General features: G+C 41.2%; 1 protein-coding gene across 6 annotated transcripts; it reads right to left on the bottom strand.

Annotated features, from left to right (window-relative positions):
• Positions 1-94,786: 94,786 nt before the first annotated feature.
• LOC120731783 (plexin-A1-like) lies at positions 94,787-285,469 on the bottom strand. Of its 6 annotated transcripts, none has more exons than XM_040029020.1 (32): positions 285,451-285,469; positions 242,583-244,007; positions 225,835-226,017; positions 191,718-191,858; positions 179,434-179,534; positions 177,467-177,590; positions 176,116-176,269; positions 174,970-175,069; positions 168,087-168,201; positions 153,221-153,421; positions 141,456-141,552; positions 138,641-138,831; positions 132,130-132,281; positions 129,217-129,340; positions 128,955-129,091; positions 126,096-126,263; positions 123,208-123,301; positions 121,947-122,183; positions 120,024-120,167; positions 118,499-118,733; positions 113,584-113,732; positions 112,037-112,293; positions 109,401-109,467; positions 106,425-106,571; positions 105,878-106,037; positions 105,364-105,467; positions 105,056-105,164; positions 101,660-101,850; positions 99,368-99,537; positions 98,838-99,050; positions 98,601-98,751; positions 94,787-98,301 (listed from the first exon to the last, which is right to left on the bottom strand). In XM_040029020.1, exons 2-32 carry the CDS (start codon positions 243,759-243,761, stop codon positions 98,206-98,208), a joined length of 5,691 nt encoding a protein of 1,896 aa, XP_039884954.1. In that variant the 5' UTR covers positions 243,762-244,007; positions 285,451-285,469; the 3' UTR covers positions 94,787-98,205. The 6 variants fall into 6 exon arrangements, with proteins under 6 accessions (XP_039884954.1, XP_039884953.1, XP_039884952.1 ...); XM_040029019.1 differs by lacking the exon at positions 285,451-285,469 and adding an exon at positions 278,030-278,974; XM_040029018.1 differs by lacking the exon at positions 285,451-285,469 and adding an exon at positions 278,787-278,974.
• Positions 285,470-288,358: the final 2,889 nt, after the last annotated feature.

The raw sequence follows: 288,358 nt of genomic DNA, 5'->3' as shown, positions 1-288,358 counted from the left end.
GGAGCCAACTGTCTTTAATAATAAAGTGATACTTTTGACAAAATTGAAGACTAAAAAGCAAAAATGATTCAAGAGATGAAGTTTTTAATACTTTAGCTTCAAAAGCCTTTCTAGTTATCTTGCTCCATACTTTGAGTATAATACATTTTTTGATAGGTGATTTCATCTTTGATTCACTACATATATGATACAATTGTAAAGGCAAATTGAAAAAAATACACTTGGTAAAAAGCCAGACAGATACATAATATCCTTATCAGTTTTGAAACACATAGGATTTACAGTAAGATAAGTAGTATTATTTATCGTTGATCAGCACTATCTATGTTTTTTATCTACTAAAGACCTGTGACCCATAGAGCATCAAGGAAATGACAACTCAATTCAGATAATCTGAACAATTTTTTCACAGGCTCAGACTGTAGAAGAACAGTCTGAGCCCTCAGGTCAGTCCTTAGAGATGGGTGGATAAAGCTAACTTCCGAAACTATGATGATTACTTAATGTATATTAAGAACATAACATATGTTATACGTATATACACATAACACATACACCTACATTACACACACACACACGTGTGTAGATAGATAGATAGATAGATAGATAGATAGATAGATAGATAGATAGATAGATAGATAGATAGATAGATAGATTATGGTTTCAGTTTGTAATCCGTCTGTAGTCAGTTTGTAGTCTGATTAATATTGACCGGTCGTGTTGAAGAAGGCTTTGCCTGCATGCAGAAAAAGTCATCAGAGTGTAGAGTGAAACTAATACAGTTGTTTTTGTGAATGCAAGCCAGTATGTGTTAGGTTGTCTGCACACGTGTTCCATTACTCAAGTGTGCTACACAATCACACACAGACACACACACAAACATCTGAGCTTTCACCTCCAAACCATCCCCTAACACCAGCCTCCATGCCCTAAAACCCTATAGTCCCTATATCATTGAAGCAGCACTGATATTCTACCACAGCAGGTGTGTTGCCATAGCAACATGGGGCTTTCATCTCCTGATTCCTAATTGAGCATGCATATTTTCTTTTGTATCCCCCAACAACCTCTAACATCCCCCCCACCTCCAAGCCAGTCAATCATTCTTTTCGTCTCATCTCTCTCCTCTGATTGGCTTGTTTCTCTCCTTCAAAGTATTGACCTTCATACACGGCTGACTGCCGAATGACAATGAGGAGAAAATCACCTGTACTGCTGTCACTGCAGGAGAAAGCCGGAGAAGGACTGAAAGAGAAAGAACACCTGTTGCATGTTTGAGCAGCAAACCACTGAGCTCAGGAGGCACTTGAAGATATGGTTCTTGAAAATAATGTCATGAGTGAAACAGACAGAAAAAAAGAGGATTGTGGATTTTTCTTTGTCTGCAAGTACATTTCTTGTGCTCGATAAAAAAAAATAAAGCATAAGAATAAAGGCTGACAGAGAAACAGTGGCAAAACATAAGAAGAGAAATGGTCAAGTGATATTTTGACAGTTTGTACTCTGCAAGATGTTTTTAAAAATGATCAATAGTTATCTTATACTGTCCTATAGTCTAACTTTATGCATGTCTCACAGAGCAAAACTGTACGTTTCTGCAGGTTATCCCTATTCTGTTCTGCTTCTTTAAGAATATCAGAGCAGTCACAGGTATTGACTTTATCTTCTTTCTCCTCTCTACCTGTGAGCTCACATTGTCTGCTCCGCTAAGCTCCAAAGGGCGACGGTGGCAGTGTGGGAGGGGAAATGCGGAAAACTAAGTCCTCATTATCCGGTCAGTTAGCACCTCTTATCTCCCCACTCGTTTCATCGCTGGCATCAACACTGGTGCGTTAAGAATAAGGTGGAAGATCTTTTAGCTGCCACTACTGGAGTTTCCTCTGCTGTGTGCTTTGATGGCAACTAGTTGCATTGGGAGATTGATGACATGACTGAGATTGTTTACTGGTTTGCTGCCCTGTTATGTGGCAGCAGGTGACAGCGCCTACAGAGGGGTAGAAAACTGTCAGAGTTGCAGGAAAAGTCTTAAGGTGAAAATCTGCAGGAGTCCTCAATTAAACTAATTTGTGAAAAAACCACAACAACCTCTTTTCTTTGCTTTATGGAATTAGTGTTTCAGTTTAATAATCGTGTTATTTTTGCCTGTGCACAATTTCCAGAAAAATGTGGGTCTTTTTTTAATGTTGCTGTTTCACTGCTAGTTATTTATAAACCTCAAATGGACCAGTGCCCATTTTGTAGCTTGAAGGATTTACTTAATTTTTTTCCACTGTGTAGATATTTTTAAAAAATGGTTTCCGCTTCTATTAATGTCCAAAAACAAACACAAAACCCCTCTTAGTGATAGGCTATGTTGACAGGAGTTAAAATGTCATCATGAAGAGGGGTCGTTCACTGTGACAGATATCCACAGGTCCTATTCCACTATCTGTCTCATTTCTAATCACAGCAAGACTGTTTTCCACAAAACAAACTGACTCTGCCCATCAGCTGTCTAATGAACACAGTAAACCATTTAACCAACCAACTAAAATCTGGGCTATTTTGCTGAGATGTGTTGGAGATCAAAGCATAGATAAAAGATTGACACAGACACAATGCCAAATAAATGCTGATGTTGCACCCTCTGCTGGATGTGCAGATATGCCACTGTGATAGTATGTCAGTGCTTGGGGTGGCACAGTGGTGGAGTGATAAGCACTGTCACCTCCCAGCATGAAGGTTCTAGCTGGGAGGAACCTGCTGGTTGGCTGGTGCTTCTCTGTGTGTACTTTGCAGGTTGGCCCTTTGTCTGTGTGGGCTTTCTCCATTAGTTCTCCAAAGGGCCAAACAGGATAGATGGTTGTCTGTCTCCCTTGACGTGTCTGCTGTGTTACCCTGGCACTCGCCTGGGCAATGAAAATCAGTTAAAGCGGCTTCTATTGTTGATCTATAATATTCACAGGTGATTATTGAAAACAAAGTACTGAATACCTCGTTGTTGAATTTATGCGTTTACACACCACATCTGCATTTGATCATTAGTAATTATAACACATTTTGTCCTGTTTCTCTGCCCCTTCCAGAGCCTCGTTCTGCAGGAGGTTTCTTCCTGTTAACAGGGTTTTTTTCCTCCCCACTGTTGCCAAGTGCTTGCTCATACGTGGTTGTCTGACTATTGGAATATTCTCTCTGTTATTGTCGGGTCTTTGCCTTGAGGTAACTGTTATAGTTTGGTGCTATTTAAATGAAATGGAATTGAACTGAATAGCAAGCTGGCTCAGACAAGTTGTATATCTATGTTGTTATATTGCAGTGTAATGCTAAAAGATCTTGGTTTTGGGGATCTAACTGTGTTAATATTTTTGTATCTTCAGTTGCCAGTGTGTGCATACATATTTCAGAGTCCTTGCAAGTGTGATAGATTTGAATTTAACTATGGCACATACAATCCCATTATCCTGCTGGTGACAGCAAGCTTATATATGGATGCAACTACAGTCTGTATTTACTGCCCCCCAAAGATGCTGAACAGCACAGACTAATAATTTATCTGTTTCATCTGTGGCTTGTGTTCTCATTATGTTGTAAGATAGCCACATTGTAAAAGAATTTAATCAGCAGAGAAATATTTATCTGGAAGCCTGGCTTGGCTTTGATATAAAGTCTGATAAAAGTTGTTTTTACATTATGAGTCAACATGCTTTCATTACTGATGTTTGACCACGACTATTTAAACTTAATATTTTCTCATATCTGTCTTCATAAAACCTTAACAACAGTGCTGTTATCTCTGTCCACATTCCCTTCATGTTTACCCAATCCATTACCAAAAGAGAAAGGAACCTCAAGCACCTCTCTCTACCCACAATCCCCTCTCTCTGATGTGACTACAGATGTATCTGGGTTGGATCACAGAGGGACAAAAATGAATTTGTTGGCATACCAGCTCTGGCATTTTGAGACAAGAAGAGACAAAGACACATCATAAACGGGCAGGAGTGCTTTGTAGCACCTGTCTCTGGTCCGAATAATCTGATCAAAAGAGCACAACAGAGAGGAAGCCTGTTGGTTCTGTCACAGATGAGCTAAATTTGATTCACAGCAGGGTTTCTGGAAGTACAGACAAAAATACAGATAATTTTCTTAAGCTAAGAGTGTGCATGTGAAACATTAGCATAAAAAATTCAAAGTGTATTTAAAACTTCAAAAGCCACACTAAGACTTTTTCAGTCAAATGTTATTTTACTTTGTTATTTCTAAACCTCTAATTAATTCCTCTCCTTAAGTGACTTATCTCCTGTTTTTTCTTGCTCCGTGTCTTTTTTCTGTCCTTTCCAAGTCTTTGTCTCCTCTTGCACCACCTGGTTGTTGGTTGATGGACGGGCCAATGTGACCAAACCCTACTAAAGCACAACATGTTACTCCATTTCTATGAGGTCTCAAGTATTATCTACACCAATCCCACCAACAACAACACTCACCCAAAGAAGAGTACATGAGGCTATATAAGGCATGCATCGCCCTCATATACACAGGGTGTATAGCTCTCCTGCAGCTTACAAGTGCAAAAACGGTTGATGAGAATAAAAAATACCATTCTCTTTTCTCCATTGTCACTCCCTCAGTTCTGCTGAATCGCCTTGTAGCCTAATTTAACCGAGTAGTTCTTTAAACTGGCTCATGCATTTTCAGACCATAATATTCACACATTTTCAAGTACTTTCTGTTTGGAGCAACATGTAAATCCAAGAGTCCAGCGGCTGAGTCAAATTGGTTATGTTGTCATTTTCCTGATTTGCAGAGAGAGCTGTGGAATTGCTTCTTTTCCCCCGGCACAGAGTCAGTTCAAATGGTCAAAACATACATACCAGCTGAATGCAAAGCAGAATGCGTCAATAACGTTCTGCAGTTTTCAGGCATTAAGTCATTACAAGAAAATTCAGATATTACATAACCTGTGTCTTATAGTTGCATTTCTGGCTAGTGGAATTTTATTTCAGCGAGATTAAGGTGAACACTCTGCTGATTAATAAAAAAGAGGCCTTTTTGTTCCTTTTTCAACTTTAAGGACATTTTAAGAAACATAACCAATGCAAAGAGTGAGATGAAGAATGTCTGCACCATGCCTGTATGTTCAATTTTGAGCTAAAACAGGTGGAGGTTAGCACTAGTCAGCATAAAGTATGTCCACTGTAGTGTGCATGAAGATGAATGAATAACCCATGTATAGTTTCTCTACATTAAATACAGAATCTAAGACGTTATATAGAAAATTACTTGCTGTAACTAGCAAAGCTGTATTCATGAAGATATTTTTTTCATCCATCAACGTGAACTCCTGACATTGTGCGTGAAGAGAATGTCAATAGAGTGATTTTCTTTAAATGGACTTGCAATATTTTTGAAAGTTTCATTTTCATTTAATTGTGTTTTCTTGTATTTTTGAATATCCTGTAACTTTAGTTAGTTTTTATGTCTGTTTGTGGATAACAGATGAGCTTCACCTGGATAATTAGTGAGCTTTAGAAGTGTTCTTAGGGAACGATCACCTTTAGGGATTATCGGGGTAGCTGATTGTGGTTGTTTCCAGTCTTTTTACAACACAATGCTATTCTCTTCCTTAATCGAAATTATTATGCAGTACTGTGCTGATAGTTAGCGAGACTTGTCTAAGTAATTCTAATGTCTAAGTAATTGCTTGTCGTTGATGTTGTGCTAGTCCACTTTTAAAGGATATTTAAGCATCTACACTGCAGTCTGCAGTTTCATTTTATTTTTAAATAAAAGTTTAATTCTGCCCCTTCTATTACTGACACATTTTCTCTTCTACTCCTGTTGGAGTTATTAGGATGTCCATAAAAAAGTCTCGGAAATGCAAAGAAAGAGAAGAGAGATTTGATACATTTACTCACGCTGGGTACCATGGTAACAATTTGATTATAATTTAATGTCTTTGTTGCGTAGCTGCTGAATAGAAAGAGGAACTTGCTGCTGAAAGGCTGTTCATTGCACCGTTGGGTGAATTCTAATAATCTCTCGGCGCTTTTTCTGTGTTCTTTATCCTGGATCCTTCAAAGCCCCTTCCACTTGGCTCTCTGTCGTTCAAGCAGCTTTGTATAAAGGGTCAAAGAGCAGCCTCATCAAAGGGTCGTTTGTGAGTCTCAATGGGGAAGTAGGCTTGCTCCTTTCCTTAATAGGGCTTGGCTCAACAGAAGCATTTTAGAGGGACTATTGAGAGGGTTTTATTCCTAAATAAAGCTTTATAAAAGGGAAGTATGGAATCAAGGAACTTTGTTTCCTATTGGTGGGTGGTGCATGCGGAGGTTATTAAATGATGTGGATCACCACAAGAGTGTGCTAAGAGGTCCTTAAGAATAGGGGAAAGAAATGCATTCAATAACATGTGTAAACAAGAGGAAAATAGCAGGAAGGATTGATCTTACAAGGAATATGCACTGCTGATATTTGCCGCTAATTAAAATATTGGCTTAACAGTACATGCATATCGGTTTTACAAAGATATATTACAAGTAAGATGCTTTTACTCTGCTATGCATGAATACATGATCTTAGCAATCACTGCACTGATAAAGTTTCTTACTTTATATAATTACCACAAAGTCACTTACTCGTTTACAAAAATACACACGCGCACAAAGGCACATCCGCTCACACCAACACCACCTCAGGCAACAATAATCAATTAGAATATCCTGGCAAAGGCTGGCTGCACCATGTAAATGATATGATACAAATGAGCTTTTCCTAATTAAACGGTCTAATTTGCTAAAAGGGGTGTGAGAGGGAGGCTTGCGCTGGAGCCAGCTGAAATGTGCAACAACAACAAAATGCCCCAGGTGCTGCTGAAGATGATAAATGGGAGTAAAGCTGTGTGTTTTTTGAAATGAGCTGTTATAGTGAACATGACATGTGTATTTGTGTTTTTATAGGGATGATTTATTTCCCGCAAACTCTATTATAAGGCTGAAAGAGATGCTTTCACTAGTCCGTACAAAACCTTGTGCTGACAGTTCAAACAGCGTGTTTGAGACCAGTAGGATTTGTGCTTAGCAAAGCCTCGGAGATAAACAGTTCCAAATGACTTGCTTCCACGAGTGCAATTTTCATCCGTGTGTTAAATATTTGAGATACTAGCTTGCAGTTTTAGCTCTTTGAGGTTTCTTTTGCTTGAAAGCTTTCATGCCAGGTGTTTCATTTTCACTTTCAGGCTTGGCGCTATAAGCTATGCACATATGTCCTAAACCTACACACGGATCACACATCTGTCAGGATTCTACCGAGACGTAACACATCTGCTAAATTGTGATCACAAACTGTAACATGAAAAGTTTTCAATTTGCCTGTAAATTCAGACGATCTTACAAATGAGGTTATTCATTTGTGGAATCCTTTGTCACCAGTGAAATGTTACTCAGGGCAAGCAAGTTTAAAATTTAAGCCTTAGACTAAAATCAGGGAGATTGAATCTTTAATTTGATTTCTAGTAATTTGAAACCTTGAACCACAGTGAGATAAACAATTCTGAGAATTAGTGCTTCCGAGCAGAGTGGCACTCTCTGATGTTTCTTATGTTTCACTTTGTTTTTTATTTGAAACACGTTGATCATATTTAATTCCACCTAAAACAGACACCGCAGCACAAGCTGCTAGCAGGCATGAAGTGGGCAGTAGTCAGTCCCCCCCCCTCCCACGCTTTTAGCAACTGTATGTTTTAGAAAAATCAGTCAGCAGGAGAGAAAAAAAAAGCTGTACATATGTCCAGTTTAATACAAAGAAGACACAAGCAGAGAGAGAGCGAGACAGAGAATGGTATATTACTCTAACTAATGACAACTAGGAACCACATGAGGGATGCGAGGGTGGGGGCTGCCAGGTGATGTGATGGAGAAGTGCCTAGAGGGCACTGCAAGACATTTTAATAATAAAGAGCTCCCCACTGAGAATGATGTGTATGTATCATTGTATGTGTGGTTGGGTGCATGTGTGTGTGTGTGTGTGTGTGTGTGTGTGTGTGTGTGTGTGTGTGTGTGTGTGTGTGTGTGTGTGTGTGTGTGTGTGTGTGTGTTCTTTCTCCTTAGAGCTGCAATGATAACCTATCACCTTCAGAAAATAAATACTTGCTGCATAATTACATGATAGCTGTGATCGCTATTTGTTAATATTTTCTTTCCTCCATCTCTTGTCATTCTTTATGTTGCACAACCAGCTTTGCGTTGCATTTGTTTTCTAAATTACAGATTCTGGTTAATGTTCACATTAACCATTAAAATTTACTTTTGACACTGACTTGTCTACCTGCCAAAACTGCAGCACAGTAACCCTGTGATAATCTGTCTATGCAACTTTGAAAACTGAGCTTTTCGCTGCACTCCACCAACCTTCAATTGTCGCCTATATCACACCAACCACTTGTCTCAGAATCTCTGTCTGACATGCTTTAAAGGCCTGTCACCAGCTCTACACATTAAGGTCAGCCGTCAGAAGTCAGAATGGCGGGATGAGGCCCTGAGAGGTATATGCAGTGCACCTTCTCATGCTCTATTCATCCACCCCCATCATCCCTCTCCTGCTCTGTTCACCCTGCAAGGTGCACTGAATGATGGGTAATACGGTGTATTTATGACAGATCTGGGTTGCTCTTTTAGCTGTTTTACAAGATATTTCTCTTTATGTCTCTCTCACACAGATGCACCTGGAGCAATGTTTCCCACAGAATGAGATCCTGTCTGTGTCGGTAGCTGACTGGAGGCAGCAGGTATATCAGGTGCTCCACCACAAATATCTTAATTGCCAAGTATTGTGACAATAAATAACGGAACAATGCACTGAGGAATGACTCCACAAACTCCACCTTCTTGCGCTGCAGTCGGCTATTCCACGGGTGCACTTTAATGTTTCCTCGTTCAAATCAGCAGCCTCGGTGAACTTCGCAAAGCAGCCTATAAACAGGTTTTTTCAACTGCCGCAGATTCTGATTGGAGAGGGGCTTGAAGGATTATATCGTCAGTTGACCAAAAGCCAAACATACAGGCACGTGTAGGAGAGACATATGGGACACACTGACCGCGCTTTTCTGTTTTCCGCTCTCTATATTTCTCTATATCCTCTGCGTCCCACTTTCTCTTCTTATCCCCTCAACTTCCCACAGTATCAATAAATCATTCTTGGGCAGCTCCAGCAGACTAAATCAGTCACTATGTAAACATGGCTGCTAATCCATCGGCAGCCTGCCTAACTCCCACTCCCTTACATCCTCCTCTTCACTTTATCTAGCAGCACCCACTAGGGACTTTCTGATCAGTCGAGCTGCGAGAAGAGCAGTCTCTATGCGTTTTCACTGCCTGCAGTCTCCCGTAACCTGCTACGCACAGAGACACACGTGAGACGCACAGGGACCGGGGAAGACACAGGCACAAGATGGACGCCTGTCTCGAACACCTATTTTACACATGTGAGTCGTGTCTGCTAGGCACTGGATGAAGAACTTGAATTTTTCATAATCAGGGAGGGTACATTTACACCTACACAGCAGATCTGGGTGGCACAATGAGAACATAATTTTGACAAGGACCAAATTACACTAGAAAACAGTTCTGGAAAGTAGCTCCAGTATGTTTACCAAAGAACAGTACAAAAATGCTTTCCTCCAACTACCTGTAGGTTATGTGGATATTTTAATTTCATACTACGCCAGTGTTACATTTATATGTGTAACCAAAAGTTAACAGTTACTCAGCGGTTTATGGAAACCTGTATGCTGATGACATTACAGTAAATAGAAAGACACAGTACTGATACACTTCTCTTCAGCTTTAAAAAAGCCAACTGCCTACTAAGAATGCATTAAAAATAACTCTAGACTCTAATATGATACGTACATCATCGGAATTTGCTTTCGTGTGTGTTGTGATAGTCGTAATCAAATCAAATCAAATCACTTTTATTGTCACATCACATGTGCTGGTACACTGGTACAGCACATGCATTGTGGAATTTATTTTGGTTACTCAAAAGGAAAAAAATCACATTGATGATGTAAAAGTCTCAAAAACTTACAAAAAGCTGCAGCTGTATCAGAGATGATACATCATCTGATGCTGCTGCAGTCAGTTTTTGCCAAGGTGACTTAAGTACCTTTCATTTAACCAGCTAAAAAGACTCATTGACTTTTAAAATATTTTTTAAAATATTTTGCGACCTGAACCAGAAACTGCAACAAATGTAACATAATAGTCCAATAAAGATATGTTAAGACCAAAAAGGACTGGATAAATTATAATGTAGGTACAATAATGTAGAGTTATAGAAGAAAAGTTGAACTCTTTTTTATTTATATATAACCCCTTCATAAGTCCTGTTGACTACAGTCTGTTTACCAGTACAGGCAGGTGATCACAGCAGTGGCTCACATAATTATGAGATGAGACTGACTATGCTGTGTCTGGGAGGGAGGCACATTAAGTACTTGTGCTTTTTGTGTGTAAAACTTTATATTCAGTCATGTATTTTAAAAATTACCACAAGTCTTTTGAAATTGGATCATTCTTTTTGATACACCCTGTATTTTGCTTCCAAGGGGAGCAGGGCATGAGATCATCCTGACAGAGGACAGAAAAAAAGGCAGCCAGCATCCAAAGAAGAGCTTTGAAGGTCCTTCAAAAAGCCTGAGGAACTATTTCTGAAGACTACTTGAAGAAATGACAAGAAAGCTGCCTAAGAGATTTCTGGCTGTGTGGATGAATAAAGGTACCCTTACCAAATATTAACTTTCAAGCTCATTAGAATCCTACAATGTCTTTTTTTGCCTTAAATATTTTATTTAAATTTACTATTGCGCAGTAAATCATTGCACCTGTTTCTGTTTTTCCTAGAAAATATAAAGAAGTGAGGGATGGCTCAAGACTTTTGCACAGTAATGTATTAGCTTGATATTGTGGTTCTGTGATATTTGGAGTAAATATAATATTAAGTGTGAATATCCCTGGAGCCTTCTTTTTTCAGTAACTACATGAACTACATGCGTTTGACTCAGCTGGCTGTTTGGAGACCTTCTGTGTTGAGTTTGCATTTTCTCCCTGTGCCCACGTGGCTTTTCCTCAAGTACTTCGACTTCCTCCCACAGTCCAAACATATCCTCATTGTTGATTCTACTGTCAGTATGCGTCAGCACTGTGATGGACTGTCGGCCTGTCCAGGGTGTACCCTGCTCCTCACACCATGACAGCTGGGGTGGTCTCCAGCCCTCCAGTAACCCTAAAATGGAATTCATTTACATTCTTCTGTGTTAATATATTCACCAAGATTAGTGATGTTGTGGACAGGAAATGATCACACAAGCTTTGAGTTAATGTTTTGTTAAAAATTAATTTTCAGTACTTTTGGGTTTTGATTACGTAGAATCACGAAACGTGCAGAGCTCTTAACATCTGAGCCACATTTGAGACACGTTGATGGAAATGAGGAAGTCATTATTATCTACTGAGCCATTCGTTGCCTTATATATGAGTGTCATGTGCAGAAGGTTTTGTGCAAACAGATACCTTCCTTGTTGCCAATTTTTCACTCTGTCCTAAGACTGCAACGCTTTACTTGAAAGCTTCCTCGGGGCATGTATTGGTTTTCCACAGGCTATAGCTTAACCAGATCCACTGGACAATACAAAAAGAGCAGCATGACGTAAAGTTCAGCATGGATGATCCTACAGAAACTTCACTAATAGACACCCATAGCTGTACAAGCTGCACCAAACCCGTGAACTCATACACATGCAGTCTGAGCCTATAATGACATGGTGAATCAAACCTATTAAACTGCATTAGTTGCAGTGTGGAAAGGACAGAGGAAAGAGGGTCAAAGGACACCACTTTAATTTTTCTGCCTCTATTCTTCCTCTGTATTAAGAGGGAGGGGTAGATGAATTAAAAGGAGCGAAGCAGTACACTGTAGGTGCTAGAGCAGAAGAAAAGCAATTAAAAGACAATTGCCTTATTTTCAGGGGACTCATCTTCAGCAGCCGCCTTCTTTGAAAACATGTTTTTGTCTAAAGAAACGGTAACAATTGCATATCTGATTGCACAGTGGGATCAGCAGTGAGAGATAAAGTGAAAGGACAGAAATGAGAGGGGAGATTCATGCTGAGAAACAAAACTGAGCTCTATTCACACGACAACATCCTCTTCAGAGAGATGGGGAGCTTTGCAACTGTGACAATTATAGCATAATATTCTCTGTTCCATTTGGTGTACTGTTGCCTTCAACTTGCTTTGAGCTGTTGCTCGAGTGCAGATTTTTTGCATTTTTACATAACTCAGTTGTATTCTCGTTAAAATTATTTTACATTTAGCAAGCAATTTAGGCCACTAATTACAGGTGCAGTCACATTATTGTAGTTTGTGGCTTTTACCTGTATAGATTTGAATACTTTCAAAAAACAGAAGCTCTAGCTGAACAGGTAGCTAGGAGAGATTAGGCAGAATGATCAGATGTCTCTGGCTGCGCAGCCTGCTTTCATATTTGTCACGATCCCTGGGTTTGAGCTTGTTTTGGTGATTTTAGTTTAGATTTTCCCTTCATATGCTGCCGAGTTCCTGATTTCCTGTTTTTCTTCACTGTGTTGGTTATAGTTTAGTCTTTATATTGTCATGTTTTTTAATCTCTGGCGTTTTGAGTTCTGGTGCAGAGTTAGTTTGTGTTTCCTTGGAACAATACTATAATCAACTGTTTTGCAATAGCATGTAGGTTTTAAAGAGCCCTTAATGCCACCCAAATTCTACTTTTTAGCAATCTAATTTGAAGCATGTTAAAGATAGATAGGTTCTCATTAACCGAGCTGCAAATGACACATCAAATACAACCAGACCCAATATAGAGATATTTCCTGAGAGAAGCCACTAAAATGAGCAGGTGCAATGAAAATATGAGATGGCTTCTAGGCAAATGTTTGCATGTGTTTAAAGCAATAAAGCATCTTTCTACATTATAAAGTTTAAACTGGAGACCTGAGGAATGCATCTCCTTTTCATTAGCTGACTGTTTTGTAGTTTTCATATCCTCTGGCTTGGAGCCAGTCCAGACTCTCCCTCTGTCTCCAACGCTAAATAATCAAATGCATTATTCAACGATGCCCCCGTGCTCTCTCTTCTCTTAAATATTAAACTTTGAAAATTGATTTGTCTTTCAGAAGTCATCACAATCACAGAAGTCATGCCTGTGCAAACACTGATTACTCACACAGATGAAGGGGCCACAGAGGAGGCGACTGAGAGGAAGAAGAACCTGAGGGCAGATGTAGGGCATTTTTAAGGGCTGATATTATAACAGGAAGGCTGCATTAGTGGCAAGAAGTGTAAGCTGACGAGTGTTGGAAACAAATATTCCTTTGCATAATTAGAGAGGGAACGTGCATATTAACCTCAAATATCTGACAGTAGAGACAGGCTGTAGACCGGCCTGTGCGTCAGCACTGCAGGGTAGAACAGTTAAAGCTTCCTGGAGTGCCCATGCAGCCATGTTTGTTTTTTGCCTTTTTGCCCATCAGGCAGGCATTTTTATCTTAAAGACTTCTATTACTCATGAATGCCATTTCTTAATGACATTTTGCAAACTGCAAAATGTAACTACTTTAATGTTTATTTATAACCTTTTCCTTCTTTGTTCACATTAGCTTCCTGACTCAGGTGCTGAGGAGAGGTTGTTATCACAGGGTTTGATAAAATTCATCAGGTGATAGGTCCTATGAAGAGTTGACTTCTCATATGAATCAGTTTATAACATTTTAACAATCTTAAATGTCCAGGGATGCCAAGATGTTTGTGTGTACAGTACTGTGCAAAAGTCTTACTATTCATATTTATTATCATTTTTAAACAGGCTTAAAATAGTAACCGGCAGGCATAAAATGGTATTTTTGCACCAGCCAAGGAATTCCCAATGTGCAATTAGCTGACAGTTTGCATATTGCAGCATGGTATGCAGTGTGTCCTTAAAAAAATTGAGGAAACTGCATAAATGGAGGATTTAAAAAAAAAAAAAGGTGCAGCAGGGCTAAAAACCTTGTTACAGCAGATGAACAGTATCTGAAAATTATGTTCTTAAGTTGGTGTGAAAAATAACCGAAAATCAGAAATGGCCTCAGTGGCAAACAGGAAACAGGAAAAAAGGCAGAGGTATGCCAAATTACACAAATTACGCAGGTCTGATGGAATGACAAATGTGAATCCAGTTCCAATTGTCGTCAACATGCATGGAGGAGGTCAGAAAAGAGGAACAGTGAGTGCTACAGCAATCTGTAACAAAAAAAAAAAAAAGTTTAAAAGATGTGGAGGCTTTGTTGTGGTTTGGTGCTGAAGTATCAGTCAGTGGTGTAGGTGATAGATGGATTTATGAACACAGAAAAGTATCAGATTTTGATCAACCATGCAACACCATCTGGAAAGCATCTAATTGGAAACAGCTTCACTTTTCAGCATGACACGCCGTCGATGCAGTAACATCATACCTGGACATAAAAAAACAAAACACAAATGATCACTGTCAGTCTGTCATGTTCCTGGGTCTTAGGCTCAGTGTTTGAGGTTCTCTCTGGTTTTGTATTTTTGATTGTCCCTGCCTTTTCTGTTGTTGACATTCAGTCTTCTGTTTATTATGATGCCTTTTGTGATCCTTTTCTTGGTCTTGGTGTCTGTGTTAGTTCCTCTTTTATTATGACTTTCCCTTGTCTCATATGGGTCATGTACATTTTTGCTTCCTGTGCCTCATCAGTTGCTCAGGTGTGTTCTCGCTGCCCTGATTCTCTCCTGTGTAAATATTGTTCCAGCCTCCCCATGTTCTTTTCATGCCATTGTTTTACATTTCCCCCACAGTGGCGTGTCCAGCGGGGTGGCCTGGGGGGGCACAGGCCACCCCCCTAACCAGACTGGCCACCCCAGGTGCCACCCCGAAGCTAAAACAATAAAATTTAATGAAATATCAAATGTACGATTATGGTTTCACAGTGAAGCTCAGATATCCAAGGGTAAGTGAATGCAGCACCGGCTTCTGCACTATGAGCATCATGTTAGCAAAGGTAGGAGAGCCAAGCACGAAAGACGGCACCGCAGAAAACATTTTTTCGGCGAAAGTTTAACAAGTTAACGTAGCTGGACTAGCCATCGGACGTTTGCATGGTGGGCTGATGACTTATTTATTTATTTTTTTTGTAACGGTATAAACAATGAGAAGTGGTGGATTGGCCAGATGCTGGCCAATGTGTAAAAATAACTCACTTGTTTGGTGGTGGCTATGGCGGAGCTTCCACAGAGGCAACAGGTGGATGAGGGAAGGTGAGGCAGGAGGAGAGACCCGAGGTGGCCGCCGGTCCGAGTGTCAGGTGAACTGAACTTCAGGTAAGAAGTTATGACCTGCAGTCTATCTGGGTCAGATATAAACCAAGTTTAGGTGCAGTTTATTTTCGTTGTGCTGACTTTTTACAGTCAGTTACAATACCTCATACTGCGTGAGCTAGCATGATGAGTTTCTATACAGCTGTTCGGTTGCTATGATGTTACTGATAGTGAACTTTATTTTATTCATAAGGTTAGTTAGTAGAGTTGCCAACAGCTCCTTAAAAAATGGAATGGTCCCTCATTCAGAGAAAATATTACGCGTTTCGTATTGAGCTGAGAAGAGACGCAGTTTGTCCCGTACTTCAGCTAGGATGGAAAAAGACACAAAGCTGGAGTTATTCTGTCTTTACAGCTGCCTCTTCTCTTATCTCCCCCCCCCCCCTCCCTCTTCTATTGCTACTTCAATCATGAAACTGATCAATGATCAGCTGATTGTCTCTTTTGTTTGTTTATCTGGTTTCCTGTTTCTGGCCCACTTTGCGCCAGAAACAGGAAACCAGCGGATGTCGCGCTAAACAACAGCAGCACGTTTAAGCTTGATCAGCTGTTGTTAGAATTTATTTAATATTAATTTCTAGTATCAGCTGATGTTTGCTGGAGCCACAGCTGTAAACCTGCTGGTCATGATATCGGTTTGGATATGTGGTGAGAGGGAAACATGAAGATGAAACCAGGAGATGTCCTTACTGAATCATCAGAGCTGAACAGGTGATGGAGAAACAGGTTTACCTTTTAGGTGACATGAATGAGTTGAAGGGAAGTTATGAAATGTTTCTGAGAGACAAATAACACCAGGATCCTTTTTCTAAGTAGCTGACAGTTGGTAACTGTGCAGGGGCGGATCTAGCAAAGTGTTGCCAGGGGGCCAGGTAGGGCATTAACAGGGAAAGGGGGGCACAAAGAAATACTTTTCTTTTTTATTCTCATTTAAAATATCTAGCTTTTATTAAATAATTATCTGAATCTTGCGAACAAAGTTTTTATCTGACGTAAAATGTATAGAAATCATACATATACCAACAACACTGTACATCACTGTCACAACAGCATTTGTTTTCATTCAAAGGCTTTATGGCTTTAATACCTGGTGGGCCGGTCTGTAGTGAAAATGCCCAATTTTTTGTCCCAGTCCAGCCCTGCAGGTTAATACTGGCAGTGTCACCATGCCAGCAGACTGTATTTCATCATCAGCCAGTGTTGTTCTTTATACATCAATATTACCAAAGTTTACCATAAGGCAGCATAGAAAGTATTTACTTGCTTTCAGGTTTTATTCAAATGTTAGTCTTTTCATTTGTTTCCCCACTTTTTTCCTGTTTCAAAATCGAACACCAGTTTGTGAGAAGATTATCTTCTTTTTTTTAACAGGCATTGGTTTTGCATTGGCATTGGCTAATTTGCCAATTGTATGTTAAAAATGTTCGTATTTTAATATTCAAAAATGTTTTTGCCCAAAACATATGTGCACTACATGTCAGTAAAAATACTATGCAAATATTGATGTCCTTGAATGCTGAATAAACACTGACTGATTGTATCTCTTGTACTTTATCAACGCAGTATCTAAAAACTTTGCACCGTAGTGGTTAAAATCTCATTCTAATAAGAGTTAAAAGCGTATTCGGTTATTAGGTTTACAGGGTTATTGAATTATGGTTAACGGTTGGTAGAATTGTTTTTAAACATTATCTGCCAATTACATCTGCCACCCTTCTCCAAATCTGTGCCCCTACCTGGCCCCCCCAACAAAAATTTTCTAGACACACCACTGTTCCCCCATGCTGTGTGCTCTGTGTTTGTGTTTCATTGCTCCGGCAAAAAGTTGGGTTCAAATTCAAATTCATGTTTCGTTTCCCGAGTTTCCCGGGTCCTCACTCTGCCTGCAACGCAGCGCTCTCCATAAGCTAATGCAGACTTTCTCTTACATTGCTTGGACCAGAGTAAATCTCCTTCAGATTTAGCTGACAGAAGTTATGTTTGCATAGTTGACCAAGTTGAAATTACAGAAACATGCATGAACAGTCATGTATGTTAGTGCTGAATCTTTTTACACGTTCTTAATGTGCACTTACTAAAGTGTAGATAAGGATGCATTTGAGGTCATTTATTTCTACATTTGAGAGGAAAATGATCCTTCATAAAAACCCGACACATCACACTGCAACCGCTAACCTTATAGTAAAAACCCATAGATATCAAATATGTGCCAAAATGGAGACATCACAGAAAGTTGGCACATCTCATTACATGTTGCTTTTTATATGTATCTTGTTCTTCGAAAATCTAATTGGGCAAGCTTTACAGACCAGACAATAACATAACAGACCAGGAAATTGAGAGGAGACAAAGGATATTACTGTTCTTTCAATAAGAGCTATCAAGAGAACAAAAGATGGCTTGTTAGCGAAGCTGTGTAATCTCAACTTGATGAGACTTTACAACATAACAGACAACCGCAGGTCTGAAAGAGAGCACCAGATTTGTCTTGTTTTCTGTCTCTCTCCACAAAATGGAAATGACTCCGTCAACTCCCGCCAGAGTTGCAATCATTGTCTCTGCATAAATGTGGTTTCAAATTTGGCTCTGTATTTTTGCCTCTTTCTTCTGAGTTGTCAAGAATTATGATAACAACACTTTGACAGGAAAAACACTCATCTCGAATTAGAAAATCACTTGAATTAAAGGTAGGTAATGTAAGCGGTATTAAACAGTGAAACATTACTTAAGGCTGAGAAAAGAGTGTCTTAACATCTAAACCTCACGATGACTAAAATGAGAAATGATTCACATATATTCGTGTCTCTCTGGTGCTTTTAGCTGAGTCAGATCTTTGGCCTGTCTTGAAACAAATTCCCCTTTAAATCCTTAAAGAGAAACCGTAGCTAAAGCATAATTTCATTTGTGTTCAATTCACGATGTTCACAAAGAAAATCAGTCGTTGCAGTGTACTGCACCTGACATGACAGAGCATAAAAAGAAAATGCTGTATTATCCATGGTCACTCTACCATGGCAGCATTAATCTTCCTTTCTTTATTTCGAGTTGGTGTAAATAATGACCAAAATACCCATGGTCCTCTTTCTTCATTTCCTCTGTCTCTCTCCGCCTCCCTCGCCAGCTTTCTCTATCTGATTCAATGCGCCGATGATGATAGCGAGATTAGCTTTTCCTATTGTCTGCTTCCTCACTCAGACAAATGCACTCATCAGCTTAGACCTTGGGGTCAGGCTCAGTAAGCTGCTATTTATTAAGCGCATTGATTCCAGAGCAGCTGGTATTAAGAATACTTGGTCAAACTGAAAGACCCGCATCCACATTTCTAATGAAATACTTAGTATGAGCTCATCTATTTGTGTCGGCAAGGATAAATACTGTATAGCTTAGTAGGCTATGGTCAAACTAGAATCAATACTATCCCCCAGGTATGTCTCTAATAAAGGTGCAATCATTTAAACTGGTATCGTGGATAAGTAATGTCGTGTGGTAGCTCCTTTGAACAATGTGGCAGCATGAGGAATGCAGGTGAGTTTTCTTCCTGTGCTGGACTTCACTTTGGTAAAATCAGGGATATCTGAAATTCAATCAGGCCCCCTTCAAGGGATGCAACACAGCCCGCATCAAATATTAACCGCTGTGCATCATATCTACAACCATGTTTAAGCTGGATTGATCAATATTTTTGCAACAACTGGCTCAAATCTCAAGCCAACAGAGTATTATCTCAGTCTTTCTTCTTTTCCTGTAAGCAAAAGGGTTGATCAGCTCATTGTTTTGGTATTATGTCTTTCAACTTTAGTGGTTTGAATCATTCTTTCATCGCGACCATTTCCAACACAGCAGGCCAAAAAAACCTCAGATAATATCTTTGTGCACTACCTTTCCAACTCCAAACAGCAAAGTTATTAGCAGATGACTACAGTGTGTCATTTGGCCGTTTATCTATCTTTATTCAGTAAAAACCGCAAAGAATTATAAATTCAAATAAATTCAATTTCAATTCAATTAAGTTTTATTTATACAGCGCCAAATCACAACAAGTCGCCTCAAAGCGCTTTCTGTTGTAAGGTAGACCCTACAGTAATACATACAGAGAAAAACCCAACACTTCAGGAATGAGAACGGTCTTGTTAAAGCTAGCATTGTTCCATCTCTTCTCTGTGCAGAAATAGACAACTGTTCACCAAGTCATATAAACTTTATTAGACACTAATGATGCATTTGTGATGTACTTCACTGGCTAAACATAAAGAAATATTTAAGTTTTGTTACTTCATTATCAGGCAACCATCAGTGAAATGCTAAAATCTAGTAGTACCACAAATGCAGAGGTGGGAAGTACACTAAGTACAGCAATGAAGTACAAATACTATATTACTTAGGTAGAATTTTCAGGTATTTCTGCTTTACTTCGGTTTTTATTTTACTGATGACTTTCTACTTTTACTCCATCCATGTTTAAACAAATATCTGTACTCTCTACTCCTTCCATTTTCAGAACAGGCTCATTACTTTTGGTTTAACACATTTGAGAGGATTTATTGTTTCACTTCACTGCAGGCCTTCAAACATCAAACAGATTTTTTTCACTGCACAAGAATGACTGTTGCAGTTGCCATACTTCTGCATTTAGCTTGCCCTGCAAAAGAGGAGTGAACATAAAGGGAGTACTTGTTTTAAGTGGCGGGTAACTTCAAATGCAGCGTTTCTATCAGCTCAACAAACATCAGCAAACACACAAACTGTTTGCGTGCAGTTAGTCACAGTGTCTGCTAGCTAAAGGTACAGCTGCTGTATTTCAAGGGAGTGAATGAGAGCTTCACTCAGAGATGGGGAAGATAAGACAGACAGCACAGGAGAGGAAGAATGTAAGGTAAGGACTGCTCAGTGGTATTTGATAAACTGGAAATTTAAAGCTAACATATAAGTCCTCATGTTTTTAAATCAGATATTTGGTCTGCACATGTGCCATTTTTTAACTACTAAGGCAGACTAACAGTGTTATTATAAGGTTGCATGAAAATAATCTGCAGTTTAGTGCAGGATAAACAGGTTAGTTTGCTGCACTGTGATGGATTTCAAATAAAGCATTGTGTTGGACTGTGGCTGTGGTGTTCATAGTCATAGATTTAAATCAGATGTAGATTTCCACCTTCATATCAGCTTTCTATACTATCTAGTATAATTACAGCATAAACAGTATAGTCTTCATGTAGGGGATGAATATCAGTCAGGACAACTCACGAAACATCTGATGACATCTTTTTGAATTCAGTAGTATAAATTCACAAAGAGCTGTAAATCTCAGAGCAGCAGTAGCTGATTACAGTCTGTACATTAAGCTGGAGCTTTCAATAGAAATTATTGCCAGCTGGGAATCTTTTGCCCATGCTGAGCCACTACAAGCAATTATAGGGTTCCCCCACCTGCTGAATCTCACTTTATAACCCCTGACTGTGCTCTTTTTCCTGTTGTATGGTGTGGATGCAAGTCAACCTCTACATTGAAGGCAACAGAAAATAGAGCTACTTTTTATATTCCTTCTTTTTCTCTGCTCATGTTCTGCTTAACTGATTCAAGTTGAATACATTTATTAGAATTCAATTTAGACTGAAGTAAAGTTTTGCATTCCCATCTACTAATATAATTTTATTATTACATTAAGATAGCACACAGTTCAGTTAGCTTTGTACAAAATAGCTAGTGCAAACCTCCTCCAAAGAGCTACTTTTGACTTTCTTAGTTTGAGTACATTTCAAAGTCTGTTTTCACTTTTACTTTAGTAAAGAAGTTGAATCAGTACTTTCACTGGAGTATTTTTAACACTAGTATCTGTACTTCTAGTTGAGCACACAATGTCTGTATTTTTACCACCTCTCCTCATAAAACGTTTTCTCCTTCGCAAACTTTGCAAGTATAATAGCAATCAAAATCAATTATAAATAATACCAGGTCACAACCAACCTTACTTTATTTATTTGGAAGCTATATGCACAGTCAAATTATAGTTATTGACCGTACAATATTAAAGATAAACCCCTAAAAGTCTTGTAATTCCTTTTAAATAAACACTTTGTGACTGTGGGGAAGATGAACTCCTTTTTAGCAGGAAGAGACAACTGGCAGGACCAGGCTCAGGCAGCCTGCCTTTACTAATTGGGGGTTTAAAGGAAAAGAAATGACAGAGAAGAGGAGCATAGGTAAACCATGTACAAGAAACAGAAACTACAGAAAAGAGTCTAAAATAGTTAGTGGCGTACAATAGTTACATACTGTATAACATCACGAGGAGTGTGGAGAGGGCAGTGGAGCAGTGGGTATCTATCTCTTGAATCCTATGAAGATATCTCTGCTGTAGCTTTGCAGTTTTTGGTCTAGACCTGTATGTCATGGTCCTGAATTTTGTTATAGTGCTTTCAGAGGATCAAATAATGATTTCCCCCGCTGCCAATGTATGATTAATCTTACTCCCCTTCCTGTTAGGGTTAGGGGAGTTTTATTATCAACACCTTTGTCTCAATACTCATGTGTTCATGTGTCCTGCTTACCCCTTTGTGAACAAATAGCTCTGTCTTCCCCTCATTCCTTGTTTTAGCATCTTTTACCTTTGCTTGTGTGTTCCTTGCCTTTTCGCATGGGCTTGTTTTCGACCTTCCATCTGTTGAACTAAAGGTGTACTTTCAGTTTACTCAGTTTGTCTCAGGAGTCTGCATTTGGTTCTTCTATCGTGCATTTCACAACCCTGGATTTTGCAGATACTTCTTGAAACTTTCATCATTTACAAATTTGCATGCATGACTTATAATCTACCACACACTTAAAGCACCATTTTTATTTACAGATTGGTTATACTTCTTTTATTTATTTCTTTTTTAACTCTTGATTTATGTTCAAGCTAAATGTCATGTTGACTGGAAGTACTCAGTCTTAATTAGGAGCTAAACCACCCAGTTGATTGTTGTACACTGATGTACCAAAATGAAAATCCTTGAGTCATCACTGCTTCTTTTTGTAACTGGTGACTCATCAGGACACTGAGCACATCTGCACCTGGCCAACACAGAAACCACAGCTCAGTAAAGTGCTGCTGAATTACCCATTAACCTATCTATCACTGTCCTGCTCTGAGAAAAACTTCGCCAACTTTGACTCCCTGTGGATGTTCAAAGAAGGCGCTTGCGTAACCTTGCACACACTCACACACAGGCACACTCGCTTTATTTCTCTCTCTCTCTTGCCCCGTCTCCCTCTCTCTGGAGCCCCAGTGCATTTTCTCTTTGATAAAAACACCTAAATGATGAATCGTACAGCAATCCAGCGTTTCCCTGTGCCAACACAACTGACAAAACATCAAGTGCCTCATCTTGCCCCATTCTGTCACAGCACATCTTTTGATTAGTTCACACAGCTAGACACCTGAGAGCATAAAGGATTTCTGTTTTTTCCATAAATTACACATCAGGGGTTTAGACACCAGTTTCATGTGTCACCCAATCATAGCACCCCAGGATTTCAGCTATGGAAGGAGTCCTGTTTGAAATGACAGTGCTTTGCTTTCCATTAGGAAAACTGTCACAGGTATGCATGCTGTGAAGGTGGAGTGATAGTTATCACAAAAATCATTATGGCATTTTTTGATTTTAAATAATTCAACACTCAGCGGGAGGTGACATGTTTTCATTAGACACTCTTTTCATTATGTAACTCTTTCAGGCGGTTTGACTTTTAATTTTGTTACGACTTGTTTTATACTGTCAAGAAAACAGATGATAGACGGAATTCAAGCTTTTCTAAAAGTTGACAGTTTGAACTGAACTGAAGAAAGTGTGTAATGTAACTCACACACAAACTACATTAAATGATTAGAATGAACCAAGGCTGTCTGTCAAATGTTTAGGATACGTGTGGCCATGGTGTACAGTACTGGATTTGTGTTCATGCCAGATCTGGTTAGAGAGGAAACTTCTGAGATGAGCAATGAAGGGATGTGGGAGTTATAACTTTGGTTTCTCTCCAAGTATCAGGTTGTTTTCTTTTCATCTGATACTGTGGAGCCACAGTGGTTCCGGTAGGTCAGCTAATGCAAAATTTGAAGACAACTAGCAGCAACTTACAGAAACCCAGAAGCCAAATTATATGTTCTCCTAAATGCTGTAACTTTGTTCCTAGCTGTCATCAGGTAGCACTCAAAGGGCATTTGGTTTGGATTGCATTAATCAGAGCTGGAATGACTAACAGTACTTGTCAGCAGTGCATGGATATCCCTGTTGCTACTGGTTGCTGCAAAATATGTATCAGAATATATCTGAATCTTCAAGCACACATCACCACGATAAACCATAATTTTGAATCAAAAGCAATTTGTTTACATGTTGAACCGTTCTCTCATTTTTTTTATATTTATATTTGCTGCTCAGTCTGTTTTTCACAGCTGAAACTGCAGCCACAGAACATACACCTACAAACATGTTCATCAATAAAATTAATTTCACGTTGATCTGCTGAAAAACGAAAGTGATTTCAGCGCATCCTTTATTAGGCTGCGGGACAGTAATAATAAATGTTTAAATGTATCCAGTTTAACGTTTCAGAGCTCTAATGTGCAGCTGTCACGTTAGAAACACAGAGCAGTGCAGAGAGTGCACTCAGCATTAAAACAATTAACTTAAATTAAAATGTTTATTTTACCACTCTGTGCACTAAATCCCAAGATTAATGATTTTCTGCAGCATTAATCTCTTTTCTTATTTGCAGCCTTGCATTTTGCTGTTATAGTTTTATGTTCTTTATAGATTTTTAATCACCATTTTATCATCATCATCATCTGATAGGCCTACAGTCAATAGCTCTGTGTGTGTGTGTTTATATTTTAACATACATTTAACTTATCTGTAAAGTTTTATTTCACTGTTTTTACTGCTTTAGGACATAAGTAAGTATAATAACATGTTCTATAGAGATAACATTTCCATTGCCATCTGATAATGTCACTCAATGGGGGTCAAAGGGATGATTTAGTTTGGTAAAGTCATGTGATGCGTGAAAAGCCCCATTTCAACACCCTATGCGGATGTGCAGAGAACCTGAAAGATAACAGATAACATGGCTTAACAGAGAAATCTGATAATCACCTTCATAATACCAGTTGGGGTTTTAGGTTTTGTGGAGCCAGCTAATGCAGTCAAACTGGAATTACTAACCTGTGATTGTAAACCTCTTAAAAGTAGATGTTTCATTAAGCCTGCCATACAGATATGTGCAATCACCACATCTAGGTCACGGATGAGATTTGAAGCGAAACCCTGAAAAGCTGGTGAAGGGTTACTGATTGCTTTATCTATTTATACTGTCCACACAGCCAAAAATGAACAGTCACTATGCTAGAGTGTTAAGAAAGACATGAAAAGTCTTGTGTAAACATAAATTAATATTAATAGATATCAATTAGCATTGGCTTTATTAGTAAAGTCTCAGTGGGCTGCCTTATTAACTGAGGCTGGGCTTCTGAACCAAGACTCCCCCTTGAGTCTCCAGTAGATGCAGATGAAGAGACATTTTTCTGTGAGAAAATGGTCTTTCTGTCTAAAATGTGACAGCTTGTGAGTGTTGACAGAACAGGCCGTTCATATCTTGGTTTAACACCTTATATGTGTTTTTTGTTTGTTTATGTTGCCACCTTTTCTCAAGACTACAGATGAAAAACAAGCTATCATTTAATATCCTTATAGGATCTAAATCTTATCAGTGTGCCACAGCACTAACCGTGTCTGGCCTCCTGTATTCTAATGCACGAGTTTTCATTAGATGAGAAGGTAAAGTGCAATCAGGGAGAAGAGGTAGATTTATTGCTTGTTAACTAATCTTGCTACATTGTTTTGTTTCTTTGATTAAACTAGCAAAACTATTCCTAATAACATCACCCAAACTGTTCTCCACTGCACTCAATCATTTGTGGTAAGTTTCCTAAATGCCTTGTGATTAATTCGAATCATCACGAGTGTGCTTTATGTACACGATTTGATTGAAACATGCATTGCATTTGCATAATTACCGCACTGTAGAGTAGGGCTTATTGTTGCGATCCAATCTAAACCACTCAGACTCGGAGCTTTGTGTATTCAAGGGGACTAATATGAAATCACACAAATGTATTGTGTACAGTGTTCTCAATTATACACAATTACAGACTGGCCTTTCAGAGACACAAAAGCCTATTTCAGGCTAACATTGTTCAGCATAAATGGTTTTTGGTTGTTTTATAGAGCTAAATGGGAGAATAATGATGAGAATACAGTGAATGATGAGGGAGAAAAGATAAACAAGGGGCAAAAATAGAAAGTCTTGCCAGGAGAAAACTTACTGTGAAAACTTTGGTAGGCGCTGTGTTGCTGCAAGGAAATGTGCACATCTCTGCAAGCAGTGGTAGAAGATAGTAGCAGTACTATCAGATACGCGATGCAGTACAAATGGCGTTCAAGTACTATACCAGTAGTTTAATACACCAGCTTAGAAAAGGGTTGTATTCTTAACATGACAATACAGCAATTGTGCAAGCCAGTTGAATCTTAAATGAGAAGGAAGAAAAATGCACAAAGCGTTTAATGCTTCCAGGCGGCATTGGCACCCTCACCAATCTGTTTTTAAATCCTCTCAAAGACGACCAACAGATGCAGTGTGCACTGATAACAAGTGTTTAAAGTACTTATCTAGTTTCCACACCGTCAAAATAGTGTCTGGTTCAGTGTGAGATTCAGCCCAGGTGAGTCCCTGGTTGCTCAGGTAGTGCCAGCCCACCTGCCAAAATATTCCCCACCCTTAACACTGGAGTGGAGCCCAGCATTGTGGTATGCACGGTTTGATAAAAAGACTGGATGTCCAACTCATCGCACTCTCTAAGGCATTATCAGTCCTCCTCGTGTATCACAGTTTTTCACCCATCACTGATAATCGCTGCCAAGAGAAGACAGTGTTTAAAAGGTAGACAGAGGAGGTCTCCATGATAGTAAATAGTGTTACTAAACAGCAGCTCTAACAATGGACAAAATGATCATTCTTTCTGAACTGCCAAACCTTTCCTACCTTGATTCTTAGGAGGGCAGGTGTTCTAAGAGACTATGTTGTGTTCAAGGAGAAAATGCAAAAGTTTAGCTTGAGGCAACACATTAAAATCAACATTTTAATCATCCAGTTCAGAAACAGGGGAGGCTATCACCTCAGCTTATCTTTCATTTAAGACAGGATTCCAGATGATGCTGATACAGTGCCTTTTCTGATCATGCACGATGTCTCCAGATCTCTTTTTCTCTTTGTTCGGAGTACATATCCTGATTTGTGGTCAGAGATAGCTCAGACTCTGCAGGGACACATGAAGACTGATAATAAGAGAATTTTGCTTTGTGGCAAACTCACTTAGATTCAGATGTCAGCCAATGCAGTTTCTTTTTAATTCATACCAGACCTTCCTGACCATTATATCCGCACGGCTGGTAATTTGTGACTAATACTGCTCCTCTTGCAAATTGTCTTGTTCTGTTTTCCTATTTTCCGCTTTCTCTTTATCATTGTCTACTCTCACCTGTAATGCTCTCTGTCTCATTTGTCTCTCCTTGTTTTGAACGCAAAACAGACAGATTCCTCCATTATTTTGGAAACAGTCTCTGGCTTTCAGCATCATGTGCGAGCACAAACAGCCCTTTCTTCTCTTCCTCCTCTTTCTTTTTCTTGTTACCTTTCATTTGTGTTCTCTCCTCTTTCTCAGTAATGCTGTTGAATAATGGAAGGAAAGCATGCAGTAGTCATGCTGTCACTCTGCTGGTGAGAAGCAGGAGGTCTGCAGTGAATACGTGTGTGTGTGTGCGCGTGCACGTGTGTGTGTCTATTGAGGTATTGAGCTCTGAAAATTAACCTTGTGAGGGTACAATGCATTTGCCATAAAAAATTGCATGTGTGTGCAATTTCTTATTTTTTTGAATATTGCTGAAAGTTATATGTTTCTGATCAAGATTAAAATTAATGTTAACCAAAAATAATCAAAGTAAATCTAAGATGCAGTAACGGTGGCGCTGCAGGCGCCTGAGTCGCCGCCGTTGCCTTCCGCACGGCTGGCCTCCGGACCTCCTTTGCCTGCGTCGCCGCCGTTGCCTTCCGCACGGCCGGCCCTCGGAACTGTTCAGACTCCTGTGCTGTCGGCCTCCGGGCCGGCCCCCTGAGCTTTTTTTGTTTTTGTTTTTTTGGACTCATGTTTTGTTTTGGGATTTTCTTGTGCTCCTGTGTTGTTTTGGTTCAAGCCTCCTACCTGGACCCCCACTGCCCGCCCTGGTCAAGTTGTTTTCTGCTTTTGGATGTTTTTGGTTTTCTTGTGTTGGGCTGTCTGGTGCCAGCCCTTGAGGTGGGGGTACTGTCATGATCCTGGGTCTTTTTGACCCAGCTTTTTGTGTTTTCTATTATTGTGATTTTGTTTCTGTTCTTCCTCAGTTTAGTGTTTATTCTTTTCTGCCGTGTATTCCTGTGTCTAGTCGGCGTTTTTTAGTCTGTGTCCTTGCATGTGTAAGTTCCTGTTTTATCTGCGTCTTATGTGAGTGTTTTCAGTTTGCCTCCCTTGTCTCGTCACGTTAATCACTCCCAGCTGTGTCCCCCACCTGTGTGTAATCTCCCTGTGTTTCTCTGAGTGTATTTAAGTCGTGTCTTCTGTCATAGTAGTTGCTGGTTCGTCTGCTTCTCTCCGTCCATCTTCCCGTGTATTTTCCTGTGCCTCCCTGCATCTTCGTTTCTGGTTTGTTTTGTTAGTTTTGCCCAGTTTAGGTTTTCCTGTTTCATGTTTTTCTTTTGTTATTAAACTCACTTGCACCAGAGCTGCCACTTCCTGGTCCTAAATAATTCCCACACGGCTTGCCCCGGCAACCAGTGACATTATAACCCTTTCCAGACTGATAGATGTCAAGCTTAGGTTTCCGACATGCTTATCTTTTTGAAATTTTTAGCCTACTTTGCTTTAGCTTCTATTGATTCAACAGATCTGACGGTAGTCAGGCCTGGGAGTGGATAGTGGAATTGAACTCAGCTGCCCAAAAAAATGTGGTTAATCACAGTTAATTTGTGGTTTAATAAAGGGGGGCAATTAATTTTTTACTTGGGGCCAGGTAGGATTGGATAGCTTTTTTCCCCTAATAAAGTAAACCACAATTTACAAACTGCACTTTTTGATTGCTCAGGTTTTCTTTGTCTTCTATTAAAATTTCTATGATGATCTGAAACATAGAAATGTGACAAACATGCAAAAATTTAAGAAAGAACATGCACAAGATCATGTAATCAGTTGCAACAACACTGCCTCCTTAGAGTGTTGATTCTCCTTTTTATTTGCAAAACGTTGAGGACCACTGCATGATGCAACAAAGTGTGCCTGACAGACACAAACCTCATTTAATAGTAATGGAAGTATTGCATATGGTATCACTACATTATCTATGAGTGTCTGCCACCCCAAATCACAAATCAGGGTCAAAAAGAGGATGAGAAAGAAAAACACAAGCAGCAAACAGGAAGATGAAATCTGTGGTACTGTAGGGCAGACATGCAATTACTTTGCATCCGATACTCTGACATCCTTGTGGCAAGGCTAGGGGGCCCCTGCTGCTAAAAACAGCTGGTAGGTGGACTTGAGACAGCCAATCCCTATCTTTAAATTGACAGACTGGGAGAACTACATGTTGCAATAACAAGCGAAGGCCTCTCCACATGGCCCTCCTATTTAGTTGGCCAGATTGCCTGGACATTAATAGTCTCTCTACATCACTGGGCAACTGGGCAAATGCAACATCTGGGGTTCCCTATCAGCTGAGCCAATAAAAAAGGCTGTGCATACAGAATAGAGAGAATGTCTAAAAAGGGAAGAAAAATGGTATTGATCCAATGGGGCATGTGTAAATTGATGCAGGGAGAAACTAATTTCCCTGTCTCTGCCTTGTTCTTTTCTTCCTTTTGCTCCATCGCTCTCTTTTCCCAGTCCAATGCCCGTCACAGCTGGGAAGGGGCTTTTGCTTGCCTTTAGCCCAATTAGCCAGGGCTTAAAGCGCAAAGCATGTTGAGTGGAGGAGGTCCAAGCTTGGTTTAGTCTAGTTCAGCATGGCTTGGCTTCGGCTTGGTTCGAGTCCCTGCTTTGAGCTGCTATGCAATTATAATTAAGGTTGGCCTCTGACACACACAAAGAGAAATTATTCTCCACTCAAAAATATCTGCATCTCACATTTTAGCCTACAGTTTCTGTCTTACTAGTACACACAGTCATATACACACACTCATCCCCACATGGTTTGGGCACAGTAACTTGGCAAAGCTTCAGAAAGACACAAAAACTCCCAGAAGCAAAAAGGGGGCAATACTGTGTCATCCCCCTCGTGAATAGCCCCATCTTTTCTGCTCCCCTAAATCTCCCTGACTTGCCCTGCCATTATCTGTTTCTTTTTGTTACTGAAACACCAGCAGCAGCAGCATAGCTCCTCTAATCTCAATCATTTTGTTCAAAATTCATTAAGCACTATTTTATATCACCAGTGTCGAGGATCAATGTTGCATTGCAAAAGGCTTCCAGCATGCCACGCGTGGACATTTTTAATGAGGCCTGCTTTCATCTGTCCCACATATAGAAAAAGAAAACTCGGTTTTTCAGGATCAAAGTGTTGCAGCGGACTTAGTCTTGCCACTCCTGTACCTGTCTGCAAATGTTAATCATTGAACTGAAGACAAAAAACACCTAAGAACTCATTTAATATCTGTGTTGGGTTGCCTGCTTTCTCTTACTTGTATTTGCACCTTTTATTACTAAAGGTGCGTCTAGAGTCTCAGGGCCTCAGGTGCTGGGAAAAGGCCCAAGGGTGATCCGGTGCACCAGAACTTAACCAAGCATAAAAACATGACCTGAAACTAACAGTAAGTTAAAATGCAATGACTGTGCTTCTAAAAATACAGCTTATTAGCTGACTGCGTGGAGCCAGAGGAGTTGCAGGTCTGCCTGGTTTATATCCAGCAGGCAGGAAATAGAAATAGGGCAGCAGAGATTAGAATATGACATCTGCACCTACAATCTTTTATAAATGTGACTTTTACAGCCAGCTCAACATGGATGACCAGGTAGAGATGGACAGATCATGGGTCAATCTGTCAATTCAGTCCTTCGCCACCATACAGTGAGGTCCGCACACAGATAGGCCTCTAATGGCTTGGCTAATTTTTGCGCTCAGATAAACACATTCAGAGACACGTGAAGAAAGAAATTCGAGCACACACACACATACATGCACACACACCCAACAGATAATTGGACAGGGAACCTTCATCTAAATCAAAAATTCAGTGCCAGCTGAATTCTAGCCTAGTCCACCAATGAGCCTTCGGATTGTGAAAAATGTATGAAAGAAAACAGGGAAAAAAGCCACAATGACAAATCACCCGTGTTCAGTCCAGGGAAAGAGAAAGATTTGCTGGAGACGCAACGTGATGCATAATGAAAATAGATGCCTGTGCCGAGGCATTCTGGGCACGCTGTTGGTCTCCATTTAAAATCAATCCTGTCAATGCATCATAAGTTATTTTGACAGGGAGCAAGAGGCACTTCAGGAAACACCAGTTTAATGATGTCTTTAACCTGCCGGTAATTGACCTCCGAATTGAAAGGGAGAAACAGTATTAAAAGCCCCGGGCAGGCGATTATAGTTCTGTGCTAGTTGTGCCTGCTATACATCATTTCTGATCAGACCTGGGTCAGCATAAACCAAAGCGTTTTTCTTTCTCTTGTAAAAAACAAAAAAAACAAAAACTGAGGTACTGAATGGCTCTACTGCAGGATGGAGCAGTTGAGTCTGTGCGAGATTGGATTTATGAACTGTGTATACACTGCTGCCTTGTGTTTTCACACCCTGTTGTACATCAGAAAGCCACACTGTGTGCCACTTCGGGTAGTTTCTACCTTAGATATGAAGGAAAAAACACAGAGACAAGAAACCTGAATATTTAGTGAATTTCAAGATAGGTGGATCTTTGGAGATATATTAAAATTCCTCCAGCATGCTCTCCAAGCTGCATGAAAAAGCAGCGCACACTGTAGAGACTTTTAATGAGAAACTTACTGTACTTGCCACTTTCTCGCTTTCAGCAAAATGAAATAAGATATGCGCACGTATACGCACGCACAGACTTACATTATACATTCACAGTAAAACAAGCTTGCAACCACCATCAGATGGAAAAACACAGTAACTTAAATACATACCATCTGGCTGCATTAGGAATCCAAACGACATCTGATTTATGCCTGAGCGTAGGGAGTGAGGCATTAGCCTGCTATCAATTTGGTATCAATTTGTCAAGTTGTTTAAATTTTCACCATAAATCTAATCACATTCATTCACATTTGTGTCGTGGATAATTGCCCAAGCTCCACATTCAAGTATTTCATGCTGCCAGTTACATCAACATCCTGCAGCCCTGCACAGCCAGGGCTACATACATCAGCTGCTCATGTACACCAACCACAGCCAGCAGCAGCTTGCAGCAGCATCATGGTAGCTAATATCCACAGATTACAAAACCTGCTCCAATTTAATTAATAGGGGAACAACCCATCCAGCCATTCTGCATCCCCAGCCTCCATTTCTGGCATCTCCTGCAGCCTTATACCTCACATCCCTGCTCCATCCTGGTGGCCCACTAAGTGGAATCAGAATCAGGTATCGGAGGATGTGAGCATGTCATAGACTCTTTAATATGCTGCAGAGGGAGATTAATCTAGTGCAGCCAGGGAATGAATGTGGATGCTGGTGTGCAGGGACTTTGGCACTCTGGCAAAGGAGGAAAAGCTCTATGTTTGAATGCAATTACAGTCATGTTTTAATCCTTTCTCGAGGGTCAGATGGTGTAAGTAGGAAGGATTTGATTGGCGGTTGGGTGGGTGAGGGATGGTAGGATGGGTGGAGTGTAAACAGTGTCCATATGCTGCTGGGATGGTGGGAATCTCCCAAAAGGAATGTTCACCTGGCCCAAGTCTCCCTACAGTGGCTCAGCATGTTGTCCAAAGGTGAGCAGAGTAGCAAAGACCAATGCACATAGGAGGAAAGCTTGATGGATGCCTGATACTGTGTGCCAGAAAACAAATCAGAAATTAAGCAGCCATCAGCACTGACAAAAACGCAACATCCTAATCAACCACCCAAAGATACAAACAGGTGGGGAGGTGATGGGGAACTTTGCAAGTTTGTCCTCGGTGTGCACTTCCTCACATGAGTGAAAATGGATTAAATATTTTGCAACACTAAAAGAACAACACTCAGTGCAGCTAAAGTTATTGGAGGAATTGAAGCATCCTGACATTCCCAAACACTTGATTTTTTCTTCTCTGTGGTAGGGAACTATCCCCCCCTCACAACCCACATCAAGTGAGGTTTAATCTGATATTTGGGCTAATGAATTGGTGATTGCTGTATGATGAAGCTACACACAGTAGCAGTGCACATTCCAGCAATGGCAGTGAGTAAGACAAGACTCACCACAGCATAGATGCTGGTATTGACAGAGATGAAGCACTTGGAGACTTGGATGAGGATCTCTAGCTGACATGTACAGAAAAGCCTCTAAAGGATCAGTGAGAGATTGGAGGATGAGGTAGAGTTGGAAAGGAGGCGGGCTGCATGAATGAGAGTCTAAAACGCAGACTGATAAATAAGACTGAGATTTAAAGCACGCAGAGAAAGATGCTGACTGGCTTGGAGAGGGCGGGCAAGAAAATGATTGGGCTAGAGTGAAGATTGCTGATATGATTTTTGGCAGCGTGGGAAAGCAGAAGTGACACCAAGAATAGATTATCAGTCCAAATATCTAGGAATATAGGCATACAGGTGATTACAGATTCTTCCATGGCAGGTGATAGGTGGCAGATAGCACAGAACTGGAACTTTTAAAATGTATTTCACTGTTTCTTTAAGGTAAAATTGCATTACCTTTCACAAACATCAAATACTCATGCAGGTAAGTGATGAAGTCACTGCATGCAAAGGTTGGAAATTCAATTTCTTATATTTATAAGTTAGTCTTAGGGGAGTTTTGAGTTCTGCATAACATAGTTTAAAGCTGCTACTAGCCTCTTTGGCTTTAACTTTAAGCCTAATTTAACTTCAAATCATATGTATTTCCGATAATTCCTATTTTTAAAATCTGGTCTAACAAACAAAGCCAGTTCTGCTAAATAATGATCCTCTCAGTTAGTCCATATTTGCCACTGCTGGGCTTTTCAGTGGGGTGATCATACATGCACACACTTTCTTCACTTTTCTTCTGGGTGTAATGTCTGCAAGTTACAGGCTTGTCCTCTTGGAGCTGCTCTATATGAGGGAAAACTTAGTAATGGTTCTGAGTCACACTTCTACTCATACTGACTATCCCACATGTTCTGTCATGGCTGGTTCTCCTCAGGAACAGTATGCCACACGTATGAATCTACTCGATTGAATCTGTCTCTAGGTGAGGTGGAAGGTGTCTCGCTCAATTTGTTGGAGAGAGATGGAAAAAGCCTCTGTCTCGTCACATAGACTGTCTGGATATGCCCATGATCCGGAAGCTGTAAAACCTCTTTGCTCCGCTTTTGTCAAATAGAATGTGAGAATAAGAACACACAACATAACTAGCTTAAATCAAGCAACAGGTTGAGGTACGCTCAGTGTTGTTGCTGAAAATAGCCAGGAGCCTCTTGCTGTGTTCTCACAAACACCTGCTCATCACCAGAGCAGTTTACATCCCAGGAGAACAGAACTGCGCAGTGGGCTTGATGTTTCCTGTGGGTCCCTCCCACAATGAATGGAAGTTGAGTACTGCACTTGTGCAGATGTTGTGGAACAAATTTGGGAAGGCAGAGGTAGATTTCATCGCCTCACAAGACAATGCACAATACCTGACTCGTGACTAGAAATGTCTGGAAAGGTTAGGTGTACACTCTATCCACAGGGCAAGGGTTTCTTTCACCACAGAGTGTTTTGGAGGTAAATTGTTCAGTTTTCAGCACTGATGCAAGGAGAGAGGCTCAGAAACCACTCTAAAATCTCTGTCAAGATGTTTCTGGGGCACCAATTTGACCTCACAGGTTGAGCGGACTTGCATATGCTACAAGGCTAAATGCAGCAGCCTGGATTCATGTGTCTATTTACTTTACTGTCTAATCTTTATTGAATAAGGGTGAGTAACTTATGTTGATTAACACCATGTTGTCTCACTATCAGGGAGGGCGGGAGCTTGGGTACTTGACTAACATACCCAACCTTTACAAGTAAGAGCATCAACACATTTTTCAATTCAATTCAATGAAGTTTAATATATAGCACAAAATTATGACAACAGTTTTCTGAAGGTGCTTTTTATTGTAAGGTAAAGACTCTACAATAATGCAGAGAAAACCCCAATTATCAAACAATCCCCTGTAAAGAAGCACGTGGTGACAAGGGAAGGAAAAACTCTCTTCCCTCCCAGTAACCAAAAGAAAAAGGCCCCAGTATACATGTTGAAATAGTCTCATTGCTCACCGCCACAACCTCATTTCACAGTCACTTGTATTTAAACCGGCATTAAGGCGCAAAAAGCAGCTGCAGTATTCCTCCTAAATGATTTTTTTGCTAAATTTTTCGACAAACTTGCAAGTTTTCAAACTGTTCTCCCTCCCTATTGTACTGGAACATCTGTAAAATAACCCTGTCACATGAGACATGACGCGACATCAAAATCGATGTGCAACATAAACGTCATGGTGGGCGTAATGGGAGTCATAATCCAAGAGTCTGAGAGCGAATTGCTCTATTGGGATACTATATACAGTACTATATGTATATATTAGGGGTGCAATGATACACAAAATTCACGGTTCGGTTCGGTTCGATACTTTGGTGTCACAAAAAAATGTTCATGCCTTTTTAATTTGTCATTTATTAAAATTATAAATATATATTTTAACTCAAAAGTATAGTTTTTAAATTTAATGTTGCTGAAACAACAAAATAATAAAAAAATAAATCTATCTGATCGAGAAATCACTCATCTTTGGAAAAGAGAGTTTATTACAGAGAAATGTCTCTTTCCAAAATAAAAGCTATACTATCCGCTTCTTCTGGGCTATATTCTCAGCAGCATAAGGAGAATCATGTGCTAACAGCTGTCTAAATGACTCGGCTAAAGTTAGTAGCATGCTTGTTGTTTTTGTCTTTGCACTAGGATGATGTCGGCGTAAATGTGCAGTCATATTCGTTGTGTTCCCACTAGTGCTTTCAGGTTAATCTCGTTGAAATGACCTTAACGCCACAACACGGCAAATCTCCGTTAACGAGCTACCGCCGATCGCCCCGTGCGTGGGGCTAGACGGCCAACACGTTAACGAGCTAACTGCGCTAACACACTAGCTCCCACCCATGTAATTGAGCATTGCGTGGCACATCCAACATACTGTTTTACTTTAGTCCATGACTCGCTTACCTTCAGGGTCATACGTCACATGAAAACCAAAATAATTCCAAACGCCAGATCTGAATGAGGGTGGGGGAGGTCCATGTTGCAAGGAGAGCTTAACTTCTGTCTTGCTAGCTTGCCCTGCGCTCTTCCTTCTGACTATGCTGTCTGTGTTGAGCGCTCAGTGGATCTGCGCTCGACAGTGCAGCCTAGGCGGAGTAGTCGAACGCAGATTCACTGAGCGCTCAACACAGACAGCATCGTCAGAAGGAAAGTTGATAAAATAAATTACAAATGTTGTATTGTTTGATACATATGCGTACCGAACCGAAAGCACTGTATCGAACGGTTCAATATCGATACGAATATCGTTGCACCCCTAATATATATATATATATATATATATATACACACACACACACACACACACACACACACAGGTTGTTACAAGTACTGTTGTTTTGTTGGCTTCATGTGAAAAATGTATTCTTCCCTCTTGGTTGGAAGTGCACTGGGAGTATATCTTGGAGTTGGATCACTTAGGAGTGAGGGCAAAATGTAAACTGACAAAAGACAGGTGCAGTATCAGCAGTAATGCAGGCACTGCACTGGACTGTTGTGGTGAGGAGGGAGCTGTGCCAGAAGGCAAAACTTTCAGTTTATTAGCTTTCAATTTATCAGCCAACTCTCACCTATGGTCATGAGTTAAGAAATGAGATTGTTAATAGAGGAGGCTGATATTAAGTTTCCTCCATAGGGTTCTGTGCTTAGCCATAAAAACACACTCTCTTCAGTGCAAAGCTCTGTGAGTAGAGCTTTGCACTGAAGAGAAAACCAATTGAAATGATTTGGACATCTGATTATGACGTCTCTGAGGTACGTCCGTTGCAGGATTTTCAGCCGCTACCTGTTCAGTTTGACTTTTAAAGTGGAAACAGTCATATGTCTTTAAAGAAACTGACTTGTTTCAGACATTAAAAAACAAGCAATTGAACCCAGTTTAGCTGGAGGACTCATTCAGTAGGAGAACCTACGGTAGACCCAGATCACAGTGGAGGGTTTATTTATCTCATTTGACCTTTGAATGCCTTTAGAGAGATTACATAAAGCATTCCTGGGGAAATTCTGGATTGCCTTTCTTAGTCTGCTGCCCTGAATCCAAATACGCTCCACAAAATTGATGGTTAGATAGTTCAAATCAATTAAATTTAGTAAAAGATAAATCTATTAATACACATTAAAATGGCTTCAGAGTAGTGTAATACAAAGATAGCTAAGCGGTGTCGGAGTTGCAGTGAAATACATGTTGCCCGGGAACTCGACATAAATAGGAAAAGCCTGATAATAACAGAAAAAGTAAATACAGACATTGTTCTGCCAACGGCTGTCCAATCTGTTATTAATGTCTAATGCCCAGTTAAAGGCATTCTAGCCAATACCAGCCCAGCTGGCTCGATACTGTACAAACACAGTCATCCTGTCGGCAATGCTGAGAGCAACATAAGGGACAACACAAGACAGGTGGTGGCTACATGTGATTCATTGTTCCTGTAAGAAAGCACAAGTCCCACTGGTCTCCGATCTCTCTCTCTCTCTCTCTGTACCCCGTCTTCTGCTCTCATCTGTCTTTCCTCCTTCTCCTTCTCAGATTAGGTGTGAAGAATAATTAGCGGGTACTGAAGAGTCGCGGGTGGACTAGATACTCATGGGAGGCTGGTCATTTTCTCCACCACCAAATGTCCCTGGCAACACAGCTGACAGTGGGCAGCGCTGCATCGGTAATGAGGGTGCCGAATCACGTATGTGTGTATCTCCGTCACAGAAATGTTTGTGCGTGGTCACCTTATGGAGCAAGCTTGGCCCATCTCAGATCTGTCTGCTTGTTCCTTTCTACAGTTTAGAGAATTATGAAGTCTAATTGGAAAAGCATTAGCTCACTGATGAATACATGTAAGGGTTTGACACAAAAGGGCTCGCGGATTCTGTCGCCGTGTCCTAAAAGGAAAACACGCTCAATAAAAGGAGCCAGTTGGTACTGTGAAAAACTACTGTGCTTCATAATCAGGGCAATTAGTTTTTCTTTTCAGGGTTTTTAACTTTCTCCTGTCTGATTATTACCTTTGATGTAGCTGTGATAGCCATTTGATGACAAACCCATCAAAGGAAAATTGCTTTTTTAAATCAAATTTGTTAGACATACTGAATACTGAAAAAGTTAACTAACTTTTAATATCATGACGAGTTTGTGGAGTCACATGTTTCTCCTATTTAGAAGATTCTTAAAGCTTTGCATAAATATATTTGTCTCTTGTCATTAAAACATCCCACAAATAGTACAGGACCAAGTGTCCTTCCATTACCTGAGTTTATATTATTTTTGATTGGCAAAGTGGTCACTATGTCAGGTTATGTGATCTTCATTCCTTAAAAATTACTCTGATTTATTCAAGTGAAATGTCAGAGTGCATGTTAAACACAGACTAATTAGCTCTTTCGTGATTTGCATGATGTGGAAAGGTGACAAAGACAGGCCTTTCAGCACAAGGAATAACATCAACACATCCAAGGTGCCAAATTAGGTGAAAGGTGGCTCTGGTGAAAAGTAGGCTGGATAGAAGTGACCAGGGTACATTATACACTGTACATTAACGTTATAACAGTTCAGTATTCACTTGAAACCCAAAATGTTACGATGTCACTGATGAATAATTGGCTGGTTTGCTAAAGTATTTAAAATTCATCCTCTGGAAACTATGAATTTATATCCCCAGATTTCATGATAGTCTGTCAGGGAGTCGCTAAAACGTTTAAGTCTGTACTAAAGAGCCAAACATTGCCAGTCCTATTGCTCAAGCTGCTAAAAAAAATCTGCTTCTCTTCTATTAAGCCAGCTAAAGATCTCTGCCCCACCTCTATTCTGCATATGAATGAGGAAGTGTTTTGGAACTGGAAGCCTTCTGGTTTCCCAATTGTCTGGAAGTTTGGAATATATTATAACAAAAATAAGCGACAAAAGTGCATTGTAAACAGGCAAACAAAGGAAATAGGACACTTAGTTACCTCCAACAATACTGCTGAATTTATATGCTCAAAAAGGAGTAGGGTGAAGCACGAACTTATTTAATATTTCCCCTTTTAATGATACTGGTTTGTAGTCCTCTTGTAGTCTAAGAGCTACTGACCAATCCTGTTTGAGTAGGCTTTCATTACATGGATGCAAGCAGTTTTTGTGCAGAGACTAAAATCTTTCTGATGGAGTACTAACCATCAGACTTAAACTATCCACTGCCTTCTATGGAGGCCCTGAAAAACTGGGCCTTGCCCCCAGAGACATCAGGTGTTATACACATCTGAACAAAAATGCTGCAAACATTGGATAACTAGGGAAAAAATATGAGGGCAATAACTGTCTAATTTCATATCAAGCTGTGGAGGAAGCACTTGGCCCACTCTCCAGATGGCAGGAGGAAGCAGAGGAGATGGAGCTGTGCTCTTGCATCCATACAGATGAATGGAAAGCTGTGAGTCTGTATAATGTTGGTAGGGGGTGTTCCTGACACCCTGGCATGTCCCATAATCGGCTTTCCTCAGTGACAGCATGGAGCCCATAGGAGAGTCCTGTCTGTCTCTCTCACTCACACACACAAACATAAAGATACAAATAGATGTGCACATCCACACCTGGCTGGAAGCACTGGGGGTCTTAGACTGCCAGGTGTAGTGGCAGGATACACACTTAGCTGGAGAGGAACACACACACAAACACCTATACACAAACACATGTGCACGGGTGATTTAAACACATAAAGAAGGAACGATTCCACACGAGAAGCTCTATAATATTTACAGCAAGCAGGGCAATTCACATGCACACAGACACAGCAAGCCTGTAAATACAAGCATCATCACACGCACACGTCTGAGAACTGAAGCATCGAAAAACAAAAACATATATCCCCGGTCTCACACTGTGAGTCTCATTACGCCACCTGCACACCGACGCCAGCAAGCACCTCTCAAAGTTATGGAGACACACATACGCGTATTCACATTCACCTCACACACAATCATACACAAAGTAATCTGTGCATCGCAGAGAGGTGTTGACCGTTGAGGCAGACAGTGGCCTGCCATCCATACGTGGGGAGTGTGACTGAGCAGAAACCTGGAGCCGTGGGGGGAAAAGCTATTGAACAGAACAGCAAGAATTGAAAGCTTTCAGACGCCACCATAGCCCCTGACCTTTCTCACCAGCCCACATCACAGGAGGCTCCCTAACCTGTAATTGCAGGATTAGTTTTACAATGTCAGAATGATATTATCTAAGTGGGAGTAACCAGATGGACAGTTGTTCCTGGAGGATAACCTAAAGATTTTATGAGACAAGTATGTGATGTAGTGCTACTTAAGATATGTCACAAAGTAATGTCAGTTCTTGTTTTTTTATGTCTTCAATCTGCTCCAAGAAAGACCTTTTCACTACTTGGGGGTACCTGCAGCAAACACTAGTCACCATTCTCGACAGTCCCATGAATAACTGAGGAGGGTTATCTGTCCCAACTCACCCGAGAACACAGCAGGAAAGAAACTAATGTGAAGGCCAGCAGTGATCAATAAAGGCCAAACATGTTAAAGACTTTTGTCAAAAAAAGGTGAAAAGCTTAGGCCGTTTAAAAAGTGACTTCAGATGAAACAACAGAATTTTATTTATTTTTTAACGCTATCATTCATTCCCAGCTCCATTCACCATCCAACCAGGAGTCTTATTGGTTTGTGTTCGGTCTCCTTCTCTATCTTTGCCCTGTTGTCATGTTTTATCTGCATTTTGGCCTTTCAGGACAAGTACATAAAGTTGCCTATGAATAACCAGATAATCTCTCTCTCACACACACATACAATTAAATTTCATGTGTTTGTTTGTAGTATTATAATAGGCTGCCTGACAGTGCTTCTTCTTTTCTGTTAGTCCTACAGTTTCATTTGCTGGGTTTTCTTTATTTCACTCCCATGTGTGAAGTTTTCTTTCTTGTCCTTGTCTTTGCTCTTCACAAGACTTTACAGTGTTTCCTTTTCCCCCTCATTTTCCATCTTTCTCCTCCTGTCTTTACTTGACATGTCCTCTTCTTCCTTTTCTCTTCTTGTTTCTTTTGAACTTTCTTTTCCATCTGCTCCTGCTCCTTTGTGTTAAATGTTAGCTCCTGCCGGGAAATATAGTTATAGTTTATATTTCACTAAAGTGTGAAATAATGTATCCAATATTGTAAAGTAAAATGATCAGATGGGGAGGTGTACTTGCCACCTCCTCATCTTGAGATGAGGAGTTCGATCTTCTCATTTGGCTTGCTTGCCTGCATTTTCCATTCTTCCTCCTTTATAATCAGATTGTCCCAGAGCAGGTCTGTCTCCTTCACCATCTCCGCACTCTTGTGGCCCAAGTTTAATGTCTGTGAGCCATGTCCTATTTTAAGGTGTTCTCCAGTTTTTCCTGCCTCTTGAGCTCATTGTTTTTTGTTTTAACAAGGAGGCCTAGCGTGTCCATGTGAGCTTAAGTACAAGCTCTCACTTTTCTTGTGGATCTTTCAGAAGCTCATCTTTTTTTAAAGTTTGTATTGGACCTGAGTCACCTCCAGCCTCTGTCCATGTTCCAGGTGGGCAGTCTGCTTCTTTAGGGATTTGTTGTCCTCTTTGTGAGATTTTATTTCCTTGATAGCAGACTAGACTACGTCTCTTAGTCCCTGCAGAAATTAGTTTTGATGGAGCTGGACCTTCTTTAACACAGCTGGACAGTTCTGATTTAGGACACACAAGGCAGCACCATACTGTGCCGCCCTAAATCTTGGACAGATTGAGTCATTTATAATAATTCATGACTAACAATCATAACAAAGTACCTTTTAGTACTATCTGATCAGTTCTGAATGGTCAGAAAGTTCTCGTAAAAGTTCATGGATATTGTTGTTGCTGACAGGGGCTCCATAAAACACAGACTAACAGATGGCCACTGACCTCAATAACCCTTCACAGACTTACCTACGTCTTCTCTTAGAAAAGAAAGTAGAAAATATTTACATTTGTAGAGTGTCATTGGCCAATATTAGCCTAGGGGCCCTCCAGAACAAAAGTACTAACACTGAATGATAAACGAGGCCACTTTTTTATCTTGTGTGTGACAGGTAGAGCTCCAGTCTCTCACAAAACGTCTGACTAATTTTAAAGAGAGTGAAAGGCTTTGTTTAACTCTATTAGTCCTGACTTGGAAATGGGACATCTGCTCTCAGACATAATCCTGAAACAAGGTTTATATGACTCAATCACTCATTACACTCAGCGCACCTTGAGCGCATTGTTGTCCATTTTTTGGGGTAAATGTGTAAAAATGTTTGAAGAACTATTTTGCTTCTGTCACATTTAATTAAGTTCAGCTGTAGGTAAGAACATTTGGAACACAACAGTGTTTGCAGACTTACTGTTATAAGGCTGTTATTTAATCTTTAATGGGCGTGGTTTAATTAGATGAAAGGGAATCTCACTATGGCCAGAAGGTGGAGTCAAGAAAATGGAGATGGAGTCTTTATCCATGGTGTTTCTTATTATATAACTCACTTATCAAAACATTTGCGCATTAAACATTCAGTCCCTACAAACAGATTTTGATAAAATCATAGCCACCCATTATTTTTCTAATCCCACCTCATGAAGATGAGCACAGTTTTTGACAACACAGTCAAGTTTCAAATTTAACTTCAGTATGCAGTTCACACGAGTTGTGATGAAAAACTAATGCCCAGCTGAGCCAAGATTTTTAATGCAGATACTCAGATCCATTTTAAGGAGTCAACTAAAACAAAAGAAGCATCAAATATCATAAACCCTTGGCAGAATATTTTGTACTTTGATTATAGTCATATAATGTTGGTCAGTAAGTGATTTTGTACGTTACCCTAATCATTAATTTAAAATATCTATTTATTGATGAACTAATGAACTCATGTATATTTGATTATTTATTTTACTTAATCATGCCTATTTATACCTGACAATGAATTATCAGTCAATTAAATGCTTTGTTGCCTATGGTCCATAAATAACCCATGGCTGTGTGCAAAAAAATGAAATATTATCCTAGATGTTTTTAGTATGTCCCAAATTTTGAACTTGATGGGATGGTAAGCGCAGAAAATTTGGACGAGACATTGTGGCCATGTCACAGTCTGCGGCGGGCGGACCGTGTGTGGGAGTGTGAGGTTCCAGGTGCAGACATAGACGAGGAGACAGTACTGAACTTGAAACGAAAAGCGAGCCTTTATTTGGGCTGATTAACGTGGCAAACAACAGAAAGCACAGAGGCAAAACTAAACTAGAAGCTGAACTGGGAAAACTAAGAACTGGCACTTAACTCAGACAGCAGGGAAAGCAAAGACAGGGTGACAACCAGTGGCGGCTGGCCCATAGGGGGCGCTCGGGCTCCGCCCCCCCAAATGTGGAGGAGTAAAAATATATATTTTTAAAAAAATTCATCAATGATAGTTTTACTATGTGTGTGCCCATATACAGCCAGGCGTATTTTAACATTTTCACCAGCTGACTCATTAAAGTTCAACCAACAAACGGTGTTTTTCTTCTTCTGGGGCACTCGTCAAAGCGCCCTTGATATGCAGCGAAATAGCCTATCATTAAATGGTTGCCAGGGGAAAATAATAAATATTTGACCTATCAGCGTCGCTGAATTAAATGGTTTGGGGGCGCTTAAAATTGCGCCCCTGCAGAAAACGCGCGAAGATTTGCTGTTCTAGAATTTTACCTCAGTCAGTAGCCTAAGTGAGCTATAAGGTCAGAGAGAGACGATGGCAGCGGTATTGTTAACGGTTGAGGCACAGCCTCCCCCAAATTCAGTTAGATCGCTTCTAACCTACCCTTTTGCCAGAAGGACAATGGCAGAAAAACTGCAAGTTAAAGAGTTGGGACCTGACAAGCCCGAAATTCAACTAACCCAGGCAACGAAGGAGAAGTCAAAAGCATACAACAGGACTTTTTGTCGGAGTTGGTTCCAGCGCAAGTCGTGGCTGACAGGCTGTGCATATTGATTTATATGATGCAGCCGGCTTTATATTGTTGCTTGATTACACCACACAACATTGGATTGATGTAGCCTAAGTAATGAGTAAGTGGACACATTCATTTTTGCTTAAAGGCTACTGGATGCTAATTTCTTTCGCTTTCTACCTGTAACTTATGTAGCTAGAGGAAAGCTTTCTGTTGTGTGTTGCCATCTAGTGGGCATGAGGTATCACTGTATGAGTTAATCACCTAGCAACAAATTAAAATTGTGTTGTTTGATGTACTCATTAAATGGGTCATTTTAGTCGATATCATAAAAATTGCCCCCCCTGAGATTTTTTTCAGGAGCCGCCACTGGTGACAACGATGCACATGACGGAGACAACTATGAACAGGACTCTGTGCTGGAACAACAAAGAACTGTGAAACGTTTACACGTAAGCAACATGGACATGACCAGCACAGAGTCCTGAAACCTGGCGTAACATGGGGGAAGTTGAACAGACGACGCGGTGACGAACAAAGGAAGACTGAGGACTTAATACACACATGAGTTGATCAGGGGAAGTGGAGACGCATGCGAACACAGCTGACTAGAAGGAAACATAATGACAATACAGGGGAGAGTAACACTAACTACAATGAACAAAGAACACCATACTCTTTCAAAATAAAACAGGAAACACAGAGACATTGACATGGAGATAGAACATGAACTTAACCTAACCAGAGACATGAAACATGACAGGTAGACACACGGAACAGGGAGAGATGACAAAAGGGACTAAGAAACCAAGGACTAAACTGCAAACTAGAAAACAACTATATGCGTTAAACTACACATGTGGATACAAAAATATGCATTAGAACTTAAACCCTGGGCCTCATGTCCCAGTACCGTGACAGGCCAACATAAATATTCAACAAAAGAATAAATTAATGGCCCTAACTCCATCACTGAAACCCTAGCAAAATTCTTTGGAGTCTTCTTTTACCCATTTGTTTATATGGGTATATTGCGTGTCTACCTATGTGCCTATCTATTTATCTATCTATATAGAGAGATATATACAGATATATACAGTAACTGACAATGCTGCTTTTAGAAGGTTACACGCTATGGTTGAATACAGTTAACTACTTTTATTCGCACAAAAACATGCTGATAGATGGTACAAACCTTTACTATATAGTCCATAGTGTAGGATTTGAAGCGGAATTGAGCAACATTAACTGTAATTGCACATGAAACTGCCTGCCATTTGGAGCCAATGGAAATATGGTTTTAACAAACAGCCTCTGCGGACACATTCAAAGCACTTGTTTTTCATTAGAGAAACTCACTTGACAAGAAAATATGAAAAGGTTCAATAGCCGTGCTGGGTGAACGTTTGGTCCATTTGTGTGTGTATCTGTGTCCGCAAATTTTAAGCTCATCCATCCTGAATGAGTTTACTCTGTCGGGTCTGTAGTCTTAATGAACCTTAGGGGGACGGCATTGTGGGCACTCACTCGAACTCCAGTCACTGCTGTGCAAATGTCCTCTAGCTCCTGCTGTCAATGCATAAGCAAGCACACTGACTAATAACTGCTCTACAAGTATATGTGATCATCGGAGTACACAGGCAGGTAGATAAACATGTGCACACTCTCGCGCACAAATAAAGGCAATTGTCTGCCAGGTAGTGACACTGGTATCCCTCTATCCTTGTGGTGATCAATCTTAAAGAAATAGGTAAACAAAGCTGGGTTTCTGTCCTTTAAACCAGTCTGCCCTTGTTACAAGCACAGCTTCTTCAGAGGAACAATGAGGGGAAAAAGATAAGATACAGCTGACATATGAATAGATTCCCATTGACCAAAAGCAGAATGTTTCTTTTGTTTTTTGTTGTTGTTTTTTTCCCTGTGCAGCAGCCATCCACAGCTTACTAATGCGTCAAGCCTATCATGTCTGAATGGAGATTGCTTGTTACAGTTATGATGAAGAGTTGCAGCGTAGCCACATTAATTAGGCCCCATCAGTGGCAAACATTGCAGATTGAATCAGTGAGGTGCTTTTTTTGTGCGTAGCTGTCTGTGTGCTAGTGTGTCTGTATGCAGTCGTGCACCAAATATGAATATAGATTTCTGTTCGTGAATCAGTCGAGATCCAAAGCGTGCCTGTGTGTGTTTGTGTGTGTGTGAGCGCTGTCTGGACGGGAGACACACCGAGAGTAAAGCCATGACTTTGGTTAACAGTAAACACACCACTGAGAGCTCATTAGAGTAGCTCTCCCCTCTCCTCGCTGCACTGCTCCAGTGACGGGGCTTTAGCTCCAGCCATCTCTGGCATCCAGCAACAAGCTAATTAGTGGCTAGCACTCATTACAGTCAGACTTGTGAGCACAGCCCCTCTCCAACACATCATCTGCAGCCTGTCAGAAACACAGTATGCATGTCACAGTTCCAAACTGACTCAGACTGGAAGAGGCTAAGTAAAAGCATTTTGCTAAATAGACAATGTTAGCCCTCATTTATTTCAGGCTCATTTAGATGACATTCATGAGGTGTAATGATTTGTGTTGTATCAGTTACTAAAGTTGTCTGATATCTTTAAAGGGTCAGGAGCATTTTTATTGGGCTGAAATCAATTTCATTACTTAGAAAATCCTTTGAATTTATGTTTGAACCACTGGGAATAAAAAGACAAGACATCAGTCAGTTTTCCAACATTACTGACAGCATAAAGTTGGACACTTCTGTCAGAGTGTGTTTAGACCTGAAGAGGGAGACCTTTCTCTGGGGACAGCATTGGTAATTATTTCAAACAAGTACAAAATAGCTATGTTGACTTGGTGTTGGCTGCTTTAAACTATAAAAGAGGTCCATATGAGCAGAGACAGTGAACTAAAACAGTAAAAACAATGCGCTGAAAGACGTTAAAATACTCCAAACAGCTAAGTAAGACTGGATGCTAATGCTCTATGTGGTTTTATCACTATGTGAAATATATGTAGTCATATGATCATATCAAAGCTATTTTGAGGTGAAATCTGAAAAATAACCATATTTTAACCTTGGCTCAGAAAATTTCACATGTGGTAGTTTTGGAGGACTGCCGAAGGATGTCTATTATCAGGCAGCCAAAGATAAGGTTTTATACTCGAGACACAATATTGCACAAACTGGGAATGCTTTCTTTTCCACTTTCTCAGGAGCAAAAATTTGCCAAAATAAAGATGAACACATTTTCCAACTCTCAGGAGGGGGTAAACTGTGTGAAATTGCATTAAATATCGCGTCAAAGAACTACAGTGTGTAAATACAGAGACTCACTCCATTGCCAGTGAGCATATTCCACACCAGTGTCCAGATTTGAGTCATCAAGCATTGCATTTTTTATTTGATCTTACAAAAGCTAAGCAACAGCTCACCACCTATTAGTGAGTCACCTGTTATGTGGGTCTCATATCAACAACAGTTCACAAATTTAATCTAATCTAATAATCAGTTAACCATTAATATGCAAAGTATTAAGCTTGTCATATTGAGTTTCTTTCTCTTATTTGATAAAAAAAAATACATCACAGTATATGAAAGTGTGTATCAGTATGGGTGTATGAAGCACTTCTTCCTGTGAACAAGGTACACAATCGCAGTGTTTCCTTGCATTATCAGGGGGCAACACAAACACACACAAGCATAGAGTATGTCCATATGTTAAAGGAGCCATGCATGCCTTAATCAAAAAGGCTATTCATCACACAGGTTACATCCATAATGATGCACACAGATAAGGAGATAATAAAGTAAATGAGTGGGAGAGTTAAAATAATACCGGAGCCAGCACGCTTCATGCACTGTTGCACTGCTGATGAATGAAACAGGTCCCTCTCCTCCTCCAGCACAGCCAGCACCTTCTTTCAGATGTAAAGAGCAAATAGGAAAGTTTTTGTTTTTTTAAAGGCGCACAAGCAGCTCTTCAGAAGCGCATTCTTAAGCAAAACAGACATAATCCTGGCAAAGCAAACAACACTGGTGCATAAATGTACACACCTTAAAACAGATGTAGACAAATACACAAGGTCCTCTTGCAACTCACCTGTTGGAGATAGCAGATGGTACTGCCCTGGAGAGCTGATAATAACAGAACAATAGCCAATTAAGGAGTGACAGAGGAGCTGGGAGGGCCAAGACAGTTTACGGATAGATTCAGTCAATTAGTCAAAAGCTCCATTAGGAGCACGGCCAGAGACATCATGTTGATTGCATTCTATTATCTGCATCAGTCATGTGTTTTTTTAATGTTATCATGTGATCATACTTCATGTTAAGAAGTTCAAAAGTTTTGATGAGAATCCACATCCAATGACTCAGCCAAGGGAGAACAAAATCGTAGGTGTTAATTGCAATCGCAGAAGCTAGACATACAAGAAATACTGCAACATCCATGGGTACCTGTAACCTTGTGACTTTGCTTTATTAGTTCCCACCTGCACCGTTCCGCTTGTCTTGTGCGCACAGATACACACGTCTAAACAAATTCCCACAGACACATTTTTTTCCGAAGGCTGAGTAAAACTCTGAGATAAGATAGCGCCTCCATTTCTCGCGCACGCAAACATGTTACACAAACATGTTCATGCATTAAACATGCACGAGTGTGCATGCCAAAACCACATAAACACACACCCACACACAGCACGCTGACTCCGCCGTCTATCTCCGCTACACACCGGTTCTTACATGCAGTCGCACATTTGTTGTGTTGAGATCAAAGATACGCTGTCTTCAGATGTGCCCTTCCTTTCTTCATGACCTTAAGCTGTCACTGTTATCTGCTCCAGACATACACACAAACACATAGAGCTTTCCCATAAACTCACTTTGCCTCAAACACACACACATATGCATACTAATGAATCTCATGGAGGCAATTACGGAGCTGAGCCCTTCATGTTGGCTGGCTATCAATGTATTCCTCCGCTCTAACAGTTCTGTGTTAGTGCTAGCAAGATTGTTACTTTCACAGCTCTGTTTTAACACCATATATAACTGTCTCACGCAAACCTAACAATTTACTTGCTTTTTTTAAACTTTCTTGTCAAAGTGCTTCCAACACTTTTATGCCCTTAAGTGTCCATAACGCTAAACCTTTGATCCTTTTAATTTCTATGCTGCAGTCTCCATTCCCGTCGATGTTCCGCCCATTTCCAGCCAGCTCATGTTGTGTTATTGCCTCTTGTTCTATATGTTCCAACACTGACACCTTTACATTGGCACAAATTAGAAGTAAAGCATCTTGCTGCTTCTCATCACATAACCTGGTAACAGCAACCATAGCAACCCATCGCAGCCAGCCACTTTGCATACAAATGATTGTGACAGAAGTGTATATGCATGTGTGAGTATGCATTGACAAGAGCTGGTGCCAGTTTGCTGGTGGGTGGCATTACAAATTTAGTTGTGTGTCGTTGCATGTGTGTGTGTGTGTGTGTGTGTGTGTGTGTGTGTGTGTGTGTGTGTGTGTGTGTGTGTGTGTGTCGTTGCATGTGTGTGTGTGTGTGTGTGTGTGTGTGCGCGCGCGCACACGTCCATGTGAAGGGGAGAGAGAAAGAAATAAGGAAGTGGCGAGAAAGAGAAATGACTGAGCACAGAGACCAATTAAATTTTTACTCGCCCTTTGATATCAGTGTGAATACACAGTGAGTGGAGGCCAGCACTTGATCTGAGCGTGGTACTTGTGTTTCAGGCTTTTATGCATGAAAATGCATAAAAGATGGGAAGCCTATTTTCTGTGTGCTTCCTGATCTTGTTTGATTGTTAATGTGCTTTAAAAATGAATGTGGTAACATATTATAATACCACTGTTAATTTTGTTTAAGTTTAGTATGTATTTTATATTAATGAAATAATAATTATGGCTTACTAATCATTAAATCTTAATATTTATGTTACCTTGCTGTTAGATTTATGTAATACTAAATAATTGCTCTAAAATTTACATAGTGTACACACACACACACACAAAAGGTCTTGAGCATCTCCATGCTTTAATTTTTGTTAGGAAAATGGGAAACAGGTGCAGCGATTTAACACACCTAGAAATACAGTACATGTGGCAAAAAAGAGAGAATATATGTATGAGTATGTATGAGTACTCAATAATTGGTGTGACCACCTTTATTCTTCAGCACAGCCTGAACTCTCTTAGGTAAGCTTTCTTCCAATTTCTTGAAGTAGTCTTAAGGAGCCATTTTCAGCTAATAGCTCTTTCAGAATCACCTTGTTGGTGCAAAAATACTACTTCATTTCTGTCAAATTGTGTTATCTTTGGTATTTTTTATAGATTCAACTAAAGAAATTGGAAGTAGGTGAAGATAAAATTTAAAACTGGTTCTTTGCTATTTGTCTATTAGAGTTAGGTCCCTTTTTTGTGGTTGAACGATTCATAGGTCAAAGTTAAGTGGCTTAACAAACGAAAGGAATTCATTTGAAAATCACTATATACAAGGATCAAACTGAAAATGAGAAAAAGCAGCCAATGTCCAAAGAAAACTTTCAAGCCGAGAGAACTATTGTTTAAAAACACTTGAAAAATTACAAGAAAATTTGGCTCCATGGAAATAAAATTTAGCCTTAAGGTTTAGATTTGAGCTACTGCTCTCAGGTCTTATCAGCCAATCACATGGCAACAACAGATTACACTTAGGCATATGGACAATGTCAACACGACCTGCTGAAGTTCAAACTGAATGGTGGAGCCATGTTAAAATTCCTTTGAACATGGCTTGGTGGCTGGTGTCCTGGATTGAGTATTTCAGAAACTGCTGATCTGCTGGGATACTCCTACAGAAGGGTTTACAGTGAATGGATTGGCAACGAGAAAATATCCAGTGAGCAGCAGTACTCTGGGTAAAAATGCCTTGTTGATGCCAGAGAATAGCCAAAGTGCTTTGAGCTGACAGGAAGGCAACAGTAGCGCAGATAATCACTCATTACAACCAAGTTATGCAGATCCTGCTTCCAGCAGGATAACACCTCATGTCACAAAGCTCAAACCGCATGACAGTGATTTCACTGTACTCAACTGGGCTCCACAGGCATCAATTCAATTGAGCACTTTTGGGATGCAGCGAAAAAGGAGATTCACAGAGACTGATTCACAGAGTCAACAACAGCAGCAACTGTGAGATGCCATCATGTCAATATCAACCAAAATCTCTCAGGAATGTTTTCGTTGTTGAATCGGGCGATCGTGGCTCAAAGAGTTGGCAGTTCGTCTTGTAACCGGAAGGTTGCCGGTTCGAGCCCCGGCACGGACAGTCTCGGTCGTTGTATCCTTGGGCATGACACTTCACCTACCGCCTACTGGGGCCGATGGTGCGATATGGCAGCCTCGCTTCTGTCAGTCTGCCCCAGGGCAGCTGTGGCTACAACTGTAGCTGCCTCCACGTGAGAGTGAATGAATAGTGGAATTGTACAGCGCTTTGAGGGCCTCGAAAAGCGCTATATAAATGCAATCCATTATTATTATCTGCAACAAAAAATGAAAACGCTTCTGAAGGTAACCAGGGGTCTAAGCCCAGAGCTTAAAGTGGGTCAGAACGATGTGGAACAGCTTTTTCATTTAATGAGTAATTAAACCTGATAGACAGGTTAATGCGTATTACTATTGGATGAGTAAATTTTTCGTGTGCCTGGTTTTGCTTCCAGTAACAGCATGGAGATAGCAATAAAATAATGACCTAGGGCCCTCTTACACCTTTAACTCATTCCTTTCTTCTTCCCATCCCTGTGATGGAGCAGACCTGAAGTTGAGGTCATGATACTTCAGCATCTACCTAATTAGTCAAGAGTAGGAAGCATAAAACAAGTCATTTTTAAGTGGCAGATCATTTCAAATGCAGCTTTTTAAACAAATACCACCAAACTCACAAACTGTTTCTGTACAGTTTGTCACAAAATGTGTCTTTGAGCTGAATGCACAGCTGCTGTATTTCCCAGGCAGAGAGAGAGAAAAAAACATTAATGTGCGACACTGAAAGATGACAGAGAGGAAAGGTAGGAATCATTTTCAAAGGTAAGGACTACCCTGCAAGTGAAATTTTATAAACTCGAAATTTAAAATCTTACATGTCTTAATTTATTTTAGAGCTTTTAAATCCGATAGAGTTATACACAGTGCATTGCTTAATTATACTTAATTGTGAAATATCTTGCAAAACAAATTACAGTATAATTAGTTTTGTTTGTTTTTTTATACAGAGGCTCTATGAAAAAGCAACTTATTATGCTTATTATACAGCTTATTGTGGTAAAGTTTGCAATGATTTATATTTAAGATGACGAGCTGGTTAATCTATAATGGGCAGTGCATCAGGGCAGCACAGGTCAGCTGATCTGTACACAAATAAAATTATGCAAATTAGTATATGACTTACACTATATTGCCAAAAGTATTCACCGGTCTGCCTTCACACACATATGAACTTAAGTGGCATCCCATTCATCCATTCATAGGGTTTAATATGATGTCGAGCCACCCTTTTTAGCTACAGTAGCTTCACACAACGATGTGTGCTGCTGGTAAAGTGTCTGGGCTGCCTTTCCTCATAAGCCATCCCTCAAGATTCTCTCCATTTAAAGCAATGCGTTATCAGGGACTCTAACATCTAGTCCTTTTACTGAATCACTTTTTCTTGGAAGGCTTTCCACCAGGTTTAGGACTGTTCTACAAGAAACACATTCGTGAGGTCAAACACTAATGCTGGATGAGAAAGAGTGGCTCGCAGTCTCCACATCCCAAAGGTGCTCTGTGAGGTCAGGTCAGGACTCTGTGCGTAAATTTGGCAGCATGAAACTGTCCTAAATGTCTTGGTACCCTGAGGGCTTAAGAGTTCCTTTTACTGCAACTAAGGGGCTGAGCCCAACTCCTGGAAAAACAACACCGAACCATAATCCCCTTCTATCAAACTTTACACTTGAAACAATACAGTCAGACAAGTACCGTTCTCCATTCAAACCACCAAACCCAGACTCGTCCATTGGATTGCCAGATAGAGAAGCATGATTCTGCATCTCCACTGCATTAGAGTCCAGTAGCAACCTGCTTTACACCACTGCCTCTGAAGCTTTGTCTAATACTTGGTGATGTGAGACTTGGATGCAGCTGCTCCTCTATTTAAACCTATCTCATGTTCTTGAGCTAATCTGAAGGCCACATGAAGCTTGGAGGTCTGTAGAAATTGACTGAAGAAAGTTGGCGATCTCTGTGCGCTATAAACCTCAGCACCTGCTGACCCCCTTCTGTGATTTTACGTAGCCTACCACTTCATGGCTGAGTTGCTGTTGTTCCCAATTGCTTCCACTTTGCTGTGGAAATAATTGGAACACCTGAATTCAAAGTAGCAATTTTGCTACACCTGATCTTAGGATTCCTCCACCTGCCAAGTCCCATTTTAACTCCTCTCCAATTCAGTACTAGCAACACGTAACCAATAAAGTGACCAGTTTATATCATAGAGATATTAAAAGACATTAACTAAATTAAATTCCTTTTAGAGTCTTTTGTGAATAATTATCAAATGTTACTGTTGTTTTGTTGGAAGTGTTCATTACACTTGATACCATCAATTTGTAACAGCATACAAAGTTCTTCACATAGGGAGACTTGTTATATTTTTCTTTTAAAATATATTTAAACCCAAATGTGCTCGTCTACAAATCTCAACCAAGCAGCGGGTGAAACAGGGCATGAAGTGCAGTCTCCAGAATTACAGTCCTGTGATTTATGCCACTCTCATTGCACCAGTCTGCCTGTATGCTGCTAAAAGAAGCATAGTGAACATCAGTTTTAACTTTCAATACAGCTATCCAAACAGTGTTTATTTGGGTGTGTGATTATGAAAATCAATGAAAAGCAGCATAATTTTATCTAATCTTGAAGAGAGGACTGCAATCAGTATGTAGGAGCCCCCCTTGTGTGCACCAGGAAAACACATTTTTCACAATGAAGAAGCACAACACTTTACAAAGTTAAGAGATACGTCCTCTGCTCTGTGCACGAAGCCAGACTTCGATTTGATAAAAAACACGCTTGTTAGAGATTTATTAACTATTAATCATTAACAAAGATCTATAATTATTAATTATCATGTTACAGTAATCATCCAGATCTTAGATTTTTAACAATTATTAAAAAATATTTAATTAAAATATATTAAAATGATAATTAACAGTTACTCAGTAAAACAGACTCAGTACTCTCAAAACCCATCTGTTCAGAATCACATACCCGTCATTATAACTTGGTTTTAGTCTGTTGTTACTTTGATTAGTTTTATAGTTGTGTACTGGCTACAAATTTACAGTTCATAACTGGTTATTTTTAAATAATTTTACCATTAATATCAATACTACATGTAGGCATTTAAACTGTTGGGCTCTCCATGAAGGTTTTGTATATAACGTGACCTTTTTTTCTGATGTAAAACCTTAAATCATTTTTTTTTAACAATGACAGCTCAGTCATAGCCATAAACATTGTAAGGATAAAAAGTATCATTTCACCATCTGGTCCAATACAAAATAAAGTTTGAGTTTGTTCTGAAGGCGTTTAAGTAATCTTAGTTGATTTATAGCAGAAAGTGACCCAGCGTTGTTACGGGCCAAACTAACAGTGAATAATAAAGACACATCTGTGATTGTCAACTCTCATATCTCGAGGATGAGCTAATGTGCGAATCTTTGCACATGTGCAGTTCGCGTCAGCCTGTTTGTGCTCGCTTGTGTGTATAAGAGAGCAGGGAGGAGGCAGCATTTGTTAGGCGGTGAGGGGAGATTGTGTGGATCATCTCTGTCTCCACTGGCTTTGGCAGCGTGCCCAACATCTGCAGGCCTGTGTTGTAGCTCTAGTGTGATACCAGGGTGGCACAGCCCATGATGGATTACAGTCATTGCACAGGTACCCATGCAAAACTAATGTGTATATAAGCAGGTGTTAACAGCCACAGTGTTGTGTGTGTTTACATGGTGTGTATGTGTGTGTGTGTGTGTAGGTGTGTGTATGTGTGTGTGTGTGTGTGTGTGTATTTGGGGGAAATTTAGTATTTGTGAACAGGTGGAACAATGTTGAAAGAGTGTGCTTGTAATATGAATGTAAATAAATATAGAGACATTGTTTGCACAGAGACAGATAATGATGCAGATTGAAAAGTAATGTATATTTATTTCATTCTTTCCTCACTACACTGACAATTGATGAAACAAGAAACCCCTTGAGCAAACATCATAGCGCATGTTTCTGATTTTACATCCTGTAACATGTTGTGCTGAAGACGCTTTTCAAAATCTAAGGAAATGATGCAACATTTGGATTCTTTTCAATATATCATACGTTTTTGCAGATATTAAAACATTTATTGCTGTAAAACTTTTACAGCAATAAAAAATTAATTATGACACTCAAGGCTTGGACCTTTAGAACTGAGGACATTTCACTGGCCAGAAAGGTGCAATGAAAGATGCAGCTAAGTTATATAATTACACTAAATGACTTTAAATGTGTATATAGAATCTATTGTTTCTGAAGACTGGCTAACATTAGTTCTAATAGGCAAGATTTCTTTGGTCTCCTCTGTACTTATTAGATTTTCTGAGCTCTCTTATTGCCAACCTCTCCTAGGGTTTTTCCTGTGATATCACATTTATATTAAATGTTAAAGGTACATAGACGAGAGAATCTTTAAAAAAAAAAAATAAAGGTATGAGAAGAGGTGGGGTTTTTTTTTATTAGTTTAAGTAAAACATTCTGGAAATAAGCATGCATCTTCTCTCTGACCAAAGTCCAGTTTATGTCTGTGCCTTCAATACTTCCTGAGAGCATGCCCAGTGCTGAGTTCATAACCCCAAAACTAGGTACATCATCCTCATTTCCTGTGTTGTTTTTTAATAAGCTGTCTGAGCCCAGTAACACCTTTTAATTCCATCCAAGCTATCTCCAATATTTTCCACCATCCAAGCTAAATACTCTTGCAGATTTACAGACAGATTAGCCTTGTACATTTTTTAAAGCAGTGTATGTCTTGCAGTGCAATGTGGCATATGCAATGTGACAATTGAAAACAGACTAATTTACAAATATAATTTCACTCTATAATACATTTAAAGCATTATGGTTTAGAGATTGGTCAAAGATACTGCCTAGCGCTGGCCAGATACTTGTTGTCACTTTTCAGGTTCGGTACAGATGTGGCTAAAATTTGTACTGGTATTTTCAGACCCAGTGTTCACAATTTGCATTCAAGTTTAGGATTTTTGTTTTTTGAGGCAGAATGATTTCCTCAAAAAAGAAAACCAACTTCTCCATGTTATATGTTTGTGTTATGTTTATATGGACTCTCTTCTACGTCTGTGTGTAACTTAATTCAATTCAATTTTATTTATACAGCGTCAAATCACAACAACAGTCGCCTCAAGGTGCTTTATATTGTAAGATAGACCCTACAATAACACATACAGAGAAAAGCTCAACAATCATATGACCCCCTATGAACAAGCACTTTGGCGACAGTGGGAAGGAAAAACTCCCTTTTAACAGGAAGAAACCTCTGGCAGATTCTTTGTAAACTGATCTGCACAGAAGGAAGATTAGAGAGATTAGAGTCAGCAGCTGCAGCTATAATTCAAAGGATGATAGTTCAAGTAAAGACCAGGAAGCTAACATTTGTTAAGCTAGTAACTGGGTATTAATGGCATCCCAGAAACATTTGATCACTTAATCCTAAGTGAAAGAACAATTTTGAAATACTAGCTACAGGTTAGATTAATTCGTCTTGCTCTGCTTATCTTTAAGGCCCACGATCCTATAAGGAAACATGCATATCCTATGTGTATTTTAAAGCAGATTCTTTTTATAAATCTTTTATTTGTATGGGTTCTGAGGCTTCTGCCCAACCCATAGTCCCATCCCACAGCACCCCTACATGAAGCACGTTCCCACTGCTGTGACTATTTGTTTGCTAAACTTGGCATCATGTAAAAACAATATTTAATTTCAGTTTGTGCGTTTTCCTGCGCATCTTCATGCATGCATTCATACAGTATATGCTGTATGTGAGTGCGTCCATGCGCATACCTCCTCTTCATCAACTGTTACATACACTGCAGTAAGCCAAACAGGCCAACTGAGAGTCTTAAAACAGTCAAAAACAACCAACCTCTTCAAGTTTTGTCTTGGAGCTTTTTCTGTCAGATTTCTGGCTGTTTGAATGTGTTTGGTTTCCCACTTGGCTCTCCTTTCTCTTGATATCGCATGCATTGCAGTAGCCCAACCAGCAAAGCCTGTCTATGAAAAATGGATTTCTCCCAGTCTACATTGCCATGGCGATGCACAGCTTACCCGCCAGTTCTGCCCTTTTAAGTATTTGCATCAAAGTTGCTGCAGTGATGGGGAGGTGAGGAACAGTCTGAGCAGGGATTGATTTCACCCCTTGCTCAGCATCAAAATAATAATAATAATTTCACATTTATAATGATATGATATACAATAGCAGCATTCTGGGTACAGTGTAGGTTTGTGTGCCTGTATGATAGTCTGTATTTGAGAGAGAGAGAGTTATAGGCTCTATAAGTGATTCCCTATGAAAGCTTATATTTTAGCAGTACAACATGCTCCAACAAAACATGCTCAGTATAAAAAAATATGGAATGAAAGGAGAAACTGAGGCGAGGATTTAAAACCTGTCCGAAAGAGGGAGCCCTCTGCCACAAATGATATTATATTTAACTCCAGGTCATAAATAGAGTTAGCAAAACTGGGTCAACATGATCCTAAATTATGCAGATGCTGGGCTAAGTTTCAAGCCAAAGCCATTCATCTGACATCGTCTACTGCTCAAGAAGGTTCTCAGGCATGCTAAAATGTGCCAATTCCTTCAAAAATGTTGAGGTGTGATGTTTTAAACAAAGACGTGCAATTCTTTGTGGATATCTGCCACTCTATCTTTTTATATGAGCAGCACAAGACAGACACGTTGTAAATCAGTGTGAAGCGTGTCGCTGGTGGGTTAAGAAGGATTTGGCATGCCCTTATCTTACCTTTGAACACAGCTCTGATTAAGACAGGGATTTCAGATAGCTTGTATAAACAACCTGAGGTATTGTAGAACTGGAGTCTCATAAACAAGCGTTTGAAGAAAAAGTGCAAAAATATCACAAAGTCTCCAATGCTATGGAGAGCTGAGAAATCATGTTTTTGATAATGAAGATGTCTCTTTATTACACTGAGACAAGAGAAACGAAGGAGAAAAAAGAATCAAAAGTTTTTTTGATCAATTTTTCCTTCCATTCCTTTCTGAAAGGGTTATTGAGACGTGTAGTTACTATTTTAGGGTCATGTTTTAATGAGGCGATGGAGAGACGGTGTTGATCAAACACATTAACTGTCGGCGCATCGCCAGTTAGATGTAGAACATCTGCTTATAGCTGCACACTCCGCAAAGCTGCATTTTAGCTTGCTATGATACCAGAAATGATTTTCTATTGATAAATGTCCAGTTGTGTCATTTGGATTTCAAAGACTAAATGTGGTGCCCACCTCATCAATCTGATTTTACTCTGAGTACTACTGTAAAAATACTTTTCACTCCTGAGTGATGATTAAACCTAAAAAAAAAAAAACAGAGACTACATCGTAAAATGGATCATACAATGAGGGAAATAATTATTTTGAATTAGTAAAATTGCTCACTTACAAACAAATGACCAGTCTCTAATTTTTATGGGATTTACATTTTAACCCTTTAAGGTCTATGTATCATGTTTGACACATACAGTTTTTTTTGTGAGTTTTTGAGAAATAAATGAATAAATTGTACCGTACATTTTTAAGCATTTTTTTTTTAAATGCCAGATGTAGCAAATATGATACAACTTAAAAGTCATTTATGGAAATTAAAAGTGAATCACATTTCTCACATGGTTCAGTAAACTCTCCATTTAAAACAAATAAATAAATTCTGACAATAATTGCATATTGCATATCAACCAAAAATCCACAGACACACCCTGTGAAAGTTTGCACACATCTCAGGAGGGATTTTGGCCATCTTCTCTTTACAGAAACTCTCTAAATCCTTGGTTTCTTGGCTGCTGCTTGGCAGCTCAAAGCTTCAGCTCTCTTCACAGATTTTATATCAGACTTCAGTCTGGAGATTGGCTAGGCCACTCCATGACCTTAACAGGCTTCCTCCTTTGTTGCCATCTTCACTGTTCTGACTGATAGGAGGAGGTTCTCCTCCAGCATCTTAGGGTACATGGCCCTCTCCATCGGCTTCTCAATGCAGTGAAGTAGAGCTGCGGAAGAAGTTGCTTCTGCTGCAAGATTCTATTTCGTAACGCTCTTGTCTGTTACCGTTGGTAGTTTTGGTGACTGTGGTCCCAGCTGCCTTCAAATCACTAACAAGTTCCTCCCGTGTTGTGTTGAGTTGATCCACCACCTTTCTCATGATCATCCACTCCACGTGAACCAAGATGAGAGGTCCAGACAGAGGGCGACTGATGATCATTTTATATTTTTTAAATTCCTGAATAATCACACCAACAGTTGTCACCTTCTCATCAAGATTCTTGCTGATGATCTTGTAGCCCATTAAAGCCTCACGCAGGTCCACCGTCTCGCCCCTGACATCTTTTGACAGCTCTTTGGTCTTGCCCATGGTTGTGGAGAGGTTGGACTAGTAGACACTGATTCTGTGGGCAGGTGTGCTTTATGCTCATAATGAGATCAGATCAGGAGTGTAATTTATTGACTGGCTGATCTGTGGGAGACAGAACTGGCTGGGATGTAGGGCATTAGATAGTTCTTTCACTCAGTGATAAGCAAATAAACGTATCTCATACTTTTTTTTCTCTGCATTTCTGGTTGATATTCTGTCTGCCTCCATTAAAATGAAATTACCTTAAAAATAAAGCCTGTTCATTTCTTTGTAAGTGAATAAACTCACAAATTCAGCAGGAGGATCAAATAAATGGCAGCATAAAAAGCCACCTCCACTTTCTCTCTTGGAGATATAGATGGAAATGAGCATAATGATCTAGCCCAACAGTCTGTCACCTGCTCAGCCAGCCAGTTAGTCCTTCTGCAGCACCTCGTCTATGTCCCAGGACCGATACAAAGGTTAGAAAATGGTCACCACTGTGAGTACTCTCTCCGTCTGTTGCCCATCCACACCCCATTTCCTCTCTTTCATCTTGCTTTTGTGTTTGTCTCTTTATGCAAAGCTTAACCCTCCCTCTCTGCATCTCTTCACCACTGTCCTATCACATTGTTTCTCCCCTCCATCTCACATCGCTCCTCCCTGCCTCTGCATCTTACCTCCTCCCCATCCTTCTCTCTTTCTCTCTTGCATCTGTTTGGTGTATTCCCGGGGGCTGTGAGGGGCCAGAAGGGTCCATGAATAAGTCATTAACACTGGCCCCTCAGACTCTGTGATCATCGCCAACCTGTTCAAAAACATGGTTCCCCGCCACCTCTCTCACTCCCTCTGCACCCCTCTTTCCACATCCATAAGCAATGAAAACATAAATAAATAAAGCATTAGGGACTGTGTGTGTGTGTTCGCGAGTTTGTGCATCTCTATGTGTTTTTGTGTCTGAAGACTGCTCTGTGTTGAACACAACAGCGTGAAATCAAAAGAAAAAAGTTTAGAGCTGTCCTCCGCTCTGGAGAGAAAGGATATTTTATTGGGCCAAATGAAATTGAAGGCTGTCATATACACTTTACCGACTAAATAACAAACATGTTCATATACTGAGTTTTCAAATATTCTTTGTAGTGTTATTGTTGCTAAGCTAATGGTGCATTTTCGTCTGTTTACAGCAGGTCTGTCACAGTTAATCAGCACTAAAAGCATTTGGTCAGCACAGTTTAACGAGCAGGAGATTGTAAAGGCTTCTGTAACCCGTTTTACTGTCGCTCAGGAAATAAATTTATGACGAGCATTGGAAAAAATCAGCTGTCACAGACACGCCCCTTTGCACGTAGTGCCTGAGCCAGTGGAAAACCTGGGGAGACTAGCAAAGTGTAAATCAGTTGCTAGGAAACATGAAAGGCAAATCAGTGTGAAGAAGTCACTGTAGCATCACAATCTTCACTCAAAACACAACCCAACCTAACTTTGAACTCTGGAAGAGCTCATACAACCAGCCTCAGTAGAGGAGCTACAGCTTAAGGCATCATATTTGATTTCACCACTTGGATGTATTCTTGCTTCTTGATTAAAGCAAAGTAAAAACACATTTTCATCCCACAGTGGAAACTTAAAAAAAAAGTTCTAGTACTGCATAAAGTTGTCTGGATCAAAAGTATGTAGACCTAAAAAACAACAACAAAGGAATACATGAATAATGTACTCACTGCAGTGTATTTCAGTGTGCCTACAGTTGGCCTTCTATGTCAAACCAACCAGACTCAATATCAGGAAAAGACCACATCACTGACAAAATATGAAATATGAATTAATTCCATCTATCTTTATATCCATTTTCTTAATTGCTGTCTCCTCCAGCTGATTTTGGGAGGCAGGATACACCCTGGGCATGTCCGTCACAAGGCCAGCCGTAGTCTGTTCCATATGAAAATATAGTAAAATCAAAAAGACACAGTCTGGTTATGTAGGGTTAACTCAGCAATAAATACCCAAATCACAGGCAGTGAGAAGGTGAGTTAGCATGGAGATAATCAAAGGTAAAGATAACCATAAGTTAAGACTGACTTAAAATGATATGTAGAGATAGGAAGTGAGATTTAGACCTACAGTATTTCAGTCCAGTCACTCTGTGGGCTGTCACATGCAACTTGTTTAGTTCAGACTCTTGGGTTAAAGGTAAAGGACCTCATTCACCCAATCATACACATACATTCATACATGCATTTCTTTCTATACCTGAGCATCTTGTTAAACACACTCACCCACCGAAGGACGGTGGGCAAGTCGAGGTTCAGCATCTTGCCCAAAAAACACATAAACATGCACACCTGGAGGAGAAAGGAAGCAACCCATGAACCTTACAACTGCCAGCCTGACCCTGAGCCACAACCACCCCAAAAAAAGGCATGAAAATACTTTTAGGTTTCTCATTGGTTTCTTTACTTTTATAAATATGTGATGAGTCTGCAGTATACTTACTTCCATCATATTTGATGACAGTATTGCTTGCACAAAGCAGAACATTTTTGAAACTGAGCTACTGGCCCCTCTATGACCTACAAGTGCTCATCAGAGATGACCCACAAAACCCATCTGACAAAGGAGGTTAGAAAAGTTTAAGGAGTTACATGTGTCTTATTTTAACAAGAGTGGAAGAAAAAGGTATTCGATGAGCTGTTTGAAGCAGTTCGGCTTGCAGTGTGATGAGAATTCAAATTCACTGATGTGATTTGGCGCGTTTAAAATTTTGTTGTGGTTACCTATTTAGATAATATACTCTGTTTACTCGATGACATGGCAGAAGTGTCTTGTGAACACTATAACAGCCAGTTTAAATACGCAATATCTTTTTCAGCAGGACTGTAGCTACATTACCTCTGAGGACGAGTCAGAAACGATTCATTTCCACAGTCCCACCATCGTCATCTATCCAGTTTTTCTAATAATCTGACAGAAAATTGCCACAGGAGGACAAAATGTTCAACTTCCTGGCCAGCTATCTATGCAGACTACTCACCAACAATGTTACCTGAATGCTTAACTAGGTGTTCACTCTCAATAATACAATTTTCTGCACTGCAGTGTTTGAAGATTATTTTTATGTCATGTGGAACTAAATGCATATTGGGATTATTGCTAGGTTAATTAACAGCAGCAAAAACACAAGTAAGCCCAAGTATTCTAGCTAAAAAAAACAATCTCAACTTGCTGCAGTAGTTTCAACTAATTTGCACTGTAAAGGTCATTTATGAATACAAATTAAATCAAATCCAAACTAACTTCTTTGACAAACTCTCATTTTGATGTGTTCTCTGAGCAGCTAAGCAGGAAACAGCTCATTTCAGTCGTGCAGGTTTTTGAAGCAGGATCCACGAATTATGTTTTTTTCTCATATTTGTTGGAAGTTTTTGCATTAAATACATTTATTTATGTTACCTGGCTCATCTGCCACCAATCAAGTAAATATCTGATTTAAGGATACCTGAGCTAAGCCGTGTGAAGAGAATAATGAACCCAGTTTCATCAGTCAGAATAACTCCAACAAACTTCAAAAGAAGCTATCTTGCTGTTCCTAGCACATTGTTTCCTAACTCATACACCTGCTCATCAGAAGTTGCACAAGGTGTATCTTTTCACCAGCAAGGCTCAGCTTGTTTTCCTCGCCGCTGCCTTTGTGTTTGTTCATCCATCCGAAAAATTGTCCGTATTATCAAAGCCTCGGTTGTTGTGCATGTTAACAACCCTATCAAAGAATTCCTCTAATCAAAGAAGGATTATGATTAAATTATGCCATGCATATAACATGAATATATAATTTTAATCAACAAAAGGTGATGCAAGAAGATTACCATTATACTTTCCCAGCCCAAAATAGCATTGTTTAGAATCTGCATCTTCTTATTCTGGTTTCATTAACCTCAAAATGTCATAGACTGGTGACTTGCTCGGATATTCCTTCCTCCAACAAATGATTGTTGAAAAAATAATATATAGGTTATTTTACAGCACAGCCAGACATTATTATTCCACACTGATGACAGAAGATCTTGGCAGAAAAGGAACAAATGTTGGTTACGTTACTCATAGTCATTTCAAATTTACACCTCTCAAGCTACAGTAAGTGAAGGACTAACTACAGCAAATTACAGTCAAAAACACAAGACAATGCTGTCTCCTCCGCTGCAGGTGCAAATAGTGCCGCTAGGTTTGAATTTTTATTGAAAAAGGATTTAATGACCTAGAAGGATTCCTTCCTTCTCTAAAAATTAACATGCCATTGCAAAATAAATTTACCAATAGTTTCATCATGCCAACCATGTGCCAACTCAAAACCATTTCCAAATCTGCAAATCCAGATGCAGACTATTTCTTTGCCCTTTGTTGGGTGACTGCTGTGAAATGTAAAGCATCAGCTAGATATTTTGTTTGCATTAATAGCACCTTAAAACAGCTTAGTTAATCACATCTGCAAGGATGACAAAATGGTCCAAAACATATTTTTGTGTAGGTTCTCAGTCATCCAGGTCATGGGTGTCTTGACAAAAAGTCAAATGGACTTCCAAGTTAGCCAGCTGAGACTCTGTGCATCACCACCAGAAATACTCCCTGTGATGAAGGACTCAGAAGCTGGAATCTCTTCCAGATAAGGATCCATAAGTGCCTGGTTGATCGGCACAGCCCATCTGAAAGTGTTAAGCAGAATACTTTTATTAGCATCGAGCCAGGTGTAGAGGTTGAAGTTACTACTGCAGATCCATATAATAAAGAAACAAATAGTTAAAAAGAAGACAGCTTCACTTCTTTATCCAGTTCTTCATCAGCCTTTGTCAGTTCCAAATTCAAATAGTGGAAAGTCCCTGGTATTTAACCCGTATTGGGAGTTTCTCTTTAGGAGGTGGTCCTGAGGGTTATTGACCTATCATTGATCATACGAGACGTCACATGAGCCAGGATGTGTAAAACGGCATGGGTCATTACTCGGGATTAGAATCAAGACCCAGTTCTTGTAGAGCAGAGGTCCCCAACCCCCGGGCCCTGGACCGGTACTGGTCTGTGAGTTGTTTGGTACAAGAGTTCAGGCTCAGGTGTGAAATATATGGTTTTCAATGTTTTTATCATTTTTTATTGTTATTTTTATATCATTTATATTGTTAACTCGGTTTCCCTGCGTCTTTTCCCGTGTTATGAATAAATCTTCCTTTTTTTTGGTACCTGTACTGGTTTTATTTTGTTGTATTTATCCACGACACCTTAAAGGTGAAAATATTGTCGGACATAAATGGTCCGTGGCACAAAAAAGGTTGGGGACTGCTGTTGTAGAGAACTGGTTCCCAGCAGTCCAGTTCCTTGGAATTGTTAGTCTGCCTGCCTATCAATCCAGCTTATAGATTCTATTTGCACTACAATCAGCTGATTTAAGTTCGTGTGTCGGAGCAGAAAATTGTGGCGCAGTCTACAGCGTGGATATGGACATAACTTTTATTTCAGTTGCAGAAAAGGACAAGAGCACGATGGTTAAATTCAAAATGCATCCAGGACAGAAAAAAACATATTATCCTGCTAACACATCTTCAACTCTTTACAAGCATCTGCTCAGGCAGCATGCTAACGCTAAGCTAGCCAAGAATGCAGAGTGATGTTAAAGCTGAATGCAGAACTCAGGCCGGCAGCCAGACCCTGAACTTCAACAGGTAACACAAGCAGTGATGGCGATCACTGTGGCGATCGCTTTGATGTTTCTTTGTGCTGGTTTTCATCTTTGGATTTGTGTTCATAATATTAAGATACAGAGTGGATGTGTGTCCTCAGATAGGATTTGTGTTGGTGTGTGGGACTGTTGCCTCAGGTTTATATTGTTAAATGGTAATTAAGAGACAATGTGTTTCAGGTCATTTTACGGAGAAACGGAAAAAAAAAAACGTAACGAGTAGCAAAATGAATTACTTTCTCCCGGGAACAATTAAGTAACTCACTGCATTACTTTTAAGAAAAGTACAAAAGTGTTTTCTAGTGTGTGTGATACATTACTTTTTTGAGTGATGACCCCAACACCACTCAAAACAAAGAGAGGAAATAGCTCCAACATGCACAAACATTTGACGACACAGCATATAATTAATGTCTTTGATATGCTGCTTAGCGATGATGGTGACTTTCAAAGCGCAGCCAGTGAGAATCGATGAGGAATTTAACTGATAAGTAAAGTGAAGTGAAAGATCTTCACAAACCTAAAGAAATCCAGCTGTCCTTTTTTTCAAATACTCTCAGAAATCTTAAACATGCTTTTTCTTGGTCTTCCGTTTGCACGACTTTCTTGCCATCACAGTTAATTGTGGCACTTAGATGCCAGTAAGTAAAATATAAGAGACAAAGCTATACAATTCATTTTTTTCTTTCCTGTCTTATCCATCATAGGTCGGCAGGCTCTTAACCTTTCTGGTTATGTGTCTCCCTTTCAAACTAGTCCTCATACAACTGTGTGGCTCATTCACTCTGTCATGGCTTAGTGTTTTTGGTCTCTTAGCTCACATCTGTTAAAAAATTAAACTCTTCTATTATATAACACTGAAATGTAACGGGGCGCTGTAGAACAGCACACACTCTACGGTGGAGAGTGAGTAATGACGGCACTTACCCACTTTCGACAACCTCCTTTCTGTCACTCTCTCTCTCGCACACTGTACACTGATAAACATACAACACAGAAAGTGCACTCTCTCTGGCTCTCTCTCTCGCACACACACACACACTCACACACACACACAGACAATAGACCGATAGATATAGAGAGAGAACATGGAGCCCTATTGCAGATGATTTGTTTGACATTTTAAAGTACAGTACCTTTCCACAACTGCTGTTATTTTACTCAACACAATAAACTGCACTTAAATATCAATACCATTTTAGCCAGGATAACCAAATTTGACTTCATATTTGTGACAGCAGCATTTTACCAGCTTTTCAGATAGATCGTCTCTATTTATTGTTTTTTTCTTTCCATATGAAATAAAGTCTCAAATAGACATCATTCTTCAACTCGGAGTGGCTAGATGTTCCTTATCGCAGCACAGCAACCCGAGTATTAAGGGAATTACTGAAACAACATGTGACTTTTGCACATTTAAAGACCACACAGGCTTAGTTTGCAATTCTGTAGTCCCAAGTGGCAGCAAGAGATAACACTTTGAATTTCTGGCAAAAAAAAATGTTTGAATAGCTTCATTACTGGAAATGATGTAATATGTTATTGTTAAAAATGCAGAACTAAATTCCCTATTTTTTTGGAGTGTGATAAGGCTAGCTATGCAAAAATCCCCATGACAGCATTTGTAAGTCCAGCTATCTGTAAACTGAGTGCTTAAGTGTTAAGAGAAGCTTGTGTATGCTGCTGGGAAGTTTGGGCTATTTATTGTCCTTGAAAAGACCACCAGTAAGGATTTGGGAAGGAAGCAGGCTTAGAATGACATCAGTGTAACATCTTCAAATGACAAACAGCTAGGTGGCAAAACATATAACTCGATAGCAAATACCCTAGACATGCAACAGTTAAATAAAAAACAAAAGGACTGTAGCTGCTTCGCCTGTTCTTTAATAACACTGTACATTTTTGGGAATTGAGTTTACAGGATTAGTAAGGACGAAGTGAGGGCAGATATGAAGAGGATGAAGAGTAGAAAAGTGGTTTGTTGGGACCCGTGGAGGTCGGAGGTGACATCCAGTGACATCTCTTCTCCATAATCAAGACTATCCTTACTAATGTGCTAAAGGAGTTTAAAACTCCACTGCTAAATCGAACATTTAGACCAAAATGATCAGTGAGTAAAAATGTTTCTCTTACATTGATAAATTCACAGAAGCTCATGTACTTGCTAACGATAGCTCTGCTTCCACAAACGTGCTGATGGTAACTGATGACAGAGCAGTGAAAGCAGAGCCAGAGTCTACCACGTAAATCTCCCATCAGTCTCCAGGTCAAAGAGCGTCTCTGGACCAACTAACTGGACACAGTCACACCAATGAAACTGAGACCCATCCATCCAGATGTTCCACTGTGGCGACCGCCAAAGGGAGCAGCTGGAAGAAGAAGAAGAAGAAGGAGAAACCTCGAAGATCCGAGGAGACCAGTTATCCTACTTTTGAAAGCAAATAATTTTCCTTTATTCATGTAGGACATTTAGGACAGCTTGTTTGTTTTATTTTTTGTTTCATAATGCATATTTTGTTCCAAAACTGATTTGTTAAGCATTAACTGCACCTTTTATATGTACTAATTATATATGCACTAAACCCTCCTTGCCATGACCACGGCAGTTACATAAGAGATGCTCTTGACTTATGCACTGATAACAAGGTTGCTAGCTCGTCTCCCAGAGGATGCAGCCTGATGAGCATTAAGACCACAGGGCAGCTTTCCACTTTGCCTCAATGCCTTGTTTTTTTCTTTAGCACTGCAAAAATTTAGCTTGCATTTGTATATAAATGTTAGCGATTTCCACTATAGAATCTTTTTTGTATTTAATGAGAATTCAAAGATTTTTCTGGAGTCTCCTCATCATTTATTTAGCGTAATGCTTTACACTTTCTCACTGAGCACCATCATTCTTGAATTGTTTAGCCCAAAAACTCTTTTCACACACTGATGAATCCATCACTATAAAACTCTTGCTCTCTGCTCTTTTTACACCTATATTTATGTCACAGATGTCCCAATAACCTATTTTCCTGCCCTACCCATTTTAAGTTGCTGTATATTTTCATCTATATATGAAAATATTTGGCGCTTTATGAAAGCCATAACATTCCTCAGTTTCAGTGAGTAAAATTTCACTTAAATTCAGGGTTTAGATGGTTTATATTCTGTTTTTATGTACATGTCATAACATTTTTAGAAGCACAGTTTTATAATTTATTTAATGATTTATCTAAATCACATTCATTAAATTGGATTTTAGACATTCCCAATAATTCTTAACGTCAATAAAGTTAATGTCAAAATATAAACAATGCTCATGTTGCTTAACTCTATTTGCTCTTTTCATCTTCTTTCAGCTTTTTATTTTGGATGGATCCTCAACTCAGCTGCAGCCCCAATTACCGAGTTAGATTAATAAACTGGGTGTGTTTTCATTTGGAGTGTCGTGCCCAGAGCAGCTTTAATGTGCTCTGAGACAAGCCCGTTGCAGATTGGAGGCTCTTTCAGCACACATTCGTGGCAGATGAGTCCTAATGCACAGGAAGTGGATGTGCAGCTGTGTGGCATACAGGACAGAGGAGGAGGAGGATAGAAGGACGACAGCAGGAGGATAAAGGGAGGGAAAGCAGGTGGGGCGGTCAGGGTGGAGGAGGAGACATCTGCCAGGAGGGCTGGCTTGGCTTGACATTGGAGGGAATAGAAGGAAGAAAGAAAGTCTCTCAGGCATTCCTCTCTACCCATTTATCAGTCTCTGCCTTTTCCTCTCCACCGTTTTCACACTGCATCTGGACTCACTCTGTCCTTTTTTTCCTTTTCATCACCAGTGTTGGATTTCTCACATGGCGTCACTTTCGTCTTCCTGACCAAGCTCTATATGTCCTCTGGTCTTTCATCCTTTTCTCTCGATCCTTTCATTGCTCTCTATCTCTCATTGGCACCTTTCTTTTCCACTTCTGCCTCTTTGTGTGTCCTTTTTAACCATTTTCACATGGCTTCATCTTTTCATAGGGAAAGCTTGCCGTCACATTGGTGCCAGCGGTGTCTAGATTGTGCCGCCCTACCAAGCGAGTGGGTGTCAAACGCAGACATCGGCACAGCTTGCCAAGGATATGGCATCACACTGAAGCCAGTGGCTGCAAAGAAACATGAATATATGTCTGCAGCCACCCACTCGTGTAAGACCTGATACCTTTGATTTACTTTGAACTGAAGCCTAGCTCCATTTCAAATAAAATATAATGTGAAGTCCTTATTTTTTTGCCACAGTTTTAATGCTGGAGATGGTCAGATTCAAACTGTCCAGATAAATCAGTTGATACCCTTGCTACCTGTAAACTGTATAGTAACATCAAGTCAAGGTAGATTTATTTATGTATGTATTTATTTATTGAGTGGCTGCATGCGACTGCTTTTCATATATACAGTTTTAAAAGCCCTAATTTAAATACTGTGTTATGTTTGACCCATCAACATCATATTTAAATGCTTTTATCATTTTATGTTTTTCACATTTTATTAGCTTTCATTAACAGGTAACTGTTAAAAAAAGCATAAGCATGAACTGTGCACTGATCTTAATTTTTTTTCTTAAAGCTCAGTAAAAAGTGAACAATGACACAAAACAAACACCTAAACTAAACCTACTAAAAGCAGCTTTCATTTATATTCATCAGAGGTCTATAACATTTTTGCTCATGAATAGCTTAACGATAAATATGTTAAACAGGCTATTAATGCGTAACTCTGTGCAGTCCTGTGAAAAACTAAGTAAACCATCACTGCATCTGTGGGTATTAAGAGGCAGCCAGGTGCAGTGAATCAAATGCACTTGATTAACTGATCATCAGCAAGTGTGAGCACCTCTATAAAAACATAAGCTTTGGCATTTGGCTGGTCTGGAGCATTTAGGTGTGCATTAATCTGCCCACGTCTCAGTAAATATACCCCAAGGTCAGATCGGGCAATGCTCAGAGAAACTCCAAAAAACCCAAGGGCTTTGCAGGCCTCGGTTAGTGCGTTAAATGTTAGAGTTCACAAATTAGAATGAACTAGAAAAGCTGAATAAGTGTAGCTTGAAAGGTTTGCCAACAGAACGCCTCTTCGCTCTAAAAAGAAGATGGCAGCACAGCTTAGGTTTGCAAAGTTGCATCTAAACAAACCAAACAGTCAAAAATGATCTGTCCAACAGTAAAGTTTGGCTAGAACCTAGTCATGTAATAATACAATGACCATAAGCAAAGTAGCAAATCTACAAGAGAATGGCTGAAAGAGAAAAGAGTCAAGGTGGTGTAATGATTCGTCATTTCAGTCAGGACCTCAACCAGACTGAAATGCTTTGGCAGAACCTAAAGAGAGCTGCACACAAACCTTAAAATGAAGCAACGCTGTAAAGACAAGTGGGTCAGCAACAATGTGAGAGACATACAGACTACAGCGCATGATAAGTTACTGCTATGAAATAATTTTTAAAACTCACATTTGGATATTGGTATAGGTAAAAAAAAAAACTCTCTCTCTGAATCACTGTTGAAATTCCTTCCACCTGCTATAAATTCAGTCTAACTACAGAAACCAGATTCTGTGCACAGAAAAGAGCTGCAAACTTTTCAGAGCCACCTTTCAGGCCTACAGGCAGTGAGTTTTTGATAGTTGAAAGGCAGATTTCAGTGGAATATTCCTTTAAGTGAACTCTGCTTGCTCTTCTCAGCCTCCACCTGCGTGCAGCGCTGCTGTGCACAGAGACAGTGTTTTATTCATAGCTCGGTTTTTGATTCTAATTTGAGCCTTTTGGTGGAAAGCAACCAAAGAGCTCGCACAGAAACAGGACTACAGCAGAAAACACTTCAGGTAACTCAAAGTAAGAAATGCATACATCAGTTCCCATATTAGCAGGCAACATTCAGAAGATCTTTGAAACAGTTAACAGAGAAACAAGTGTTAAATCTTAGTGTTGAGGTTCAGCACTGGTGTGACAACAAAGGAAGAAATGAGGGGTAAAGAAAAGAAAAGAGAGAATGTGTCAGAGCCACGAGAGATAAAAGATCTGCCAATGCGACTGACAAGTGAGAGGTGAGAGATTTAAGACATTAGATGGATGAGAAAGAGCTGGGAGGAACGTACGCACAGACATACAAAAGCACATTATGAAAAATGCTTAAAAAAAACTGACAAAAGGAATGATGCAACAAGGACAAAAGAACTGGAAGAGGCAGGTAGAACTGATTCACATTTTGTGATCCCTTTAGTAAAAAAAAAAAAGTGTGTTTTGAAATGCTGAGGCCGAAATATTTCACCATCTTTTAAGTTGTAACAGAGGTCAGCACAGAGTCAGTTGTTCTTTGGAAAGGGCAAATAACATGCTGCAAGTAAATTTGGAGCCAATGAATCAGAAATGGCAAAAAACATTTTTATGAAGCATCAACATCATCCTAGCTGATCCTAGCCTGGTGTTGTACGTGGAAAAAAAGATGCTTCATTCATTAAAAAAATAGAGGTAATTTGAAACCTACTACCTACTTGCAGAACTGTTATTGTAACCGTCGCAAACAGACTCATAATGACAATGATTAGAACTGAGACCCAAACGCAGACAAAACACGCACAAGCTGCACCCTGCCTTGATCATGACCGCTCTGGTCTCGGTGGTAGCACCCCCGAGATCAGCAGTGCAACAGCAGGGTGGCGACTGGCCCGGGCCGTTGTGATGACCCTGCTCTGACAGAGTGTCAATACAAAGCAATTTACAAGCGCATGAAAAATCGACCCTCGATAACAGGCAATTTCTCTGCTCCGCTGCCTCAAGAGGCATGACCTGCCTTGCGAAAGTGGGCAAGGAGGAGGTGGGAAGGCAAAGAAGAGGAAGAAGAGGAGGTGATCTTGGTCCAGTGGTTGTGATTACAGCGCACTGTGCTCTAAGGAGGGATGGGCGGGGGTTGACAAAAAGTGGAGCAGTAATGGGGCAGGGAGGTGACCTGGGGCAAGTGATTGTAATAGTGATGTGTGGAGGGGGGAAAAAGATTGTGACGAGTGTGATGGTTGGATTGCAGAAAATAAATCAGGGAGGAGGAAGCCTGAAAGCTCTGAAATATGCAGAGCTGACAATGACACGCAGAGAAGAAGAAATTATTATCCAAGCGACAGAAAAGCAGGGACACAGCCGCTTTACAAAGCAAGGTAGTTTGTGGAGAAGGAGGGATGGGCCGAGGTGTTGCTGTTGTTGATGAAATGCGGATTGTGTTGTGTGCATTTGTGCACGCGTGTGTGTTCTGGAGGCCACAGGTGAGGACAAAGATAATGACCTCATTCCTCTTCTCTTTTGCCGAGACACTTTTTTTCCACAACAGTCTATTCATCAAAGCCTCTATCCGTCTCTCCATCCCTCCTCCCTCCCTTCTTTCTTCTAATTTTGCTCCCTCTCTGTTGAAAAGCCAGAGGTCACACCTTCATCCAAACAGACAGGAACACACACACAGAAAAGGAACTGCTTATCACAAACGCACAGACATGGAGGCAGATGTCATGGTTTTGTTTTTTTGTTTTTTATAAAACAACACTTCAGAACGACATCATCTGAGTCATGATCAAAAACTGCCAATGTGCCATAAAATGGGAAGAGAGGTGCTGTAAAATTAACCACAGTCATCATAAATAAATGTTCTGGATGAACAATCATGACTTTTTAAACATTCTTCAACAAAAATGCTTGTGAGAGGTTTCTTCTTATAAAAAAAGGGGGCTGTTATGCATGCTTTTATCTTTCATTAAAGTTTTATTTTGTGCTACTAAAATTTTACAGCTGCTAATGTGACTGTGTTAAAGGGCGAGGAGTTAGTGGCGGTGATGGTGTTTGGTTGAGGGTGAAAGGTGGGATACACTGTGGTGGTCACCAGTTTGCAAGGGTAACAAAAGATTTTTTTTTTAATGTGAAATCTATGCTGTAGCTACATCGTAACTACAAACCCCTGTAAACCTGTACCAGGTAACCTACGCCGTAACCTGATGTGCACCTCCCTAGAAATGTAACCATCTACCACATCGACGCAGCCCACAACTATTGTGACTGGCCTGTTCAGTACCGTAAATTCCTCTTGGATATTTCCAGGAACTTTTTACAGTAGGAAAAAGAACTAGCATTTTATTTATTTATATTATATGGCACCTCGTATACACCTGGAAACACCTGGACATGACTACAATGTAATTAACCCATAATCCAGCACACACAGTGTTGGGGAGTAACGGAATACATGTACTGCCATTACGTATTTAACATGCAAAATATGAGTAACTGTATTCCGTTACAGTTACTGTTTAAAAAGGTGGTATTTAGAATACAGTTACTTTGTTGAAATGAATGGATTACACGGCGGTATTTTCCTGTTTCATATGTGAGGTTATGCTCTTTCTATTTTTGGTTTCCACAGCGGTGGGAAACCCAAACAAAACATGCATTAAGAGGCTCTAATGCCTGTGTCTCAATCTCGCGGCCCATGTCACCTCTACTTGCGGCCCGCATAATGACGTGAAGAAATATTTAAAAAAATTATTCACAAAAATGATTTAATATGAAGGCAACAGGCAGAGTGTTACAGGCATAGGCCTAAAGAATGTAGCCCCATGAGCAGTGTAGTCTGTGCTGCAGGGAGAATGGACTGCCATACCCGTTATGTATCTGTGAGCGAGTGAGGAAGAAAAAGGAGAGTCGAAAAGTACGAGTTGTCACTGAGCAGAAACGGGAGATGGAAGCATGTAAATATAATAATAACCACTGCAGACAACAGTGCCTGACGAGCCCAGTTGTAAATAAGCTATTAAGACTCGACTGTACACTGTGTTGGTGTTTTCCTCCGAAACAATAAGTTCCGTTGGAGCAGCCTTTCAACGCCTCTCTCTGTCTCTCGCTAGCAAAGTTGACCCAGCCAACAAAGTAAAGCTAGTTTTCAGCTACGAGCCCGACACGGTGTTCTGACAAACCATCCTACTTTGGCAAAACGTCCTACCGTAAGTAGTTTATTCACATTTCTGCTGTCACAGAGTAATTCCAGCACAAATTTAAGTCTGTATGACAGTTTGCCACTTAACTTTGCCCATCAGAGTATGCTTGTAGCTCATATTCATAAAGCCAGGACGGTTTGCCACTTCATTTTACCCATTAAAGTATGCTTGTAGGTAACATTCACAAAGGTAGCATGGTTTGGCAATTCATTTTACCCGTCACAGTATGTTTCTAGCTCTTATTAACAAAAATAGGATGATTTGCCACTAAATGTTAGCCGTTAAAGTATGCTTCTAGCTCAGATTAACAAAGGTAGGATGATTTGCCACTAAATGTTAGCCGTTAAAGTATGCTTCTAGCTCAGATTAACAAAGGTAGGATGATTTGCCACTTAATTTTACCCGTCAGAGTATTTTTCTAGCTAATATTCACAAAAGTAATAATATTCACTTAATTTCGTGTTGTGTGCATGCGCAGAAACAACGGGTAAGATGGTTTGTCAGGTAGGATGGATACCCAGAACACCGGAACCTGACATGTTAGCCAGAAGTCCCTTTACGGTTTTACGCCTTTACGGTTTGGAGCCGCAGACCTGTTTTATATATGCGCGGAATAGTTTTCTATACGGGATCGCTGCAAAAAGTGCAGCCTTACCTAATGTCCTCCCTACTGTTACTCATTTTATATTAAGATTTAAAAATCTAGTTGGTATTGGTATGGCGAGTAACCTTCAGTAATAGTAATAAATCACACAGCAATAGTACATTCATGTAGTTATTAAAAACATTATAATATATTAAATAATCCAAAGTATTCAGAATACGTTACTCTCATTGAGTAACGTAACAGAATACATTACAAAATACATTTTGGGGCATGTAATCTGTAGTGGAATACATTTTAAAAGTAACCTTCCCAACACTGACCACACACCAGCATAAATGCCTGCAACGACAGCAGCCATTCACGTAAATATTCACTGTAAAAGTCTAATGACTGAATTACGCTTTAGCGGGAAATCTACATTGTAGGTTATCACACAGATTTCCTGCTGAAGCATAAATCAGGCAGAACCCTTGACACTCAAAATCACACCTACCCTGTAGGGTCAATTGAGAGTCACCATTTAACCTAACATGCATCTCTTTGGACTGTGGGACAGAGCTGGAGTGCTTGGAGAGAACCCATGCAAGAACACACAGAAAAGTCTCAACTGGGTGGTGGGTTTGAATCTGAGAACTTGTTGTGAGGCAACACTGTTGCAACAACTGCACTTCCAAAATACTGGGAGAATGCTACTGACAAAAGAGGTCAAGCTAAAAATCTAAGAAAAAACAATAGTCCACCAAAACACAGCAGAAAAGACATTTTCTCACAAAGAGTTCAGGTCACAAGTCACACACAGCTTGAATACTGCCAAAGGAGCCCACTGACACTTGTTGAGACATTTCTCTCTGCTCTCTGGGCTCAGGTGATTAGCAAGTGGAATCAGCTGCGTTCAATCACCTGCCACGGAGAGGAGAAAGAGTCTGAAGGAGAACAGAGGAGAACCCAGCACACACACACACACACACCACTCAGCAATCTCATGAATGATGATGACAAAGCCTACAAGTTCTTTTTATTTTAATCTAACCTATCAAATGACTCAATTTCAGCTAGAAATGGTGTAGCTCAACAGGATTGCATCATCAAAATAGGTTTGTATTATTTAAGTAGTAGCTGCAGGAGTGCGGGGTGTTATTCCTCACTCTGACTTCACATTTGTTTTTCTCAGTGCTCTAACTCCGCATGAACCTTCACCTCACCAGTGTGGAAACATTTCCTCTCCCCTACTCCCTGTGGGTTTGATCAAGGGATTTATGAGCAGTGTTATCATGGTTTGGCAACCAGGTCCCGAAATTCAATCTTATATTTCTGTTAGGTCAGTCTGCATGTTCTAGTGTCTTCCTTCCACACAGCCCTCTGCATGCTAATCAGTAAGTAAATAAGATTATTACACTAAAAATATTAAGCTGTAGGGTGTATAAAACTCAATGTATCTATAATGTGGATTGTGTTAATATGCACAAACACAGCTCCGACTGCTTTGCCAAATCTTTGTATCATGACAGCAGCAAAAGTAAATCAGGCTATTCAAAATGCATTCTAGCAAGCACTGGAAGTTATACAGCCATCATCCAAACTGTAGAAGACGTTTACACCCAAATTGGAGGGCAGCACCAGTAACAGTTGATTTTGTTTTGGGGGCTGAGAGAAGCAGCAGGTTTGGGGGAAAAAGAAAGCAAATGTAACTGTAGGATTATTAAAAACTATAGAAACTTTCTCAATTCCAGGCACTGCTTTCCATCATTATCCAGGGTTTAAGACACAGAGAGTCAGTCTGAAACATCTTCAGTTTAACTTTACTGTTCATTGGAGCTGTTATGGAAAGTTTAAATGTAATTGGCCGTTTAAATGTTTAAATGTAAAGTCATGTATCAGAACGTTGCTTTGTAGTATTTCAGGAACAGAACATCTGAAAGAATTGAAAATGGTTTATGAAAGAACTGAATTTGAAACATAAACTATTTGGTGATTAGTCTCCCATGAAGCATAGTGTGTAGGAGGAAGTAGGACATCCACCAAGGGTAGAATTAGCAACTAGTAATTGAGTAGGATAAGGTGGAGTTGAGCAGGATGTCAAGGGGGAGGGGGGGGGTTGTTGTGTGGTAAGCATTTCAGGTATTTTCTTTACTCATTTATATAATATAACAAATATATGATCATGTTGCATTTGCTGTTAGCCAAATTTAGGGTTACTTTGGTTGGTTTAGTAGTGATCGTTTTTATAGACTTTCGCTAGCTACTTGGCTAATGCTAACTAAATGTTTCTACAACGTGACTGGTCAGATGTAATGTTGATCCTGTACCAACATTATTATGATGATGCAGGAACAGCTCCAACACGGGGATATCAGATTGTGTGCAAATGGTCCTCAGATGGGATTTTAATGGGGCCATATGCCCCCCAACAACTTGGTTATAGCACCGCCCCTGCTTCCTGTATTTAAAACATCACTTAGCGGCAGAAATAATACAACCTTATCAACATGTAAATTATATCTTATGCCTTATGAATTAAACTGTACTCTTATGCTTGGTTGGGATTGTTTGCACTAGTCTGATTTGATTCTCGCAAAGCCCTCCAACTGTTTCCACCTAACTCTGATTTGAATTTGGACGTTTTCTCTGAGATGCAATCTCTGTAATGTTGTAAAAAATCATCCTTGCTAGTGTGACAAGAACACTACGCATAAAAACTCAGGTGAGGATGAAATCCATCTCTGTTGAGGTTTGTCACATCAACATCAATGCTGAAATTGTGATATTAAAAACACAGACATGCTTCAAATAGATGAACAAGAGTGGAGTCACAATTTATCTTCACTTTGGAGATGTGTGTGACTGCTGTGCCATGAATTATGTGTAGGCAGAATACAACCCCTTGTCATTACACGAGCCATTTTGTTCAATGATTTAAGATATTCGCGAGTCCTGTATATTGAATGTCAGCCTGTATGACAGCGTGTTCCCGCTCCCTCTTGTCTGCATCGCCTTCCAAAGCTTTTCTCCGTCGCGTTCTTCATTCAATAGTAATTCTCTCTTTCTCTCTGACTTCCTCTCCTCCTCCCTACATACTCATCTTTTCGCTTGTCACTTTCCCTTTATGTCAATTACCATCTCTCTGCACTTTTCCTGCCTTTCTCTCTGTCCCCGCTCGCCCTGCCCCACACCTTTTCTATTCCAGTCCCAAGATTTCCTCATTCTTTCCAGCTATCACATACTCAATCCCCTTCTCTTTTTCTTTTTTTTTTCTCCCCATAGTGCTTCCTGCCTGCGTGCAAGATTTCCTCATGCATTTATTGTATATTCCTGCTGTTTTCCAACTTGCTCTCCTCCTTTCCCATCATCTTTCCTCCCATCCCACACATTTCTTTCTGTCCAATGTGTAATATCTTCTCTCCTTCTCCACGTAAATCCCAGTAGTGAGTGAGCAACCTGAATCTGTCTCTGACCCCGTTCATTTTGCAGTTCAGGAACCTTAGAAAACCAGGAGCGTGCTTACCACCTCACCTCACATCCCCTCATGAGTGCATGTGAGGTCTGTGTAATCAAACCTGGAACGATATGGCAGCTAGCTTTTGTATGTTTGCACCACAAGTGCATTTCACTTGGCTGTGCTTGTTCTGTGTTTGCTTATGGAAGCCAGTTTGTTGGAGGTGATGGGTGTGTGTGTGGGTGAGTGTGTGAGAGCACTTACCGTACAGTATGTTTATCAGTATGCCAAGCAGGGAGCCTTAAATGGATTTTAGCTGGAATGTATCAGCTTTTTTTCAGAAAGGAAGAACCTCAAGATTATCTCGTATTGCCAGTGTCTTAAATATGTGTGCATCTATTGTTTAGTGTTTGTGTGCGTTTGTGTGCATGTTTATGATATCGTCTATGTGCACAGTGTCTGGTATGTTGTCTGTAATTGCCTGCGCCTTACCATCCATCACAGGGATGGGGGTTTTCACATTTTCTTTACTCTTTCTAGTCAAGAAACTTGTTCTCTCTTTTGCTGAGAGAAAAGGGGAAAACTTTTTCGTTTTTCAAAAAATGCCTTTGACAAGTGCTTTTTCTCTCTCTCTCTCTCTTTCACACACTGAACATGCATAACAAACTTTCTAGAAAGAGATTGCGTAGGGGGCTGGATGGGGAACAAGAAACCTCATATCTGCCAAGTAGAAAAACAATCAAGACAGATAGCACTGACTTGTCAAAGAGTGTGACACCACCAGGTCCCACCCTGGGAAAATGAGAAACTTTGCACTCACACAAAACACAGCATCCCTGCAAACGTTTTTTTTTTTTTTTTTTAACCATTTGATATTCATCTTTTCTCTCGCGTCTATTAAACTTGCAACTAATGCTTTTGAGATTTATCAACCCTTACTTTTTGGGGGCATTTTCCTCACACTCAAGGGCGGCTATGCATTCGCACAGTTTAGTGACACCATTGTTGTCCAACACTAACAGCAGTGACACTTGCAGTGACACAACCTGAACGCTAATTTCAATTTTAAATTGGTCTGAGATCAGATTTTCATTACAGTGAAACAACAAAGTCATTTGTGCTTTTTTTACTTTTAGCTTTTCAAAGCTGTCACACAGCCTTCAGCCTCGCAGCAGGACTGCATCTCATAAGATCATCTTATCTTTTGACAGTTAACTCAAGAAACATTTACACAAGAAATAATTCAGCCTGCATTGGAAACACGACTCTTTAACTGGATCAGGGTGGCCAACTCCAGGCCTTGAGAGCCAGTGTCCTGCAGGTTTTAGATGTGTCCTGGATCCAACACAGCTGATTTAAATGGCTACATTACCTCCTCAACATTTCTTGAACTTCTCCAGACGCCTGATAATGAAGTGATCATTTGATTCAGGTGTGTTGACCCAGGCTGATATCTAAAACCTGCAGGACACTGGCACTTGAGGCCTGGAGTTGGACGCCCCTGCTCTGATATTTCAGTAAGACTAACTCTGGAGCAGGGTGACCAGGTGCACTGCGTTATCTGGAATTGTGGCATTCATAAGGGTGTGTGTGGTGTGCTGTTTTGAGTATATCAGTTAGGCTCTAATTGTCAGAGACAAGGAAAAAACCCAAAAGAAACAAGATGTGATTTTTTTTTTTTATATATATATCTCCTCAGTACAGAAACATGTTAATATGTGTAGTCACACACCACTGAGCTTGACAAGTCTATTGTGTGTGTGTGTGTGTGTGTGTGTCTGTCTGTCTTTGGGTCCACAGAGACAGTGACCTGGACACGATGGTGGAGTGGGTGCAGTTAAATGGACCGTGGCTGAAGCAGTGGACTCAGTCACTCAGAGCTCACCTTTAGGTGGCAGCATGGGAGCCTCAGCCACTTGGACACACTCAGAAATTACAGAGTCACAGCTCGACTTGCCAAATCAGCCAGGCTGCATAAAACGCTGTGATGTTATTTCACAGAGAGCATAGAATAATATCGTTAGCAATATGCACCTACGTAGTACTGATATATTTACCGACGGGAAACAATCTTTTCTGTCTGCCTGGAGCAGTGTGCCCCACAACTACTTGAAACCTTTACAAATCCACTCAAAACTAATTTGAGATGTCAGAGCAAATTAATTTTAGCTGTCGGGTATCAAGAGTTTTGACACATAGGAAGCAGCAAGTGATCACTCAAAGCGTAGCTGGACTCACCAGGGATGGTTGCAACTGCTGAAAATGTTTTTTTTTGTTGTTTTTTTTAATAATAATTTTAACTAATACCCAATATGATATATGTGCGCTTGATGTCGTTCACAAGTGGTTTCTGGGTCACAAACTCCTTTACAGAAAGCTCTAAAGAAGCAATGGAATATATTTAGTTTGTGTTGCTTGTCAGATTTCTGATCCATCTGGCACGTGACATAGATACACAGATGTTTTAGTTCTTTAGTGCAGGTAATTACACCCCAGTGTCTACAAAGAATTTAAGGATGTGTCTCCAGGAGATTTTATTTTTTGACCTCTGGCTTTTTAGTGATGAGCAAGATATCAAAGGATGGCTTTTAAATGTGAAATCTCATGGTGGAAATTTAGACTTGTAGCACAGAGGTGTAACTAACGATGTAAATGGCGGCCGATGATCAGAAACTCTGCTTACACAACACTGGCACCGCGCATGGTGTCTCGCTGCCATGTACCGACATATTGAAATGGAGCTGTCCCTAATGTTGTTAGTTACACCTGCACTTTTCCTGCTAAGGAGCATAGCAGGAATCTGATGGAGAGATAATATAATAACGGCATCGTATCGGGGAAAGAAATTATCAGTAATTCTGCTGATGAAAATGGCTCGCTGTGGCAGCATGCTGCAGGTCAGATCCCATATTTGTTCTCCAGCAGCCCAGTCATCGATCTGGCTGAAGAGCCCGACTCTGACAAGTGCCCAGGTGGTGGAAACGATGGAAGGGGCAGCAGAGATTGAGGAAGTGGCTGATAGGATGACGGCCTCATCTTGGTAACAACTCCCTGGACTCTCAGATCCTTTCACCTCCTTCCACCTCTCCTTCCTGTTTTCCTCCCTCTGTCTTCCCTTCCTGTGCCCCACAGGACTCAGTGGAGCGATGGAGGGAAACAGAGCCCAGCTACCTCCACCTGGTCATTATCAGACAAACACCTGCTGCCTCTTCCCCATGCCTACTATCCTCTCATGCTCTAAACTCTTGCCTGTTTTGGGTCCCTTGTTCTCACTCAACCCTTACTAATAGGAATATCTTGTTTTATTTTTTTGGCAGTGCACAGCTACAGGTGTGCAGAATAAAATTGAAAGTCAGTGAGCGTCTTTCATAAATGATCACAAATATGTTTGTTTATATTTGTGAAGCTGACTTGTCCTCTGCCTGTTTTGCCGTTGCATCGAGAGGAAGGTGAAATGTGTTAAACCGGTCGTTACGTTCACTCTCAACTCTCTCCCAACAATTCTGCAGTGATGCCTGTCCGCTAGGTTACCATGACTACCTGACACTGAAGGCACCTCTTCATCCATCTGTGCTGCAGCAGTCGCTTCCACCTTGCCCGGCTCTAACCTATCCACCCACCATTCCTTCCATCAGTTCTTCCCCCTGCAATACAAGCAGCATTCGCCCATAGAAAGGAAGATAAGGTCGAGGCTGCTGGCTTTTTGAAAGCACCGGCACCGCAAGAGCTGAACTCAGTCGACAAAAGCGAGGGAGCGACAAGCAACGGGGGCTATAAAAAATTCATGGCCAATAGAAGAAGGCACTGGGAGTCCTGCAGTATGTGAACTGCACTCTGGAAACTTTTTCTCTATTTTGCAGTCTTTTTTTTCTATTAATGTTCTCGACTGGATTCCAGGCTTTCCAAACTTTACTACATACATCTTTATTGTCGAAAAATACTGAGAGAAAAATCAAATAAGTCAGACAAACTGTGAAAGTGAATTTCAGTTTCAAATGCTTTTGCAGCCCTGGGCTGCAGGACTCGTTTAGATGTGCTGTGCATCGGAAATTAAACTATCAAGTTATTTTCACTCTTCTCTGTAGTGCTTTGTTTTCAACCAAACACGAGTTTTTGTGTTTAAGCAAATGTGAGTTTTCATTCTTTCCAACAAATGTTTTTCCTCAGTAAACATTCAAACAAGTCAAAACTGGGAAATGTGAGGTAAAGAATGATGACTCCACATAGAAGCAGTGAGCCTCATCTTGCTCCCAACTTCTCACTTATGGATGTTTGATCGCTTTGCATCACATTTCAGCTCTCTGAGTCATCCTTTTTAATGTCTAAGTTTAATGTTGTAATCAGTCTTATTTTTAACCCAACCCGTCATCTTTTAACAAACCTAACCAAGAACTTTTGGTGCGTCAATCAAATCAAATGGGGAGGGAACAGACTGGTGACCTTTCCAGGATGTACCTGCATTTTGCCCTATAGTAGCTGGGATAGATTCCAGCCTCCTCATGACCCTGAACTGGATAAGTGGAAGAAGATGGATAAATTGATAATCATTGAGTCACAAGCAGCATGTAACGTGGCCAAACCAAATATCTGGTGTCAGACAGACTGGGCCGAGTGTTTCAGACACTGCTGATGTGCTGGGATTTACCCACACAATCAGAGAATCATCTGAAAAAAGAGAAAATATCCAGCGAGCGGCAGTTCTGGGGTGAAAATGCCTTGTTGATAGCAGATGACAAAGGAGAATAGCCAGACTGCTTTGAGCTGATAGAAAGGCAAAAGTAGCTCAAACAGCCATTTGTTATAACCGAAGTATGCAGAAGAGCATCCCTGAACGCTGAATGTTTAAACAGATGGGCTACAGGTGCCGCTCCCGTAACAAGAAACTGGGGCTCACTAAAATGTGTTAATAGAAAGTTGCCTTGTATCAACAGTTCAGTTCAGCTGGTGGTGACGTTGTGGAGGGTATTTTCTTGGCACATTTTGGTTCCTCTTGTGCCAACTGAGCATCATTTAAAGCCAAAGTCCATCCTCTGAAGGCTGCTTCCAGCAGGACAACACACTTCACTGTATTCCAATGGCCTCCACAGGCACCAGATCTCAATCTACCTTTAGGATTTGTTGGAATGGAAGATTCACGTTATGGATGCGCAGCTGAATCTGCACCAACTGTTTGATGCTATATGTCAATATGGACCAATATGGATCTCTCAGGAAGGTTTCCAGCTCCTTGTTGAATCTATGCCTTGGAGGATTAAGGCAGTTCTGAAGGTAAAAGGTAGTCCAACCTGGTACTAGAAGGTTGCACCTAAAATAGTGTGTAAAATTTCACTTACTGACACTTTTTCTACCTCTGGCAGAAGGTGAAGGTTTTTAAAACAGGACTATTTGTTTGTGGGCTTCAACACATCCCCTTGTGTGTCACAATACTGATGAGAGAAGAAACGTTGTGCTGTCTCAGACACCAGCAGCTTTGGCAAATTTGCAGTAGTTGACACTCCTTGAATGAAAACAGGTTGGGGAGTTCCTGCTGTCGCATGTGCTGGTTCCCTTTCCAACTCGTCGACGTTCAGTGCAACAGTTAATAAAAGAGAACCGTGATCACTGTTATTAATTCCACCTGTGCTTTTTCTACTGTGTCAAGTCAAAATGTCTACTGTGAAAAATGTCTATTGTACCAGAGATGAATGACACAGCCAGATATCTTCTGGTCTTTGGTAGTGAATGGAGTCATTTTTATGTGTTCTCGGCACAAGCTGATGTATGAGCTACTTGGGAATACAGACTGTAATATTCCGGCTACAGTACGTAAAAGCATATCTGAACATTTGGCAGCTGAGGGTGGTTGGTAGAAGAGCAGAAGCAGCAGAAATTTCATATCGTGCAGTAATTCAAGCAGTTTGTAGCGTGGAGTAAGCAGCAGCCTGAGCAAGCACTGTCAAAGATTTCTGGACTGCTCTAAGATGAACTCTTAAACAGATAAAAAAGGAAAGACTTTCATCTTTTCATGTAGTTCATGAACTGAAATTCAGCAGGTGATTGCTACTAATTTGGAAAAGAAATTGCCTGGTCACTACATGTTAAATCATACATTTTAAACAGTAAACTCTTCATACTTCATATCTGTATGTTAAACAGTTCTAGTAAAACTAGAGCCAGAAGGGGAACTGCCATGTTCAAATATGAGACGTACAAAGAAACAACTGATTTGGCCATATTATTAAAAAAAGGAGGAGTATTTACTGAGAACACAAACATTATTTTTTCAGGTACGAGTTTGCTAGGATGAGAAAGACATCTGCATCTAAAAGACAAAGGTCGCTCTTTCAAAGAAAGCCAATGTTCACATTTTGGACAGAGAGGACAGATGGTTTGAAGAGGAGTGAAAGACGCCATCTATGTCCACTGTGAACGGCCATCTTTGAACAGAGGTGGTGGTTTACGACACCAACTGTCTGCCATCTATAATCCAGTTCTGAGATCCCTTCCCAGACACCCTGGGCCATTTGACCTCAGGAAATCACATGATAGGGTGGGGCCAGGTTTCACAATGAGCTCACCCAAAACTTTGGCTGATTGTGACCTACACCCATTTTCACACCTTGGCTCGTGTGATTAGGTAGAGGATCATGAGGAGGTCCATTGTCCCTCTTGGGAGACAGTTCCACAGGGCTTAAATCTGGGACTCTACACCATTTGAACTGAAGAAGCTTCTCAGGTGAGAGGTGAAACGTCCTCAAGCAACTTAAAAAAGTCCAGACGCTTTTCTTTCCAAGTTCCTTAGACTACGATGACCTGGATGATGGAGAACCTTCACAGACATGACAAAGACATCCTAGTTGTTTTTGCCTTCTTCTATATTTTCCCCTAAGCTATCTGCCTCCTGATTCTATCTGACTGGGCTGAAGGATAATGTTAAGCTCAGAAGAAGTAGTTGTACTATACTAGACATTTCAGCTGTTTGTACGAATACGATGCCACATGAGATCAATCATTGCATCCACATATCCAAAGCTATTGTTTAAGAGTGAGAACCTCAGAAAGGCTTCAAGTCTTGCAGCTTTATGACAGCATCCCATGAGGCATCTACACATAAAACTCAAAGGCCAGTGAGAAACATCAGCAGGAGCTTAAGCTGTAAGGTTTAAGCAGGTGTAGCACAGCTCCCCTGAGCCCAAGTGTCTTCACCAACAAAAGTTAATTACACATTTCTCTTATCTTCTCTACCACACCCTGGTGAAGATCTGTACACCAGCAGTTGAACCTTGATCTCCAGGTAGCTGTCAACTCCAGTATGCACCCCTCCACCACCACCACCCCCGTGGTTAATTAATTGAACTAATTAAGGCTCCCCGTGTTAGTTCCATTGCCAGGCAATGTCCATGCCTTATCTCAATCCCACAATGCACTTGATCACAAGCTGCCGTGTTTGATACGTTCCAAAGAAGTGATTAATTAATTCATGAGCGGCGGGTCGTTAATACACACCACGTCCCTCTGATATCAAAGTCGCGGCGGTGAATGCACGGGAGGCTGCAGGTTGTGTGGAGGCGGAGTGAAAGGAACATGTTGGGAGCCACTCTGATGATGAGGCCGACAGGCAGGCTCAACGTGAGGGTTAAAGGGCGAAGCATTAGGCTGAACCTTTTGAAGACTTAAAGAAGCATCTGGGATCCTCTGATACGTCTAATTAATAATTTATTGTGAAGTTAATTATGCTCATTGTGAGAGAATGTATCCTGAATTTTATTCACTTGACTGAATTTAGAAACAAATGTAAACACAGCTTTTCCAATACATCTGCTTCTTTCCCTAATCTTTAAAGAATGCACAATGCAGCTTTATCTGCTTTAGACCGCGACACGTTATAATTAGTGAGCAGGGACATAACGGATACAATTATTCTGCTTATTGTCTATGGAAGTGCTCTTTCAAGAGCCAATCAAATAAATGGAGAAAAATAAGCAAGCGAACGATGTATACATATCTATTTGACTTCTTTGTTGTGCCCCCTCAAAGCTTAATGCCACAATAGACCTAAAGAGATTCATTCTTCTCTCCGAGGAAAAGCAGTGCCTTTCAAGTTTCACTGAAGCTCCAAGACAGAGAAAATTTAAAAAAAGAATCCAGCCAAAGACACCCATTTGAAGATCAAAAGGGGCTGTATTGTGTGTATGTTTTCATGTGAATGTGTATGAGAGGCAAAAAGGAAGAGAGAGAGAAAAAGTGAGATCGCCGAGGACCATTAGCAACAGTTCCAGAGTATTTTATCAATCTGGTGCACTCCATCAGATGGTTAAGTTGGGATTAAATTGACTGATGATGTCTTGCGTGGGAAGGTTGCAGGTGACCGGACTGACCTCCAGACTGCACGCAAACCACTCATGTATGTACACATGGAGCTGATGATAAAATGTATGCATGTTGGAAGCATAAAGACAGACTCTGCATCGTTGTGTGGAGGCGTGCAGGGTGGATGGGCTAATCGGACATATTCCTCTGGATCCTTGGAGGGATGACCCCATCACCTGGTGGAGAAGACGGTTAAGTCCACTTCACAGCAGGGTGTGGGTCTCCTAAGGGAATGTTTGAATGTGTGTGTACCTGGGAGGAAAGGAAACTTAAAGGTGAATGAGATGACAGCTGAAAGTCAAGTTCAGCTCATTAATTCTGAGCATTTAGACTTAAAGGAAAACGGGGAAAATACACCAAACAATTTAACTGATCTATATAATCATCATCCACACCGAGTGGCTGGACAGTGTTTGGGAAATATGGTCCAGAAGATACCATAGAAGACCTCTTTAAAAGCTCTAAAATACTCTATATAGATTGTTATCCCATGTGTGTTAATCAGGCATCAGGAAGCTTTAGGTCAGTGGAGCAGGGAATGGATTTTCTGTGGCCCTGACGGAGGAAACTCGGTGCATAATGGCTTCTACCTGTGGAGAAAATAACAAGCCAGACGGAACGGAGGAACATCAGCCAATGATCTTTCATTCCACCGCAGACACTGACATCAAGTGAAAGCTTCTGCCAAAATGCTCCTGTTGGCTCGGAGAGGTTGACTATAATTAATTGATGAAAAGCGATTTTTTTCCCTCTTTTTTGACATTTTAATGCACTTAAATTATTCTTTTTAACTGCATTAAAGTATTTTTAAACCTATTAGTCAGTGTGCAGCACAGAAGACACCGGTGGCCTGGTTTGGCATCATTACTCTTCGACTAATGATGCGGTGCCTGCAAACTGGAAAAGTACATCTGTGACTTTGCCACTGCTTTGTTGTTGGTGATTGCAGTAACACAACGGCTTCCAATTAATAGTACGTCTTCCACATATATAAATACATTTTTTTTAATATGAAAGAAAATGTGTAGAATGAGCACCCGCCTCGTCTTCACTGAAACATGTCTACATGCAGCACAGTGGAGGGTTTTGGAGGGCTTTAATATCCTTTAACACTAGAAGGAGTTCATGTTGACCTCCTGTCATTTCTAAAATCATAGAACTCTGTTAGAATAAAACCCCACTACCTCAGATTTCTCATTTTTCCCAAATGGGTTCATTTTCAGTTATATTTCAGACTCGTCTTTGATTTTTCTCATGAATCTACACTCAAATAGTAACAATAATAAAACATAATACAATAGCAAGGTCAAAGACTGGCTTTGGTCAGGCGGGTAACCAGCAACCAAATGGTCACTACATGAAATATTTGGTGATGGGAGGACCTTACAAATAGAGTGGTCACACATATTCAAAGGCACTTGAACACTTCTTACACCAGGAGAAGCAAAATCCTCTGGTCTGATGAAATAAAGGCTGAGAAGATGTCCGCAATTTTCAGCAGTGTGGTTGAGGAAGAAATTGTTTACTGGCACCACTGATACCATCCCTGTAATAAAACAGTGACTGCTGGTCACATAGAGGGCAGGTTTGATATAAAAATTATAGAATAATTCTCATTCAGATTGCTAATATCTCAGGATGTGAAGTCTGGGTGAAACATGTTTTTGCTTAGTCTCTGTGGAAAGTGTAGATTGAAACCAAAACAAAAAGAAACGATCTTCGGTAAGACGAGTGCGACGTGCCAGTGTGTGATCTCTGACGACATTCCAAATGCACTCTGCATTCAGAGCAGAGAAGACCTAAAATACACCAGCAAACAGCTAAATCGTTGTTTGCTTTTCCATTTTTCCATCAGAAACCTGGAGGACAAGTATTAATCAGGCGTGAAATGAATTTATTAAAACTGTTTGCAGTTTTATAGAAATAAGCAATTATGAATCACGATTAAAGTGATTGATTGTAATGTTTGGCTTCTAATTTTGCGTTCAAAACAAAATAATAAAAGACAGGCAGAGATTTATCATAATGCAATGTTTAACCTGCCATACGGATTTCTGTAATTATTTCTCTCTGTGCAGTGATCACACAGTACTACACAGTAAGGGAATCTATAACTGCATTAAATATAAACATGGACCGTGCACACAGGTGAACGTGTGTAATAAGTTTGCACACACACACACACACATTATCAACAGAACTAAGAGTGTGTCACAGCTTCATTTGAACTTCTTGTCGTTTACAGTACAATTATGTTGCCGCACTGACCTCATGTTCATTAAAGACACGAGTGGCTGTCACTGTTCAGCTAGAATGTAGATATCATACTAAAAACTGATTCTATTGATCTGGGCGGTGCGTTTTCATTGGGAGAAACATGAAGTCATCCAGTCCAAGTTTCCCCAACCTTATAAAGAAACATTTGCACGATGACCAGTACTAGCACCACTGATTAAGAATGGGCCGTGAGGTCAGTTTCATGATCATTAATATGCAAATTGTCATGACCACGTATCAATGGCCGTGAGTACCATTCACAGAGAGCTGGGAATGACTGCAATCAAAGCATTGTTAAGATGGTGAGTGATGTACCCCTAAGCTTCCTCCTCGGGTCAAAGATGATCGTTGCTCTCTGTCCGAGTTGTGCACGTCTTCGTCTCTTAAAAAGTGAAGAGTAAAAATTTTGAAACATCTCAGTGTTTCGGCCACTGAGACACAACAAGCTGCAAATCCACCCATCCATCTTCTTCCACTTATCCAATTCAGGGTCTTGGGGGAGAGGGCTGGAGCCTATCCCAGCTGTCATAGGGCAAGAGGCAGAGTATGCCCTGGACAGATTGCCAGTCTGTTCCGGGGCTAATACAGAGAGACAGACAACATTCACGCTTATATTCACACCTATGGGCGATTTAGAAGCATCAGTTTCACTAACTCCACTAACTGCATGTCTCTGGGCTGTGGGAGAGAGCCCATCCACATGCTGACTTTCCCTGTCTGTTGTGTGGCATTGTGCAGATTTCGTCAGCGCCTTTAGCACCTTTAGCTTAGTGATGCTTCAGGCCTGCGGCCCCTTTTAAAGCCCTGTAAAGTTGTGGGAGCTGCAAAAGACTCCCTGCATATATTCTTTTGATTCATCGCTGACTTTCAGCGAGCGTTTGGATTCATGTCACAGTTGAGCCATTAGCAGCTAACCTCACACATTACTTAGTACTCACTATGCTTCAGACTTGCACTTGCCTTGGGGAGCTTTGCATGGCATGACTGTATACGTCTGTGGTGGGCTGAAGGTTGGCAGCTCTTGTACTTAACACCTACTCCTCTCCTTTACTGTGGGTCTCTACAGACACACAGCTATTTTTATTTTTTTTTTGTGTGTGTGTGCACCCTAAGTTAAGAACCTTGACAGTAATCCATCTCACAGCGTCCCCAACCAGTTCCAGCTGTCACCTTTGCCTCGCCAGCAGCCACTGAACCACTCACTGGATTTAGGGGCCCTATAGATACCACTGCCACTCATTGTGCCCCGGTTCCACCATCCACTTGATGCAACGCACATTGACAGACACCAAAAGGCTCCTCGGTTAAAATAGAATTTCAATTTCACCGGGTTTTAGTGCGTGATAAAACACAGTGCCCTCTTCAGTTGTAGCTAAAAGAGATTAAAAAGGAAAGTAGAGTTGAGGGGGGCAAATATAGATCATGGCTTTATTAACTATGGCAATAGAATTCTGCATGCAAGAAGAGAGGTGGGTGGGTGAAGAAACGAGCATCTTGTGCTTTGCAAGGAATTTATCATAATGTACGCGCGGCAAGATCATTTGCCTCTTGACAGGATCATTACGAGATTCAGTGCTCCCACGACCATTACGCAATTTCAGCGTTCTTCCTCGGATGGAATTTTAATTGAATTAGCCCGGATGGTTACACATGGTGTGAACGATAACATTTTTTGTCTATCTGAGCTCATTGAATGCGCTGGCGGGCGGGGGGAGTGCTAACGGGTCAGGGCAAGCCAAGAAAAAAAAAAAGAAGGGACAAGGTACTTTGGTGTCTTCTCCTATGCCTCTCTTTTCAGTTGCAAAATAGATGCCGTGAAAATCACTGGTCTGGCCGCTCTGAGCTGCCTGATGATCTGCTGTTGTTATACACTCAAAGCCACTCTTCCACACAAGTGGCCATGTAAGCTGAGGGCAATGCAAGCATGATGTATGGTTAGAAGGTAAATGTGTTAGTATTAGCACCTCCAGAGAATAAAACCCCCACCAGCAGCTCAAGTACAGTCCCGTAAGAATGATTAATGATGCCGGTCATGTTATGAAAGGCAGGGAGATGGAGAAGGGAAGGTACTGCTGACAAGAAGGTTCCTCTTTAATGTGAACATTTTGATCCTCAGTTCTTTGATACTAAATGACACAGCCTATTAAGGCGCTGGAATTAATATGAAGGCTGAGCATCAATTGAAAAAATGTCTACCATGGTGCTACCCAAGGTATAACAATTTTCAAGCCACATGAGAGCTCCTGCATTTTGCACTTGGAAAATTTAATAAAAGATCTTCAATACCCACCCAAGCTTAAACGTTTTTAAAACTAGACTCTCTTTTTTGGCCTGGTTTAACACAATATAGTATTAAAGAGACCAGATTATCCTCACAAACTGTGTTAAACACATTGCAAATTGAAAAACGCTGTAAAAGCACAGAAGACACAAAGGAAGTCGAATAAAACACAACAAAAATAGAAGAAATGTAATTAAATTGAATAAACAATGGAAACAGAAAAAAATCCTAAAAGCTTTGAGAAGCCTCAAAACACAACAGCTAATATCAAACATGTATCTACCGTATGACGTGAATAATGTGAGAGTTTGCCAACTCTAGTAGTTCTGGTTTAGGTTATCGTCTCCCAAAAATGCTTAAAAACTAAACAGTTGTTTTATTATTTTGTGTCTTGTGTGCTTTTGCAGTACGTTTTTGTTTGACGATCTTAAGTTGCAGGACATTTGATCTCTCAGGGCCACCGTAGATTACTCCTGATGACATGAAATACATTCCTAAAATGATTCAGTACCACCAACAACTGTAATGATCCGCAATAGAAACACTGATCACTGTTAAAGGAGCCCCTTTTGCAAGCCCCAAAATGGAATTAAACTTAACAGCGGCATCACTCTAACCAAGTCAACATAAGCTTCCTTTCTTAAGGTATAAAAAGTTTTACACAAGTCAACAAATAGATCCTGATGTTTTCCAACTCAAGTAGTTCTGATGATGTGCAGAAGTTTACAAGATATAATTTTTAAACATGTGCAGGTGAATATTTACTGTAACATTACTGTGCTGCTTTCTGGTGCAGCTAGTGTGGCTCCATAGTGTGGTGAGGTTCCACATAAGTCTATATAAGGCTAATAAGTGAAAGATCCTGTTTGATCCTGGAGGAGACAGAAAATCCCTTTGGGGTTCATCAGAAAGGGCAGCTGGTGCAAAATTCTGCCAAATCAAACTGCTTACTGATGTAACCGTGTGATGCTTTCGGTGGTGTGACCAGGGGCAGATAGAAGAGCAGTGTTGGTCAAGTTACTTGAAAAAAGTAATCAGTAACTAATTACTGATTACTCCCAAAAAAAGTAATCCCGTTACTTTACTGATTACTTATTTTCAAAAGTAATTAATTACTTAGTTACTTTTTAAAAACACGATTTGCAACCTGAATAGGTGATAAAGCGATAGATCTTTCAGCCCAATTCTAGTTTTTCTGCATAATCCATCATACAAAATGTAATCAAATGGAAAAGTCCCTTTTTAAAACTTGTTTTATTAGTTTTAATCTTTTAACTTTATGCATCAAGCAAAAATTAAATTATATGCAACATTCTCTGACTGAAAGAAATGTGTTTAATATTTAAACCTATTTTCTGCACATTCCAGCATATAAAATAAAAAATTTTTTTTGTGTTTACACTCACTCTTTCAAATAGATGCAAGTAAAACACAGCAGAAAATAAATAAAAGTCAAAGTCAAATAAAGTCAAAGACTAGTGGTCTATTTTCACCTGTAAAGCAGGAGTAGGTTAGGCGGAGGTTTACCCTGGTGCAGGTGTGCCGCGGTCAGTTGAAGAATCCGCGAGTTTCTCTGTGAGTTTCCCCATTACGTCGTTGTGCACTCGGTGCTTGCTTGGAAGTTTAGGGGGTTTTTTTCGCTGTAAAAAGAAGTTTTCTTCCCACGCACAACGGACGCTAATGTTTTTGTCACTTTTTCTGGAATCAAACTTAAAATAAGGTCAGTACTTCCACGCTTTAAACGCTGCACGCTCATACTCTCTCCCGCACTGATATATGATCCATTGTTGATCTGCACACAGGTGTTGTCATGAACGTCGCACTTGCTTACGTCACTGTCATGAGACATTCTCGCAAAAAAAAAAAATCACGGTTTTAGTAATGCAGTAATGCAGCGTTTCTACGGGAAAGTAACGGTAATCTAATTACCGTTTTTGCAATAGTAATCCCTTACTTTACTCGTTACTTGAAAAAAGTAATCGGATTACAGTAACGTGTCCATCTCTGTAGAAGAGTGGCATGGGGTGGCAAGGGCCACCCTAAAATGATCCCTTGTCACCCCAAGTGCCATCCTAGTTTTGCATATGACAGTGTTTATTAAAATAAGATAGCATTAACACTTTGAGCGTAGTAATAATAATAATAATAATGGATTGGATTTATATAGCGCTTTTCAAGGCACCCAAAGCGCTTTACAATACCACTATTCATTCACTCTCACATTCATACACTGGTGGAGGCAAGCTACAGTTGTAGCCACAGCTGCCCTGGGGCAGACTGACAGAAGCGAGGCTGCCATATTGCGCCATCGGCCCCTCTGGCCAGTAGTTACAGTCAACAGTGAATATAAATGCCAAAACTGAAAATATTGCATCGTGTTACACACGCTCCGCCCCCCTCCACCATTAACAAATGGTTCAGCCCATAACACGGACCGGCTTTTTTCTTGTTTTCAGTAGCTTAAAACAGTTTTAACGCTCTAAGGAAAGCGCAAAAACAGTAAAAAAAAAAGTCACCACTTTCCTATTGGTGGAAAAATGTACCATGTCGACCAATTAAAAATAAATGTCGACACCTGGGATTTGGTTGTTTAGGAAGAGGGGAAAGTTTTGGGAGTGATGGTAACGCCAGCGAGACAGAGCGAGCAAGTGTGAAAGAGAGAGTTTTTAGATATAGGAGATTTATGACGTTTAGTGTGGAGTGTATAGTTAGTGTGTTGTCTTGTGTAGTTGTTATTTTGTTTTGTGTCAATGAGGGCACTAATGAATGTCACAAAGGCACATTTGTAAACACTGTCACTAAGTAGAAAACCAGCAGAGTGATACGCCTCCTGTTGTCAGGCCTGCAGGTTTATCCTGGTGCTGTTCTCCTCTGTCTTTTGGTGGAAAAACTTTTTTTTTTTTTTTTTTTTCCCCACACATAATTTTTGGGGCATCTTATTGCGACACCAGATTGTTCTCTCATTTTAGTTTTAGTAATATTTTGAAATGGTTGTACAAAATAAAAATGTCAGGTGTATTGGCTGCATTTTTAGATAAAAAGTTGTATATGTTTACAAAATGTACAATTTATATTTGCATTTCAAGTTATAAAAATTTACTAAAACATGTATTTATTTAAACGTGTATAATTACTGCATTTGAATCATTATAACCATATGTAACCACCTGCATATGTGTTTGGAAAAAAAGGCTTTGATTTTGCCACCCCATTTGATTTCTTTGCCACCCTAAGAAAATTTCTCTAGATCCGCCCCTGGGTGTGACTAGGGACTTGTGGTCAGAGTAAAGCAGGCAGCTAAACTTTCCTGGCAAAAGACTGTTTAAAGTTGTGAGGGTGACTCAATCGTCCATCGAGGGGGGCAGCATAAATGTAAACATTTGAGTAGCGGATTTTGGGGATCTCAAATTATGTGTACAGCAGACTGTGTCAGTGATTAATGCAAAGACATGTATCAACAAAGCTGCTCAACAACAACATTTTCATCTCTAAACACGGCTGATGACAAAATAAAAAAATAAAAATAAAATCCAAGCCACAAATTATTTAGCAAAAAATGTTTAATCTCTCCTTGATGCGTGTTTATTTACAAGTAGTAAATCTGCAAAATAGGAAATAACAGAATATTTACACAATGAATGTTAACCTGCAAACTTGTGACAGTCGCTTCAAGTCTGAAACTCTAAAAATGTATCAGTTATTGTAGTATTAAAATTCTTTAGCCACTATACTTGAAATTCCTTTGCTTTGCGTTTCCGTGGGTTCTATGTAACTTCCATTTTGAAGGAGAAAAAAAAAGAAACAATGAATTTCCAAGAATCAGAAGAGAGCAGGAAAAAACACAGAATGATGCCAGGACTTCATTTGATTCAGCAATGGTTTGAAAAGGCAAAAATGTGATGAAGCTGAGAATTAAACATGACTTTGAGCTGAGTCTACTCACTCTGAAGGTTGACAACAGCAGCAAACCCAGCAATTCAATCTACAGCCTACACTCTTAGGCCACCGAGTAACAATAAACACAAGTCAGCTGTTGTAGTAAACAGTGAAAAATGAATAGTAGAGAAGGGCAGCTGGAAAAAAAAATACATGTGGACTTGAGAAGAAGGTCAATTTAAAAGGCAAGTAGCCATGCAAATGATAAACAAGCACGACTCCCCCAGCAGTCGTTTAATCAACAGAGCTACAAGTGGAATAGGACACAAATGGAGCATGAACCTGAGAATGGATTGAGAATGTGTAAGTGTCTTTGAAAAGCCTGACAGATCATCAGCTGGACACCACAGCCTCAGTTGTGATGAGGGAGTGAGTGAATTTGTCCCTACTGCACTCATACAGACCATCCAGAGGACTGCTGTTAACAGCACCACTGAGTCTCAGCAGTCATTCATTTCCATGCCACGTGATCTATACAGAAAGAGCACCAAAATGTATGAATGCAGTAAAAAGTCAGAAGGGGGAAAAAAAAACAAAAAAAACAAATCCAAAATATGATTACTTTTGTTTTTCATAATAGACTAAGAACATTTTAGTGAAGGATTTCATTTCTATTAGAAATAATGTAACATGTGTAACCAACATGATGACATGAAAAGGAGAAATTTCTATCCAAGCATGGCCAGAGTGGTCCCTTTAAGACTGGCAGGTACATAGTGAGCTATCAAGTCCCAGCGAGTACTGGGATGAAGCTCGTAAGCATACAGCTGTAGAAGTCATGTTGCATCTCAGACATGTACAGTAAACAAAAGAGGATTGGACAGCATTTATGATCAGCATAAAATGACAGCCCTAATGTTCGATAGAAAAACAAGGTACAAGAGTTAAAGCAGCAAGTCACATTTCCATCACGACAACACAGACGCTCATCTGATTCAACAATTTCATTTTGATCCTTGAGATCAGGAAAATAAACCTCGAGTTCGGTCAAGTACTTCAACTTCAGGAAAACTGAAGAGACTTTTGTCTTCTGCGTACCATAAAATGTACAATTTACACATAACAAATGAAAGTAAAAACAAAACCAAAAAAACAACCTGATTACAAAAAAATGGCAGACAGCTTTTGTTCATCATGAAAAAGTATACAATTTACAAATGAAGCAACAACAACAACAACAAAAAAAACAAAACAAACAAAAAAAAAAAACCCAAAACAATATACAGACCACAGTTTGGTTTTCGGCAAGCAGAAATAAACCCCTCTTATTTCTCACCATAAAGTCAAAAACCGTGACTTCAAAAAACACAGAAACAAAGAAATCCTCTTATGAGAGCAGTAATATAAAAAGCTTAAGCCACACATGGCAGTAGGCTAGTTTTGAAACAAGAGGTGCAGGCAAAGATGAGGATTACTCAGCCTCGTGTAGCTAATGAACCAAAGTGTCTCACCTCTGTACACTTCTATACCCTCCTCGTGGACAGAAAGCTTAAACCCATGTCTCAAACATATATGTTCTCGAGGTGGAGAAATAACACTAAGTCCTTTCTTTGCACCTCTGTTGTGAGAACAGAAAAAAGGGGGGAAAGTGGCTTGAGGCTGGAAACGGCTTTTCTGACTTTGTTTCTCCACAGTGAAGTTCTACTTGACCTCACTGTGGTTGCTGAATGAACAGAGTCTGTAAATAATAAAGACTTTGCTCCTGCAGAACCGTCAGAAAATGACCCTTTCAGGGATGGCTAACACAAAAACATGACCTCTGGAAAGTTAGACAGGGTGGTATCAGAGCAAAGAGGAATATTTAAGGTAGTGCAATGTAGCTACTTCATTGTTCCGTCACTAAACTACGAGCCACTAAACTGTCACCTCTTGACCTTTGAATTAAAGAAACAGACACCAACGTGGCCATGATAAAGCAACCATCCTGTAGGTATATATTTGGCTTTGTGAAACCAACAGATTGCACTGATTGAATAAGAAACAACAGCAACTTCATGTTATCACCGTGACACCATGAACTCTACCTGGAAGATGTGTAGATGGGCGACTTTGTGTGTTTTCTTTGTCACTTTCAACAAGGATCCTATGATGGGTTGTTATTCAAAAACTTCTTTTCAGTCACTAGGCATGTTCATATTTAAAATCATATGGTAGCACATTCCATCTAACAAAATGTCTTTGCACTAAACAACATTCAAAGAAAACATGGCACAGTACGACTTTTTTGTTTCTTTTTTCGTTGTTTTTTTGTCCACTTTTTTTGTACTCGTAATATCAAATCGTGTTTTGTCTTATTTTTATTGTATTTGTTGGTTTGAAAAGAAAAAAGAAAAGAAAAAAAAGTTTACTCCCTAATCTTTCTTTAAAAACGTAGCTGTATTTATATATAATATCTATATAGTCTTGCTTTGTAACGTTTCTGTAAATTGTGCAAATTCAGCAGTAATACAAGTGGCGAGAGATCAGAGAGTGGGCAGTTGATTACATTTATACAAAAAAGAAAAAAAATTCTAACTGTGACATCTGGAGTCACATGACCTAGAGAGATCCTCTCTCCATTGGCTCATCACAGATTGGTCCGTTCCGCTAATGATGCCGTATATGGAGTTCTTTCCAGGCTTCCGTTGTTTCTTTCCTGACCATCGCGTCATCACAACAAAACTCCTGAAATCAAAATCAAGCAAACCACAAACACCGACATCCACAATAATCAAATGCTGTCGAGTTGACATGTTCTCCATGTATGTATGTGTGAAAAAACGTCCCGTGTCCTAGCCTCTCACACAGACACACTGTATGGAGCTGCAGACAAACACACACACACATACACACGTAAGCGTACACAGGCCCCGCCCATCTCTGCCGAATCCCCCCATTTTGCAGTATACTGCCTCGGTCCTTTTGCAGTTTCGTCTGTCGTATTGTTTGGGGGTTGGAGTTTTGTTTGTTGTCTGGGTGAGAGGAACGTGGGAGAGAGACAGATGGAGAGGAGGAGTGAGGAGGAGCAGGAGGTGCTCGATGATCCTCAGCTGGTCAGCGCCATTGTGTCGATGACCTGCTCCAGCTTGCTCCTCAGTCTCTGTCTCCTTGCCTGCTCGTCTCGCTCCAAAGCTGACAAGATCTGGGGGGAAAAGGGGTTAGAGGTCAGCAAATGCTGCAAAAAAACTTACAGCTCCTGCTTTCAAAGCACAAAGATGTTATTCCTACATAAGGATGAATAAGGAGTCCCACATGGCTGGGTCATAAAGCATGCAAAAGTTGGTTTAATTTATTCAGTTAGCCCGACTAAATCGCCTCTTAAATGTCAATAAGACTGAAGGTAAGTCTTTGTATACAGACAAAAGTAACAGCTTGTATTTAGTATGTAACATTAGTACAGCTTTGTTTCCTTCTCTTAGGTAGTACTAAGACAAATCTCACCTCATCCTTGTACTTGATGATGTAGGAGTAAATCTCATGTAGGGCTGACATGCTGTTGAACTGGTTAGCATGCAGGCGTGACTGCTCTGCGAGGTAGGCACTCATGTCCTGATCGCTGATAGCCGGCATCCTGGAAATGTCAGAGTAGTACCTGGACGAAAACAGTTGAATATTTGTATGAAATATAACAAAACACACAAATGTAACATTCACGTCTAATCCACCATGCTTACATACCTTTCTACCCAGTTTTTATAGTTGGGGATGTCTTTAGCATAAAGCAGCTTGTTTGATGGTGAGTCCTTCCCTAGTTTATGCTCTGAGGTTGAACATGAATCCATGAAGGTCTGAGCCACCACAGACAAGCAGGCATCTGTAATACTGTTCTTGTGGATGTCAAATACAAACTGTGGGTTCTTGATCACGTTCACCCAGAACCTCAGTGGAAGACTGGAAGCAGTAAGAAAAAAGGATGAGCTGCAGAGCTACAGGGACTGGTCTATTAATGTGCAGAGATACCACACCAGTGCATTAAGCTGCATACACACTGAACAAGCAGTCTCGAGTGATTAGATACTAGAACTGGCAGGGAAAAATACAAGCGTGGTGCATTCTGTTGCACTAACAATGTAAAAGTGTTCCATATTTGTTGGCTTACTGTCCAATATTGTTCCTACTGAGCAACACCAATGCCAACAAAACACAAACCAGCAATCAAATATTGCCAGTCATGCCCTTTCACAGCTTGCACACGCGCGCAAACTCACCAGTTGCTCTTCCAAGTGTGCCGTACATCAGGGTCTGATATGGAGTGTTTGTCTGCCTGCTCGTCCAGGAAGTCAAACATGTACTTGATGGCGAGAGGCAGAGCGCTGCCTCGGTGCGCTGTGCTGAAGATGGTCTCAAACAGGTCATCCACGAATTTCTGGAGCGTACCCTGAGCACAGGAATCAATACTGGATTAGGAGTTTTACTACACTGGTTGACATTTTCCTGCTCTTTGGGGCTTTCACGCAAACAGCAGCATGTAAAAAGTGGTGAAACAAATTTTAGAAATGTGGAAAACTATGTGCCAGTTTGTTTGTGTACATAAGATTTTGTCTCCAAAGATGGACATATAAAGATAAGTGTTTTGTCCCCGTTACGCTTAATGTTTCAACAGTCCAGTTACACAACTGCCTTTGCTTGCACATTCTTCTTTGCTGTCGTGGCTGCAGGCGATGGCTGTCAGTAGCAGGTACTTGGGATGACTCTGCTTTGCTGTCAGTACTTCAACTTTGGGAGAATTTTTGATGATGTTGAGCACTTAGTGTTCTTTACAGTATTTAGGATAGGGCCCAATGAGAGTTCAGCCTAAGGCTGTTCTGCAGTGTTTTACCACATCGCACAACTCTGGAGAATTCAGAATCCTAACAAAGTTCTCTGAAGTTGAAATGATTTGATATTTCCCACAAGTGTTCGGCACGTTCGTCCCCGTTTTCAAGCATCCAGGCCACGTTTTACAAAACCTTTTTTGAAGCAGCCACAAGATGAATTTGCAGTTTTGTATTCGTTCACACATTAACAAATCAGCTTCCTAAACACACACACACAGCTGTGGGGGCTGTAATAAATAAGAACAAACTGCAATGCTTTAGGTGCCCCCCACCCCATTTGTCCTCCTCTGGCTTGTATGTTAATCACTTCCCAGTTGAGGCAGCATTGATGCAGCTAACCTTGCAGTTTCATAGCTGGGAGCTCATGGGAGCTCTGCAAATGAGAGCAAGAACCTGACATGGTTTTAGCGTATGGACAAATGACATTTTATAATTAACGCAAAGAGGTATGTTTATATTCAGTGGTATATGAGCAGAAACCAACAGAAGGCCACGTGTTTTTATGTGTGTGTTTAAGATGTGCCAGAATTCACACATTAAAGTCGTCCATTTCTCACATTTAACAAGTTTAATAAAAAAAATGCTAATTTGGCTTTTCATACATCTAATAAAACCCTTTTTTATCCACCGCCTCGTTTCTCTGGCCCGAACAGCAAATGCTGACACTTAACTAGACTAAAACATTTGTGTTGAAGGCAACATTTTATCATATTATATCGTCAAGTTAATCATTGGAATCCATTATTCAGAGAAGAGAACCACTCTTACTCTCGAGGAAATGTGAAACCAAATGGGTGCATTTTGAATAAGAGCTTTTCTCTTAATGACTTTAGTTTTTTTTCCCCTTGTGCTTAAGTCCAGTTTGTAACAATTAATGCAAAAATTAAACAAAGGTGTTTCTTGAAGGTAATTAGCACTGCAAAATTAATCCTTAAATAACATTATTTTATCATCACTTATTTTAGTGGAAGTATGAATTTGGGCAAAAGCTTTTACTTTATAGGAAACGTGTGCATTGGACTGTACATAAATATATATATGGCTGCAAGGCCTTCACAGCCATTTCTTAGCTGTTCTTTTATAGCTCTGAAAAGCTGTTGTTGCTTTAGCAGCTTCAGCAGTTAAAGAAAATAAAATAGTTTCTGTTTCACAACCTAATCTAACAGACATGGAGGCTCAGTCACACACTGCTCCGTAGTGGTTAACAACTAACTCGGGGAAGAAATACAAATCGACCGCCGTTTGTTTTTGCACAGTATCAACAAACACTTGACCTAACTCCAGCCTTTAAACCAACCTCTCTGATCATCATCTGAGGACACATGCTGCATAAAAGCCTAAACAGTTTCCACAGTGTGGTCTGGAGGACATGGAGGAATTAGGTGAATAATGATCGTGGGGTACTGGCCTGGGCCTAAAAGCCCCGAGGCCACCAACAGAGGGCCCAGTAACACCAACCAAACAACTCAATAGTCAAAGGTCAACCTCCTAATTAAGACTCTGCATATGTGTGTCTTTGTGGAAAAGGTTACGAAAAATGTTAATGAGCTTAGAGACCACCACCAAACAAAGGTCAACAGGGGCTGCTGGTGGAAATGGGCTACATGACAGGGATGTGGTGGAGTCGGGCTTCTGGCTGAGGCTGTGTGTGTGCGTGTGAGAGAATACGCAGCCTCTTTTTACCTTTGTGGCCAACAGTCTGGTCAGGTAGATCTCAGACACCATCTTGCTCCCTCTGTCTCCCTCCCTCTGGTCTGAGTGGTCGTGGTTCTTCACCAGATGCCATAGCTTGGTGCCGCTCTCGAGGTCAGGGGTGATCATGGGTGTTCGGGAGCGCAAGCTGTCTGGACTACTGGCTGTCCTGAGCATGCTCTCTGCACAGAGATAAAGGAGGACGTGTTGGAGAAATAAGTCAAAGAGCCAAAAACCTTCATGCTGCTCTGTGCGTTAAATGCTATAAATTATGACTCATGCCGTCTTAATCACCATTTCAAGGAGAAACATTTATACAGGGAGTGCAGAATTATTAGGCAAGTTGTATTTTTGAGGAATAATTTTATTATTGAACAACAACCATGTTCTCAATGAACCCAAAAAACTCATTAATATCAAAGCTGAATGTTTTTGGAAGTAGTTTTTAGTTTGTTTTTAGTTTTAGCTATTTTAGGGGGATATCTGTGTGTGCAGGTGACTATTACTGTGCATAATTATTAGGCAACTTAACAAAAAACAAATATATACCCATTTCAATTATTTATTTTTACCAGTGAAACCAATATAACATCTCCACATTCACAAATATACATTTCTGACATTCAAAAACAAAACAAAAACAAATCAGCGACCAATATAGCCACCTTTCTTTGCAAGGACACTCAAAAGCCTGCCATCCATGGATTCTGTCAGTGTTTTGATCTGTTCACCATCAACATTGCGTGCAGCAGCTACCACAGCCTCCCAGACACTGTTCAGAGAGGTGTACTGTTTTCCCTCCTTGTAAATCTCACATTTGATGATGGACCACAGGTTCTCAATGGGGTTCAGATCAGGTGAACAAGGTGGCCATGTCATTAGTTTTTCTTCTTTTATACCCTTTCTTGCCAGCCACGCTGTGGAGTACTTGGACGCGTGTGATGGAGCATTGTCCTGCATGAAAATCATGTTTTTCTTGAAGGATGCAGACTTCTTCCTGTACCACTGCTTGAAGAAGGTGTCTTCCAGAAACTGGCAGTAGGACTGGGAGTTGAGCTTGACTCCATCCTCAACCCGAAAAGGCCCCACAAGCTCATCTTTGATGATACCAGCCCAAACCAGTACTCCACCTCCACCTTGCTGGCGTCTGAGTCGGACTGGAGCTCTCTGCCCTTTACCAATCCAGCCACGGGCCCATCCATCTGGCCCATCAAGACTCACTCTCATTTCATCAGTCCATAAAACCTTAGAAAAACCAGTCTTGAGATATTTCTTGGCCCAGTCTTGACGTTTCAGCTTGTGTGTCTTGTTCAGTGGTGGTCGTCTTTCAGCCTTTCTTACCTTGGCCATGTCTCTGAGTATTGCACACCTTGTGCTTTTGGGCACTCCAGTGATGTTGCAGCTCTGAAATATGGCCAAACTGGTGGCAAGTGGCATCTTGGCAGGTGCACGCTTGACTTTTCTCAGTTCATGGGCAGTTATTTTGCGCCTTGGTTTTTCCACACGCTTCTTGCGACCCTGTTGACTATTTTGAATGAAACGCTTGATTGTTCGATGATCACGCTTCAGAAGCTTTGCAATTTTGAGACTGCTGCATCCCTCTGCAAGATATCTCACTATTTTTGACTTTTCTGAGCCTGTCAAGTCCTTCTTTTGACCCGTTTTGCCAAAGGAAAGGAAGTTGCCTAATAATTATGCACACCTGATATAGGGTGTTGATGTCATTAGACCACACCCCTTCTCATTACAGAGATGCACATCACCTAATATGCTTAATTGGTAGTAGGCTTTCGAGCCTATACAGCTTGGAGTAAGACAACATGCATGAAGAGGATGATGTGGACAAAATACTCATTTGCCTAATAATTCTGCACTCCCTGTATAAGAAGAAAAAACAATGAGACACAAATGAAATATCTGGCATAGCTGAAGACGGCAAAATCTGACTGAAGTTAAAAGCACTATTGAAATGTGACAGCTTTTTCTACTTACATGTCACTCTTTCACTGCAAAATAAATTCATCTGTCACTCTCTCACCTGCCCCCTCTCTCCTTTTGTCGGACATTGATGTCATATCTGTGACACAGAGTATTACGCTTCCACTTTGAATGCTTGTCAGCTGCGTGACAAAGCAGCAAAGGACTGAGGGGTTTGAAATTGTCAGGACAGAATGTGAACCAGGTAAGCTCGGAGCAAATATGATGGGGGTGTTAGTGAGTATTATGTGTATGCCAGAGTGGCAGGGCTCTGGAGTAGAGTTACTCTGTACAGTTATAAAGGTAGAAGAGAGGGGGGGACGGGGGAAAAATGTCGTGAGGAACTGAGATCTACTTCACAACATTAAACCTGTTATTACAAATATGACATTTTGACAGCTCTGACATTTTGTTAGCTTAAAAATGTATCTAAAATATGCTGTTTTCCATGTGACTCTTTGATTTCACACATGTAAGAAACTTTCAAGATTTCTGATTCCTTTGCAACAACTTCAGTGCACCACCGCTATACTGTGTTTAGCTACGCTGTTGTTTTCCATGTATGCCCCCAAGAAGGCCAAGCATTTGTTTGAACAGATGTTTGAGGTTAAGGGACCATTCAACAGTCTTCTGCAAAATCATGTATACAAGGGAAGCTTCAGGTAGCTGTCTGTGACATAAAAGTACTCCTGAGCTGAGGTTTGACACATGGTGTGGTCATGCTCAGAGGCAGCGCTTAGACGTCCCCCCCCACCCCACAGGCAACTTTACTTAGACGAAGGAAGGCAAACACAAGAACAAGTAGTTTAAGTGAGCTAATATAACCAGATGAAAAACAGCTCTATTTTCCTGATCTGCCTCTTTAGGCTAAATGAAAGACATCAGTTTTATGTCTGTTAGACTTTCATGTGAACTAATAGTACACCTGTAATAATTTATCACATAAGATATGAAGAACATCAGTGGACAGAACTGTGGAGTAAGTGAGTAATAATAAAACTACTATCCACTCCTCTACAGCAGAGAGGAGAACTGACACGAAACTCTTTCAAAGGTTTTGAACTCACTTAAAACACTGTGTGGAGAAATTTACTATATTACTGATAAGGGCACAAATACTTGATTAGCAATATCATATTTAATGGCTTCCAGGGGCCAAAGTATGTAAATTGAAACCAGTATTTGTGGAACAGTTTGAACCAAGTCCCAGGTCATGTAAACAGGTGTGAAAAGCACTGAGCTAATTTGCTAATGTAGATGAGACAGATGCCAAATTAACATGTGAAAGGTTCTGAATGATGTTTTTAAAGGTTCTTTCTATGAACAACACCCCGAGTTTTGCAAATAAATAAATAAATAAAATTAACAAGTCAGAATTTTTATAATTCCACACATACAATACACACACACCTTCTTTCGTACCGTATCTGCTGAGGGATTTGGTGAATGTGGAGGAGTTGGAGATGTTGTAGGCCGAGTTCTGTTTGGGTACCAGGGCAATCACTGAGCCATCTGTCACCTGAAGCAGACATTCAACCAGCAGCAAGATTATTGTCCAGCCAAAGAAACTTTCACAGTGCTCGCATGGAATTTATTTCTGGATTTTTCATTTTCATAAGTAACCTAAGAATCCATAAATATGCCATCAATAAGAAGCAAAGAGGTTTTTCTTCAGCATAGCCTCAAGGGATTCTGTGCTGTATTAAGAAGCTGGTTACCTGGTAGTGAGCTAGGGTGTTGAGTCTCTTCCAGTCATTGTCGATCTTAGTGGTGACATCTTCATCCTGAAGGATGATACGAGCCATCCTGCCCTGCCGCCATTCTGTCAGACACACACAGGAGTGCTAAGTAAGGTTGTAATGTTTAATAGAAAGGGAATAAGAATCTTTCAAGACAGACATAGCATACACAGAGTCAGTGCCCCTTTTAGGCACACCAATCAATTCTCATCATAAACTTAAACTTCCAAACAGCAAATCAGGTTTCTACGACTTTATCTACTGTAATTAGATCAAATTCAGAGTGAGTGTAGTGCAGTTTTATGGACTTTTAAACACATTACTAGATGTTTTTTAGGATCAGAATTCCCACTCCTGTCAGAAGTCCCTCCCTTCTGTGTCAGAGAGCTCTTGAAGCAATTCCCTCTTTATCTCCCATAGCAGGGCAGCTGTGTGTTATGACTCTCCGTGTGATTTGATATTTGTATGTTGTTCATTTTTTCCAGCTCCTTACCAAGGTCCATATCTGAGGCCTTCGGTCTCTGGGAATAAGGCGTCCCTTTGTACACAGCATCCAGCAGCTTTTCCTTCACCTGTGTCACTGTGTCACAGTTCAGGCTCTTCACTGTCACCTCTGGAGCATTTTCATTCTCCGGGTTCACACAGTGCAGCGTCTACAAATGCAAAGGGCGGAAGGGAAAGAGCACAGGTTACATTTAGACCAGAGGGTCAGCACAGACTGGAAGTAATAACTATTGATGTGTTAGAGCATGACCCTGTGGTTGTGTTTGACCTGCAAAGAAACACTTCATATGGCACCTCAGAATCAGTGTTAAAGAGCAGAAGGGGTGCACAGCTAGCTTTTTATTCCTATTGATACAGGCATAATAATGATTTAGCAGGTTGGATCCTGTTTTGATAAAAGAATATTTTCCAAAATTACTGGACAAATATCAGCTCTGCATCATTGCGCTGTTTTAGTTGTAAGCATCCATCTGCTTTACAACCTTGTTCAGAAACAAATGCGTCCGAGTCCAGAAAGTATGTTTTTGAGTACTGACCAAAGTCTTGTAGTCAATTTGCTGTCTGATGAGTTTATCCTCGCTCAAAGAGTAGCGGGCTTCTCCTGTGATTGCATCTATTGGCCCCTTTTCCATTTGCTGCTTCATGGCACAGTACAGCATGAAGAGAGGTTCCCCGGCACATTCCTTCAAAAAGTGAGACACGCAGTTGTATTATGAAGTAGGAAGAGACAGGTATCAAGGAAAAGTGACAAAAGGTTATATGAAGAAAAGGAGAGAAAGACATACTGTACAAAGTGAAAACTGAACATTGAACTGTTCAAGAACTTACCAAACAAAAACACAGCAGCAAAAAGTGCATAGCTTTTCAGAGCAACTCTTCAATTATATTTCTAATCTTCTTTAAGACAACCACAGGCGAAGCAGTAAAGGACAAGGCCAGGGCTTGTGTTGGCTAACAGCACGCTAAAAACAGAACAACACAAAAACCCTTTTTTCCTCCCCTGACACAACCTCCAGCCTGTCCCCTGTGTCTCTTCCTCAGGAAGAAAAAAAAAAGCCTCTATTTGTGTGTGTGAGCAAGTGAGTGAGCAAGGAGGAGAGAAATTATAGAAAGTGTGAGTGTGAGTGAGTGGCAATTGATGGAGAAGTTAATAGAAGGTTAACGACTGAGGGGTGAAAAACGCTGGGAGAAGCACTTTGGTGTGTGAGACGTGTCAAATGGGCAACAAGCACTGGGATGTTGGGTTCCCTGTCTCTCTTTTCTTCACACTCCGTTTCTGTTTCCCCTCTTTTCCATTCACTTGTTCAGCAGGCCTGCAAACTAAGCACTGCCTGTTTGTATGGCTTTGTATTTTCTCCTTACAGGTGTCATGTGCCGTCTTTCCTGACTTCTTGTTAATATTTTAACACTGCACAGTGTTGATTTTAAGTAATTGGGATACATTTATATTTTATGACCGCCAAATTAGGTGCGCTGATGAAAAAGCATTAAATTATGATTTAATTACTTGCAGCTCAGGAGGTCAGAAAGACTGAGAATTACTGGTTTAGATAATCTATCTTAATCATTGCTTGTTTAGAATAACTTAGTGTTGCAATGCTGTGCAAATCTCTGATCTCAGCAAGCAATTTGTCGAGTACATGTTTATCGCTGCAGACAAAACTGATGACGTAAATGTGAAATGAGGATATATATATATATATATATATATATATATATATATGTGTGTGTGTGTGTGTGTGTGTGTGTGTATATTTAAAAGCGTTCATGGTGTGATAATGTTCACATTAGTGCTTTTTAACCAGTGATTCACATTTTCTGTCTGCAGCTTTGTGCCTTGAGGCAAAGCCGAATATTGCAAGTGCTGCCCTCCGAGCTTCATTGGACATGTTCATGCATCAACGCCAGTCAGTCATCTTGGTGAGCTGTCAGATGAACTCTGTGGGATAATCTAGCACTGCCTGCCTCCTATGGTGAAAACACAGCACACTGGCAGACGTCCTCTCTGTCTAGCAGCATACAAACCAGCTCTGCGCTGCGTCTCAGTCCTTCTGTCTCCTTCAAATGGTGCCAGTGAGGAAAAGCAGCACTGATGCTATACGTTTCTAAAAGCATTGTGTCGTGCAGACATTTTGCTGCGCTACAGTGTTTTTGACTTCAGTGTCCTGTTAAATTAATTATAATATATGCCATTTGTTCATTGAATTAATCTAATCTAAAGCATTCACATTTTATAATCCGTCTAAAATTCTCTCTAAAGCAGAATAAAGTGACCATGTGATCCCACACAAGCTGGTGCAACAGAGGACAAGTGAATGCTTAGAATAGGGTAATGGATAAAAGGATTTGTTTTCCTATCTCTTGTTCATTTGGTAGGTTAAAGCTCCATCTCTTTGAACAGGTACTTGACCTTTACCCATTCTCTATTTACACCTGGCTGAACTCTGAAATTGTTCCAGGCCTTTCTTTCATGTTACTCCCAAAAACATAGGAGAAAGAAAGGCATTGAACTGCAAAGGCTGGATGAAAGCGAGGCTTAATCTTGCTGCTAGCTACAGAAACTCTTTACTTCAGTACTCATCCCCCCACCCATATTTCCCTACACGCCCTTTAAACCCTCCAAAAACACCTCTGCCCTCTTTTTAACCATTTTCTTTCCACAATCTTCCGTGTTTTTGCTTTTTTTTTTTTTTTAATTGTTTCTCTGTTATTTTCGTCTCCACTAAAGTTCATAAACACAGCTGCTGAAAAAATCCCTAACAGCTTTTCTGATAACCCACTCCCCTTTTACTGAACCACACTCTCGCCATCCAGTCTCTAATTTGGAGCCAAGACACACATGCGTGCACAACCAGAACGGACACACTCGCATACACAGATGCTAACTGGGATCCCTGAGGGCTTGGCTGGTTTCTTGTCCACCAGAATGCCTGCCCTGGCGGGGGTTTAAGGCCCCGCTGCTAACTGATTAGCTGCAGCAATGTTTGAAAGCTGAGAATGTGTGTGTGGAAGCAAGAATTTATCACATTTTAAGCTATAGTGAGTCCCTGTGATATGAAATCAGAGAGAGGATTTCAAAAAGACAGACAGAAGAGAAATAAGAGAATGCAATTGTGTAAGATGTGTGGCTTCCTGTTTTGATAAGCCCCAACTGTCTGAAGAGCCATCCAGACACACAGCCATGCATACACGCACAGACACTTTCCTGGCTCTAAAAGAATCAAGCTTGGGACAAAGAAAGGACAGGTTAGTGCGACAGTCTACGGTGATCAAACCAACATGGCCAGCTGTGTCTGAACAGTGCTTCAGACTCTGCAGATCCCTCAACTGGTAGAAAGAAGAATTTACCACATGAAAGGCAGAGGTAAGGAATAGGAACCCTGCTGCCTCTGCCTTATCTAATGCTGCAGCTGTGAATGTGTGCGCTTGTTAGCGAGACATTTTTCAATTCTCAAACACCAGTGGTGATGCTGTTGCTTCTGCAATTGTGTGTGCCTCTGGGACAGTTTTACCTTGAGGAACTTGTAAAGCAGGAAGGTGAACCAGTTGGTGAGCATCTTCTCAGCAACCGACTCAGTCCTGGGAGACCGATGAAAGAAAATGGGAGAGAGAAAGGAGAGGGTAATGGGTGAGGGTGAACTGGAAATAAAAGACAAAGTATGTGCCACAAGTGGAGCGTAAAGTCTCTGTATGAGGAGGTTTTGGCACCTTAGACTGCCTGGTTATAATCTATGGTAAAAAAAAAAAAAAACATTTGAAACACGCTTGCATGTCAAAGACACTACATGACATTATCAGTCTTCATGCAGTTAATCTTCAGACAACCAAAGAAAAAGATGATGTAAGAAAGCAAATCCTTCAGTTTCTTACATTGCTCCATCCCCTCTTCACACTACCTCTAGGCAAACCCACTAATCTTCATTAAAAATACAGCAATTAGTATAACTCGCTAACTTCTCTCGTTAATCACAAACCTGCCATGTAATGAGGGGAACCTCCGCACGTGCATGTGTCAAGCAAACACGTGAGCAACAAGTGTATGAAATGAAAACCGAGCAATTAAATGACTTATTGTGTCTAATTTGTTAAATACCTGAGAGGGACACCGGCACTCTAGGTATGTGGGTGGAAACAGGAGGGCAAAAAAAAAAAAAAAAAATCTTCCTCTGTGTTACCGCCACACTTTCATGCTTTTCACATTAGAAACACTTGTTTTCTCTTATATAGACGTGGGGTACACCTGTGTTACTAGGTTATCTAACTGGGCCACGTTCCAATACTTATCGCAAATTATAGTCGTTCGGTCATTAGGACGGCGCCATGGGTGAAATGTGAAGACAGCTACATTATGCTAAAAAATTTTCATGCCCAATAAATAGTAAGACAGAAAAGAGGAAACTCTGGAAACTAGGCCAATGTAGTAGTAAAAACCAATAAAGGCCTGTAGCACAAATGAGACACGTACTCCTACGCTTCCTCAAACCTTCCTGTTTGACTGTTGGATTTATTGAATGGATGCAGAGCATTTTTTCTTTTTCATGGCTGTCAGCAAAATAGAGAATGAATGATGAGGCAGCGGAGAACGCAGGTACAGAAAACATAACGAGTGAATAAACCGGGACAAACCCTGTTTCTGAGCACGTGACGTCCACTGGTAACTTCTAATCTATGCCCCTGAACATCATTTTTGAACACGTCGTACGGGAATAAGCGATGACGTATTTGTGTTTTTGCCAGCTGCACACAGACAATGAATCTCAACGCACAGTATACAAAACAACTGCACCCAATGCAAAAGTATAATTTCATCAAAGGAGGTGGAGATCCCCATGGGAGAGGACTTTTACATCTATCTATTGACTAAAAAGTCCTAAACAGGGTGAACCATGTGCAACAATTGCAGAGCTTATTAACACCGACTCCTGAGGCAAGTGTAGTTAACAGGGACAGCGTGTTGTGACCATACGCCCCAAGAGGGGATTGGAAAAGACTTCACACAGGCACGCTGGCTGAGAGTCATTTATTTGATTAGATTTTTAATTAAATATCTCTCTGAGGAATAGGAGAAGAAAAAAAATGTAACTTTTTTTTATCATTTAATGTCTAATTCCAATTTATTTGGAGACAGGCCATTTCTCTAATTGTGTCTTTCCTTAAATATGTGTATCCTTTTCTGCTCGGCTGTCAGCAGTAGCTCATTTTCCTTCTCTTTTCTCCCTCTGCCTATCTGCTCTGTACTACCCTACCCTGTTCTTTCTCCCTCTTTACCATCTCTCCTCTATATGTTTCACCCTTCATCAATTTCCTTGTAGCTCAAGTCTCCCTCCAGCCACTTGCCCTCTTTTTCTGTCAATCACTATTTCACTACCTTCTTTTACTTCAGCCACTTTTATCTCGCTACCGTTTCCCTTTTCACATCTCATTTTTGCCTTCCCCCGTTTCTTACTTTCCCCTTTCCCTACCAAATCCTTCTCTCTTTACTCTTCACACCAACTCTTGTAAATCCTCCTCTCCCTCTTTGCATCCCCTGAATCTCTTGTACTTTCCCCCCCTCTTCATCTTTCTCTGTGTGTTTGTGAGAAATGAGAGAGCAGTATGTCTGACTGTGGCTCCAGTGGGACTGTATGTGTGCTCAGGGGTGTAATCCTCTCTGACAGGGACAGGGTTGAGAAATAGAGAGGAGGTAACGTCACACAGGCCTCTAAAAGCTGCAGTCACTGTCCCCTGCCTTCCTCCCTCATAACTTCAGCCGCAAACTGAAAAAAATACATCACTCGATACTCTGACAAAGAATATATGTTCATGTTCTCCTCTTCCCTTTTTAATGCTATGACGGGTCTAATTACGTGGATTATTTGAATGTGCAGCAGCACTGACATGACGAAATGAAAAATTAACACCACTTTTTTCCCTTATTTTTTGTTGAATTTAATATAATTAGTCAGGGTTTTTTTGTTAGGGTGCTTCCTGTCAAGAACATCCCAACACAGCGAATATAATAAAAAGGAAAAATACCTGAAAACACACACACACAAATGCATTTCCTCAAACCCGAACCTGCAACTAACTGGTGCACGTGTGGCATGTTTTTTCCCCAAAGCCAGGTTTTAGCCCTTTCCCTCCCAGTCTTATTTCCTGCTTTTTGTACCTCCTGAGTAAGAGCTTTGGGTGGTTCTTGCTTTCCAGGTTTTTGTCAATGAGGTCAGACAGGAGCTGTTTGAGGACACCGGTGGCATACTCCATCTCTCCTTGCAGTGCTGTCATGATGAGGGAGGCCACGTTGCCCCTGTCTCGCATAGAGAAGGACCTCTGTGCTTCCAATGTGCGAATGAAGGTCAACAGAAAGTGCTTTTTGGTGAGTAGCTGGCCAAACAACGTCAGGGCCTTCTCCACATTGGCGGGTACCTGAAGGAGAAGGGGACGGAGGTGATGAAGGGGAAGGAGAATTGGGAGAAGAAGGAGTGTTGAATAAAGAAAAAAAGAGGCAGTCAATTGTTGGACAAGGAGAAGATAAAGTGAATGGAGGTGATCATGGTAGTTTTAAGGAAGCATACAGTTCACAGAGGAGAAGAAGACAACGAAGAAGGAAAGGGAAGGTAGAAGGTTGGTAGAAAAGAGAGTAAAGAAAGATCAAAGATAGCGATATAGGGGAAAATTAGATAAAGGGACATGAAAAGATTGAAAATATGATGAGCTGGTTGTGAGTTATAGCTGTGCAATGGATTCATGAGTATGTTTTAAAACAGGATTTATCAAATGACATGAATAAAGAGCCACATGTGCTCTATTTTCTGTCCATGCATAATCATGTCAATACTCTTATATTTTCCACATGCATGTAGGAAATGGCACATTGCAGCTTTGAAAACCTGCCTACTGTTGAACCAGTTCTCTCTATCCTACAACCCTCACTGTCATCCCTTTTCCCTCTTCTCCTCTCAACGTAACTGGCAGGCCTCCCCTTCTCAGGTAAAGAAAGTGAGGCTTGAAGTAAGAATGTGAGCTTTAGGCAGTAATAAGAAATTGATCTGCCTGCTAGCGCACTATTGTGGCTTGTGATTGCCTGGGCCATCCAAATGAAAATCCAATGTTGCGCTACACTATCCCTTTGGAATACAGTTGATAGCACAAGCAGATAGTGAATTCCTCTAAAGCTTGTCTCTGTAGTCATAACCTTATGTGCATGTCAGTGCACCACGCATGCATTTTCCAGGTAAATGCGTGCGTGATACTGTAATGTACAGAGAAATGACAGTGGTACAGGTGCATCTTGCATTACAGTGTCCACAGCGTTTGAGTTCATGTTAGTAATAGAGTGTTCCCTCTTGAGAAACGAACAATAGTAGAGCAGAGTGTGTTTTATTGAACATGTGAACACTGCTTTTTCAGGAGCCTCAAACAGGCTCAGTACTGTAGAGGCAATCTATCACTTGTGCGGCGTCTTAGTGGAGCTCAGACATTGCCCCTCAAAACAGCCACAAAACTAGAGTTTGTCCTGAGAGTTACTTATACACACGTTTTATTTTCATTTGGACTTGAACCCTTCTGTCTGATATCTTGGACTAAGATGCAGTTTTAGAAGGTTTGGATTCAGATTGCCTACCTCTAACATGATTTTCAAATCTCACCTACATGAAATCTATGAAACGTTCCCTCATCCTGTGTTTGTGTGTGTGCAGGGTGCTCTCTACTGACCCGTACCTCCATCTCCTTGAGAACAGGGTGGTCCTCAATCCCAGGAAAGAGGACCCTCATGGCATAGGTGCGGTAGTCCAGGAAGGGGATTCCTGCTCCATCCAGCTCCTGAGTGAGCTCATGGATGTCCGTCTGCAATTCTGCAAAGGCTGAGAAAAGAAACGGGAAATGCTTACAAATGTATTTTAAGTTCCAAAAGAGAGACACATTTCTCAAGATGAAATAAAGAGCAGACTGCAATATACAAGACTGTTTAGTTGATTTTGATGACACATTTGGTTGGAAGTGGTGCTCTGTGCAGTGTTTAGCATTGTCAGCACTAGCACAACACAAAGGGCTCATTTAAACACACTTAATGACTATGACTTGTCACACTTCTTTCTTATATATCCCAAAACAACCACTGCTTAATAGATGTAAAATACATCTGTTCATCTGCAAAAACATTGCGGAAGCATTTTCCTGGAAAACTGAGACATTCCGATTGGTATTTATTAAGTACTGGATGGGGTCGAATGGGATAAAAATCCTTAAAAAAAAAAAAAAAAACTACTAAGGGGTAAAGCTGGGCATTAAAGATTTAAAGGTGTTTATTACTATGTTAAATACTTTCAATTTGTATTTTTAAATAGTCAGAAATTGGGGAAAAAAACATGCAGAAAAGAGAATCATAGTTTTCAAAATAATCACACTTAAGATCTTGGCTTGTCATGCCATCAGTCTGATGTTTGGAAACATTCCTGAGGAGGAACAGAAAAAAGGAACATGGATGATATGAAGAGAAGGTGGAGGTGTCTCAAAGAGCAGCAGTGAAAAGCAGCCTTATGGGATCACTCTGTGCTAAGAGTGCAAAGAAAGAGAGAGGGAGAGATGGCTGATAGAGAAAGTATTCTGGAGCTGCTCAGTGGCTGGAGGGGAGTTCAGGATGCAGTTGCACACATGGCAAGCCTGTGAGTACACACACATTATACACCGCCACCTCTCATGCTTGTATTCCCGCACACACCCACACACACACAGTTTTTCTGTTGTACCCCACAGCTGAACACATAACCTTGTGCCCAGATGATTTATGTGAACGCACATGTCAATGTTTTCACACTTTTTCCATTCCCACAAAGTGTGTGTTCTGACCCCATTCTGTATACTCCACTGGCTTCACGAGCCACATCTAGAGGGAAAATATGGGATCAAATCCATTCTCTCACACATCACATACAATAGTGTATACAGCTAATGGTTTTGGTGGACTGCCCCAAATCTATTTTATAAACATAAAACTCCCTTGAGGTAGAAAATATACAGCTATATGGTTCTATTAGCACAGCTCTGTGTGTGTGTGCGCCATATAGCATCATCCAAAATACACTAACACATGGAAACACAACTCAAACAAATAACGAAGCAAAGCCCAGACTAACAGATGGCTTGTGTCACCCTGTCCCTCTCTTCTAATCTCTTTTCTCCCTCCCTTCCTCCTTTCAAAGTGACATCTTAGAGGTCACCTTTCTCCCCCTTATGGTTACCTCCTCTTAACTACATCCTTCCATCTTTCTCTCATTTATCCTTTTAGTTTCCTTCTCCACCTCTCAGCATTATTCTACACAACTCTCTTTGCAAGCCTATAATGTTTTAGTTGGTCTCCTGGCTAAGCCTTTCTTGATAGAAGGACTTTATTTCCATCATTCCTTATTCATCTCAAATAGTCCCTTCTCTCCATGTTGTCCTCTTATTTGTCCACCCAGCTCCGTCTGCCACTACATATTTATCTAGCATCCTCCATCTTCCCATCCAAGCACACACTCTCTCCATTTTGAAATTTGTTCTCCGATATTTCTTTTCTCTTCATTTTCCCACCCCTTGCATAATCTTCCTGTCCATTTCTTCTTCTTCTGCCTCCCATCTACTCCCATGACTTATTTGCCATATTTATCTCCCTCACTCTCCTCCCACTCCAAATCTACCCTCTTGTCTTCCAGACAGTACTGACAGAGAGGGACAGACGGGGTCAGGGCACATGGACTCACTTCTACACACCCCAGCCAATCACAGTATGACCTGCAATGTGAGTTTAGGTCTGTGTGATTGGAAGTAGTTGCAAAGGAGGGCATGGAGCTACCTGCTCTCTGGCAGGTAGCTCCATGCCCTCCTGGGTTTTAATTGCACCTTAGAACACACATGCATCAACACTACAGTGAGCGGGTGGAGGGAGGTTTGGAGTCTTCTCACCCCCGTTCTCTGCGGCCTGCTGGAGCGGGGGGGCTAGGAGGAGTTGGCCGTCCGACTGCGGTCTGGAGTGTGGGGCCTCCCTGCTGCTGCGGAGTCGGGGCGGTCTGCCTCTCCCCACCGCAGGGAAAAGGGTAACACCACCTGGGTCTGGGTGCAGTTCCCCCCTCCAGGGGCAAGGGTACCTAGACCCGGTTCGTAGAGTACGCTTGGGGAGTGTGATCGTGTGTACAGCGTCTCTTTATGTCTGGCTCCATGTTGGTTGAGTGTGGAGTAAGTGCATATGAGAGCATGAGGGTGGGAATGGATGTTTGTGTCTGTGTGTGCCTGTATGTCTGTGTCTATATGTCAGGTTGGGTATCAGACGCCACCTCTCTGGGGACATCTCAGGCCCTCCAAGGTTTGGAGGCCTATCTCCACCCACCACCACTTCCCCTCCCAGTGGCGGACTCCCTCAGGTGTCGGTGCGTTGGTGGTTCTTTGTGTCTGGGGGTGGGCGTCCGGGTACACACCGGCTCACTCCTTGGCGGCCGCTTATCGGGGCCTGGAGCCTGGGGCTCGCTCGGGCCACTTCGGAGGTGGGGTGCCCCCGGCCTCTCGGCCTGGGGCTCGGTCACTCAGGCACAGCTGGCTGCCAGCGGAGCTCACGGGCGCGTCACTGCAACTCCCCCTGGCTTCTGCTCCGCGGCTGCTGAGTGAACCCTCATCTGGGACTCTCCTCAGCTCTTACTGGGACAGTGGCGCGGCTGCCCCTCTGTTGGTCTTTCTTGGTCTCTTGTGTTCTGGGGGCCTCTGGATGTCTGGAGTTTTGATCTCCTCCATACCTGCTTCATACCCTGGAGGACGGGGCTGTGGCTCCCCACACTCCCTAGCAGATCGTTACATGGAGAAACCTTTGGAATGCAAGCATGCTGATCCACACAGGTATGCACACAGGTGTACACACGGGTATTCACAGACGCGGACTACAGCTTTCTTGGCTGCTGCCTCAAAGCACATTGTGCGCTGTCTATCTTGCGTGCTGCACAATATCGTTTATTATTTAGTATCTACTGATATCTACTGCTAGCTAGTTTATTGTGATGGTGCCGTTTTTTTTTATTATGTTGCTCTTTGTTGTTTGCTTTCTCTTCTGTTTTTTTTCTCCATACAGGTGACCCAGGTGTTTTGTTCTCTTTTTTTTTTTTTTTCTCTCCTTTCTTCCCCCCCTTCTCACCGTCTCTTCTCCCCTTTGGTTTTCTTTCTCTCCCTCTCTTTCTTTCATTCTTTCTCCCTGTCCTATCCCCCAGTCATGTCTGTCCCGTTTGTAGCAACTGAAAATAAAATAAATTCATAATTATAATAAAGGTCAATCAAATGGACCAATATGGCAAGGCCATGATGATCCACTTGGTAAAATAAATCCGCTTGGCATCTTTCTTGGCCTTAAGACAACAATTCTGATGGCTAAAGATCCAAACGGGACACAAAAAAAAAAAAAAAAAAAAAAAAAAAGGAAGTAGTTGCAAAAGAGCAGGACGTAAAGATGCGAGCATCAGGTGAGATGAAGGAATAGCACGCAAAGGAAAAAAAACAAACCACAAAATCATCCTCTGAACAGATGACTGACAGTTAAGACTCAAGGAAACTAATCAGATAATCCCAGGTTGTGGCCACAGTAAATCAATTATCATAAATCAGCATAAATAAAGCTATTGTGTACCAATCTATTTTTTTTTCCTTTTTTACATTAAAACCTGGCTCCTACATGACCCACAATGCAACTTGGCCACATGTATTTTATCCAGATATTCAGGTGTGGTATTAAATGTCCCTTGACACTATAAAAATGCAACTGACCTCTGAATGAAAATTTATATTTTTATATTTAATAAAAGCACAACAAGTCAGTGGAATGAGTAACAATAAATTTATGACATACCTACTATATTTGACATTCACTAAAGAAATGCAACAAGTGAAGTGATCTCAAATTCAAACGCATTGCAATGATCAGAGTTATCAGTATTCCCCTTCCCTTTCTCCCCATCTGCTTTTCTCTCTCTCCTGCCAGACAAACCCACAACAGCATCAGCAGATTCTCACTCAATCCATGCCGTCTCCAGCCAAATGAATATATGCTAATGTATTGGTGTGTAAGTTTCTCTCCATCTCTCCCCCCGGTTCAGCAGTTGCCAAACCACTCCCTTCCTTACAATCTCACACTTCTGTGCCCTGTCTCTATCTAACCTCCATCTAGCCCTCCCCCTCTCAGTGTGGATGGTAGCGAGGCCAGCCAGGCAGCTCTCTCATGGGGTGGAGAGCCAACATCTGGTGGCTGGCTCAGATCAAAGTAGTCCTCTGGAAACACACCAATACCCAAGCTCGCGCACACACACACACACACACACACACACACACCGCTGCCACCTAACAGCGGAGGGACAGTTGGCAGTGAGAGTGAGGGGGAAATAGAGAGCGGGAGAGAGAAATGGATAGGACTACTGAATGGAAGTTGTTCAGCTTTTTAGGTAAGCTGCGGTGTGGGAGAGATTTGGGGGCATGGGAGTTATTTGTGAAGAAAGATGAGAGAAGTACGTGGGAAGAGAAATAGAAAGAAACAAGGAAATACCAACATAATAAAAGTGGGTTTTCTCGTTTTGAGTGGCTAGCATCACACCCCTGACACACAGGTTTTGTTTGGACTCACCTTCCTTGCACTCAAGGGCCACCCTAGACTCCAGGTTGTCCATCTGCAGCTGTAATCGCTTTAGAGTGCGGTCGGCATCCCGCGACTTCCTCTTATAAGCAATCAAAACCACAATGATAACCAGCAGGAGCAGTCCACCTCCTCCTCCAATACCAATGATGGCAGGCAGGGTGAGAAGGCTGTCTGAGTAGATCTGCAGTGTCCCTGGTGAGTATTCAAAGCCTCCAACACGCACCTACAAAATAGACACATTCAGAGGAGTATACTATTTTGCCTGGAGAGCAGGCGCATGAAAGACAGCACACACATACTCAGAACAAAAGCAGATTGGTTGGGACAGTATGTGAAAGAGAGATGCTGCAAACTACTTTTCTTTTTATCAGCTAAGAAATAAATTAGCTGTGTTACAGGTTTGAGGAGCTATGTATGACTCTCGCACTGTGTAACTGTAACAATCACAAATGTATCCCACATGATGATTTTAGTCCTACGATACAATTAAAATGTATTTCAAATTTTATGTTGGCAAAGTAAGTTGTGCTAAGTAAAGCCAAGGGCAGGCTAAAATCCCCCAAAACTCTTTACATGTCTGTCATATCTGTGCTTTGGAACATTTTTTTGGAATGAGCAAAAAAAACATACAGCTTTACTTTAGTCTCACACACACACACACACACACACACACACACACACACACACACACACACACACACACACACACACACACACACACACACACACACACACACACACACACACATCAAGACAGTTCTTGCTGACAGAAAATGGGAATTTAAAAACCCAACAACATTTGGATAGGTTTCTTTTCCTCTTCTTTATCCTCCTTTTATTTCATCTTTAACTGGCTTAAGTCTATGAAATAGCAAATAGAGGAGGGTAAAAATAGACAGACCTATCACACCCACTAGGCATTTTTTGGTTTCTATTGAATATCAATACTATTGAAATCTAAAGGAGGATGCCAGCCAAAACCAGACTGATCAAAAGCCTCTAAGACATAAATACAGTTGCAAATGCTGCCAGCGTATAAGAGAAGGGATACGCGTGTTCATCTGCTTGCAGCTATATGAATGGGTAAAGGAAATCTAGAGTAATTGAAGAGATTTAAGTCTGATGGGTGGGGAAGAAAGAATGAGATGAATGAATAAAAAGGCAGGAAGTGGATTGACATTAAAGAAGGGTGATGAATAGGCACAGTGGAAACAGCAGAGGGAACAGGGGCTGCAGCGGAAAATAGGAGAAATGTGAAAGCCAGATGCACCAGCAATGGAATGAATTACAAAAAAAAACCTAAATGAAGCAGGTTGATGAAATAACAGGTATTTAACACAGAATCAATATAACTTAGAGAGAGATGATGTTCAGGTTTTGTAAAGCCAAACCCTTAAACCTGAATGACACAGTGATCTGCTCAGATTGTGATAAATCAGGGGTGGATGAGAGAGACACAGCGCACAAACAGAAAACATTACAGAAATGTAGATAGACCTGAAGTTTCACTCACAGTGACTTTGTGTTCTCCGGTCAGATTAGGCCATTCGCAGAGCAGCTGGCTCTCAGACAGGGTGAGAATGCAGGGCGTCTCCCCGATCAGCACTGTGTAGTTCAGCTTAGCATTTCCTGGGGCTGCAGGAATTAGGTTACGACCCTGGAAACAGACACACTTAAGTTACTTACACACAGTCAAGTCTATGGTGGTTGATATAAACAGAGAAACTATACAAAAGCAACATAGTTGGAGCCATGACCACGGTAAAACAAACACTTGTCTCTGATTGGCTCCGAGGTATATGTCAACAGTTCATCCACTGCCCGATGTGCAAGGTGCTGTAAAATGTAGGTAACCATAGCAACAGTACTTCTGATGCTGCCAGATAATACCTCTCAGAGAAACCAACTAAAATCACGAGTTAAACTGTCTGCAAATATGACTATTACTGTGATTTTTGTGAGGTCCCAACCTGTTTTCCTTTAATCTAACACACTAACACTCGTGGTGTTTTTTCATTGATTCAGCTGAGGGCTTACATCACAGCGAGCTGTCGAAAGACTCAAAAAAAAATGTGTTGGTTGCATTAAAAGTATTGAGTCCAGTAAATAAATCTCTGCTTTGCTTCTGTGCCATCTTCACCTACCCTTCCTCATGCTCTCCATGCTTTCCAAAGTGGGGGAATTAATTTCTGGAAAATTTTGATGGACTTCTAATTTGTCTGCAATTATTTAATAGGATGCCGTTTCTTTGCAGCTTATTTCTGCAGCTTTTTTTTTTCTTTTTTTAACCGGGAGCATGGCAAGGCAATCAGAGCATTTCATTATGGTGATATTTAAAGTTACAGAGGAGAGACTCATGAGTCTTAATTCTAAAACTCCACCCAGATTGGCTGAGAGAAAAAAGGTTTTAGTTTTCCATGAAATTGCGTGATAATTTCCTCCCTCGTTCCTGAAAGCCTTTGAAGTTCAAGGGGAGAGGTGACATGACAAAAGGCAGCATAAGTGGGAGGGGTAAATTCGCTCTGGATTCAAATGCGCGCTGCCTCTATGGCTTAGAGTAAACATGTCTATGAAGTCTCTCTTTAGAAGTTATCGTATAAAATCTGCGCAGGTGGCACAGCAATGCATGGGCCCACTTTATAAACATTATTTCCCTTTGCAACTGATTTTGAAAAGCAACTTAAAAGCAACTCTTTTTTTAAAAAATGTCTCTAAAACCCAATGGAGACAGCAGGTGGAGAAATCACATCTCTCAAAGCTGACACATGTAAAAGAACGACGTGTTGAAAGAAACGCGAGAAAAAGGCGAAAGGGAAGAGCCTATACAGAAATGTCTGGAGCAAATCACCTCAAATGCACATCAGTGTCTTATCAACTGCACTGGAAGCTGACTGGGAGGCATCTGGTTATATTTTTTCAATATCTATTTGAGAGATTGATTTGTTAACACTGTTGACAATACTTGATATTACTAGCACACTGCTACATGTATCTGCCGTTACTGTTTTCTTGTATGTCAAGTGAATGCCAGCACTCAACTAACCTTTTATCCTCGAGTCCTGGGATATGGGCACATTAATCCCTCACCTTTAAAGGGTAACCTTTCGTAAAAAGCTTTAATACTAAATAATTACAAACTCAATTCATAACATATTTCTCCACCCATTCCAGGTAAACTATGTGAAAGAGGAGACATAGGCACAAAGAAAGTGATGCAAGAAGAGACCGATGAGGCTAAAACAAGATAGAAAACATTATTAGAATGACTCAAGAACAAAAAGAGGCATAAAGAAGACAAAGGGTTTAGTGGAAAAAAAGAAAAAAAAAGTCAAGAGTAAAGTCAAGAATAAAAAGACAAAGAATGTGATGGATGTAAAGTAAAGTCAGGCTGAACAAGGCCAAAACAGATCAATGCTAAGAGCACAAGGCAATTTACCTTGAGTATGAGTGGTGAGCTGGGCTTCAGCTCCAGCATGCCGGTGGGGCTCAGAGGTTCAAACACAGGGTCCGGGTGGTAGCTAAAAGTCTCGTTTACCACCAGCAAAGAGCGCACGTCATCCATGACAAAGCCAATCTCATCAGGACTGCTGCCCACATCCGAGAAGCCCTTGTCAGATCCAGCCACAGAGGGCGCCAGACACACCATTACGGTGTTGTTGAGGACCGTACAATTCTGGTAAGAGAACAGAGTGGGGACAGGTGATGAATAAATTAGGAATGCAGGAGGAAAAAAGTAAAAGGAGAAAAGAACAAAGAAAATGAGAAGAAGTTCAGATTGAGAGGGTGATTTATTTCCTATTTAACAACCTTTCTACTTTGTTTAAGATGCCATTTTGGAATGAAATTAAAACAGGTAATTGTTTTAATCTTTGAATAAAACATATGTTAATTCAAGCATAATCAATAATATTTATAAGAGCTAAAACACAGGTATATGGTGTGAGTGATTAAGTGTCTCAGTAATAACATAATGAGGAAGAGGCTGGTTTAATAACATCAGTGTTGTAATCAGTGTTGATATCATCTGGAAATTTGCCGCGGGGCACGACACTTAAATCAGTCACCGTAGAACAAATTAGACTGTAATGGCAGAGAATCTGGAGAGGTCAACCTAGAGCTGATAACACAATACAGCAAGAGAGACCTTTGCTGATAACGCAGCATGTCATAGCCATGTATTATGTGCCATATGACGCATACTGAAGCTGGAGGCAAGACATAAAGCACAACTGTTTTTATAGATCAATAGACGCATTAACCAAGAAAAATAAAAATGGTTGCAGAGAGGTGAGACAAGGGAACAACAATGGATATTTTTACTTTTAGCTAAGAGTGGGAGTGGGAAAAAGGTTAGCTAAGCCCCATGGTGCTAGGTGAAGAGAGGGGGATTTGCCAGAGCTACTTTATTGCTGGTTGACATTTCAAAGGTTAAACTGCTAAAAGGAAATTCAACATCAAAAACAAACAGAAAATGGGCCCTTGGCTGGTTGACCGATGGGTCAGGTGTGTGAGTCTGTGTCCCAGGAGTGTGTGTGCGCGCGTTATCACCTTTTTTTCCATGGATAAGGAGAGGGAGCCAGCATCAAGACAGTGTGAATGAGAGACCTGCAGTCTATATGGGCTTTAGTCCACCTTACTTGTCCAATCAATGCATTTATAATGTGAAATAAAGTGTTTACAGGTGTGCAAGCACTCACATTTTCCGACTTGGCAGCTCCGTACTTGGCTCTCATTTTCGGCTCCTTGATGGTGGCCAGATTAGTTCCAGTAATGGTCAACTTGGTTCCTCCACTAAAAAAAAAATAAAAGAAAGATGAACATAAAGTTAATCAAGACAAAAGGAGAAAACAAACAACCAATAAAAAATATAATACATTCTCTGTGGGAGCAAAGAGTGTCCTCTAGTTGGTGATTCACCATTTGCCACATAGTCACTCCTGCTGTAGTCTTTCACTCACTTAATCATGGAGGCTGACTTTAAGGAAATGATTTCTCTGATGTTCAAAGTGTGTTTAAACAGCTACACAGGCTGCAGTAAAGAACAGGTAACTTTGTAGCATTACCCATGAGAACCTGAAGCTTCTGGCCTCCCAATACCAGCCTGAGACCCAGGGGACATTATCAGAGTGTACCGAAACTGCAAAGCGGTATGAGATATACATGGCAAAGCAACAGTGTCAGTGATCTGACATTTTCTGTAACCTTTACACCTGTGACCTATTCAGATCTATGTGACGCTGAATAGTAGAGACATGGCTAATACGGGTGTGGGGCCTATTCCCCTACAATGCCTTCTCGTCAGCCTCTGCTGGCCTGCGATGCTGAACCTTTATCTGATGTGAGGTGTTGTGACAGGAGCTAAATAAGTTAGCATACAACTAGCATAGAAAGCTGGAGTAGAGAAGCAACACACAGCTATTGTGTGTACACAAAGACACACGCATAAAAATACAAATCATATACTCAATCATATTTCACACATTTTGCAAAAGGCTAGGACTCAAAAAAAGAAGTGCCACAGCACTGTTTAAGTGAAACAGTTGAACAGGAAGCAAGTGCAGGTATGGAGGTGAGGGCAGTCTCGGGGCCTGAAGTAACACTATCCCTCAGAGGGTGATGGGGCTTGAGGAGCTAGGAGGACGAGAAAACTGCCTGAGGCGAGAAAGTTTACCGCTTTTCAGAGACTTAAAGGTACTAAATGAGGCTGATCAGTGTCTGCTGTAAAAAGTGGGCAAAGTTATTTTTATGTTTTACAGTTAGTTTCACGTGTTGATGGAAGAACAGAAAATTCTGTTGTCGAGGTATAAGGCAACGCAAAAAAGTCCGTCTGCGGTAAGACTATTTCTATGAGGATCATCATTTCCATAGATATAGTGCAAACTACATGATGTACTGTGTACACTGTCCTACTCTGTGTAAACATCCTGTAGTGTCCTGCAACTGCTACAAAGCCATGTATGTGTGCGGTTAATCCAAGAAACTCCTCCTGAAAGAGTGAGAACAAAAAACTCTGTAGTCAAATTTGTGAGAATGAGCACTCTTTGCAAGAGCTCCAGGAAGAGGGTCACCAAAGGGGACACAGCGACAGCATAGCTTGATAAATTAAAAAAAAAAAAAAAAAAAAAACGAAAAACACAAATGGCCCAGAGAAGCATGCGACTCCTACTCTGGGAAGCACTGACTGAAACACCAAACACAAGCCGATTGTTAAGGTCATTTAGCCCCAAGGCTGACGACAGTGCTTTCTCCTATCCTCAACCTTTCATTCATTCCACTCCAAATTAGACTCCTTTTCCACTTACACCTATTTCACATGATGAAAGATTTAGAAGTAAGAAGTGGAGTAAGAGCTGATACTTCAAAATAAATATCTGAGATATAAGATAATTTACTATGACTTATCCTGAAAAGCTTTTTATGTGAACTGTCTGCACAAAGTAGAGTTACTTTTGAAAAACAACTTAATACTGACAAATCTGAACGAAAGGCGAACATTATTTAACTTGCTGAGCATCTTGGAGCAACTGTGTTTAGATTATGAGATGCAATGTTTATTGGTTTTTCATTCAGGATTTACTTTTGAACATGTTTTCAGAGCTGTAAATTAACTTTTATTTAGTCATTTTAAGTAAAAGCAGCAGGACAACACCTACCAAAACTTACACATGTGACAAAATAATTGGAACCACTACAGTATGTTTGAAGTAAATGAGAGAGTCAACAGTGTGAGTGTGTTTTGGTGTGTTTGCTGGCTTCATTTCTCAGCTGAGAAGTATGGGAGTTTCTAGGTCATGCTAGTAAGCCCATTAGCATGTGGATGCTTTTTTTCCCCCCCTCTCTCTCCACAACACAGCTTGTGTTTGAAGAGGAAATCTTCCTGTGGCTATGTAGACTCATTTCAGTAAGTCAAGTAATATTTACAGATACATCTCTGCTGCAGCTCATCAACTAGCAGCACTGCATCAGGAGTCTCCTTGACTGCTGTTCCTGCTCTCAAAGATTTGCTTTAGAAACATAAAGATAAACTGAATAAATAATATGTTTAGAAAAGTAAAACAAGTGTGACAACGGAGAGGGAATACGCTCTCCACAAAGTTCACATTTCAGAGTAGTTGAAAAAAAGCCAATAATTTGCTCTAGTCATCACCGGTGATTAATAATGTTTTCATGCGTTTGTATTTGTTTTGTTCTGTAGATCTAGGTTCATCAAGCAGAATTGTAGATAAAACACTGTATTGATATAAATTATAGATAAGTAAATCATCACATGATATGCTGATGCATTATACAGTGAATGTTTGATAGTTCGCCATATGAACGAGTGAGCAAAACATTAAAAATACAGTAACTCATGACAATACACCTCCACTTTCTAACAAGTGCTCTAAAATATTCAGTGTTTATCACCTTCAGGGTGGGAGACACTATGTAAACAATGAGAATTAATTGATAACTCAAATATAACAATGCATTATCTTTGCTCTTCTATACAACACAGAAAAACAAAAAGACAAACATGAATCCAAAATGTTCAACCATGTTGTCCTGGAAGCAGCACAGGGAAAAGCTCTGATTGGTTCCTTACCTGGCAATACTCCAGTCAGGCTCGATCTTCAGGATAGTAGGATCTTCTGTGTAGCTGAACTTGACCTCTGGGTTTCTCAGCTCAGCAGCATTTATGTCCACCATGACAGGTGTCTGGCCCGTGGCCTGGCCTGCTGGGGTTACACATACTATCTCCTTGGCGCTCCGCCTGAAAGTGAGGGAGATATAAGAGAAGACAAGAGAAAAGGAAGTCACATGCTAAGGTGTGTCTCATAGTGATTGAGTTAAGGATTAATACTAATAGTTCCTGGAAACAATGAGTTTTTAGGCACCCCAAACAGAAAAACACAATTACACAGGAAGGAAACTCTTGTTCATCCTTTTAATTACTTGTAACACAGACACGGCGGTGACTGTCATATATCCACAAGGCCAACATCTTTCAGTCTGTCCAGCCCTGGTTTCGTCAGCCTGAATCATACACTGTTGTACTTCAAAGCCCTCACACTCTCCCTCTCTGTCTGTCTCTCCTTCCCTCCTTTGCTTTCTCTGGCTAACAGATCTGAAGTGGCAGATCAGGCTGGTTGTCTCTCTGTGTGATGTAACTCCCTCCCTTGCAGACAGCCAGCCAGCTGTGACCTGCTGTGAAACTTTGCGCTGCTGCCAGAAACTTTGTGCTCCACTCCACTGGCTCATTCCACTTTCCCCTCCCCATCGAGGGAAGACACTGCTGGAAGAGAAGCGGTGGGGATGGCAACCTATGTGGGCATACCTGTGTACGTGCACAGTGTGTTGATCAAGTGTACTGTGTAGAGGGTTTGTGAATTTCCATATAAATGCTGTTCACAGGCAGAAGATTAACACTTACTCGGGGTGCAAGTATGCTTTTTGTGTCAGTCGACGTCTGCTAACGCCCTACAAAGCACTCAAAGAATGTGCAAAAGGATGCGCGTATGAGTGGTGCAGACACGGAGGCAGGTGGGACAGTATGAAATTTTGAACATGAGAAGAGCAAGCTGATCTGTACACAGATCCTCCCCCACTATCCGCTGTGGAAATAAAATCCACATAAAACAGAAGATGGAGAAGATGAAAGAACAAAAATCCATTTTTGCGTCTTTGCTGGGATTTTGGGTGGGGTTTGGCAACTGAACAAGAACGGACATATTGGGGGTCTTTGTCCCAGGAGGAAATTTTATTTTATTTCCTTTTACAGGGTCCTCAGAGGGAAAGGCTGCTGAAGAGGGGATGAAGACAGACGGGAAAAACTGAAGGACGAATGAAAAAAAAAAAAAAAAAAAAAAAAAAAGGTTTTTCACATTCCACTAGTGCTGTGTTTCCATGGAAACAGTTTTCACAACGCTGTCACCGTCAAGAGTGCCAGTGGTGCCGCGTACGTATTTTTGACAAGGTTGCGGCCACACAAAAGAAGCCAGAAGGGGACATAGAAAGGAAAAAGGAAAGAAAAGGGGTTGCACAGGGAGATAAGAGGATGAGTGACTCGGGGTAAATAGGTTTTGATTAAAGCAGAGGCCCCACTGAATACAAAGACACATTAAAGAGATAGACTCAACCAGTTCATTACTTTGGCCATAAAGGTTATTGCTGCTCAGTGAATGAAAGGCCAAGACTATTATGTTCACCTTTCTCGGGATGTGCTACAGAGCTTTAAATTGGCCTCTACTTTTGCTTTTGATATGATATAAAAAGAACTTGATGGGTCCAAGCTTATTAGTTTAACCTGTCACTTGTTGCCTGAGAGAACGGAACCACTACAATAAAAAAACACCACTCTAAAGCAAAGAAACAAGAAAAGTGGAAACAAGGAGTATTCCTATACCACTTCCTATCTGACAAACATAACCTCCATAAGGAAGCTTCCATCAGATAAACCTTTTCAGTATATATGCAATTGTTTTAGGGAACTAACAATCTTTTCTGTGATGTTTTCTTGTGCCATCTGCCAGACACCATACATGATTGGATTTAGTTCAGAGCCCAGTTTTTTGTGAGTCTGCCAGCAAGAGACTCAAAGAAACAATGGAGTTCTTGGCTAGGGGAATTAGAGTCATATCAAATTGGATCAATGTCTCCTCTCCTTGAAATCCAAACACAACCTCTTGCAGACTGAGTGACAAGTGAAGATAGCAGAGAAAGATCATTCCAAAAACTAAAAAGGTGGGAGAAAAATTACATATTTCAAACATCGGTTCGAAGCAGCAAAATGTAAGTTACCAATTACCAGCAACACCATATCATTCCTTTTAAATTATAGTCATATCTTTGAGAAAATGTGGGCCATGCACTTAAGCCATCCACAGCAGAAGTGAAACGATATCGGCTTCACTGGGAAAGGCTACACTGTCATCCTGCTGGGAATTATAGCACTGCAGGTCATCCTGTTACTCGCTGCTTTTGCTAGTCCTGCACAAATCGAAGGCACTGACCAGGGAAGAATGTCATACATTAAAAACAGGGAATAACTACAATTACTAAACCCAGCAAACGGTGGGAAAAGTTGGCAAAAAACAGTAGCAGATGTAGGCAAAATATTCTGCATTACATGGCTATTATTTGTCTAAAGAGCAGAAATAAAACAGCTACACTTTAACCCAGTAAATCAGTAGTAAATCTGCAAACATTTGTTACAACATCTTAAACAGCCAAATGGTTCATCACTGTTTGGAGAGCTTTAATCAACATGGTCTCCTGCCTCCACAGCAGCACAACACAAATTTAAACTGTCATTTTCTTAGAAAAATCAGCCTCTATAAAAACCTTACATAAACAAGAGTTCTGTGACTTCATTGTAAACTGCCCCCCCAAAAAATCTTCAGGTTGAAACACTTGAACTAAAAGAATATACTGTAGATACTCCAAGCACTCTGGATTAACTCACCTCTCGAAACGGCAGGGGTGAAGTCCAATCTTCACAGACACAGCGCTGCCCGCGTTGAGATGACTGCCATCAATAGTGATCCTTGTTCCTCCAGATAGCGGCCCGGTGGAAGGATGGACTCGTGAAAAATATGGGGACTAAAGAGGGACACAGACAGAGGCCAAGCAAGTTAAGCGTCACTTATCGACTGGACTGTGGCTGCCAAATACATGTGTTAAAATCATCCAAAAACACAGCTGTAATATACACCAACAACATTTACCACAAAAGTGAAGGCCTTGCTTGAGACTGTTTTGTAGTCGGGGTGACTACAGTCTCTGACACACACTTCCACCTGAGCCTCCTGCACTCTGTAACCTGTTGCATCATTTAGCCGACACACAATCCTGAAAACAAGAGGAAAAAAGTTTATCACTATGTAAACGAGTGAATGTTTTCAGTTTCAGTGTTTGCTTAATAGTGTGACAACTTGGTCAAAAAAAAGGGACAGGAAAAAATGAGGAATACTTCTTTTCTGCTCTGTCTAATCACAAAAGCATTCAGATATTTATGAGTGAAGTGTTTCATTAGTTTCCATCTTATTCATAAAAAATAACAAAAACAGACCAAATGTTCTATTAGAGATAATGTGAACTGCTACGAAACTAAAGGCTTTTCTGTGTGTGTTCATGCATTAGCGTGTATTGTAGAACCATAAGCTGCGCACTTGGCCTTGGGCGCTGGCTAGCCAAATGAAAATCCACAGGAGAAATGATTGAACATGGGGAGGAATGGTGGTGTAGCCCACAGGGAGAACACACGCACACACACACTCATTTCATGTTTCACCCACTGGAGACATAGTTGAATGTTAATTAGCTAGAGCGCACGAATGAGACAGAGAGAAAGCACGAGAGCGCAAAGGAAGGAGGGAGTCAGAGAAGAAAGGAGAAAGAAAGAAGTAAGAAGGAGAGAGGGATAAAGGGAAAGAGCTTGATTAATTGAACAAGCTCATATCCTACACATCACCTCAGCTTCCCCTCCCTGAGATGAGTTATTAAGTCTCCTGCTTCCATCCACCCTGCAGGTGGCCATGGCAACTGCATCGCGGCCGCAACAATGAATTTCACATTGCGATGCTGTGCGTTTCCATTGTTTTTACTTTGCCTTTCATTTATTCGCTGTCCTCCTGCTATGACAGAGGCCATGATTAAAATGCTGGACAAATCTCAGTTAGGAATGCAGCTCCGCTTGCATCATTATTGCCCAGATGACAGGTGGCTACACTGAGCTGGTATTACGTGGTTAGAAAGTACATTAGCTAAGATGACAACAACATAAATTATGCCTCACTCAATCAAATAACTTTGGTGGAATGTAGAATGTTAAAAAATTAAACATATGTCAAATTGTCACATAGTAACTACTAATAAGGCAATAAAAAGAGGGAGCTTAGGTTCTGTTTTTCTTCACTGCTGGCAATGATTTACTTTTCTCAAAGTGAAGTTAAACCATGTAGTGAATATTTGATGACTTAGGTGGGGAAAGGCCACACTTCCTTGCAATCCAATTCTTTCCAATCATAGAAACTGATGTAGAAGAGGTGGCAGAAGCAGAAAGCCAGAGTGAGAACAAGGTGTCTACGTTTTGCCCAACAGTCATTGCACATCCTCTTGTCTTTCGCAGCTGACCTTTGACCTGTGCTGTCTATGCTGTGACCCCGTCTTGTTTTCTGTGCTATGGCTCTGATGGGGTCACAGGAATGACTAGTGCAAACGGGACACTAATGGCACCGTATGGCTAACATCACTTTTAATTAGCATGACAGCCTAACTGCTAACCGCGCCCTCCTCTTCCTGCGGGTGCTATGGCAACAGGCCAAAAGCAGCATTATTGAGCTGGCCGGGTTAAACGTCACCATCTTGACGTTTGGATGTGATCACTTGGAGAAAATGAACATGTTTGAAAAAAAAAAAAAGTTAGGCTACAGCACGGCCTCGTGATAGAAGTAAATGTAAAACTGCTCCGCTCTGTCTGAACAAAACAACACACGAGTTTATAAATTATAAATCAAGACTGACATGTCACTACGCTACTCTAAACCCACTAGTGAGTGTGGAACAGCATTCTGTTTTCCTGACTGTCAAACCATCAAAGTCACATTTCTTCTGGTTTCTTCTTAGCGAGGGTGGCAGAAAGAAAACCAAGTCTGCTGGGACTGTGCTGCAAAACTCAGCAAATGGGGCATTTTTGTACAATGACAGCAACATGGTTGGAAACAGAATATTGAGGACGCCTCCAACTGTGACGAGCTTCACCAATTCTTTCCTCATCAGAAAATGTATCTTGTCTGCTTAGATGAATACAACATAAAAGAGAAAGTGGGACTCATCTTGTAATTTCATTGCCCCAGTATTTGGAGGAGCTATAATGGGGCACTGCCAGTGTGACAGTGCCCCAGATTTCTTCTTATTCTGAATGTAATTTAATTAATGATTCACATGATATCGTTTACACGTGAAATAAAGAACATTTTTTCAAAGAGGCACCCTGTTAACGGTTAAAACAAAGAGCTCAGTCATAAACTGAACATGACTGTTATTCATTACTCTGAGTTCTACCCAGGATATACAACTGCAGTTATTAAATGGGAGTTAAATTACATCTGTGCAATCTGCTGTACTTCACCATTTCCCAGAAAACAGTAAACATAACTTAATTAGAGTGTTCACATGACAACCTTTCATGAAGAATAGCTTTCAGTAGATGTATATTGCACACTTTTGATAATATTAAATCCACTTATATCTAAAAATGGGTCAAATTAATCCTAATGAGGCGAGTTATATGAGGTATTTCAATGCTGCTTGACCTGACCTGAGCATTAGTTGAGTTGAAAAGGTTTTATTCAAGTTGCTGTCAGAGTTACTCGGACTGAACATGTACAGAAAGTAGCAGCACCATGCACAGCTTGAGGCTATTTGTGAGGAATTGGTTTTGTCTGTTAGTGGAAAACAGCATTTAACCTTTGAAGGTTTTATGAAACAAAGGTCTGAGAGAGTCACAGCGCTGTGCTTAGCACTCAGTGTCACAACAATAGGGGACAAGACAAAAAAGAAAGCAATGAGTTTTAGAAAGAGTGAGGTTTAAAATCAGTGGGTGTAACAGGGTGAAGAAAGAGACAATGCCAACGTACTGCTCAGCGCTAATGTATTCGTCCTCCTGAGGGTTGCACGCCACTTTGCCGATACGGACTCCATTCTGGATGTCTTTGAATTGTAGACCCAGGTTCTCACCAGTGATGGTCAGCATGGTTCCTCCCTGTCTGGGCCCAGTCTCAGGATACAACTGGGTGGTAGACCAAAGAAAGGAGGACATAAGTGAAGCAGAACAACACATGTGGCGTATATATTGTGTTTAAGCATGAATGGCAGTTTACTTAGGTCATTATGGTCATGTTTCATTCTGCATGAATTACATTCTTGCTACCTCATTATGCACGATGAAAAATGACCTTGAATCCATTAACTCCACCTCAATTCAGTCAAACATTCACAACTTGCCAACTCGCACACTTAACCTGGACCTACCCATCAAGCCCTCACTTACGTCCCTCTTTTAATGTTGTGAAGATTTATAGGCTGAATACAATTAGAACACATAGTGACCCCTGGTTTCTGCTTTTTTTTTCCCCCTAGAGGTCTGTGACAGGTGTACGGAGGTGCTAATGGCTACCCGAGGCTAGCCTAGTCGCTAATCATGGCTCTATTCATTCAGCCCCAATGCAGACAATGGTAATCAGTCTTTACTAGTATAATTAGGGCTAAAGCTAATTGGATTAGAACACGGCGGGGCAGTGGGGTCATTTGTTGCAACAGGGAGGGGGGTTATTGGGGGAGACATTAGTGGTTGGATGTCATGGAGTGGGGGTGTAAGTTGCCACACACAAAAAAAAAAAAAAAAAAAAAAAAAAAAAAAATAAGATTGATTATGAATCCTGCTTTTTTTTTTTTTTTTTTTTAAACACAGAAATCTTCTGCTTGGTGTAGAAAAAAGTTGCTGTGTGGCACACAAAGCTCTACAAAGACACGGACAAACATGTCAACATTGAAACAAAGGGGTAAAACAGTGACCAGTCTCCCGTATGTTTTATTTGATTGGACAGTTCAACGGTCACCAACAACTAGAATATGGGCCGCTCCACTTGTAAGTCTTTAGAGGTGGCGCTGGAAGCCTGGTGAAACACTGACTTAAAACGGTTAATATTTGTGCCATCCAACAAATTACTGAAAACCGTGTGCCGCTATGTCAACTCACTCAATTTGACCTCCATATCACTCTTTGTTCCTTCAAAGGTCAGCACTGTCACGAAGATTCATTAACAGTTTGATTCATTTGTCAAGCTTCGCTAAAGCTGAACCTTATGCTGTGCAAATTTACTTTTTCTCTATGAAGAAATCCTTTAATGACAGTGATTCTAGTGAAATTAAGTGACTGTGGTCAAAACCTTTGCCATCTTTAAAAGTGGTGCGACTAGTCCTTTGCTTTAATAAATTTACACATTTAATCTTGTGGCGGAGGTGTGGTCCCTGGCGCAGCTGCAGGGGAGGAGTGGTGCAGTGAGCTCAAGGGGGCGGTATTGGGAGGCAGGTGAGCCACAGGTGGTGGCGATTGTGTGATGACAGTGTCTTCTTTCTGTTTGTCTATATGTGACGGCAGAGTCGAGCGGGAGAGAGCGCTGGATCGGAACGGACTGCTACCTGTGCAGAACTGTCAAATAAATACAGCTCTTAAGAGCAGAAACATTGTGTGTATCGCATACTTCACAAATCTATTTTTTTTAAAAAGGATGGGAATACACCAAGTGCTGGAAAAGGTGACAGCAGGGATAATGTATTCAAATATTCAGGTTTGTAAAAGAAATAATTTAATAGTTTAGGAAATACTATCAGCAGCCAGTTAGCTTAGCACAGCATAAAGAACAAAGGTGGTGGGAAAAAAGCCAGCTCAGATATCTAAATCATTACAAAATCCAGCTATCAGCACCATAAGTCACTAATTAACATATTATGGCTTGTTTGTGTAAAACAGAAATATTATAACATGGCAATAGGTAGAGCCATTGCAGCTGCCACATCTTGTATTCAGTCTTTGTACCAAGCTAAGCAGCAGTCGTAGCTTCATTTTTACCACTCAGACATAATAACAGTATCAATCTTACTGACACCATGCCAACAATGAAAATATGTTCTGCAATATTCAGCTTCTTTAAAGCTTATCTACAGTCTTACAGATTAATTAGATTAACCTCTCAACCCACTCAAATATTTCCCCACCTGGCGCTACAATGATACCCAGTCTAACACTATGGAAAAGGTGGCAGGTTAGTAAAAGCCACAGGTGTTTAGAAAACCACTAATACAAACACACAATGGGAACAAAGCCCAGTGTCATGCAAGCCAGAAATGAAATGCTGCACATATTAATTAATGGCCATTTATCAGCTGGCACTCCATCTTGAACTTGTGTCTTTTATTTCAGTCTCTGTCTCCGTCTTTGACAGTGTGCCCAAATGTATATATTTTAGCTGGAGACAAAAGAATGACTGGCATGCAGCAGTGCTCAGTCACAATCTTTAGATATGGTAATCAACCTCTCTTTCTCTATAAGCACTGGCTTATCAAGCACATAGACACACAAAGACACAGAGTGAGACGCATACACACATGCACGTTGTTCCATCCACAACCAAACAACACAAACAAAGCGCCCTTTTTGATAAAAGCCACCAGCCTAAACACTCGCTCTATTCTCCTCTCACCATCATAACGCTCTACACTCATTCATACTCGCTTTTTTCTCTTTGTGGCTGACTTGTCCCGATGTATTTGAGGCTTTATGTCAGGCCTATTGTGGCTGGCTAAGAAGCAGTGCACAGATAGCATCTGCAAATTAGAGGAGGAGGAGGGGGAAGGGGGAAAACGGGCAAGGGACACGGGGGGAGATGATATGAACATGGTGTAAGGCTTCCAGAGTTTATCTGTGATATGAAAGGCTTTCAAAAACAAAAACTCACAAGCAATCTGATAGAGGCAATGACGTGAAAGAAGAGAGGGATCAAATAGGTTTTTAAACGTTAAATGTTTCCATGTGACTGAGTCAAATAATATTAGCTCTGAAGATGTGTAGCCTTACAGAACAGGAACAAATCTGTGTCAGAAGTCAGAATCACATCGGGGCCAATTATATCCCTCTGGCTGAACTCTGATCATTAAACAAGTACACGAGCTTAATTAGGACATCATCGTGGCTGACATCCAGTTACAATCCTCCCCTTTATGAATGAGCACGGTAAGTATTTACCCAACAGTGGGTAAATACTCCTATTTTTGTAACAGTGGGGGCTTACTTTTTAGCTCCAAAATACAATCAGCAAATCACAGAAGCATGGTCAATCAACACCCGTAAACAGAACAATATCTATCTCTATACGGATAATAAGGAGGTGCAAGCAAGAGGGTAAGGAAGATAGAAGGTAAGGGAACAATGAGACCAAAGGATGAGATTCAAAATAAGGGAAAGGAAAATGAAAAATACTGAATAGTTAATAGATAGAGGAAATAGTCGGTGGAAGGGATGGAAATTTAAAAAAAAAGTGTTGCCAAAAAACCATAAAGGATGAGAAAAACAAATGTGACTAGCTAGAAAAAAAGAGATAGTACATAAAGAAAACTGGCAAAGGCAAAAACCACTAAAGCAGTACATGAGGGAGAAATGATTGGCCATCAGATCCATTTATGCACTTTATTACATATACAACATCAAGAAACACTCACACATAAACACATGGAGCACACAAGCTTACCACGTGCTAAAACCCTAAAAATGCAACCCTCCCACACATACAGACTGGAATGGCCTGCATTGTTTTAATTGGTTTCTAAGGGCTAGCTGTGATGCTCTTCCTGTCCCCTAGGAGATGGCAGGCAGGAGATGATGGATAATGGAGGGCCAGGCAGCATCCAGGGCCAGTACCAGGACACTGCTGTGCTACACTGGGACACAGTGGCATAGAGAGTATGTGTGTGTGTCCCTATCCATGTGGCTTTGGATGCCATTTTGAGAATATAATACAGACTACCTAAATTGTAGCTTACTTTATTTTCATTTGGAGGCTTCTGAGAATGTGTGGGCACCATTGTGAGTCTTGCTGGCTTGTGTGAGTGTTAGCGCAGGCTCAAAGACACACACACACAGGGAGTATTTGCTTGCTTGGAAGGAAGTACTAATTAATCTTTGTGCACAATGTCAGTGCACAAAAACGCAGCACAATAAAAATAGCACTTCATCAGCTTGACAGCCAAATTCTTACAATGTCTAAAATCATCATTTAGTACCTAAAACATTAATTGCTGAATTTGGAGAGAAGTACTAGGTGCCAAAGCTGTTAGTGGCACAGTGGCCACACCGCACACTACTGAAAAATATCAAATGGACAATAGCCCACTCAGAAATAACACTAAATAAGTTAAACACTTGCTGCTCTGACAGCTCTTACTGTGTACGTTGTGCACACATGTGTGTCTCCAGTGGTGTTTCCTCCCCAGCTGAACACACATTCCTTGGTCCAAATGAAATTAGTGGTTAATCCACCAGCTATTGGCCACACAGCAGTTAGCATGCTGCATAAATGAACAAAGCAGGCTGAATCGGGCAAAGAGAAAAAAAAAAGATGAAACAGGGAAAAGGGGATTTGACCAAACGGTTGGTAAGAAGTGGAATAATATTCAATTTGTGTGGCCAATGTGATGCTCTTTGGGAGCGGAAAAAGATAAAATGGCAGATGAAAAAGGAGAGATTTTCTTTGTCATCTGCAGATGTTCTTTTGGCGTTAAATGTCAAACTGTAAATGTCAAAGGTGGAGAAGAGAGGTGAGGCCAGCGGCGCAGCTTGGTGATAACGCTTCCCCCAGTGTCTCTTTCTTCTCCACTTCTTTGTCTCTTCTTCTGCATTCTCAAACTTGCAGTGCGTCTCTTCTCCTGCTGCTTTTTGAAGCTCTTTGCCAGCTTTTTGACTGCCACCAACATCTTGCCCAAGGGCAGGATTTACCCCTACATATGCATGCAACGGCACATGCTTGTGAGCACAACCCCCCTACCACCTCCCGTTTCTCTCCCGCAAGCACGCACACACAACCCAGTTGCCTCTGTATGCTTGTTTCAAAGAGATAACTGAAACGAGCACGAAGAGAGAGGGAGCATTAGCAAATGGTTTTATCTATGTGCCAGAGCTCCAATTAACCAGTATCTTCATTACACATTCAAAGAGACGAGCCCGTGTCACACAGGAAATGGACTGAGGGCTTCAGTCACACAAGTCAACATCAATGAAATGAGCAGGGATATTAAACATATATTTCACACTCATTTAAGTTGAAGAATTTAGATGATTCTTCAGCTTATTTGAGATACATTTAAAGGAAGAAATGCTTGGCTGAAAGTTTGAATCACTGTTGGAGACACAGTAAAAACGGAAGAAGACAGACTGACGAGAGGGCTGAATGTGAGGACGCGTCTCACACAGCAGTACATTGCTTTCAAACCGCACTGTGTGTGTGCACTAGTCCCAGTGGTGAGCTGTAGGAACTGTGACCCAGGTCGCACTCAGACGAGGACCACCGCCACGGTTACTAGTGGCAACAGATGGTTACGCTATGGTGTTTAGACGCCTCGGCTCTGCCAGCCTGTCAGATGAACACATGCACATGTGCACGCACATATTCAGCACCCGTGGCGGGACACAATTAACGCACTACCACATCCTCGGCCTCTTTGTCTCTCTCCAGACAACCACCCTCTCTGACTCTTCATTTAGGTGCATGTGTGTGTCTGTGTGCGCTTCTGTGTGAAGCCGTCGTCTCTGATCTCGTCAGTGTGTTCAGTCTTGGAGTGTGTGAACTGCCTCCTCCTTGCCAGCCCATCTGTGTTGCTGTTGCAGTCTTAGCGTTGGCTTCTAAGTTGTCTATCCTCTCTGCTGTCTGCCCTCCTAGGATGTCCCCTTCACTCTCCGGGGCCAAACAATGACACAGAGCAGGAAGACTTTTCAAAGCTCCTCTTTTGAAAAATTTGTTTTTACTAATGATCTGGCTTGGATTCTTGTAGAAAAAACACATAAGAGGCAATCATAGCCTGCTTACAAGTAACATAATGTAATGTGAAGCCTCTCTTCTTAGACCCCTGAGTTGTTTGCAGTGAGTTGCTAGGTCATGAACAACCAATCAGCAGCGTGAGTGTGTGCTTTAGCAGTGCTTGGAGAAGCCTATTCTTTTTACCTTGAATTTAGCTGTTCCATGCAATGTTGTTTTTAAAGTGGGCTAATGATGAATGTGGACACTTTATGATTCACATTCTTTGCTCAAACAGTTTTAATTCAAAATGGCTTTTGAAATGTTGTGATATAATGAGCTGAGAAATTACAAAAAAATAAACTATTTCTGCTTTATTTTTCTCGTCAATTTTGTTGTATCCATCAAAGAGAATATTTCTGTTGTGCACAGCCCACTCTGCATGTAGTTATTATATGTCTGGATATAGGGGTCTGTGTGTATGTGTGGGTACATTTGCAGACGTGTACCATCTGTTATCTTGGAATCATGCTTAACTGCAATACAATATGTGTAAGCATGTGTCATTATTATCAAGTCTTACCTTGGTGATCTTGGGGTGAGCACAGCGGCTGTTTCCTGTTGTGGCATGCATCCAAGTGCTCTCTGGGGGAGTACACTCCTGTCTCAGGGAGCACTTCTTTTCCCCAACGCACCAGCCGCACTCAAACCTGGGGTTTGCCTTCAAACACATCCCACAGCTATCCCTCAGTGCGTAGCACTTATACAGGTGAGCTGAAGAGAAGGAGGGAGAAATGAAGCATCATGAAATTATTACTGTTGAACTGAGGCTACCAAGTGAATAAAACATCCAGTCAATATAATATGTTAGAAATGACAGGGTGTGCTAGTGGTTAGCACTGTGGCCTCAAAGACATCAAAGAAGGTTTAGACCTACTTCCCAGCTGGGACCTCTCTGTGGAGTTTGCATATTCTCCTTGTTTTTATAAATCCTTGCACCAGTCTCTTATGTTGCTGCTTATCAGCTGGATTGTAACTCCCCCCAGTCAAAGACTATCTTATTTTCAGACTAAAATAAGCAGATAAGAAACCTGACAGTTTTCTTTTGAATGAAATTAAATTGCTTTATTTTCACTTCCTCAGCTTTATCATAAAATTTCAAAACTTCTTCAGTGTCACTGAGCCAAAGTTGAGTTAAGGCCCGATTTCCCAAAGGCACGAGGAACAGAAGAGTAAATCTTTCCTCTCTCTTTCTCTGCTATTCCTTCCCCAAATCCCATTGGTCATGGAGCAGCTTTAAAGAAACCCTATACCAATTACTGGCTGCTAAACGACTCGCCTTTAATTACATTAACCTATCAGTATTTAAGATGAGTGAGCATCACTTGCACTCTACTAGATGATTATCATCACTGAGAAATACAGAGGTGGCTGGCAGTGAAGGGAGAAGAAGACGAGAGTCATATTTAGGCTGTAGGTCACTGCCTGATGTGTTACATTTGAGATAACACACAATGCACAAAGTGATGAGCCCCACTCAAAGTAAAGACTACAATACTACAGACACGCCTTTGTTCACATGGTACAAACACATGTAGACCAGTTACAGCACTCATACTGAGAAATATCTGACATTTAAGACTACAACAGCTTGCTTGGCTCAATTAGACTACAAAGAGCGATCAATAAACAGCACAGAGTGATGTGGTGTTACCTTAGTGACAAATGGCAATAATCACTAACTTACAAACATGTAAGATATAACGGCAAATTCTGGCATTAAATACTACATACAAAATACCCATTACTTGTTGTGTCCTTAAACATTAATGAGTAACAACCAGGAGCAGACTATGCTACTCCCTCTGTTGTACAAAACTCAATGTGCATGTCATCCACAGACTATATCGAACTGGCGATGATGTTACTTTACCTCACAGCAGGGGAATAATGTTACATCCCCCACTGTGCTTTACAACCCACAATAATTACGAAGACAGCATTATAAAGACTTTTACCAGTAATTATATCCAACAGACATGACCTCATTGTCTTCTCCCACAGTGGTGCACTGAGAATGTATATGAGTTTAATTATTACCCCCCCAAGGTTCCTGGATGAGGTGTGGTTTCACATTAAATCAAATATAATGCACTCTAATACAGTTTAAAGAAATATATACGTCTTCTATGCACTATCACATTAAAATAACACAAGTCAAGATACACACGGATGCCTACAACACTAAAGGTATTAACAAACAGGAGAATGCAACAATATGCATACAAAACATGGTAAAAATCTGTTTAAAATGCAAAGGGTTATGTGTTTTTGTATATTAGTTGGTGTAAACCTAAGACACTAACAGTGTAGCGGTCTTTTGCACCTTGACTCATGACGCTTGCCAATTTCTGCTTTGTTCAAATTGGACAATTTGCAAACAAAGCAGAAATTAGCCTCATTGCTCTACAACATGCACACACTGTACATCCCAAACGTGGCTCAATAGACTGAAATTTAAAACATTTAGAGAGAGAAAATATCAATTACATTGATCCCTTTGACACTAGTTGCTACCCATTAGCCATGACAAAAGAGTCTCGTGGGGTGGAACCTGAGCCTTGACGGACATAATTATTATTCAATATATGCATTAGTGAATACAAATGACCAAAACTAGAATATGTGAACTCTCTGGCATTGACAGAAGATTTGAGCACATTCCTTGGGTGCAGTGTTTAACTGTGCTTTTTCTCTTTTGTTAGCACAAACAGTTTAATAATGTGACTGTTTTGCCTCTTCTACACACAAATACACACAGAGTCATCTAGATACGGTTCTCAAATATGTAACTGTGTAAGATTGTGTCAAAATGTAACAGTATCTAGGGTAATTTAAAACAGCTAACCAACTAAAAACACCCACCCACTAATCCATCCATCTGGGTTGTGGTGGGGGTGGAGCCTATCCCAGCTGTCATAGGGCAAGAGGTAGCTGTGGACAGGTTACGAGTCTGTTGCAGGGCCCAGTGCATTCACAGCTATGGCCAATTTAGAACCACCAATTAACCTAACATGCATGTCTTTGGACTGTGGGAGGAAGCCACTCAATCTCTCAATAGGCCAGCAATGGCTGCTTTTTGACTGTAGTATTTGGGGGTAATGTGCCATTCATGAAGTAGAAAAGATGATTGGGTGATTATTACATAACTGACACACAGCATAGCTTTATAAAGTGAGCTGATTGGAGTTATAAATATAATTGTTAAGGTAAACAAAAAAAAAAAAAAAAGCTGTACGTCACTGCAGGACACTGAATTCCTTCCCGGTTTCTAAGACAAATCTAACTCATTCAACCACATTCAGTTCCTACCATAAGTAACCTTTAATATTACTCACCTTTAATGTTATAGGGGTTGTCAATGACAAAGTTTCCATTCCAAACTACAGACAGGTCGACAGGCAGGTCGCTGATGTCATTGCCCTCATAATTATACTGAAATATAAAACAAAGAGAACAAGATTACAATTCATACTCATTCATTCAACATTTTTCTTACATCAGCATCATCATCAGAAAACATTCCATCTTTCAATAAAATTCTTTCAATAAATTCATAAGAGCGAGGAGAAAAAAAACACAGCTAATACCAAGAGCAAACTCAGTTAAGCTAGTGGTTGGTAGTAATGTCATACCCTGCGGTGCTCACAGAGTTGAAGGGCCATAAAAATGAATGATGAGAGACAGGCTATATTGTGATTTTTACACACGGCACATCCGCCGCTGCCTGGCAGAGCGCAGAGTTGATTAAGAGATTGGAATCCCCATCACTGTATGACTCATTCCATTCCAGTGATGAATGAAATGCATAATATATCTCTGACAATAATATTCTCATCTAATTTCATTTTTGCATCCTGAACTAATAAGAGTTGAAATGTAATTGACTCATCGTTGGCATAATCAGTTTTACGGAATTGCTTTAAATGAGACAACAAGCTTCAAAAGCGGTGATGTGATGGCGGCGTGTTAACTGAATGGGTAACGGAGAAAAGAGCTCCTATGAGTCCCTGCCCAAACTCCCAACATATAAATTATCAATGACAATTATCACCAGCAAATAAAATGCAGCTTTAGAAATTACACCGCCTCCCCAATAACCCCTGCTGATGTGAGGTAAATACAACATCTTCATCAAGAACTTCACAGACTTGACCGAGACAGGTTTTACATTATTAACGTCTCTTTTGTTAGCTGTATTTCACACGACATAAAGCAGACACTATATGACAAGATGGGTGTGTTGTCAGCAGCAATGTTGAAGTGATGGCTGGTGAGACTCCAGATAATGACCTAATGGTGCCCAGCCCCTCTCACTACCTCTGGTATGGTCAGTATCTCCAATAGCCCCTGGGTGAGAGATAGCAGGACTTTTCTCTTCTAGTAGAGTGGTGATAAAATCCAATGTGAAAGCCCCAAGCTCGGGGCTATGAGCCCTCAAAGATTGAATCTAGCTACAACTTTGCCACTATGTGATATCACCCACTCCAGTGTGATACTGTGAGATTTATCCTGACATCTGTAATAACAGTGAATTTGAATATATTTGAGGGAGGAAAAGACTAAAAAATGTGCACTGAGAAGATAAGAAAATGAGAGGACACAGCAATGTCACAATGTGTGAATGGCTGATTAATTCTTTCATCACTTTTTTTTGTGATTGGATGATTTACATTTAGCGGGCCCTGAAGGCTGAGACGCTGATATCTGAATAAAGAAAGACGTCTCCATGCATCTCAGAAAAAATACCACTTTGCTCTTAGAGCTGATTTTAAAGGCAAATTCTTTCAAAATGTGTTTTCAGGCTCACTCTAATTTATTTAGCAGCTGTGAACTACTGAAACTTTTACTTGAGCAACTCTACCTGGAAGCTGGCCTACAGAACACTGAAGAAAAAGAAAAAGAAAAGAGAGACAACTTTTACAGTCTCACTGTAGATATAGTAAGTTCTGAATTTAGACAGTGCTATTGCATTACAACTAGATTTTTAAGACAAAACATTAGCCTTGGCACAGTACAAAATAATAAGGTAGGGTGTGAAAAGCAAAGTGGATGGGCAAACAGAAAAGAAAAAAACAGCCAAATGATAGGAGACGTGAGAATACTTGGAATTTGTGATCAAAGCTCAGAAGTGGAGTGAAAACAACAAAAAGATGGTGAAAAGGAAGGATGACAAAGAGGGTAGGGAGAGGGGGTATAGAGCAGGTAATGCAGCAGAAAGGGTGAAAGGGAAATAGCGAGGGCAAGATGGATAGAGAGAGGTGATTGTGTGTTATTCTGTGGACACCATTCATTTACACATGGAATAAGAGGCCGGGGCTGGGCTGTAAGCGCGTGAGCTGGTGGGGGCTAAAGTGAAATTGGCATTTTCAATTTGTTCTCTGACATGTCTGCCTCGGTCTTTTCACACATTCCTCTGCCTCTCCTTCTCTTGCAATCCTCCTTTCCAACCCTCCTTTTTCCTCTTTCCCTTTCCCTCTCATTATTCCTTCCCTATACCTCTTTACAAACCTCTTCCCCTATCAATCTTAGCTTGACTTTCTCTCATCTGCCTCAATCCCCCCCAAAAGGTCCACAGTCAAACAAGGAAATATGAACCAGATTCCTTATCAGATATACCAAACATTTCCAGAAAAACACATGTGCACACTGTACTATAAATATATGTCCGGCACATGGGACTCCTTCCAGAGAAGGATGCCGGCAAATTCATCAAAGACTGATCACATGGTCTGTACAGGAAGTAAAATATGATGAATAAAAACACATGCAAACACAGGAAGATAGGGCACAGCAAAAACACATTTTGGACATCAGCTATTATTTCTCTTCTGAAGTTTGACCATATGAACCTCTTCAATCTCTCCCTCCCTCCTTCCTCATCGCTCCACCACAAGACCACCCAGTCTGCCTGGGAACAAGAGCACTTCTTCAATTGGTAAAGATGGAGAGAACGTGTGAGTGTGTTTGAGTGTATATCTGCATGCAAGACAATAGGAGAGAAGAACGGGGAGAAAAAAGGAAGTGCACAGGGACACTGCACTGTGAACATGTGCAAAGAGTGAAAAAGCATCAAAGCATTGCAGCGAGAAGGAGATAAAGAGGCAAAAAAAGAGGCAGGAAACACAAGACATCTGGAATAAAGCTGAGACATAAAAGGTAGAGATGCAAGTGGGAGAAAGATGGTGAGAGTAGAGAAGAAGGCTGTTAACCAGCCAAGGTCAGCTTTGTATTTGGAAATTGCTCAAGCTGATGAAGGGGTTCGAAAATTATCAACCGCTCTCTGAACAGTCAGTTGTGTTTACACTAAGCAGCAGGTAGGTTTCTCATAATCTGTAACATGACACGAAGGTTGTTAAATTGAAGCAGTCAAAATCAAAATGGCAAATAAACAAAATTAAACACTGTTATCCTGAATGCTTTATTTTGTAGAGATTAACAGGGAATACTGCTATATAAATAAACCTGAATTAAATTAATCTGAACTCACACAAACAGAGAGAAAGGAACTCACTGCAATACCAACATGATAAAGAATAACAAAAGAAAAACAAATAACCAAAATTTCAATTACTTGAATACCACACCGTTTCTTTCCAAACCATTTTTAAAGACAAAAACATATCTATACATCCATCTGCTGTATTCCCACAGGACAGAAGACTAGCTTTAGTTAAGGACAAGAGACCGAGGTGCCATTTATTTCTGCCCTTGCTTCTCTGCTGAACAGCAAATTCTAAGAGAAGGCCTTTTTCTTCTTTGACCATATTACCAATTTTACTCAAAGTAGAATAGTAACATATTTTAGATGTATATCAGCCTCTTAACACTGATTTTTAACCTTGTTGTCTAACTCAAAATGTGCACCACAAGTACACACCAATAAAACACCAAAGCTATCTATCCTCTGTTTTTTGTTGTTTTAAATCTATGATACAAGAATTTGCCCATGTCTGTATATCAATCCTCAAAGAAGAGTCTATATTGGGAACTGGGACAACACAAACATGCATATTTAGTTAGGGAGGAGAGTGTATGTGCATGTATGTGTGTTAAACGGGCAGCAGAGAGTGGGGGAGCCACTGGAAAGGTTAGGTTATTATCCAGAGCTCATCTTCTCTCATTGCACCAAGGGCTTATTAAACTTTTATACTGAACCACCACTGTTGCACAACACAGCGTTCAGGGAATACACACATGCACCTTGGACAGGGTTTACTCACATCATACAACAAATTCCAGTATGAAAATTAAACACCAAGAAATAATTCTAAAAAACAAAGTCACATTGAAAAAATGGAGCCACAAAATCACTACATTTTACAAAGAGGGCACACAGAGAGAAAATTAGAGATGCAGAATATTTACAATGAAAGAGCAGATGACAGAAACAGGAAATGGAGATTCCATAAAGGAAACAAGAATATGCAGTGACAACAAATAAGCCAGTGTAACAAAAAAACAAAAACAAAGAAGAGAAGAGACATTTGTCACTGGAAACTAAAGAATGGGAGGCAGGTGTAGATGAATGAAGGAGATGAATAAAGGTAGGGTGAAGATGGAAAGTAAGGCAGGTAACAATGGGTAAATTCTATGAGAGCCACGGCCTCATAATTGGTCATTTTGAAGGTGTGCTAAAAAAATAAAATAAATAAATATCCCTTTTGCCCAGGGCAGGCCCATGCCTGGGATATGTATGTAATATGTAGGTTACCCTCTTCCTCTGTTCACAGATTTCTCAAGGTGATCCAAAAACCATTAGTTGACATAACATAACCTTCAACCTACATCATTCTAGTTCTGACATATTCCACAGTGAAGTAAAGTTAAATGTGTGTTTGCCAGCCTAGATAAGACTCGGCATACAGTGGATGTCCAAGTCTTGTCGTACACACCATCAGTCTTTCATATACACACAACTTCTGGGCAGATATAGCTTCCTTATCAAGGATCAAGTGGTAATCCGTCTTATAGTTTTGTGTTTGTGTGTACGCTTGTGCGTGTGTGCATGTGTACGGTCAGGCGACAGAGAATCAGCCCCTGCTCATAATAGGAGCCTGTTAGCCAGTGCTAATCGCTAATGCTAACAGGATTGGAGCATGGCTGGGCCCAGTTCCCCAGCTTATCTCCAGCACAGACACAATAACGCACATATGTGCATACCCGTTTGCACACATGCATGCTTCCTTCATTGATGGAAAGAAAAAGAGAGGGGTGGAGGGGAGAAAAATGCTGGGTTGAGGGAAAAATAATGCTGCCATAGTCAATGTTTCTTATTTTTCAGCCTATGCATTAAGCTAGTGTAAGCTTGCTAAAATTCTCCCAGGACAAAAGGCTGATTTTTGGTAGTTGGCAGAAATGTCCAGATTTTCAGTGGCGTCAGACTTTTTCTCCTACCTCAACTTAATGCCATTCTTCTGGTGGCCACTAACTAACTTCTCTGCCAAATAACACATATGTATGTATATGCTGGTCCCATAATGAGGAAATACAGACCACATTTTGATTTGACTCAGTAACTCCAGTAGTTTGCCATCACTGAGCGCACTCTCCATGACATTAACAAAGCTAACAACAAATATGCAACAAATAGAAGACATTAACTGGCATTAAATGACAAACTTTGTTTTTATGCAGCCCTTTATTACAAAATGCAAACAAAATAACATTTAAAGTTTTACACTGTCTCCTCCACTGCGAATTTTTCAAAATGAAGTCAGCATGTGCAAGCCATGCTCTCAGTATTTATTACAAATAAGGTGATGCTGCAACTTAACTTAATGGTTTAATTAATCACAGGATTTCCAGGAAGATTTACCAATTTCCAATATTATATTTTAATGAAAGACTTTAATCTCTTATAGAATGACTTGCTTATAGTAAGATGCTATTACTGACAATATGTTTATGGTGCTTTAAACTGCACAGGCTCATTCTGTGCACATCAATATTTGTAGAACGATGAATATTCTAATAAAAGGTAGGCATCTTTTGAATGTTTACAAGGAGAAGAAAACTGATTCTTCTATGGCAGCATACTGTGATCAGAAGGTGTTTGACATGTATGGCCACACTTCAGACAGTCACATGGAAAGAAAAGTGTGCAAATGCTCTCTAAGAGATGTGAAAGTAAGCCCAGGTCTTTTCTCTGGCTTGACCTCCTGATGGTCTCTATTCTCACCAGGGTAATGGCAGGAGAGCCTTGCTATAACAATCCCTTCAGCTTTTCAAATGTCTCTTCAAATAATGATTTAGAAAAAGTGCAGCGCTGCTATGAGACAAAGGATATGTGGAGTAAAGGTTACAAATTGCAGAGATGCAGGGAGACGGAGAGAAATGAGAAATAGATAAGAAAAGTGGGGTGGAGAAGTTGGCATATGCAGATAGCTGTGCTGCAGTTAATTCTTATTTATCCAGGACAGCAGCGTGGGAGCTGTGCTCTTCACCTGCCAGAAGGGAGGAGAGCAAGTGAGCCAGCAACAGGACAGAGATGAAGAGGAAAATGAGGGAGACACACACAGTATGTGAGAGGGAGGTAAAAAAGGGGGCACTGCTGGAGAGCACAAGAATGCAGGAGAGGGAAAAAGAGCACACTATAGGAAGGTCATTGTCTGTTCTTTCTCTCACTTTGAGCTGCTTTAATAGAAGATGGGTCAGCGAGCAGTCAGATAAATGCCAAATAAGCACAGATGAGCAAACACAAGATCTTGTTTAAATATCACAAACTTAAACAGATATGTACACAAGTAATTTGAGCTATAGTAGGAAATCACATGATCAAGACTCATGTTACTCCCAGCTATAAGATCTACTAAGACAAATAGATTAACTTTAAACAACATTGTAACAGATCAGATGAGTCTGGGCTGCCACATGATGATAATCTTTCATCTGCAGCTATCCACAGTAAAACCCAGTGAATGTCTACTGCTTTTTCCCCAAATCCATCCCCACACAATACACACAGAATGTGCAAGCCAATTAAAACAGTGTCAGTGTGTGCTGTGGCTGAGTGCAATGGCAGGTCTAGTGTTTATATCTCATTAAGCTGAGCTAGGCCATGCCAGGCCAGACTGTACTCTGCTCTGCTGCACCAACCCTCCACCCAACAGCACCGAGGCCCTCATTAGCCTTGTCCTGCTACCTTTAGCACTATATGTGTATGAATATATGTGCATGCTATAGTGCGTTTAAATTTTAATTTTTTTAATATGCAATTTAGTACTTTAGTTTTACTGTTCCCATAAAAAGTCAAGAGTTTAGTTTGTATTAGGACTGAGCTTCAGCCCTCTCTCTCTCTTTCTTACAAACACACACACACACACACATCACGGGGTGTGTGACACCATTAGACCAGTGTGGTTTGTATTAACCACTCTCCCTGCAGACATGTTTAGCCTCTTCTCTAGACCTCTGTTTGCTCAGTCTATCCATTCATTCATCTATTTATCCATCTTTCTTGTCTGCCATACTTCTCTCATTTCCCATCGGAAGCCAGCAGACAATTTGTCCTCTCCTCAAACTCTCTCACAGTACAGTCTCAATACACCCTTCTTCTTTCACTTCTCCTCCTCCTCATCCATCTTGCACACTGCTCTCTACCTCTCTTTTTCCTGGAAGCTTTGCCTAGAAACTTCCCTTTTGTGTCTTTTCTTCTCCAACCCCGCTCTTCTTTGTTTTCCCCAACACAATCTTCCCCAAATCAGTATGGTTGCTTTCTTCTGCTCTCTTCCTGTATAAGTGAGCTCATATGTGCATGCATACACACACACACACACACACACACACACACTGATACAGGAGCACTGGTCTCCACTGCCCAGCAGCAATTCATCATCATTTTATCTCCCTTAATTGGATGCCATCAGGACCCCTGATACTTCGCATCTCTACTTTAACAAACAGCTGCTCTCTATACACAGAAGCGAAGCACACAGACACACACCCTATCCCAAACTAGATTTTCTCCTCCTGCCCCCATGTCTGTTTTTTTTTTCTCCACTGGTGAAGGACTGGGAGAAAGAGGGTGATGGAGTGGCCGAGCTGTTTATCAGACAGAAGGTAATGGTGTAAGGCCCGCTCTGATATTATCTGTCCTCTCATTCCTGCCCTCCAGGGAGAAACAAGGAAGAAGGATAAAGAGGGAACTGAGGGTAGGAGAATGGAGACGCACAAATGGACAAAAGGCTAAGAACACATGAAGATAAAAGAACAGAAACAAAAAGTCTTGAACAGTTTGACTCTCCTCTCTCACCCACAACCTTCGAACGATGTCCAGCTGCGCTACATCAGCCTGTCTGACCCAAGACTGCAGTCATTTGTGTGTGAAAGAATTGTGTGTACATGTGTTTGTTGCTCCAACGACCCCTCTGGCACTATGAGCACAACTTCCCAGCCCACAGCTCAGCATCCTATTGGCCTTTGTACCTTAACCGAAGCCCCTGATTGGATCACACACAAGGAAGCTGTCTGGACCGGGTCAGAAAACCGGAAGGCACCAATGTAGACACCAGCTTGTTGGTTTGGTCGCTGCTGACCGGAGTTAACTGCTACCATAAGGCATAGCGGATGGCTCTGTATGTGTCAGTAGTAATGTGGGCTTGTTTGGCACTAATAAATACGAATAGGACACTTTTTTTCTTCTTATAAAATGATCAGCATTTTTCTCCAATTAACTTGCAAATGGACTTCTGACAATCTGCCATTTCACCAACTTTCACAGGTTCCTAAAGAATAAATGCTGAATTACTTTTGGCTATATACCCAACTTCAAAAGTTAAAAATGCAAAGTGTGTGATGAGACATTCCTTTCACAATATAAACATTATGGAGGCTTAACACAGCAGAAATTAGAGCTCTGAGCAGTGTTTTTAAACCCTTACTCTAAATGCATGACTCTTCAAAGTCTTAACACCATGAAGACAAAGGCTTGTTTCGTGTCCCCTCTTGCAAAAGAAAACCGTTTTCCAATATTGCATTCTTTCTCTGGTCTTATGATATGCTTGCTCTTTCCCCGTTGGGATCAGCTGGTATGTACAGTAACCTTATACAGAAATACCACAGCACCAATATTTTCTCCCATGAGCAGATATGGAAAGTCAATACCCAACAAGGTTAGCATAGAGCTGAAGTTACACTATCATATATCATGTCTGCCACATATGCAGTTGGATATTGACAGCCTCCTGTTAGGAGATACAACGCAAGAGCATTGAGTTATTATGGTCACTGTAAGAGCAGTAAGGTATGGGAAACTAAAGTTTAAACATTATCCGACTGTGGATGTCTTGAATATCCTGTGGATAGTTATTTCTTTCGGATAGTCTGATGATATTGTATAAAAGAAAGGAGAATGAGTTTTGGCCTCAGGAGACACTTTTGAGCTGATTTTCTCTCTTACAGCTTCTCATCTCGTTTCCCCCTCTGTTCTTTTCAATATCACTCTCCCTCTCACTTTTCTCCATTCATCTCACCTGAAATTGTCAACTACGCACCAATTTCCCTAGTCCACGTTGCCTTCTCCTATATTCTTTTTTGGCCATTTCCACTGATTTGTAGTTGTACCACTCTTTTTATCCCTTCTCCTTTCATCGACTTCTGCGCATACATCCATTTCCCACCTTCACGTATACTGTCCACTCTGTACTTCCTCTTCACTTTATAGAAATTCTCAGCACACGTCTCATCTCAGCCCTCATCTTCACCTTTTCTAAGTAATGTGTCTCATATGGCACTTGCTGTGGATCTCAAACAAAAAGCTATATTGTTGATTATGCAGCGCTTGTGTTTATCACACTGATCAGCAAGTGTAATGCCCCTTACAGTCTTCTTCTGGAACTGCACATCCAAACACACTCATGCATAGCTACCCGGGGATCCGTAGCCTAAGGAATATAGAAGCATGCAGATGTGCACACATGAACAGACACTGATCGACCCCTATCCTCACAGCTGTATGCCTGTAAGCTGAGGCAGCAGTGTGCACACAGTATAACAGATAAAGTCTATTTCTACTGCAGAACCATTCATGATTTATTGAGTTGGTTCTGAACACTGTCAAAGTAAGAACAATCACGGAGGGGTGCTTGCAGAAAGTAGAGATATAAAGGTCTATAAATAGATAAACTAATATTTAAGACCCGCTTCTTCCAAAATGCCGCTCCAGAGCTATAATAAGACTCTCAAAGTAATAATTCATGACACATAATTAAACTCTTAATCTTGAGCCAGTATGAATTATGCCCTAACTGCAAGTTCATGCAGCTGGCACCTTTTTCCTACTCTGAAACTAAATATGGATGCATGCACACTAGATGAACACGCTACATCGATATCTGGCCATACAGTCAGGATGCCACTGCTATTTGCTAACAGGGGCTAAGTGTTGACAGTCCCGCGCTAATTACTGCTAGCATGTCTGCTTTGTGGACATCAAATGGAGAAATTCAGCTTTTGGCTGAGGCTAGGCTTTGCTGTTGATTAACACTGGCCTTGCAGCTACAATAAACAGTCAATAAACAAGCATCTCTGTGGAGAGACAAGCCTTGCGTTAGGTAATTAGCCCTGCCTTCACAAACAACTGGCTAGCGTGTGCCAACACCTAAAGACTGTCCGTCGATACAGACAGAATCAAACACTGTGCTAGCCGTCACAGCGGCTACACATCAAGCTATACAGCTAAACAGAGACTACTGCTACCCTGTACTCTAAATGTGTCTGCCAGTGTCTGAATTCGTGTGGCAATCTGTGCCTATTATGACCAGTTGCTGCTAATTGAGAAGTGAGTAAGTGCTAAATCTTATTAGGCAGAGACATCCTGAGGTTTCTACCGTCTCTGAATCTATTTTCTTCCAAGTGTGTTATTGTGGCAGCTAAACATCCTCATGTAAAACTAAATTAACAGCAGTAGCTCTAATGGCATCGTATATCTTAGGATGGAATCAGACACGAACAGAAACAAGTAGCAAAAGTGAACTTATGAGAGACGAGGGAGATGGAGTGAGAAAAGTAGGGAAGAGCAGGAAGAAGAAAGAATGACAGACAGTGGGAGGAAGAGTGTCAGGGAGAAAGATGGGCTCTACAGACACATAGAGGAAGGGAGAGGGAGAGGTATAGAGTCGAGGTGTAAACATGATCAATCCGCTCCCAACTAGCTTCAGAGACAGACTTCCTCTTCACATTTTCAGCCTCAGTGAAGCGCGACGCTAGCTACCTCTTATCTGTCATGCTAGTTTGAAGCCTCACACACACACACACACACACACACATATTTATATATATAAAAATATAAACACACAACCACATTTCAACACATTGGACAGGCATGGGCCTACACGCAGAAACACTTCAACCTACCAGCAAACCCTCTACACTTATTAAAAACTTCTGCAAAGAAACAAAATACTCCTTTAGACTGCTTTAATCTGGAAGACACCAACCAACTAACCACTCATCCCTATCAGACAAAGCCATGAATACATAAAAAAATAAATAAATAACAGAAGCATTGGGAGAAAAAACCCCCCACTATGGCTGACCATCGTACCTGATCAATAATTTATATATTACACATCAGCCATGACAATCTGTTATGATTTGGACCAGAACAGGAAATGCCTCATTATAAATTTGTATTAATTCAAATGTAAACACTTGCTGTCACAATATCTAATTGCTAACTATCAATTCTATAGTATTACATCATTTATTTTGATCAAGACTATGCTAGTGTCCAAGTAATGCACGACATCTATCAGGACAATGAGCACATTAGTGTCTAGATAGCCATTACCTGTAGGAGGCCATTATTTAACCTTGGCCAAGTCAATGCCCGCACTGGGAGCATGATTTAGATACCTAGTTGCATTGATTAGGTCAAAAGTAACAGTGCTTAATGGTTATCCTTCTACTCTGTGTGCAGTTCTTGCCCTGTTCAGTGTTCAGGAATTTTGGCTGCTTTTATTTTACCAGTGCCCGAGAGAAACCCCCCCCCCCCTTCAAACTGTTAGTGTACATCACAACACCTGCTTTGTTTTTCACCATTAACATCACTTCATTCAGCTTGATTGCATAAAATAAATACATTCAATCTCTCCATACTAACCGCAGTTTTCTGGCACTGGATGGAGGTGCTGTTGAATCGCAGTGCAGGCACATTGTGGATCTCCCCCTGGATGTGGAAGACGCACTCATAGTTTCTCTGTCCAGACTGGGGCTGTGGCAGGTTCTTTGCAGCTAAGGTGATTGGCTTTGTTACCCCGACAGGGATGTATATCTGGGTTGACGGCAGAATCTGAGGGCAATCCTGTGAAAAACAAATGTGGGGAAAATAAATGCTTAACTTTTACACCCAAGACAAGACCGTTAAAGAATAAAGAGAGTCAGATTATTCCACAAAGTCAGAAAGGCATGCAAACAAGAAGTGAATAACAGCAAGATAAGAGCTGGGATGACAAAATATATCATTTGTTTGCTGTTAACAGCTGAAGAGGCAAGAAGGCTGAGGCTTGCGTACCGCATTTGCCTTCATGCCAGATTTCCCATAACACGCTCTAGTCTAGAGTCGCGCTGTGATGCACTGTTCGCGTGCTGTATGCTTGTGCAACACTCATGCTGGCCTTGCACCAGATTAATGCTGTACAACAACATTAGAGCAAAAAAGCTTTTTGTCTATAGCTCATAAACTATTATCTACCAAGTAAAATTACTCGCATCACAATGGTGTAACATTGTTTTGGCACGAGGAAACGCTGCAGCGTATTATATCCATGTGTGGAATGGAGTAATGAGCTCATGAACTTGTGTTCAGCCTGTTTGTGTGAGTGTGTGCGCACGCTCTCACAGGGATATTGGCCAGAGCTGAATGTCTTGTTTGGATCATCTGGAAGTAGCCCATCCACTGGCTTACATCACTGCAGTACACAACCCCGGAGGGTGTGTGTGTGTCCTTCCATAGATGTGTAAGACAAATAGGTTTCTCAATATGCAATTGGACTAATTAAGTATGGTCGCATGTGTTTGCTGAACAAGAAGTAGATTGGGCAGTCTGCTCAGTATGTAATGTTCCCTAGATATGCATTTGTGCATGTGCTGGAAGAAATGAAGTCATTAGAGTGTTCATGCCACGATCTGGCACTGATGCAGATCCTGTCAACAGTTAGAATGAGAGCCAGAGAAAGAGAGCAGGAGGGTGGGTGACAGATCCTAAAAAACACGAGTTAAAACTTGGGTGGAACCATCCCACCCCGTACTCTGCCTCTTGAGCCAAAAGGATAATAAACCAGATCAGTGCTGACAAATCACAAATTTTACAACCTGGAGACACTGTAAAGTAACTCAAATTATAAGAGACGTGTGCAGATAGAGAATGCAAACTGGACTTCTTTCAGAAGGATAAAAGGCCCTAAAACAATAGATTAAGATTCAGAGTGTTCCTCTAAAAGTATTCATTTTAGATTTCATAGTCCCAGCAAGATAGTGCAGCTCTACAGAGCAACACACTCACGCTGACAAGTCCAAAGGCAAGAATAAGATACACTAAGGGAAAAGGAAAGCACTGACCAGATCCTTGTAAAATATTCACACTTCTTGTTGTTTCTTTAAGCAGATAGCTGGCTCACTGTCAGTGATTTTTTTCTTTCCCCTCCTCTAGCTGTAGCTATTATACATTAGAAGCTACAGCATGTCCCCAGGGCCTGAACACAATGCTGGAGTTTGTTCATTAGCCTGCTTAGCCCTGGCCTTGTGTGTCTGATCACACACAAACACATGCACAACACATAATGAGAGAGGGGAATACTATAGTAGGAAGAAGCGGGTTGCTGAAGACCTGATGTATAATCAACTAGGAAGAAGGCGGCGGGTGTGGGGAAGATTGGTGTGCAGGGAAAATGGATGGTGTAGAAGGAGGGAGTGAAGTAGGGAATGGAGGAAAGAAAGGAGAGGAAAGATTCTTGAGAAGAAGAGAAATAAATGAAGGAAACAGCAAGAACCAGAGGAACCAGTTTAACTGGGGAGCGAGCAACAGGAAAAGAAAGCCGAGTAGTAAGAGAAGCAAAGGAAAAAAGGAAAGGAGAAAAAAGGATATGAAGACTGAATAAAGAGGGATCAAAAGGAAATAAAAAGAAAAATAATACAAGAATCAGGAAATGACAAATATTCAGGTAGAATGCCTGAATCCCTCTGCATCACTTCGATCTCTTTATCACACATTCATCCAGCATCATCCACACCATGTACCCAAGCCCCATGACAATGTCCTACTTAATTAACTGCCTAGAGTATCTGAAAACACTTGAAAATTGATGGAAGGGTAGAGACAGAGCGAGCGGGAGAAAGAGGAAAGAGATGATGTGGTTTGAAGTCTGCTTCAGAGGGGAAAGAAATGCTCATGTCAAAAGCCGTGGGCTTGCATTGTCCAGGGAGCCACAAGAGAGAAAAGGAAAGGTTTCAGTATCCTGCTGTTAAAGCTAACTAGTAGAAGCCAATGTGTTAGAAGCTAACATAGCCTGTAGGACAAGCTGCAGCTAGCCAATGTTTTATTTATCCGTCTATTGAATTTGTGTCAGCTGAGCGTTTTTCTACCAGTCGTCGTTATACTGCCCTTTGCTTCTTTCAGTCTTCTGTATTAAATTTAATAAAAAGCAAAACAATTATTTAATAGGTTAAAATATTACAATAATAATAATAATAATAATAATAATAAACAACCTTTTTCCTCTTTGGGCATTTTAAGGGTGTCAATGCAGAAAAATAGAAGAAAATTCAAGTAAGTACTTTGTTCAAATACAAGCTGATGGTGCTTTCAAGACACAATGGAAAGGAGTTCTGGGAGAAAAAGAGAAAGGAGGTAGAAGGCAGGAAAAACAGGACATTGTGGGAAAGAGAGCAGGATAAAGAAGAAAGTGCTCTGCAAGGAAAAACTATTCCATCAGTTTTTGTGACAGGTGCCAAAACAGTTCAAAGCTTGCATTAGGGCTACAAAGTGCAGGGTGCACCGAAACAATATTTCACTGGGGGGGGATTCGTTTGAAGCTGAAAGAGATCTTTTTTTTTTTTTTTCCCCTTTATTTCCTTCCTTTTCCTGACTTCTCGAACTTCAATTCATCTGTGAAGACGGATACAGTGGCTTTATTGGCTAGATATGACATGTAAAAAATGTGAGTATCTGCAGTTTTTTTGTACCTACCTGCGCACATGTTTTATTTTGCATTTGCAAATTTTATTCAATAGATGATCGAAGGCTGATTTGAGTTCGTCTTTACACATAAATGCTTCACACCAGGAACTGTTTGCACAGAACAGCAGCTCGCTTCATCATAAGGATCACTTAATCTCACTGTAGTGTAACCACGGTAAAGTCGCATGCGCCCGTGAAGTGGAAAAGATGCCTGAAGGAATGCACGCCACAGATGGTTTCTCCAAACGAGAACACAGCACAAAAACATCTGCTCAATCTTAAGATTTTGATGACTGTCTTTGCATTCTGACATCTTTATAAGTATTTTTAAAAACAACAGATGTAGATAGTGTAACAGAAAACCCCTTTGCCAAATTTAACTCTCTTCTTCTGACTGTACTAATTATGACAATGTCAAATCCTCCCACACTGACTGGACTGTGCTCTAGGAGCATGTACCTGTGTTTTTGAGAATAACAACGAGTGTCGATGTTGCAAAGGGTGTGTGTTTTTTGATGGCTGAAGTCCAAGTCTGCAGCTTCTGTTAAAGTAGCCGGAGGGCTTTTCTCACCTCTTTGTATTTGTTTTCCCTCAAAGGCCCCTGTTAGCTTTGCTGCCTGAGGCTAGTCCCACTACTCTTTTACAGTAAAGGAATATATAATTATATAGACTGTAATATTTAATTTAATTGTATTTAATAAAGACTGGGTCATTAAAAAAAAATGCTACTGCAGAAGTAAGTTTTGAGTGCAAGTACTCAAACTGCCATTCCAGTTCCAGCTCAATCTAATAAATTCCTTCATTTTCAGTGCTCTGATATTTACACGCTACGTCTACCACACCAAATGAGAAAATATACGAGAAAAAAAATTAATAAAACCAGTGTTCGGCAGGGAAAGGAGATAATCTCTTCTTGCAGGTGAGCAAAACACCTTTTAACATCCGCCAAGAGCAGATAATGAGACAGCCGGCAGGAAAGTGCGCATGTCTGTGTGTTCATGCAGATATGTTGAAGGTGAGAGATTAAAATCAAGACTTCGACGGGGTGGTGTGAAAGGAGAGAAAAAGAAAGCGAGCGCAGAGTGGGAGGATGAAGGCAAAAGTCAGTGTGCGGCGCTATATAAATAAATAACTGTATTAAAAAGCCAAAAGAGTTCTGAAGGCTGTGGCATAGCCTGACAAGATATAAATTAATAAAGCTCCAAAAACACTGCGCATATGTAATGAGGTGGATGTCTGGTCGTTTTTTTAAAGCCCCCCCTAGTCTCTCTTAGCCCCCACCCCCCCTGCATCCATCCATAATTAATTAGCTGCCTCTGTGATGTGGGGACTATAGATCAGGGAGGAGAAAAAATAACATGCTAAATTATGAAGTAAAGCGATATGGGGAACCCGGGGGAGAGATGAGATGGCATAGATGGTCACACAGGAGCTGAGGGGGGGGCACACTGGTACAATAACAGGGACAGTGTGTATGTGTGCATGTAAGTGTGTCCGTGTGTGTCAGTCACGGGGGGGCAGACAAAAGGGGATATGGAGAGTGTTGGACGCCCACCCCCCTGCCGGCTGTCGACATGGCCCCCAGGGTTTCTGACAGAGGTCTCACATCGCAAACCAAAGAGCTGCAGCCTTGAACTTCAGAGTCCCATTTATCCTTTAGTTCAATCCACTATACATTAATAAATAGCACTGGGTGGATCACACATTTTAGCAGTGTGAAACTTGCACCATTAAAACTGAAGGTTAACATCTTAAACAAGTAACCTTTGTTGAGGGCCACCCACCTCCAGTCAACTAATACGTAATGCTGAATAATTAAAACATAAACCACAGTCACATTGTTATATTATCAGTTTAACTGTTTTTGCAGCTGGAATTTCAGCATCTTAATATCTGTGCCACCAAAGATCATATACAGCCATACAGCATCGTTATGTTCCAGAAAGATAAATACCCAGACACAAAACAGGACACAGGTGGTAAAATTAAACATTAACAGTGCAGTACGATGACGCCAAATCAACAACAGAATCACTTACAAAAGATTCTACGGGTGGAAACGTGATAACAGTACTATAATATACTGCGGTGGTTACTGATTAGACTACATTGTTCTTTTCATCTACATGAATTGTTTAATGCTTAATAACTGATCATTTAAAGACATATGAATGGTTTTCAGGTTTAAGAAACAGCTTTTTAAATGAGATTTGGGGGAATTTAAACCACATTGTTAATTGAAGCTCATTCCTTAATTGATGTAAGCCACGTAATACCATGCCATGTCATACATCATATTGTCATTTCAAGGACCACATATTCTCTTGCTCCCTTGTCTTCTGTGTAGCAGCTGGCTTGCAGCCATGTGCTTCTTTAAATGAGTGAGTGAGTGAGTGAGTGAGTGAGTGAGTGAGTGAGTGAGTGAGTGTGTGTGTGTGTGTGTGTGTGTGTGTGTGTGTGTGTGTGTGTGTGTGTGTGTGTGTGTGTGTGTGTGTGTCTGTCTGTGTGTCTGTCTTTGTGCGCGTACTAGTTTTGGACTTTGGACTCATACTAGTAAGGAAAAAACATAAGATCCATTAGGTCTGAATATAAAGACCAGAAGGAGAGTGCACAGGCATATTAAGCCTTAAATCTACAAGCCATTAAATACACAATGATACAATTACTACAACACATGTAATATATGACACCCAGAGGTGCAAGTATTATTAAAAGTGAATAAAACGGAACATCTCCGCAAGCTGCAGGGTGTGGTTCATATGCGGAAGCACGTGTGCACACAAAGTTGATGCGAGCTTATTAGCAGGCAGAAACCAGAAAGATGTTCTGTGACCAGACAGACACCTACTGTGGGGGGGAAGGGAGGGAGAGAGACTGTGGGGGAAAGAGTGGAACAACTTAATAAGGCAGCAACATGTAGAACAGAGCAGGAGCGAGGGAAGCAGAGGAAGAAAAGGGACTTTGAACCTTGAAAGGGACTATGAGATTGTCTGCCCACGCCCTGCTTTCTTAGCAGAGCAGCGATGTAGGGAGGAAGACAGAGAGAGAGGGAAATAAGGGGATGAGCGCAGAGGAATGAAGGAGCAGAGAATGGAGAGTTTCATTTAAAGTGAGATGCCAGAGAATGTGTGATATAAATGTAATTCAACATGGATTATCAAAGTCTCACGGAGCAGATGCTTGACTGAACCTACCTACATACATGATCCTGCTATGCTGTGCAAACACACACGCACGCTCAGACTGCTTTGATGTAACACCCAAGCAAACATACATGTTGATTTCATCTCCTAATCCCTCATCCTTGACTTACAAGAAAGCTGCCAAACCTACACAGTTTATCCCCTCGACACACATGGCGCAGTATGCCATAAAACAATAAAAAGCAAGAATGTGTGAATATTTTTTTGAGAGCACATCCTTTATTTTTTTTCTCCTTATGGATTTTCATAGAGTAGAGGGGGAGGGGTGGGGGCGCTTGGCACCCCGTTATCATTCTAACCCAGATATGTCAGCAGCAATCAAACCTTGTGCTTTTCAGCTTTTCAAAGACAAGCTTTGATTTTAGAGGTAGATACGCTCTCCTGTCTCCTGCCTCATGCCTCTTCTCTGAAGACAGCACCATAATTCAGCAAAAGGATAGACTAAAACTGACTTTTGTTTTCCAGATTAAGTGGATGAGCAGAACAATATTATCTGAACTCATTTCTAATTTTGTTTGCAGGTTCCCTTAATGATTAACTCTGATCAGCTTTGTTACCATGATTTACACATTTATGATCTTAAAGAAGCTGGTCATTAAGAATCCAAAGTGCAAAGGTCCGCTGATAAATTTGGAACTGAACAGTGTACCAACACACTTTCTGCACATTCCTTAAAGGGTAAAATAGTATAAAACAAGTCTAATAAATCAGTCATAATTAAAGAGAAAAATCAAAACAATTACATTTGTCTTTTAGCTCACATATGTAACTAATCAAATCGTCAAAGAAATGTTTCCACCCCCAAAATGTGCTGAATCATGAAAAACTGGCAGCATAAGGTGAAGGTTTACTTCAGATCTAATGACGTCTGACTATTGTAGTCTTAAATCAAACTACAGGAATCATGAATTCTACACTTTGTTTTTATATGATTTTATGTGATTTCCCCCCACGTATTTTAATGCCAGCAAGTGTGAGGATTTGATCAGTGCTTCTAATCAGATCCATAACAATGGAACAAAGAGCACTGTGCGAACAACCTCCCCTTAGGCCAATTTTCAAAGAAAAGGTAGGTTAACAACCCTGCTGCTGAAGTAAGGATGGCATGCAAAAGCAGCTAGGAGATTAAAAAAAAATCTTTGTGTTTTAAAATAACGTCAAGATTCAAAAGGTTAAAAAAATAACTCTCCATCTTTCTGAAGCTTGTATGTAAGTGCATCACTGTCCATCTTGAGTTTCTATAGGAGTGCAATAGTGTCATGAAATGGAGGCTGGAATAAAAATCAGTGAGAGCCACTTTACTAAAACAGCACAGTGAAAAGCCCAACATGACAGACACAGTTAGCTGGTCTTGTGAGACTGGGCGACTCAGCACGCTACCGGATTTTATTTCCTGCCTCTCTTTCTCTATGCCTCTCCATCCCAGCAGGCAGTTAGCGTTTCTCAATCACAATCGCTCTCCTTTTCTGATCTGCCTGCACTTCGGAGTTTGCTTTTCCTTCAGCTCACTTTACTGTGTTACTACTCTGTCTCCAACTGCTGACATCTCCTTCCTTCAGTGACTCTGTATTTATTTCTTCTATCCTGTCTTTGACACACGCAAGGGTTGATGGCGAAAATGCAATATTCATCTGTGTTCACCATTAGGCAGGCTGGCTGTGAGGGCTGCGGAAATGAAGATTTAACACAGCCTGAATAATTGAACCACTGGGACATGTGACTGACACAAAGAAACACACTGGCACAAAGACAAACACTAATCCACGCGTGCTGCAAACCCCTGTGCATCTATCATGTCATATTCCTACGAGTGTGCCTATGTGTCCATTCCTGTGAATCTTTACTTCACACCTAGTCTTCATTTAGCTTTCACTTGTATTGTATTCAGTGCTGCAGCTGGTGTGTTAGCACAGCTGGGGTGATACCTGCAGCATCAGTGGGCTTTGTCGTCTGTCGGCGAATTACATCAAGGAGAGAATTCTTCACATTTTCTCAATGTCGTATGAGGATGAAGACTTTTCAACCAAATACACCAATAATGTGCTATTAATACTCGCTTAACACAAGCTGCATTTGCTAAACTTCTCCCTCTTCCATGAATAAAACTCTGTCTTTGTGCAGTTGTCTACTACACGAAAGTCTACCCAGCCTCCCCGCTTCTACTGAGCCTGATGGATGGTGCAACGCAGTGCAGAAGTCATAATGGAAGCTTTGAGCAGAGATCCTGAAAGAAAATTAGGGGGAAGAAGAAAAAAAGCTGGGATTTGGGAATGTTACGACTAAAAACAGCCACAGACAGGCAGAGATTAAGCATCTGGGATGTACGGATGTTACTGTATGTGACCAATCGTCCAAATACAGTAACACCCAGAGCAGAGCCTCATTTCCAACACTATGATTAGGACGCTAGGAACTAGGAAAACTAGAACAACACACACATGCAGCGTGCTGCAACTTTAATGAAGGGCTGAATTGGATGACCATGGATGTATGAGAGAATCTGCCAAAACACCTGATACAATCTCACACTGATTTCCCTGAGGGGCAAAATGTGGTTACTAACTGTTGGAAGTTTCCTCGGGAGCCTCACAAAGAAAAAAACAAAACAAAAAACAAACAGAAGAGCTAGAGGACTGAAGCTGTTTGAAAAGCTAAAGAAGGTGCACTGCTACCAAACCAAGAGTTAAACATTGGACGGTCATGGTCTGACGATGCTCCATCTGGCAAAGAAGCTGTGGTTACTTCAGCCCATCGCCTCCACTTCCTCTCCATGTTCCCTGTCTTTCCCTCCCTCTCCCTTCCTTCCCTCCAACTTTGGAGAGCATTTGGAAAATAAATTGCGTCACTCTGAATGTAATCTGCTGCTCGTTACAGCCAGACTTTCTCTGTTTAACTCCCTGCCCTTGTCTCTGTTTCTTTACATTTTCCCCCCTCTACTCGTTCTGTTTGCATCTGGTCTCAATTACAGCACCTCTAGTCTGCCTTCGGTTTGTCTCTGGTGAAATATATGCACAATTGAAAGTGCTGCATTGTTTTGGAGAACTGCATGAGGGATATTGCATTCCACCTCCACCCATTTCCTAATTTATTTGCTCCCTCTTCACAGCATTGTTTATATTTTATTAAATATGGCTTAGGCACGTCTTCTCCTCATACTGAGCAGAAACTCACATGTGGGGGTGTGTTTATGCAAGTTCAGCTATGAGCTACATGGTGCACTGAGGTGGAGAGAGGAATTCAACAGAATAAAAAGGGAAATTAGGTATTGCAACAGATGAGCAAGTAAAGAAAGACAAACGGATGTGCATGAAGGAACTGTATGGGTAAAGGAGGGAGAAAAGGGAAAAAAGGAGTGTACACAGAGGAGAAAACAGATATTACTAACAGATTAATACACCAGGATGGAGCGATACAAAGCAAAAAAAAAAAAGAAAGAAAAGAAAAAGATGGATATTATTCAGCCAGTCTTTTCTCCACCTTACCCGTATAACCCCTGCAGCCCTGTGCTGCTGGTTGTGCTCTGTCCTGATAAGAGCCAGTGACAGTCACACACAAACACACACTAAAGCAGTATAGTCAAACATGCATATATATCCATGCACCAGGCAAGACGCCTCAAGCAGCCTTGGCCTATGGCCTAGTGTGTGTGTTCTGCTCAGTGTCTGAGCACCAGCCAGGGCAAACACAGAGTGCCAGAATGTCACCGTCCGGGGCCTCACACCTCCATCACAAATAACCCCATCAGCCATTGTGTGTGTGTAAAAGAGAGCGTGAAAACAAACATTAAGCATGTGTTTCTGTGGCTGCTTAAGAATGTGCGAGCAGGCTGTATGCTTTAAGTGTATTTGGTTAAGAGTGTGTGAGGAAAAGCCATCACTTGAGAAAATGTGTCACTGTATTGTTGCACTTTGTTCAGAGAGCAGCCGATATGCAGCATCTCTTCTTAATCGCTGGTCAGTGTGTCACAGACTAACATTTGAGTAAATGGCTTCAAGTGTTTGTTAATGTGTCTCCTACCACCACTGCTCTGTTTCGATATGCACAGTGCCCACACCTATAGCACATAAACACAGTCAATATGTGTTAATAGAATATCTTACCATTTACCCCACATGCACACCCCTATTTTCTTCATCTCACCTCTCTTCCAGAAGTACAGAAAACCACTTATTTAGGACAGTTAAAAAACTGGTACAGCTTAAACTTTGCTTCACTTATCCAGAAACAGTGCAGGCTCTCTTACACGTTTTCTGGCAAAATCTAATCCGACCTTCCTGTTCTCGAGTGTGATCAGCCGTTTGCACCTTGTTGTAAACTCTGTGTAGTTCACTTCATTCACGAAGGTGTGCTGATTGTAGACTTGGATGATGACATGCCGGCCTCCTCAAGAATCTTCTTAACTTGAATACATGTGGTGAAGGTGCTTCACCTCAAAAACAAGTTCAACATTTGTAAGCAACTCCAGATTTTTTTTTTCTGTCCAACTTATCTTCAAATAATGAGGGAACAGGCCTCACCTGCTATAAACCTGCTTGACAATCAACAGTTAATGCACTACTTTTGTTAAAACTCTTGAATTGAAGCTGAAAGTCTGCATTTCCATCACATCTTGAGTCTTCATTCACATTCACTCTGATGCCATACAAAGTCAAAATTACAAAAATCCTGTTATTGTCCAAATACATATGGGTCCTAACTGGATGCATTATTCAGGATCAGTGATTTAAGTCTATGCTGGTTAGCTCCCAGACAGAAAATAGCCTCGTGAATTGGTCCATTTCATTTTTTTCCCCCTTGCTCCATTTTTAGTGTCCAAAATGGATCAGACATTAAATGAGTATTACACGGGCACAGAATACTAGCACTCACTGCTATCTCTAGCTATATACTTAGCATGCACGTGCGGCAGAACTACTGATCTACTCATCTAACGCTCACTATAAAAGCACACATTTCACAAAATTCACGCACATTACTAGATGAGGGAGAAAGAAAAAGTACTGACAGGAGAAAGAAGGAAATGAAGAAGAGTGTGACATACTTTAACCTGCATGCATTAATAGACAGGAGGGACAGAATAATCTGTGTTACATGGAACGTAACACAGATGTTGGAGACGCTAAAAATAAACATGGAACAAGACAATGGTAGTGAAATTACTGACTCGTAGAAAACTGAATATATTAAATACAGGAAAACATTTAAAATAGCATACAGGACTGTTCAAAAAGAAAAGGTTAACACCTCTGAAGACAGAGAGAGAGAGGGGGGGGGGGGGGGGGGGGAGAAATGGGAAAAAAAGACTTTTGGGTTAAAAAGCAGCAGCCTCGTATCCACAAATCTCAATCAAGTTAACCACCTCCTTGATTGCTCGAGTGAGACTGAGGCTTGCTTTGCAGCAAAATAAACACGTATGTCTTAACATACCTGAGCCCAGCCACCCCTAACCTTGCCTGGCACTCATCAAGGCTCACAGTAACAGTTTATTTCCATGGGTGTAGAGAGGAGAGGAGAGGAGAAATAAAGGAAGCAATCAAGTTCCTCAACAAATGAGAGGAGACAAAGAAAGTTAAAATTCCTCTAGAAGAAACAGGAAATAATTCATCAAGGAGACCTTCTTCTTTTGCTTCACTCTTCCTCCCTCTCCAGCTTTTTTTTTGTTTTGTTTCTAGAATAAAGTAACTCCTACTCCTCTCCCGCAATTTTCCACCCGAATGCTCCTTAATTTGAGGATTTGTTTGTTGTGCCATTGGAAGCATTGTTGATTCATGCATATTTGATTTGGAAATGTCACTCATTATATTTATTTCCTCTCTGCTTACTCTGTCTTTGCCTCACTTTGCTCCCTCTTTTGACACAGTCCGTTCACAAAAAAGAACAACACTTTCACTCTTTGGTTGGCTTATTCAAAACCTTTTAGCAGGATTTTCATTCTTTAAACTTGTTTATTTATTTTCTCCCATCACAATGTAATTTGGTGGAACAAATTACAGATGGATGAGATAGCACTGGAGTGCTGGTTTTGTGAGAACGCAAACTAAAGTGTGTGTGTGTTTGGGGGGGGGGGGGGGGGGGGGGGGGGTCCCCCGCATCGGCAACAAACCCATCCTCTGGGTTGCCATGGTAACACAACATTTAGATACAGTCAGATGAGAGGAGAAAAAATGAAAAGAATTAAGGTTATAGAAAAAGAAATCTTATGTACAGTTGTCAATTTTCTTTTAAATACTTAAAATAATGGTGCTTGTTTTTTGTTTTATTGAAACAGTGGTTAAAAAAAGGGAACTTCATTCATTTTATGTCATGCTTCGACTTGTGATCAGCTACCGTCTAGTGAGTAGAACTCTGCTTACACCACAGAGTCAGCTGGGCTCCCATCAACCCTGTGTAAACGCTTCTATCTGATTTCTATCTGCCTGAAAATGAGTCTTATCCAGTCCTATCTACTGTGTGTGAGAGTGTTAAAGGTCTGAGTAAAATGCCTGCCATCAGGAGAGCAGATTTCACTCTTATGTTTAACACTGCTTTTTGTATTCAGGATAAAACTAGAGCATAAAAGGAGACAAAAAAGGGATTGTCGGGTGTCTAAATTAGGGGTGCAAGCATATTTGAACACAAACACCCATCCCTGATGTCATGCAATCCCAAGAGGTAAAACCATGAGGTGGATAAGAAAGCGAGGCAAAAATCTCTGTAGTCCTTTCCTTTTTTTTTTAGCAATGTATATTTTGTACAGCTAGCACAGAAAGTGAGCAAAAAAGAAAAAAATGGATGAGAAAAAAAAAAAACATGTGGAGACTGAGCATCAAAGTGGAGATGAGGTAGAGAGAGAAGGACCTGGAGAGGAGAAGGATAAGCCTAGCCTACAGGAAGAGCTGTACTTGTTGGGGCACTGAGAGCGCAACTAATGGATAAGGCAGCTAAGAGAAGGATGATGAATGACTTTGTGAATATGTATCTACATGTGTGTGTGTGTTTGTTGTAAGAATGTTTATACTTCAGTTGGATAAAAGACAAAACATAGTACTTGTGTGTTTATGCTGTGTGTGTGTGTGTGTGTGTGTGTGTGTGTGTGTGTGTGTGTGTGTGTGTGTGTGTGTGTGTGTGTGTGTGTGTGTGTGTGCGTGTGTGTATGAGAGAGAGAGAGATGGTGCAGATGATGGTTTCTCTTGTGGAGCATGTGGTCGGTGGTTTCTTGGGCAGACGAGGTGACAGGAGAGGTCTCTCTGTCCACATGCCACTGTCAGCCGATCTGTCTATCCCTTTTGTTTTCCTGCTGTCTTTCTCACTCCGATAATCATCTTCCTCTTTATACGCAGCAAATATATTTGAAATCCTCATAGTTTGAGATTTATTTTTAAAAGACTTGCTCGGTTAGTCATTAAATAATGTCCAGCTACTTAATTTCCTGTCAAACATCTGATAAACTCATGTAAGCTTATTCAGTTCCAAATCTTACTCTAGCACATGCTATGCCTCAGACAAAAATTCTGCTATCATTCACCAGTGTTACTGAGTTTATATGTTTACTTGCTTCCAGCTTTCCTCTGTTTTTTTTTTTCCCTTTCATCCCTGCAGGCCTTTCCTGTTTATCCATCCGTTGCCCCTCTGGCCTCTCTCGGCTCAGAGTATGCTAGCCAGCGCTCTCCCTGTGCCTTGCAGATGGGTGCACTAATCCGCTAACGTTAGCTCCATGAGCCGTGAAGGCTAGGTCGGTGTCTTGTTTTGGACGGGCACTGAGGCTGCGGTTTAACTTGCTAGCATTTGGGATTCTGCACAGCTCAGGTTTGAGGGAAGAGAAAGACGAAAGTAAATAAAGGTCGACCAATTATTAAAGGCCGGTCATTGGGGCTGGCTGACAAGGGGGGACTTTAATCTGCATAGAGATAACAGTGAAAGTCAGACCACAATATAAGGAGATGGAATCGTGTTTGTGTGTATATGTGTATGTGTGAAGCATCAATCAGACAAAGCACAGGCATGACTGTCAGTCACTTGGGAGTGCAGTAGATTTACATGTGCAAGTCCACAGAGGAGATGAGCGTTTCAGTGCATTTTTCTGTGTGTGTCAATATATACAGGACTGTGTTTGGTGTGTGTGAGACAAAGAAACTAGAAAACCACCCTGAAAACATAACACGGCTCTGCATCTATCACTAATATCCTTGTTTATACTCCAGCAGTTGACAAACACTTGTTATGCCTTGCATGATGCCTGCTGTAGCTGCCAGAAGGCACGATTGATATTAGCTTTTATGCTAATGCAGCATTTGGCTATGTAAGAACAAGGCAGTATTTCCATAGACATTCATTCATCCAAGCCTGCTTATGGCCTTATGGGCCACGACAGAATTATTGCTGCACAGTACACAAGCTGTTGTCACTGTGCCAAAAGCCACTATCACACATACAGACAGCAGACACACGAAGCAGGATAATATGAGGAGAAAACCACAGTGAGGGTGTGAAGGTAAAGGTAGAAGCTGGATGCTGTATGTGTCAAATCTATAGATAACAAATATAAATGCAGCAGAAGATGTTGCAGTGGAGTGACAGCAATGTGCACTAATCTGCTCAATGAATCTTACCTCAGAGTTGTTGACACGGCCCTCCTGAAAAGAGCAGTCGTTGGCATTCTGGGTGCACATGTGGCGGTACTTGCACCAGTGGCATGGGAAGGAGCCATTTACACAAGAAAGACAGCTAAAATGGAGAGAGATTAAAAGAGAAAAGAAGTTAACAGGGTCACCTGACTTCTTACTTCAGGCTCAGTCATTGCACTGCTTTACAGCATCATTTGTCATGGCACAGATACAGAAAAAAGTCAAACTGGTCCATCAGTTTCTATCAATAACCTGATCTAACTTGCTGGAAGAAGACTGCATGTTATTTTATTTTCTCTTTATCATGTCATCTCTCTTCATTAAGCATATGAAATTCGCTTATGGAACGGACTGTGTTTGGGATGTGTGGTCTGTCACAATATGTCATTTCTTTTTTTCCCTCCCCTTTGTAGGGAAAAACGTGAACAGTAGCAGGAAAACAGAAACCAAATGCCTAACTGTGTAATAGCTGTGTTTGCTGCCTGCTTTTTGGAGCAAGCTACTAGAGCCCAGTCGTCCAGATAGGCTAAGATGCTGAGACCCTTATTTATGAAGGGTGCCAATGGTGCCTCGGCACATTTGCAAAGAGCAAGAGACAACCCGAACGGCAGCACCCGGTATTCATAGGCTACGCCCTCGAACGCAAACCTCAGAAAGTGCTTGTGGTTCGGGTGTATAGCCACATGAAAAATAGCACGTCTTAGATCGATCGATCGATCGATCAATCAATCTTCCAGGCCAACTGCATTTAAAAGCTGTCTCAGTGTTCAAGACCACTTGTATTGCTCTTTTCTGCAACAGTGCACTTATTTCCTCTTCAGTATCACTGCAGCCTCCTTGCGAACAGCAGTCTTTATCATTCTGCAGAAACGAAACCGCTTGACCCGGAACTGCAAACAGTAACCCATAGCAACGGCTCGCACCCACGGAGGAGGGGCGCAAGTGTGCCAGCTGTGAGCAGCCAGCCAAGCTAACCTGCACCAGCTTGGGAACTTAGGAACATGTACATTCATGCAGTTGTTTGAAGGCACCTATATTGGGGCACGACAATGAAAATACAGCGGGAACACTCGATGTGGTCACCTGAAAATTGAACACACCTGGAATGGGTGCTTCTGGGCCTGTGAGAGCTAGCTGTAGGCTTTCATATGACGTATGGGGATGATGTCGCGCAGAGCGACACATCGCGCTATATGTGCAGGCGGAGCAATGCACATGCACGCCATAGGTCGTTCACCTTAACCTCCTAAGACCCGAACTCTTCCACAGCATGCATTTTTAATTTCTCTTTGATATTTGGGCTGATTGGGGCCCGATGAATGTAAAAACAAAGAATTACCAGATTTTATTTTTTTTTACCTTATTTTTGTTTTTATGAAAAATCAGAGCCACATATGAGGATATTCATTTAAAATTTTGATAGAACAGTAGCAGTATAATGTCCTCGTAAGCGGATATCAGGCCCTTGTAGAGCAAAATTTTGTATTTTGGTCTAAATAACCCAAAATGTGATGTCCACATATGTGGACGGCAGGTCCTAGGAGGTTAAAGGCGTGAATATAGGTTTCTTCAGCAGGACACACGGAGCCATGATATCTCATACTTATGTGTTGCACCATTTGAATCAACTGAAAGGGAACCAGCAGACTGAAAATAAAATGTAAAACAGGGCTGGGATAATATAGTTTGAATACAGTGGTATTGGGAACACCCCACTGACCAATACAAAAAAAAAAATGTATTGATATAAATAAATATTTTAATGCTGTTTAAATCTTTTTTCCTCAAAACCCTCTTTTTTTCCACTTGTTTTTTGCCACCCCGTTTCATATTCTCTCTCATATATTCTTCCCATCTTCCAGCTAGCTATCTAACATATGTACCCCCCTCCCTCGTTCCCTCATTCATCACTCCCCACTTGCTTGTAACTGTCCACTGCTTGCTGCTTCTATATGTTCAATAATCTTCCTCAAACTTGGCCTCTCCGTATACATTTCCCTCCAGTCCTTTATTCTGTCAGTCTTTTAAAATCTACCTCTTTCTGTCACTCCATTTCTGCCCCTCTCGCTCTTTTCAACTCTTTCATTCACCCTCTCCCCCTTCCCCTTTGTCTAAACCCCTCTTTCATCCGTGGGACTAAGAGTGCTTCACGATTTTGAATTCACCTGCTTTAACTGAGGCGAGGTGCAGACAGACAGGCTGAAAGATGAGAGGAAGGAAAGAGGGAAAGAGAGAGAGAGAGATCAAAAGCAGGTGGATTTCCCTGACAGAGATGTAGACGCCAGGTATCGTGGGAGAGATGGGAGAGGGGGGTAAAGGGGGTGAGAGGTCTCACAGGAGAGCGAGGAAACATTAGGCTGGAAGTGGGGAAGCGTTTATGAGTCTGTATCCACCATCTAAAGGGACCTGTAAGAGACAGCCAAACAGGTTTAAGAGCAGTTTATCTACAAGGCATCATGCTATTGGTGCTCTCTTACTCCTCGAGAGATGCTTAGCCACTTGGTATCTCATTTATGTGTACTGCATAATCTAATGTAACCATTATGACTTAGCAAATAAAATTGTTTCATTTTATTACAGAGCTTACTAAAGCCTTTTGTCTTCGGCATGAGCTTAGTTAGAGATTATTCTGTGACTCATTTCAGCTACTGAGCTTTATGTGAGCATATGGTTTATTGGAAAGACAATAAAATACTACATTTAATATAAGTAAGCTGGGAAAGCGAGCAGGTTGATTCGTATTCAGTCTCATCCACCAGGTATACATTTGTGCCTCTGCCTGAATGACTCCTGACAAGCTCTCAAGTGTGTTTTAACCCTGTGTAAAATGCGAGCTCCCCTTCCCCACAGCAAATGAAAAATGAGGGTCTTAACTTGTGAGCACTGAGATGGAGCCCATATATGAATCCATCAAACCCTGATGTGGATTCATTTGGATCAATTAGGGCCACTCGTTTGTTAGGTGCACGTTTTAAGCGATCGTTTCTAGCCCAGACCCCTCCTTTTGAGCAACATCAGACGCTCGAGCTTAATTCAATCCCACTGCCTCTTTAATTGACCAATTTAGCATTGTGCTGACAGAAGCTGTCCATTTAGAATAAAAGATGTGCAGCTAAGGAAATAACAGGCCTCTTAATACCACACAAGAGCAAATAGGAGATTTGTCAATGTTGCCAACAAATGGAGGGAAAGTGATTAGGCGACGCAAGGTTACCATACAGTGCTGAGAGTCAAAGAGCAGAACTGGGATTTTAGCTCAACACTGTGTCCCAAAGGAAGTTGCAAGAAACAGAGGAAGGGCTGTCAATGCTGGACAAAAGACCAGAAGACATTACTGGTGCAAGACAAATGAAGGAGAGGTAAGTTAGTCATGCTCATGGCGTTGCTTGTTAGGGTTTCTTCTCTTGCTAACAAATACTATTTTTAATGTCAAAGAATACCTTTTTTGGATTAGAGTTCATCAAAATACAGTACAACACCAACTTAACACAGCAGGTAACCAGAACCAGACAGTGAGCAGTACAAAGTGTAGTTAGTAATTCACACCAGTTAACACATCTGTCACTAAACCCCAATAATAATCCTTTATATCTGTTTTTTTTCCCCTTTTTCTTTTATTCATGTCAAATCAGCCTTGTTAGTGTACCAACGACTTTGAAATAATGAGCAAAATATCAGCAGGTAACTACTGCCAACTTTTAGTGACTTTTATGGTTACGCCCTTTGAAATAAAAGGCGTCGCCCATTACGCGTGCCACCCAAGGCCAGCAGTAGGCCCTGTCTGACAACCCCCTACTGTTCGCTCTTTGGTTCCTCCAAGTAACCAGGACCCCCTGTAACGAGCTGCCTTAGGATTTCAAGGTCTCTATTTTAGGCTTGGTGCACACCCTTTTAATAAAAAGCCCACCCAGGGCAATTTGAGGACGTTCAATTCTAGTGTCCAGAGGTGGGCTCTTTTCTTCCGACCCCCCGATAGCGTCCTTATTGCTCCTTCCTGTCACTCCCCATCGCCTGTAGCCACTCAGAGCCTTTGAGCGGCTGGAGACACGCTGCCCGTATGTCCACGCTCATAATGCTAATTTAATCCGCTCATATTCAGATGCTAATGGAGATACGCTAGCTTTGCAGCAGCAGTGGCCAAACACAATAGACTGACTTCCTCCTCTCTCTTCTCCTTGGTCAGTGTGGAGTGTTAAACACAATCAGCTCTCCTCGTGAGCTGCGTTTGACACTTGTGCACTTGGCAAAATGAGTTATTTATTGGTCACGATTCATTTGAAAGAAGTGGAGGTGAATAATTTAACGGCCCTCCAGAATAGTCTTTTCTATCATTACTGCATCCCTTCAAAATTTGAGAGGGATTGATAAAACACATAGGGACTAATGCTCGTGCACATAAATCTATTAATGCGTTTACAAGAGTGTTTACAAGAAAACAAGGCAGTCTATGTGGGTCATTCATTTTATAATTACTCCAAACCTTTCTGGCTTTATTCTTCTACCATTTTCTCCATCACAAAACCATGCCCCTTTCTTGTTATCAAATTTAATACATTTTCTTTCTCCAAAGAGCACCCTCAATCACACAACAAATGATCCAGACACTGGCCAAGCCACATTAACCATATTGAGAAAAGGTGCTTCATGTGGCCTTATTCAGACACCCAAACTCTAATTCATTTCCAGACTGTATGCTCTATCTTTATTAAATGGGGGGCTGTGGAATGAAAAGGAGCGTATGGAAATATTTAATTAAGGAGCAATCATGGCCGCGGGTGATTTTCTATTTCAATCTCAGCAACCCTTAAACTGAAACAGTGGGAATTCTAATTATATTAGTACTGCTATGCAAATTTATGGCATTTTTGAAAAGGCAAGGGCCACGACGCAATCAGTTGAGTAAATAAAAAAGGTGGGGTGTGTGTTGTTTTTAATTTTTTTTTTTGGTTTTGTTTTGGTGTTTTTTTGGTTGGGTGTGGGTGGAGGGGGGGGTATTAGCACGTGAGATTAAACTGTTGGCAAAGCAATTCCAGTGTGCATTTATACTCCAGCATACAAGCCTAGACAGCAGGAAGTACAACATGATGCTGGGGAGGAAAAAAGAAAGATGCGTGGGAATTCACTCACAGCTAATGCTCGCAATTCTGCTTCTGAATGTTTCGAGAATGTCTGCTTCCTGCATAGTGTAAGAGCCTGCAGTATTTTAAGTTCAAGGCCATTAGAGGAAAGCCCAGCTCTGCAAAGAATGACCAAGCATTCTGGAAACAGGGCCTTGCATGTGGCTATGCAGGCCTGAACTGATTACACCAACAACATTACCAGTCTGATCTCATCAGATGGCAAACACTTACGCCTGGGGGGGGGAACAGCGGGTATGCGGGACATAGTGCCAGCTCCAAATGGAATTCTTATCTCAGCATCTCTCTTCACCATCAGAGTCGCTGCAGAAGATGCAACGTGCCCTAACTCTAACTTCGTTAAACATGTCCATTACATCACTCAGAGGTTGTATTAGATCAGAACAGGGAGCGGACTTAATCAGAGTTCATTGGGCTAATATCGTCACACGGGCGACTCTCTCGTCTCTGTCACTTCTCGTACTTTTTCAATCGATTTATGAGATCAGTGACATGTTAGAATATCTGATATGATATCGAATTTTACAAAAAGGTGTCCTACTATATTTGTTTTCGTTATTAACATGAGATGTGATGCAAGATGCACCCAAATACCCAAAAAGACATTGAGAGATAACACCGACATTATGGGGTCCTTGTGGGAGATGAATTAACTGTGAGTTGACATCGTAAACCACCACACCCTTAACCAGCTGAGCTAATCATCGTTGCCGTGGCAGGGGATTTGTGTACAAGAGCAGGGGGTTGGGTTAAAGGTCACAGTAACGGATTAGGTGTCCAAGACAGTTGGGGTTTCAGTGAGCGGTAAGTGCAGGAGTGGAGTAACACTGCACGTGTATGTCTGTGTGTGTTTGTAGACAATCCTCGAAGGAGGCTCATCCTGCATCCAGAGGGAAGCCAGGATGGAGCCCTGTGGTACCCCAGGGGCCCCCAAGCCATCTGCTGCCCCAAGGCTAATACCCCAGCAGACGTTTCAGCCTCCCCTAGATCAGCCCCGATTGAGCAGGAGGGAGGGTATTGTGTTAGGGGGGTGGAGGAGTTAGAGGATTCTTTTACCCCGGCAGGGCGCACCAGGCTTGTGGTAGGACTGACCTAAGGGTGTGGCTCTATGGGTGGTAGAGATTTTCAGCAGAAGGTGGATTAGGAGAGGCAGTGAACTGCAACTAGGCACAGAGAGCTGAGGGCATCTGGAGTGTGAAGGAGACCAACTCATCGGAAGAGGCACAAGATTTGATTCACACCGTTTCAGTATTATCATATTTGCTTTGATCTTTTTGGGGTAAATAAGTGCCAGGCTGACAATGTCATTGCTAAAAAACACCAACTGTATTTGTTTAATCAAGCGGGTAAAAAACAAAATAATTAAGGTAGAGTCCAAAATTTTGAGGCATTATAACAGACCACTATGCAATGAATTAATCATGCAAGTACCATTAGTGTGTGTTGTGGGATATGATAAAAAGAATAGAATTACCATTGCATGTCCCGATCGTTTCTCATATATGGCACATTTGATTTTTCTCTTCAACTGTAACATAAGCCTCCCGTGGAGGTCCGAGGGGGGAGATAGATGTGTGTGTGTCTCTAACTGTTTCTCTCATGGACAGTAACATGAGACAGCCTATGGTACGAATGGACAAAGAGGCCATTTCTTAAAAGAGCAAGAGGGAAAAGACTAAAACAACATTTTCGCCCATCAAATTAGAAAACATGTCGTCACTGTCACTTACGACTGATGGACGCTGCAGTTGTAGAAGACGAAGTCGACACTGGCAAACTTCTTGCCCGTCTCCTTGGACTTCAGGTAAAGTTTCACCACCCGCTTGTCACCTGCATATCAGAAACATGGAAGCAGCCAGGTTAACAGTTATTCTGCTCTCTCTGAAGGCTTAAAAGAGAAAAGTCCAAGTCAAACACATTAGCAAACAATTACATTTGTATCTAAAAACTACTTTAAAAACAGAATAAACACGGGCGTAAATTAAAACAACTTATTTGTCGATACAGAGTGACACTTCTGTATTCCACTTTTGTGCCCTTAACAGATAACACATACACAAAGACATACTGCAGCCTAGCAACACACTACTCATGTCACACCCACAGTAGGGTGGCATTAAAAATAGCAGCACCAATCAGTGTTTGGATGCCAAAGCTGATGAGAACTCATAATGGGGCATAATGGGCTCAGTTGAAGAACTACTGTGATGTTGCTTTGAGCAAACTTAGTGCTCGCTATGTGACATGTTTTCGGTGCTTTGAATGTGGATACAAAACAAGTTTTTTTATTACCATCTTTGTGGTGTGACAGAATTGGACATAAAACAGGTGCATAATCTCTGGGAAAAAAAATGATGTCGATATTTTTAAACATTACGCTAAACCACACTGAAGTTGCTGCTTTGAAATGAAGTTAAGCACAAAACCAGTCTTTCAGATAAATAAAATGAAAGTGACATCAGTGCACAATGGTTGATAATGGGAATACAAAAACAGTTCTATTTTCAGTAGATAAAGCTGGACTTGTGTTTAGGCTTCAGAAAGCGAGTGTGTGGCTTTTATTGAAACTGACAAGGAATACTGAATATAGACATGCAAAGCAAATCAACTAGTAACATTACAATTCTGTTCTAAAGCTCAAGTGTACTACAAGATCCTTTAGGAGGGCACACATCTGCTACATCTGATGGTGAATATACAGTACAGAATGGCATGGAAATAAGATGATCAAGAGGCCAAAAAAACCAACAAAGATGTATCATAAAGATTGTGTCTACATTCTTCAAGCATGTCACCAAAACTTGCCATAACCCTAGCCACACATCTCAGTGCTACCACCCAATGACCTCATCACTCATTGCCCTTCCTGCCCTGACCTTTGTTTCGAGTGATTGGGGCGATGTCCCGGGCAGAAGGAGACAGGCAGAAGATGTGTCCACCTTGGATCTGTCCCTCTGTCTCCACATAGTCCTCAAAGGAGCAGTTGACCCCCGCTGACAGATCGGGCACATTGCGAGCTTGGAGGACCAGCTACGGGTGGGAGGGGGAGAGGGAGAAGGAGAGAGCAAGAGCGAGAGAATCAGTACCCAGTGCTTGATCAATGGAAGGACACGGTGTACATGGATTGTTATAAGATATGACATGAGGGTTAATGGGTGTTGGGACAGAAGGGGAGTGATACATGGGTATGTGTATGTGTGACAGTTACAGGAATAAAAGAGTGAGCGCATGTGCGTATGCATCAGTCACTGTAGTGGCCATTTCGAGCAAGGTTAATGTGTACAAGTTAATGTGCAGAATGAAAGCGAGGCTAACTGTAATCAGTCAAACCTATATGATTACACCGAGGAGCCACTGATGGAATGAGACCTTGAAAAGCTCAGAGTAAGAATTACGAGGGCACGGAAAGCAGATTTCTAATTAAATCTGCTGTAAATATTCAAAAGTGACTTTTTTGGTGTAATTTCCTAAAGAATCCATGACATAAGAATGCATTTATATCCCAGTGAAAACTGGCAACACTGTACACCAGATATAGAGACGCACACCATTTCTTGCTTTGCTCATTTCTCTGTAATTCCATTATGTTGTACCAATTTGATGATAGGACGAATTCAATCATTTTACCAAAAAACTGATAGTATCTAACAAACGTCATATTAGTATAATTAATGAACAAAGCTCATATGTCTTTAAAAAAAAAAAAAAAAAAAAAAAAGCACAGTGGACACACAGAAGATCTCACAGAGCTATTGAGAAGGTGAACGTTAACTATAACGTCACCTTTAAATAAACCAGCTACTTATCTGCTGAAAAATCCTCATGCATCATACAACCAGCCTAAACCATTTTGAGACGACACTAACCTTAGTTTGACATTTTGGGAAATGCCACCCTGTCTCTGTCAAATAACAGTAACTAAATCTGTCTACCGGCACCTCTAAAGCTCACTGATTATTATGTTATGTTATGCTTGCTCATTTAGTCTGAAAACAACAACATGACATTTTAACAGCGGGTTACGTGCCAGGCCATTTCTTGGCTGCACCCGACAACTTTGCCTCGCTTCACCAAGTTAGAGTGGGACACACAACCTTACACTTTTTTTTTTTTAAATATACCAGTGAAGACATAAATCTAATGTTTAGGAGGTTTTTGAGTTCTGGCCATTTTACAGTCTTTCTGAACAAGTAAGATATCTGTGTGCACTGAAACAGGAAGACATACCTGGACTTCAGACATCGTGACAGAAATATTTCTCGGCTGAACAGTTAGCTCCACACACTGTCTCTGGTCAGAGGCAAACCTCTGAGGCTCTCCTGCCCGCTCACAGTGGTCCTTACGTGAACATCTGGGAAACAGCAAGATGAAAAATGTATAGTAATTACAAGAAGAAAGGTAAGGAGAACGGGGTAAAAGAAAATGAGCTTGACAAGAGGTGAGAGGAGGAAAGAGGCAACAGTGGACACAAGAAACTATTAAACTAATATGACAATCATATTAAGATGATAAACACGCACAGCCATCACAGTCACACAGAAACGGGAGCAATAATAAAAGACAAATAGGCTAATAGCTTCCCCCAGCCATTACTGTAGGGCTTTAGATCATTACCTTATTGGTCGTGACATTTGTGCAAGAACTGCCAAGCTACAAGACCAGTCAGCTCGCCTCATCTTTTCACTTTACAGGCCCACCCAATTCACACTTCTCAGGAGATGTACAGGCGATCGTTAAAGTTTCCCTGAACACTAAAAAATGATGCAATTTCCTACCAGATGCATATCAAAGGGGTCAGCAATTTCACCCACGCTTATTAAAAGCCAACTGATCGTGCTAAAAATCAGCATTCAGCCCCGTATCGTAGTGGCTTTACTATAAGCAATTCATAATGCATTAGCTATCACTTTCACCTTTGCGCTAACAACATCTGGTCCCAGCGGTGAGAAGAAAATGCTGATGCAGCTTACTGCAAGTCCTTAACAATAATAGAGAGCCAGAAAAAAATGCTAACTGCTTCCTTCATACAGCGGTGCCCCCATTCCCTCATTTAGTTAGCCTTCACTCACGGTCGGGAAGAAAAAGCTGTCACCAAGCACCCACCTGAGAGTCCCTGACATACACACACTGTAAGGCATTAGCAGAAAGTAGAAAGATTTGTACACCTTTTCTTATTAGGAACCCTTTTCCCTTCTACTGCTCTTCTGGTGTGTGCGACTGTGTATTCGTGTGAATGAAGCGTTTCCCCCGTTTCAATTCCATGTGTCCAAATGGCGGGCTGTCACTGAATTAAGTCCATTATGACTGTATGTGTAATTTCAAATGTGTGATAGTCTCCTGAAATGGGTAAAAACAAGTAGTTTGTGTATGTGCTTGTGCATGCCTTGAGGAGAGACTGTTTGGTGATACGTACTATAAGTTTAATTAATGTACTGAAGAGATGGCTTTACGCCCAAAGCTTGAGGCATTCCAAATGTGGTTTAACATGCTGTCACCTCTCAATAACATGCAACTGTTCTCGCCTTACAGTGTGTGCACACAAACCCTCCAGTCAAACAGAAAGAATGACCAGATTGCAGGTAAACACTGTTAAAATGTATCACTACACTCTTATGAGGGCTAAGCTCAATTTTCCGACTGCAAATCCCTCTATTACATATCTAACCTTAAACAGTAATCTTATAGCAAACAAGACTTAATGCAAAAACCAAAGACTGACAATGTAAGAGACTAATTCTAAAATCTGTAAAATCTGTTCCTGCAAAAGTCTGCAGGTGTACAATACCATGCTCACACACACAAAACTGGCTCAATAACACTGAGAAAAATAGTTCTAATAATATAAGCTGTCATGTTCTGTTAGTATTTATTGGAAGCATGCAGCAGCTGTAAAATTTAAATTTCCTCTTGAGTGATAATTAAAGGACTAATTTATACTTGTTAGAAGAATTTTATTAAATCTATAACAAACATTTACAAAAGAGCTGTTTTGGAGATTAGGGTGTCATCACAGTTTGTTGGGTAAAAGCCTACTAAGTATAATATAAAACTTTTCAGGTTGTTGCTTCCATTCCCAACATGATCTTCTGAACTAAAACAGCCAAACACTGCTTTCTCTGCTATCTACAGTGTAATGCAATAGGCTACATATGAAGTGCACCAGGATGGAGTATGTTAATACGTGCAGCACTTACACATTGTGAAGAACACACCATCCACAGTGAGGGTCTCTGGAGCCCAAACACTCCCCGCAAGTGGTGTACTGCTCACAGCTCTCTACTGGAACTCTCACCACCTACGGAGAGAGAGGAAGCAGGGAAGAGAGACAAGAGATATAGAGCAGGGAGGCAATTAGTGTCTTCACAATCAAACTCATAAAATGAAGAGTATATTCAGCCGGATGGAGGTAAGAATTTGACAGCTTATCAGACTCCTATTTAAAACATGCAATCAGCAAACAGTTAGTGTGTGTTTGTCTCAGTGTGTGTGTTCCTGAGAGAGACTAAGTGCTAGTCGGTGAGAGGTGTATATGTGTGGGTCTTTGTGCTTATATGTGCTGTGGTGAACCATTTCAGCAATGTGTGACAGCCTCCAGTCAAGCATGTACAGGAGAGGCCTCGCAATGCATCATGGGACAGCTGAAAGGTGAACATGATAAAAGGGCTGTGATTGACAGGTGACCTCAAAAACCAACAGGAGGCAGAGGACCAGAAGGACAGACCCAGTGTGTGTGTGTGTGTGTGTGTGTGTGTGTGTGTGTGTGTGTGTGTGTGTGTGTGTGTGTGTGTGTGTGTGTGTGTGCGCGCACATGTACGAGGGAAATCTGTACAAAGCATGTGCAACAAAGCCTTAGTGCATCAATGTGACATTACTCGCACTGTGTGTTTGTGTGTGTGTGTACGAGTGTGATGATAGTCTGCAGATGTTGCCTACGAAACCAGATTAAGTGTGCAAGTTTAGCCCTCCACTTCAGTTAAAGGTGACGACAGATTGTTCACAACACGGTCCCAGTGAACGTGAAAGAATGCGTGTGTGTTTCAAGATATTAACAGGTTGAGCTTGTTCAAGAGTGTGACACACCCCGAAAGCAAATGCTGAGAATGTTAGTGGGCAACAAAGTAAGCGTGTGTGTTTGTATCTGTTGCAAGTATCAGCGCCACAACTTTTCTTCACCATTGGGCCCCCAAGTTGATGATTTGCTGGAAGCCCATTTCGTTCGTGTGTGTGTGTGTGTGTGTGTGTGTGTGTGTGTGTGTGTGTGTGTGTGTGTGTGTGTGTGTGTGTGTGTGTGTGTGTGTAAGAAAACGTGAGTGTGTATCAAGTTGCCACTGCAGACTGGTTCTAAATCATGCAGCATAGAGAGGGCCAGCTGATCACTAAGTAAAAGCATTTAACAATCTTTCCCCTGGGTAACACTTTCACATCACACAGACAGATTTAACCATGAGAACCTCATCCAAGTGGTATGTGGAGGGACTAAAGTGGTGTCTTTTTTATGAGGTAGGGATTTGGGGGGGTTGGGGGGCAGAGCGATAAGAGAAAAGAAAAACACGGAAGAGAAAAGAGCAGAGGCCTGAGGCTTAAGATAAAGGTGGTTAGCAGCAGGACTGAAAACAGGTGGACAAAGGAATAGAGGAGTGAAATATTAAACTGGGGCCAGGATTCCTGCAAGTACAACTGAGATATGAGATAGATGTGACATGATGGAACTAATTTCTGCTTCGAAAGCCTTGCGGCAAACTGGCTTTGGGGCTTTGTGAAGGCTCACAGGACAGAAAAACAAAAACACTTGACACTATACGCTATCATAGCACTTTCTATCCTCTGAGTGCATATCTATTTGTTTACACTATATGATTCTTGTGCCTATATCACTGTTTGTAGCCATTATCCTTCCCTGAGCACCTCATCTATTAGTCAATGTAGACCTCAGTACAGTAGATGAAATGACGCAAACAAGATATGGTGCTGGACTGTAAGGCAAACGAGGAAGATGGTAATCTACTGGAAGTGCTGGCTGCATGGATGAGAAGTCAAAGAGAAGTCTAATGGAAGACAGTGCGAATTGGCAAGGACATTTTGCTGAGTAGATGGGATATGGTGGCAGACGCCTGCTATGTGTCATTGTCAAATTGAGTGTGAGTCTAGTTTTCATCTGAAAGGAGAGTTGAAAGAAGGATGGAACAGGGGACTGGGTCTTTTGGTGTCTTTGATAATAAAAGAATGACAGAGGGGGAAAGGAGTGTGAATGAATTAAGAGATGATGGATAGAAGGGGAGAAAAGGAGCTTGAGTTTAGGATATGTGATTGGACACCTTATAGGAGGTCTCTATGACTCAACAAAAAAAATAGGAAATTGAAAGGAAAGAATTATATGTTCCACATATCATCACATATACCAGCCAATTCCTCCACTCACCGTAATTCACCGTGACTCTGATTAAGGACAATGATCCACATAAATCATACTAACGCTACGGGTCCTTGGTGAGCTAGCATAATCTTATCATGGCCCTGTGTAATGATAGGTATGACCTATTGTTCACAATCGTTCCTACAGTAGCAGTGGTGAAGACACTGTGGGCTCAGCTGAGTGGTAGTGACTCAAATCTTAGGGAAGAAATTAAGAAACTATAGTGGTTGTTTTCCCCAGTGTGTAAATAAAATGCTTTCCAATAGCTGTGAAAGTATGTGTATGACGTATGATACAAGAAGATACAATAATATAAAAAAAAAAAAAAAAAAAAAAAAAAAACTTAAAAAGAGGTCAGTTTCTCCCTCTGTTAGGAATACAGGCACACACACTTATCCTCACTGTCTCCCTCTTCCTATCTCTCTTGATGGCTCTTTTAATGAAAGCCAATTCCTGACAGCGCGCCACATTACTCCTTTAAATGACCTTATAAACCAAACCCGCCATCTCCTCTCTCTTGACTTCTCCTTATTTACAATAGCATCCACTGCTGTAACTCAATTCTCCTTTTCTTGCTCCTACTTCCTCTGTTGTCAACCTTCTACCCTGACCATATCACAATGCCATGACATCTCCTTTCAGCTATAAACTTTCCACCTTTCCCCTTCAATCTGTTTTTACAGAGCGCTATCACCTGCTTTTAAACGTCCAGCTAACAGGCTTTGTGACGGTCACCCCCAAAACCCAGAGGAACTGTAAAGCTTTCAGCGCAGCTTTTCATTGGTTGTAAACTGTAAAGACATAAAAGGATCGGCCTTGTTGCGGCTTCTTCTCTCTTTTTTTTTTTTTTTTTTTAAACATTCAAACACAGAGAGAGGCTGGAGAAGAGGAGAGAAGGAGGGGGTGTAGCTGTAGATGTCTGCAAGAAAAGAGACTGGGTTATACTGTCAGGGGGCCAAGAAGAAGAAATCACTGCTTGTTTTCAGTTATTTTCAGATAAATACTTGAGACTGCATCATAATTTGGCAATGCCTGTGCCTCACTATAGAACCACCAACAAATCTCTCGTGCTTAACACTACTTAAAATGGCTGTAATGCTGTAATTCAGCAAACAGTAGAAAGTACTGAAATTTGATTCTTACAGGAAAGCCTCACAAGGTTAGCTTGAAGGACATCACTGGGTCAATTTTCCACAGATACTTCTTAAATGCACACAGCTTTTATCAAAGCAACAATAAAAATCTCAAACACGTGGCTTTTTATTGCTTCTCTACTTTCATCTAAACTTTGTTCTGTGATCTGTATGCAAAAAATAACTACACAACATTTTCCTTGAAGTTTTTTTTCCCTCTGCCAACATCTTGGGGGCAGAGATGGGGAAGCAAGGGAGAAAGAAAACAGCAAGATGAGTAGGGTCAGCTCCTCGTCATCATTCCTCTGTGACTTCTTTTCTCTAAGCTGACATTAACCACACCTGCATTCTTTCAATAACCGTCAATCAGCGTGCACTCTCTCCCGGCTTAATCTGTGCTGGCAGTGAATAGCTGTGTGCAACAATGAAATCAATACCCATCCACACAGCCACTAAACACTCCAGGAGGACACAGAAATAGAAACAAAGACAGATACAACTATTTGTTAGGGTAAAACTTCACTAAACACGTTGTGGCTGTCATTACTTTGCAGTGACAGTAACTGGTGTTGTCGTCTTCTACTTTGGCAACAGTGTATCATCCCGGCAACATTAGAAATTGGAGTGCTGAACTCCCAGTATATCCATGCGAGTGGGCCAGTTCTTCAAGTGCTAGAATACCAGGTCAGGAGAGCAAGTGTGTGTACATGAGGGCGGGGGGGGTCGTATCAAAGGCTGGGTTAGCATGTGTGCATTGACTGGATTGTAAGGGGCTTACAAGATCAATGGCAAGCAAGACTAGGCTTGATGTGTTGACTGATTGGAGATAAGCAGGAAAGCAAACAAGACTGGCACTGACAAGAAAGGAGAGATGCCGTAGATGGCTAAGAAATGCCAAAGTGAAAGAAACAAAATGCAAGAAGCAACAATCGCGGTGTCCCATCAGAAACTTATCTGCTGTCACATTGTTTACTGATAGATGTCGAAATACTACATAACTGTTAGAATTCAGTGATGTAGCAATACAAAGAGCCAAGTTTAATCCTTTATGTACGGCAAGAAAGCTGTAATTTTTCTCTCAGAACAGTATTTTTTCACTTAGCACCCTTTGACTCATTCCCCTCTATCTATTATTTCTTTTATATTGTGCTTCATGTGCCGTTTCTTGTTTCTGAACAGTTCGACTTCTCTTTCACCCTCATTCTTTATTTCTTTCACTGGACTCAGATTTTGTTTTCTCTCTTCTGAAACACACTGATGAAAACAAGAAGCAGGCCTATATAAATATATATTTATTTTCCATTTGCATTTGTGTATGTTGTGAATTCAAGGCCAATTAGGATGACAGCTAAAATCCAAACTATCCTACAAGGCATTTGTGTTAATTCTGAAGTCAGTGCAACAGTAAATCAGCAATATGAAATTTTGAACCAACAAAACAAAAGTGAGAAGAAAAAAAAAAAAAAACTTTTAAGATCTGGAAACCAATCTCTCTCCATCAACACCTTCATCACATGGACTTTCCCCATCAGCTCTTCTAAAAGGAGCTATTCTCAACAATAAGTCAATATACTCTCAGTCTTTGTGTATCCATTTGTCCATTACACTCTGTCCCTTTGGTGAGAAGGAGCCCGACAGAAAGAGAGAGGAGACAGAAGAACGAAGCAGGATGAGGGAGTAAGTGGGAAAAAAAAAATAGAGACGAAGACAAAGCATGAGACAGAGATTGAAAAACTGTAGAAAACAAAGAGCTGGAACAAAGAGACTGTAAAGGGAGAAAAAGAGGTAAATGTGACCGGCTAAGGTAGACAGGCCTAGGGGTCTTCTAATTAAGTGAGGATGGGAGAGGCCGTCTGCCTGGTAAATGACTCTGTCACTTTAGTAAATGGACTTGGTGAGGAGTGAGGAGCCACACAGCTGGCATTTCCATTAGCACTGCCAAGCAACCCACCACCATATACACAGAGAGAGAAGCAGAGAAGAGGAAGAGGGAGGCAAAAAAGGGGGGACAAATGCTGCTTTTCTTTATTTGCGCTCACAAGAGCTGCTGTGTGGAAGTCATGCCTGGGAGGTGTATAACAGATAGTGTTTTTGTGGAGAGAGAACCTAAATCTGCCTGATTGGCTTTGCCTTCATATGCAACCCGTCATTCAAAATTTGTTACTGATATATATTAATAAAAAGCTACAGAAGTCCAAAGACGTGTTCAGACGTTTTTTGGGGGTGTTTTTCAGATCAATAATATATTTACACGAAGTACTGAAAACACTACGTGTGGTGTAGGTGAGGGAAATGCCAAGGCAGTGTGGAGGAAGCCGCATACACGACTCCCACTCACTATTGGCAAATACACAGAACTAATAAGTGTGCTATTTGCACATCAGCTGAATCAAATGCCACAAAAATTACTTATAAGTTTGTGATTCAAGTGAGAAACAAGTCACAAATGCAAAACGTACAGAATTTTCTATTTGAAGACACTGCAACAGTACGTACAAGCCAAGTAGTATTCCTTAAGGCAAGTGCAGTGATCTTCACAGGGCCAATTTGGTTTCACACATTTTTACTGAGAACTAGATTTCTCTCTTTCCCTTAAAAGATATGTTTGCCAAAAATGCAAATGAGTTGAAGTGAAATAAAACAATCAGTACTTACAGCCCCGCTTATTGTGTGCAAATGTCTTTCTAGTTCCATTTATCAGTGTCGTATTCTTTCCTGTTGTAATTTATGACAGTAAAACCAGAAAGAAAACGTGCTTTTCTGCTTTTCCACTCAGCTTTCCCCCATTTGATACTTTATAACCGGGGTCTGACGAGGCCTGCTGTGCATGAATCTGAAAAGAAATTTGACTCAAATTCAAAACAATTCCCTGTGCTGTCATGCATGAGCGACATTTCATTGTTCTACTCAGTGTGACTTCTGGTTAATGCATGAAACTGAGTAGTATAGTTTGCCACTAGGAGCAGCACCATTGGCTATACCAGCTGTTGATTGGCCTCGTTCCAATCAGTCAGGGCCATATCCCTACACCCAATCACCGTGAAGCAACAGGAGAACCGACTGTACGGCCGATTGATAGTGATTGAGAAGGAAGGCGAGGAGGGGGAGAAGCCATTAACCTCCCTATCCATCTCACCCTCTTTTCTAACCATATCAGTCGCTCTATCACACCATCCTTTGGGAAAAGATGGTAAAGTATAACAGAGAAAGATGAAAGAAAGACAGAGCTATCTAGTGGCAAGTTAGACTTCCATTAGGGCTGATAGCATCACACACAAGACAAGTGTCCGAGCACACTTTCTGATGAGGCGCGCACACATTCAAGAATATTGCAGGGATTAAAAAAAAAGAAATGCAACAGTGAATGATCTGATATGAACAAGGGCAGTGAGAGGAAAAGCAGGAAACACAATTAAGAGAAAAAGAGAGAAAAAGAGATAAGTGAGGTTAGAGACACTGAAACCATCCCTGCCTGTGTAATGATGCCATCTTGGCCAATTTTGTCTCATGTCTCTGAAGGATTTACTAATATTTCACTCAATTTTTTCCCTTCATCAAGTCACAAAAGAGGGAACTAGAGGTGCAACAGACAATTTTCACAGTAGTTTATTCTGATTATTTTTCCCCCACAGTTGAGTCACTGGTTTGTGTAAAATATATATATATATATATATATATATATATATATATATATATATATATATTTTTTTTTTTTTTTTTTAATGTAATCAAATCACCATTCAAGCATGTCTTGATATACACTGGCCTACTGGAATATTCAACCTTATTAAGAATTTGTAAAAGCACTCAGATGATCCATCCATAAATGTAACACAATACAATGTGTTGTGTAGTTGCACAGCAGTCATTTTAATTACAGGTGTAGGTGCTTCATCCTGAGTAGAGAAAGGTGTAGTATTGGTTTGCACTCTTGTAATTGAGTGCCATATATCTGCATGGCTACATGACCAGCTTCCCCCTATTCTAGTCAGTGTACTCCTTTCTCTGCCTCAATGCACCAGGTCTATTAACATTTACATAACAATGACCACATTCTTGCTTAAATTCTGTGTGTAGGACAAATTGACTCGTGACTGTGTACGTGTGCTTAAGTGTTTGGCATAGGATACAAGAGCTCAGGGATCAACATTAAGGCTTATACAGGACAAGTTAGATTTTTTTTTCCAAGCCAGTGAAAAAGAAATTAATTTGCTCTACCATACACGTCCAAAAAAACAAAACAATTCTGTGTCTTCATATTATGTGACATGGATTACTTGGCTTTTGGTTAAATAAGAAAATGTTTAATTCAGAATATCAGTGTGGAAACCAAGCCGAGTTTGTTTGTGAATAAAACTAAAGAAATAAAGCAGCGCTAAAAACTTGAGAAAAAAAATGGTTCTCGTCCTCTCTTCATTTACTGCATGCTACACTTACTCTATGGATGATAAAACAAAGTGTCAGCCAACAATGGCTAATGTTTAAACACCACATTATGTGCTTGTTAACTTCAGGAGTTCCTCAGTCAGCCAGAGTTTGATAAATTGTGGAAAATTAATCTTGGAGCCATTTAGAACCGGCTGATTAGCTGTATGTAGTTCACTAAAATGTCAGCTTTGATTGATACAACGAGCTGCTTATTATGTATGATGATGTCAGTTTGTGCTAATGTGTTTGCTAACGAGATTGGCAGCGAATCAGTAATATGTGAATGTAAACACACACACACACACACACACACACACACACACACACACACACACACACACACACACACAGAGAGAGAGGGGATTGATGTCTAACAAAACTCCACGGGTAAGATGCTACTTGATGAGGCCTTCCTTGTTCAGAGAGCTAACAACACAATACAGACCATTGTTTGCTATTGTAGGGACTCAAACCAACAGCTTGTGAATGTCACAAGAACTTTGCCTGCGAGCACATCCAGTGTAGGACTGCAGATTCCTTGGAGGGATGCAAGTCTCTGTGAAATGTGGAGGGGGAAATCTCTTTCAAATACTGAATGGAGATTCGGACAATGGTGTTAGCCCACACACACAAAAATATACTCAGATCAGCCAAAACATTGAGACCGCTGACAAGTGCAATGAATACAACTGATCATCTTGTTACAATGTAATGATCTACTGGGAACCCAGGGTGCTGGCATTCATGCGTATGTTACTTTGACACGTAAAACAGCACTCAGTTGTATCAGCACCTCTCCCAGGGCAGGACGATGTTCACCATGAACACCGTAAACTGGTGGCCTGGCTTCAGAAACTTCACAGATCCCAATCCAACTGAGTATCCACAAAAGGTGCCAGAACAGATCCAGTCTGTGGAAACCTCACCCCACAATTCACAGGACCCCCAGGATCCACTACCAGAGGATACATTGCACATGCCCCAAGGACTCAAGGCTGGCTTCAGTGACATGGCTCATCAATGTATGTTTAGAAATAATGTTTGAAAGCTGAATTTCTGTCCAAATGTATAGTCATATAAAAGTAAGCAAGCTGAATCAATTTGAGTCTCTAACAATCAGAGGTGCCTCCCTGACACAACAAAGGTTGCCTGATGCATACACAAGATTTTCCTCCCCTGTATCAAGCCTTATAAGTCATTATTGCTTGTTGCCTTCTCACACTTCAAATCCAGTCCCTCATCCAACACCAGAGCAGATGAATATTCATGCTTTCAGCAATTAGCCAGCACCACACACTACAGCACCATAATATGCAAGGGCTGCCATCAAAGACGCAAGGATATGTGCGCCCATGCGTGTATAACACTGAAGGGCTGAGTAAAGGGTGCAAAGATGGACAGAGCAGCATCTGTGGCATCAAATGAAGCCACAGCTTTCTACCTTTTTGGCTCCAAAACAAAAGATGAGATGATTTGAAGACGGGAAAACTTGACTGAGCCAAAACACCACAAGACAATTTCCCCACAGAGGGGGATTTGCACAGAGCAGAGGCTTCAAAAAGTTTGGGTTGAGTCAAAGAGCTACATTGTTCTTCTTGAAGTGTTGAATATTTTTGTGGAAAGAAAAAAAAAAAAAAACTTGAGCAAACCAGCAGCACTTAATGAGCCTGCTAATCTGCATAAAGTATTTTCCCGTTTTTGGTAATAACAGTTTTTAATATGTTTATGTGCAATGTATACATGCACTGCTTAGGAGTGAATGACTGGATGTCAACTGGGAGAGACACTTTTGTACATTTGTGCATGTGATTAAAAAACAAACAACATGCACCAAGTCCATAAGAATCATACAACCCTGACTGCAGTGAGAAATAAGCTGATCTAAATTTCCTGCAATAACACACTGTCTCATCAAACACACACACACAGCAGGCCGTCCTATCCCGCTGTCATATCCTCCATTGATAATAATGACAGTGATGAATATAGCTGGAACAGAGCAAGTCATAAATCACTGGGCCTCACCCCTAACTGTGACTCACCGCCTGAGCCTCCATTTGTGTGTATGTGAGTGGGTGAGGGCAGAAGGGTGGTGGAACTTGTGGTCCACGCATCAGTGGATATGTCCAGTGACACCTTAATGTGCTTGGCTTGTCTGAGGAACCCCTGCAGGCACCCAGCCACACAACCACACACACACGCTCCCAGGGTGAAGGCAGGGCTGTGTGTCTATCTCACTAGAAAAAAGGGGGCATGGCTATATTCCTCATGCAAACTAGTTGTGTGTTAATGTGTGTGCGTGAGTGTATCAGCATCTTTTAGCAAAAGCAGGCCCTCCTACCCACCACTCCATGTATCTATCCCACAATTTTCCACCTTTGCCTCTTTAAGAACGAGAGAGTATGAGCGTGTCTATCTGGTGGTGAGGGGGGCCATGGCAGCGATAGGGGGAGATCATTAAAAATATGGGAATGGGATCAGTAGAAGGCATTTGAGAGGGGAGGACTCAATTTGAGCTTAGATGGAAATATCAGAGTGTGTGTGTGTGTGTGTGTGTGTGGGGCAGCAAAAGTGAGGATTTAAAGAAAAGAAAAAAAAGTAGTGGTGGGGGCATGGTGGGATAGATGGAGGGCAGAGGATAAAGATGAGGGTAGGATGGAGGGTGAGAGAAGGCAATTGCCCCCTCCAGTCATTAGCGCTGGAAAGGGGTTTTAGCTATAAGGTCTGGAAGCCACAGCCCCCCATTCTGCTTAACCCAGGCCTGCTATCCATTAATGGGGATCAAACGCACAGGGAGATGAAGCGCTCTGTGTGTATGCGTGCACACACACACACACACACACACACACACACACACACACACACACACACACACACGTTTACAAGACTGTGTGTGTACATAAAGTGTGTGTAATCGAGCGTATGTTCTGGGTACTAGCGCCTATAAGTAACATTATGGTTTTGTGTGTGTGCCCTTCATGCCACTTAGACATGTGCTTTGTTCTTCTAGTATGTGTGTGCATTGGTGTGCGTTTTCTACTATGTTACTTCTTTCCCCAATCATGTGCTTAATCCAAAACTTGAAAATAAGTGTCCCCTCAAAAGTATATGTGTGTTACCATTAATAAGAGCAGCACATCCCACAGCTCATGTTCCTTTCTTCTGTGCTCCTATGGTCAGGATTATAATCAGAAACCCTATAGGTATGTTCCTATAGGGTGCAAGGTGTGTATACATGTCCATACTGTATGTGTTGCACCGAGTGAATCAATTTAATGGGAATGAACTTCTTTGACTATAAGTTAAGTTTCCTGAAGTAGACGAACTTGGTGTTGTATCTTGCCCCAGCGTGCAGCTGGGTTCGGTGACGAGCAGCTATCGAACTGATGGATGATTGTGATGATGGGGTGTGTGTGTGCAGATGGAGCCTCACATATGTCATCAAAAGGTCATCTGGCTTGAACAGAGGTATATTCAGCCAGGACACACAGGGCTGTGATATAACATACTGTTACACTCATAGCACAATCTGCATTTAAAAATATTTATCTACCAAGCCCCAGCCATGGCAGTGGTTATACAGTGACCATTGATGATCCCACTGGGTGTCAAACAGACAAAGAATGTTTCCATTTTATGGCCTGACTTTGATTTAAGCCACCTACAGAATCAGCACCTCTGAAAAAGCCTCTCACAGAGCAGACCTCAGATACATCTCACCCATTTTCAATTCGACAGCCTATTTTAGGTCTATTAAATACAGACATATTCCCATCATGTACAACCCCTTTTTTTCTTTCCCCCTCCCCTCCCTCTCGTTTTGCTTCCTTCACTCACCACACTAATGAGACAGAAGGAAAAAAAAAAAAAACCAACAACCAGGGAGCAGCTGGAAATGGGGAGCAGCAGAGATGCGACATGCTCTCTCTGCCTCCTCCCCAACCCCCCAACCCCTTCCTCTCCTCACCATCACACTAGAGAAAGCCTTCACCAGAAGAAGAGTGCGCGCACACACACACACACCCCATCTGACCTATAACTCTCCCTGCACTCCCCATGTATGTAATGTGTGGCTTATTAGCAAGCCATCATGGTGGCGATGTTTGTAGCTGGTGTGAATGTGTGTTGGTGTGCAATGAAATCCAGTGGGGATGATTTGTGTGAGTACAGAGAATGAGTGTAGACTTGGTAGGAATGTCAAAATATGCACAAGGGAAGTGTGTTCTGGACATTTAGTAACAGGCTGCTCTACAGGAACTATTCAAACATGCAACACAACAAAAATAAATGTTAGTATTTATGAGTATGTACCTTTGGCAAATACTGAATAGTCAAGTGCTGGATATGGAGAATTTGAATCCTAAAAACTCTTACATGTATCACAAGTAAGAGTTTTAAAAAGTATGTTGTCCCAGCAGACACTATGTCGAAAAAGTATTGCAATGGCAACATGTCTGCTGGGACTGAATGTGTGTCCTAGTGTATTTGTTGGACATGAACTCACCTGTCTGTCAGTCAAAGTGTAGATGTACTGCTGGTCTGGGCTGAACAGCATGTCTCTCAATAAGGGACTTCCTCCTTCACTTACGGTCACCTTCTCGTATAGCACTGCTGGACGGCTGGCATTTATCGAGTTAACCAAGATCTGCAAAAAAGAAACACACGGGAAAACTCATTTGGATATGAAAACAATAAAAAGATGATGCAGAAAAGTGATGTACATGAATACAGCAATAATATCAGACAGCAGCTGCTTAAAAAAACCCGTGCTTTTACAGGAGAAACCCTTGAAGCTAAATAAAAATAACTTGTTGCTTGTAGAGAAATGATGCAGCGTTAATCCAAGTGGACCATTGATGCACAATAAAAATAAACACACGCTTAATTCCTCTAGATTTGCCGCACGAATAAAGGAAATAAAATGGTGACAAATTTATCTTCATTTTCACATCTCCCTTTAAATAAATAAATACATACATACATAAATAAATAAATAAATAAAGTACACTCGAGCTGCACTTTTTTCTACAAACCAAAGTTCAAACACACTAAAGTGTCTATGGATGTTGTTCCAGCTGGTGAAATAAGCTGATTTCACTTCAACAGTAACAGGTGGTAGTTATTATAAGGTGGGAGGCATGAAATTATCAAAATTTGGGAAAAAGGTTGAGAGCACCTGTTCTACAGAGCTATGTAAACGGCTTAATTGAAAGGTTGTGTTAATAGCAGTATTGAGTCTCGTATAATTATTGCGAACACAGATGTGATTACAGAGGTAGATGCATGGAAGGGAACAATATTGACAGGATAGTGCTGTTATCATGACTATAGACATCTTTTGTTCAGCACCTGGGAGGAATAAACTTTAAAAATTATGAGCAAAAAATAAAAAAAGTTAAGTATGAAAACAGTGTGGTCCTGTATAATGATAGAAAGCATAACAGTGAGTCACTTCTCTGCATGTGAACAACAACCTGATCACCCAAAGCACCTGTAGACAAATATAATACAGAGCAACCAAGTCAGCATGTGCACAAACATGCACGTGAACGGATGCTCAAATTTTTCTTTGTGAGTTTTGGCAAATAATTTGCCAAGATATGGAAAGTAATGGAGCAGATACAAGATAGGTGATTGGCTTGCTGGCGTGGCTGTGAGCCAAAGTCATCTCAGCAGCAAATGAAAAGTACAAAGCAGCGGGGGGGAGGGCAAGTATCAGCTCTCCATTACAGAGCTTTGTCGACTCGCACTGCTATCAGCCCACAGTGACAAGGGAAGGACAGCAGGCAATGACTAGCTGGAAAATGATACTAAATTCACACACTGACAAATAGGTTCACATCCAGATAGATGAAAGAATGATAAGATGACAACCCACACACCAAGTGATAGATATGCAAGCACTAGTTTGATTGAGATATATATATATGCACACACACAGAAAAAAGAAACATGTGGGTGAACAATGAACACACTTTGTGATGAAAAAAAAAATATTTACAGTTTTGCCAAAAGAAACCAAGGGCAACAATCCCATTATCGCTCTCTGCTGTGTGCGTGTACGTGTGTGTGCCAAAGAGAAGGGGAGAGAGAGATAGTGAGATAGAGTGAAAGAAAGAGCTCATAAGGCTGTGATAAAGCTCTGGAGATGAGAGGAAATATGGATGTTATTATCTAGATAATAGGCCCGTAAACAAAGGATACATTTCATTCACGGATGGTTCGCATCTAGACGAGTTTGCACACGCACACAGACACACATACCAGCACATAAGGCAACACAATTTTTAAGTGCAGACAACCAGAATAAAGAAAAATAGCTGCTGATGCACACAGAGGTGAAAGAATAGCTTTTGTTCTGTGGCCTCTATGTATCATTTTTTCCCACTCCCTTAAAAAAAAAAATGAGACATTTCCATTGGCAGCCATATCTATCTCTGGATCCGGCACCCAAGTCCAGTTTCACTGGCTAATGACCAGTCTGAGCCTACACTGGTTTTGCACACACAAATGCAATATACCACAGAGAATGTAAGTCTGTCTTTCTGACAGCCTTCCTATCTTCTGTTTGCATCCATCTGCTTGTCAGTCTGCAAAATCCAGCCTGCAAAGTCCCCAACTTAAAAACCAGTCTCTTTGCTGGTTTTAATATCAGCTTAGAAACAGGGACTGAAACATTGAATCTGACAAATAACACCTTTTCCCCCCTCATCTTTGTTCTGCTCAGGTTTTCCCTCTCTCAGGATGCAGTTCATCTACAGTGCTAACATAAAAAAAAAAAAAAAAAAAAAAGTAGTGTGCAGAGAGAAACAACGGTGAGAAAGATAGAAAACAGAAGAGTGGGTGAGTGAGAGTGGGCGACCTGCGGGGGGAGAGAGAAAAAAAAAAAGAACAGGTAATAAATCATTTCAAATCAATTCATTCCACAAGTGCAGAGTGCGAGGCTGCCCAGAGTTACAGGAAGAGAACAAAAGACTATGGAATATATAAGCTGAACAGATGGATGGAGGAATGGATAGATGGATGGGATACTTAAAGAAGATCTAATTCAATCAAACTGAGCTGCTCTGTCTGGAATTCGAGGTTACGCTCTAATAACAAGGTTAACATGGCAGGGTCTGTGCATTTAGAAGGGTTTAAAGCTAATACAAGGGCTAAGTGTGTACAAATACGTGTGAAGATTCCTGTGTGGGTGTCCAAGCTCAACGCCAGCGCGCATACGGCTTGATTTTCAATTGATCTACAAGCATTTGTAGAGTGATAACATGTAAAGATGTTTTCTCACACATATATAAAAATCACAGATTTATGTTTGCATCAGCTTGCATGCACAGCTCTTTGTGTGTGCCTATAAGCTAAGTCAAGAAATCAATGCAATTGTCAGTAATCAAGCGGGAAGCTGTTGCTGTCTGATTGTGTCCTCTGTATTGCTTAGCTTACCATTAAGTCCTTGATGGATGAATCTACAGAATGATGCTGTGCTTGTATTTTCAAAGCAAGCCCCATCTCTACTCTCTACATGTATAATGTAACGTTAATAGACTTTAAACACATTAAAGGCACTGTCTTAAGCAACGGTGAGGGAAAGCAGTAAGAGGAGACAGTAGAGAGAGGAAATGATGCGGCACAAACGCTGCTGGAAATGAACCTTAGTCTTTGTCTTTCTGTGGTTCTGACGTAAACAGTCTATAACCTGACATTTCATAACTTTAAGTGCTATTCAGAGTACCTCCATGACCAAAATAGGCATTCCTTCCTGTAGTGATAATGTTTTGTCAGCTAAAATAACTGAGAATACATAGAAGTGAAGAGAAGATGTTTTTACTACATCTGTGCCATGAGGAAGAGAAAAAAAAAAAAAAGAAAACAGTGGTTTTACAACACAGAAAACAAATCTGAAATCTAATATTTAAAACATTAAATAAGAGACAACTTAAACGTCTAGTGTATCCATAAATTTCTAACCTTCCCCAAAAACTATTTTTACAACACTGATACTTCTCTCCTCTGGCAACGTGTCGCTTGATATTCAAAAACCATGCATAATCCCTGTATCAGAAGATGAGATTGTAACCAAATAAACCAACAATTTACCAGCTCCATACTGAAACATTCCAAACAACCACCTATCTCATCATCCTGCAACATCTAATATCCATTTTTTTCCTGTTCTATGATCATTAACATCTCTCTCAACCTGCCAATCCATCCAAAAGCCCCTAATGCTGGGTTTATCTGTGCCAGGCAGGCCTGGTTTGCTCTGATAGATACATGGGATAGCTAGCTGGTGATAAGGAAGGTGGGGGTATGAGGGTAAAGAAGCTGGATGATAAGACAGTAGCACGTCAATGAGAATGATGCCTGTCATTGGCTCAAGTGACAACTGATGAAGCTAGTGTACATAAGAGATGTAAAGATTCAGAAAGAGGCAGACACCATAAGATGCCTTCTATTGTGTACAGAATAAAATGCAGAAAGAGACTCAGAAAGGCTGCAGGAAGCAGGGGAGTAAAGACGGGTGGAGGAGAAGAGGCACAAATTTTCATATAAGCATCTGTCTTAAACTTTTGCTTTAAGTATTAAGTCTGACTACAAGGGAGAGGGAAATTCACTTAAAAAGAAGGCAAAAAAGGACATCAAATGCCTCAAGACTGTAATTAGCATCACAAGGAGTGGAACTAAACAGACTGGTCCAGGTGTTCCCAGGTCTGTCTGAGAGTTGTAACACTTCAGCAAGACCACGGACTCTGGATAATGGCTTTGACATTTCAGAGCAGATTCAGAGAAGTGAGTGAACATAAAGCTTGGCTCACTAATAGCATGAAGCAGCACACAAACCACACCGCCACAGACACCACATCTAAAGAAGGGTAAACTTGGCATAACTAGGTCCATGCATTCATACATAATGGCTGCAAGCCCCACATTCCTGACTTTGATGTGATGTGGGCCCCCAAATGAATGTGCATGTGTGTGTTTATGGGGCCCCACCGAAGTAGGCCCTCTACAGAACAAAGGGAAATGAAAGAAAGTGTTAAATGGGTGAGGAACCAAACAAAAGATTGGTATGCACCCACAATCCCTGGACAGTAGGGGTGTGATAAAGAGGTTGAAGAGCAAACAAGAGACTTGTGCACCTCAGTGATTCTGTATTCTTGGCTACCAAGCTCATTTTACAGCCTACCCTACCACACAATACAAAGCAACTGTGCCTCATTTAATTTCCCACTCAGCCAAATTAACTAATACAATAGCCCAACCACAATTTACTGGGTTTGATGGACACTAGAGTAACCTAATGCCCGCTTCTTGCAAACACCTCTCAAACCTTTTTCCCTTCTTTCAGCACTTTTGTTTCTCCGAGTCGGGGCTTTCAGATAAAGACCTGAAATCACTCACTTCCTATCGCGTAGTGAGCTTGGCAGAACTTGAGCGCAGCACGACACAAAACAAATATATCTGTTGTTCTCGAGTGGCAGCAGTCATCAGAAAACACACAATTTACTCCTTGATGCGTGTGTGTCTGTGTGCATGTGTGTTTAATGGACTATTGTATTGTTTTCTGTTTCAGAAACAGCAGGAGGATGTTGGCCCTAAGGAAGCACTGGACCCTCTAAACTGTACACTCAAAACAAAAACATCTATACTGTGTTACTGGGAAGCAGTACACTCTATTGTATTTTAGTTACCATGCATTGTTAGAGAAAACAGAGCATCCATTCAGTGTGTACAAATGGTTTCAATGGAATAAACAGTTTTATCTTCCCCCCAAAAATAAAATAAAACAAAACCCTTCTGGAGATTTAGTTATGTGTGTATGGCTGACTGTGAAGTAGTATGAAGCTGGGAGCAGATGGAACATCACACATGAGTGACTGATGGCCCTGATGCTTCTATGGGACAAATCCCACTTCACCACACACAGACACACACATATACATACACACCATAGGCAGCCAACACACATAGGAGCCCTGAGCAAACCTTTACCATATGTGGGTCAGACAGTCATACCAAACAGCCTTTTCTTTAAGAGAGTCAAGACAGACAAAGAGCTATGGTGACAATGATGGAGGTGGTGTACCCTCAAACACATGTACAGACACACACGAGCTCTGTGTGTCTGCTATCATAACACTGTATGTCTGGAACGGCTTATTTTAAGGTCTGGGAGGGAGAGCAGACACAAACATGGGTTTTTATTCAAAAAGAAGCTTTATTGGTGCAGAATGATTAAACAATGTTATTTGTATTTGCGGGAGAGTTAGTAAAAGGAAGTCTTACTCGCTTCTGGATATTACTTATTCATGTAGGTTTATTTATATAGATAGACAGTACGAGCACCCAAAAGGCTTAACAACCTAGATTAAGGGAAAGAAAAGGCAACGAAGGCACTGTGCGTCAAAAATGCAATAACTAGCTGCAGCTCCCAGACAAAAACACACACTCCCACACTTCACTAGTACACCAGCAATTCTTCCACACACCACCACACCCTAGCACAGGTTTCCTACCCAGTTTCAATTTCCATTTAAAAAGTCCCAGACTAGATTTTTCATGGCCACATTTGTGAGCGAGTACACAGTGCTAGATGTTTATTATGTAAAAAGTTTTAAAATCTATACTATGTGGGCTATTATGTTGTCAAATATCAGCCAGAACACTAGTTGAACGGACTATCCCTCACATAAAGCAATTAACTTTAAACCCCAGATGGCAGATCTGTGTAGGCGTTTTCACTCAGTTGCATGCCATGACGTCTTGCCTTCTCCCTAGAAAAACCACTAACTGTATGATCAGTTTATATTTACAAATCCTACATTTTACATTTTGGGGGAAAAAAAAAACAAAAAAAACAAAAAAAACAAAAAAACAATAGGCACAGCGGTCTGGGAACAAAATCTTTAACACATTTTGTTTTTAACAGACCTCAAAATAACTCAAATGAAATTCTATACTTTGGAACCTTGTTAGCAACAATAAATCACACATCGTCAAATCTCCTTTTACTTAGAAGCACAAAGAATTCTGGGTATTTCAAGCGCTTGTCTATCACTGTCCCAACTTGAACGAAAAAGAGTTATTTTAAGCTTTTTTTAATGTTTTTTGTACATTTATGATCTTACACCACAGCACTTGTTTTTGTTTTTTCTAAGCTGCACCTGACACGTTCCATCAAGGATACTGAAGCTCACGCTTTACAGTCGATGAAGTCAAATATGTAGCTCTGCAATCTGATTCTGTCATATCAGGTTACTTGCTTTGCCAAATCTTATCAACCGTCTTTGGTATTCGTCCACATGTCTACACCATGGTTATTCATGTGTGAGCCAGTGGCCTTTCACCAGCAGTACTCCCCAAAAGGTCACACACTCGCACACGTGTGCACACACACACACACACACATCTACAGCTGCAGAAACATGTAACAGGCTGTGGAGGAAGAGGAGGGGAGAAAACACAAAAGGAAAAAAGAAAAGGAACAAAACGTCCAAGCCACATGTGGTATCTCTCTCCCAGAGCACATGTGTGCATACAATAACATGAAGGTAGGACATGGAGATAGAAAGTGAGCTGCTTTAAGAGCAAATTAAAGCTATTCATCATTGTTGATGCCTTTTAATCCTCACGCTTGCTGAAATTAAAAGCCCTAGTCATTGTTATATCCTTTACTTCTCTGCCAATACATTGCTCTCCTTTTCCTTAATTCATCTATCACGCATTCTTACTCCCATTTCATCTTTCCTTCTTCATACCGTCTCCTTTCTTCCTCTTTTCACCCTCTGAATTAAATGCCTTTAGCTAACAGTCGTCAGATAAGTGTGTGTAGCGAGTTGCTAGACACGGCACAGCGGCAGCATTTCATCTTCCAACCATCACTAAATCACACTAACTCAATCATCTGCATCTCCCCGCGCGCGCACACATACATACGCACACAAGGCTGAGAGCGTGAGAAGCCCTGCATCTAGAGAGGTGCTTTACTATGACTGATTTTATCAGCTGTCTTGCAAACGGGGGAAGAAATTGCACCACAACATTATCATATACAATAAGATGAGACTCGAAGATAGAGCTTTCCAATTGAATGCCTTTTTAGTGTCGCCATTCAAATGAGAAAAGACCTCCTCTTACATTGAGGCGAAACACAAATCCCTTATGGGATATCTCAACCAAAACAATATTACACATTTACATCAAAGACTGCTGAGAGGACGTTTACGTTAAAGACATAAAGTGCCTAGACTTAAGTCGAGATTTAATATTGATATGTTTACGAGTGTGTTCAAGCAAGAATGGCAACATGTTATAGGATTCCTGAAGTGACACTGGCATCTCCGGATGACTGCGAAGCCTCGAAGCCACTGAGAAACTGTGAGGAGCTCTGCTAACAAGCTGCTAGCCTCCAGACTTATCAGACATAGGAAGGTGGGAAAGTACACAAAGATCGGGAAGAGTGCTTAATGCAACCGGGTGTGGGGGGTGTGCATGTGGCTTTGAAGAGGGCAGTGAACCACATACAAACACAGGAAGAGATCAGCTGAACAACTGTGTTTGTATTGTGTGTGTGCGTAGGAATGTGGAAGGTTGTGTTTGTATGAAAGTAAGTGTATGTGCATACAAACTAAGTGAGGCAGTCTATCAATTTGCATGTGTAGCTGAGTGCTTGCGTGCAGTGAATACAAGCAAAGTGTGCAATTGTGTGCACAGAGTTAATCAACATCAGTCACAATAATAAGGCATCAATTAATAGCTGGAGAAAACGCACAAAAAAAATATACACACACCCCCACTCTGATGTGACACTATGCAGCACCGCTTGACCCACCATTTATTAACTATATCAGCCATTCACTAGGATTACAGTGAATAGGACCTCATCTTCAGCTGTAATTACTAAGGTAGGTGTGTGTGCGTGCATATGTGTGTGTGTCTCTTCCTGTGGGAGAGCCAAAGTGATTACATGGCCACTGGTGCCTCTAATAACATCTTTTAGGGAGAGAGAGGAAGAAAGAGAGAGAGATGAGTGATTTCCATCTTTTCTGGGTAGGACCAGAATTATGGCAAGGAAATTCTATGGTGGTTAAGATGTGGGTCTGTTTTGACTGTGCTGCCATGTAAGAGTGTGTGCTTGCACGTGTGTGTGCGCGCGTGCAGATTTTTGTAATGGATGTAACACAAGAGGCTAATGGGAGCCACGCCAAAACTACACCTCAGTGTAATGTGTGCCAAACCATTCCTGGCCACAAATGCCTTCCTCTCCACAGCCCCTTTCATTTATTTCTCTCCCGCTCTGTTCATTTTATTTTACCCCTACCTAAAAGTTCCTCTGGGAGGAGTACTTTCTTCACTATAATCTTTTTCCCCCTCTTCTCTTTTGTGTTTAGACACTTCTCTACTTCCCTTAATCCTGACTTTTTTCTTCTTTTATTAAAGGCCTTTCTCTCAACAGCATATTCCTCTTTTGTTTTTATTCAAAACACAGAAAAGTTAAACTCTTATTTGGCTCTCAAACATTGCAAACGCCCATAACAAGTAAAGAGCGAGCAAGAAAAGACTGGGAGAAGATGACATACACAAAGTCTAAATGTGCACAGGGCACTAAATGGCACAAACCAGTGAAACCACAGCACTGTCAGCTGGCAACAGAGAAGATGTTTTAAATTAGGAGCAAAGTTACTGGTAACAATAGGAAGCTTGGTGGCTTAAATGAGAGGAGATTTGGAGGGCAGAGAAAAGCAGCGACAGAACACACACATACACGAATAAAGTCTGGCAGCTATAAAGGATGAGGAATGCAGATGGTGTTTAAAATGAGCTTTACCGCGTGGTTTGCAGTGATTTACAGCCGTGGTCGCCCATGTGTATGTATGTGGGCTTAATCAGTGAGTTGCAGGGTGCTAGCGTGGTAGACTTTTCATAGTGTTGTCCTGTAAGTGTAATGTAAGATAGACTTAACCATAACACACACACACACACTTTCATCTTAACCATCCTTTCTCTCTTTTCTTGCTCTTTTTTTTGTTTTTTCTTCTCTTGTTTAGTCTAGAAAATGTTAGACGAGTATCACGCTAACAGGTGTTTAAAGCCTTCTGACAATCCCAAATATACACAATGGCCAAAAAAAGAAGTAAAACATCACATTAAATAAACTGAAGACAGCAATTGTTTGACATTTTCCGTGTTAATCCAAGTTAACTTTCTTCACTTAGGGCTCGCTCTTTTTCCAAAGGTCAGCACCATCAAGACATCTTGCCATTTGTCAGCAAAACTGAATCTGAAAGTTCACCAAAGTTGAAACTGAGGGGAAAAAACTTGTTGCCCTGTGGGGAAATCCATAAGCTGTTGCAACAACAATGAAATGAACCAATTCCAATAAACACAGAGGTGACAAGGCCTTCAAACATTAACCGTTGAATAATATTTAAACACCCAAATCATGTTGTGATAGTTACCCCACCACAGGTTTTTGCCGGTGCCTATTCTGCTGTATGAGGTGGTCAAAAGTGCAAACTTGGGAGAATGAACAGTGTGTTAGGTTAAGAAATAGTTCTGTTTGTGCTGCGTGTGCTGGTTTCTGTATGAGAGGAGGAGGCACATTCCTGACGTGGCCGCCCTAATCCTACACTTCAATACAATCTTCTATTGCACACCAACCTATCAGCCTCTCTGTACATGTGCCAGTGAGTGCTTGTGAGCATGGTAATGCCTCTGTGTATGTAAAAACACCTCTGTGCACATTTACACTCACACCCGGGCTTCCCCCTTTTTTAAAATCATCATCTACCAACACTCCATATGTCAGGGAATAACTGCAAAGACATTGGCATGGCAACCTCAAAACAATCAGCTGAAGGAGGAACACAGAACGAGAAAAGAATGTGTGTGTCTGCGTGTGTGTGTGTGTGTGTCTGCGTGTGCGTGTCTGTGTCTGCGTGTGCGTGTGTGTGTGCGTGTGCGTGTCTGCGTGTGTCTGCGTGTGTGTCTGTCTGCGTGTGCGTGTGTGTCTGTCTGCGTGTGTGTGTCTGTGTCTGTGTCTGTCTGCGTGTGTGTGCGTGTGTGTCTGCGTGTGTCTGCGTGTGTGTGTGTGTGTGTGTGTGTGTGTGTGTGTGTGCGTGTGTGTGTCTGCGTGTGTGTGTCTGCGTGTGTGTGTGTGTCTGCGTGTGTGTGTGTGTCTGCGTGCCATGTCTGAATGTTCTTACTTTTGAGTTTACAGGTGATGTGGTACATGATCTGTAGGTCTGGTGGGATTTCTGCCATTAGCTTGACACAGTTGAACTGTATTATTGTTTGTCCAGCAGGAGGAACCCTGTTGATCTTGGCAGCAGGATAACTGTTTATCCTGAATGTTGGATGGAGAATTTGTGATGGATGAGATTAAAGTTATTTCTGCAGAGTCTGGATGGGAAGAACGGTGTTTTAATAGTTTCAAAATGAAGATGTGATGAAGTATTTACTTGGCAATGAGTAAACTTAAAGAACTGAATTTTTGAAAGCACATATATGGCAGAGTTAGTTTTTTTGTATTTTTAAGTGATCTAGCACTAGGACTGTTCGATATAACGATATGCATCGGATGACGATATGAAAATGTCTATCGTTGTATTTTACGCTATCGTTTGCAAAATCAACTGTTTACGGCAATATTTTTTTCATTGTTTTAATGGTCACTGTATAATTTCCCAAAGTTCTCTCTTCCTCTTATATTTAATATAGCCACACTACAGACGGACAAGCCATTGTTTTTATGCGTTGTCCTTAGCATCAACGACGGTAAAACGATCGCATGGCTCTGCCGTCCACATGTTTATTTTCCACACAAACCTTTCACAATAAAGCTGAAGATCCTGTTCAGATTTTTCAAAATAAACGGAATCACGTGAAATAGAATGCAGAGTGTTTACGCATGAGAAGCTAAAAAGAGCCGTCAGGTGTTAAAAAACTAAAGCTTAGAACAGGCTTTTCCCCGCAGCACACCGTGTAATAAATACTCAGAGAAAATTGAGGCCGTTTCAACTTATGTAACACTCGACTCCAGGTACACGACACCCAGCTGAAAACACTTCACGCAAGTCGACTTGCCCGAGGTTCACAGAATTAGCTGAAAATGTAAAATTTTTGTGATATACATCGTTATCGGGACGATAAATGTCTTATATCGGGATATGAGATTTTTAATCGCACAGCCCTCTCTAGCACTGCTGTTTCCGTTAAGTGAAAGGAACTCATGCTCTTTCTCCACCCAAGCAAAGACAACATTGGGTTCTGTCTGAAACCCAAAGCCTGACACAGCAGTATGGTGAGACCAAACTGAAACATTAACTTTCCCCAACCAGCTTTTATACCATCATCTCTCTTTTCCCAGGTGAGGCCACCCACTTTTCCCCCAGATTACCAACTCTTGTTTGGGGATAAGCCAGAGAAGAATGTCCCTGGCTTGGGTTTAGCCCTGCTGCTGGGAATTCACCTCTGAAATTAAAGGAGGAGAATGCAAGAAGAACTGGGAAGGCTGCCACAAGCAAGAGTCAGAGCAATGTGCCTCCCAATACACCCTTTCAACACTTTTTCTTTCACCGATTCATCTCTGTGTTGTTCATTCAGCGCTTTCTCTCTTTACATTTTTATTTCTCACTCCATCTCATAGCTTTGTTCCCGTTAATTTCCCCAACTCCCTCCCTGCTGGACCATTCTGCACTCCTAGTGTGCCGTAATGGCCCATAGGGAAAGCCTTGGCTGCTGCCCACCAAATACAACAAGCATGACTGATTCAAGAGCCAAACGACTGGACTGGACTGGACTGGACAGAGGGGAGAGGAAATGTTGTTCTCTATCTGAATATGAGGGGGGGATGTGTGCGTGAAACTCCAATAAAAGCTGAAATGAAACAATTAAACAACTCAAGGATCTGAAAGAGAGAAGTCGAGACAAAAAACAAAAAGAACAAAAAGCAAACCAAACCAAACACAAACACACATGCACACACACACACACCTATACCTCAACATTATTTAAACACTACACCGTTATGTGTGTGCGAGCAACAGAGGAGAAGGGCAGAGGAGTAGAAAACACACAGTGACATTTACCAGATGGGCATGTGTAGAGGCACACACGCTGAAACAACTAGCTACTTGATCCTTTATATTATACATGAAATGACACCAGTGGAAACAGGATGAGGATGATACATTTTTGACATTTCCTCCATCCTACACTGCAAAATGTTCAAAACATTTCCCAATATCTTAACATTTTAACTAAAACAATTCGAATTCTCTTGCAAACAGACCATTTTTAGTGTGAATTTCCAACTAAAGCCAACACACAAGTCATTATGTGTAACAGTAAATATAACTACAGTTTGAGGAAAGGAAGTCGGGTTTTTAAAAAGTCGAAGTTTTGCGTCGGTATTTTAAAAAGTTGCTAGGTTTGTTCTCAGTTCCTGTTTGGTAAGTTCTCAGTTGGTTTGAGTTAGTTGGAAAAACATATTGAACCTTGTTATCAGTCATGTAGACTAATGGCAGAATAACAGAGAAGGAGAAGAGTAACAAGAAAAGGTAGAAACATTAAAGCACTTGAGATGTTTGCTGAGGGAAGGAGAGAGAGGATGGGATGGGAAGGAAGGGTGGGACACCCTCCGCTCAGGAGAAGACAAAGAAGACAGACTTAGCACACTGTAACCACTACACTGTAACACTGTGTGATTAAATGAACCAAAATACTGGTTGATGACAGCAGCTGTGCTGTCAGATCGGCTACTGGCATTTAAAATGAGTCACGAGTCTGCTGCTGGATATGATTGGATAGTCTATTGGTAATAGCTGCTAATCAATTGGATGATGTAAAAACACCGAGAATTGCCCAAGCTCATCTATACGGGGTGCTGCCCTGTGTTGTAGCACATCTCAACAGTGAAGGGGGGTGAGGTAAATATAAAACACCAGAGAGCATATGTTGTATTCCTCCCAATGAGAAGAGCTGTAGGGTAATAAATTATTAACGCGCACTTCCCAGTTGATGAAAAGCAATGACAGGTACACACAACCTGGAAGCAAGAACAGCTTTGCTGCCTCTGGACTTTGCTGACTAGACTCCTTGTGAGATTCTATATGTGGGCTGCAAGCATGGTGTGTTACACTTAAATAACATCTATTAATACCGCCACTGCTCAACTAGAGGCACTTTACACTACCTTATGTAACCACAGAGGGCACAGATAGGGACTGACTATAGCTATATAAGGAAACATAACACACAACAGCAGCACAACAGACTCCACACACTGCCTTTGGTAGGGATGCACCAACCTGACGTTTTGAGTCCAGATACTGATACAGATAGCTTGGCTTTGTGTACCAGTTGACACAGAGCACTGATCTGATACCAGTTTTAAATTAATAAGCTGTTTCTTCACTGAGCCAAACAAACTTATCTTGGCCTGATCTGACTAAAGAATGTGCTCCTAATACACCTCAGGCTTTTTTCCATGTTCTTAAGCATAATGTAATCTTGCAGTTTTATGCCAACAAGCAAGAAAAGGCTCTTTTTGGATGTCGTCCACACATGATGCAATGCTCTTTGTATTTTCTGCGCCGTCACTTAAATTCTGACTTTCAGTGATAACCTCTGTGCCAAGTCTGAAGCACTTGTGTGTCTAAATTCCACAAATGCGTGTGTGCGGCCTGCTTTTAAAAGGATTTTCCACTGCAGTTATGACATGTTACTGTGGCTTATTCCACACCACCTCACTAGTATTGTAACTGCATCTGGACTGATTTCTAGATCATCACTTTTTTTCTTTAAAACATGACTTTGTCAAATTCTTCGCATCACAATCAGATGTCTTATATCCACTGGCAATTCTTTCCTCTCTTTCCAACTTTCCATGTTGAGCCATTTCCAGTCTGGTGACAGGTGGTCACAGCTCATTTAAGAACCTAGCTTATGAAATTAAACTACCTGGAAGCACAGGAGTACTCTGCTGTGTTAACAGTTTTTTTTTTTTTTTTAAGCTATCACATGTGTATTTACGTTTGTTGTGATTTCTTTGGCTGTTTCAACTTTGGGTTCTTTTGCACTTTAAATGTATTCTCTGATTTGTAGCTTTGTTGGTCCTATATAAATGTCATTTCATATTTAAGTAATACTTATGAGTACAGTCACTTCTGTAATATAATACAAGTATTATGTACAAACACAAAAACACAAGCCAGCAAGCAGGCTCAGATACACTCCAGGCATGCCATAGCAGCAGTGCTTGAGCAGCTGGTGCGACCAGGTGGAAGACAGATGCCCCGCCTCTGGTTTGGCCTATAGCCATGGTAACAAAATGGGGCCTGACCAATGGCTGCAGTCTCTCAGGAGAAGGTTGGGAGGGGTTTGGTTGACACCCAAAGCTATCCAGATGATATGGCCCACCCACGTTCAACCACATTGCTGCCAAATTATGACAATTTAGAAGCTGTAAATGACTTGCTGTATCCTTCTGTGGGTGCCTAATTTCATCCAGGGCTGGGCTACAGTCATACAATTACAATGAACAGATTTGGCAACATTTATAAACACAGGGGCAGTACTAAGCAAACAAGAAAGTTATTGTTTGACAACTTTGTTCTTGTTCATCAGTCTTTTGTTTCAAAATGTTTGTTTCCCACATGAAGAAAACTGAGTTTATGTGATTTACAGCACCCAAAACCAGAGCTACAATATTATCTTCAAAGGCCTGAACTTAAAGCAGTCACACAGGGTCAAAGAACAAAACAGACAGAAGGGCAGTGATGAAAACAGAGGATAAAAGGAGGAATGATAAATGAGGAAAAGAGAAGAAAGTTCAAGAGAAATTTAGTGAGAGCGCTTCTGATACCAATGGTTACTGGCTGTCATTTACTAACACATTATCTGTGTATGACTGTGCTGCTCTGTTTCAATGAGGTGTACAAACAAAGGCAAACACAGAGAGAAAGAAACAGAAGAATGGATCTAAAGCTGTGGTTAGCAAGAGGAAGAAAGAGGAAGGACATAAGAAAGTCAAAGTTTAACAAAATTATATAAAGTGTGAAAGAGCTGATGACAAGACACTGGTGATTAGTCACTTTAAACCAACAACAGAGATGCAAAACGATCCAAGCAGTGACAAAGACTAATCTAAATTCAGCTCTCTTCTTTTTGCCTCCTGGCAGCTTTGACCAGAATTCCAAACCTTTAACCTGCATGGAGTGGAGTTTATTTACTCAAGGACATCCTTTACCTCTATCCAGACAGGGGGACGTTTTATTAGTGTTCCATGTTCCAGCTGTTCTAAACTTTGCTGGTAGTGCAACAGGTATATTTAAAAGTGCTTGAATGTTCATCTTCTGTACCTACTTGTACAGGGTTGCAAGAGAGCCAAGTGCAACCAAACAGTGACATCAACGGACTGTATGCCACTGATTGGGCAGGGAGCAAAGTCACTGGATGAGTCATGGGAACGACCTCTTCAAAAGAATCAAACTCACCAGTTTTTTAAACCTGGGAATGAGGGACGAGGTGCAGGCGTTTTTATAAATGGTGGCTTGGTGGTTGTGTTGTGTTTGTGTTGCAAACAAATGACTTCACGGGACTCCCTGCACACATTGAGGTAGGACTCAATTATAATAGAAACACAACCAAAACAGAGTAGAGTCAAGTTGAGTATGTGCTGGCGGAAAAGAGGCATAAGGGAACTTACAGCACAAGCATGTGTCATGTTTTAACCAAATACAGTGAAATTGAGGATTTTCATTCAGTTTGCTGATTCTTACGACATTTCCCTGCAGGCTCTCACTTGTTAGTGGGCTAAGAAACTGTTTGGCAATCACGCTAATTTTAGTTTAATTACAGAATTTAGTAGTGTGGTAAAAGCCCAAACCCCAGGCTGTGGTTACATGCAGCACTTCCTTTTCCTCATCCAAATCAACAGTTCAAACAGAAATACATGCAGACACTGAATTACACAACTCAATTCCATGTCCATATGTATGTATATCTATCTATCTATCTATCTATCTCATCATCTGTGTACACAATCTAAATATAACTCCGTTGACTTAAACAGGGGGTAAATCTTATTCAGCTTGTGATGGTGAAATTCCAACACAAACACACACACACACACACACACACAGTGCTGGCACTGTAACAACACCGTTGGACTTAAGTTTAACACTTGATGTAAAGGCTTAGGCAACAGGATACTGTAGTACACTATCAGCATCTGAAGAAACACCTCCAGCGCCCGTGTTTGTTTTTATGCGTTTCCCTGACAGAGCAGAGTCCGACATGTGTTACTGGACATTAAATCACCACTCCCTGCCTTCTTCCTCTTCACTTTGCTTTACAACAGCTCTCTCCCATTTCCTTCTGCAGGACAGTTTGAATAAAATCAAGACAAAGAGCAGAGGAAAGTGAAGAGTGTGAATTAAAATGTAATGCTCTGACAAAAAAAAGGTTAAGTTAGCGAGAAGGCTGCCCTGGGAGCAAAGCAGGCGAGAGGAGAAGAAAGCACAGCAAAGTTTCCAGACAGTCAGCTGAGTGCACTGGACTGTCACAAGACTGCTTTTTATAGAAGTACTCTTTATTGTGTCGTACTCTCCAACACACACACACACACACACACACACACACACACACACACACACACACACACACACACACCCCCTTTCTCCAAGTGCACCCCACACAGAGAGGACATGTGTATGAGAGGAGGAAGTTGTTCATATGGAAAGAGGAAATCCTTCATCCTAGATTTCTCACATATGTAAAACCACAAACACGTGAACAGACAATTGCACAGGCAATCAAAGAGATCAGCCCTGCCCGGAGTTGCAGTTATTTATATAGCAACACACAACCCGATGACACCATTCCAGCTGTGCTAACTTGAGTTGAAGCCAGAGAAATTAAATGTCCACTCTCTCACACAGTTTATGGCAAATTGATGTGATTAGATTAACTCAAAATCGAAGCGAATTACAGTGAAAGTGAGGCGCTAATATAAAAACCAATCAGCTGTTTACACTCAAACACACAACTATATGTACAAAGAGCATCCAAAAACTCAATATGTAACTCAACATGGGCGGCTCTTATGCAAGTTAATTGAATTCATTCATTTCTTCTTCTTCTTCTTCTAACCCTTTCTCTCCTTTACAAAACTACAAAAACACAACAGACGCTAACAATTTCCTCAAAGGGTAACCAGACATTGCTATTAGCTCATTAAGAAGGAGCCCACATGCTTGCTTACTCACTCTCTCCACTCAAAAGTAGAAAAATTCACATCCCAACAGACCCAGACATGCATACACAGAGAAAACACACACGCGCGCACGCATACATACACCATTAAGCAGCAGCATGGGTGCTCAGCAGGATTTAGAGGACAATTAAAAAGCTCAATTAAACCTATATTCTTACTTTGAGAAATATGCATGTTACAGATGGTGTGGCATGCTCTCTTTGCGTTTAAAAACACATTTTGGTGCTTTCCTCCTGGGAAAAATCGCAGGAGGGATGTAGAGAAAGGAGGGAGAGATTTGATGTAAATACGTCTAATGGTTCTGTGTTGAGATAAGTGCCTGATGAAAATGTATCCCACATCCTTGAAATGCAATACTGCTGATACTGATATGATATTACACGTTTTCACAAGGCAATTCACTTCTATGGCTCGAAACCCCTTCAGTAATGTTTGTTCACTCAGTGATTATAGCTGGAGATAAAGTGTTTGTGTTTTTCCGCAGAGACATTCACAAGCTTGTTTTCCCCCCCCCTTTCATGTATCGTTTCCTCTTTCGGGCCATATTTACAGGTCTGCCTCTGAAAACTGTGCCCATTCGCTAGGCGTGCTTGCATACCCCCTTCCACCTCTTCACATCATTTCCAGTAAAACCAAATATCACAGTCCCATTGTCTTCCTATCCTGCATCCTCCATCCAGGGCCAAGTCTGTTAAGTTAGCCAGCGCAGGAATCTGCTGTTCGTACGTGTGTACTTGTGAGGTCACAAATTTAGAATACACAATACCTTCCTGTTCATAGAAGTCAAAAGACACAATCTCACGCACAGAAACGCACGCGTGTGCAGGAGGCAGATGGTCCAACCTGTAGGTTTTCCATGGCCCATTTGTGGAAGGGCAATGCTTCACTATCCGCCCTAACCGACTGCACGCACACACACAAAAATACACACTCACTCACACATGCAGAGAGGGCAATAAATCCAAACCAGCACAATACAACCCCCGCAACGGACATGGCAGAAGCAATAGCTAATGCCAGAGAAAACATTTCCAAGAGTTCATCTGGAGGTAAACTTGATTCCTGCTCACAGAAGGGCATGCGATGCAGTTCTTCAACAAAGGAGCAACTTGGCAGCATAGTAAAGACTTTATTTTGGCCAATCAAACTGACAACCTCTCCAAATTTAATTGTTAAGACAAGTAATTAAATCTGCCAGGATCATTTAAACCTCAGCTTTTCCCTAACGGTTAAATGTATCATTATTTATGTTTCATTATTAAGCACTGCTTCTGTAACATTCATGAAGTTATAGAAGTTTACAATGAACTTTGCTCTTTATCAGAGTATTTAGCACTTGTACCCTCTTGTGGTTGTAGCTACAGACCCACATTTTTAAGGGTGAGCTCACATCTTTTTAGCTGTTTAAAATTTTCAATCACTTCTATTCAGTGACTTTAATGCTGTATAAAAAGCTAAAATCCATGTCTCATTTTCAAAGGCCTGAAAATCATCACAAAGTCTGCGCTGTTTATAAAACAGAGCCATCGATGCAGCACAACTGATTCTTGTCCTTTGTTTTAGGTCCCACGTTAATTAACATTTAAAGCTTGTGTAATGTTTACTGTTCATAAGACAAACTCAACCAGTAAAAAAAAAAGTAGGACCAGAGTCTTGTCCTGTGGATTATTGCTACACATGCATTGTTAAAAACTGAAAGCTTTATATCTCGTGGGAGTCAATGATTCACAAATCCCAGGCTTGTGGTCAAAAACTGTCCAAGTAAGAAGCTCTGACAAACATCAGATGGTATTTGCAAATTTAACAATATCTCCCTGTAACCAAAAATAAATCTTCCACTCAGTTTTTTTCTTTCTAAAATGATGGTCACACTAACAGCTAACTGATCGTTTGTAGCAGTTTATTGGTGCGATCTCAGAGATGTAGCCTCAATTTTCACCATCACCTTGCTTTATAAACATGCTTTTATTTTCAGTCTCTAGCCTTCCTAAAATCTTAACCCCGGTCTGCAGCCCACTGCGGCCTGAGAGAAATAGCGATGAACACACACACTCATCCAGACGTTCACATTTACATGTACGCAGGCACATGTGGAGCAATTTGCATTTTCACACCCACAAATGCAAGTGCAAGAACTGTGACACACACACACGCACAAGCGAACACATACACAGAGAGAGAGTGCTAACTCAGAGCTGGAGTTGAGAAGTCCCAGTGGGAAAAGCCACTTTCCGGAACATTTTACCCAATTTGCATTGCTCCTGGCTCAATCGCTCTCTCTGAGGAGATGACTTGGGAATTGAGAACAAGTCAGAAAGAGAATGTGTGTGTGTGTGTGTGTGTGTGTGTGTGTGTGTGTGTGTGTGTGTGTGTGTGTGTGTGTGTGTGTGTGTAAACGTATGTATCTCTTCCAAGTGTAGGGAGGAGAAAAAAAAAATCTGTGTGTCAGTAAAGTCAGCACAACAGAAATATGCATTTAAGTGAAAAAGAAAAAGCTTGTTTGGGCATTTTAAACACTGAATACCCACTTGTTCAACTATTTCTTTCATCTACCTAAGCACTCAGTTAGTCAATACTCTATTTATTTCAAACTCTTTCACTGAAGTATGCAGGTCAGGTCTGACTGCTAATGAAATTGGCTCTATATAACTGTGCTTCAATGAGAGCGTGTACATGACAAGTGTTATATACACACAGCATTTACAGACTTCACTGGATGTGAATCAAAAGTCTATAACCAAGTACACCACCTCATGTTTTGGTCAACACCTAAGCTTTCATAACATGAGGATATGGCCTTTTGTGGCTTGTAGTCTACTGGGGACCCTGCATTTCTAAATCTGTTCCTCACAAACAGCCTGAGAGGGAGATGCAGGAGCAATGCCTTAGAGACGTGATGCAATGAGGAGTCAGAGATGCAAGCAATCAGTCTGATTAAGAGTGTGTGTTTTGTGTGTGAGCGTTGCCTCTCCTCACATCTCCTCTCTCTTTTGTTCCAGTTGTAATCCCTCACTTGCCTGTGAGGTCTGACATCATGTTATCTGGTTAGGTATATAAGGTAAAGAGAGGTTCAAAATAAACATGTCTACTTGAAGAATAAGACGACAATGAGGGACAGATTATTTATGAAATGAGAACTGTTGAACTCCTGCAGCTGTGTGTTGCCAAATTCCACTGAAAGAGGAGTAAAAAGCAGGGATTTAGACACATTTCTGCCACTTTCACACTCTGTGAATAGTAAACTTTCAGCAAATGACCAACATTTTTAAAAATCAATCCACATTACTGTGTACAATACCTCTCACCAGGTCTTTACTTTCTGACCCTGGAGGTCGCTAACAATTACAATGCTACTTTTTATCAGAAGGAACGATCGAAAGCTAATTTCCCTTAAAGCCTGTCTCTTAACTCTAATCACCCGGAGGGACAAACAATAGCCAGGAGCTCTGAAGTACAACCTTCTCCCAGATTAACTCACCTCAGGACCCTTCCAATAATTCTAAGTGGCTTTGTCTCATTAATGCACTATTTGGTTCTTAGTAATAGCAGTTTTAAGCTATTTTCCACCAATTGCAACAGCATGGCTTTCTAAGCTCCTCAAACAAGCTTGTGAGTCCGTTGGTCTGTTTGTAATCTTGCAAAATGTTTATGCATGGTGGTAAATCAAGTTTTCTTAATTTAATAACATTAAAGCTGTGCATACATTTACAGAACTATAACACCGAGTTGGGATTAGAATAAAGGTCTAAATAAAAGGGTGATGAAAGCAGTGGGCCCAACAGGTCCATGGCCCCTTTACCACTGACAGGCCCTATCACACAACTCAATTTTGGTGTATTTATAAATTCCCTTATTAAATACGAAGTATAATAATGGGTGTAGTCTGAGAATTCGCTTGCATCTGGTGCGATCTCATTTGTGTTAGGCAGGAATCTCTGTGCCATGACAGTGATTAAAGGAGCAGGAAGTCTGAGCCAGTTAACAGCCATACCAAGCCAAGTGGGATGGTAATACACCATTAATGTTGTTGTGTGTCTGGGTACTGTTTAAAGTTTAATTACAAAATATCCCTAAGTACTATTCTACAACAAAACACAGGTGCCTTTTAAACAACAAGGTATACAAAGAAATGTGTATGTCAACCTTAGTGTGACAGTCGGTGAAGGATCTGTGTAATAAACATATTGTAACCTACAGCATTGATGTCAAATCATTCTGTGAGCTTCCTTCACACACACATGCACCGCGTTGCAGAAATTTCCAAAGGTGAGTAGGGTACAATTGCAGCTGTGCCCGTTACTGCACATGAACTTTATCTGGCTTCTCTCTGTCTTTCCAACACACTTTATTCCCACCGGCAGTCTTGACCCTCTTGCCTCCTCTTCACTCCACTGCATTACTAAATGCAGCCATTTTGGCTCCCCTAGGGCCCATGATAGAGCTTTGGTCGCCTCCTGGCCACATTAATACCACTAGGAGTGTAATGAAACTATGGATTTTCCATCGGAGCTCTGACACTAACTGCCTGTTTGCTGTGCATCCACTCTGTGCTGTGCTGTTCTCCACTGTACATGTACAGAGGAGAGATTTCCCCAACAACAATAGCTCGTTGTTGTTTTTTCTTTCTGGAAATTGTTTTTCAACTGGATGGCATTATACTAAAAGTCAAATGAGTTACAGGTAAGCTTTTAACAGATGTTAAAAGAAGTTTGTGTAAGATGTATTTTTACAGCAAAATTTTAATAATAATAATAAAAAAAAAAAAAGAACCTTGTAGTTGTAAGCAGATGTACTATCAAAGCAATGAAGTGTAGAATGAATCCTGTCCACAGCCACTGTGTAGTGCATGAATGAACACATACACACAAACATGAAGACAGACTCAACATGCAGAAGGAGTGTGTGTGTGTGTGTGTGTGTGTGTGTGTGTGTGTGTGTGTGTGTGTGTGTTGCCTCTGCAATTTTATTTCTCCCTCGCACATCCCTCTCTCTCCTTACACACACAAATGCACACAGGGGTAAACATGACCTACAAGCCCACTTATTTCCAACCCCAGCTGAAACTGCATTCCCACTGTTGTGGTGCACAACTAACATTCAGCAACATTGCAGCAACCCAGTTTCAGTGTTGTGGCTGCGTTGAAATCCCATGGCTGAATCACAAACATCAATGCTCCCTGTGACTCTCTCTCTCTCATCGTTCTTCTTCCTCACTATTGCCAACCGTGGCTGCCCTGACTACTGTTGCCATGGCAACCGAGGAGCAGGCCCAGCGCTGAGGGATTTGGAGACAAGTTGGAGTAAAGACCTCTATGTTATTGGAGCCTTATTATTGGGTGTGCACTTGTGTGACTGTGCTTATTGTTGTATGCTCAAAATGCTCTGATATCTTCTGTACGATAATAAAATGGAGCTCTCGTGGGACCACGAAAGCCATAGCCTGCCACTGCAAAGCAGGATAAATATCAACTAAGGAGCATGGAAAGCTAAACAACACAGTACACGAGTATTAGTCCATCACTTATTTAACTGCAAAAGAGCAGTTAAAGAGAATATAGCTAACCAAACAAGTCTGTGTATCCACAATCTCTGTCCCTTCCCTCTCTTAAACACCCCGTGTACTGGCCATATCAATTCCAAGGTTATCAGTAATCCAATAGGTTTCCCTGGAAGCAGGCGGTTTTCCAGAGACACAGTCAATATCCTGAAAGTAGAAACATCCGGAAGGGATTCCTACCAAGTGTTCGTTCTCACTTTCTCAGTGACAAGACTACCTTTCTGTACTTTTCTCTCTCTCTCTCCCCCCCGCTTCTTTTTTATCTTGAGAACAAATTTTTCATTGACATTCAAAGATCAGTGCATACCGTGACATGCAAACGTTTTGAGACAAACACCAGCACACACATATACACAGGAAAGCAGAGAAGATCTACAGACAGGAAAACACTCTTCAGTGCCACACAGCAAAAACTGTCAACCACTCCTTTAAAGCACACACACGCAGACACACAGCAAGGTTAAAGTGAGAGGTTGTGGTGTTATTTCTGGGCCACTGGTTCACTGCCAGTGACCCATAAATAAGACAGCACATGGCTCCTATGGATATTACTGCATAGCTGGGAGTCCTCTGGCTATAGCTAGAAGTGGATACGGACTCCTGATGATCCATTTAGGATGGGTTTGCACAGACTGAAGCTCAGCTCTTTACTGATGACAAACAATTGAGTCTATATAGGAACTCAAAGATAACTACTTTAAACCATAAACTTTATATAAAAGATGGTGTTGTCATGGTGGCTATGCCCAAGTGGTTAGTGAAGTGCAGCATTTCAGCAGTTGTCCTGTTGTTGTGGTCAATCCAGATGTTACAAGCAAGGGATGAATCTGCCTGAGAAACTCAGCTGTCAAATCATGAAGTAGCTTTAATAGTTCCTATTTGACAGACCGGGGAGCTACAATCATGTTTTACATACAGTCTGTGGTCCACGTGATCTTTCGCTCATTTACAGTAGAAAAAGGCAAGAAAACTGCCCATTAAATATTTACACAATGCTTTTTCCTACGAACCTCTGTTGCTAGAGTACTTTCAGAGTGTGATGCATGTCTTTGTACATATGGGGGCTTGTGCTCACGGTTCCTTCCTGTTTTTCCAAATTGTGTGTGCATCTGTGCCTGCCTTCATTAAAGACTGAATGTGTACAATGTGTGTGTGGCTGCTCTCTGAGGACCCCGCTTGCGGTACTTTAATTAGCCTAATCCAACAGCAACACATGGATGGAGGAGCATAGTAGGAGAGGGATGTGAGGGTGGTTGGAGGGCGTGAGGTGGCAGACAGAACAAAATCTCTCTCCCTCTCCATACCATTTGTTACTCCCCCTCCAAAGAACACAACATGCACACACCTCCATCTTGGCTCTTGGCAGTGCAGTTGCTGGCCAGGCCATTGTAAAATCCACAGGGAGGGGGAAACAGTCTTTGAAATGGCCACATGGGCTGCTGGAGGCCAGCTATACCATTCCCAGGGAGACAGCATTCAAACCATAGCCATGCTAAATGACCAATTAAATATAATAGCGAGGGCTTAATTGGTGTTAGCCAATTTAGAATGACACTGTGCAATTAATGTTATAGAGAAGATATAGAGACGACTGTTGGGAGTGTCTGTGTACATTGGTATGCTAATTCAGCAACCCAAACCAGTCTTTGTGTCTAAGACCATTTTAGCAAGAAAAGGGATAGATGGAATTGTGCAAGAAAGGAGGGCGGCAGGGGGTGTAAAGAAGGTAGATGAAGTGAGATAAGTTGGGAGGAGAAAAAGAATGACTGCTGGGGGAGAGTGGATGGGGAGCAAGGGAGAGAGTGAAAGAGGGGGGAGTGAACAAAATTAAAAGAAAAAAAAACAAGATGCACAAACAAATGCTAGCCTTGGGAATAGATGCAATCAGCTCAGTCAGTCAGCTAATGACCAATTCCATGGAGAAAAGTGAGACGGAGAAAGACCGATAGTGTGAGTGAAGCAAAGACAGAGAACAGAAGGACTAAATGGAAAGGACAAGAAGTGCAAGAGGAACAAGAGAAACATGGAAAAGGGAGACTAATTAATCAGGTTGAAACATTTGAATTTAATAAATGGATGGATAAATTACCAAAAGGAGACAATTGCATAATTTGGATATGGGATTAAAAGAGGGAATATAAGGACATAAAGTGCCTCACCATTTTTAAAGACTTAGCTGGCGGAAATGTTAAGTCACAAGGTCAGCTACACCAGTAACAGGGCTTTTTTTTTCTAGCTCCAGTAATACTAATAAGAAGACCCTAGATATAGTGGAACAATAGTTGGTCCTGAAACTGAAATAAGTTCACTTTAGCCAGCTGTTACTCTAAGAGACTGGGCAGAGGGCATAAGACCAGTGTGGGGAATTGGCTTTCCGCTTGGCTATCACATACTCTTACGCTAACAGGATTACCCACAGGGTGAGTGCAGTATGGCCAGAAGTGGTCATGAGGCAAGTGGTCTGAAAGCAGGCAGGCTTGGGGCAAAATACAAAGCCAGCTAACACTGTGACAAGGTTTCAGGCTCAAGCTATTACCCCTGGGGGGGCACAGGACAGAGGGGTAATTAGTTAGACAGCGGGAGATGCCATCATGCTGTGTGAGAAGGATAAACGCAGGGAGCTGTTGTATTTGGACTTGTTTTTGTTCGTATATCTCAAAAGTATTTTGAAGTGTGTGCATTTAAAAAAAAAAACAAAAACAAAAAAAAAAAAAAAAACAGAGAGAGACCCAGTCTGAATTTCATGGCCTTGAAGTGCTACTAAAGCCTACAACGTCCATTTGATGTCACACACTTCAGAAAAAGACATTCACAAATTACAGTAACAGAATATGCAGTCACCTCATACAACACTGTATTCAAATATACGCAGGTGAGTGTGAATGCAAATGTGTGTTTGTTTCCCTGCTCACAAATGTTAATCATCTTAACGTCACTAAACCACAGGAACTAATCAAAAACAATCTATTAAGAATCTATTAGCTTTGCAACGTGTAATCTGATAAGCCTGCTACAGTTGTTTCCCATAGGAGGCTGCGTGCACGAGTGTGTGCACGACAGTGCCGTTTGCATTCTTCACAGTAGATTAGCCAATTTGATAGTAACTCACATATTTACACTCATCATTTGGTGTAATGGAGATGGAAAAGAATCCTTGTATTATCTTTTTTTTTTTTTTAATTTATTTATTTTTTTCTCAGAGAAGCATCAAAGTGCTGTGCCTGCTTCCATTATGTGTCCTACTTCTGTGTCAGGGTATCCGTCCGTAAACAGTTGCTGATTTCTTCCATTTAATGGCTAAGAGGTTAAGCTTCCACATGTGGCTGTAATGGGCTTGTGGTGAGCTGTGTAGCGAGTTGAAGACAGTGTCTTTTAAAACCAGGAACATACATACTGTGAGCTGCTGAGTTTAATTGGAAAGGAATGAGCGTATGAGACACTGTGTGACTGTGACTGTATGAGAGATATAGCCTCCAAAGGTAATCTTTGCCTGCTGTGTCACTCATGACCAAACCTCCGGACACTGTGCTGTCCCAGTGTGTTTCCAAGTTGGTATATACCTGCATGAATGGGCTCATTTTACCTTTCAGTATGAGCTATGACATTCCCTCTAGTGCGTGTGTGTGTGTGCGCGTGTGCGTGTGTGACCTGTCAGAAATAATGACACCATGAGTCCTGGCATTGTGCCATCCACCAGGTGTGCTCTTGGCTGTATCAGCTGCCATAGACAGAGCTCAGCTATAATTCTATGGAACTGATGCCTTAAAGAAAATCATTATTTGCTGGAAAAAATACACTAAGCGCATCAACAGTATATTGTGATTTTCACTATTGTACAGTAAAACTGAGTGCAATTTTAAAAAGTGCATGTAACTTTCACACACACATCATATGGAGAGCGGGGACTCTTTGATGTTCCACCCCGAGATGCCTAATGGAGATGACCTAGAAACAGGCTGGCCTCGTCCTCACTTGGATCATGTGAGCATCCCAGCTTGCATCCAGACTCTTCTAATCTTCCCTTAAAAATGGATTCTAGCGTGGTGCATTTATAATTCATCTCCCTTGCTCTCTCTTTTCATTCTGTATCCCTTTCTCTTGGCTTTTTCCCCACTCTCATCTACTCCCCACTTTGGCTCATTAACCCCTGGTAGTAGTGAATTGTGGAGAGAACGCAGAGGTAGTGAATGAGTGCTGTGCAGTGCAGTCACACACAGTTGAACTGAGCTAAAATGCATTAGCGCTGAGATTATCAAGGACTGAACCGTTCTCATTTGTGGCATTAGCCTACACAGAAGCCCACTGTAACTTATCTTGCTCTTTAAAAATGATTAGCTTTAAACATTTATTATAGCTTTGGTTAAAGGACTAGATTGGTGCCAAGATTAAGACACATTTGTTAAGGTTTTGAGAGTGAACTATCAAGTCATATCGCCTCTTAATGTCACCATAGCTTGTTAGGAAGGTAGGAAATATGGCTCGTTATGGCATATGAAGCTGCCATATGAAAAAGGTGCAGAATTAGACCCCTGGTTTAATGAGACTGGATGGAATCATGCATGTGTAAAGGATGGTATGGCATTAAATCTTTTAAGAAGACCCCTCATTACTGTCTACCCTTACAATCTAAGTGCTGCAACCTATTTTCTGGAGTGGGAAAGAGCATGTATGTGTGTGCGTGGGCATACGCAAACTTTATACATGCAAACTTCCTGTATACATGTACACTTGTACATATATTTATTTGCATTCGGCGTGCATATACGCACACTCCTCACTTTAATGAGAGAAAATGATTAGAGAGAAATAGCGATCACTGCCATTTCATCTCAACACATACAAACGCTCAGCTATTATCAGGGAGGGGAATCTTTGATCACAGAAGGAGATAGAAAGAGAATATGTGAGCAGCAGATGAAACAGAGAAAACGAGGCAGAGAACAGAAGCAAAGAGGCAAAGTGAGGAAGCAGTGGATGATCCTGTTACTCACTGTGCTTGTTACACTAGTCAGAGTTGAGGGTTATGGATGAGTTTTAGACATTGTTAGAGCTTATATTATCCAACAGTCTATATGGTTGCTGCTCATACAATGAGCAAAAGCAGAGATAGCAGAAGTGAACAAACCCTGTATATTCACAGTGTGAATCTACAATGACACCCTCCAAAGGCTCGAGTGTGTGCAGATGTGTGCGAGAGTGCATTCACGGAGAGATGCTGAACGCTAATGTAGGATGAATATAGTCATATGCAAGGATAACCTACATATGGGAGAAAGACTCAGGCAGGCAATGAACAGAGACAACTGATATCCATTTGCTTGAGCGACAATCACACAAACACAGACACATTAGCTTAAGCTTGGAGATTTAGATTGTCAAACATATTTCATTGTCCACTGCCTGCGTCTGTATAAGTAAGACCTTATAATGGTCATTACATTACTTTAATAATATGCATATAGTTCAAGTTTCACTCCCCAAAAAACAAAAAAACAACAATAAAAATCACCATCTGTGGTCCTCTGAGCACAGTATTAGCCACGGTTAGAATAACAAAGGCAAAATTCATTTGAGGTTGCGTGCTAAATGAGTGGTCCTACGGCATATTCCTGGCTCGTCTCACACATTTGTGGGCTATTTGGGAAAACACCATTTTACTGTGCTGTCAGGAGAGGGAACAAATTGTAGCAGAAAATGATACATTTAGCTGTTAATATGAGAACATTATGATTAGATTGGAAGACTGATGGCACGCTGGGAGAGAACTAAATTAGGTGGAAAAACTTGGTGTTAAATGCAAAGTGCAAGTTATCCGTTTTGTCTAGGGAACTTGATCATAACTCCACAGCCTCTGCCATATCAAATCTCTTTCACAATCAGCTACATCTCCATTTCCTCCGTCGCTTTCTCATCCGCTTCGTGCGTGTTTGTGTGACCCCATGCAGTTGGGTGAACTAATGACCGAGGGCCACCAAGAGCCCGCACAAAGCCGGCCTCTGTGCTCATGCCCGGGCCAAACAACTCGTGGCTTGGGAGGCTGAGCCAAATGATGACACAAACCACAGAAGTCTCTCACTCAGACACTCACACACACACACACACGAACAAACAAAGTCTATGTACCATATTTTCAGACTGTAATTTTCTGCACATTCTCAATTAAAAGACGACGACACAAATAGAGAATCAGTAAAAGACAGATGTTTATTTCATCATTCCTCCCTGACAAGCAACTACTTTATTTTCAGAATGTGTGTTTTTATTTTATTTATTTATATATAATTGTTTTTTACTATTTGGGCACTGTCTGCAAAGAGAAGGCTGGAACAACAATTTAAATGCAAAGCACTAAAAACAGCCTCACACACACAAACACATATACACACAGGGGAGTTTGACAGGGCAGCATTATGCACCAGTAGAATAACAATCATCAGTCAATTAGGCCATGACATGGTCTCTTGACGGTGACACCGGCAGCCCCAGTGGAATACATCAGTGACTTCACACAGCAATATACACATACAAATGACAAACTGTCACTTCTTATTAACCCCTGAAATGCCGTCTCACCGGTGTAGTTACGGCTTAAACCTCATTTCTGCAGTATTATCTTTACTATGATGAAACATTTTTTTGTTATTTTCAATAGGTTAGAAAAATAAAGATACAAGCTTTAGATCATTAGATCACTTTTCGGGATAATCTTTAACACCAAAGAAGCTGGAGCAAGTTTTATGTTACAGTCACTTGTGTGGGTTAAGTTTTTCTTAAAATTTGACAGTGAGAAATATTATTTAGAACATTTGCTGAGGTAATTTTAGACAAAGCTCAAACTGAAGATGAGACTCAACGACTTAAAATCTGTAATTCATAAACCTAACTGTGGCTTCATGAGGCCTGCTGTGTGTACAACAGCAACAACATGTGAAATCCCATCTGCCACTTAATGTTTAGATTGCAGCTGCTTAGCTGACGCAGTCATCCACTTAGCTTTTACAATGTGCTGCAGGGTGACAGAACAAATACTCGGTCATGTTCGCTTTCAAATACACCTCAACAGATCCTGTACTGATTAGCTAATGAAAACGCTTACTAGGTGTAGGGTCAAACATGTTATTTTTTGGCTCCAAGACATGCTCTCAAACCATCATCCACTGCACTCTCTGCTTTGAATATCCATCAGTTTTCTTCCACATATCCAATTCAGGGTCACAGGGGAGCTGGAACCTTTGCCAGCTGCTTTTCAGCAGTGGGGTACACCCTGGACAGGTCAGAGGATTTTCAAAAAATGATTTCTCATATTCAAAGCATTTTTAAAATGCTATGTTGAAGTTTGTTACATCTATAAACCTATGTGTTTCATGTAGTAACATGTAGTGTAAGGCCTTATTTGTCCCATTCACTATGTTATTCTTATGCTGGCCGTTTACGCTCGTCTTATATTGTCTTCCAACTTCTGTCAGAAACTGCGGGGAAGCTCAATTGATGCACTGATGAATGGTCATTGAACGGCACCTCCGCACCCACACACCTGAGCCTGGCATGGACACAATGGGGGAACACATCGAGCACTTGGGGCTTGTACCACCTGGCACACTGGCCATATATACACAGCAGATGGCTCGCGCTGGCCTCTGATGGAGGGTGCAGCTGAGGAATCCTAACCTGCGTTTGAGTGTTCGTGTGTGTGCAGCACCAAAAGCAGACACAATAGGTACTAGATTGTCAAGTGCGATCCTCCCTTCTTCTCTCATCTCCCCAGACCACCTATTGAGATGGTGCATATGTGTGCAAGCGTATGTGTGAGTGTGTCATGGTTGATGCCCATTTATTGTCACTGCTCAACGGGGCCTGAAAGCACAGAAGTGGCTGAGAGAATCACTCAGACTTTTATCATTGTAAATGTGTTGGCTAAACAAACCACAGCAGCTTTGTTACAACGCTTCTTCAGACAGAAAGGCATAAAAGAGGAGTGAATAAGGTCCACTATGTAAACTAGAATAAAGCTGACAAAGACACACAGGGACCGATGGCAGGCAGAGCCAAGCACCCAGACATAATCACACCGTCAAAGAATCAGAGCTTTTAATCCTAAAAATTAAGTGCAGCAGATAGCCGGTCAACAGTTGTGCCCTTGACCACAGCAGTATCCAGATGACCATTAACTAATTTCAATCAGAGGGCATCACCTCTCTTCATCGCTTCCTTCCCCCTTCTTCTTCCGCTAACCTCCTATATCTCCTTCATCTTACCATCTTCCTTCCTGATTCTCTCTCTCTAATGTCGGTGTCCCATCAAACCATTACTCATTAGTAAAAGCTTCTCCTGCGAGTGTGTGAGAGGCTACAGAGCACAGAGGGACTTCATTAGTGCTTAAAACATGTTGTTTATGCTACTGTCTTGTTGCTCTGGAAAACCTTGAACATTATAGTTAGTTAAAAATAGACTGAGCGCAGATATAACAGATTATCAAAGCACTTCACGTCTAGCCAATAAAGACGTGAACAAAAAGTTATTTAAGGTAAAGTGATGTTCCTTAAACCTCAAAACTCTCCCAGGAGATTAATGTGGATCCATTTGGCAAACATTAGTTGGTTATATTTAAAATTATTGCAACAGTCACTGCCAGATTTGTTGTTTTTCGGATTTGCCAAACATACCTTTCCATGTCTCTTAAAACGCACCTGAAAAGCACACATGCAAGCTGTCTCCTTAAGGCAAATTCATCCAGCCAACCAATACTCTCCTTATTTCTGCCCCTCTTTCCCTTCATCGCCCTCAGGCAGAGCTATATAAACAACATTCAACACTAATGCTCTCCTGAGGAAGGTGTAAGAACAGGAACATACTTAGTAATTCCTTCATGGCCTGCATGGACTCCCACTCGTCCACACAAACTTTAACACTCGTCCTGAAACAGACGATGCTTTTACTGAAAGGATAATGACACAAATAAAAATCAGTTACAGAAACACTGACGCACCCAATCAGAGGACCCAACAATCTGTTATCACACTATTAATTCAGTTGCTCTTTTTCCATTTCTTTTTCTTCATCTGCCTCTTTATGGCTGCTGTCTGAGTGAGTGAGTGAGTGAGTGCGTGCGTGCGTGCGTGCGTGTCTGTGCATGCTCCAACGTCAGGTTTTAGATATTGTTCCTTCACAGCAAACTGAATCCTTTCCAAGACCAGATTATTTTAGTTGTTTTTGGGTTTGACTGAAACACAAGGCAGCCAAAAGAACCGCGGGCTCCTTGGCTCAGCTGTTGCGCACACGCACACATATGATGGCGCGCACACACATGAAAACGACTTATCTCAAAACCTACTGCAGCAGTCTCTTCCCCAGGTGATGCTCCAAACACATGTATATACCTCAGTCAGAGTGCATAACACCACACAAGAAAAGACATGTGAGAACAGCTAAATAAATAAAGGGACTGTTGCCGAGCTAAGTGAATGGGTGTCACTTTGACAAATGCACAGCACTGAATCTTAGTCGACACTGTATTGTTTGCCGTCTCATGCGCTCTCATAAACACAAACACATGCGTGCACACACGAACCCATGCCATCGCAAGCGCGATGCATTATTATGCACACTGTGAGTGACAAACACACAAGCATTGCGTGAATACATAAACTCGTATTAAAAGTGCACAAACACACAGGCTGATTATACATTCATAATATTGAATGGATGACAGGTCTTGAGCAGTGTGGAGAGAAATGGGGTGAATTCTAATGAGATACCATTTACCCCGAGAGCTCTGTCCTCCATAGTCTGGATACACACACACACACGCGCGCGCGCGCACGCAAAGGAACAATTGCTGAGATTGAACACAACACTGTTACACAAAAAGGACCATAATTGCGGAAGATTGTACATATATCTAACATACAATCACAAAAGGTCAGCTATATCAGTTTAATCAGGCACAGAGGTTTGTCCATTTGTTACATGACTGCACATCATTAATCATTCCTCTACAGAAAAGGGTGCAACAGCCGCATAAGTGCGATGACATAAACCCTAACTTGCTTTGAATCCACAAAGAAATTGACCCAAAGAAAGGGACAATAGTTTCATCAAGAAATGCACTTTAGATTTTCTTCTTCCCCACCAATGCATCCATCACCACTTTATCCCTGTCCAAAGCTCTATCTATCCACCTCAGCCCTGCACAGCTGACCTGAACAGAAAAGCCATTCACCAGTCATAGCTGTTGGATTGATTGAAGGTGAGCTCTTAAAAGACCGTACGTGGCATTGGGACAAAGCAGTTACATTTTATGCCTGACGTGACAAACATGACAATCAATGAAAGAGTAGGCGCAGACTTGCTTTAAATTGCTTGTTAAATGAACAGGTTTTAAAGAGACACTCTGATGTCCTGCTGGAAATAGCCACCAGCGAGAAAAATGGTGATGACTGCATTTAGTATAAAAAAAAAAAAAAAAAAAAAAAAAAGCATCAGCAAAGTGCCTTATGCAAATCTACAACGATTAGGCCGCCAGTACACAGCTTATGAACTGACAAGCATCACTGGGCAAAACGCTGGTCACCATTCACGAGTAAAAAAATATTTGCCAGAAAGTTGCTTCCTTTTAACTGGATAATAAATAAACGACAAAAATCAAAATGCCTTTTTGGCTTACACACAATTTCCCTTCAACTTCATATTCCATCCAGTTCAAATGGAAAAGAAATACCAGCATCGATAAAAAAGAAATAAATTAAAATTTTAAAAAGACCACACACACACACACACCAACAATCCTACCTTCTTCAGTTTCCCATTGCGTGAGCCAACAAACGCCACAGTGTTGCCGCGGTAGTCATACGCTGCCACTGAAGTCATGCCATCATCCTTATCGATGAAGAGAGGAATCCCCTCGATGGTGCTGGTTCCCCCCAGAGGCTGGTTGAAGTCCTGACCACAGAAGTTATCGTCGATCTGAAGTGGCTAGAGACAGGAGGGAAAGGCAACGAAATGAATCAGACAAAATAAAAGCACGCAAAATTCTATTCTGATCTAAAGCAGATTGTTCAGCAGAAAACAAATTAATGTAGGTTGTGATGTTTGGGGTGATTGTGTGAATGTTTTTCTGTCTGACATGAGAATTCTTTAGATTTGTTGTGCTTTAAGGTGCGTATCCGACTGGTATTTACAACAAGAAAAGCAGAAGTATCTCATTTCAAAACACTAAATAGATTCAGTTTAATCATGAATTCATATAAGGACACATTCTAAAATGCCACAAATTAGATTTTATATTCAAAGAAATGCCTTTTTTAAATTCTAAACTAATGTGGTCTCATACTATGGAAGCTGCATGTGAAGCACCTATTCTGAGAAGCCCTCAAATGCCCTTAAAAACAATTCGTAAAAGCAGCTAAGCTGCCTAAAAGTCAATTTGCTGTACGTTTCCATATTCAGTGAGAATGGCCAACATATTTGATTGTTGATTGATTATTGAAATTGAGGTTATTCACTCACACTCACACACTGCTGTCTTTAAAGCACAATCCCACCATGCAAACCCCTTTTATTCCACAGTGTTCGGTCATGGTGGTGACACGGCAGTAATGATGGTGACTATGTGACAATATCTGGAACATTCCAGTGTCACGAGGGGTCTATCACCCCAGGCAATCCACTGACCCATATGATGCTTTAACCAGTCATGACATACAAACACAGTCAGGGTATAATCCATGAAGCAGGGTTAAAATGCCACAGCCAATAAATGCTTTACTTCATTTGCACATTTTTGTACACAGTTTCAGGATATCAATCAGGTATCACTGTGGTTAAGTAGTAATACATTAATCTGATGGATAACATTTAGTGACTGTTGTTTCTAGTTTCCCACGCTAGAAAAGTGACCAATGTTTCCTTATTTCATCACTATCAATATCTTCCCCCCCCCCCAACTTCTGATCAGATGAAAACTAGCCTGAAAACCACTTAAACTCTGGGAAACTGAAAGCTATATTTTCTACATTGTTGTACATCCAAACAATAAGTGATTAATTAAACCAAACCAATAACTGTCACAGCAAATCAAAGTAATTCTCTAGTGCAAAATAAATGTACAAAAAAATTAGGTTGTCTGAACTAGTGCTGGGCGTCAGGTGACTTGTCACCATGTTTTTGCTGCTGATGAGATGAAGTTGGTAAGATAGGCTGACACCATCTACGAGCTCAGACTTTTCTCAGCCTCAATTTGGAACTTTAAGAGAAGCTTAACACTTGTTATCCTGTTAAAAATAATTACACTGTCAAGTTCCAGATGTACAGGACTGATAACCTTTGCTGTGTAGCTCCCATATTAATGTTATCACCTTATGAGCCCGGCCACTAGCCACTACCACAGTGATAACAGTTGGCTAATATTACTATTGGATTATTGCTAATAGAGTTAAACGGTATGCTGTGTGCTGGCCAGGTTAACATTTATGATAACTGTTTAAAACTTAGATATTTCTCAAACTGGAGCCTGACTGACTTCTTTAAGTTCCTAAGTGTCTGTTAGTGTCAAGAACGTCAACTACTTCAGCTGCTAGTGTGCCTGGCTGTCTGCAGCAGATATGTGTGAAGTTGTGTGTCCACTGCAGGAGGCAAAGCCAGCACTAGGCCTGCACAATAAATCGAAAATTTATTGTCATCGCGATATCAGCCTGCGCGATGGGCCCATCGCAAAAGACGACGTAAACTGCGATAATTGGGTACCTTAAAATGTTTACACACGTGCTTTAAAGAATTTACCAATCAAAGAAACCCCTTTACACATTTGACCAGTCGAATAGAGCCCTTCACGGCATTAACCAATCAAATGGATTAGAGGCCCGCCTCCTACTAGGTGGTGAGCGAACAACGCTGCAGCAACGAGTCAGAGTTGTAAAGGCTGAGAGCGAGACGCATGACGAGAACGCTACTGACTATGAACTCGTGCCTAAAAAAAAAAAAAAAATTAAAAAAAAAAAAAAAAAAAAAAAATAGTACCTCGCTTATTTGGAGGTATTTTGGATTTGATAAAGACGACGTTCTCCAAACACAGGTACTCTGCAAAACTTGCCGAACACTCGTGGCAACCACCAAAGGAAACACGACTAATCTCCACCATCATCTTCAATACAACCACAGAGAACTGTTTGAATAGTTCCAGAAAGACAGGGCTAGCCAAACAAAGGTTGCTAATGTTAAGACAAAGAGCGCAGCAGTCCAACAGCCGTCTCTGTATCCGAGTTTTTCAGGTGGAACTCCTTATGAGAAAACGTCAAAGCGCTACAAAGAAATAACAGAGACCATTACACATTTTTTGACAAAGACGTGATGCCTATAAATACAGTTAGCAGAGAGGGCTTCACCAGTCTGATACATAAAGTGGACCGGAGATACCGCAGCCCCTCACGAAACTACTTTTCCCATGTCGCCATTCCACAAATGTATGAAACATGCCGCAAGACCGTCATGTTTGAACTGAGCCAAGCTGAAAACTACGCAAGCACTACAGTAAAGTTTCCTCTCCAGTTTTGACTTGCATCATAACTACTTGGTGAGTGGTAAAATGATGAACAACTGCACTGAGATAATTTGCAGTATAATTTAAGTTATGTTTATTTAAAACTAATTCTAGAGACCGGGAAGGATGTCTTTCAGAATTCAAGCCTCAATGTTTTTTTATGGGGGCAATGTTTCAATGTTAAAGTGCACTTTGTTGTTACACTGCTAATACAGCAGCTTTCATTAAATAAAACTGTTGCAGTAAAGCGGAAATTATGTATTCGTTTTTTGTTTTTATTTTGCTATTTATTTTATCGCAAGTCATATCGTTATCGCAGTATTGATCACAGTTATCGCACATCGCAGGTTTTCCTAATATCGTGCAGCCCTAGCCAGCACGGTTAGTATCGTTGCAGTAGAAATTGATTATCACCTCAGACAGTAATTTTTAGCAATGATTAGTGTATGAGTATCAATTTTCTTTGACAAAGCCAATCAAAAAAAGTCCACTTTGGATGCTGTTATTAACAGAGAATAAATGTTTGTGCATCTGCGACTTAACCACAGCCGGCAAACGTGTGAGTTGCTGTATTCACACACACATGACAACACACATACACATACATAGGGAGCGTGTAAATGGCGGTGTAATCCATAGTCTTATCACTACATCATCTGATTGATCCGCACAGGAGAAAAGATAACACCCACTCCCTCACACCCTCTCCCTCCTGATCTGCTTAAATTGCCTGCAGCTCGGCACAAGTCAATAAAGCGTTATTCTGCCTTTTTCTTCCTTCTCACTCTTTTTCTGTCTCCTCCTAGCCACTACAGTAACTTAGCAAACATCAATATTTCCTCCCTGTCCTTTTCTACTTCTGTACCTTCTCTTTTCATCCACCCCCTCTCTCTCCATTTCTCACAAAGTCACCAACTCCAGCCCTCTGTCCATCACACATCTGCCCACTTAGACCAAGTCCTCCGAGAGGTGGTAGGACAATCAACTCGAGACAACAAAGTGCTTGCCCCTTCTTACTCCCCATTTTTTTGGCCCTAACATGTCACAGGGTAGAAGGAAATAAATAAAGGGGTCAGTTTAATGGGGGTTTCTGTGTGTATGGCAGTGTGTGCATTTAACGAAGTGAGAGCTAGAAGCAAACGCAACCATTACCTGAAACAACTTTCTTTAGTAACCACTGATGGCTAGAAGGCACTTTCATCCCTTACAACAAAGGCGACTGACAGACAACAAACATATAAGCACCCATGTGCACACAATAAACGAGACATTCTTTCAACCTGAGCAAGCAGATGTGGCTACAAGCAACAAAATAATTCCTCATACACATCATATGACAAAAACTAGGGCCAACCATTTTAAACATGTAGTCATGTGAAAGAAGTGCATGCGTCTTCAGTAGCGTTTCCACACAAACAACCACACACACACAAAATCCCAAGATGTACAAGCCTAAGAGGCAGGACCTAAAAAGGTTAATGTATCTTCTTTAGAGGAGGCCAACTGTGGAAAATACTGTATACAGTTGCCCCAAGACTCTATAAGGGTTAATACACAAACCACCATTACAAACACAGGCATTAGCAAGTGCTCACACAGTAACCTACACAGGTCTCTCTGCGATACTGGGGGGTAAAGGTGGTATACAATTCCTGCTGGTCTAAAAGGTTTAAACAGCGTAGATCAGCATGGAATAGAAAGCATTTCCCTTGAGGTCGGAAAGCATTTTAACAGAGGCTACACTCTGATGTGGGTTCTGCAATTTAACACACTAAAAGATTCCCATGTGATTTGGAGCTGATATTTAGTATGGAAAGGATATTCCATCCTTTGTGGTCTCTGCAGGGCTGCTGGCTGGAGACTGCATGTAATGCTCCGCAGTGTTTTCAAAGACACGCAGCTCCGCCGGGGACGAAGGAGTTAAGCCAACAACCTTCCGCTGACTTTGGCAGCAGGGTCTTACAAATGCAGAAGAGGAGGTTTCTTGTTTTGATTTTCACAGGGTGCCTGCGGTGCACACTGAATGAATTTGTGGATTTGCTTTTCACAGAAACTTGGCCTTTTGTTCTCAAGTCCAAAAAAGAAAAAGAAAAAAAAGGGGGGGGGGGGGTAACATGTGAGTGCTGTGCTCAAGGCAAACAGAAGCTGATGGCTCTTAATGACGTGATCATTGTCACTTTATTTTTTTCTAAGTGAAGAAGCATTTATTGGAAATACAATGTTTAAAATGTAGCTTGCACAGAAAGGGCCCTCCTTTTTTTATCATTTAGAATTTTAAACCTCCTGAACAATTTATCAAAGCTCCAATCAACATCTGCTGAGTTTATTATAATCAGATACAAAGAGAACCAGATAGTTACTAGATGGTTTTGCACAAACAAACAAAAATGAATCGATTGAATAATTAACAACAAACATAACTTTTAACTGTTTAACTGTTGTTGGATTTGACTATTACTCGATCTTTTATGGGTTATTGAATACACACAATTGTACAATTCTCTCCAGCTGTTGATTCTTAATATGCAGCTCATACTCATAGTGGCAGAGAACTGTCTGACCTAAATACTGCTAGTAAGTATTGAGAACAATTATACACATAAAACCAGAGTGGTCTCTACAACCCTACGTAATCATGTTCATCAACCACAACTGTATTTCTTCAAGAAGGCGGAGCCGCTTCACCCATCTTGTGCTGCAAAATGGCAAAATAGAGTGAAAATGTTCATATGGCTCCAGACACGTGTGCACACAGCTCCACCCACAATAACAGACTGATTACAGATGTGCGCTGGATGGCCAGGCCTAAAGGAAATGGTTGAATAATCATTCCCCCATGATTGCCATTTCTTCAACATATTAAGTCAGGAAAATATGTCTGGGCACACAGACTAGCCTCAAGTGGAATTTGTCAATAGTCACCTCCATTGAGTGAAACATATGGAAAACAGCAGAGTACAACATGGGGTTATGTAAGGGAACATACATAGTGTTGTTGACTGAAAACACTGCTGTGAATTATGGCTATTAAGGAAGGAGGAAACATGGGCGGCAAACACAAAACACTCATTCATTTAGAAACAGGCAAATAAATTGGGTAGCCTGCTGCAGTAGCAGGCACTATGTTTCTTTGTAGAAACCTGTTAGTAAGAGGAAATAAATGCTCTGTAAAGGAGTGGAGAGGACAGCGGAGAGGGGGACAAAAACTGGCTGGCATTAATGCTGACGGCGTGGTTTCGAGACAAGCCTGTCGTTCATGTGTGTGCTTTTGTGCGTTTCTGAATGCGTGCACATGTATGTGTGTGTGTATTTATCATGGGCAGCAAAAAGAAAATGCTTCTCTCCCCACTAGTCATCAGCTGTCTCCTCATCAAGCCAACAGAGACGTAAATGCGTTTCCAGAAACATGACATGTACCTAACTGATGCATTTCACTATAACGATGGCCTACTTTTATGATGGTGGGTGCGAGAAGATGAGAAAGAATGAAAGAGAGAAGTGAACAAAAAAAAAAAGTGACAGACAGCAGTATGAAGAGGAAACCGAACATATGCGGCATCAACCACAAGTGCTGGCTGTTCCTCTGCTGTCCTATGTTGATGAAGTTTTCCCACACACACACACACACACGAACAAGGTACCTGCCAGCATACACTGTGTGTGTGTGTGTGTGTGTGTGTGTGTGTGTGTGTGTGTGTGTGTGTGTGTGTGTGTGTGTGTGTGTGTGTGTGTGTGTGTGTGTGTGTGAGGTGTGTGAGAGAGAGAGTAAGAGAATGTCTGTGTGAATGTGTGAGACTGGCTCCAAGCAGAGTGAGGGATTTTGGGAGACGGCAGCATCATAAATTACCCAGAAATCTCAGTGAGGGTTTTGAACTCATGGAAGCACTGCAGGACTTTCTTCAAGTAGAATAAACACAAGAAGTGCTACTGAGCTTGTGTGCATGTGCTTGCAAGGATACTTGGAAGTGCTGATTTTCTAACCAAGAGAGCACCCTAACAACCTTTTACCTGGTGGCTTACAGTGATATCCATGGCAAACACACGCGCAAACAGAATACTGGCCCACCATTTCAAAATGATTTACCAGCATAGCTCACTCAGATCTCCGTAATGTATAGCACTAGTGACGGGGCTTAGAGGTTCTCAGCTGGAAATAAAGACCTTACTTGAATACACACCAAAAATTATATTTAGAGGATTTCCCCCAGATATATGGCAGTCTGCTTCAACAACACAAGTGAATGATGTACATGAAGTCACATGGAAAATAAGCACACTGGAAGAAGGTGGTGGTGTGGTTACAATTTGTTATTTTTCATATTCCTTAAACTGGCTCATGCAACAACTATTTTTGTTTTGTTCTGCTTCCAAAAATCAAAAGCAATTCATCTCTGAGTTAAAGGAATTATTCAACCCCTCATGCATTTATACCTCATCCTATTATAGTGCAGTCACTAAACACGCTGCGTGTGTGTGTGTGTGTGTGAGTGTGAGTGTGAGTGTGTGAGAGAGAGAGAGAGAGAGAGAGAGAGAGAGAATTTATCAATTTTCCCCCCAAAGTACTCCTTTAAAAGTTCAGAGGATTTCACAGTGAGCTCTGGATTATTCTGTAAATCTGACAGTTATTTCATTTATCTTCAAAATATAACATTTCCTGTTCTAAGCCAAAAAGAAATAAAAAAAAGAAAAGAAAAGAAAATAACACACCCTAATCCCCATAGCTTTTACAAACACAAATTTGCACTTGATATGCTAAGAACATATGTTGAAACGAGCCAAAATTAGAAGCTCACATCTGTCTATGTTTAGGATAAAAATAAGAAGGAAAAACCCCCCCCACCAATGTCAGGTGTGACACCACTGTGTCAATTATGTGTCAATTATGACAACAACCTTGTTTCCCAGCGTGTGACAAAAATGATGCATTAACGTCACCATGAGGAAAGAGTGTTCATTTAAAACCAAGGGCTTATCCACAGGGAAAAAAATCATTTTGGTCCTGTGTGCCATCTATTTTTTTTTCCTTCTCCTTTTGATTCGTTCTAGCCATTTTCTAGGATGTGTTACTTGATCCTAACTGATCAATAATTTAGAAAAAGAAATTACTGCACCAATTCCATATTCATTGGTAGCAGGATGGTAATTTCTATGTTGAGTGCACTCCAGGCAGACGGTGAAACCTCAAGGAGTTGGCGCCTATTCAGAGAACTGCTTCCAAAAGCTGTCACCACATGTTTAGACCATAATCCAACTGAATAGAAAGAAGAAGAAGAAGAAGAAGAAATATTGCCTACTGGATAATACGAAATGCACACTCACTCATAAATGTACACTGTCACTTGAAAATGTATTTTTGTAAGCACAGTTAGAAACGAGAAGATTGCATGTGATCAGGAGGCCCATTAGCCCAGCTGGGACATATGGGTGTAGAAAGTGAATGAATAACATACTTCCGCCCTCCACCATCAACCACCACAGGTGCCCCTAAGCAAAGTACTTAACCTCTGACTGCTCTGATGGAGCTGCCCAGCGACCAGCAGTGGGAGATCGGGCTCTTTAAAGTGCTGACCCAAACAGCAAAAGATACTTTAACAAATTCTAATTCTGACTGTATCCAAGATGTATTAAGAGCCTGTAAAGAAGTGAAGAAGAGGTAATGATGTATGCAACACACACCCACACACAGTACCGATCAATACATAATTACACTGGCAATTAGTATCATTAGAGTGGTGGTGGAGATGGGGATTTGTTGAGCTAAACACTCCACAGAGAGGGAGAGAGGGAGAGTTTTTCTATTGTTCTTTAATAATGGAATGAGAGCAACCGTGCGTATGTGTGACGCTGTTAGCTTTCAGGGACGCAAAGCAAACCCTTGCCGTTTACAAAAAAAGAAAGAAAGAAAGAAAAAAGAAAACATTCCTGATTTAAAATCCAATTTTCTATCAAATGACCAAATACTAACTGAAACATGATTCATTAGGCCCAATAACTTTAAAGACAACCCACCCAATCAACATCTCCCTGCTCAACTCATTTAGACTGTCAATTAACTCTGTTCATCAACGCTGGCTCAATTAATCAGGTCTAATTACTTAAACACATTTACCGCCACATCCTTTTAGATTAGGCCTGCAGAAAGAAGACTGTGTTTTACAGAGACCACATGCAAGCTACATTCATCAGATCATATTTATAATGACGGATTTAATAAGGTTAGGAGGTGGCCTCAGAGTCAAATCCACTTTGTCTTAACACAGAAATGACAATCTGCTCGGTTAATTTAATGTGGGCTCATCAAGTGCAGAATATTTGTTTTAAGATGCTGTTGTAATGGCAACAAAAAATATATATTCTAATTTAGTCGGTAACAATGTCACAACACAAGAAATCTGGTAACGAGCACCATTACGAGTACAACTAGACGATTTCCAATACCCAATTCAAAACATTGTATTTTTTATCATTTATATTTCCATTTATATTTTTCAAAGACTGAAATGTAAGCAGGCTACTCAGACCAATCTTAACATTAAGAATTAGTTTGTTTTTTGCCACTGCAAACACTTTAACAAAAGGACCACTGTCGACTTTACAACAACAACAACGCAAGTTTCCCTCAAACAAAATGATAATGTATATTTCAGGATAAAAGAAGGAGAATAGTTTGGATGGATTATTTGAACAGATCTGGATTTCAGTCCTTTGGGTGTTTCACTAGAAGTATTTCCTTTTTTGGTCTGAAAAGCAAGATAGCATCATTTGCATACTCCACATTTGCAAATTATTTAGGACTGGACACTTACTGCCTGGCTTATCAACAAGTCAGGATGGAGCTCTTGTGACAGATACACTAGACAACACTTTACGTGTAGTTTTTTTCCCCACCTTCTTTTTCTGCATGCAAGGATAGACTAGAACATTTGTAGGTGCATGCTTCCCCCATTCATTCTTAATGAATTGAAGACTTGATCCATACACTGCCTAAAATACCTACTTATTATTTTTTTTATTTTTATTTTTTTTTTATTTATTTATTTTTTTATAAAGTGGTATCAAAAGGTTTTGTAAATATATCTGGAGACTTCCACATTAGAGAGTAAATCTACAATTATGTTATACTCTTATAACGAGCAGCAATATCATTTTGTGTAGAATAAACAAAAACTAACTAGTTTAATTTACACAAAACTCATGCTCATTAAAAAAAAAAAAAAAACCAACTTTAAATTAATCGTAATTATCGTAATGAATGACAGCAGAATCCAAGTAACTTCACAAGTAGTGGCTTTTAAACACTGCACGAGCAGTGAGCACTTTAACCAGATACATAAAATAAATATTGAACACAAAGTGACCACTTCAATATTGATTTCAGGTTTTGCATCAAATATCACCTCTGACACTGTGGGTCAAACAACAGCTGGTCTATGCAGCACACACACACACACACACACAAAAAGTATTTTAGACGGACTCCTACTTGCTATGATTGATTCTACAAATGATTGATGCGTTGGCCTATGACAAAGTTCAAAACCTTCCTATCCATCTGGGGATCGAGAGAAAGCAGTGGGACATTTTGAATAGGGCAAATATAATCCTTATAAAGAGAAATTCCAAAGCCAGTGAGCACAAGGGTGGTAGCAGGATGTTTTTCTCCCCTATTGTTACTCAAAATTCCAACAGAAGTATTTGGTTGTTAAGTACTTTGTCCTCACTGCAGCCCTAAATCGATCCCAAATTAAACACTGTAGGTTTTTACTAAATAATGTGTGGCACATACACATGAAAAGCACAACCATCTGTATGGGTTTTTCTGTTTTGTTTTTAATTCAGTTAGTTTGTGTGAGTCCATTATTGTGACTTGGCTCGGTGAATAACCAGTGCAAAATTTGTTCATTTCAAAGGGTTCACCTTTTCTTGCAATACTGTACAGTTCCAAGTGTGACTAATAGCAGAATATAAAAGACCTACCAAAACAATATTATACACAAGACAATCTTGTGTACAATATGCATCTGTTTGCACTGGTCTGTAAAACATTAATGGCATTAAACAGACACAAAGAGTCATTGTAGCTAATGCTGTTTCCAGACCACATGACCAGCATGGTTTAGATTCCATATAAATATCTGCTATGACGGCCAATTAGAAACTGCCTTGAACAGCTCCAATACAAACCCTGGAGACCGCTACAGGGCATCTCCATTGTGGATTGCTGTGTAGTGTGCTAAAAGGATTCAGATGGAGATTTTCTAACTTAATATGGCCATGCTTCCCTCCACTGCCTTGATGTTAAGTCCGCAACTTTCCTACGACTTTCTCCAACTACATTTCAGAGCACTTAAAAAAAATAAAATAAAAATAAAATAAGGTCAGTGCTTGCTAGTTTTCTGTTTTGCTTACTGCAGAGAAAACAGCTGGAAGTGACCATCAGATAAGACAAATTCAGTGAGTAAGAAAACACATTCTGCAAAGTGACCTCCGAGCAACAAGGCTCCCCAACTTCCTCTACCTAAAGTGCACCTCTTTAATTTCTGTAATATTTCACATACCAAGAGTCTTCTTGTGCTCCTCTGTCCTCATTGTATAGCACCACCTCCTATACGTACACATGGACAGATGTGCCACAACACACACAGAGTTGACATGACAGAAATGTGTGCCGCTGAAGAGGACAGTGCAGTGCACAGGTGACGGACACCGATATTATTTGTGCAGCAGCCAGCATTCAATCACACTCTCCTCTCTTCCTTCCATCTTTCTCCCCTCTTTCAGTCATCTACTCTTTTCTCAAGCTGTTCTTGGCAGTGGCGGTGAAAAGATTTCTGGGGCTATCACTCTTCCTCTCACCCTTCTCTTCTCTCTGTCGGTGATTCACTGCCTCTCCTTCGAGCATGCTGGCTGTAAAAGGCTTGCTGCTCTCTCCTTGATCGTTCCTCGTCCTTCCTTACCAGCTCTACATACCATTTTGTCTTTTTAATCCATTCTCTGATAATATTCTCTTTTTGTCCCTGCCTTTCACACATGTGTCATATTTAGGCGGCTACAAGTTACACCTACAAGTTAGTCAGCCACGATTGCAACGCAAAACATGGCTCAACATCAAAGTCCTCATCTTCAAAAAGAAAAAAAAAGAAAAAAGAAAGAGCACAGCGTCATTTTTCATCTTGCCTGTAGCTCATTCATTGGGTTTTGCTTTTAACAATTCAATTGGTGTACACGTAAAGACCCAAAATCACACATCTGAACTACTGCCTGGATATAATACATTTGTAAACAAAACAGACTTTGTAAATGTTCCTGAATTTTGGAAAAGGTATATGAATGCTTTTCACTCCAGTTTTCACTCCCTTCAAGTCTCTACCTTGGCTCACTTTGCTATTTTGCTGTCTTTTTCATCTTCTTAGCACGTTCTTCAACTTCCTATACTCTCTCCTGTATGTTGCTTTGGCATCCAACTCTTCCTCTGGATCAGACTCCCTCGTGTTCTTTCATTTTTAACGCCGCCCACGTCTAGCACCTTTCTTTCCCTCTCTCTCTCATCCATCTCTTGTTCCTGCTGCCCCTCTCTCTCGTCTAATTCCCACAACTCACTCACCCCTCCTTGCACTCACCTCTATACTGTGCCTCTCTCCTGTTTCTCCTCTCTTCTGACTACACTTTTTATCTTTCCTATTTTTGTAGTCATCTCCCTCTCAACCCTAACTTAGCAACTCTCTCTCTCCATCTCACTCTCCTCCTGTGGAAATGGTTTGTATTGATCCACTCTCAAACTAGGGAGAAGGTCAGGGGTTCAATATTAAAGCTCAGGGACAAAACACAGGCGCATAAACAATCTTACTCTTGCACGCACACACAAATCTTTTATCACAGAGCTGCTTCTAATACGCTCAAACATTTATGTTTACAGAAAACAGCTATCTCACTGTGACTATAAACATATCATCTTAATGATGGCCGAAGGCAAGAAATTACGATCCAGCACAAATCTGAAAATTTCACACAGCGTCTGGTCATGCATTACGGCTGTGTGGCCAACAGCTGTCCAGGCATACCGCACACCCCACCATCAACCACGCTTTGCCCTCTAAACTACTCTATGGAAGGGTCAGCCTAAACGCATTCACCCTTCACACCCACATTACTGAGCATTTCCCACACTACACAGACTGCATTCGAATTCCTGAAGCAGCTGAAATTCAGGGTGGGGCTCAGTACCAAACTTCAGTATCTTACGAGAATGTGTGTGGATATGTAGAGTGAGAGATTGACAATTTAAAAGTGTTGATCACCTAATTCTGCATGCCTGTGTTTTAATTACTAACCAACTGCACAAACATACAGAGATTTTTCCCCTGATTGAACTATACACACTGCACTGACTTGTGCATGTACACATATCATTCTGATAGTAGCAGAAAACAAACTGCACTTGCACAAACATAATTGTCACGGTCCTGGGTCAGCTTCAGCCTCGCCTGGTCCAGCTTCAGCTTCAGCCTCGCCTGGTCCAGCTTCACCTGAAGCAGCCTCCTCTGCTTCTGCGTCGACCTCACCTGGTCCTGCGGATGCCACGCCGCCGCCCAAGCCACGTTCTGCACCTCGGAATCGCCGGCCACTTTCCGAGCCACCAGCTGGACGTCACTGCCGCCCGTACGGTCAGCCCCCAGAACTGTTTCCCCGTCGCCGCTCACATGGTCGGCCCCCAGAACTGTTTCCCCGTCGCCGCCGTTTCCCAGTTTATTCTTTAGTCTAGTGTCTTAGTTTGGCCTTCTTGTATTCTCTTTAGTTTTCTGAGTATTTACTTAGCCGCCCTCTGTGTCTCCCTGTTATTGTTCTCTGTGTTTCTTAGTCGCTCTGTCTCCCCTAGTCAAGTCTGCGTCTATGTTACATTTCCTGTTTTACTTTGAAGGTCTGTGTCCTACGTGAATGTATTGAGTTTCGCTTCCCTTGGGTCTCGTTATGTCCGATTTCTCCCAGCTGTGCTCCCCTTCTGTGTCTCATTCCCCTTGTTATTTCCCAGTGTATTTAAGCCCTGTGTTTCTCTGTGTCAGTGTCGCGATCTCCCTCATGCTTTGTGTGATTCTCCCCGTGTCTCCTAGTCTACATTATAATTAGCTTTTCCTAGTTTAGTCTTGTATTGTTTGTAATCTGTTTTCCAGCAATAAAGCTGTGCTTTTGAGTTCAAGTTCTGTCCCCGTGAGTTTGCGTTTGGGTCCAATTCCCACACATTCGAAACATGACAATAATGCACACATAATGCTCGCATTATGACAGAATGAGTCAAATAAAATTGATAACCTTACAGACTTAAAAACAATAATTCCATGTAGTACTGCTTTGCATTATAATGCCCCCACAATAGTACTTACTTATGTTTATGTTATTGAACTGGTTAGCATTTATCATTTTTCAAGTGTTACGGACCATTCAAATGCTTTAAATAATGAGCTATTCATTAATTCATGCAGCACTGTCTTCTGTGCACTTTAAACTATGTTTCTCACACTCCTAACCTATAGCCAATTATGTCTTTAGACTGTGTGAAGAAGCCTTTCGAGTAGCCCACGCAGGCCTTTAAACTTCACATTAAGGCCCCCAAAAGGTTCAAACCCTACTCCTAACAACAGGCCTAAACACTGCACCACTGTGACATCTGAGGCATTTAAGTACATACAAATCATCTGTTATTATTATTCTGTCTAACTGAGTTATTTCTGTGCTTGTCATGTTTAATCATTTATGCAATGCTCTAGCTTCAAGACTGAAAAAAATAGTCTCAGATTTGAGATTGGTCAGGTCACTGGTGGCGGTTAAGGTCAGTGGTGGGCAGCTGACACAAGGTCAGTGCTTAGGGGAAACTTCGCCTACATCATTAACCTGGGTCTAACCTCTCATGCTTTGCTGCTGCCACAGGGTCAGTGGGTCGGCTTATCTGTGAAGCTATTACATCATCATCATCACTGATGACAATTTGTAAGGGACAACAGTTTTTGAGATGATAAATTAACGGCAGATGTAAGATTACCAAAGCTCCTGTAACAATGGCTGCAACAGAAACGGTGTAGGAAGCAAAGAGAAGGGGCAGGAACAGTGTTATTAAATTAACAGAGCATGAATGTGTGATTTGATGAAGGAATCACTGACATTAAAGTGAAGACTGTAGCAGTATTAGGTCTGAAGAATCCTTGGTGGGATGTTCTTTGAGAGGAAAAAAAATCAATACAAATTGCAAAATAGAAAAAAAAAAGGGGGGGGGGGGGGGAGAGACACTTTCAAACTGACAACAGCACTATTGTGTCATAGCAGGAAATGCGTAGGTGCAACTGATTAATAACAGCTGCATTCCATTAAAATAGAGCCTTGATATGGTGTACACTGGCTTCCCAGTATGATTTATTGGGACACTTAAATGAAAACCATAATTAATGTTATTGGACACACCTGTGCTCCTGATGTAACAAGGGAAGCGGTCTTGGTAAAACTGTGTTAGGCAGGAAATCTATTTTGAAGTCTTATCAAAAGCCAACAATGTACAGCAGTTTAGACTCTGCCGAGGTTGGGTAGGAGTTATCATGACAGAATTAAGCTTATCAGCACAATGCAACAAAGTTATCTACCTGGTAACGCAAACTTGCACATATAGTATTTGACTGGGCTTCACAGTGAGTTACCAGATGCACTGCACCCCATAAATGGTAAAGTCAAACTCTTTGCAGCACTCTGCACCAGTAGCTCCTGCAGTACCAGTGCAAAGGTCTAATTGAAATAAATGAGATAGGCTGCTTTTTTGGCCCTAGAGCTATTGTCAGTGTGATGGGCCCTAAGAATGAAAAGAACCGTAAAGAATGAAGACAGCCACTGAACAGGAAAAAGAATACATCTACAGAAGGTGGTAAAAGAGGACTTGGCTGGGTCATTCACATCACTTATACTACCACACAAAACACTCCTGCGCACTCAAGCTAATGAAGACCTACAAAGAGAAAGAGTGCTGTTCTTACCAACTATCCCACTCCATTAGACGCAACACAGGGTGAATGGTTTGTGTGTGTGTGGTTGTGTGAATGGAAGACACCTGCCGCTAAAGTGGTGTTCACTGACATTTAAAGAAAAAAGCTTTAAAACGGGTCCTTTAATTAAGCTATCTTAAGAAAGAGCAAGGTGGAGGCAATGCATGGGTGCTTTTAAAGCAGACATAGGATGCAAGATGTGGACGCTGAGACAGGTGGTCAGCTAAGACAGAGACCCCCCCCCCCAAAATAAAAAAACAAAAACAAAAAACAAACAATTTGGGCAAACGTTTTGGGTAAAGGGGACATGGTGAAAAGATCCAGGAATATTTTCAGAAAATAAAAAGGATGTTAGCAGGTACACATGTTCACAATGAGGAAAGCCAGGCTATGTCTGTCTATTTGGAGTGTGTTGGCTGTAATACATGCAGGGTCATGCACTGTGGATCAGTAAGTAAAAACCAAGTCTAACTCATGCTATCCCTCAGGATCTCACACTGCAGTGCACCGAACAATACTGTGTGTATGTGTGTGAGAGCGTGAGGGCTCCTCCTGAGTGACATTTCACAAATCCAGGGGACTGGGCTAATGATGTCCCTGTCTGGTTAAATCAAAGCACCAAGATGTTGTGGAGTAAAGAAAAATGCATAGAGAAGTGAAAAGAAAGGCAGCAGGAGAAAGAAATTATAAATAGCATAAAGTATGAAATAGTCTAAGTGCAGGCATATAGCAGCAGTCTACATTGGTGATATAGCACAGGTAGTCTGCATTCAACTAGTGGCATTAAAATGTGTTTTGTCTGAATGAAAAGCATATGCTCTAACAGTACTTTTATTACAAATTCATAAGAAGAGGTTGTATCCAAGCAAGGAAGTCTTATAGTACACAAGTACAAACATATGTGTGTTGTGACAAAAAATTAAACTCACAAAATCGCTTACTACTAACTAAAAGCAGAAGTAACAAAAAAGATTTGAGCTTACCGAGTTGATACAGGCGAGCTCCTTGTTAAGCAGCCAGGGTAGGGAGAGTTTTCCATCTCCCCTGTAGCAGGACTGGATCCTCTCTTTGATCTTCTTTTTTATCTTCCTAAGGGTGAACAGGCACAATGCTGACTCTTTGGGTGGTTTGGCACGATTCTTCTGACCCTGAGAGAATACTGTGAAAAGGATGTCTTCATTTTCGGAAATCCCAAGAGAGTTGGCCAGCTGCCGGCCCGGTCGAGCCAAGAAGGCGTCCTGCACCAAGCGGTACTCCACCCCATCTTTAGTGCAGCCAATGGGGAACTCAACGTAAGAGTAAAACTTTGGATCATCCATGCAGAGACGCACAATTTTGGAGGTGAAGAACTGCTCCCCGCTGGCATCAGGTGAAGTCAGTTGAGTATCCAACTGCATTGTTAGATAATAGACAAACTGCTCACTGCTGAAGCTGTAAACATAATAGATGTCAAAAGCAGGGAACTTGGATAAAGTGTCCGAGGGGATCTTCAGCTGAGAAGAGACAAACTCATCCTGATAGACAAAACTGAACATGTCAGCATTTTCTTCATTCTCCATCAGTTTTCGGCTGGACAAGGTGGGGAAGTACTCAGACTTGCCGTCGATGGGAGTTCCGATAAAAAGCTTGCTGGTAGGACTTTGAGGGGAGCTTATGATGACTCCTGACATGGTACCCGACTCTGCCACACTGGAGAGGTAATGCTCCTTGCGGTGGTGGGGCTCACCAAGCTTAAAGAGGTCATCCAGACGCAGGAACTGACAGATACCCTGTGAGGTGCTGCCACAGGCGATAAGTCGGTTTTGTGCATAGTCTATAAGAAGAAGCTTGTTCACATTCGGGGTTTGGGCCAGCTCATGATTGCAAGACTGGACACTGGGAGGTGGGTAGCACTTCTCATTGTCCACCACTGGGCCAGTCATGTGGCTGCGCAGATTGGTCAGGTTGCTGGAAAGCTTGAAAATCCGGTTAACAGCTCCCACATAGACTTCTCCAGTTTTGTTATGAATAGCCAGATGTGTGAGCGAACAATCAGCTGGGATGAATCTTTTGAAGGGCGGGGGCTGGCCTCCAGACAAGGATGAGCTCATGATGACTAAAAGCCCTATGAGGAGAAAGTTCCCCTGGCCAGAGGAGGCCACTGACCGAGCTAGGTGACACATATTTGGTATGTGCACAAGCAAGGCTTGGGAGGGGGGTAGGGAAGGAGAAAGAGAGTGCAAGCTGTGGTTCCAAATCCCGAGTCAGGATTTTTTTTTGATAGTTTCGGTTCTACTGTCAAAGATTAAGAGGGAGGGAGAGAGAGAAGGATCAGAGAAGAGGAAGCAAAACTCCTATTGATCCGCTGTCCTGTTCTCAGCGTTGTGAGCAGTCACCAGGAACATCCACAGAGCCACGATGTGGGAGCCCTGGAAGGTAAAAAGAGAAAAAACACCTTGAGTGCTCAAGGAACATTTCTTATTGATTATGCATCAAGGAGGCAGTAAGGCCCACAAATTGCACATCCAAAATTAGAAGGAAAAAAAAGCCAAGCTGACATTTGCCCTAGTTATAAATAAATGATATCAAATCAAGTCTGGAAGGCAAATGTGTGTCTGCATTTAATTATGAGTGAAGATGCAGGGAAAGCATAGGCCAACTATTAAAGGCTCTGTACACATAATATAAGCCTGTGAATGAGTTATAGACTCACAGCATTGAACTCCTTAATATTTCATATCTTTCAGTGTTACTGTGGTGGCTTTGGAGGAGGTGTGCTCTTGAAAAAGGGCCAGTGGGCACTGTTACATTGACAGCAAGCAATTTATAGCCAGGACTGCTTGAAGGCTTTACTGTCATGGTCTCCCCAGTTTCAACACAGTCTGATTGTAACTATACCTGCACTTCTGACAACTGTAAACAAGCACCGGGCTTTCATCGAAGCACAGCAGGCAACCACAACTCTGCTTCCTCTGAAAGAGCTATGATTGCAGTATATATCCCTTAGATATCAGGATAAATATAACATAGCCATAGGGAAACATGAAAACTATTGGCTGATACATATGCTGCACGTACAGGAAAATTCTTGCAAGCATTCACTGATTGCTTATGAAGGGCCCGATCCACTGCATTCCAACACTCCTCCAGAGCCAACCGTGCCCGGGTCAGACAGCAATCACAGCGAGGACCCTTAAAACATGCATGTTATTCATTTACCCTACAATGTAATTAGAACCAATTTCAGAAAGATGTATGAGTCCCACTGAAGACTGCAGAACAAGATTTCTTTTTGCCCCCGCCAAAAGCTCAACTTCTCAACGCAATACATCTACATACATATACCACATATACATACAACACTGATGGTTAGAGTTCATCCTTTCAAGATGAGGCTAAATTGAAGACCACGGTGAAAATTGCATCTGGTTAATGAATACTTGAACATTTTAGTATGTGATTCAATTTCAAAATTGTATCTAGTGTTCATGATATACTCATTTTATCACCAGTACATGTGGCAATATGCCTACAAAATCACAGCACAGTCAATGTTTGTATTTTTCTTTTACACACTGCTTCCTTCATCACTGCTCCCTCAAGCCAGCTAATTCTGGCATTTATTTCATTTCATAATGCACACATATAATGAATCCCAGAATGCAATGTGCTATATGCACACTCAACAGAGAACAGACATTAAAAAGGAGGGAGTGAGATCATTTATAGGGATGGAATTTTTATAGGTAAAGGACAAGGAGGAGGAGAAGGGGAGGAGTCAAAAATGGAGAGGGCATGCTCTTTTGGGTGTCCTACAATGACAATAGTGTGATGAGGAGCGGTGTTTGCTGGGCGCGTGCTGGCGGCTGACAGGCCAATCATGTTCCTGCAGCACCAGGACATTAGTTCTTCTGTAAATGCTGATTATGTAAAACAGGACACAACTCTCCCAGGGATCCCACGCTTCAGTTTCACCTTGACTATCAAAGCGTCTGTGCCAAAGGTGTTTTATGACCATACCAAATCGGAAAAGATGAGACACTACAGTGAGACAAGCAGGGTTAAGAGATGGGGATAGGGGGATGAGGCAAAAACATGAAACAGATGACGAATCAAACGAGGAGGCAGATGGAGGTGTGAAGAAGAAAATTCTGGTCTCAGGTTCTCACCAGAGTGTAGGAATGTGGCTGGTAGTAAAGAGCACTGAAGCAGCACATATGCAGCAGTCCACTTATAATAGCTTACTATTAAGCTTATTTTTGCCCCTAATTAGGCACAAACAGCTGAACCTTTGATACCACAAGACTGTTTCTGATACACAACCTGGATTTTTTTAAAAACCAAAACTGGCTTAGCAGCACCTGAGAAAGTCTCCATTATCGTGGTGCTAAAACATCTGAATTTACGTGATTGCTCTTGATTGTGTAGCAAAAGCTGTAGTTCTTTTTATTTATTAGTGTGGATATACAGGGCAGGGAGCTCTGCCTGCCAGGCTGAGAGAGATGACTGTCAGCTTGTTCCTATTTTCGATATTTCCATGCTTGAGAAAGGCAGGTATGAGTGACAGATTATAGGTGTGTAAACCCCTCTGAGGGAAAAAAAAAAATGCACTCTTACGAATCTTGAAAGAATTAAACACCTCAGTAAGAGTAGTCATTGAATTGCTCATAAATTTTAGTCACTGGTGCTGCAAACTGTGTGTGAGAAAGAAAAAAAAAGAGAATGAGGGAAAGCAGGAGAGAAGAGAAATAGTAGTGGTGATGTTCATGGAATAGCAAACGATAGCTCAACTGACACAAAGCTAGCCAGGTTCAGGGAGAGGTGGTGTCATCCAATTTTCTACAAATGAAAAGCCCAGGAAAAGACAAATGTATAGGAAGAGGGGAGGGGGAAAACAAGGAGAGAAAGAGAAAAAGAGGCAGAGAGAGAGGGAAGAGGATAGTGTATGGGCAAAAAGAAGGAGAGTGAGTGAGGAGCCAAACAAAAAGGTGCACTTCTGCTGCATTTTAATCTACCTTCGCGAGAATCAAACACCAGGGAGCCCTGTGGGTCGAGGCACCTCGGCAAGGAAAGTGCAGAGAGAAGGGCCTGAGCTGCAGTTATCAGATATATCCCCACTTTCCACTCTGTGAGATTAAAACGGCTCGACGCGGATCGCAGCCTCTTCGACATAAGCAGCCGCAATAAAGTGACGAGCCAGCCTATAAAAAAAACTAATTTCTTGCTCAACGGTACAGTCGCGCTGTACGATGAGAGCAGATGTCAATTTAAAGCGTGGCAGCGCATAGGGAAGCCGGCTGCCTCATTTTCCTTTGTCATTTCCAAGTGAGGCAAAGACACAATGGGGCAGACTGGGCGAACGAGCAAATGAGAGTGGCTGATAGAGAACGAGAGGGAACCTGGGGAGAGAGAGAAAAAAAAAAAAAAAAAAAAAGTGTCCCTGCAGTAATTCCTCTTCATTTAGACCAGCCACAGCTTGATGTAAGAGAGTGTGAATCACACAACAAATTGCATCTAGGGTCTGCTGCTGCTTGTTATCTATCAGGGCAATAAGACAATGACATCTCAAAACACATCAACAACTACAGGTTAGTGAAAAGACATCATGGCGTGAAGGCCTCCGTCTACTTATAGACACCTTTAGTTCCTCTCTTTACTGTCAGGGCAGACACGCCCAACTGTTGAGTTATTCGCTCAACTTCTCACACATGCCCCCACGCCCCTTCAAATTTCTCAGTTTTTTTCCCCTCTCTCTATTTATCCTTCCAAACCCTCATCAATTTCAATTTCCTCCAGAGCTAAACTGAAATGGGCGGAAGAGTGCTGGGAGAAGGTCGGGAGCCATATCTGGAACCATCAAGGAAAAACATGTCAATCATTTTGGTGTGGAGCACGTCTGTGGCTTTGGGAATGGGCAGTCACCATATCGGGAGCAGGGAAGGTGTTATCACATCAGGGAAAAGCATTAAAGAAAAACTACAATTTTAAGGGCTGTAAGGGACCGAGTTTATTGGATATGATATTGAAATGTCCTATCAATCGACAGGCCTGTACTGCATCCCTATGGGCACTGGAAATAGGACTGAGGGGAAGAAAAACAAAAAGATTATAAAGCAAGGACCCCCATTTTAAAGAGGCAAAGGTGGAGAGGTAATCCCAAATGCTGGTGAAGCGGCAGGTGACTCTTGTGAGCTAAACTGGATAACTTGCTCTCTCACCTTCTTCTCCAAAGCAACTAAACCTGTCCGTTCAGATAATGGTCGCCGCTCAGAGCGTAACTTTGTGCTGATTTATTGCCAGTGGCATATCAATTACAGCACTCTACAATGGAGGGGGGAGAGAGGAAGCGAAGGTGGTGAGAGAAGAAAGAAGAGCAGCATTCAGACATATTTTTTTGCCCTCTGTGGCTTGTCACAACATATGGGTCAAGTCTGGGACCAGACGAAGAGGAAGTGGGTATAATCGAGGATTTAAGAAGCCAGGAAATTATAAGTAAGGTCGGAAATGCGTGTGAGCAAATAAAATGCAAAGCTCTAAAAATTATTGCAAATTCTCAAGACTCGTGCACAAAGTCAGTTACTGTAGACCAATCACAGCGTAAACACAGGTGGTTGAAAACAAGGTGCTGCAGCAGGAAAAACTACAATTTTATCTGTAGGTACACACAAAAAAAAAAAAGAAAAGCAAAACCATCCCTGTTGTACATAACTGCACCGTCCATGTTTAACTCTCAACCTGGCCTGACTTTTGTTGAACTCAAGTTCCTCTATTACCCCCACATTTCCCATCTGGCTCCAGTATTACTATCAAATAAAGGCATATATGCCAAGATATAACTTCGTTTAAATACAACCACAGAACACAAAGAACGATCCAATATTTTAAGTGCAAATCATGACACAAATGTGCAGAAATTAAAATGGGTTTTTATCTGAATCTCCCTTCCACCTCTTCACAGCTAGTACACTCTCCAGATTGGATATTTGCCCAGGGGACAAAAGAGAGAAGGGTGAGGAGTGGAAGAGGGATTGAAGAGCAAAGTGGGTGGAGGGGTGGTATTACGGGGGGGGGGGGTTGTATGGTTAGAGAGGAGGTAAGATAGAAGGGGCAGCCAAGCCCTGAAGCCTTAATCCTCTCTCAGGGTCTGCCTAATCTCACCGCCAGTATCTGCATATGGGAAGAATGGATTACCATCCCCCGACGCAGCGACAGACAGATTGACGGGGGAATGGGCGGCACTCTCTGGACAGAAACGCTCTCTGAGACAAACAGAAACACCCAAAAAGTCTGACTGTAAAAAGTTAGAGGACAGGATGTGGTTACTCTTGAAACTCTCTCATTGCACTGAACAAATACACACTAACATTCATCCTTTCAAATACACATCTACTGCAGGTAGGTATGTTAGTCAGCTGCAGCTCGTTTTTGCCACCAGTGTGACATATTGTGTAATCTGTCCCAGATCAGATACTGTCTGAGGTGCTGAGAGGGACAGGAGGGGGTCAGCCTACCAATCTAAACCACACTGAAGCTTAAAGAGTCCTCTTAACACACCACAAACTCAAATCTCACTCTAACAAATCAATCATTCCTCTACTGGGGATTATGAGAATATTATATTACAAAAATGAAAATAAAAATATCCAAACCCATCTGTCACTGTATATAGAAATTTGTTTTGCCAAGGCCCTCTTCTTTCCAGCTGAACGACAGCAGAATAGGTATTAATAGGGGAATATGAGGTCTTGAGGGCAATACATTCAGAAACACCCCTTGAAGATAGAATATTCCATATTGTGTTGTGACAAAATGAAAAAAGACATTTGGTGATAGGTAAGGACACTGGGAGGGGGAAAAAAAATGAGCCAGCACTTTTCAAGTGCCCCCAAAAAATGTCTTTATATCATACTCAAGCCAAGACAGATTGCAGAGGAGGTAAGACCAATTTTCTAGAGGTCGGACAATAAAGCAGTATTGTATATTATGGTATCTTGTATCATTTCCTTCCTGCGTTCGCTGCAAGAACAAGCCGACTGGAAAGCCTTCGGGTGCATAAAAAGCCCTTACGAGTTCTGTTTTAGTGCCAACGTAAATCAGTTTCAGGGGACAAGTGTCTGTGCCCCTTCTCTCTCCCTCTCTATGTGGCAGGTGGCCTGCCAAAACGAATGCCTCGTTTCATCGTACAGAATTGGCAAGTGTGTGCATGTGTGTAAAGCATAAGTCAGGGTGTGGAACAAATTGAGCCCCCTGTATTTAAAACACCTTGCTCCACTGACACTCATTCCATCAACATGGCTGGACTAATAAAATCTGGACCCATCTAGTGGCTGCCCTCAACACGAAGGAGTTAAACGTAACAGAGGAGAAAAAACAGACAACAATGGCCCTTCATTAGCTCTATATTAATCAACAATAAAGTATATTTTTATATTAGACAACAATAAAGTCTTTATAGCAGACGCTTTACAAGCTGGAATAATAGAAACTGAAGATTATAAAATGTTCTGTTTTCTTAGCTCTTTTTCAATGAGAATCACAACATTTGTTGAAAACATAAAAGATTATTACATCAACACTTTTTTCTGTTCACATCCTTAATTTGTCATAATCTGAACCACTGTCTTATTTTTCCTCCACTCCTCTATTTGTTTCCTAGGCTTGAATAAGAAGCTTGCACAAGGACAAAGGCAGAAACTAACTGACTATCTACTCGAACACTGAAGGTCTGAGGCGGCAGTAAATACAAGGACAACTGCTTCCCTGCCACCCAATGTGCTGTGGATAACAGGTGTGTGTGTGTGTGTGTGTGTGTGTGTGTGTGTGTGTGTGTGTGTGTGAGTGAGTGTGTGAGTGAGTGAGTGAGTGAGTGTGTGTGTGCGCATGTGGCAGCTGCCACTCTGAGACAGTAGACAGACTGTGGGCAGTGCTTCAAACAAATTATTCCATTTCTCATACGCTGCAACATTAAACACACACACACACACACACACACACACACACACACACACACACACACACACACACACGTGTTTGAGGTAAATGGGATTATACACCAGAATACGTTACTTTGGACACAGTGTTATTCAAGTATGTGGTTGCATGTGCGTTAGTCACGACTGGGCGTGTGCACCTGTGCACAGTAGTGACAGTGAGCCACTGAATTTCTTGAATTTAGCCGCCTTCGTTGCTGGCTTACAGTAGGGCTGGGCGATATGGCCTGAAATCCATATCGTGATATAATTTGAAGCACGTGCGGTAACGATATATATTGCGATATATTATTTTCTTCTGTATAACGTATTTTCCACACTATAAGGCACACTTAAAATCCTTTAATTTTCTCAAAAATCAAGTGTGCCTGATGTATGAATTCTGGTTGTGCTTACTGACCTCGAACCGATTTGGGCGTGCAGAAATCTGTTAAAAATGTTTTGATGGATTGTCAGAGCATTACGGCTGCCGTAGTGAGGAGCTTTGCGGAGTACATGGGTCCAAAACTCCGTCCGCTTCAGGTCCCAAAGTCAAACGAACACTGAGAGTTAAAAACAGTCTAAATTCTTTCATCTTTAATAAAATCATCAGCGTTGTTGCTTTACCAGGTGTAACAATTAAGTTTAACAACCAGGCATCCATGAAAACAGAAGTTATTAAATTTAACGGAGTTAGAAGTTAACAGGAAGTTAGCTCGCTAGTTTCCACCTAAACATGACATACCATGTTCTGACTGAGAGATTTTTGAAACTAATTAAAACGTACAGCTCTGCTACCACTTCCAACATAAATTAAGACAGAAAACTAAACAGCAGTGGCGTTTGCAGGGTTACTGAAGTTGGACTACCTGGTATATAATGTTGTGCTACGTGATTGCTAGCGACACAGCAGTTAGCATAACCATCTTAATGTCATTTACCCTTATATTGTATATTGTATAGCTTTCTTGTTATATGTAAAATTGTATTATATTATTTAATTTTATTTAATTTTTTTTACTTTAAAATATTTTACTTGCATTTTTAATCACTCTTATATTTAAATGTTCATTTTCTATTTTATCTAGGGATTGAGAGTAACGAAGTTTCTATTCTCTGTATGTCCTGTACATGTGGCAGAATTGACAATAAAGTTGACTTTGACTTTGACTTTGATAACATTAGCACAGTGAAGCTGGAGGATGAACGCCAACTTTTTTTCCACTCGATAAAAGTTAACGTGAGGGATTCTGGTGGTTAGGGACAAATGCAATCGCATAGCAGGATGCTATACACGGGCCAAACTTCAGTCAGGAGAACAACTGAGATTATTCATCCACAATACAAGGTTAGTTATTAATATACTGCAACAACATGGGAATAGAACAGCTGCGAGAAAATTCAACATTAATGAATCAATGTTACGGAAGTGAAGCGGAGTTTTTGGCTTTCCCCATATTTCAAAAGTGCTTCATCTCTTTGCTATGACTGTCGCCCGGCATAATTTGCAGATGATAATGGTTGTAGCCGCTGTAACGCTTTAAACCAAAACAGGCGCAGCTTGATGACATCATCAACATGCGCTATTGCGATAGAGCGGTATACTCAAAATCTCTATCGTTGGCCAAATTTATATCATTTCTATCGTATATCGTTTATGTCGCCCACCCCTAGCTTACAGCATTCAAACAAGCACAGAAGCTGATTTTAATGTTCCTTAAAGCTTCACCAGGACATGGATGTATATAGTAGGGGTGCAACGATATTCGTATCGATATTGAACCGTTCGATACAGTGCTTTCGGTTCGGTACGCATATGTATCGAACAATACAACATTTGTAATTTATTTTATCAATTTTCCTTCTGACGATGCTGTCTGTGTTGAGCGCTCAGTGAATCTGTGTTCGACTACTCCGCCTAGGCTGCACTGTCGAGCGCAGATCCACTGAGCGCTCAACACAGACAGCATAGTCAGAAGGAAGAGAGCAGGGCAAGCTAGCGAGACAGAAGTTAAGCTCTACTTGCAACAGGCAAATTGAACCTCATTCAGATCTGGCGTTTGGAATTATTTTGGTTTTCATGTGACGTATGACCCTGAAGGTAAGCGAGTCATGGACTAAAGTAAAACAGTATGTTGGATGTGCCATGCAATGCTCAATTACATTGGTGTGAACTAGTGTGTTAGCACAGTTAGCTCGTTAACGTGTTTGCCGTCTAGCCCCATGCACGGAGCGATCGGCGGTAGCTCGTTAACGGAGATTTGCCGTGTTGTGGCGTTAAGGTCATTTCAACGAGATTAACCTGAAAGTACTAGTGGGAACACAACGAATATGACTGCACATTTACGCCGACATCATCCTAGTGCAAAGACAAGTGGAAGCAGACAAAAAGAGCAAGCATGCTACTAACTTTAGCCGAGTCATTTAGACAGCTGTTAGCACATGATTCTCCTTATGCTGCTGAGAATATAGCCCAGAAGAAGCGGATAGTATAGCTTTTATTTTGGAAAGAGCCATTTCTCTGTAATAAACTCTCTTTTCCAAAGATGAGTGATTCCTCAATCAGATACAGGGCTTGCAATATCGCTAGCCCGACGTCCCGGAGCTAGCGATTTTTTCAGTCGGGCTACCAAAATCTATCTCTTCCCTGCCCGTCGGGCTATTGTAGGAAAAATATATGTCAATGCTTTTGCATTCTTTCAGAAATGTAGCTGGGTAATTATGTCATTGGCATCGGTGAGCCACTGTCAATATGTGACATATTGAAATCGCGTTTGAATTTGCGCTTGTTTTTTTGCTTTCACTTTGCAATCGTGCGAACTGTGTATAGAGAGCGACAGCACTGATCTGTGAGTGATGATAATTTGTGCACCAATTCCTCTGACATCGTCTTATTAATCGTTAGCTTACTATGCAAACATGACAAGTGAAATCTCCCGCAGCTTAAACATGTGAGAGGTTGATCGCGCAGAGAATCGCTGAGCTTATGTGAGTGAGCGTGTAAAAGCATTTCAGTTCTGCTGAGCCAAATAAGACAGGTCAGGGTGAAGAAGTGACAGCCAAAGAAAAGCTTACCACAAAACGGAGAAGTTATGACAAATCAGACTATAAGGCAAAAAGAAAGTGCAGCTTTATGGTTTCATGGACAAAAGAATTTCTGTGGCTGCAATATGATGAGCTAAATAACCAGGGCTGCACATAAGTGGTCCGCAGGTGTGCATTCGCTGTCAAAATAAAAAACACGCACAAGGGTTAGGGTTAAATTTAAAAACTGTACTTTTGAGTTAAAATATATATTTATAATTTTAATAAATGACAAATTAAAAATGCATGAACATTTTTTTGTATCGAAAAAATATCAAACTGTGACACCAAAGTATCGAACCGAACCATGAATTTTGTGTATCGTTGCACCCCTAGTATGTATGTATGTATGTATGTATATATATATATATCAAAAATACATTTTAAAAAAAGCACTTCCTGGGCTGTTGTGATTGGCGGGTAAATTTCAGATGTCGGTTGTTTTCTTATGTGGTTACATACTTTCACAAGCGTACCATTTTAAAGAAACAAACCTCAGTGAGATTCGATTATGAACAACTTACACTTGAAAGTCTAAACTGTTATGCGAGCTCCTGAAGCCACTGATTCTGATTAGTAACACCACGTCAGCTAAACTGTAATGCAGAGGGAATTTGCACAAGATTCCAAGTTGAATTCATCTCTTCACCCAGAAAAAACCCCCCAAAAAAACACATACCATTCATTTGTGTGTATAATTATCTATACGAAAGGTGATTCACCACACTTTAAATATCAACTCTCACCAGTAATTTGTCATGCAACAGCCTTTATAAGTAATTTGTGAGCAGTCTGAGATGGCTGGTAGATGAACGCCACCATCTCTGTGTTCTGAATGGTTTATGAACCTTGTATCTGAATTGGCTCTTGAACACAGGGTTGAGTGCCTCAGGCTGCCTCCCAAATATGCAGCCCTTGTCATTACAATAACATATGAAGAGCAGACAGCCTGGGTTTGTCTCCTCCTTTGTATCCACCCCTGTTTCCTTCATCCAATCATCCCTCAGCCTCTCTCCTTTTATTTCCTCATGCCTGGCCTATTCACCAGCTTTTTAGATGAGACACTACCAAAATACAAATTGCTTAAACACCAAATTTCAAAACACAAGCAAGGAAACCCAGTTCCTCCTCCCCGTTTCTTCTCTCGGGGGTGAAATTCCTTTCAGAAACAAAGGCCTTCATTCCAGCTGCAAAGATAGAATGAAACACTGCTGAACCCAGCATCACAAAAAACCTGCCCACATTTCAAAAAGCAGCACACAGACACACAACCACACTGATGCAGCAGCAACAGATTAGCGGTTTTCTCTTAATCTCTCGACTGTGTTTGTGCGACTGGGTCTTTATTTCCATGACAAATCCTGCATTTATTTGTGTGTGTGTGTGTGTGTGTGTGTGTGTGTGTGTGTGTGTGTGTGTGTGTGTGTGTGTGTGTGTGTGTGTGTGTGTGCGCGCGAAGGTGGGAGAGGTAGGCACTATGTAGGTCAGGCCAGAGTGTGCCTACTAAGAGTCACAAAGTGAAACTGTAACAGTGAGGCTACAGTATTTCAGCACTAGCTCACTAAAGCAAACACACATTGAGCCTGTGCTATGTCTGAAGCATAAACCTAATACTGCTTCTGTTTGACATTGATTTAAAGCAACAATAATGAAGATGACATAAATTCATCATCAACAAAAAGCTACACAATATCACCATGTCTGCCATGGCAGGAAACTTTATGATTTACATTAAAATTGGCAATCAAAGTTTGCACACTTAGGAATAACAACTTGATTTTTACATATTAACTTATTTAGTACATCTACATATTTTCACCTTTTACCTCACAACATGAACAATTATAGTCCTTCCTAAACATTCATGGCTTAAAGCATAGGGTTTGAATTAAACTGAAGTCATAGCCAAAAGAACACGCACCCTCATTTAGTATAATACACTTAAGGTTTTGCCACTAAACCTTGATTTGGTCAGATACAACTGCATTTTAATTAGCACACGTGGTCATGTTGGCTCTAGTTCAGCAAAAGTTGGATTGTCTCAGGCAAGTTGTCAAACAATAAAGTTATTTTTAATACAGTGAATCATGCATTACAGCTTCCGCACTGACAATGTGGTATACCTGCATTGACATACAATGTGAAAATGTCTGACGAAAATAAAGATGGCTAATTGTTCACTGTAGTCATTTTATGGAGTGATCCGTTTCTCTCAGTGACATCAAGAACAACGAGCTGTGAACAACTAAAACTCGTCAGCCATATCCAGTGACAGCTGACAAAAATCTCTGGTTGATTTTTTTCGAGGGGGCCTATACCAGAATAGCCACAGAGCTCAAAGAAAATTCATAATGACGGCCAAACACAACACAAGTCCTGTAATTTAAATGCTCAACTTGCAGTGTGTTTCAGCTTTCTAGGCAGGATGTGCAGGTGCTGATGTAATAAAACCACGGGTAAGGAACGGTTCAGTCAGCGAACTGGGTGAAATGGGACATAAGTGTAGTAAACTGACGAAATGATAATGAATAGCATATAGCCGCAACAGTATTTCACTTTTCACAAAACAAAACCGCAATGGAGTCTGGACTTTAGACGGGATCCTCTTAAAACAAAGCATGCACATTCCTCCATGGCGCTGCTTATTTTCTCCCTGCTGAGGTCACCATAATAGAATGCAGACTGCTCTGCCCAAAGCAGCCCATTACCAAACAATGCTGCCCTCAATGGCAACGACTCTCTTCAATTTCTCTGCCTCACACCTTCTCTTTATGAGCTCGACTGACCTTTGACACACTGAGTGCTGGAGCAGGGCTGAGCTGAACTCCTTTGTAAAAACTTGCCAGAGTGTTGATTGCTGTAAAAACATGCATACCATTATAAATCTTGTTGTTAACGATCTGAGGACAGAGCGGGTGATAGTGGTGTAAGCGGCAGAAGAGAAGTCGCTTCAAGGAGAAAGGCATTAAAATAAAATCACTGTCTCCTTTTGTTTTACTGGTGTCATAAAAATAGCCTCCCCTTTTTGGACTTTCCACAGTAAGCACAAGCTAATACAAGGAAAGCAGCTAATCAACTACAAACTCATTTGTTCATAAGCATGATAACGTAGCTCACTGCCTTTTGCTCGTCTCCTATAAACTAATTTAATCCACCTTTGCCTCATCACACCTGTGGCACCCTTGGTTTTTGGTGATTACATGATATGATAACAAAAAATGTGCATATCTGGATAAAGCTGTCAAAACCAAAGTCGTTTTTAATCTTCCGTTTTGAGATTACATCATAAAGAAACTGACACATGACCTTAGCACTTCAAAGACTTGACAAAAGTCCAAACTAGCTCATATCTTATCAGCTGTGGATTTTTCTGGTGCCTCATCACCTGCAATATGTTTTTATTGAAACAGACAGGCAAACTGACCATCTGCTCTGCATCTCCACTGAGCCATAACGACATCCAACGCATTCAAGTTTATACAAATAGATGCTCTGCTTTGTCTTAATGGCAGCAGACAAGCAAGCATACACAGTGTGTCTGGACTGGTTCAGTATTGACTCAAGACAGCATCCTTATCCATCTTTGTCCATTAAAGCCATACCGTTTCCGGATATATACTGTTGAGTACTATTAGTAACCATATTGTTGGCTGTGACCGCATGGCTATTTCTCTGCTCTTAATGCCTCAAGACAGGCGTGTGGCTTGTGTCACATGGTGTTCAGCCAATTTATGTCCTGTGATTGGTCACAAGGCAACAAGAGTTAATGCAGATCTCAGCCTGGGGGGGATGAAGATTTGATTCCTCAACAGGGGGGGGGGGGGATTGTTGCATATTAATATATGATCTGGAAAGAAGTCCTCACAGTAGCATAAAGTTGCATGAAAATGAAGAGTAACTGGTCAAACTCATCACAGCCCAGAGGAAGACGTGCAACGGGATTCACAAAGACAGCGTCTTGTCCAGGAACTCGTTCATTTTGTTTGGCACCGCTACACCTGAATCATGTGAGGTCAATGCTAATTATTGTACGTTGCCCTATTGTGGAGCTGAAACAAAGGAAGAGCATCTACCCCAGCCATTTTTAGCCCAGGAACGTAGTTTTATTCAAACCAGCAGACAGTGAGCATGTTTGGATAGAGGCCTGTGAGCTCGGGCGATTTCCTGTCTTGTCACTGATCATCAGCACATGCTGTATTCCTGGTGAAGCGCAACACACAGCATTGCATGCATCACTGCCTCACTATAGAGCCGGCGACAGAGACAGAGACGAAGGCTTGCGTATGTACATGTGGGTATGTGTGACTAATAGCTTGCATACAAACAGAAGTAGGAACTCCAGCAGGTACAGTAATGAGATGTTTGAAGTTCCACTTTCTTCACTTAACCATCGCACCATATTTAATGATGTCATCTAACTAAAATTATGTGAAAAGAATGAGAGAGTGGGCCGGAGAAGAGAATGAACAAATACCAATGATGGAGAAAAGAGGCTGAGTGAATAAAATGTGTAATCACCAGGAGATCTGGAGACGAGAGGGGAAAAAAATGGTGGAAGTGAAAAGGTGTGGTGATGGAAATAAGAAACGCGGGAGAGATGGTGGAGTGAGATGAGAGAAGTTGACGATACCTTTTCAGAGAGTTAGCGAGGTGGAACGAGGAGGAATGGAGGGAGATAAGAGGAGAGCAGTCTGTGCATGTTTAGCTAAAAGGGAATTTTTATCCTTAGCTTGTGGGCAACTGAGTAACTGTCACATAGCTACAGCCAACACCACTTCAACTTCAACTAAGTACTCCAAAACAATACTCCACGTTAGAACTTTCACAAGGATTCCACTTGCTTTTTCAGAGTTTTAATCAAGTGTTTCAATAGGTGAGTATAGGTTTCAAATAAGAGTAGCTCGTCATAATTAAATTCGTCGTAACTAAATTACCCAGTCAGCCTACACAGATATACACATTTCTTTTCTTTTTACCCACCTGTGTGCAGCTTCTCCTTAATAAAGAAAATTTCACCCTAGATGTCAATTTTCACACATTGTTCTGATGCTAACAATGTAAACATCTAACAACAAATTTTCTCAGCTTAAGGGGGAAGCAAATATATTAAATATTAATACTCAAGGCTAAGACTTTGAGCATTACAGTCTCAGTGGAATTACAGCCTTTACTCCAACATTTCCATTTCATAACTGAGCATTATGAGAGAAGACTGGTTTTTCTTGGAGTCATTCCAAATGGAAAAGCTGGACCTACCGGGCAGTCCAGAACGACAAGTAACATCAGCCATTGTATGTCAGTCCCAGGGCAGAGAAAGGGGGGGCAGCTGGGAGGTTCAATACAAGACAATATACACAGCAACCTCAAACGCACGTTCATTAGGTCATATTACAGAGACTGTCTTTCAACTTGGCAGACAGCTAAATTAATAAAGCTGCTGCTAGTGTAAACTGAGTGTGAGTGCATAGTTTGTGGGTGTCCGACAGTCTTTGTGTGTCTTTAAGTTTACATTTGTCATTCCCGTGTCTAAATGCAGTGAGTGACAGCAAGGCCGGTGAGGGACAGAAAGCCAAAACTGCGTCCAAAGGGCTTGTCAGTATCGTTATAGCAACGGAGACTAGGACAAGGTAGTGCTATAGGGGAGAGGAGGAGGAAAGTGTGGAGGAGGATAAGAACAGAGATGGAGAGAAAGAAAAACACAGAGGGAGATGTGTTGGAAAGAGAGAAATGTGAGCGCAGAGGAAAAGAGATAAGGAGAGACTGGTGGGAGCGGGGGAAGATGAGAGGAAGAGTGATGAGCGAGAGGAATGCTAGAGACAAAGAGGCAAGGAGAGCAAGGAAGACAGGAGAGAAGAGGGACTAAATATATCAGTGTCTTGCTCAACATAACACTGAGCTAGATATGAATAATCTAAGGTGCGACAGTGACTTGTAGAAAGACGGGATGCTACAGGTCTAAAGCCTCTTTCACACGCACTTCTCAGAAACAAAGAAAAAGAAAAAAAACGTCTCATAACAGATCCCCACACAGTGTTCCCTAAAGAGAAAATTATAAAATTGGCAATTTTAGTCTCAGGTTCGAATACCACAATACATGATAGATGCAGCCTCATTGGGGGGACAATCACAGAAGACGAGAAATCCTTAGCTCCCTCAGCTCCCTCTGGCTTTGAATGTGTTTAAATGTTATTTTCCACAGTCTAATTAAGTCACCCCTCTGTTTATATTGCAACCCTGCATACTGAATAAATACCATGCCGCCTCTACTCCTCCACCGCCTCTCCTGCATTCTCAGCCAGGCACTTTGCTGTTGTGTACGAGTAGATCACACCAGTACCGGCCAGGCAAATGACCGGCCATGTTCCATGGGCCCACAGGGACCAACTGCCAGTCATAACTTTCCAATCCCGCACTTATTTCAGCCACTCAAAGCAGACTGTAAATATGGCAGAGGCGTTATTTGATTGCCGTTATTCTACACTGTTTGGGAATTTATGCAAGCTAGATCTCTCCTTTTCAAAGTGAAGTAGATGGCACTGGTAATGAAGCAAGAAATGTTGGGATATTTGCCATAGTGGAAAATATATATGCAAAAAGGATGGAGTGCAGACATGGAGTCTTTTAGTGTCAACAATTTATGGCGGGAAAGGACAAATGGGCATGCTAGCAGTAATAAAGTGCCAAAGTAGGGCTGTATTTAACAGACTGAAATCTTACCTACTTTTCAACTGCTATCAGGAAAAATGAAAAACAAATCTGCAGAACTGCCACCATATATCGACCGACAAATCCACTACTCGACCTGGAGACTACGGCACTAAAGCAAAATAAAGCTACATTTCAACAGGCTTTTTAAATATTAACAGCTTTTTTCCATCTGTTCTCTCCAGCAAAGTAGCTGAGATCAAGCTTTATCTCAAGTCCAGTGTCTGAAAAGACTTTATACAAGCAACCTCTTGTTCTCTTGACTTTGAACGGGGCAAAATTAGCTCCTCAAAGCTCTGGAATTAAACCACAACCTAATTTGTCTTTGGTACAAGTGGGCCTTGACCCGCTATTTGACAAACACCGTTTGATAATGGGATTCAGCACTAAGCCGGTCTCCGTCGCCACACTCCAATCCACTTTCCTCTCCAGGTCAGCTGACCCTTTCCTTGATGTGCTGAAGGATGGCTAGTATGATGTGTTATAGCTTGTTAAAACTCATGCGATTTCACAAGGGGGAAAGGTTAACGGTTACACAACGACAAGAACCTGCCACCAGAGTGGTGCTCATGACCTCAACCCACAATACCCAAGCAGAGAGGAGGAGAGAGTCATCAGAAGATCCCCGCTTCTCTCCCGTGTGAATATCAAGTCTCAACCCCCCATGCTTCATTTGAATTTCAACGCATTCCTTAAACTCACACACAGACACACAAACGTCAGGTTTACAGCTCAACTGTCCACGAGAAAGCACATTTTCTATGAGAAGTGATGCATGAACTGTGAATGTGTGAGAGGTGTCTCACCATATGCCCTGACCTTTCCAAGGAGAGGAACAGAGTGAATGTAATTCTCCAGGCTGTGTTTGTATGAAGCACAAGGCAGCAATTATTAAAGCCTAATGAATAACTGGGACAAAACAAAGTACCGGCACACTCGAGCCATTTCTGCTCACCCGAAAGGCTACATTAGCATCTTAAATGCAAATCAAAATCTTACTCAAAATACAGACAACTTACTTTTGGGGGGGTGGGGGAGTTAAAACAAGATTATTCCTGCCTGAAGAACCAAGGAGTACGCAAACAAAAACCATAACAGTTTTCACTTAGGTGGTTATTTATCCCTGTATAGAAAAAAAAATAGCACAAACTTTTGGGTGCTGTGTAGTTTTGAGGACTAGTCAGTGGTTTGTTGCATTTGCAAAGGGCATGTAGGAGGTTTAAATCTCAGTCCAGCAGTCTTTATTTTGATCTGATAACTGGGTAGTCACACAAATCAGTCTGTCACTAAAGAAGGGATATTGTGCAGCTGCATACGGGGCTTAACAACTACACTGGAACATGATGCTTCTCTGTAAGCTGATTCACTGAAAAAGGAGGAGAAGGGATAAAAAAAAATGAAGTAAAAGACATTGACAGATTATGTAGAGTGACCACAACTGCTTTGACCACCACCAATACACTCTTAAAAGCCGTACTGTCAAATGACAGAATTCCTGAAAAGCCTCAACTGGGGCTACATGCTGTGAGCATTTATTTTACAAGCTGCTGGCTGAGCACACAACCAAATCTCTCGCTTCACATTGGATTTTAAAGTCATCCATCAATGTATGGACTATGGTGGTTGTGTGTGAATAAATGTTGATTGCTGGCGATGCTTGAGGTGTTCATCCAGCAAGCATGGCTCTGCATGGCCCAGATCCTGCCTGAGAGGAAGCAATGCCACTAATGTGGGTCATTGTTATGCTGGGCTGTGGCTTAAGATTCTCCAAGAACAGATATGAATGCGAGTGCAGTGAGCGTAAAACGGGGAGGGGAGGGGGGGGGGGGGGGGTTCCAGCTGTGTGTGCTTCCTGCACCAAGCTAAGCTACTCTTTACTCTCGCTCTCATATGGTCTTGATTAGCAGGGCAGTGGCTGTGGTAGCTGGCTGGCAAAGTTATTCCAGCTATGCATTTGTACTGGGGTGGGTCCTCTGGGAGAAATATGTCAGTCTGATCCACAGCTTAGATGAGACCTTCTGTGTCACTTCATATCATGAATTTGACAGGGCACATGAGGAAGAGAGAGGGTGAAGGTGTTTGAGAACATGGACAGGGAGAGTGCAGCGTCTATAGTGCTATGCAGTCCAGTCTTTTTAACTGCAGTATAGCAGATTCTCTGTTTAAGTGTGCCTTTTGTCTCCTGTGGTTGTTTAAGTACAGACACGTATTGAAGCAGTAAATACACACAGCATACACACACACTTGGCTGTCTCTTGACAGGCATAAACCTCAGCAAGGACACTAGTGAAACAAGATTCTACACCCATCTCTCAAAATGTGCACTGAGCAGTTACAGCTACTGAGCTCCCACAACATTGGAAATGGGGGAAATATAGATTTTCCTGACAGTCTGAGACTCTTTAGGCTCTCAAAGCACACCTACTCTTCTGCACTTGTGATCTCTGAGAAGCATTACTAAGAAAGAATTTGAGTTTTCCTCTGATGACTGTTTTTCTGAAGCAGCTCCCTTGTGTACCAACATGAGTTGAATGAATCGTTTAAAAAGACTTTAGAGACAAGCACGTGGCGAAACAATATCATGCACATAACCACATTGTCTGCTGAGCAAATACAGCATTAAGTATTCTCTGTGCAGCGCTTCCTGTTCCACCTGCAATATCACAAAGGAGGAACGCACGCTGCTAAGAGGACATGCAGACATCACTGCAGCTGATGTACAGAGTAAACACGTACTGAAACCCACCACACACATACACACGCACACAGATGTGGGGCTGGGGCTTCACCACAGTGGCGCCGGGGCAGGGCAGGCGGCAGCAGCAGCTACTAATTAAGAGTGGTTGGCTGAACAGCTATAGTTAGGGCTAGAGCTGGAGGGCTGAGGAGAATAGGGCGACAGGTCTGACACTGTGCCTGAGTGAGTCTGCGTGTGCCTGAGTGAGTCTGCGTGTGCCTGAGTGAGTCTGCGTGTGTGTGTGTGTGTGTGTGTGTGTGTGTGTGTGTGTGTGTGTGTGTGTGTGTGTGTGTGTGTTACTAGCAACCCTAGGGCTATAGGGTAGGGCCCCAGTTCAGCTCTTGCTGACTCAGATTCAACATTGTCTGGCTACAGTGCTACTAATATAGCTAGAAGGGAGGAAGCACAATTTGCTCTTTCCCTTCCTCTACAACTTTTTCCCACTACTGTTTACTTTTTTTCTTGTGCTTAGTGCATATTTTAGATTTACTTCCTCTTTTTATTTCGTCATTAAATCTGCCAGCCACTGTATCATTTCTCTCTTTCACTTTTACACACAGTCTTTGTGCCTCAGTACGTTTTATTAGCAGTTTATATGTTCGCAGATCAAAGGTGGAGATTATAGTGGGGATTAAAACAAGAGATACATTTGCTGTAAAAGGTGAGAAACTTCCTAGACAGTGAAATAATCTTCCTGTCTGCTTTTGTTCACACTTTTAAAAACTAGAAATTCTTGTTCTCCCGATTCAAACTTGTTGGGCAACACTGTGACTAACAGCACCACAGACTCAATTCATCATGTCCTAAAATGTAAACAAAAATAAGAAATCTCTCAGCAAGTCTGAGCTATACCCTTTGTGGCACAATACACTCTCTGCAAAGTGCAGGCATTTAATCAAATATGTGACCAAGGCTGATTTATCAGTCACTTCTAGCAAAACAAAAAAAACCCAAAGTGCCATAATGTGTCCTAAGAAACATGAACATATTTGAGTTGCTGTCAGTAAAGTGGTTTGTGCAAAAGCAACTCATTATACGGGAATAACAGGTGACTATATTAACAAACATTTTAAAAAAAAAAGACCTTGTGGCAGTATAATAGGCTTGGGCCTGGGCCTTGGTTATTTAGCAGGCCAGCTAATCCTATTGTTGATGTCTCTAGAGCACAAGTGGTTAAGCTTGATGTGAAATCCTTCCTTTTGTCTCTTTGTGTGTAATTCACAGTCACCAAAATAAATAAGCCTAAAATAACACATTTAAGCACAGGACTGTTTTTAAAGTCAAGTATCTCTCTCACGAATACCGTTATCAAATGCTGGGGTGTGAAGATCACATCAAACAAACTGAACATGGACGAGCATTAAACCGAGGTTACCGACTGGACTGACTTCATTTAGCTCGTGCTGCCAATTTACTGCATTCTAAGCATTTCTGAATTACCAGGAATAGAAAGTCACATTCTTGACATTTGGATGCTTTCATGTGGATGTTAATGGCGTAAATTCAGCAATGTCCCATTTTTAGTCACATGGCCCTGCACTGCACTTCGCCTTTTATTTATTTATTTTTTCCTAGGGATTGCAGCTTGGTGTGTGTACACACAAATACACACTCACTTACTCCTTTGTGTTTGCAGTCTAAACAGAGTGTTATGGGAGAGTGTGTCAGGTTATTGTTTGTCTGTTCCTCTCTGTGTTCCTAAATGTTTACCGCTACAGAACAATGGACTAAGGTGGGAAAACCTGAACATGGAAGGTCTTTCTGTTCTGTCTGTGTGCGTAAGCATGCATTTTTTCCATTTTAGCATTGTAATTTTGTAACAATCTGGCCTCCTGCCTGGGTTCCAGCACACATCCCTTTACATATACCAAGCACTGAATGTCTAACATTAGGTACAAGGGCACAACACACACCTCAAACTATTCTTGTGTCATTATGTAGGAACTGCAACCAGAAATAAGCTAGTGTACGGGACAACTTTCTAGCTTCAGATATTTAGAGACTTGTGGACACATGGAAACCGCAGCAGAAAGCCAATTCACTAAAAACATGAAGCATATGTGTACCACTGAAAATCCTTTAAGCACAAAAAGCTCTGGTAAGCATAGTTCAGTTTTTTTTTAGCTGCATAAAGTCTGTGGATGTACAAAAATGCATCTACATAGACTGGGACAGGCAAAAAAAAAAAAAAACCCCATGAGGACAGAGGTAAAAAGAGAATGACCTGAACCTATAGGCTATAAATTCAGCCAGCGCTACACAGAAACCTCTGCGTGTGTGGGGGGGGTAAGTGACATCTGGGCTGCTAGCCAGCCAGCAGTTGGGCTAGATGTCTCATACCGGCTTACCACTGAGGCTAACACTGATATGGCTACCGTGACCAGTGGTTTCAGCCCTAATTGAACAACAAAAGAAAATCTAAGCCTTAAATTAAAGCATAGCATAGTGACAATTTCTTCATCTTCCTGTGGCATTAAGTCTGTGTAACTAATGCCAGTGAGACTTTACCTATTCATAAAGATTTCCCATATTCTGCTTCTTTGAAAAAACAAATATCAAATGTAGCTAGTATCATATGATATAAGGAGACGGTTGACTATTTAAAAAATGGAAATAAGGAGTGTGCTCAAAAACAGCGCATGTTATTATGTGAAAATGCAGTGTATATTTTCATTAAGAGAGCTCGACACAGAGACAGACAGCAAGAGAACAGAGAGGCCTGCGCTGTGCCCATCCTCACTCTGGCCCTGTGCCAGGCCTGCTCCAGCAGAGGAAAAGAGAGAAAGGGAGGCTGTTGGGAGCGTGTGCGGATGTGTGTCTGTTTGTGTGTGTGTGTGTGTGTGTGTGTGTGTGTGTGTGTGTGTGTGTGTGTGTGTGTGTGTGTGTGTGTGTGTGTGTGTGTGAGTGAGTGTGTGAGTGTGTGAGAGAGAGAGAGAGAGAGAGGGGGCAAACATTCCCCTGGCAGGATCCCCGGGTCCCGACGGAGGGCAGGGTTCAGCCTCTGAAGGAGAGGCTGCGTGCCCGGCAGTCAATTAGCGGCTTGCATTTACACAACAAATGGAGCTCCTACAGTTTCTCTAGCCCCTCACACACATCCACACACACCACTCATGAGTGTATCCACTCAGCGCTCATCAGCACACGCCAACGCAAGGTCATAGAGAAGGGAAGGGAGGGAGAGGGAGAGAGAGAGTGTGTAAAGGAGAGAAAAAGAGGGAGAGAATAAGAGAGAGAGCAAGAGGCCACCTATCTGCTGGAGTGGTACTCCACAAATACTAACTCATTGGCTATATCAGAAACACAAGCAGAGACACGGTGAGCACGGAGTAACAAAATCCCTGCAGCCCAACATTGCAGCTGCGATGCAGATGTGAAAACTTGTCCCCAAACCTTCTCTGTCCTTAAGAGATTCCACAAAGACAATAAAGAAAAGGAAGCTCTAAATCACAGCTGAGTGGCCAATGGACAGACTCCAGCTTTTTCAAATGAAATTACTTTCTGCATCTGCCCATTTGGTGTCACACTAAATTTAGGATCTTTTTCACACAGCGGTTTAAGACGAAGCAACCAACCACTGCTTTCAACCTTGGGCTCCAGAAAATTATCACTTCGATCAACCATTTTCTGACATTTTACGCACTGTGATTAATCGATTCTTGATTTGAGTACTGGAGTGTCGAGAGCGCTGCTTCATCAGCCTCTCATCAGACATTCTAGTGCTAATGCAAGCGAAGAACTCAAATTTGATTTATACTTGGCAATTCGCCTTGTGGATTCCCTACATTGAATGCATTCTTAGGTCTATAGATGCTAATCTTATATATCTGGGATCTGGTTCCATAAATTTGAACAAGTGAATCTGCCCTCATTAAACAAAGTGCGATGAAGCTCTGAAAGAATTGCATTGGTGGAATACTGTGTTTTAGTATGGTATTCTGACATGCTGAAACATCTTTAATCCCTTGCATTGACATACGTTACTGACCTACATGGCACAAACCACAGCTGTTCTCATCTGTGTCGCATGACACAGTCACATTTCTGTAGAAGCATATGTCACGTGCAGGTTGCACCATAGTTTTGTACATTCACCACCAAAGCATGATCTAAAGAGTCATGTCAACACTTCTCATTGTTTTCTCTTTACATTCTTTCTCTCTGACAACTTGCGTGTCGAGTGAGCAGAGATCATCCTATTACTGTATATTTGCAACTTTGCAAAGAACTAGAAAAAGAACCGGGGCCGCTGTAGCTCTCATTTGTGTCTTTGCAGCACTGAGTTGTGCAGTGTTTGGAAACTTTCAAAGCAGAAGCAGACAGCATCATGCATCAGAGCACACAAACTGAACCCAAAACAAAAATTTACTTAGCAGGTTGTTAATTTAACTGCAGTGGAAGCAGCCAAATATCAGCTCTGTATAATTAGACACATAATAAAGTTAATGTGAGCCTACTGACCAGCTCAGCAATCCTCAACTCACTGGAAACAAAAAATAAAATAACAGTGAAAGACACAAGTGAGCACACTGAAGGGAGACAAGCATTAAAACAGGGCAGGAGTGACTGACGTCCCTTTGAAACATTTAGCTTCACCGGACACCTTGTGGAAAATTGTCATGTCAGGATGACATGAGAACAGAAGCTGAAGTCAATACTCTTGATTCAATAAAGTTGATCAGGCAATACCCCTGTCAGGACCAGGGGAAATTCCTTTCAATCTTTCTTTGTGAATCCACTGTGAACACAAACACACACAAGATTCTTGCGCTGGGCAGGCAAAAGGTTACACTACAGGAGGAGGCTTACTGTACTTTAACGGTATTAAATTTCATGTTGTTAAACTCCTAAAACAAAAAATATGTTTAGCTTTAATGTATCTTATGTGGACAGCAATGATGGATGTTTACAATAAATGGTGAAGCATGAATTAACTGTGCATATCAGTACCTGTACCATAAACTTGATACCGGGGCAGTTGAGGGCATGAGTGTGGAAACGAGGCTTAAAGACAGGACACAATAAACACTTCTGTCTGTCTTCACTTCCCCTGCTCCTCCCAACCATCTGTCACTCTCACCCATGGACATTCAGGTGAGAATTGCCTCGTCTTCAAACTGTGTATCTGTGTGAAACGGGTACGCTCGGCAGCAAGAGTGGAAGCCGTTAATTGGAGGAAAACAGGGGTCTCCTCTGCTGTTTGGCGTGTACGCGACTCTCCAAACAAACAGGTCGGCTTGCCATTGCGGCATCTTTTTGCCTATCTGCCCTCTACCTACTCCATTCACTAATCTCCTGTCTATAACATCAATCTATCAGGGACAATTATTAGTGAAATGAGACCAGAGGTAAGTGGATGAGAGCTGGCCTGTGGCATACAGCAATCAAACCCCAGCCCATCTCTCTCTCTGTAGCCCTCTCGTTCTTCCTCTCACCCCCCTTTCTCTCTCCCTCCAGCTGTGCTCTGAATAGGCCTTTAAATCACCCGGCCCAGGCCCTTTGATTGGTTGACCTCTCTGCATGATTAAACAGCCATTTTCATCACGTCCTCCATAGAAGAGTGACAGAAAGAGAAAGAGGGAGAGAGATGAAGAGACAGACGCCGATAAGGGAGGTGAGCGAGCCCAACCAAATGGGATTTTACCACACTGATGATGACAGACATCTGGATCACACGGGGTGGGGGGCGGGCTGATACTCTACACAGTGATGGCTGGTGTGAATAGCACCTGAAAGTTTAGCATATGGCTCCGCTGAATATAGCTGGCAAATTCAGCGGATGACGTGACAGACGTAATAATGTCTATATGACAATAAACTGCCACAATCACCTTTAAACAAAAAAGACAGAAAATCGAACATGACACTTTCTAAATACAAAATTTTCTTCATTTAAAAGAGTCAGTTTAACGCTCGTCTGAAAGGACCATAATATAATGCGTGAGATAAGATATCAGACGGTCATAGTTACCACTGCTGTGCACAGTGTCCACAATGATTTACTAAAAGCACTGTTCTAACAGTGGGAGAGTTTAATTTCCTCCTCTTCCCTGAAAACAAACCCTTTCGTCCGATAAAGTCACCACCCCCTCATAACATCTGTTTGGCTTCCGAATAGAAAAAAGAAGAGAAAAAAAAAGCCGCAAAGCCAGTGTGGCGGGGTGGCACAAGCAACAGCAGCTGTTCCAGTGCTGTGTTCAGACTTTAATTAAAGTTTGAATCAGCTCTCTATTTTTTGTCATCTTTCTTTCCCACCACTCTTCTCTTCCTTGCCCTGCTTTGAATACAAAAGCTGCTCACTGCAGCAATATTATTTAGTATTTTTCGGTGCGAGCTGTCTTGTTGCTGTTCCGAGTTAGTTAGCGCTGCCAAGTTCCCTCCCTTATTCCTCGGCTGTCTTATTCTTTTCCCTCAGCTCTTTCTGGCCGAGGTGCAGGCTCTGGCGTCGTTTTGTTCAGATTCTTAATATCCCGCCCTTTCACAAATCTAAACACTTTTATGTTGATGCAGCTACAAGCAGACTGGGAGATGGGTTACTTTTGAAAATGTGTCTGTGCTGTGGCCAAGTTTCACTGCGGCAGTGATTGTTGAGGGGAGAATGAGGTGTGTCTAACTGAAAAAAAAAGAAAGAAAGAAAAACTAAAAACAGCTTGTTCCTTAAAATGTCTTCATGAGATGTGTGCCAGTGACTAAAAGATGCTCCAACTTGATGATAACTTGGGTTTGGAAAAAGCTACAAATTTCAGACATGTCCATTCTAAATGTAACCACTGGTTTTGGTTATTGGTCATTCCATTGTTTTTGAGCTAACATTTGGTATTGCCTGAAGTGCCAGTTAGACAAATACGATTTGTCATGTGTCAGAGGACACGCAGAGTACGTCTGCAAGTGCACCAGAGGCCATGTCAAGCTGATCCCGAGAACCAAACGAGGTCACACTCTGAAAACAATGAAGAGCTGAGCTGATCAACCAGAACAGCCGCATTCCTTCACATGCAATGGAAACCAAGGAAATCTTGGTGAGGCAGAGGGAGGACAGTCTCGAGTGAAAAGACTGAGTGAAAGGAAGCAACTCCTCCCAGCTCAAGCACATCACCAGGCACAAGCTCCACACCCCATTTCATTTGAAACGCGGTGCTGAATGGTATCGCTGATGCATTCCTTCGTGTTTGCTGGCTGTTTCGTCACATGCTCTGCCTCATTATCCAGCCTAGAAAATCTAAAAGCTGAAAAAAAAAAAAAAAAACCCCCAAAAAAAAACAGACTCACTGAAGCAAAGATGTTCCTTGCTACTCTACGCCACTTTATGTGGGGGCAGGCAAGCTGCTGACCAATGCGACAACTGCTGGAAGAAGAGGTCAGAGGTGACCAAGCGCAACTGAAGACATCATGGGATAGCAATGCGTGGCTCACATCCAGACCCATCTATATGCCCCTCCCCATAATGCAGTAGCAGCCCAGAGGTTCACCCCAGAATGGGCAAAAAGCAACAACAGAGCACTGGCAATAAAACCTCCATGGCTCTACTCCACCTTCAAAGTACAGATCATTGTAACATTTGACCTCTCTTTTCCCACCCCTCAAAGTTTGGAGCCCTGCTCCTCCTCTTGCTCTTCTTCTATTTCTGGCTACAACCTGCACCCCACCCCCTTCCTGGCGGTCCGCCATTGTCTGGCCTGGAGCACTTATTCCCAGTGTGCCCCTGTCGGTTTGCTTTTTCTCTGCAGGTGGTCGAGGACGGAGAGACAACTTAAAAGAACCCCCAGAATTTGTGCCGTTGTTACATGGAGGCAACACAGGTCTGCTAAAAGAATTGGACTGAGCAGTCACCAGTGTTCTGCACACCATGCTGTCTGTGGTTTTCTCCTTAACAAGGTATGTAAGGTAGAAAAGAGAGGGAATGAGATTTTATAGTCCTCAAGCACATGGTTCCACTGACAGAAGAGAAGCAAAACAAAGTATTTCTGCAGCATCCCGAAAACTTTCCTCTGAAGCTGTGAAATGCTAGGAACATGATCTAAGGTGCACAGTGTGCATCAAGCTTTGAGTACAGTATAGTTCAAAAGTGAAAAATACTATGCAAAAGAAAAATATGAAAACAACATTTTTCCACTGAGTGAGCTCATAAAATACACGTGTCTCATATCTGCATAACTCTGCACCAGGTGAGCGTCGTATTACGGGGTAACCGTAGTCCCTGTGAAATCAGAAAAGTCCCATGTACATGTGTCTATAGTCGACATGCTATGCAGTGGCACAATCCCAACATACAATAGAGGCCAGACTCAGTGGGCTACTCATCACTTCTCCCTCTTTAACCCTTTGTGAAGGGTACAAAGAAAGCTGACAAAGAGGCTGTGGAAATAAAAAAGGAGTGAAGAAGGAGGAGGTGTAGGATATTCTATCCTGCTTCTGCACCATTTTAAGAGGAGTTTCAGGCTACATTTTCTATGTGACAAGTCAACTTCACCATAAGCACAGGGACATGAATATCGGGAAACCATTTCTTAGACAGACACATAACATTGTGATTAGGAGTGTGGAGTAAGTGGCCTGGTTTCAACTACAAACAGGGCTATTTACTGTAAAAGGTTTGCACTTTTATTTATGTTCCAGTTTTCTTTTAAAAAATAATTTCAGTGGTTCTTTTGGAGTGCTGTTTTAACAGAAATCATTTTTCATCTGGGCTAGAGTTTCAAGAGAAGCAATACTGCTTTTAACCATAGCTTAAAAAAATTGAGCTTGTCCCAAAACCTGACAGGTCCCACTTGGCCCTGTTTTAGAAAATTGGCTACTGGGAGTTAAACGTGGAGAGGTGAGAAGCTGGGAAGCGCTCCAAAGTGATTTAGGCTAAAGCTACTCAAAACCTACCCTTCTTTTTGCAGCTGAAGTGGGATAGCATAGCGGATTTAAGAAGGCTAACTGCTTTTTCTGTTATGTTGAAAGAGCAAAATGTTTTTTCTTTTTTTCTGTCCCCATGATTGACTGGTTTTCTGCAAAGAGTCTGCCCTCTCCAAACACACACACAGACAAACACACACACACCAAGCTAGCCAAAAGCACCAGCCGACATCTAATGAGTGCCAAGCACTCAGGGGAAAAAATTACTGGTAAACAAAATGAATAAATGAGCACTTATCTCCATCTGGTAAACACACATGCAGGTGCTGACATCAGAGTGTATGGTTTATGAGGCATAGCATGCGTGTCTGTGTGTGCCACACAAACCTGAACCAGAACGCAACTAAGGGACTAGAGAGAGGGTACATCTACCTGTGTCCTACATGGATATGCACACATTTCTTCAATGCCCACCGCTGCCTCGGGGGCACAGTCACCAAACTGCTGACCTCTGTGGAATGAGTTGTCCTTCCTTCCGCTAACATGGAGGTTACTGCTAGTCCCAACACAGACACAATAAAGAGCCCAGACAGGCATCTAGCTGATTTACAGGCTAGCCCACAGCCATGTGGCTCTTTTCAAAAGCCTTCCTTCTATTAGGTCTTATTTACATGGCTGGGGAGTACAGACCATTTGAATTATTTAAGATTCCCCTTGGTAAACACAACAGAAACCAGGAGGGGTGTGTGTGTTAAGCAAGTGGAAGGATGCAAGACAGCAATAACGACACAGCAGGTACTATGACTGAGATGGATGAAAAAGAAGTACGCAATTATGAGTTACTGCACCATTACATTAATCAAAACATTCAATAACTACATGCCAGTGAAAACTCTTCACCATTTCATCTCCTTTACAACAGTGGAGAGTTACCTTACATTAAACCAGAGGTCTTTCCACTTTCACGTGCACAAATATGTTAAGATAGCATCCTCTATACAGTGTGCACATCAACGATGTGCTGCTTATCTCAATGCAAATACATGCACAGGCACACACCCACAGTGCACTGCCTCCTCTCTCACACAGTGGTTCTCATTAACAAGCCAAACATGCCTGAAGAGGCAGACAGACTCTAGTGAGCACAGTAAACAACCAGTAGGCTCCCTCATCTAAACTGAGACTATCTCAGCATCCGCAAGACACAATTTCTGCCAGTTATACTGACAGGCTCCAGATAGAAGCCATTCAAAGGTTAGAATTTTGCCCTATAAACTAGGGAAATTGGTTGTTCCTGCTAAAAGTAAATTTAGGAAGGCAGACACTAGGGGTATGTGGGATACCCTCTATGTCTGTGACTTAATTCTCAGTTCTAACATACTGTTCATAAAAGAAAAAGAAAAAAATTTGAGATTCACATTAAGTAACAATAACTATGATTCTAGGAAGCCTCACTTTACAGATGCTAATCCAGGAAAATATTAAGTGCAACTCAACCTGTCAGATGAACACCTCATCAATAAAATTATTAAACAATATAGATGACATGAGATGAGATTACAGGAAGGAATGATGATTTCCAGATCAATACCAGATTCGCTCTCTTTTCATAAGCGAAAAAGCAACAAGAGAAACCTTTTTTCTTTTTCTGGTCCGTCTGCAACAATCAGACCCAAGCTGCCCGTCTGAGTCAGTGTCTGATGGGGGAAGACAGACTGCTGACAAGAGCATTAGCCTGCCAGGTAGGAAGCCTCATATGCTGAGGTTGTGCCCACTAGCTGCAGGTGTCGTGGGATTCTAGACAAGGCCACTAGGTCAGAAGTGGAACGAGCTTAATTCTGCATCGCTGGGACCTTCGGAATGACTGTAACTCAATCCAAGTAGTGACATGCTGGGGGTTGAGGGTCAAATACAGCCAATGACACTGGTTCGCTTTGGTTGGGATGAGTCTTTCCCACAAATGAAATGAGGGATTGTCAATTTGACTTTTTTTGAAAATAAACTCATCGCCGTATTGTCCTCGAGAAATGAGAGTATGCACATAACAGTGAACGACAAAATTTCTTCTTGCCCTACTTAAGTCAGTCTTGTCCCTCTGCCTTGCATTGTAAGCAAACCAACCAACAAATCTTTGAACAAAAAAGGGGGCCATGTAAACTCTGTTCCCCAACATGCAGCACAGACTAACACTGGAGCTTCTTTCAATTTGCAGCCAGATTAGCAGGAGTGGTTTTGATACTGTCAGAACGGCAGAGATTTTTCTATTCCGAGTTGTCTTGAGTGAGTGGCCTTTTCAGTGCCTGCTTCAAAAAGCGTCCCTGTACCCGAGCAGCTGTCACTTTCAGCAGGCACTGAGGAAGACGGAAGCGGGGGAGGGGTCCTTTGAAGAAACAGTTAAAAGTGAGCGATAAAAATAAACTGGGAGAGAGGAGAAAATTAATTATACATAACAGACAGTTCACTTGGATGAGCACGGTGGAGAAACTAAAGCTGCCTTCTTCAAAGAAAGAAAAAAGCCATTTTCAGACTGCAGACATTTCTGCTCTGCTCACAGTGGTCATATTGAATCAGCTATACTATAGTAAGGCATGCAACAAGGATTTTGGGTTTTTAATGGTCAGAGCATCAAACAGTACAGCCCGAGCCTTCATTTAAATTCCACAACCACTCACTTTATGCATCCTTTCTAGTTCAGCCAGTTTCCCCAAGACCAAAATAAAGCTGTCACACCTGATCACCCCCCTCCCCTCCCACACCCTTTTTTTTTTTTTTTTGCAAAAACTTTGATGAAGCTTGCAGATAGCTCAGTCTACCTTTAAATTTGCCTCTGATTGGCACTGATGAGGGTTTATGCTGCCGGCTCACCTGCAAACTCACCTCTTGATATGATTCGTAATGCACCAGCACTTTGTAGTTCAACACCGCCCACTGACTCTCAATCCCAGCTTCTTATTTGGGCCAAATGGAGGTCATTCCTATTTGAGCAGTCAGTCAAGACAGGCCCGCCAGGTATTGGCGAGTGAATTTATTTCATATTAAGGCTTGTCGGCTGGATAGGGTGTTAGCACCATGAGAGCTGTGAGTGTGTGTGTGTGTGTGTGTGTGTGTGTGTGTGTGTGTGTGTGTGTGTGTGTGTGCGCGCGCGCGCACAGCATGGCCTTCGGGTAGAGCCCTACCGCTGGACCCTCTTTCGTGCTTTTTAATATTGCTGTTGCTGAGTGGCTCCTCACCTCAGGGCATCACAGAAACCCTGGAGAGCCTAAGTAAAATACTGATGGAAAGACAGGAAGGGAAAGCCTCAGAAAGAGATATAGGGAGGTGACCGACGGAGAGGCTGGGCAGGACGTGACGGAAGCAAAGAAGGAAGAAAAGATCAAGACGTGCAACGAATTTAATAAATAAATAAATAAATAAATAAACATTAGTTTAACAGAACCCAGCAGGCAACATACCTCTCTGCCTAACCTCTTTAGCAAGACTGACACAAATGAAAACTCATGTAATAAAAACATGCCATCTCCACCGGCTGTGATATGAAAACAGATATTGCATTACAACATCGCTGAGCCAAAAAAGCCCTCAGTCACACATGGGGGGGTGGGGCAGAGTTAACACTACGGTGTACATGACACTCTCTGACATAACCACTGTTTCAGTTCAAGAGGGGATCCCGTTTCAGTTAGTAGTAAACGCTTCTTCACTGAGCCAAAGGGGCATCAATGGACAGGCACTGGCAAACAATGAAGACTAGCCATCTCGTAAATGAAACATAGCGAGGAGCCAGTTGTGAAACAGACAGAGAAGCCTGGCCTGCTAGTCCACAGTCTCTCTCTAGGAGGCATGCAACCTGACAAGGTGTAACTTTGCTGGAGAGGAGGGAAAGTGTTCGATTTGGGGGGTGTCAGTGGCAAGAACGGACTAGGAAAGGAAGTCTGAGTGGCAGCATGAGGCTGGAGCCAGGAAGAGCAGCAGAAAAGTGGAGGCAGAGAGGAGGAAATGCCTAAAAGTTGAGGATGTTACACTGGTCAAACATTGAGGAACACCGGAAAAGGACCTGGATTCTGCAGTGTAGCAACACACAGACTACAAACTGTGAGTGCAAACACAGTGCATATATCTGCCCACTGCATGAAAGCCATGAATCATAGTGCAGCATACCCTCAAGAATACAGTTACACTGTGAAAGTCTTTTCCCATATATAAACAATTTCCTTAACCCAGTGAAGTAGTTTTTCACTCCAGCTGAGAAAGTCCCATGTGTGTCTGCAGGAATTTATTTCAAATCCTTGTTTTTATTTCCTTTTCTAAAATCCTCTATCAATATAAGCAGTAAAGCAAAAATATATCAAGCTCAGTCTTACAGCATGCCGAGATGCAATTCAGTCCTCACTTTAGCGCAACCCCTCTGCTTCGTCATCCATCTACAATCTAATTAGACCTTAAATATGCCGCTCACTGAAACGTCCGGAGGAATGCGACGTGGGGGGAGCCACACAAAGGCCGGACTAGAGGGGTGCAAAGAGCACATGTCAGCTCGAATTCCAAAGTTTGGACATCACAGATTTACTCTTCATAGCGGCAAATGGCAGCAGGCAGACTGGACAGGGCAGACTTTGAAAATTCACGACACTGCTGCTCTATTGTGGGGCAGATCTGTATCATAATTAGGGAAGATTGAGGCAAATTGCTTGTAATTTTCTGGCTGGGTTGCCAGCTTTCATGTTAATGCCGTACAAGATGACATTTGGACTAGTGGGACTTTTTGAAACAACAAAGAAACAATCACGTAGGTGAGATCCTCCCATTTCTCATAGATTAGGGTCAAAACAGGCAGTTGTTTGGGCATGTCTAAACATGCACACGTGTAATCATGAGCATATTATTATATCCATAATCACTTGAAGATTTTTTTTGTCACTAGGAGAACTACACTGAGCTTTTTGTCATTTCAAGCCCTGTCGCTGCTAAATAAGAAAAAGGTCATTGTTTGCACACAAAAAAAGTCAATGATGCCTTTGGTTCCTCTCTGTCAGTCACACGCTGGTGTGAATAATGCCAGTTTTGATTTTGACATGTTCAGTATGCTTGTGTTGTGCAGCTGGTGAGATGTCCCTGGTCCTGTGGTTAAGTGATTTAAAGCCTTGTGTCTAGGCACCACCTCTTAAACAAACACTCATGTCATGGTTGAAATCCCACAGTATTTACATGTGAATGCATGTCATTTCATTGAACTGTCAATAACAAACTGTTGCTTCACCTATCTCAGGCCAAACAGGGTCACATCACCTCTAATACAGAATTATGCCATCATCACACACAAACCGCCTCTGTCTATTCCAGGGGGTGCTCAAGGGGTGCCACATGTAGTAAAATCGTCCGACGGGTGCCACAATGTGCAGATGATACACCCACGCGCAAATATTTAAGGAACACAGATATGACTTTTCTCATTAACCCCCAGTCTTGCACCCCACCACCCCGAAAAAAAGGTTCAAATTATCTCTAAGCCTTTACTCATCTAATATGATTCATGAATGCATGTTTAAAACGGGCTCCAAATGAATTCATGCTGCGTGCGGGGGTCGGGGTGGGTAGACTAATTTGGTTAACCATGATTTGATTAAAAAATAGAACTGAGAAGAATCCGATAGAGCAATGAGAGCATTTTCAATAGCTGACAACCGATGCGCACTCAAACACACCCACAGACAGCCCTCACCACTCCATCCCTGCTCAGAAGAGAGGAATTCAATTGCCGTCGAATAACAAAGCTCGCAAATTGCCACAAACTGGTTTGCAGATTAATGGCCCAATCACATCACGCCGACATACAATTTCTAATTATTTTAAAGCTAATACGGGAATCGCTTTATTTATTTGTTTATTTTTAGAAGGGTGGTGGTGGGGGGGGGGTACTACCTTGATCCCTAGAGAAATCTAACACAACTCCTCCCTTAGGTCCATTTATTAAAGCCGGGGCAGTCAAATAAACATAAAAAGCAATAAATAAATAAATAACATTAAAAAAATAATAATAAAATGTTTAAGGCCAGGCAGACTCTTCAGACTCCCCCCGATTATTTACCCAGGCGACAGTGAGTGTCAGCCCCTTGAATACCTGTAATTATGTATGGTGGTGGCATTCCTCCTCCGAGGCAATGCAACCGCCCGGCGCACTCTGAGCCAGATTAGGCTGCGAGCTGGTCCGCGTTAGCCCGGTGCCGGTAGTTTGCTTCCCCCCCCCTCCTTTTCCCATTCTCTCAAAAACTCTTATTTTTAATTCAACAGCCGTGCTTCAGGCAGAGAAAAACTCAACACACTGCACCAAAACCCGCGGATACTTAAAAAACCCCGCAACCATCCCCTTTTTTCTCTCAAAGCACCAGGTGTTCAGCGCGAGGCAATTAAAGAGAAAAAATGCTCTCAGTAATTGAGTTAGCTAAAGCGGCGCGCGAGCTCAAAATATCCGCAGTTTTAACAGTTTGTGTGTGCCTGTGTGTGCGCTTCTGTGTTTCCAATCCGGCTGGTGGTCACACCGGGGCGCACATTCAACACAGCGCAACACAGAAACGCAAGTCTACACACACCAGCGCACACCTAAATAAGTAGATATCTCTCTACAGGTCCTCCGTCCGCACGGCTTTCCACGGCTGCCTTTGGTCGGAGCCACAAGCCTCCACCTTTTTCCCCGGCAAACTCGTGGAGAAACCACACAGCGCGAGCTGGGAAGACGTTGGGAAAAGAGACGAAACACAACCCCAAACTCACCACACGGTGTCAATACAGAAGGGGGGGAATGTAAGCGCAATATTTCCACCAAAAACTGCTCCTTCCACGCGAAAACAACCCTGCTCCAGAGTTTTCGCGGTACTTACAGGTTCAAGTGATCCTTCGGGTAGATATCCTCGCCATGGTTTTAAATTCCAAAACTTGTGGACATTTCCACACTGGTCACAGAGCGGGTCTGCTCTCTCTCCGGCGGCTCCCTGCGTGTGAATGGAGCGGAGAGGAGAGGAATGCAGCTCCAGGAGTAGGAGGGAGGGAGAGAGGGAGGAGGCGCTCTGCCGCCGCTGTCCCTGCTGATGCTGCAGTACACAAACAAACCCATAGAGGGCTTCCACTGCTTTATAATGTGAAGGCTGGGGAGACCTTTACATTACATTCATAATTTGGCCAAGCTTAGCTTCCACACGTGCAAAACTATTTTTTTCACGTTTTTAATTGAATTGTAATTATGAACTATTATGTTCGTACACTGTTAATTATCTGGCTTTCTGTATTTCCTCCTTCTCAGTTGTAGGTAATTATGTAGTGGCAGGCTCTGTAAATGAATATTTATATCTACTTAATAAAAATCTAAAAAGAAATGCAAAACTGTGCAAAAGTCTTGAGTCACCATTCATTTTTTTTTATATTTTGCTTCCAAGGAGCCAGAGTTTCCTGTAATGTTTTTAAAGCAGTCTTGAGCAAGGTCTTTTAAAGTTGTTCTTTGCAAGTTGGCTGCAGTTCTTGTATCTGACCATTTTCAGAGAATTTTGTTTGTTTTTTTAAGTGACTTAACACTGACCTATGAATCATTCAAGCATAAGAAAAGATCATAACTCAAAGGATGAGCAAGTCTTGTAACTACACATAGCAGACGACTTAGCAAAGCAGCAATTTTAAATTGTCTTTAGGCACTTTGTTACTAGCAGCCTATCACAAAAGCATGTAATTTGTTCCCATTTCTTTAGCCGATTATATGAAAAATACCAACGATAACACAGTTTCAACATTATGCACTCCACACTGTATATAAATGCCACTTGTTTTGCACATATTCAACTCTGTATATTTTATATATTTTATTATTATTATTATTATTTATTTATTTATTTATTTATTTATTTATTTTTTTTACTATTTAATTTGTAAAAATGTGTATACACACACACACACACACACACACACACACACACACACACACGTAGGAAAATATTTAGTATACACATCCAGAAATGCATACACTATTATATATTGTACATATATTTATTAGTTTCAGGTTGGCCATTCTTGTATTTTGCTCGTTTGTGTTGTTGTGTTTGCACATCTCTGTTGCTTGTGGGGCTCGCACACAAGAATTTCACTCGCATGTGCTGTGCCAGTGTGCCTGCACATGTGATGTGACAATAAAAGTGATTTGATTTGATTTGATTTGATTTGATTTGATTTGAGTTTGACAGGCATAAAATAGTATTTTTGCACCAGCAAGGTGATTCTCATAGAGTTATTAGCTGAAAACTTGGCACATCTCAGCATGGTGTGTAGCATGTCCTTTAAAAAACTGACAACACTGGACAAGTGGAGGACAAAAGAAGAAGTGGCTGACCTAAAAAGCTATTTACAGCAGATGATGGTATCTGAAAGTCATGTTCTTGAGAAAGAAAATTACAAAATCCAACAAAGATCTCACACAGGACCTGAAAGATGCAGCTGGACCTTCAATTTTTCTATGTACTGTTTGCTGAAGCCTCATCAGAAATAGTCTCAGTGGAAGGGTGGCTGCCAAGAAGCTATTCTTAAGGAAGGGAAATGGGGGAAATTACACAGGAACTGCACTGAAAGTCAGTGGCAACAGGTCTGATGGAGTCCTGAATTACAGTTTTTGGTTCAAATGATCATGAGTATATATGGAGGAGGTTCAGCATGGATCAAGACATTACATAAAGCAATGACAAAAAAGCTCTTCTGAGAAAGTTTGTGCTATATTTAAGAATAAATGTTGACTTTCAAGCTCATGCAAACTGTTAAAAACTCAGTTTTCACCCTATATACTTTATTTCCATGTATGTTTGCACAAGTTTCAGTGAATCGCTGCACCAATTCCCCATTTTCTTGGTAAAATATAAAGAAATGACTTTAGTTGAATTTAATTATATTTAATTAACATAAAACAAAGAGAACAAGAAAATCTGGAGCCCACTTAAAATATAATCATGGACATTGTTACTTTCAACTACCACTCCAGCAATCACAACTAATCACAGTTGTGAAAGTCATTATTATCACAGTTATTATTACCTACATAAATATGTTTCACAGCACACATCTCTCACTTCAAGTTAAAACAAATAGCAGACGCAGGAAAAGATTACATTCGAAGTAGACGACAGCAGAGGGGGGGAAACCCAGGCAGTACTGTGTGGGAACAAGATAGGGGTGATGACAGGAGTGGACAGAGTGACAACAAATATTTGCAAGACAACCGGTTGACATTAAAGCCCTGACAGGCACAGTTTATCCTGTTGCAAGATATTGCATACCTGCAGGTCGTGAGCAGAAAATCTAAATCTACAGTGAATGGTGTTCAAATTAGAACTTGCCCGGGAGATGATCGCAGACAGATTTTAGTTGTGAGCTCCACAAAACAAGTCAGACTTCTAATTAAACGAGGAGGCCCGAAGCCTGTCTGTCATGTCCCATCAGCTGACACATTTGCACAGCCTTACTTAGACTCAGTGTCACTTTGATGACAGATTTTCAATACAAACTGCCCCTGTAAGCCTATACCCCAACCAACTTTTAATTCTTCCTCTTCTCCTATGATATTGAACTTCACAATGGTGAAAGCCACCTTCGAAGCTTTATTTCAATATTCCTCGAAGAGCGAGTGAATATTAGGAGCTTAGGTAAGCCATGTTTTTGGGCACTTTTCCATGATGTCTGTGCAGCAAGGAAGCTTTTGGGATAACTGAGTTACTCAAACAGGCAGCTCAGGTTACCAATTGCACTCAGGAGAGCAGAGACCAAGATCTGGCACTAACCACACCACCTGGCCTCACGAGCTGTGTGTGTATCTAAGTGTGAGAGGGTGAGAATGAGTGTTTCACAGACGAAGATGCAATGTGTGTTTTTGATTAAAAACAACACAGACCTTTGCGTGCCTGCACATTAGAATAGAAGAGTAGCTGAGTTTCGACACTTGCCAGAAAATTTCCCCCAAGTCTATCAAACCTCACAGCTTTTCAGTAGTAGTCAAAAAGCCCACTGTGTGCCTTTAGAAACAATTGGTTTGGGCACACTAATACTAAAAGATTAGCCTCACTTAACATGTGAAAGGCCTCTGGACAAAACCTCTATCTCGCAGTTAAACAGTAACACATTGATTAGCTTTGTATTAGTGTGACTCACGTCTGTCCAGTTCACTTCAGGCCGGGTGCAAATTCTCATGGGAAAATTTTTCATGTAGTATGAAATACAATACGCTTATGTGAGCCAGAAGGACTATTCGCTTCCTCTGTCTTCCACTGAGCTGTTTGTTGAGTTCTGGTTGCATATTATTACAGTAATAAATAAAGACACAGCACTCCTAATATGCTTAAACAAAAAAACTCTGCCCTTTCTGTGCACATACCTACAGTGCAAACCAAAAGCTGTTTTGTCTATAGTGCTCAGTGGTGGTATTTTTTTTAATGAGCCTGATTAATCTTAGCTGTCATGACTTCACTAGATAGTGCACGGGTCGAGTTGCTTGGGCTGAAAGCTGTGAGAATATAAAATAAATGCACGCATGGCTGTTTGGATGCTTTGCTGCTGTTTTGCTCTCTGCTTGTTTTGTTTATTTAATATATATTCATGTAGTATTAATGGGCCTGAGTTTGGCAAGAAGAGCAAATATTTTAAGTGAGCAACAAGACACCAAGAAATGTTTGAAAAGAGTGAAAAAGAGCACCGGTCGTCCTTGAAAATACACAAAGTGTGCAATCGCACAGACGCACATAAATGCAGTTTTGTGCAAACACTCCAACAAGCAAGGATGTTTGCATCTATATACACAAACAGATCCATTCAAAGATCTCAAATCTTTTCTGTCTATAAAACACAAAAGGCTGCTTTTATACACAGGGAAATGATCACACTCAGATACAATGACAGTACCTTGAATTTCCAGTTATTCCTGACACACAGATAACAGCAGATTAAAATGTGCTCCAGAGACACAAAAATAAAAGAGAGATGGAGAAAACTTTGTTTTAATTCTCTTAAAGTGAAAGAAGATCACTGTTTGTTCTTCCCTAGCAGTCGATGCCATCTCTTTTACTGCCCATGAAACCCGATCCTTGGTACATAAAAGCCAAAAAAACATCTGATCGGTGCCAATTAGGCGCAACTAATCAGATTTGAACCAGCGAGTGAAGTGCAGCTTTGGTAGCCTTGTAACCTGAGGTGGCACAGCTCGGGCTAAACAGGTAATGAGCCATTAATTGGCTAACAACAAGATGGCTGACTGCTGGGTAGCAGGGTTACAGGATATCATCTGGCTAAACCTGTCTGATCTGTTTGTACAGTCACTTCAATCCTATTTGAGCTCTGAGGATCTTCGGCCATTATGGAACTGTGCCATCTGTGCCCTCCATCGCCAGATCAGCACAAACAGAAACTTTTTGAAACGTCTGTTTGAAGCCAAGTCAAAATAACAAAACATAACTATCTGCCTTGATTATTTCAGGCAATTGAAGATGTTGATGTTAGAACAGATTATAACATTTAGCACAGTCATAATGAGGTGAAGTGTTCATTAAAATAACGCAGTCCAACACTAATAGTACAGAAAGATACACAGAAGCACAAAGCTATTCATTCATCAAAACTGTCCCAGAATTCTTTGCTCTGTTGTTCAAATATAATATATATATTATGGAGGGACAAGATGATTTTCTAGGCTTCATTTATAAACTTCAACCACTTTCATGAGTGAAAAATATTACATTGAACTTACATATTCACACCGTCATTTGCCTGTGATGAACATATACATTTTCATTAGGTAGTCCTTTTCGACTGCTCATTAATGCAAATATCTAATCAGCCAATCAGATGGCCACAGCTGATTGCATATTAACATGGTCAAGGCAACCTGCTGAAGTTCAAATTAGCACCAGAATGGGGAAGAAAGGTGTTTTAAAGTGGCATGGTTGTGTCTTGCCAGACAGGCGAGTCTGAGTATTTTAGAAACTGCAATGAGCTGGGTGAAAATGTCTTGTTGATGCCAGAGGTCAGAGGAGAGTTGCTAGGCTCCTTTGAGTTGATAGGAAGGTAAAAATAACTCATGTCAACTAAGAACAGGAAACTGAGGCTACACTGATGGCTCATGACAGTCAACCGCAGATGATTGGAAAACATTGTCTTGTCTGATGAGTCTTGATTTCTTCCGCAAAATTCAGATGGTAAGGCCAGAACTTGGCATAAACAACATGAAAGCATGGGTGCATCCTGCCTTGTATCAACGGTTCAGGCCACTGGTGCTGGTGTAATGGCAGTTATTTTCTTGGCACACCTTGGGCTTCTTGGTACCAACTGAACATCATTTAAATGCTACAGTCTACCTAGTTGCTAACCATCTTCATCGCTTCATCCCATCTTCCGATGGGTGTTGATAACACACCATATGAAAAAGCTCCTTAACACCCCCCCCCCACACACACACACACACAGTCACCAGATCTCAATCCGGTAGAGCACTTTTGATACATGGTTTAATGGGAGAATCACATCACGGATGTGCAGCAATTGTGTGACGCTATCATGTCAAAATATCTGACGAATGTTTCCAGCATTTGGTGAATCTGTGCCATGAAGAATGAACACAGCTCTGAGCTCTGGATCAGATCTACTAACATGATGTAACTAATAAAAAAGGCTGGTGAGTACATGATAAGATCAGTGATCTCAAACTAACAGTGTGTGATGTAATGGATAAATGAAACACAGACAAACTTCCCCCTAGTTTATTTGCATACAGTACACCAGTGTATACTTTTGTATTATGTTACACGCTGATTCTGAAGAGACACTCACATGAGTGTATTGCCAAGCACAGCATTCCAGTTACTAGCTGCAAAACCCATCACCTGTGATGTATGTGATCACTACAATAGCTTAGTGCTTTCCTAATATGAACAAACAACTTCATTTCCATTAGTAAACACCACAGACATGCACATTTTTAATGCCCTTCTAAATTAAAGCTTCTGAAAGTTTACATCTATTGTACGGCATCTGCTCATGACTAAGGGAATCAAATTGTATCTGCATGCACATGTATTAAGTTAAATGTTGTTTTTCATTACATTTAAGTAAATTGCAGGATCACACCTGGGCTTGTTAGGAGCGATACTAATCAAACAGTAACACGAGGAGAAATCAAGAAAGTCATTAGGGGATTGAGAAACCTGGTATTGCTGGAGGTTAAATTGTTTATGCATTATAAGATTATGCTTATGCAACTGTTGTGAAATCGTAATGTCTTAGTAAGGTAATATGAGTTAAGAATACTTCCACCTTAATTATTCATTCAGTTTGCATTTCAGTTGTGGGAAACCTTAAGAGACTCTGGAGACTTGCTCTTTAAAATTGCTGCAACCTTATAGGCAGGCTCATTGGCCATGATTTAATGTGCATCTTTTCATAGACCTCAGTTATCAATTAGCTGTAAGTGTACACCACTGGGAATATCCTCAGTCGTGCCTGCCACATTAACATCCATTAGAAGTGAATCACCTGTCTGTGTTAGAGCTCCTCATCTGCTGAATGTTTTCCTCTGGGCTGCAATCTGTCATAGTGGGAGAAAAAGACTGGTGAGATAAGAAATTGCTGCAGCTTGTGAATCATTTTAAGGTGCTCACAAATCTCAGAATTAACAGTTTGCTTCACACCAATGAGCGCCGAGCCCGAAGACTTATTATGAATGTGGCAAGGGAGCACGGCCAGCACAAAAACACAGCAAATTTGTAACGACGACGGTTTGTGATTTCACCTCTGATGGACCTTAATACGTTCTAAATTGATAAGGTAGATTCTCCTCTTCGTGAATATTGAAGAGCTTTATAGAAAAACAAATACGAGTCGTGTAAATGCAGTGGGAAACAGAAATAAGCAATAGCGCATGGAGTCAATTAGTGGCAGAAATGCTATGATGTATGTAATTAGTATCAAAAACAGTAACAACTTTGATATTACTTGAGTGTTGCAGCATAATTAGAAGCATGTTGTACCAGAAAGCACACCTCATAAGGCACCAGAAAACACAACACCATTAATTTTCCACGTGCTGTGCTGGGCATGCAAACAGTAGGTTCCTCTATGCTTGGCTGTTTAGCAGCAAAGCTTGTTTTCTGCTCATGCCCAGCTATTTTTTTGAAAGAATGCATTTGGTGCAGAAATTTTTGAAGTACCCAATCATAATTAAAATCTAGGTGAGGCGAACTGAACCTAATTAGTTACAAACAGCCTCTTTGTGTCATCTCTCAGCTGCCATCAAACACTTTATGTGGCCCTTCTCTGCTGGCTTCTGATGTGCGCGCCTTGGGGTGCTCATAGTAGGGAGACTAGCTAACACCAGTCTTTTGATTAAACTTGACATATTCCATTGTGATCAAAAAATTACAGGAACCTGTGTTGTGACTGTCTTTTGATTTTGGTATTATTATCCCCCCCCCCTTTTTCACTTCACAGTCACAGAGATCTGGAGGACAATGAAGAGGGAAGGAGAAAGAGAGGTGAGGGAAAGAGAGCTTTGATGTTTCTATTTGTACAACGCACAGCTGCTTTTGTAGATGTCCTTTAAGAGTGTGGCTCACTTTATGGCGCAGTGATGTCTTTGTGCTCAATGTGTGAGCTTAAATATTGTCAGGACACATGGCTAAAAATAATCACAAAGCTATCCTCTCCTGTCATGTAAAATATGTATAAGCAAACTGCAGCATTGTAGTTTAACACTGAGCTAGCAAAAAGCATCCATTATTTTAGCATGACTGTTGTTTATATTTTTAGCATATTTTATGGCAGTGTTAAATAGATTAACATGTCATTAAGCAGACATGCTGACCCTCTACTTCCTATAGTTTATGAAGAAATGTATTTATGTAGTTTATGAAGAAGTTTATAAAAGAAATACATCCATTTCTATCCAAACAGCTTGCTAACATGGTTGCAACAAGCTAGGAGGATAGCAAGATCTGGACCTCTGTAATCTTTTTCAAAACACGGCAGCACTCCAGAAAAAAAGTATCTGTGTTGTGTTTAGTTGGATCACTTGATGCAAAACTCAAGAGGAGGACAGCTGGTTGGTTTAGGCAAGAGGAGACGTTACTTCTTCCTTCTGTGATTTTAATTTCAAGCTCCCTCTTGGGGTTGCGTCAGGAAGGACATCTGGGGTAAAACTGTCAAATCAAATATGGGGGGCTACCTGCTGTGACAAGGCAGGGGCTCAAACTATTTTAATTTCAAGTGAAGGGAGAACTTTGCTGATCTGTTTTTATGTAGTGGTTTTATGCAGGCAGCATTCATCTTCCATATTTCTATACACACAGTTGTGCCTGCTAAAAAAGAGAAATATACACAAGGAAGTACTTTACAAGTGTGACTTTCCTTTTGGTTTTTCAACACCTTAAATACGATACATTCTGAGAGATAATTGTGGCCTTCGGTAGTTTCTAAAGCCTTGTTGTTCCTGAAATTTGGTGCTAATCAAGTGCTAACATGTTCAATTTATTCTGTATTTAATAGGTGGGGAATGTCCAAGTTTAAATGATGAATTCCAAGCTTAAGTAAACAATCAACACGGCAGGCAGTGAGAAACAGCGAGGCAGAGTTTCATTTGATATATCAGTCAAATGGAAGTGTAAATAATTTATATTTTAATATCAAGTCAGAATATTATAAACTTTAGCCCTACCATGTACCATCAACCTTAAATGCAACCTTTATTTTTGCAGACTTTGCTTTCATGAATAATAGTGGAGCAAAATGTTTATAAAATAGAAGTGTTTTCATTTTGTTCCCAAGATGGAGAGACTTAATGTAAGACACAAACTGGACAATCTGGAGACTAATATGTAACCATTTATAATGATCCATCCTGTGCGCTTTCTTAAGAAAAGCTTCATCACCACGAGTGCCGATCTCAGATCAGATCAGCCTTTTACATGAGGACGAAAGACAGTTAGCGGGCCTCCTCGGGGATTCCAAATCAGCACACTCACATTTTGGTCCAGACACGTTCCCGGGTGCCTGTGGGAGACGGTATGTCAAAACGTCTACTTCTAATGACTGCCTACTTTGTCTAGCTCATTTAAAATCGAGGGCTGTGTGCCAAGCCTTTGCCCATGCCAGGTTTTAGGTCCCAGTGACAGTAACAGTTTTAATCATATCTTGGCAGGTATGCTTATGCTGAGGGTTTCTTTGTGCAGGAAGTTTGCGGTTTGCCTGGTGTTAGATTAACAGAGTCTGTCATCTCAGCTGAGCCCAGAGCCGAAATCAGATCTCACGTTAGGCACCTCTCTGCCCAGCAGAGAAGGACTGCATTGCCTCTTGACCTCTGAGAACTAGCAGAACAATACCCATGTTAAAGCATGTCAAAATTCATAAATTAATATTGCCCCCTGTATCTAATAATGACATTTTTAGG

Source organism: Simochromis diagramma, unplaced genomic scaffold (assembly GCF_900408965.1).
Source record: "Simochromis diagramma unplaced genomic scaffold, fSimDia1.1 OVJJ01000483.1, whole genome shotgun sequence".
NCBI classification, from domain to species: Eukaryota; Metazoa; Chordata; class Actinopteri; order Cichliformes; family Cichlidae; genus Simochromis; species Simochromis diagramma.
The sequence above is the reverse complement of the archived record's forward strand: the minus strand, read 5'-3'. Positions and strand labels throughout refer to the sequence as shown.

Bases quoted from the DNA above. Each gene is read 5' to 3' on its own strand.
- LOC120731783 (XM_040029020.1), bottom strand. From the start codon at position 243,761: ATGTGTCACCTAGCTCGGTCAGTGGCCTCCTCTGGCCAGGGGAACTTT. The intron at 122,184-123,207 runs GTGAGTGCTTGC...TTCTCTTACCAG, and splicing joins GAGCTGCCAAGTCGGAAAAT to AATTGTACGGTCCTCAACAA. The intron at 120,168-121,946 runs GTAAATTGCCTT...GTCTGTTTCCAG, and splicing joins GCTCACCACTCATACTCAAG to GGTCGTAACCTAATTCCTGC.